This window comes from Ciconia boyciana, chromosome 11, assembly GCF_034638445.1.
Source record: "Ciconia boyciana chromosome 11, ASM3463844v1, whole genome shotgun sequence".
Classification (NCBI taxonomy): domain Eukaryota; kingdom Metazoa; phylum Chordata; class Aves; order Ciconiiformes; family Ciconiidae; genus Ciconia; species Ciconia boyciana.
In genome coordinates, this window is record NC_132944.1 from 6,501,589 (window position 1) to 6,744,259 (window position 242,671).

Sequence of the window (242,671 nt, forward strand, 5' to 3'; positions counted from 1 at the left end):
TGCAGCACATAGCAGCCCCTGTGCCACCGCCGTGCTGGCTGCCACCAGGCACTTTGTGTTCCTCCAGCCACAGAGCAAGTACTGCAAAGTGATGGCTTTGACATTTACTGTCTCTTTCATACATCAGCTGGCTCCACACAGGCTGAAGTTTTCTTTCTCCTCAGTTTTAGCAATAACTCACATCTAGGCAGCTGACATTTTTAATGGGAATGCATAAAGTGTTTGAATAGTTGTCTGTGACTAAATGCCCGCTGTTGGAGAAAGAGTACTTGAAATGTAGCCTTCATTTGTTGGACTAATTACAGCAGGATCCTTCAGTACCACAAGAGCGAGCTGAATGTAGCTAGTTCCACCAGCTTTTTTTGCATTGCCGGAATAAACCTCCGGGAGGATCTGCTGCTGGTGGGGGCAGACAGGACACACAGCACTCCCTCCCTTACAGGCAGTTCTAGACAATAACAGAAGTCCTAAAACAACTGCTTTCAATTATTTTTGTAATTCTAACGGAGCCAAGAACGTGCTGGATTTATGCCCCTCTCTAATTTGTCGTCTGCCAAGCAGAATGATCCTCCTGCTTCAAACCAGCACCCGAGCCCTGGGAACCACAGCGCTTTGTGCACCAGCGCGTGTGGGTGTGTTTTTGTCAAACCTGATCTGCAAGGGAGAAAAATTACAGTGCACCTTTGTGTTCTGCAAGCCCATCTGGGGTCAAAATAAAATTAATGGGTCAGAAGAAAGGCAGGGCCTGAAAAAACTTGCAAAATATCCAAGAAAAAAGTATTTGACTTGTTCATAAAATAAATTGAATTATTTTATCTAGTCTACCTTTTTTCTCATTAAAATGAGGAAAAACTATTCTTTTTTTTTCCATCCAAGCATTTCTTGTCATTATGGATAATAAGGTGTTTTCACCAGCAAAAAGTTCTCTGTTGGTGTATTTGCATGTAACCTGATATGGGAAGGATCTGTTGTGCAGCATAGAGATAAAAGGTATGCTCCTTCATGTTTCTAGCTTAAAAATAACCACCAACAGATCATGAAAAATGCAATTTCAAGGAGGCAAAGGCAAAAATTAAATTATTTTAATGAATTAATGTCAGCTAGTTAAATACATCTTATTTCTTCATTTTCTTCTTGGAAATAACGTAATAATTTACTTCCTAGGCTGAGAGTCTCAGTTGAAAAGGAAAGGAGCATTACAGCATCATTGTCTGATACAGTCACAGTAAAAATTTCCTTTGTAAAGTTTCCAGATGGTTTCCTTGGGCTGTATTTCTTGAACAGCGACCGTTTTTCTGACAAAGTCAGTGGAGTTCTGGGTATGTATCATGATGGATGTGTGCAGCAAAGAAGGATGATCTTGTAACTAAGCTCCTGAAATGAGAATATAGTGGGGGTTTTTCAGCCACATCCTAAGCCCTTATTCAGATTTTACTTCCCTGGGTCCTGATGAGCTCCCATGAAAAGCAATGGGCAGGCACGGCAGCAGGAATGCTGTAAGTCAGGGGGTTCTACAGAAACTTTACATTTAGTTTATTCTTTTCAGACATCTAACACCCCCTTCTACGGCACCGCAATCCAGACCCTACTCTGCGAAGAGGGGAGGTGTTACCCTTCAAACACAACATAATACTTTTCTGCTCGCCGGTGGTACAAGCCTAAACAGACTGCTAGGGGTTTAGAAAATGTTAAAATAAGACTAAAATAATAGTTGGGCTTAACCTCAACAGTGCTGTGGAATGACCTAATTTATGCAGGAAATTAATATGATGTCAAATAATGGGCTATAAATAATGGACATAAAATTGTAAACAATCAGGGTTACAAAATGAAAGCCAGCTGGTCCTGAACATCTCAGCTCCAAAAGTCCTGATGAGACTAAAACTGAAGTTGTTTCAAAAACTTTGCAAATTGAGAGGCTGCATATTCTAAAACCACACACACACAAAAAAGGTGAAACCCCATCAGAGCAAGGCTGGATCTCGCTGTGGAGGAGTGTTAGGGATAACAGGAGATCACAGCTGAAACACAGGAATTTTCTCCATTTACGAAGGGAGCTTCCAAACGTGGTCTGGGGGTTTGCTTGCTTTCTGAGGCAGATGGCTGCTTTCCTAGTGTTATAGCTGTCACTTGGGTTAAGTGAACAGCAATCCTCAGATGTTCTGTAGTTTTAAATAATTTGTGTGTCTGTTGCTTAGGTCAATTTTATTCAAAAGCACGATTTCAGAATAATTCCAACGTCAATCAGGGAGCTGACGAAAGACTCCTAAGTGTGTCTGGATCTGAGCACAAAGTTACCAGGTAAGCGATAGGGGATAAGGGTGAGTGATGTACATGCTTTAAGATGTATCTTATCAGCTAATACCAGAGATCAAAAGAAATAAAACTAAGGGCGTGTTTGTCTGTAAGAATACACCTCTTTGGTGTAAATAATAGGAACTTGTGCTTGAATTTTTCCCTAACAGCCTGAATTTGTTGCTTGTTAAGTGATGCTACAGGGCTCAAGGCTCCTATTTGGGGAGGGGAAATCATGCCCTGGGGCCACCGTTTGCATAAAAAATGCCAAATAGTGTAAGGTTCTGCTGCCTCGCTTACGTGGATAGAGGGAGGGTGTTTCCTCAGCTGGATTTACCACGAGAAAAAATTTTTACACTTCAGTTGCTTTTATTAAGTTTCTGTGATGTGGCAGAAACGCTGTGAGCATGCAGTTTCTGCTCGCTGTCCTGGGTGTCCCCATCACCGCTGCCTCCAGCTCTAGGAGCGGGGAGGTGCCAGCTCTGCCCGCGCACAGCCCCTCTGACTCCTGGTACCATCGCAAACATAAGGTCCATTCTGGGCCTGCCCTCTGGGTATTTTATCACAATTTTTTCTTTTTTTGATTTTGTTTCAGGCAATACAAGAAAGATTACAGGCTTGAGTCAACCAGCGATCCTGTTCCCTGCTGGTCAATAGATGTAACTCCCTAGAAAAGAGTATTCTGGGAAAGAAAACCATGCAAATGGTGCTCTTCCACAAATTTTTGATACTTTCTCTCATCAAGAAAACCACACAGTTAAATGTTACTAAATATAAATGTCACTAATCTTTTAACTCAAAACAATTATACTTTCAAGATGAGAATGTGCTTGCTTGTTGTTTGTTCTTTTAAAATGGCTTCTAATACTCAGTGGGGTTATGTTGTTGAAGATTTATGTGAATGAACTAAATAAAATTGACATTATCAGCTCACAGTTTGATATGGACATGCAGACTTTGGTCTCTGAATAAACATAAGTAGTGGCCTCACCCAATCCAACAAATGTGTCATGCAAACAGTAATAGATTTCTAAAATTTATGCTCTCTATGCAGTTATAAATGACAGTGTTCGTGAACTATGCGTTTTGTAAAAAGAGTAGGAAGTTTAAAGCAGTATTAGTTTACCATTTCCCTCATGTTTTATTTTATGGAGAAAAAAGACCCCAGTCTTGCTGTACCAGGGTTCTTTCGGAGCTCGCTCTGTAACAACGTTCAAAGCTGATGACATGAGCAACAGGCCCACGAGTGGGGATGGCAGCCCCCACTGCCTGCAGTCCCCTGCATCGTTGCAAAGTTTCCGAGGCTCTGTTTTAAAAACCTCTGCAAAACAGACCTTGACTTGTTGCAAAACAGACCTCTGGCTTGTTGCAAAAGACAGCCTTTCAACCCTGAAATTTAGCAGGTTTTTCTGGCACCGTTTGACACAACATTTTGCAAACGTTGGAAGATGTTTCACAAATAATGAAGAACTCAAAAGGACATGTGGTGCACAGAGGTAACATTTCAGAGAATCGTACACACAGAAGCCTCTGCCTGTGGAATGCAAGTTGTAGTTTTAGTCTTCATTTTTTTCATAAATTTTAATTCCAAAATTATTCTGTGTTTTAGAATTTCAGTTCCTATGTATCTTTGGACCCATAAATATACCAGCATTGTAGAAGGTTTACCAAAAGTTGCTTTCTATCCTGCCAATAATATATAACTGGAAAAACTTTATTATTTTAAAGCAATGTCTAAGAGAGAAGCAACTTCTTGCCAAAGTCAGTAAGATAAAGCAAACGATGTAATTAGAAGCTGTTTTTTTAAAAGAACTGTGTAGACATGATGCCAAGGTATGTTTGTGTGAATTGCTTGTACTTCCAAGATGCAGATTTGGAGATGCAGATTTGGCTGGACAAATTACACGACAGACAATGTGGAATTTGGAAACTGGAAACACCAGATTGCTTGCTTCGCCATATAGTAAACAGGCTTACCAATTTCAAAAGCAGATTATTTCCATTATAAACAAGCTTGGTATTTGAATTACACGCTGTTGATGCCAGGTTTTGTCAGTGGACTTACCACAAATTAAAAATTCCCTGCTTTCAGTTATGGAGTGTCTACGCGTTGTCTCCTCCTCCTGCCTGCTAACTGCAGGGCTAGCAAACAGCACTGAAACAGGGAGCCGTGAGGCGTGGCTGGAGCGCATCTTTCACCTGGTCTCCTCTGCTTTAAGCCAGGCTGAAGTGTGCACAGACCACCCTTGAGAGCAGCTCTTCTAACCCATCTGCTAAAACCTGCAATGCCTGAGGTTCCCCAAACGCCCCAGGCAGCCTCCTGCCCTTTTAACGCAGTTCTCCCTTGCTGCAAAGCAGCAGATCCTGCAAAGCAGCAGATCCTGCTAACCTTGATAGCTGGGAAGAAAACCAGATGTCAGCCTTCCTCACAGCAACTTTTTACATAGTTGGGGTTTTCCCTCTCTTCCTACAACTTTGCAAAGCTGTTGCTATCCTCTGGGCTGCATCCGATTTGCCTACGCTGCGCCGAGGTGCTGTGCCCAGAGCTGCACAGGGGACTGCACCCACGGCCGCCCCCGGCTGATGGAGCCTCTCGGGTCTTAAAAGAGGTGCTGGCCGGCTGTACCCACAGGGATGTCTGTCTCTTCTGCAGCAGCCCTATGTTGCTGGTGGGCCTGGTTACTGCAATTCCCAAATCCTTTCCGCAGTGCTTCTTCCCGTGGGCACGTGTGCTTTCCGTTCCGTAAGTATGTTCCATTTCACTCTTTTCCGCTTGAATTGTGTCTTCATTTGTTGTTTAGTCACTCTCCTCCTGTCCTTCTTTCCAAGCCCCAAAGTCAGTTCTGATGGGCTTCTGATTTCCTACGCTCCCTTCCCTTGCTCAAGAAGCTGAAGGCAGACACAGTAATGAACATTTTCTAATGCCGATGCAGAACACACGCTATATCTCACACTTATCTTTTAACCAGCATTGTACCAGTTGGCAGTAGGAGTCAAATTTTTATCTAACTGTAAGCATCTGTCTGCTACTTCCCTCCCTCCTTATTGTCACCTTTAGCTACATTTGCAGTTATCTCCTACGTTGCAGGAATCTTGGAAGAACTACATATTAAAAAGGGGATTTTTCTGTCTCCACCAGTGCAAGTGGGAGTTTCTCAGGCTGCCACAGAAGCCATGCAAAAGCCTACTCAAGCTCCTGAGGTCAACTTCTGGCTGACAATTCAGTCACAGCCGACAAGACTCCTGCCACCTCCAGAGATTTGCCTCATCCCCATAAATTAAACAGGAAAGCTCTGGCTCAGGCTGTGCCCAGTATTGCCTTGTGCCTAAACTTTGCTAGCCAGGTAGGTCAAGATCTGCTGTTTGCTGTTGTGGTTTTTTGTTTTAATGGAGCAAGTGTGTACAGCCCCCATGGGCGGTCCCACAGCTCCTATCTCAGGATCCAAAATGGAGCATTGCTTTCTTTTATTTTACTCCATCTAATTCATTATCTTAGAATAAGAATTCAGACCCATGTAAACTTAACCTTACTAGTTTCAATTTTCTGGTCTTCTCTCACTCCTTCCTGTTTCTCTCCCTGCCTGCCTTGTTTTTCAGTAACTTATTACCTTCTGTAGAAACTACTGTTTTCTTTCATCATTTTTGTTGGAATTTAGCAGGCAGAGATATCTAGCCACTGTGACACCCCCCTCGCCACAAGAATTGATTTTTTTTTTTCCTTCTTCTACAAAACTTCTGCTTTTTGTAAAGGATTTTGTTCCTGGAGAAGGCCTATCTCTCCCATAAATTTAATAGTAAGCATATTTTTCCCCTATTTTTTTTCTCTTTGATTTTTCTGTTACATTTTTGTTCACCTCTATCTTTGTTCTCTCAATTTCACTCATCACGTCTTATGTTATTGCTGTTTTCCCCACTACACTCCTCTTTCCTCATGTGTGTCTGCATTCTAGTTTCCCCCACACTGACTTTCTCTCCTTGTCATATAACAGTAGGGAATTTTTTCTACTTTGTCATGTGAGACCACAATTGCCTTGCTATGGCTGATTCGATTAAAAGAAAACTCGAAGTCAATATGAAATCTGCTTATTTTTTGCTTTTGAACTAATAGTTTACAATTTCTTCCAGTACAAAATGAATATATAAATAAATGGGATGCTTCTTGCCCTGAGATACGTACATAAATTCTGCTATGCGAGCAGAGGGAAGAATTTTACTGGAAGACGGTAATGGCATTTCAGTAAAGGGTCGTACACAAAAAAGATACTGTCCAAAAGACAGCTACTACTCCTTAAATCTGAGTGCTGTTTGGAACTGTGGTATTTCATTAATTTATAAAGATTTGGGCATTCAAAAGTTAGGTTCAAATTAACATACTAAAATGGAGCAGTCCTGGATGCTAACAGTTGTCTCGAGCGAGGGCACTGCACCAGCCCTCAGCACTGTACAGTCACGTGGTCAGACGGTTTTCAGTACTACTGCGTTATCCTGAGAAGTGCTGGCCTGCCAGCTGTCCTCTTGTGCTGAATTTCAAAATGCCTCTGGCATCTTGGGCTTTGTGAAACCAGAATGAAAACACTGATAGCTGGTGGAATAACAGAACAAGGGGTTAAGTACTGATGCTTTTATTTAAATCACTCCTGGCACTCAGTTAGGGATTCAAAATTGGGTAGAATGTTTCTGTTATGTTTTACAAAGTAACATTTTAAGTCAGAATTTTAAAACTAGTAGATTAATTCAGTAAAACAAGGATATTTCAGGGGATGAGTGGTATCTGTGCACACAAGCAGAACAGCTGTTTGGCACTTAAGATTTGATCCAATCTGCAGTAAAACTGTGAGAATCCGTCGTATCTTGGCACTGCCAAACATGGTAAGCTCATGTATTTTTAACACTTCTTAAACATTGAAAAATACTATTCTTTCAGACAAATACTCTGTATACCCATGAATTTGGAGGAAGTTGTAGTTGTTTAAAACAGACTGGAAACAATATAGTCCGTATGAACACCATCTATCAGCCCAGCTCCATTGTTATGAACAAACCAGCAAGGAATATCAATGCCGCGCTTAGGATCTCTTCTGTAATCCTTCTGCCAGCCCCTGAAAGGGAAAATACAGTCATGGGAGTATTGAGGCAGAAACTGCACTTTGGCAAGGTAGTCTTTCCTAAGGCTTTGCTAAGGACTTAATTCTTTTTTACCTTGTTACTGTCAGTTCCTTGTTTTTAACAATCATTGTGGCATCTGGTTTCTTGGGATCAGACCCAGGATGAATTTCAAGTATGGTGAAGTCAATGGGGTGGAAAAACTGTCCTAAAAATAGAAGCCAAAACTACCATTTCAGGCATGTTGCACACATTAAAAGAGAAACAAACCAAACAGAAACCCCAGAATTTCTACATTCCCATGCGGTTTTCCATGTCCCCTCAGGGTTTTGAATGGATAAGCAAACAGCAAGTTTCGTGTAAGGTTGAACATATGCCTATGTTCAACATATGCCTAATAATACATATGGTATTATTTTCTTTTTTATAAACCAGAATTCTATGCATATCATCTGGATGTAAGTTCCAACTTCTGAGTGCACATAAAATTAGCCTTTTCTAGATATCCTTCAAGATATCCTCACTTTGTGTCTTGTCTATTCAGTTGTATTTATTACATACTCTCCAAGTCTTCGAATTTTTTAAATCAAATAATGCATGTGTTGATCTCTGAAATTTTTGGATGTGACTGTGCTCAGAACGAGGCTGACATCTAAGGAATTTTCTCACTCCTGCCGGGATTAGCCTTCGCACACTTTTGCCCTGTCTGGGCTGGTGCAGGATGCTGCTGGTGCTTTGAGTCCTATAATGAGCACAGATTTTAGATTACTTAGTGAAGTACAGAGGCAAAGTCAAAGATGATGAAGATAGCGATGAGATGTGTAAGCCAGTGAACTGTAACATGGGGTACCCACATGTCGGGTGGGCTTTTGCAATTTCCTTGCTACTTGCAATTCATACCATAGCAGAATAACTTCTGTGTGGAGAAGTCCTTTAGCCTGAGGAGACTGGAGCAGGAAAGCATAAATAACATTCCATCCTTATTCTGCTCTTTTTCTGTTTTGTTACAGCATTTCCCATGACGCATGGACCTAACGAGCTACCACTGATAGCTTGGCTCACTCTCCTCAGGCCTCAAAGTGCGTACCGAGACTGAGAAGAGTAAGTTCGCAACAGTTCATTATTTTCCACAATGAGTAAACTTATGGACCCAAAATGAATGTTTGCTGCCCTTACTTGATTTTGTAAGTGAAAATTGGAAGGCAAGGGAAAATGGCCGCTATCTGCATATTTTCCAACAGAGAACGCATACCACCAAACCCACTACACTGGCAGAAAACAGGATTCAATAGGGTCAAAATTTTGATCCCTGAATTACCAACTTCGCCTTCTACTAGAATGAAGAATGTTAGCTAACATGAGGAAAAACTTAGATGATAGAAGGCATTCTGTGATTTTAATATATGCTACTAAATCAAGATATACCTTAAGAACTTCTTTTCTCACAAGGATGCACTAATTGAAGTTTGGCAAATTTTGATCAAGCAAACACATGTATTTTCTCAGAGTGCTTGTACTTAGGAGGAAGGTGGTAAGATGAAAGGAGAGATCAAACCATCTAAGAGACTGGAGGAATAGTGTAGTAAGAAAAAAAAAAATCTGTAGGTGGGATTTAGCAAGATAAAGAGATTTAAAGATGCCAGTGAGGACAATGGATGCTAGCGATTTCAGCAGCAGCAGAGGAATTTATGAAAAGATAATGCATAAAGTCTGAGCCTGGAATATTTTGTCAGAAATCTTAATATGGCCAATCAACGTCATCCCAGTTTCCTCTGCTATCTCGGTTCAGGAAGGCTACGTACAAGATTGTGTCTACAAATTATGTAGCCTCATAAGGAAAGACAAAGACAAGCATGAAAACACTAAATGAAGTCATACCTAATAATCCATGGGTCTGTTCGGACAGTTTTTCACTTTCCAATGTATACAGTCCTAGGAAATCTTGGTGGAGAGGATGTTTCTTCCATACTTGGTGCAAAACAATAACAAATGAGGCACCGCTGCCCATCGAGAGCACCAGATTTTTTTTTCTGTTAATTATCAAATTTAAACTGAGGAAAAAAGAAAAATTTGACTTAAGACATTGTGCTTCCTAGAGCTAACAGCAATGAGAAGAAACTTGAGAAGAAGAAACATGTCCAACAAACAAACATGGCTTTGTAAATTGCTCAGTGTTTTTTAAAATACAGGTTTTGCTGCCTAGTTTGGTTCATGTGAATCTGTGTGTCTTCACAGACAGTCCAAGACTCATACTAAGTTACACTGTAAAAGGCTACCTAGCCTTTAAACTTTTCAGCAAGATGTTTCTACCAAAACTCATCCTATAACACAGCAATTAATCACAGATAGGTTAGTGATATGTAGATACAGCACCTCATGCTCAGTAATAAAAATGTTATTGATAAAACCATCACTTCCTTGCCTGGATGCTACCTGACACCTTTTGCTTTTGTTTTTTTTTCTGGAAAAGACAACTCCTGAACTGTCTAGGTTAGTGCTAGGATAAAGAAGATTTACTTCTGCCTGTGTTAGTGATATTATCATAAAAAATAGTGATATCATAATAAAAATGTGTGATATCATAATAGTGATATCATAATAAAAAAATAAGCATGCTGTATGAATAACAGTTTTTCTCTGGTGCTCTTTCTGTTGCAGTGCCATGCTTTGAGAAGGTACTAATTTTGTTCCAGGTACACGATGAAGATGTAAATGAGGAGGAGGGGGAGGAGATGCTGCCCATTCCTTTTCTAAACTTCCTTTTGCACAGGTATCAATGATTCTGTAATAGATAAATCTCATGAAAAATATACCTGCTGACAGGTATGAAATGCTGACATGAAAAATATACCTGCAAAATGTACCTATTCTATAAATATCACAATTTCAATTTCTTGAAGTGGAGATCGTTTACAGCACATTATTATATCTTTGAAAGATTACACACTATGTCTAAGTTATTCTTTAAGTATTTGCAAGACACTGTTGCATTAAGCACAATACCAAATCTAGTTTTACCTTAGTCATAGTAATAGAAAATCAGGGAAACTCTTCACTTACTTATTCCAAGCAGAGGAATTTATGAATAATCCTCCATTCAGCAGTTACACAACAAAGTAGAGAGCAGAATCCAGCAGGACCTGAATCGGTTTCTTTTGTATATTCAGACAGCAAATCTTAAAAGTATATTATTGATCAACACTAAAAACAAGGGTAGAGATTCTTTCTGTAAGCCTTACCCTTCTTGTTGCAAGGTGACCGAGTCAAGCCAGGTGAAACCTGTTTTTTCATTGCCATTCTGAATTGTGATCTTCTCAGGAGTTACTGTCAGTTTTAAATCCAGGTACTTATTTCCAATGCCAATTTTTCCAAAATATGTGTTTTGGATCTTTGCATCACTATTTGCTCTCTTATCACCAATGAGTTCTCCATTGACTGTGATGCCTAAAATAAAAAGGAAACATCAAGTACTGTTTTATAGATAGGACCTGATCAACTGAGGTCAAGGAGTGTCATGGAAATTTAAAAACAACTCAAGGAAACAAATACGAGCTGAAAAATAGATGAGAATTACTTGTGGGGGCTGTTCTGTGGATTTCCACAAAGACAACAATCACTTTATTGAGAAAAGTTTAATATTTCCTGAAGCACAAAGAGTCTGTGATGGGCACAAATAGCCTGTGCGACATCAGTCTCTCTGTACCAGGTATTCCATGAAATGGCAACCTCAGGATTATTTTATTGCTTGTACTACTACTCACTGAGAAAAATTACGTGTCTCAACTCTCACAGTGGTTTTCAAACAAAGTTTAAAAGGTCATTCTGCTCCAAGAAGTGAAAACACAGTCATGGTAATGGTACCCTATCACAGCTACAGGAACTCCTACTAACTTTGCTGGGAAAAAAAGCTTATGCAGTATAAAAGAGAGAAATAGCCTTTGAACATAAGACATTTTGTTATAGCCTTTGAACATAAGACATTTTGTTATAAAGTATCCTGATTTACTGTATTTAAAAAAATTTAAAACGCACCTGTAACTGGGTCATTTATTAAATTTAACACAGCACCCGGGTTTTCATTGATATTGAAACAAATGGCATCTTCTTTTTGTGGCACCGATATAATGAAGTGTGGATCTCCATCAACTGTAAAGGCAAATCACTGGTATTTGTGTAGTGATACGCAGGTTCAAAGCTCTGCATGAGCCATTTAACCTTGTGGCAATGGAACTGGTCCCTGCACAAGCTGTATGCCCAGCTTAATCCAGCCCGTCCTCCAAAGGAGTGGTGGGGTCCCAAGGAAGCTGCTACCACCTCCCCAAAGTGAACTACATCCTTTTCCCCCTCATCTTTCCCAGGTACATGACATATATCCTGTGTCTCTTGACGACTGCAAAATTTGGCATGTGGATTGTAGGCTCAGGATGGCCACCTCTAAGTGCTTATCTCTGGAAGGCCATGAAAGTATTACTGAGGGCAGGAAGTTCATCTGAATAGAGAATAGGCAGTTACTAACACAAAGCCTAGCAATGGGAAGGAGGACTAAGAAAATGACCATACATAATCTCAGTGAATTGATCTTTAAAAAACATTTAGAGATGTTTAAAGTAAATTAAAATACTAGCCCCTTGGAAATAAAAAATGGCTGCTTTTGTGGAAGGGAATTAGCTAAAAGGCTCGTAAGAATTGTGCAATTTACTCTTAAATACCCTCTTCTGTTCTCCTTCTAAGCAGACACTACTCAAACTACTCACCACTAGTATACCATGTGGGGCGTGCCAGATATAGGTAATGTAGTTGTGGAGCTGCAGAGAGTAAAGAACAAAAAATGTTAAAAATTCACATCAAAAGGGAATATTTACACACTATTTGCACAGTACGTGCAAGATGTCGGGAAGTTATTATGCTAGGTAAATTGCTAATTCCATCCTAGTTTTTAAAGCATATAGTCCATGGAATGACAGTTTGTGCCCCTTTTGAATCAACCAAAGCTTCAGGATAGAGACAGACTTCACTTGTCTAAATTGCTTTGAGGGTTTCCACAAAGCTCAAGTAATGTATCTGTAGGACACAAATGCCTCAGACTTAAGGATTAAGCTGTCTATCAGCAAAGAAATGCAACAGCATCCATGGAAAACTTTTGAGGTTTTGACATTTGTTTTTTCCCCAGAATGAATTTAAGTCTTTTCAATGAAGACTTGAGAAAACTAGACAGAGAGAGAGACTGAGACTAATCTCCAGAGCAAAAACCTAAATCTAACCCTCCCATTTCCAGGATTACCCAACCAGCAATCTGAAGGGTCAGTTGCTGTCTCTCTTGAATAAAACAGTTTATTTTTGTATAAGTAACTGAACATATTAATTTAGCCAGAGACGCTGACATCATAGTCCCTTGCTTTATGTAATTTCAAAGGAGGTGCAGATTTAAGTCCATCCTCTGTTCCTGGGAAAGAGCTTTCAGGAAAAAATGGTGGTTTGATGAACTGGCATTTACTCCTTAAAAGCTATTTAGCTGAAACTTTTTCATCTGGTATTGTTCAACCTTTAAGTGTGTTTTTAGCAGTGAGCAACATTTTAGCAGTGAGCAGAATTTGGTAGTACTTGTTAAAATACAGTTGTAAACCCAGAAAAGGCAGTTTCTATCTCTCCAGGAATTTCAGTTGTCTGAATCAATTTCCTTTGACAGATGCTGCTTCATTCAGAAACTTAAACTAATGACTTACCCGGCATAACAGCTGTGACAGCCTGTGCTGTGAATGAAACAAAATATTATTTTAGAGGCTAGAAAGAATACAAAACAATCTCTCCCACTTCCTTCCTTCCCCCAAAACCAACTCCAAAATCTTGTAATTATGTATAAATTTATAAATATTTAAAAAAGAAAAACTTGGTCAAAACAGTTTATTTAGTACTGCAACAAAGCAAATGTCACGAACAGGCAGAAAGCACACCCTGCTTTTCAGCAAAAAATGTTACTTCTCCAAAGGCATGGGGTTTGCTCTGTAAGGGGCTGGGACAACCTGCTCTTCTCCGATTCCTCTGTGCCATCTTGCTCTAAACTGTACTACTGGGAAGTCAGTCAGATTTACCCAGCTGCTTCCACATTTTTCTAGTCTTCTACTCTTTTTACATCCGAAGCTATGGAGGGGTGTCTGAAGACAGGGCTTTGTGCTGGAGAAGTAGCAATCACAGCACCAATGAAGATATCTCTGTGATGAGAGACTGCTACACACAGGTATCTGGGAGGCAATGGTGCTAGCCCTGGAAAGCAACTTAGTTGTACTGGCCCTGAGTTTTGTGGTGGTGGGGTGCTGCAATTATCAGAGATAGGAGGAACCACACTGAAAATGGTATTTACAAACTTCTCCAGCGGAAAAGTTTTTAATCTATTTATAACACAGTCTTGATTTATTCACCAAGAATTTTATGAAAATATTGCATCCTAGATCAAGTGAGTGATGCAGGAAATCCATCTCTAACAATTAAAAATATTAAGTAAACTTAGTAAGAAATGTACATACCTTCAGCTGTTACCATGGGCAGGTAAGAAGTAAAAGGAAGAAAAAGAGAAATTCACAGTTTCAGTTAAAACTGTTTGACAATTCAACCAGGTATCTTCAGTATTTTACAATTCCATTTCTTCCCATTGATAGAACTCAATATTTGTAGATCAAACAGAAACACACTGCAAGTAAAGAGCTGTTATGTGGGGCAGCAAAACTGCAATTAATTATGCATATGACAAGAGCACTGTTAGTAATTGTTTTATTGTTATGCCATTTCCACACTGCAAAATGTTCCTTATTGGTTTTACTCTTTTGCAGTTTTCAAGGCATTTGCATCATTCTATTAATACTGACTGGATGATTCAGTAATCCTATTTGTGAATCTAGACTCTAGGGTGCGTAAAAATTATTTTCTTTTCTTATACAGCAGCATGTTTCGAGTATTTTCTCCTATTACTGCTCTATACTTTCTACATACAAAGAGGATTTACTTGGAAAGAGGTTCAGAAAAGGGCCTTTGTAGTACAAGTACATGGAAAGGGAACGCAAAGAGCTGAAGTTCACTCTGAGTGGATGCTGCTTCTGTCAGATGTTTGGGTAAGTTTTTCCATCTTATGGAGTCCAGCTGTAAACTTTAAAGTCACTACGCTGTATAGTGACTTAAATGTTAAATTAAGTATCAAGTGTTTTTATGTTAGTATCCCATTATGACGGTTATGAAAAATAATGCAAAAATTTTATCAGCAGAATGCCTGAAGAATTGTTTAGAACTGAAGGGCACTTGGCAATTAATTGGTTTCAGGACTTGCTCCAGCTGAAAGAAAACCCCACTAACCTCCAGAAAGTATCTCTGTTATGCTAAAATGCCTTAAGTTACCATACCAAATTCAGGAGATGAGAAAGTTTTTCATCTAGAAGCCAGCAGCGAGCCCACACAGAGCCTGGGAGGAACTTTTAGGGGCACTAAGCAAAAGTTTGGGGAAAAAATAATGGATGCTAATAGAAGAGATTGAAAAGCCTCACAAGAGGTTTGTCAGACCTGTCGAATGAGGGAGAGATGAGGATGGCCCGAACAACACACATAGATGAGGGCAGGGTGGCTTTGGGGTGCACTGAGCAGATAGCATTTGCCTTACTTTGATAAAGAGGAATAGAGTCATTTTGTTTCACACAGGTTAAACAAAGAGGCTGAACTATATGAAAGCACAGTGTTTTCCTGAGTAAGAAGTTAATAATTAGCCGAAGTATCAGAGGAGTTTAGAACAAACTCTGCACTTCCAATATAATTGCTTCTCTTTCTGCAATATATATGAATACTGCGGTTTAGAAATATAGTCTCTGTCTTTTTACAGCCTGATATATCCTGCACAAGGAAGATCTCATGCAAATTTTCCCCTTCCATGTAGAAAGATGTTACTACATCTACCCCTAAGCTGAAGTATGTAGAAAAATAAAGGAGAAAGTGATGTGAACTAAACTGAATATAGCTGGGCTATTAGATTAGAAATGCTTCTTGGTTTTTGTTTTTTTGATGTAATATTTTACATATGTAGCTTAAGATACACTTATTTTGAATTTATAGTATTTTGCCTGTATGATTCAGTAATGAAGCATGGTTTGATGGAAATGAGCTTTACAATGAAAAGTAATTTTGCATAAACCATACACGTGCAAGGCTTGGAAAGTAGATTTGTCAGATACATGTTTAAAACTGTGCCTACACAAAAGCCTTTCTTTAGGGGAACATCAAAGGAACATTTGGCTTCTCAAATAAAGTAAAATTGTGAAAATGTCTATACCTTCAGTGGGTTTATCGGCAATCCCATCTTGATTGTCATGGTCTTCTGGCTTTGTTACCACCATGGATGTCAGTGGCGTTACAAACTTGTACTTTAGAGACAGAGCCAGGGCTTCAGCTGTAAGATTCTCCTTTTCTTCTCCTGTAGCTGCAATACTGAATACAGGTAGAGACTCCTAGCATCAATGATTGCTAAATTACTCACTGAACCCTGGATTAAATATTTTTCTTTAAAGTGAAGTCATTTCTCTGCAGCTAATTTATCAATAAGGAGTATTTATTACAGTCTAAGAGCACTTCTGATTCCACTGGCTATCCAAGAAAAAGGCAAAACTGTGCTTTATATTTGCAATAATTTAAAATTGTTTAATTTGCAACCTGAAACAGGAATACTGAGGCTGGGGAGGAGAAGAGGATGGGGCATCTTCCTTACTGGTTTTTATGCTTTCCCATTGGCACACCAGTGTGATGTGAATTTCAGCTTCACACCCTAGAAGTTGCACCAGTCAGATGGCTTAATGGGTTCATAGCTAAGATGTTGTTCTAGATATAATTACCGTTTTTCCAGGAGTTGTTCAATGGTGAGATAAGCCCAGAGCCTTTCAATGTAATCTCCAAATATGTATTCTGGTTCTTGGAAAGCTTTAGCTGTTTGCTCAGCATCTTGTTGTGTAGTATATGACATGGCATCATTAGCCTGTTAGGAATAAGGAAACTTCTCGGTATCGTAAGTAGCCAGGGACTTCCAGAACCTCCCAAAATCAAGACCTTCACATCTGAAAATCTTTTTAAATTGAAAAACAGTCTGGTCCTACACAGTACTTGCCCAGGAAATTGTCAGTGTTGTAGCAGGATCTTTGTTCCATTGCTTCTGTGAAGGTTAGTAGCGTACGCTATAGGACATAATGCAGTTTCCAAATTCACATGGCATTTTTGTTCATTAGAATTTGGCTACTCAGGATTTAAAGAACTTTGATTATGATGCCAATTTCATATAGGAACATGTTCAAGCATACATGCTGGCTAACCTACTAATAATACATTATTTGTATTTGAAATATACCTAATTTTGTATATTTAATACACCACAGTGCATGGGGCATATATGCAGTTCACAGTATTTATAATAACATGATCTATAATATGTTTGTGTTGTGTTTCTTCAATATCAGGGGCAAATATTTTTACAGAATTCAAATCTGGAGAGGTACTTAGATCACTTGGTTCGTATTAGAAGTAGACTTGTATTTTAATAGGAAGGCATTTCAAATATTCAGCTGGCTTATCCATCAGTTTTCTTCACCCAATGAAAACTAGTGACTGAGAACACTGAACATTTGGCTCCTGACAGAACCAGGTAGGGTATTTAGAGACTAAGCTAAAGAAAAATTCTGTTAGCAAAGCTAATCCAGTCACACTGCACAAAGTTGTTCCAGACTGACCCTAGTATGCCTGAGTTAGGCAAGTAACTTGCAGTTTTAAAAGCAATGACTTTGGAGCATTTAGTTTCTCACATACGCAGGAACACATCCTGTCACTGAGGTAAAGAAATACCAGTAAATATTTTAAGTATTGCCAGCTTTGAACATTAAGACATTTTGTGTAGCAAGGAAATACCTTACTTAAGTCAAAGAAATCCATACTTACGCCTTCACCTCTCACATCTACAGTCAAACTGTTTTGGTTGTTGTCTATAAAGCGCCCAGCCACCACAATCTCAGACCCATCATAGAAATGCTTAAAACTGTTTTTAGTTAGGTCTGATATTTCATTTTCTGGGTAGTTTAACTCCACATCTGTGAGCATGGGATTCGACACCTCATCATAAAACCCCTAGAGGATTAAAAAAAAAAAAAAAAAAGGAAAACATTTAACTATAATTGTTTCTTTGATTCATAGGTAGATTTGTACCCAGAAACATCCTGCTATTTCAGCAATGAAAACTAAAAGTGTATTTTAGAAGAACTATTTAAATATTCAGTTAAATCTCAGAGTACAAGGCCTAAAAATCTACAAATAATGGAAATGAGAAAGGACATAGAAACTCTTCAGTCTCACTAAGAGAGACGAAAAATATCTGAGAACAACACACTGTGGATGATGAGTTCCATCAATGTTAATCAAGAGGGATCCCAAGCTTCCCCCCATTTGATAGAAGTAAGTTTCTAGATCTATTCCCTGCAGAGAAATGAAATGACAACATAAGCCAAGGGAGACTAGGTATGTGACTTTGGCAGAGCCTACAATGAAATTCAGTATCTGAATTCTTTGGTGAATTTTTTGAATCGCTGCTATTGGAATGAGAGAAGTAAAAAAGGTCAAGTCTGTACTGCCTACACCTGTTCTCATGCCTTATACGACTATAAAATGTTTCAGAAGCATGGTAAGATACACCTGCTTGCAGTAAATTCCTAAAGACAGAATGTCTAGAGCCTTTACGCTCTGTCATCCTTCTGTTCCCTTGACATGACATTAACTATATGATCTGTGAGGTATGGGAGATATAATGACTGCAGCAATTTTGCTGCACACCAAAGTGTCCTTCAGAACCATGACTTCTGTAACCCTATGCCAAGTTTTGAACCCTCTTCCATAGCCCACAGTATCTCCCTTTTACTGTCCTTCCACTTTCTCCTTATATAAGGGAAGGGGAAAATTAAATGCAACTAATATTCTGATTACAGCAGACTCTTGAGTATCTCAGTACCAGATTACACTTTGGGATTTTGATTACTTCAAAATAAGAACATCTGTATAGTCATCTGAATTAATGTATCTCTCATCTAATTTAAGTGGTGATTACTGTACCTGAAGCTGTAAAGCTGCATCAGAATCAGGATAAATCCGACGGGCCAATCCTTTATTCTCCAGTGCCATCTTCTCCAAGAAGCTGTAGTCAACACCATAGCCAAAACCAAGATTGTATAAGGGATATTTTCCTTCAATGGCTTTTTTTACATGCGCCTCAATGTCCTGAGTGTTTGATATGCCTGCATCAAACCAGAAAAACTTTGAGTTTTCTTCATAAATAGACAAAATCATCACAAATGAAATGTGGCTAGTTATGTTAGGATTTCTTATGAGGCATTATCAAAAACTTGTTTTAGTAGTATGATGCTGGTGTAGTAGCATTTAAATCATGAAAACTTCCAGAAGTCAAAGATGGAGGCCAATTTTAACTGAGCATTTTTTTGCCAGTTAATTCACTCTTTCTATTATTCCATCCAACACAAACTTACCTACGTTTGGTTGGCCATCTGTTAACATGATAATTATAGAAGCGCTTCTCTTGGGCACAAGATTTCCTTCATGAGCAGCATTCAGCATATCAATTCCCCTCATTATACCACCATGTAAATTTGTCACTGCAAGGTAGACATAGAAGTTTGGTTACAGCACAGACAGTCAAAATAAAGGCCCATTTTTCACTGGAATCTGACGAGATCACATTACAGTATGAAAATGAAAGATTTGGGTTTGCAAGCAGGGGTGTGTTTAGATAGAAAAGTACCTGGACTTTGGAAACATAAGGAAAGACAGATGTCATGTTCTGAATAAATTCCACCTTTAGGAGTGTCTCATCAGTAATAAAAATAAAATAAAAAAAAAGCTGTAGCATTGTGTTCACAGACTGAATTGATAAATTAACTTACACAACAACCTATTGGCAAGTCCAGTAAAGTACTTACTGCCTTGAGTGTCAATGCCCCGAACAAACTTCCTTGCTTCATCCAAATTCTCAGGAGTGGCCTTGATTAATGTTTCTTTCCAGGTGTGTACTTCACTACCAAACAGTATGAAATTGAAGAAGTCATCTTCTTTAATGTCGTCTAAGATTTTTAGAAGTGCTTCTCTTGTCTGTAAGACAAAGAGATTTAAATGTATGGTTCAACATTTAACGAACATTTAACAGATTTTTACATGATTAATCTCTCAGCATTTGGGTATTTTTAACTTTTACACAGTATGTCGTGCAAAAATTCTGAGCTTGTTCTGTCCTTGCCAGTCCCTGTGTCTATTTCAGAGTAACTCTAGACAGTTGTAATTACATCTGGTAAATCTTTGTAGCTGAGAGGAAAATCAGGTCTCGCGTCGCAGATCATTGCTTACACTGAGGTAAGCTGGCATGGCAAATTGAAAGTGATGGGAAATGGGTAGCTACAGGTTGGTGGAGAAGCTCATACGCAAGCAAGCGTGGATACTTTGATGCAGCACAAAAACCTGAAAACTCTGAGCATTAGCTTAGAATGAGGAGTCCTAACTATGAAAAGACCTGCTGCTTCCCAGAGGAGACAGAATGAACAACATAGATAATACACATAATACTGTATGCACATTTTAATTTTGGAACTGTCCAGTACACATGACAGAGCTCTCTGGAAATGTTGATATTGAGAGTTTTGAACTAATAACATTTGTAAGTAAGTAAATATAGCCTAAATGTACAGAATTTTGTTCTACAGTAACACTTCAAACTGGTACTTATGGTACCGAGCATTAGAGAGGTCACAGCATAAAACCACTTGGTATAGCTTAAGCAGCACATATGCACTATAAGCCACCATGTCCCTTCCATCACAACAGAGGTTATTGCTTTGGGACTTCATAGTAATGTAATAACTTACCTGTTCTATTTCTCTTCCAGACATTGAGCCACTAATATCTATTACAAAAATAACATTCTTGGGCAACTTTGGAAGATTTGTTGGTGCAAAGAAGTGTACAAAGTAGCCATTGACAATCTGAAAAATAAAATGTAAAAAAAATTAAAAAAAAGACTTTTGTATACTATAAAGATAAAATGGATAAAGAAGAAATTGCTTTCATTTAGTGACTAGCCCCTGAGTGGACTAACAGGCTTTAATGGCCCTGACTAATCTCACCTCTATCCATGAGCCCAGGTGCTTCATTTAAGCATGTGCCTGGGCCTTTAGTGCCTGCCTGAGCTACACGATAAGAATACCTCTCTCCAGCTGCATTACAGCCATACCTGTTCCTGTCCATGGACTCCAGTGATCTGGATCCCACCCTGCAGACTGACTTCCCGCCTTGACCTCGGGCTGCCTCATCACCACAAACTTGCCTGATGACCTGGACTCTCAGTGACTACCATCTCTGGGTTTGCCTTGCTCAGGTACTGTGGGGAGTGGGCTCTTGGCTGGCGAAGCCCCTGTGCTGTCAGCTGTGTTGTCACACTCAGCTCCTTGTCCTTTAGGGAACAGCTGGCCCTCGCTGCTCGCTGACCTTTACTATGCAAGCTAAGCTGCTCAACAGTTCAAAATTTCCAGCTGTCAGATTTACCTGCAAATTATCTGGAGTTGTTCTCTTCACATCATATCTTACAGTAAAATCCCCATCCAAGACAGACTGTGAGCAATTTGCACAGGTTCGCTGCTGATCAAGAGTTGGCTTGAAAGAGATATGCCCCTGAAAAGAAAAGCCTTCATTAGATCCGAACCTTAATAGCTGAAAATTTTCTACAGAACACAAAGAAGTTTGCATTTTTGTAAAACTAGTATATTTATATTCACAGACATGAGAATAACTTCTTTTATCAGGTTAGGTATTAGTTTGTATCCATACGTATTTATATATTTATTGATGGGTAACTGACATGTGAAGGCTGCTCTCTAGCGCTTTCTTCATATGTTTACTTCCCCTTCTTCCTTGGTTCAGCCCTCCACTCTGAATGACACCTTTGATAAGGCTGTTGGGCAGTCTGTGTCTTAGGAATTCTACCACCTCCATACATGAGAAAACTCCTTGTTACTGACTCAGTTCTTCCGTAAGAAATAGTCTTATCAGTATCCAGGTTTCCAACTACTGCTGTGGGACAAGGCATACTCGTTGGGGTACAGTACCATGCTAACAGCTACGTGGCTTCTGAACTGCATGGAGATGGCGTTCAACTTGCTAGCTTGGAATTCAGAGCTCATTTGCACAGACAAGCCTTTATTGTATTTTCTCTAGTTTTTGTCTTCTCACTTCCATTGCTAGCCACTACAGCACTTTTGCACTGCCATGATTATTTCAGAATTATAACTGTAATAAATAAATTATGGAATGCCATAGTCATTGTACCTTTTTCTCTGAAAAAGTTTTTTTAATGATATTTTGTAGATCATTGGTGATGAATGTTCCTTCTGCTTCCAGATCAGTAATACCCTGGGGCTCAAAGATATTTACTTCAATCTGAAATATTAATTGAAAATTAATTGTCATTGATTACCCCACAATATATCAACTTAGCCATTTACATGAGGATCAGCAGCCAACTACAGATGTGAAAGAGGGATTTTTGTAAAAGCAAAAGAAATTTTGTAATTCATAATGGCAGTCCAAATTCATACTTGTGTGGACACACCATCAGTCAAACAGGCCTTTTTATACATAGAAGTTAAAAACAAAGCTAGAAACAAATAAACCTTAATAGAAACATAACTTGTTTGAAAGCTAGATACTGGAATTCTGTAAAACGTCAATAAATACTCAAGTCCTTAAAAAATATAACCCATCCATTACCTGTGAGTTGTGCCCAACTTCGACCTATATTTCAGTATGCCTTCTATCATAGTGTGTTTAAAACAATGCTGCATAAACTCTTATAGATGCTGAGTTTTGTAATGATTTTTACACAGCATTTTCTGGGCATACAAAGGAGAAAAATTTTGCCTTAGAGCTGGGTTTTAGCAAGGCAGATAGGAGTGATCAAAGACAACTTTTGGCACACAAAAGCTGCAGTATTCTAGAATGCGATATAGGTATCATTGTAATTTAAGATGATGTAGTTTCACGGTGGTGTGAGAAAGGTGTAGTTTATGCTATAAAGACATTTATAAAAGCTATTAATCTTCTATTTTACCCCAAGGCATCGTAATGGCTTTTTTGGGTTTCCATATATCGTTTCTTTTGGAGGCTTAGTAGCTGAGGCAATTTGTCAAGCTTACAAATAAAAACCTGCACTAAAGCATACTGGACTACCCACATGATTCATTAGAAATATTATCATGAGCCTTTAGCTCACCTGTGAACCAATGTGAATGACCACGGTACTCCACTTTCAACAGATGTACAGAATTTAATCATCTCTTAAGTTACAGTATCCCATTTGATACAGTTTGCCATTTACCTCAAAATCTTTGACAAGCTGCTTCGGTTTTACTTTGATGAACATCTCATACTTTCCAAACTGTCGCTTCAGCAGTTCCTCATATGTGAGTTCAAAAGTGACTTTACTGGCTGCTTCAACATTAACTGAGACACTGAATTTTTCTGTTTTTCTTCCTGAAGCTCTGTATTTAAGTGGGTAAGAAAAAGAATATCTTTATCCTCTTCCACAATATTTATTGTTTGGGTTGGTGGAGTATGATTTTCAAAAAGGAGTAAAACAAAGATGGGAATTTTGATCTGTTGCCAAAATCATACTTAAATAGTGTAGAATTTATTCAAGTCTCCCAGTGAGCTTAATTCCAGGAACAGGTCATACAAAGTCAGTAAAAGTTGCAGAAACAGTCCTTCCATAATTGCAGATACTGCTTGCGTAGTCAGAAGTTGTATTTCCTTTTTATAATTTACACTACAATAACTCTAACTTAATGATTGTTCTTTGGTCCTGTGAAAACATATTTCCTATTCAGAAATATGCCAGAACAAGGTACAAGGTATTTCCAATCCCACAATTTGCTATAGGATGATGGTGTGGAAGCCACACAAGACATCATTCTTACTTGACAAGACCAGCAGTCTGTCCCTTTGAAACAGCCTTCTCATATTGCTTTTTTGCAACTTCTTTTTCCTTTATAGTCCCAGGATAAGTGACACCATCAATTGTCCTGCAGATGAAAAAGTCCTAGTTTAGCTGAGTGGTTTGCACCGATACATGAAAAGTTACTATAGGCAATTCTCTGTTTATTGATTGGTTTGCTAAACAGCACTTTCAGGAATCTGATATTGCCAAGATTTGAGCACTTTCACTGAAGCTAGTCTTCTCAGTGAATTTAGCTGGAATGAAGAGCTCTGTGCTCAGTATCTTAAAAGGCTCTAAACCAAATTTTACTCTGAAAATCAAAGTAAAATCAGATCAAAACTGGGCTGATAGCAACACTACTTACATCTGCCATATTCCTACACTTCAGCAGCTTGACAATCTCGTCTCATCTAACGGCAAGATGACTCTCTGGATGAGACTCATCTGTCCAAATGTAGCTGTCTACCGCTGAACATTTCATCCTTAGACTCCTTACACCATTAAACAGGCATTTCTCATAGGGTATTAATCTCATCCTATAATAAAAGTTCTAGCATGCATTAAGAGTAGTTGTGCCCTAAAAGCTACTGTTTCTTTCAACTGAAAATAAAACAGGCATAGGGTGACTAGCAGAGATGGACGTGTTTAAACTGAATTAAACCTCATAATGGTGTGAGAATTGCATATTATTGCAACTAAAGGTACAAATGTAAAGGAATAATTCTCTCTATTTCCTGCCTTTCATTCAAATAAGATTTTTAAATGAAGAGATAAATTAAGCTATAATGCCATCAGGGAAATTAAGTAATGGAACATTTCTGGTTTGATAACACCAGAGTAAGTAAGTAGTATTTCTGAAAAGGTGAATGGATCTCGAGAGAAGATCCCCCATTCCCTAAGGTCCATGATGATGAATAGAAATCACTGAAAATTAGTCATCTTTTCTATAGATGTACCAATGTTTGCCTTTCTCCAAGTATCTTGCATGTTAAGTTAATAGTAACAGAAAATTACCCAGGAGGCAGTTAGAAATCTATCAAATAGCAAAGTAAAAATGAACATTTGGGTTCAGTTTCTCCCAGTTGCATTTGCACAGATTTTTAGTCTTCTCTAACAATATTGTAAAGATTACACACATGCTGAAGTTGGTAATGAAGGCTGTCTTAGGGAGTTCAACATCAAAGAAGACTTCTTTGTGCACATTTCCACGATTGACAGCTCGACTGGTGATGACATTGTGGGCAAATCGAGAAGTTACTTTACTATCAATTTTCATGCTATAGATTTCTATCCCATTGACAACCTGTAGATTGAAAAATGAAAAAAGAAAAAAAAAAAGAGCTGGCTGTTACATTGATGTCTCTGTTAATCAGCCATAATCATATTTTTAAAAAGAAATCACGGCAGGACATTCTATCACTCCAAAGCAAAACAGGAAAGACCTAATTATAACAACTGGAGCACAGCTGTGTTTCCTTGGATATCTATCACACTGCCATCATGGTGCTATTCCACGAGTTATAACTACAGCCTCTTTAACAAAATACTACCACCACAGCAAAGATACTGCCATTATAAGAATTGGGGGTTCTTCTCTACTGAGACTGTGACTTTTGTTTATGGTTAGTGAAAGCGCACAACAACTTACTACTGCCTCACTGTATTAGTGACTGTAATTATCAGTTGAGTGGATGACTCCTAGAGCAGGGATATAAGCAGTCACCTTATTTAAAAATAGACCTAAACAATTCCAGATGGCTCCAAATTCCATTTTATGTTATTCTCAATTTCCTCACAACTGGGGCTCATTCTTCTTTAAACAAGGAAATAGGTAGGGCAATATTTATTTTCTTTGAATGCTCAGGTATAAGGTTGCTGGAGACTATATGAAAGCATAGGTAACAACGGATATGACTCCTTAGGCAACTCCACAACAACAAGGTCTGCTTCTTGCAGCAAAACCACCACTGGAAAGAACCTTGGGGTTTTTATGGTGGGTGTGATCTCTGGCTGGTTGATTAAGAAGGTCCCCAAACAATCCAAGCATTTAAGCATTGCTGAAGTGCAGTCCAGGTGCCAAGTGGAATCAGCCTCAGAGATGAGGTCTCTTGCCTTCCTTAGAAATAACTACAACATAAAATAAAAGTAAAAATAAACCCAACATAGAATGGATGTCTGTTAGAGATACAGAGGTGACTTCAAACAACTTTGCTATTTATTCAAATACAACGAGGTTAAAAATCATTTGTTCGTTCTCTTTCCTTGTCCAGGAGTTTCCATCAGAGCTTGGAAAGGAACTGTCTAGTTAGTCCTACTGCCTAAAACAAGCAACTCTGGGCTACTCCCCTTGTCACACACACTCAGAAATATCCATTTGCTCAGACTGGACTCACAGAAACATGTTGTGAACACAGTAAGAATATTCTTGTGGCTATAAATCTCCCTCAGTAGCCCGGACAAAATCAATCCTTACTCACCAAGTCATTATCAGCATTTCGCTTCTGTAAAGAGAAAAACAGGGAAAAAATAATAACTAAGGTAGAAAAGCTGCATTTAGAAACAAATCACTTAGCACCTAAGTAGTTCTCTTCTGCTTCCAAGTCAAAAGAAGTTGTTCAGGAGGAGGAAGGCTTGAGAAAGGTCCTCATTAGTAAACTGAAGTAAATTCGAGGGAAGAGCAAGTAAGGTATCTGAGGCAGGTATAATTATTTTGCTCATAGCATTCCCAGTTTTGGTAAATCTTTTGGTTTTCATTTGATGTTAGTGCACCTTAAATACTGTGGGTTTGAAAGGTAAGTTAAACTTTGAATGTTGCTGATTTTGTATTTTGCTCAAGTGACACAAGAAGAAGTTATCTTCTTTAGCTGAAAAACAATAATGGACCACCTGAGAGATGAGGGGAGCGTGAGAGGAAAAGAGGCTTGAATGCCCAGTGCCATTTATATTTAAATGTCGTTGAGACTAAAGAACACACTAAAATCTGCTTAATAAGGCTTCCTTGAGTATAGTTTGGCTGTGTGATGACATCAAATTAAAGACAGAGTATCTTGTCCTCAGGGTTACATCTTTTTTGGGTGAATTCCTGGTTTGGGGTCCTGTGGTATGTATTTTGTCTTTTCAAACTAATTCTCCTTTGGAAGAAAAAAGGGGGTTGTATCAAAGCATAAAAAACAAGTTTGCACATTTTTTTCCAGTCACACACACATTCAAACTATCAGGCACACTCATCCTTACACTCTTTCAGACTTACTCCTAAATTTTTCATGTTTCACCCGAACAGACTCTCATTCTAACATGAATAGGTAAGATGGTAATTCAGCAGGCTTACAGAGAGGAGAGGCAGTCACTATGAAAGGCTGCAATGGAGGGGAAAAAAAAAAGCTGTTAGAACTTTTTTTTGGCATATTTGCTCCCAGAGTAGGTGCAAATATCAGAAGCTCTACAAAAATACCATGTACTCTCTTCTGAAAGAGAGAACAGGCTTCAAACATACTCACTAAATAATGTTAAAATAACAGCTTGTGTAACTCAATTCCCATAAGCTCGGCTGCAAATACCTTATCTCTTTTGGCTCTAAGAGCCTCATGGGTCACATTTTGTGCAAGCATGTTTACCTGCTCCACCAAATAGAGGAGTAAAGACACAATAAAGTATCAAGTCAGATACACATCTCAGGTACATTTAAGGCTTTTGTTACCTTTCACAGTTGGGAGTTTTACAGGTTGGAAACTGAAACACAGAGGGTTATTTTATGTTTATTTTGGAGTTTTTTTTCCAAGACACTATATTAAATATATGGTAATGCAAGGTTTTGGGGTGGGGAGTCTTCTCAACTTCTGTAAGAGTCTGGCCAAAAAGTCTGTGTATGTTTCTCTAGGTTCATCTTTCAAACTGTTATTGCTATACAGGTGATTTCTGTGTGTACATCTCTCCTGTCTCACAAACCTATGTGGGCTTTTTTAATGCCTGTGTAGAGTACGCACCAATTCAAATCCTTCCTTTCCAAAACTGAAATTATCTTTTCTGTATTTATACTGTCATTATGGCTAATAATTTCCCCTTACAAAACACCAACTGAGGCATGGACCCTGGGAAATGAAAAGCTGGAAGTCACTGAAATGCCAGTTTGTTTGGTACAAACTTTTCCTTAAAGTGGAATTACCCATCAGCTTAAGAATACAAAAAACTATAAAAATGTGTTCCTTAGTTACAAATGCTGCAATTCTCACTACTGCCTCCTAAATTAAAAGATACTTTACCTGTATTTAATTTTTACAGAATTGCTGTTGTGCACATTCTTTATCAGAATTATGGGTTCTACAGTAATTTTGAAAGAGTTCTGTTCTGAGTCTGTAACTATTTTGGGGGGTACTCTTCCATTCTCATTGAAAAAGAAAATACAGAAAAATCTCTCAGTGAAAGGTATTAGTTGCTTTGTATGTGGGCTGATCTTTAATGGAGATACTCAAACCCAGCTGTACATCGTCCTGGGCTACCTGCTCTAGCTGACCCTGATTTTCATAGGGGAGTGGATTAGGTGACTGTGATTCTGTGATCTTTTTCTATCATTCTTAATGATTCACTTGGATGTAGCTAGAGACCTCACTAACATCAAGGTCATTTTAAGCTATGTGGGCAGAAAGTGATAGTGTCCCATTAAAAAAGATGTTAGGCAATTCTAGACCAAACTGAGATTTTAATATCCTCTACCTTGTGTAATTATAGTTACTTGACAAAATCTTTCTACAGTATTTCCACATATTTGCCAGTTGCATCAATTATTAGAATTTTTTTTCAGTTGTATAACAGTAACAAATTCTGCTTTTGTTTAATACTGTTTTGCTGTGGCAACAGCAAAGAATATAGGTGCAAAAAAATCTATAGAAATTGGAGAGGAAGAGCAGAGGAAAAAAGAAATTTTAACTCCCAAGAAAACAGGGAGGGAAATGAGGGCACTCATTACAGTACTTGCTGAAAGAAGCCCTGATTTTACAGCTTGGGAAACTAAAACACAACATGACTAAAAGATTCAGCAAAGACTGTACAGTTAACTTGAACTGATTTCTGGGAATTCACAACACTGAACGAGGTATTTGCATACATCCCTAAGTACTACATAGGAAAAATAAGGCATGGAAATGATTTCCAAATCTACAGCAACATTAAAGATTTCATCATCCCAGGTGATGCTAATTGGAAATCACAGAGAAGAGACCATAATGCAGCTAAGCTATGAAAACTAAACTTCCTCGTGAGCTATGCAGGAGTCTCGCTGCTGCCAAAAGGAGAGGGCTATAAAAGGAAGGCTGTATCATCACTACCCGTGCTTTGAATATGTAGTTCTAGGGGTAGTTTTTAATCTAGAAAAAACTTCCCCACCCTTAGTAGCTGCATGCATAGGAACAAGGTGTACAAGAGCACTTATGGATCTTTGATTTGGATTTTTGATCCATTTTTAGCAGAACTGGGTCTGCCAATTGCGTTTACCTGACTACAGCTTTAAAAGCAGCTTTGACAGCTTGAAGGTCATCAGCCAGATAGGCTTCCAGCCATGCTTCATCACTCCTCACTGGCATGCTACTTGCTCAAAGGAGCTAAGACAGGGATGGGGACTGAGACCTTCACACTAGATAGCAATCTCTTCCATTTCAATCAAATTACATTTGCATAAAGCATATAACAAAACTGGGAAAATCAACTGACTTTTCTGTAGTGTTCTGCATGTACAGATGGAGCATTGCACAGAGCTTTGGCCGTTTTCCATTTAGAAAGGCTTTAGCATTGCAAGACATACAGAGAACAACAGGTAGTATGGTAATCAGGAGGAAAAAGCTACATTGTATCTGGGCTACATAACAGTTAAATAGTAAGAATCCATGGCATATCCAATTTGCAGCAATAAATCTCAAGCTGATTTTTAAAAGTTAGATATGTTATTATCCTGATTTTCAAAGAAAAAGTCTTGGCAAAGACCATAACCTAATCGACAGAAATTGACTGTAAATTGCTTTGTCCTGTTCTACCCACCAACCTACAATGCTCTCTAAAGAGATTTGCCCTCTGTAACTTTTCGTAGTATGTAACTGCTGAGAGAGAGGAAAATAATTTATTGAGGTGAGTAGCAGTGGCCAGCAATTTAACTGAATAAAATTATTCAGAACATCAGGAAGCACTGTCTTACTCAGAGATCCAGTCAAAAACAGAATGGCCCCTTTGAAGGACAGAGATATATTTCATGTTGTTATGCTAACATGCAAATCTTTTGAGAAAAATCCTACCATGTCACTTGGATAGTGGACATATTTATCTGACTGCCATGTTACATCTCTGTTTTCTGCTTCTTGGAGGCATCTTTTCACTGATATTTTGCATTGTTTTACGGGTGCTAAAGTCAGTTCCCTGGCAGCACCGATTGTTTTACACACTTAAATATAAGACATTTTACCATTATGTGGTGATGACAGGGAAAATAGAGGAAAGTGATGCTTTTAGAAAGAGAGATAGGAGAGCTTCTTCAGAGCTGATTCAAAACTGAGGCTGATTAGAGAGGTAAACTAGTCTGAGTCCCAAGTCTGATCTTGTGTTCACTGGTAACAGAGAACACAAAGCTCCTGGTGGCAGCATTGTATGAACTCTCTGATAAATGTTGATAAACGGCAGGAAGTTAATCTATGAAGAATGGGAGCCCCATACATGGTTAATTACTTACCTTGATGTTTCTGACATGTGTTACCAAAAAGTCTGATGATGCAAAGGCAGGAATCAATAATAAAATACAAAGCAATAGATGGTTTTCCATTTTGGAAAAAAGTAAGCTTCCAATCTGAACGATATGCATAAATATATAATGCTTTGTTTACCAAGTGTTAATAAATAACCCAGTGTGAAAAGTGGGATTAAACATTAGGCATTCAGGAAAAATCAAATACGGAATTTTGAATTTGCATAATCTGCAGAACACTGTTACAAAATACTGTTACAGAATGTACAGAATATTTCAGCAATGTCTCTTCTATGTAATATCTCCAAACAGAAATTCAACAGCCATTTCTGTACAGGCAACTGAGACTGATTTCTGCTCCAGACTCACCTCTTTTCCAAATGAAAACTGTCATCTTTCTGATATCTTCTTAAGGCTGTCCCTGGCTCAAATTTATGGCAGCCATAACAGAGCTTGCAGTCTCTTAAACCCATTTATGCGCCTCTTCAAAAACTACCTCCCGTAATCCTGCATATCACTCAGGTACCCGATTTAGGTATTATTTGACACGTGTCCTGAGCAGTCCAGAAACTTCATATTACATGCTTTCCTATCCATCTTCATGGCTGAAACCCAGGTCCAAGCTCCCAGGATCTTGCATCTTGCACAATCAATACCCATTCAGCTTGCTGCTACAAGGCCCATTTTCTTTATTTGTTGTCCTGACAGCATTAATTCTCTCTTCATCTTTTTAACTGGTTTAATTTCCTCCGTTGCATGAAACAAACTTTGAGGACTGGGAGTTAAATGCTCAGTGACAATAAAATATTCAAGTTTACAGAATTTGGGGTATTTTCTGTTTTTCCTGCCATCAGCTTTCTGAGGTGTGCAGCCATGGGAGGAACACAGGAGGATAGGTCCAGGAGCTCCTTTTAAACCACTCTGGAGCTTTTAAACCAATTCTCTGCCCCATCCAAACATGACAGGATGGCTCTGTAGAGCAGCTGTGCTCTGCCAGGCCTCCCCAGCCACCTCATGCCTCGGGGCACACGGTGGGGTGGTGGGGCCCATTGTGGTGCTGTGGGGTGTTGTGGCACAGCTGCCCACAGGGCTGTCACCGTGTCCCTATCCCCACCCTTCCCCAGGGCTCAGCACACGGGTCTCACAGAGCAGCACGCCAACGACCCTCGTGAGACACTGTTTTTGAGGGGGCGGCTCTGCTTCTCGGGCCGTAAGAAGAGGGAAAGCCTGCCTCACCACGACCGCTTGCTGCCTGCCCCACACCTCCCGCAGCCTCCCTTCCCACTCTTAACATGGCCGCCTCACCCGCTTCCAAAATGGCCGCGGGGCGCTCGCACCATAGAGACGTGCGGCGGTCCGCTCTGCACGCCGGCACGGCGTGCTCTCTATGGCAGCGGGGAGCCGTGGGCATCTCTATGGCAGCGGCGGCCGCGCTGCCGGGCGGGCGGGCCCTGGGGGCGCCGGCAGCCGGGCACTGACCGGGCCCGGGCCCGGGCCCGGGCTGCGGGAGGATGCCCCTGGCTGCCTACTGCTTCCTCCGAGCCGTGGGGAAGGGCAGCTACGGGGAGGTGAGCCTGGTGCGGCACCAGCAGGACAGCAAGCAGGTAGCGAGGGGCTGGTCGCAGGGGGGCACGGCTGCGGCCGTGGTTTGGTGTGAGGGGGATGGCCGTGGCCTGCTCTGGGGGTGCCGCTGGGGCCGTGGCCTGGTTGGGGGGTGCGACCTGTGGCCCGGCCTTGGCCTGTGGCCCTGACGACAGCCCCGAGCACGCCCAGGGCTGTGGCCTGGTGTCGGGGTGCAGCTGTGACCATGACCTGGTGTTGAGGTGTGACTGCAGCCACGTGAGCTGGGCTTGCCTGTCGAGGTATTCCTGTTTTCCTCCCCTGTCTATGAAGACTTTTATTAAAGGTCTTTATTAATGAAATGAAAAGACCTTTATTAATGGTCTTCTGGAGAAGACTCTCTATTTTCCCATTTTAATCTCAAAAAAACCCCCTGAAACCCAACCCCCCCAAATCCTCACTTTTTTTCACTTTTTTTTCATTTAAATAAAACTGCTTATTGTTTTTTTAATGCATAATCCCTTGTTTTGGGGAGGAAAACCTAGCTTTGGTAGTCCTTTGGGTGACAGGGAAATACAGCCTGCTCTTTCTAGCATGAAGCAGAAAAGGTTGCTCTTGGCTCGTGTAGTCTGTTTACAACATGCACATGTGGTAGAGATAAAAATGATAGCAAGGATGGAAAAAACAGCTTCTGGTGTTGGCTTTTGCTGGCATCAACTCTGCTGAAAGAAGATGGGCTTTGTGTTTGCTGTATCGGCTGTGGCAGAACCTGGCAAATTTTTGGTTATGTCAGAGTTGAAGTGCAAGTATTTTTTTCTTTGTCTTTTTGTTGGAAATCTGAAATAATCTGTCTTGCCTGGCCAAAGCAGGTGTGTTTGATAGAAAATGCGAGAGGATAAAGAAGTGGGGATGGAGAACACCCGCAGAGCAGTACCACAGAAACCTTGGGTGTGAGCCTTATGCCCAGGATTTGACTAGAGATGACACGTTTGTGCCCAGTAGTGATCAGAGGGTGCGTCCTTTCCGGATGAAGGCAGGGAAGAGGCTGGAATCCAAAGGCGAATCCCTACGACCTGTGGGTTGGGTAGCAGCGATGGCAGCACTTGTTCCCTCCAGGCCAGTCACCATGGTGCATAGTCCAATGTCCGCAAAGAGTTGCTAACCTTGTCGTCCTAAAAGTAAACAGTGCATTGAGGTGACTTTCAACAGTATACAGGTCCTTGGATTTCACCTCTTTGTCATGCTGCTGATCATTAACATTGGCAAGAGCCTTGCTTCCTTATCGTTGTTGTTGTATCTTAAATATTTGATACATTTTACTCTGTCTTATCTTTTGCCAACTTTTATAAGCTTTCTTCTGTAGCAGGATGATTGGAGTTTTTTATTGTGGCTTTGGCATAGTGCTACATGTTCTGTGAAATAAATTATATTTTATTTAAGCGTATTTGCTGTTAACTGAATGCTGTTTTTTTGTGGAGAAGGTGAAGTGGCTCCAGACGTTTAAAACAAAACAAAAAAAGTAATTTGTACACAATTTGGTATCAAATAAGGTGGAAGAGCATTGCAATAGACTTCATGGGAATCTTGCCAGGATAACATGCTCATTAAACCAAAGATAACCAATGTCATGTTTAAAGTTCGGTTATATGCATGCTTTTTGCATTTTGGTCGTATATTGTCTAAAGACAGCTGCTGATACAAAGCTAAAAGCTTTTGGTTTCCATGCCCAAAGATACGGTTGTAGTTGGCTTGTCATATAGAATGCAGTAGTTACAGCATTTCTATTGTATTTTAAACTTAGATGACGCTGTATACAATTAGTTTTGTTATATTCCTCTTGGGACCTGTGTGTCGTCACAGGTTATAAGAATTGAGGAGCTTGTCTAATATCCAGCAGACTTCTGAAACACAGAATCACGAGGTACTGTTGTTTCCTGCATAATTGGTTCCCTTGGTATATAGGGGGCAGTCTTCCTCAAGACTAATTAAATGTGCCAGACTAAATTGGCCAGCCTGGGAAGTAGACACCCTAAGTAATTGCCCAGGACACTGAAATTGAGTAAGTAAAAATTTTTTTTTAGATATTTTGATTTAAAAGCTCTCAGGTAAGAGTGGGATCAGGTGTGACCATGGTATGATTGTTCCATGGAAAGCTGATGCCTTAAAAGTGATTACCACAAAATTTGCATCAGGAAGTGGGCCAGGTCAGACCTAAATATTGGTGCTGTGTATGATGAACACGTGCTGTGGATTTTATTGTCTCATCTTCAGCTTCAATTATATTTTTGCTAAAACCTGAAATTCCTTAGAAAAACATTTGGCATAGTACATATTAGGGAAGTAAATAACAGCTTTCATATGTAGTTTTAAAAAATTCTAAATTCATCTTAATACAGAATAAAAGAAACTTAGGAATGAGCGTAAGACCTTTTGGCTCTTTCAGTATGACCAGAAGTCTCTACTTCCCTGTAACAGTTCATTTCTTCTTGAACAAGTTTAAGCCTGCATATGCAAAAACTCATAAATGCAACACACAGTTTTAAGGCAAGTTTTAAAAAAAGTAAATTATGTCTGCTTTCAGATTTTTGAGGAAGTATTTTTTCAATGTGCCCTTAACTATACCAGCCCTCCAACTGCATCTCTACTTGCTACATTTCTTTTCCTGATGGAAGCTTTTTTCCTATTCTCCTGTGCTTCACTGTTTTATAGACTTTTTGTACAAAGCAATTAATCCCAAGTCAGTTCTGCCTTGGGGGTCTTCTGCCAGGTACAAGTTTTTTCAGAAAAGAATGAACAGACTGAAAAGCTCAGCAGCGTTATTTTGTGCATTCAGAAATTCAGCTCTATTAGGTATTTCTTGTGAATATGATAATGAGGAATTTGTAATCTAAGCTGAGAAAACTGAGATGAAAACTGAGATTTTAACAACTTGTTTGGTCTTCAAATGTATGATCTATGTTTGCCAAAGTTGTGAGATGTTATTTCTTGAGCTTCTCTTTTTTTACAAAGAACATATGTTTCCTTTCACTTCTTCAGAAATGAAAAGTCCTTTTTTCCTTAAAAGAAGATGAAGGGAGTTGGGTTTGGTTTTCTAGCAGAGAAGAGCAAAATAAGTCTATCCAGATGACTTTTATCCTAGACTTCCATTGTCATTTTTTGCATATGACTGCATACTTTCCTTAAAGTTGTTATGTTTTTAAAGTTAATATTGAAGTGGCCCATTTTGAGAGTAACTGTGATGCACAAACAGGTATTTCAGGCTTAAGAGATGAATGATAGACACATTTAAAGTGAGAGTGGGCAAAAAAAGATAAATGTGAACATTAGTCAAAAGAAAGCAAAACACCACAAAATTCCTGGGCAGAGTTTCATTCAGGTAGATGAATAGAATAGCCGCACTGGTTCCATTTTTACGGTGTAATGGTAGAAATGATGTGTAACTGCTAGACGAATTGCAGTCTCTGTATAGAATAATGTGTGGAGATTTCAAATACTGTATTTCCTTTAGATTTGGGGAATTCCCTAGGTCTTCTGCATAGTTACTTTCATTTCTCATTATATACCTTGCAATTTCTTTTACAGTATGTCATCAAAAAGTTAAACCTTAAAAATGCTTCCAACCGAGAGAGGAAAGCAGCAGAACAAGAGGCACAGTTGTTATCCCAGTTGAAACACCCGAACATAGTCACCTACAGAGAGTCCTGGCAGGGGGAGGATGGCCTGTTGTATATTGTTATGGGCTTCTGCGAGGGAGGAGATCTGTATCACAAACTTAAAGAGCAGAAGGGCAAACTTTTGCCTGAGAATCAGGTGGTGGAGTGGTTTGTCCAGATTGCCATGGCACTGCAGGTAAATAAAGTATAACTTTGTCACCTTCAGATGTAAATTTAATTTGGTTCTTCCTTTATTTAAAAATTCCACAGTTAGGCTGCAGGCTTTGAATTCCAGTTTGGCTGGGTTAGCATCTAAATACAGTGTTTATTAGTACATTAAAAATGTTCACAGGTCATTGCAGTCAAATTAACAATTTCAGGTAAGAAATTGCTATCGTATTTATTTCTACACCTCCGTATCAGGGTAGACAATGGTAACCTCCAGGGTGTTTACAATTCTAGTCTCAAATGCTTCTCTGGTTTGAAAGTTTAGATTAAATTTTCAAAATGTAGTTTAAAAAAAAAAAGCAGATTATTTCAGAAGCATGTTGTGTTCTGTGGTTTTTCTGGTGTTTTTTAATGGTAAATTTAGACTACTAATTCATCATTTATATTAAATCTTATCTCACTCTGTTGAAATTTGGGAATTGGAGGTGATCAAACTTTAAAGACAATTGTTATAGTAATAAAGACCAGATATAAATGTTCACACTAAGAAATAAGAAATTGGACAGAAAATTCTATCTTAAAGTTGCCTGTTGTGATCAGACATACACAAGTCTCCAGTATTGCCTGTTCTTGTTTATTAGAAGACTAATTTTCTTCCCTGTTTACACAAAGCTCACATTGTATTTTCCACTGAAATTTTATACTTAAGACTAAGAAATGATTGTCAAGAAATGGAGGCAGCAGAAAGTGAGTTAAAGTCTGAGTCTTAACTTTACATTTTTATTTCCTCTTTTCTGCTGGCTTGTTAGAGCCATACAGGGAGATTTTACAGTGTCAGGTTTTGGGTCCATGCCTATATCAGTCGTTCTTAATGTTAATTCACTAATACTGTCCTTAGTAGAGGCACTCCTGACTTTGATGTGTCTTTTCTGCGTTTATATTTTCCCTCTTTGACTTGTGTAATGTGATTTTACTTTTCAGTGTAGAAGAACCAATTAGGAGTTACTTAACTCTATTTATGTGGTTTTTTTCCCCCAGTATTTACATGAAAAGCACATTCTGCACAGAGATCTTAAAACTCAAAATGTTTTTCTGACACGAACAAATATAATCAAAGTGGGTGACCTGGGAATAGCCAGAGTGTTGGAAAACCAATACGACATGGCCAGCACTCTCATAGGCACACCATACTACATGAGCCCTGAACTCTTTTCTAACAAACCCTACGACTACAAGGTAGAGTATGTCAATGCAAATATCATTTCTACTTCGTTAGGCAACTTATTTTGTTTGTCTGAGAAATTTACAATCTTATATATTGTTTTTAATTTCTTACTGCTGCCAACTCTTTTTAATGTCCCCAAAGGCCAAACAAAAAAATAGGGGAGAGATTCGCAGGGACCTTTGTTTCTGGAACTGTGTTAGCTGCAGTAGGTGGGAATTCATAGCATGCGATAACTTATCACAGCCAAGGTGTTCAGCAGGCTGCCTCTACCTATCACAGCATGCCAATGTAAACAACAAAGTTGGTCTATGTTAGATAGCTGCATTTTCTAAATTTATTATATAACAGACAGGAAGCTTTATACTCAAAAGTCTGTATTAGACATAACAGCAGCATTAAAAAAAAAAAAGATATTTTAAGTAGAGAAATAAGCAGTGTTGCTGTGAATTTAAAATACAACAAAATAAAGCAAACGTGCTCTTCTATACCTGTTCAGCTCTTGCTGCAAACCACACGCACCATAAATATGAGTGTCTACAATGAGCAAGAGCTGAGGGGAAACAGTACTTCCAATGAAAAATCAAAAGATTTTCATTTGCCAGTTAGAACCAATGTTGTACTTAAAAGAAAACAAACAAAAAACCCTATGAACAGCAACTTTCTACGCTTCTTTTCAGAAAAATCTGGTGATACTTGGAAGAAAGTAATTCCATTGATCAAAATTAAAAATAAAAGAGACGGAAGCCAAAAGTTTGCAATGGGGTTTGGTCTTAATTAGTTTACTGTCATTAAAGGCCTCTTTGAAAGCAGGTGACTAAGTCTGGAAATAAAACTTCTACAATTAATAAAAAGTTCCCAAAATGGTTTGTGTTTTTTTTCCCCCTTTTTTCAGTCTGATGTTTGGGCGTTAGGCTGCTGCGTTTATGAAATGGCTACACTCAAACATGCCTTTAATGCTAAAGACATGAACTCTTTGGTTTATCGAATTATTGAAGGAAAGGTAAAAACTTCTAAAATTTTTTTTATCTGTGCTTGAATTTTCTGTCTAGAACTTGAGATTATCTTTTCCAATCAAATATTTCATGGAGTTAAAAATATTTTGCATCGTACATGCATCATCAAATATGTTGTAAGACTGGTATTTCATGTGGGTATATGATGTAATATCAGACCCAGGGAGTTATTCATTTGTAGATACTGCTAGAGTTTCTTGTTACCCTTTTGTGTAACTAGTATATTGATTAGTTTTCAAAGTTCTGAGATGACTGACTTAATTTGCTTCTGGTTTAAACACTGTGCAAAGAATTAAATCACTATCCAGGTGATGCCATTTTCCTGTTAGGTAAGACTGGCTTATTTAAGTGTCTGTCTTGTTTTGGTATATAATGAAGTTAACATGGATTTATTTTATATAAATTTGTAAGCCTATTCACAGAACTTTAACTGCTGATATTAATAAAAAATTATGAACAGTTCTTAGACAAAACACTTGGAATTTCTATATTCTGTTTGATCTTAAGCACTTGGGTAACTTTCAGCACATGAACAATGGAACTATTTTTAATGCAAAGTATGTAGCTGAATATAACTGTCATGCATAAATAATCTAGCAGTAGCTCCTATTGACAAATACGTTAAATAATATCAGACTTCCCTTTCCTTTTACAGTTGCCACCCATGCCAAAGGATTACAGCCCACAGTTGGTAGAAATAATACGAACTATGCTCAGTAAAAAACCTGAGGAAAGACCTAGTGTGAAAAGCATACTACGACAGCCATATATCAGGCACCAAATTTCTTTGTTTTTGGAAGCCACGAAGGCGTAAGATATTTTCATTTGAGTGATTCTGTGCAAAATATTCATGTTACTGTGGTCTTTGTTTTACAAGTTCTCCTATTTTTTTGTAGCAGGATAAAATTAGTTCTGTTATGTGCAGTTACAAACCATATGAACATAGGAGTTTCTTCAGATTTTTTTGAGAAACAGAAGGGAATTAGAATGGATACTAGCTTTTTCTGCAAATGCAGAATAAAACTGTGCAATGGTTAAGATTGCACAGCTTATTCAGAGAGTTAAAAAAAAAAAGTAGCACCAGTATTTTCAAGGAAGTGCTGTGAGACATACATCTTTCCATATGGTTCTTTGAGGCCATTTATCAGTTGAGAGTTGTAACACCAAGTTCCTTTTGATATTCACTGATGTAATTATTTTTCTTTGTCAGGTTTAGTCAGTTATTTTACTGCCTCCAGATAGGACTGATCTTGGTGCTCTGCAGAACAAGTGTACGTTGCTGGCAGAGACTGAATGATGTTTTTAAGCTCCTTTTATAGAGATGAAAATGAGTATGTTGTGCGGTCTGTTGAAAAAGTCCAGTATCTTATACTCTATGTAAGCTGTTTAGTAGAGTGGATTTTTTTAATTAGTATAATCTAAAGAAATATCTTAAAGTCTTGTTGATGGTGACTGAATAAGCAACTTTCATTTTCTTTACAGGAAAGCAGCCAGAAGTCATAAGAAAACAGTGAATTCTAAACCTAAAGATCCTTGTTCTGTGGTCTCAGTTAAGAATGACTCTCATAGCAGGAAGGTTACACACCAAAACCACTCCTTTGAGCAAGCCAGGAAATACAAAGTTGTGAGATACATATTTTTTCTTTAAAAAACAAACCAAACAAACAACAACAAAAAAACCAAAACCCACTTGCTTTTTCTAGAGGAAAAAAACCAGTTTTATAAGTGCCTTGAGCATTCATAAGAACATAGATCTGATTCCTAGAAATGTGTAAAATTCATATGAAGGAATTGTGTTTAGGCAAGAGTGGAAGTAAACAAACAGCTGTGGATCAGTAAAACTAATTGCAATGTCTTAACTCTAAGATGTTAACTAAACAACATCTGTTTTTTTCATTTGTGGGTCACTATGTGAATTACTCATGGAGTATTTGAAGTCAAATATTTTTTCAAATATTTGATGACAAGTGGTAATCATTTTTAAATATATGTTTTTGACTGGAAAAAACAGTTACAACCAAAAATTGTTTATTGTTGGAATTCTTTCCAGTGTTTAGAACAAATCTTTTGTGATGGTTAGTCTTGTGCATGTTTTTTATTTTCTGTAATGAGTCTGCTATTGTGGATTTAAGCTTTCAGTGCTGAAATACTGAATGCATATGGTGTAGTACATCTTAAAAACTGTTGGTACTGGTTGGCTCCTCCCTTATGGAAGAGCCAAGGGAGTACAACTTTTCTTTCATGGTCCTGGTGAAAAGTAGATGTACTGTATGTGTATAAACTAATGCCTGAAATATGTCATTTGCAAATGCAGCCTGTATCTTTTTAAAAATGAGGGTTGCAGCTTTTTTGAGGCTCTTAATCTGTAATTGATCATAATTTCATTGCAGTTTATGTATTCTGGTATGTTAATGATTTTCCTTCGGTGCTTATTCTTTCATATATGCATAATACCCAAAAGATAATTCATTTTTTTTGTTTTCCTTTTAATTCTAGAATGAAGAAGACTGCATTATCAAATATAAAGCCACCAAATTTTGTCCCTCAGAGAAACCAGCTGTTGAGTTGGAAAGAAAACCAAGCAATAATGATTTGAACAACCTGACAGACTCCTTAGCTACAGTTAGTGACGTGAACATTGATATCTTACCATCTGAAAGGATGAAGTATGGAAGTGAGAAGTGTGGCAGTGAGCGTATTCCAGAGAATATTAAAGCAAAGTATTTAAATGTTCCAGGGAATTCTAAAATAACATCCAGTAGCCCACCAATTCAGGAAAATGGACTACAGCAAAGAGCAAAGCAAGCTTTTGAAGCTGAAGATGTTGATTCTAAGCAGTCTTCTGTTGATGCTATAGAAGAACATGGTGACACTTTGAAACTCCTGCAGCCTGTATCAAAAGACCAAAAGCAAACTGACCTGGTAATGTATTTATGCTTACTTGAAATAGATTTAACTAATGGCTAGCTCTTGAAATTTAGAGAGCTGCTGCACATGTTTTTCTGTCAAAGTAGGATGCTACTGATACAATTATTGAGACGCTGAAGTAGCTAGGAGCCTTGGTTTCAGATTTGCAAAGGCAACATGGTGAAGTATTTTTAGGCTTGCATCTAGATGATGAAAATTCTGTTTTTACAGGGAACAACAATTTTCTTTTCCAGCTGAAAAGAGAGATGGTAAGAATAGTTTTGTAACTTCTTTGTTCTATGTTCTAAATAGGCCTGGCTAATCTCGAGCTGGTCCTGATTTGGATGGGGAGGTAACAGGTGGTGACTGTCTTTTCATTGCATTTTGGTCTACAGTGAGATTTTTGTATGCACTTTTCTAATGAGAAGTCATTATCTATTGTAGAGCTTGGATTCTACTGAAAAGCTGCTAGCCCCGTTTGTTCCTGTTGTAATTCAAGTAAGTGTCCTTCTTTGAAGGTTTAGTAGCTTAAAAATGCTGGTACAGCAGGTATTTTTTTTCTAACTGTCTATCAAGTAAGAGTTTATTGTGGTTGTTACTGTGATATGTTAAGGTGGATGCAGTCCAAATAGTAAAGTGGCCTGTGCTGATTTTTTTAAAAAGTGTGTATGTGTAAATCTGGAATTGGCATGTCTACAGTTTTTAAAAATACTTTTACTTATTAGGATGACATCGGTAATGGAGCTTCAGGAGATGCTCAGGAAAAAGTTACTTCCCACTTGCAGCCTCATAGTTCTGTCAGTGAACCCTCTCTCTCACGGCAGCGACGACAGAAGAAAAGAGAGCTAGCTGAAGTCTGTTCAGAGAAGGTGCAGATACTCAGAAAATAATTCTCCTCTTTCCTTTAAGACTCCTGCATTTTTTACTCTTTAAATGGGACCTATATTTTTTAAAAAGGGTGGGGTTTTTTATGCTGTTCTTGTTTCATGTGTACCTATATAACTTCATTGGTAACAAAATGCAGAACACTCAAGATGTCCTTTAGAAGCAGTCTGTGTAAATCTTTGAAAATCTCCATAACCCTCACAAGTGTGAGGTGGGTGTGCCAGGTGGGTGCAAGGAAACACAGTGAACTGTGGGCTTTGCTTTTGCTGTGCTACAGTCTTTCCTAGCAATTTCCATCAGGACTTCTCACTGTGACTACAAAATATATAGCAGTACTTTTCCTGACTGTTGTGGATAAGGCCACTTGTAGCGGGTAGTAGATTACTAGTATTTTAGAACAGACACATGTAATGGCTGCCCTTAGCTTATGAGTGCAAACTCTAGGAAGAAAATCTTGGCCCTTACACGTGCACATAAGATAGGGCTCCTGTCAATGCTTCCACACTGAGCAGAGAGATTTCTTTGGGGAAAGGCACTGGCTATACAGGGATAGAGAAGAGGGTGATTGGTTTTCAGTATCATATCCTATTTTTCTCTTGGATTTTGCTATTTGAGGGTGGGGACAGTTGCAAAAGCATTGGCTGAAAAATAGTCTGGGAGGAGGGAGATAAGATGTAGAGATAGGGAGAAGGGAAGTGGAAGCAAGCAGAAGTGTGGAGAGGGAGGGATGAAGTTGGGAGATGTGAGGAGGTTACAGTAGGATCCAAAACCTCTGGCATCCAGCCTTACCATGCAAGAATGTCTTCTAGATTGCAGAATACTTTAACTTTTAATAAAAAAGGTATAAATTCTTGCTCCCTTCTCTTTCAAGTTCAGAGCAGCTGCTCCTCAGCCTTTACCTTTTCCTTCGGATGTGAACGCAAAGACAACACAGAGCTGTGCAGAGCAGAATGCTGCTGAAGTCTCTGAATCTGTAAATAGCACCAAAACCAGTCAAGTTGCCATTTCAAAGGTTAGTGCTGAATACTGTGTCAGCTTATTTTTGTCTCTTGTTCCTTCTGAGCAGTTTGTTCTTTGAGTGTATGCACAGTGAGTAAAGAGATGTATAGTAGCTTCCTACCTAATGGAAGTCCTGTCAAGCACCTGGTCAGTGCAGGATGAGAAGTTGCCTTGCTAAACCAGGGAGGTCAGAAGCTACTCTTCTAGAGTGTATATTAGTCTAATTGACCAAGATCATTTTGTAGTAAATAATTAAGCATTTGTTAGATGATCAGAAGGTCTACTCTAATAGCTCTCTTCCATGTTAGTTGAAAAAGGTTTTTTTGCTTTATAGGTGATTAGATAACAAAAGCCACTGTGGTGATAGCTAATTAATATCAAATTAACTTCTTTTGAAGGAACGGCCCTTGTCAGCAAGAGAACGAAGGAGGCTGAAACAGTCTCGGGAGGAGATGTTTCCCTCTGGTAATTTTTATGTTTGCACATTAACATTCTATGTATAAGTAGGCTGATAACATCTTTGTGAAGAAATTATAACTTGCTGTCTGTTCTTCACTAACATCTTCAGAAAGATGCACTAAGGGTCTAGTTCTGTGTTAAATAAAAATTTCTGTTAACGTGTTTATTTTTCTGCTTCTTATTCAGTTATGTTCAGTTGTGTTTAGTGGTGACAAGTTGTCTTTGAAATGTACACGAAGCGCAGAATATACACCTTTCAGATAGAAGCTTCAGTGTTTTCTCTTAGCAGAATACCTACCTGCCTGTCTTCTGCCAGGTGATAGACTTTTTCTTGCATGAGCATGAAACTAATTCAAAATACATGCAGCTAAGTTGTAAATATTGTAAAAATGTCATCCTTCCAGTGATTCCAGCAAGACGAACATCAAATAGTGCTGTAGTTGAAGCAAAATCATATATGGAAAATCATGTTAAAGTTGCTCACTCCTCATCAGGTCCCAGTATTTCTCAGGTAAACTGGGGTCATCTGCTTTTGAAATATTTGAATGCAGGCACAATTTGGGAAGAAAATGATATTTAAAAAAACCTCTACGTGTGGAAGAAACTCTCAGTCAATAGGGGCGCACAGTTCTCTATATATTGCTTTATAAGTGCTAGGGTAGAGTACAGATGTCTAATCCACCTTTTTCTTTGACTAGATCAGTTTAAAATTCTAGCCTCACTGTGCATTTTCACTCCACTTGTCAGAGATGAAGGCTAGGGACCTCTTACTGATTGTTCTGGGCTCTCTAAATTGCAGGGTTTATTTTATTTTGGAAGGGAAAAATTTTATCCTGAACTATGCTTTAGTTATAGATGAGTAGTGTACTTTAAATTTCTATTAACAACACACTACCTTTAGCCTGGTACATCTAACTTTGCTTTGGTAGTGGTGTTTGAATTTTTTTTTTTTTTTAAATTTGCAGTCATGTTAAGTGCATACGTTTATGTGCTGGCAATAAGGAATAGATGCTAGATAAAAAGGTGAATAGTTTCTGTTAACATACTCTTCCTTGTCTAATTAGAAAGTATTTTTTTAAGATCTTAAACGTACATTGGACAAAAATCTTCTGCAACACCAGGGGAACATTAATAATGCCAATAAATGCAGAAGAGTAACTGTGAAGCAATTTTAGTCTGAAATTTCAAAGTGTAGGCTCTGTTGTCCTCAGCCCAGAACTTGCATGGAAGGTGTTTTGCATGTTTGACCTACGTGTGTATGCTTATAAGTGGCATCTAAATGCAAAAACTTCATCTGCATTCACAAACTGAGATTACGTAAGGTTAGTACACACTAGTTGTATGTGCATATGCAAGTGATGTTTTTGCATATTATGCTATGCATTGAACACAAGACTGTAGAGACAGAAGTGGTTAAAGCCTCCATATAATTTAGGGAATGCAGGGAACTTACTGAACTGATAAAAATATATTTAAATATTATTTTAAAATGTGTATTAAAGGCCAGTAGATGGGCTAAGGGTAATGACTTTGTCCGTTCTTAGCCCATTATATTATAAAAGTACACGATTTAATTGCTTTTAATAGAGGCACTTGGTGAAGCATTTGTAGTGGTTAAAACTGCACGACTGAGATGTAACGCTAGTCAAATACACATTTCATAAAGTATGTCCTGTGTATTAGCTTGTATGTAAAACCAAAGGTTACACCTTTTAAATATTATCAAGCTGAGTCTGTAAAAATATGCTTGTTGAGTTTTTTTCTGTGTAAGAAAAGTAATTCATGCTATATTGATAAATTACTTTTGACTATTAGAATTTTTGTCATTTATTCCCTCTTCACTTAGAGAAAGAGAGTAACCCATTGTCTGTCTGATGATGAGTTAAGCTCTTCCACAAGCTCTACAGATAAGTCTGATGGCGATTCCAAGGAGAAGTAAGTATTGTATTTTAATACTGTGCAAGAGTGTTCACTCCTATATTGGACCTTGACTTGGAGTGGAAAAAAATGGCAGGAATTGCTTTCAGTTTATCTCTACATAGTGAGTGATTGAAGAAGTATGTGATGCATAAAGAAAACAAACTCCATGTAATTGTTGCCCCTCTGTGATTGTCTACCTCTGTTTTTTGTCAACTGGAGCTTCCCAGCAAACCAACCTTCCAGCATCAAAGGACATATACTGTCAGAATGCATTAAAAGCATGAGTTCAAAGGTGCCAGTATGCTTCCTTTCCACTGTGAATGAGGCTGAATTTATTTCTGATTTTGTCAGTGTAAGCAGCTTTTCAAAAACTATGATTTGCTGCATTAGCACAGGTGTAGCTACACAGGTAGCAGTAGCCGATAGGATTGTGAATTGTTGCTAGGTGAATGGGCTCTGAGCCTTTGTTAGATGAAATACTGATAATGTTGCTATTGATAAAACTGCACCACAAGAAGTAATTTAGCATGGAATACTTAGCAGGACCTCACTAAACCTATTGAAAGTCCTCTGAATGCAAGGTGGAAGTTGCATCGTGAATGGTGACTGAATTACATCTTATTTCTCCTCTATTAGAAAAAGCAATATGAATGAAATGAATGACTTGGTGCAGCTAATGACATGGACACTGAAAATGGACTCTAAGGAGAACTCTGAATACTGTGTAACTTCGACTCCAGCCACAGAGTTTAAACTTCATAGAAAATATCGAGACACTTTGATTTTGCATGGAAAATCACCTGATGAATCAGAGGAATTAAAATTTGAAGAGATTTCTTCAGGTCTGTTGCTCTGTTATTTAAATGAATGGTTGTCAACTGCTAATAACCAAAGAAAACCTGCTAGTGGGCAGCAGAAGACAATCCACTCTTATTTCTTCTCAAGTCTCAATAATGCTTACAGAAGTAAACATCTTTCTAAATAATTTTTTGTGCAAAACTGCTCTAGTTGTGGTTTACTTGCCAATGAAAGGAACGTGTGATCGATCTGTGTAATTACTAATGAAGAGAGAAAGCTGGTCTGCAATATGAGGTTTTCCCATGTGACTTATACTTAGAAGCTTCCAAAATGAACAGTTGGCATTGAGTATTTTGAAATAAGATTTTTAAGGCATTCAAACGATTTGATAGCTGTAAAGCTTTGTGAATTATGGATAAAGCTGAAATTGTACACAAAGCATTAACAACAGTGGAGGTTTGTACGAGTAGAAGTTCATCCTTATTGGAGAATTTGGGCAAGCTTATTTTTCCTACAGATACAGGTGCAAGAATCAAATAATTTTTCATATTTAAGGTCTGGCTTAGACTGTAACTATGTGTATGTATTCCAAAAAGCAAGAAAAAATTGTATTTGCTATGACTGCACTTACTATGCAACAAGAACAAGTGAAAAAGCTGAGGGAAGGTTTTTGAAGTCTCAGACCTCCTTGTACTTATTGTTTTAAATGAGAAGGATTCTACTTGTAACTAGTCTGGTGATAGGCAAAGCAATGGGACAACACTGGATTTTACTCTGGTAAATTGATTCTGCATAGCTAAAGTAAAATATGTTGAAAGAGTTTGTCTCTAAACAGGTATGACAGAACGTTGAAGGTACAAATTTCAGTGGTATTTTTTTTCCTGTCTGTTTTTCTCACTCTTCAAGTATTGTATAGTGAGATCCTCTAGCTATTTATTTACTACCATTTGGGATGACAGAGCCACTGCATTTCTGAGCTGAAACTTATTTTAATTAGATCAGATATTTTATGTTCAGAAGGTGATCCATCGTATTAAAGGAGTGTTGGTGATTTCAGTGATTAAAAGAGCAAGCTACCGTTCTGAGTTCAGTTCCTAATGGAGGCCTCCCCTTATAAAATTACTATCTCTTGTTGGCAGCTTCAGCTGAGGAGCAAAAGATTCAAAGGCTGTTGAGACAAACAGGCAGATGGCAGAAACGATGCCATTACTGTTTTACAGTGATTAAACTTTTTTTACATTTGCTGTAAGTACAAGTGATTGAATTATTAAAATGTTTGGGTGGTGGTGTAGTATCGGAGAGTAGTACTTTTCATTCAAATAATATTTGTAATATAGTATACAGGAACCACCTGAAACAAAGTTACAGGGACCTAATTGTGCAAACCATGCCTGTGTTGACTTTGTACTGTCCAGTGTCTTAAGAGTTGGCATCTGAGTGCTTCTGATTCACCATGTTTGTTGATCGTTCTAGCTAGCCAGTTCAGACGTTCTAGCTAGCCACTTCAGATAAAGTTATTTTATGCAAATGGTCAGCTGTCATAATATTTACAATGTCATCCCATATCCTTCTTCTGCATAGAGTATGAAAATTGACTATACTGAAAGTAATTATTACTGCATTGATCTTTTTTTTTTTTTTTTTTTTCCACTAGATATGTTATCAGTTCCTGACAAGATTAGGAGAATGGTTGAAATCCTGAGATCTGATGTGGTGCAAGGATTGGGAGTGAAACTTCTTGAGAAGGTGTACAGCATCATGGAAGAAGACGATGAAGTGAAAAGAGAGGTGAATGTCTTTCATATTAAAATTGCTTAATTTCTTTATAGATAAATGAGCAGGGTCTTTACTACCTGCCCCCCCCCCCCCCCCCCCTTAGATATTGATATAGTAGTGCAAACCTTGATTCCAAAAAGTGTTGATGTAGTTGGCAGCAAGGGCCTAAGCATGTTGTCATTTTCAATCTTAAAAAATTTGATTCTGGATGTGGACTGTTCAACCACAAATTCTTCAGAAAGCGTAGGAGCTTTAGAATTGTACCATGGTCCCTGAGTTTGCAGAAGATGCAAGGGATGCGAGTAACTTTGTGGTATTTCTCCTATAATAATTTCTTTTGAACTGTAATTTTTTGCCTTCACGTTCCTTTGCCTAATGCCCCTTATGTCCAAAGTGAGAAACAGTTTAATATCTATTCCTAATAGAGGTGAGTGAGCAATACCTCCAGCTCATTTGATTCAAAACTTGGTTACAAATAAAATACTGCATGGGTAAGTATAACCTGTGAAGATCTGATTTATATTTTAAATTGTAGGGTGGATTTGGAACTCTCTTGCCTTCAGGCAACAGACTCTTCCATTTTTCTTCCCTCCCATCTATGTTGTCAAACTTCACATGCTGCTTTCAACTGAGTGCTTTGGTATTTTTTTTTTTTTAGTATTTTGGTAGTTCCTGCTTTTTCCTTGCTCAATGTCAATAAATTTTGTGGGGTTTTTTTGTGTGTTCTAAACAGCTGCAGTTGCGGGAGTATATGGGAGACAAGTATGCAAGTTACAGTGCAAAGGCACGCCACCTGAAATTTCTTGAAGAAAATGTGAAGTTCTGACCAAACTTTTTCCTTAGAGAAAAGGACTGTTTTATAGCTCATTTGATAGATTGGACCAGCTTACAAAGCACATTTATCCATTGACCTCCTTTGCTGGAATAAGGAGGTGAACTTGCAAAAAACGTTATAGTTTGTAGTAATATTTTTCTTGTTAAAATGTGAACCAGGCTATCACTTCTCAGAAGAGAAACTGTTTAGTTTAGTTTTTATTCTCTTAATGAAACTTTTAAAAGTTGCTTTTATAGATGCAAAGAGGGATGAATACCAAGTTTTGTACACAAAGGAGTGTCAAAAACTGATGTTTTGATTTGAATTTGTCATAGCAAAAGGTTTTTGGTATGGTCATATACTAAATACAGTAACAAAATCTATGCCAAGTCTATGGTGTGATAGGCTATAAGCTATTACATCAAATAGATGTGAAAATTTAGCAGGCAGAAACAATTACCAATTTTTGTAGCACCAAAAACCCTCCAGGTTTGGTACACTGCCACGTGAAAAGTGCTAAAGGGGGTGGTTGTACTGCTTTTTAAGCAGAGCCTTTGCTTTTGTGTCTTATTGCTAAGGCAGTCACCAAGGTGGTGGAAAGTATTTGGTAACTGGATAAAATAAGTCTGAAAATGCTTGAAAGGAACACAGCTATGGTTACCATGGTCCCAGCTGGAGGAATCCCTTTGCCTTACAAATACTAATTCCTTTTAGGAATGAAAGTGCCCAAGACCAGGGTCACTTAGAGAAAGAGGCGTCTCAGATTTTCCCTTTCTTTGCATCTAGATTGTGTTGCTACATGTGCCCAGGCATTGTCATGTACCATCACTACAGAAAAAGCACGTGTTCTTTTTTAAAGGATAAAGAAGTCAAAAGGGAATTGAATTTGTAAAATAAAATTTTAAATGCACAACCTGTCTCTTTCCCTGCTTCTAGCTTAAATATTGTAACCTTCAGCACCTATGAAGGAGACTAACATGACACTCAATAGTAAAAAAGTGCAATACCTGTGAATCCTGCTGCCTCTCACATACTAGATGCCCAAGTTACAAGGTTTCAAGAGCTATTGTATTATGCAGAGTTAAGATGTTACTTTCTCTACCCACGCAAATTAATTTTAAACAAAAAATGCCACTCTGCAGTCTCCTATCCTAGAACACTTTCCAGTTCTTAGCATTTTTCAGAACTGTGGGATATGTACTGTTTTACAGTACTTGTTACAGCCTGACACTACTGCTAGCTTGCTTTACGAATGGTTAGAAATATTTTAGTAGAAGTCCAGCTGTATATTATCTTTTAGGTTATGGCAACAGCTTAACTAGACTTGATCTGATCTGCTGTGTTCCTTTTTACTAAACTACTTGAGTAAGATGTGACCTCCAGTAGCCTTCTAAAGTTAATCCCTCCCACACCTGCCTTCCCAGTGACTTCACTGAAACCCCATCCAAAATTTAGAGAGCCTTCATGCTCTCTGCAGATCTTGGTGTACTCATGGTAGTATACAAAGTAGTAAGAAAAAAAACCAAACACTAAGCCAAGAAGTATCTCCCAGTGGAATCGCATTTAACAAAATTTAACAAACAGCATGAAGAACCACATTTTTTAGCTTTTAGCATGTCTCTTTGGCTTTCTGTCTGCTGGCTTCTTTTCTTCTGCTCCCGACTCTTGGACAGGTAGCCACTTCAGAGGATTGCGGCGGTACATAGGCCACGGAGGGAGCGTTAGCTTAGAGAAAACGAATGAAGTCAGAACATGTTAATCAAGATGCTAGATAAGTGTTTTGTACAGCTTGTTAGGAAAATCTCATTCCCTAGCTATTGTACCACTTAGTCTTAAGAAAGTTCATACAATTTCATACTGTAAAGATACATATATAGTCTACACTGTATACTGCATAGTCACGCTTAAGTACGCATGACTGAAGGACCCCAGCTCATTGCAAGGAGGAGGACGACAGCACCTACCCTGAATTAAAAAGGATACCCCAGACTACTGAGGTTAACGCCAGCATCCTAGCCCCTCTAACACCTCTGTGAAACCCTCCCATTATCTGGCATCAGAGGTAAGGAACTGTAGCAAGGCCGACTCCAGGGACGTTTCGATCAAAGCAGCAGATGGATGATGATGCCACAGAATTATAGGGGCTTTTCAAAACAGTAGTATGTGTGTGTTAACTAGTGATTGGTCAAGTCATGTTGCATCTGAATGCTTGAAAGGTATAAGAACCATGTGTAAAACTGCATTCGGTGTGCCCCAATTTGAACGGGACACCTCGTGTGCATGAATAAGGAATTACTCTCGTAATTCTATACTTGCATCCTAGCCTCTCCCCTCGGTCAGCATGGGCCAGCTGCAAAATTTTTGTGACAAGCTACTACTCCACAGAAAGCCTTACTGTCCTTTCTGTTATCAATGCTATCAGCTTGACTTAAAAGTAACATTTAATTGAAATTAAAAACTAATTCAATGTTACATAGCAGTATTAAATTGCAGTGTTCTCTAAAATCTTACTGGCATTTGAGAAAAGGCACTTACTGGCTTGTAAAGCACTTTCTACAGATCAAATAAAGTACTAACAGTGTATTAACAATCTGAATTACATAGCAAACATTTGTCTGTGTTGACAGCCCCTTAATTTAATGATTATTTCAGATTAAATAATGCATGTATTTTCTGGTTTGGGGAAAGAAAATTCTTACCAAACACGATAAAGCAAATCCAGCCATAACTATGTAGACAGTCCATCCAAACTGTTCAGTGATGTATCCATAGATGAAACCAATTATCTGCAAAAAAAAAATATTAAAAAAATAAAGCTTTAAACAAACAAAAACATTTCCCATGCCATGATTAAGTTGGGGGGCAAGGGGGAGAAGTTAAGTAGAAAAATACAGGTTTTTCAAAAGCACAGTTCATACATCTTTCTAACCTTGTTTTCAAAATTGTAGGCCAATAACGAAAGTAAAAGATTGAAATAAGAAAAGTCTTAATCCATAACAGCCCCTCTGATTTTGTCTAAAGCTTTTAGTGACCCAGTCAAGCCAAACAATCAGAAAAACCCCCTTGTTTGTAAGATCAGAAAACAAAATGAAGTCCTTTATCTTATCACCCATAGTTCTAGTATACTTACTGCAGAGACAAGAATGATTCCTTGAAAAATCTGTTCTGCTAATTTTTGGCCCTTGTAGTCCTGTGGAAAGAGATATTTTTTTTGTCAATTACCCAAAACACAAACCTACCACTTAAACTCTTTCAGGTTAGAGCCTAGAGTCAGCCTGGCCACAGGTTCTTGGCTTTTTTGTTCAACTTTCAAACCAGACTGGAATTATTTTTCTTACGGTGTCTGGATTTCAAGTGTAAAAGAATAAAGCTCTTAAATCACTTAACACCTCCCCTACAGTCTTGACCACACCATCTCAAAATAAAAGCAAGCACTGTCTGTTCAGGATAGGTAATGCAAGTTCAGAATATCATTGCGGTTAGCTTAATATCACTATGTAAAAGCCATAACACCACAAAAGCAAGCATGTGCTTGTCACATACGATATGTATGTCACCTGCGTTTGCACGACCTTAGAAAACGTGGCTCTCGATGAAAACGCTTTGCTTTCTGGCTGTCTGTAGCACAGACGGAAAAGTGTAGAGCGGTTTCCCTTGCACAGCTGTACATTACTTTCATTTTACAGCACATTAAAGCTCGACTTTTCAGACCAAAAAATCGAAACGATACGGAGTACCGCCCCGCAGCCCCAAAGCGGTTCCTCAGGCGCAGCTGCCAACACCGCATGGAGGAAGGGGAACGCTACAACCCGCACGCAGCCCTGTCGCCAGCAGCGACAAGGGGACGAGGGCCCGGGCACAGCCGGGCCTCCCGTGGCGGCTGCCCTACCATCTGCGTGGGGATGGAGCGGAAGATGTTCAGCATGGCGGCGGAGAGCGGCGCCTCACAGTCCTCGTCCTGGTCCTGGTCCTGGTCCTCGTCGTAGCCGTCTCCGTCTTCCTCGTCAGAGCCCTGCAGCGGCTGCCGGCTGCCCGCGTCGCCCTGCGAGGCGGAGGCGGCGGGCTGGCTCGGCGGGTACCGCTGCTCAGCGCGACGCCCACCGCGGTGACGGTGAAGCAGGACCGGAAGGCGGCTGCTGAGCTGGCCGGAAACACACCCCTTTCGCTCCGCCCCGTCCTCCGCCTGCTCGAGGTAGCAGCCTGCTGCCTCAGCCGTTGGCTCCGCGCTGCCATCGCCGCCGCAGCCCCGGGCCTCGGCCTCGGCCTCGGCCTGGGCCTGGGCCTCGGTCTCGGTCTCGGCCTCCCTTGCGCCGTCGTCGCCCTGCGCCGCCATCGGTAGCGGCCGGCGCGACGCGGCGCGGGACGCTGTCTCCCAGGCAACGGCGGCTTCGAGCCTCAGGACCCCTGACTGAGGGGCCTTCAGCCGGCAGGTGCGACGCGCCCGCGGTGTCGCCTGCCCGGAATCGACGCTGACTTGGCAGCCTGCGGGCGGCCCTTCCCGCGCAAGGCTCGAGCTCTGCTCGCGAGCTCGTCGGTAGCTGCCGCAGCCCCATTAGTGTAGCACGGCGGGCGCGGCGCGGCCTTCGCTCCCCGCCGCCATCAGGCATCGTGTCGGACACCTGCGGCCCGGTGGGCTGCTGGTGGGTGGCGGCGGCCGCGGGGGCGGCGCTGCCGCGGTGGCAGTTGGCGGCGGCGCGGGCGGACGGTGAGCGGGTCTCGGTGGAGGAGAGCTGGGCCGGGCCCTGCCGGCCTCGGAGCGGGGCTCCTGGGGCCCCCGCTGGGCTGTGCCTCCCGATGTCCGCGGAGGAGGAGCTGTGCGGGAGCCCCGCCGAGGCGGCGGCCCGAGGGAGCGCGGTTTGTGCTGCTGGGCCGTGCAGCTCCGGGAGGATGCAGTGAAACGGGGGGGAACAGTCGTGTGCCCAACTTACTGGGTGTTCACCGCGCCGCCGCAGTAACTGAAATTGCGGCAGCGTAGCGATGAGCGGGTGTTTGAGTATTTTCGCGTGGGTTTGTGTTCGCACTGACAATAATTTCTGGACAAGTCAATCTGTAAATGCTTTTAGCACAGGCCGCTGTAGTGTCACTAAAGGGCAGAAGTTGTGTGTGTGTGTGTGTGTGTGTGTGTGTGCACCCTCAGCATCGCTGCCACAGGGACTGAGGAGCATTGCAACATGCTTCCTTTTAAAGAGAGACGTCGTGTTGTACTCCTGTAAGCTAAGGCTGCGTGTCCTGACCGACTTCAGTAGCGCCGTAGACATGGCACACGGCACTTATTTGTTGTGCTTGGTAAATATATCCCCACGGGAGAAATGCAACAGCAGAAAGAAGATGTCTGACGCACGTAATAGTCACAACACAGTTTGCAGTATCTTAATGTGGAAATTTTGCAAGTGTTTTAATATAGAACTGTCTCTGTTTCTTGAATCTGGCGTGTTGTTATGGTGTGAGTGTTTTCTGTGTGTTACTTGAGAGCTACTTCACACTCCAGGATGCATAGCTCTTATTCTGATTTCATAATCACTGGTACCATTAAATAATGAATATGTGTGTTTGAATTGCATACTGAAATTGCATCATTGCTTTGAGTGGGTGTTTCTATCCCCTTCTACCTATAACATGATGGTAATTAATACCTTCTTTTACACTTTTGTGATCCTTTTTGTGTGATGACACTTCAGCTGATATTCTGTTATAGTTTATGTAGAGAATTTCATGGTTTTGGAAGCGTAAAATGCTATTTGTTAAAATCTTATAAACGCTGTGTCCTGCCAAAATCTTGCAGTTAGTTAAGTATGGAAAGAAATGTGTAATCATTTGCCTTATTTCTGGGATGCTTCCAGTTCAGATAGTTAAATAAATTGGCTCAACACTACAAAAAAATCCATACATAATCTAGATTCTTTGCAGATCACTTTTGACTGGTAGAAGGAGTTTGGGTTTGTTTGTTTGGGTTTTTTCTGTCAGTGAAGTAAATGGCAAAATCTCTGTCTCCCTTTTAATCTCTGAGTTGTGCTTTAGATATGTCATTGTAGCTACATACTTACTGAGATGCCATACTCAGTTATTAAAATATAACATACAGTTTTATCTTTATAAGAGAAGGAAACATTCACTGCATTCAGAAACTGTTTTGACACTCCTGGTGATAGTGTGCTATGCCTTGTGTATGCATGCACTGGAAGTAGGAATTGACTGCCATATTTTTTCTCTTACAGGTTTGCAGGAGGCTTATGCTAATAAATAAAATAACAAGAGAAAAATGACATTAAGGAAAGGTATGTGTATATGTATGTGTCTAATTTTAAAAAAATCTCTTTTGTACTTTTCTGAGTTTCCCTGTTGTTCTCTGGTTATATTGATAAACTTTTTTCTTTTAAATTTTCAGTGAACATTTCCATCCTTATAGTGGCTGTTGTCATATTTTTGCTAGTTCTTCATCATAACTTCCTAGGTCTCAGTGACTTCTTGAAACGGGAATTGTCAGGTATGTTGGGTTTTAATTTTTTTTTTTTTTAAGATTGGTGGGAAAGCACATGATCTGGCCAGACAGAAACCACCACGTTGCTGAAATAATATGTATGATAATGATCGATCATTTGCATAACAAGATACGATTTTTGTACTCTCTTATGAGTAGATCTTTTACTGTTCTCATACCCAAGAAACTTCAGCTTGGTGGGCTTGTCTGTTCTTGCTGTCCTGTGACTTTTCTTGGTTGAGAAGCCAGGTGAGATAGCAGTAAGGGTTCCTTCTGGCTTTAAAAGTCATTAAGATATGATTCAGTTTACTTAGCAAAGCCTTTTCATTTTTGGGAGTCTGCTTTTAAGAACTGCACATGGTCCCACAGAGCCTGTCCATGCCCCCATTAACTGCCAAGTTCCAGTTTGCTGCTCCTGGGAGCTGTTGCTCCTGGGTAGCAGTGGTACGGGTGCTTCCCAGCAGCAGTTGGATAGGAGCCTGACAGGCCCTACCCAGGAATCAGTTGAAGTCAAAGCTGTTGAGTTCTGTCATCAGAAAAAGGCAAGCAGAAGCCCAGCTTTGTGAACAGCAGAATATTGCCCACAAACTGCCAAGTCCCTGTTTGCTATGTTCCTCAAATTACCTAAAATTATCTAATATGTAATAGTCTAGATCATCTGAAAGGTATCAGTGTTGTTATAAAAAGTGCAGGTAGTGGGCAATTTGCTAGCTTTTACAGGTGATGGGGTCTAGTAATAAATTTCAATGCTGATCTCCCATTTTCCTGCCTGCACACTATGAGTATAAATTCTTGTGGTTTCAGCTTAGATAATGTAGTGTGATCTAGGATCCCTGGAATAAACATGGGCTGTACTTAATGCCTTGATCTTCGGCGGGACAAAATTCGCAACAGTGACTTTAATTTAGAATTTCTGTTTTCTTCATTGGTTCCTACCTAAGAGGAAAAGAAAGCATTAAGAAAAAGAGGGAAGGGTGATGTGGAGAAGACTAGAAGGTGGTTAGGGTAAATGGGAGGGGGAAGTCAGTGAGATTATAGACATGGCAGAGGGGACCAAAGGTAAGTGTGGCCTACTGTAGTTTAATCCTCATTTTAGTACCTTGTTGTGCTGTGTGTGAATATGTATGGTTAAATGTATGTAGTTTATTTGCAAGTGTGATGTTTTCCTATTCATTAACATCTCGGATTTTGAAGAGCAGGTGCTATATTTTAAGTGTTTGATACTGGCATGCTGTAATCCACACCTCAGCTGAGACATCCAACTGGTTGCATAGCAGAAATAATTGAAGGTGTTGGGAGTTTTAGCGTGGTAATAATGTCTGTGTTTCATTTGCATAAAACAAGTATGTGATGCCATTTGTACTCCACAGATTCAAATCCGTTAGGACTTCAGCCTATAGATTTCATACCCGCAGTTCCCCAGAGGCTGGCAGATGAACGGAATGATAAGGAGATTTCTGTGGTCATTGCAGCATCAGATGAGAGGCTTGGGGGTGCAATTGCAGCCATGAACAGTATTTATCGTCACACCAGATCCAACGTGGTTTTCTATATTGTTACTTTGAATGATACTGTGGATCACTTGAGGTAATGATCTTTTCATTAGATTTCCACAATACTATAAAACTTAAGTATCTTTGAGAAGAGGAAGAGCTGACTTTCCCTGGAACTGCACTCTAAATTGTGTGCAGTCCTATCTGCTGCTGCTTATTGCAGCTTTTTGACATGGCTGCTGTTGGGGAGTCCTACAGGCATTCCTTCTGGTAATGTTTCAGGGATGAAAAAGAGCCCTCTTTTCCAGTGGAGTTATATCCAGCTAGTGGGGTTGGAGTTTGTTGGTGGAGGAGTTGTAAAAGTTACTTCCTACATTTCTTCTAAGCAATTCAGATGCTGGCAATGAAGTTTGTCCATTTTTCTAGATTGTTCTTTGATCCTTTTATTCTTAACCACATCTGTTCACACAGATACTTTTTGTGAAGGACCTGTGATAACAGGACCACATATTTCTAATAAAATAAGAAGCAACCTCATATCTTTCATGTGTCACAGCTGTGCAGTATGCTGATAGTGGGCATGCCCCTGCAGTCATACAGGACACCACCGATATCAGCCACGGATTACATTCTCTATGTATGTTTGTTGGATAGGGAAGTGAGTGGCCAGATCAAGATCTGTGTCACTGTCAATTGGATCTCTTGCTTTTAATTCAATTTTGTCTCATTTAAGAAAATCTGTGCCTTTCTCTTCTTTGCAGGTTGTGGCTAAGTAACACTGCTCTGAAAAATTTGAGATACCGAATTTTGGATTTTGACCCTCGTGTCTTAGAAGGGAAAGTACAAGTGGATCCTCAAAACGCAGACACCTTAAAACCAGTGAGGATGATATTGGTTACTTTTTTGCAATTATTAGTTCGTAACAATATATTTTGATATTGGCTTCTGAACACAACTAGAGATCGAAACCAAATCTGTTAGCATAGAAACAATCTTTTATAATCAAATTCCTAAATTTCAGTAAGAATAAATTTCCAGATAGTGAGAGATGGATTTGGATATCTGCATATGCATGCCTAGTATAATTTTTTCTGCTAGCTAAAGTGAAACACAGCAGCTTGCATGTCAAGCATGCCAATACCTCAGAGATACTACAGATATATGCGGAGAAATAAGAAATTCTAATATAGACCAGTTTTAAAGTTAGTTTATTGGTGCACAAATTCGTAGGAAATCAGCAATTGATGGAACATGTTTATTTTAAATAACTTCTAGGATATTGCTGCCTATTTTACTTCCTTGATAGAAGTTGTCTTGGACATTAGTGGCATAGATAAGTGCCAGGAGTATCGATCAATTTCCCATTTATTTGGACAATTTTTCATTTAATTCTTCGCTTCTCTTGCTTTCTTGTTTTCACAGTTAACCTTTGCAAGATTCTACTTGCCCAATTTGGTACCTCATGCAGAGAAAGCCATCTATGTGGATGATGATATAATAGTGCAAGGTATGGGACCTTTTCTTAGCCTTTTGCCACTGGCCTTATGCTGAGGTCAGTGTGCCATCTCTTACAGTAACCAAAAACTACTTCAAGGAAAGATGTAAAAACTTTATAAATATGAATGAGTTTGATTAAATTGAGTGGTTTTATCTGCTGTAGCAATGGACTGAACAAAAAGTCACTCAGCGCTTAATCAGGATTTCTTTTAATTTTTCTGGGCTTGCTTCCATTTTTCAGATGATATTCTTGAACTTTACAACACTCCACTGAAACCTGGACATGCAGCTGCATTTTCAGATGATTGTGACTCAACCACTAATAAAGTTGCTGTCCGTGGAGCAGGCAATCAGGTTGGTTTTATTCTGATTCAGTGGTAACAATACTATAGATCCCAGGCTTTGGAAACAGACACTCGGTTTTAATGTTCTTGCAGGTTGACTTCCAAATGCAATGAACCTAAAGGTGCGACTGTCCCTACCCAAATCATTTTACTCTGATGTTTGTGTTACAAATGACACCTGCAGTTTCTGTTTAGGCACAGTAAAAGCACTTTGAACTTTTGCTGTGCTTTACAATGAGAGCAGTTCCCAGTGTGGAACCACAGGAGGTCTTAGAACATCAGAGAGATAAAAAGTACTTTTTCTGGGAGTGGTATGATATGAATAATATGGTATTTTTAAGACCATGCAGCATTCCTTAAAATATGTAGTTTATATAATCATATTTTTAAAATGTTAGACCTCTTAAGCTTTTTTTCTCTGGTGTTAAAGGAAGGGGTATTGGCTTTAACAACTTCAAGTTATGCTTGTCTGTTGGGAGTTGTGCAAAATTTTTCTTTAGATAGTAATTTGACCGTATTTTAAGCTAATTTCTACTCTCTTCCCCCCCCCCCCAGTATAATTACATTGGGTTTCTAGATTACAAAAAAGAAACCATCCGAAAGCTTGCTATGAAAGCCAACACCTGCTCTTTCAATCCAGGAGTTTTTGTTGCCAATTTGACAGAATGGAAATTACAGAACATCACTAAGCAATTGGAGAAGTGGATGGCACTTAATGTAGCGTAAGTACCCCTAAGCTGGGGGTGACAGCGGGTCAGGGATTGGGTTATGGTGATGGCATTTATCTGCTAAATGAAGGGCTGCGTATGTATCTGTGGATTCCTGTCATGCAGCTGAAAGTGAAAATCAACCAATGTAGGGCCACACAAGCATCCTTTCCCACCTTCTTTTTGTCTTCTCTTCCAGAGAGGAACTTTACAGTAGGAGTCTGGCTGGCAGCATCACGACACCTCCACTGCTAATTGTATTTTACAAGCAACATTCCAGTATTGATCCCATGTGGAATGTCCGGCATCTTGGTATGTACGAAACATTTGTGAAACTGCTCCCCAAGTGTGTTTTTCCAAGTCTGTAGCTGGACACCTAGTTGGTGATGCAGCAAACGGATCTTTTCTTCCCCTATTTTATACCTTGTTCTTTAAGAAACACTGCTTTGCAGTACCATCTTGGGGCTTGTGGGCCTGATCCTTCGTGTTCTTTTTTGAACTGCTAGGGGGTTAGTTCTTGAATTGACTTACTCTCGAATTACTTCTCATTTTCCTTTTCTTTTTCCACATATATATTGTATCTGAAGTGATCCTAGGTGTTTCCTCCAAGATTGTTGAGATCAACAGACATTTGTATCTGTTCTGCTACTGGTGAAACGCCAATGCTGGAAGAGCTTTCTTAGGTTTTGTTTCTGATTAACAATACATAGGCTGCTGAATACACCTGGGTATTAAGGGGGTTTTAAAGAACTTGGAAGTTAAAGGCAGTACACTAATATTGATACTGAGCCAGATCAAAGTGGCATTCCGTTGCACCTCATTATGTTTTTCACTTTGCCTTGATTTCTGCCTCCCATACAACCTCCTTTCTCCATAAATGACAAGACTTCCTTTGTTTTGAAGTTAAAATATTGCATGTTGGTGTTTCTGCTGCCTTTATTTCAGGCACTAATGTTTCTTTTTCAATAAAAGGGTCTAGTGCTGGAAAAAGGTACTCTCCTCAGTTTGTGAAAGCTGCCAAGCTGCTCCATTGGAACGGACATTTCAAACCATGGGGAAGAACAGCTTCATACGCTGAAGTCTGGGAGAAGTGGTATGTCCCTGACCCTACAGGCAAGTTCAGCCTGATCCGCAGACATTCAGAAGCCTATGAAGCGAAGTAGAGTCAATTTTAATAACTGATGGCATTTTCTCAGGAAACTTCTGGAGCCAAGCAGAACTTTTTTTTTAGCCAACTTGTATTACAGAGCAGTCCTTGCCTGCTGGAGCACAAGGTGATGCGCTTATTCAGGTGCAGTTCTGAAAGGCACAGGTCCAAAGGAGACTCACTTCACTTGTGTGACAGAAGATGCTACTCCAGCAGCACTATAGAAAGCAAGGGAGGATCTCTATAAACTAGCACTTTCGTTAGTTCATTTCTGTCTGTTGTGCATTCCTAGAAGTCTTCTAGAGGAAGATCATTTTGTCAGCTACAGAAAGAAACAGTTTCTAAGAACAACATACAACTTCAGCTGGTGCTTGCACCATGCAAATCTTGCACAGCAATGTACTGTAATTAAGAGCTGCTTGGGGTTTTTTCTGTTTTTTTGTTTTGTTTTGTTATCCTGTGAAGTAGGTTCATCAACAACCCTTTCTTGCATGAAATCTCTTCCCCACCATTTCTGTGTAAGTCTTTCTTGCAGAATTCTGCAAAATTGAATCTTTTTTGAAAGATGAATTTTTTAAGTATTATTTCACTATGCAAAGTGGTTTTAACTGCCAGTGAACACTAAAACATTTTTTGTAAAGTAGTGGAGAAAACTTTGTTCAAAAATAAAAGCTAATTTTAACATGTTGACTCAAACCTCAGGTAAATAACAATATGTTTCTAGTCTTGATCTGATATATGAAGTGTTCCTTTGTACTTAAATAGGGTAGCAAGTGATTGAAACTGAAGTCAATTGATCTCATCTTTGCAAAAGCAATCTCGTTCTAAAATTATGCAAAATATTTATTTTGGGGATCAGGCTGTACGAATTGCAGATTAATTTTGTTATTTAGTTCCTCATAGTTCTCTCAAGTGAGCATGGCTCTGCTATAGAGGTTTTTCCCACCATGCCTTTCCCTGTCTGGCCCTTTAAACTCATCGAGATTCCTGTGCCCTTTTGCAGACGGCTGCCCCCCGCCTTTTCTATAGGTAAGTTGGTTTTTTTTATAGTTGTAGTGTTATGTTTGAGTAGTGGTTATTGCTAGCTGATATATTCCAACAGCTATAGTGCTAACTATTCCATTTAATACAGGTTTGAAGTCAAGTTGTCATTTTTATTCAATACTGCTTATGAACAGTCCTCAGTATAAGATGTTTGGACAGGCTCCGTGTTGCACGATCTAAGATACAGGGCAGCAGAGAGCTAAAGGGCTCTTTCTTGTATATGAATATGGTTTTAGTAAATATGGTTTTAGTACTGCTTTATAATTTAAAAGGATTTTCCAACTGCTTGACCTCACTGCAGTCACTGCCTTTAGTTCTGTTTCTGTCATGGATGCTGATCTGTGGTTTGTTATCTATCATTTATTTTCCTGGGTTTTGATGAACAAGAACCATTCTTGTCCTTAAGTGGTTAGGAGTAATGAAATAAGTTCAGTTATCAAACTTCAAAAGATTGTACTAGATCAGCTGACACAAAAACTTAATTCTGATGACCAGGCTGTGTTTTAGCAGGTTTTTAATAAACTGCATGTGTCTGTGTCTGCACTGGATACTTTTTTAAGCTGCCTAGGAGGACTGTGCCTCAACATACGTTTATGGAAAATACAACTATCTATTAAAGAAAAGAACACAGAAATCAGACCTTTAAGAGGAAGAAAACAGGCACATAGGAGGAAGATGCCTGGTGTCAGGTGTTTATTCTAAATGCTTAATTTATTTAGCAGCTGCAGGGCATCTTGGTTCTCTTGCTACCCCAGTTCTGCTATAGGCCAAGTGCAGTTACATGTCCTTACTGCACTGGGCAACGTTTTGCTTTACAGTTACCAGTTGTTGCCTATTGGTGTCATCAGGAAATATGTCTTTTGTTCAAGAGCACCATAAGAACAAGAAGCTTCTTCCCCAGTGAAGACAGATTACTAATATCATAATCTGTTACCTTTCCCAGTGAAACTTCTGAACATATAAAGCAGTGCTTAGATAAAATACCTTATGTCTAGCTGACACATAAGTAGCATTTTATAGCAAACCTTTACATATGAAAGTTTCTAGAAGTCTTGCATAAGTATACTGAAAACTTACTGACTTAAGTCACGCTCTAGGGCTACAGTCTCTGTAATCCTCTAGGAAAAACAATTAAATTTTAGGAAGGGAGGATGAAAACTTACCTTGAAATTTAATTGCTTGAACATGACTAGAATTAAACATTTACCATTGTTTTTCAAAGAAAAAGACAAAGGGTTTATCCTTTTGAAACATCTTTTTATAAGGCAAAGTGAACAGACTAGCTCAGTCTATTAGGAATTTTTAAAAATAGGCTTTTTTTTAAATACAGGAAATAAAGTTTAGGACTTAAAAGCTGAATACAGTCAATTTCCTGGACTTGTATAAAATCTGGATCAATCAAGGGAGATACAGTATTATATACATTATTTGACACAGTAATAATTGTGAATCTTTGCAGCAGCTCTGGTATGCAGCATTCCTCCAACTTCTGCTGCAACACAAGTCATTATGACCGTTCTGAAAGCCAGTAATAAGAGTCTCCAAACTGTGTCTTCACACATAGTTCATTACACATAGTCTGTATTAAAATCATAGGCGTCATCTTCATCTGCTGTCTTATCCAAGCTGAATGACAGCGAATTGGAATGTTCGCTTTCTGAGAAAAGAAAATAATGTGTTAGTGAAACCAATGCAAGTGCTACAGTACTAGAGACTATGCTTCAAGCCAGGGTTTTTAATACAGACCTGCTATCTGCTTTTCTGAATTTGTAGGACTTGTTTGTCGTTTTCCAAGCTTTGCTTTCCTGGTGACCTGAACTTTGCTTTCCTACAAGTCAGAGAGGTCAGACATATGTGTTTGTTCAGACATCACTAATGAAGTCTTCCATGCAAATGAAACCTAAGAGAGACTAATGATAGCGTGGATGTCCCCTTGTACAGTTGGTCAGGAACACACTGCCTTAGAACTGACTTAGAACAATATTGTTGCTGTAATTAAGCAAAAAGCCCAACCCATCTCTCCAGAAGAAAGACTTTTTTGATTACTTCTGGTGGCTTCGCATTCTCAGTTTACAGCAAGATACTGACTGGGTACTTGGTGTCATGATCTAAACAGGTAGAAGAAGCCTAATGAAACCCTGATTTACCTCTTTGACATCCTTTTCTTCTTCTTCTACATCGTCTTGATCATCATCACTTTCTGTGAAATCCTCCTCTTCTTCTTCCTCCCCCTCCTTACTTGTTTCCAAGTTTTCCCACTCTGATGCTACCTCTATCACTCTATGTTCTTCTATTGTCCCATTTGCCATACCAGCTGACTGGAAAATGATGCTACTTGCCGGACTGGGGTATTTTAAAGCTGAGAAAACATAGGAAGTGTCTGTTAAATCACTGTTAGACAGTACCAGATGTAATGCCTACCCCCTGAGAGGACAGCCATTTTAGGTCAGGGCTAGAAAAAGACAGTCGTGCTCCCTCCCTTCCACAAGACTGCACCCCCACATAAGCAGGTAGAACAAAGGACAATTCTGTGAGAATACCTTTCCCTGAGGCATCTACAGAACACTCCTAGGAGCTGAAAGACTTGGATTTGAGCATAGATTGTACTGAGTAAAATGTATTTTGTTGGCCTAATTAGCCAGTGTTGGTGCTCTTCAACATTCTTTTCCCCCATTTCCTATTTAGGAGTGTTAGGTCAGACAAGCAGAAACTAAGAACTAGCAGGGGTAATTTGTGTTAAGACAGCACATATTGCACTCTTCTGTTGCATCAGAATCCATTTCTTTCTTAAAAGGTTCATATTCACTGCATATTGGCAAAGCTAAACCCCAGGAGGACTTCCATTCAAAATCTCCCGTTAAAACTACTATTGCTACTCTTAATTGTAGCACTGCATTACAGTAACAGTCCTACCTTGAACAGTGTTGTTGTTTTCTTCTTCTAGGTTCTTTAAATTAAAGCACTCCTGCATTTCAGCTATTTTGTCTTCTGTAAGATATGGTGGTGGTCTCTGAGATCCTGGAGGTTGTGAGTGGTAGCTTATTTTAGCTCTGGAAAAAAAAAAATCAGCATTAAAAAACAAGCAAAGATAACAGTTAAATCACTGTATTTAAAAATAAAACCCAGAGCACAAACCTGTCAAACTCCTCAACCTAACTACTCATTTATTATCATCTGTTTAACAGCAGTTAAATAGCTATTTAAATTTGACTCTGAAGTTGTCAATAACAGTATTAAGTGGATAGCCCACTCCTGAGAGGAAAGAGAAATGGCATTCTTTGTCACCACAAATCATCTGCCTGTAAAATCATGAGCTGTAAAAGCAGCTGAACCACTTGAGCAAGGGAAATAATCACACTCAATTACTGAGTTACATTTATTCCCACCCTCAGCATATAGGAACCACTATAAATTGCCACAGCAAATTTGCCATATCCTTTCCTGTCTGTAGAAGAGGACTACATGGACTCAGTATTTGAGAGGAAGGCAAATTCCCGTAACAGAAGTCAGCAAACTGGCTATGGAGTAACGTGCAACATGCTTTGACTCTGTCTCCTTCACTACTTTAGAATATTATCTATGGATGGCATTCTCTAAATCTGTTAGCCAATCCAGCTCTCTTTACTGAATTAAAATGTGAGAAAGGAAAAAAAGAAAAAAAAAAGCAGCCTCTCTTTTCTAAGTACTTCTCAGGACTCAGAGCTTCTGCTGTGCTGGATTAACAATGTGAAAAAGGTGAGCAGCATAAAGCAAAATTCATAGCATACATACCCTGTCCAGTCACAAAGTAGTAATTTAGCTATATTCTCTATGTCAGGAACGCCTCCCTTTTTCAGCATACCCCTTTTCTGAGCAAGTAAAGTTAAAAACTCCTCAGTGTTCCTGAAATCTGGGATACTATAGTGCATCATTACCTAGTGCAAAAGAAAATGGTGCATTCAGAAAGAGACACCCACATTTCTCTTAGTTTTAGGAATAAAAAAGCAAATCAAATTGGGTTACAATGAGGACAAACAAGTATGTGAAGAACCTTTTTTCTCCTGCATGTGGGAGTAAACATTACAAAGCAAAATGCTTATTTAATCAACAAATTCATCTGTCATTCACCCATACTAGTGGGTGTATAGAGACAGCACACTGGTTTGTGAAAAAAGTTATCACAGAACTGAATGGGAATTAGGCTTCAGTTAATCTACTTGAAACTAGAGTGAAATCAGAGTTGGATCTGAAGTCTTCACTGTAATAATAGGAAGCAGTCAGAGTATCTTCATTTTTCACTCTGTGATACTGTGAGATCTTAAAAGCAGGGTTTTTTAAAAATCCGAAGAGTTATTGGGAAAACAGACTCTGGCTGACAGGATCCTGGCATGCTGTTTCTGCCTTCCATTTAAAAGGATGAAGGATCACACTTAGCGTTGGATACAATAGCCAAAGTTTGCCACTCTGCATGGTTAGGGAAAAGCAGTGCAAAACCTACCAGAACTAGTTGAAGTGAAACAAACTTTGGTTATTGGCCTAAGAAACCTACAGAGAAGTCAAATGCAGTGAGGAATGTGGAAAAAGATAGAGCTCACCTGCTGCTTACTGCAGTGATTTAGAATGGCATCTACTCCTTCAAGCACATCTGCTGAGCCTGATTCTTCAGTGTCTATGATACTTCTCAAGGCTAGAGCCAGGGCATTGTTGGAAGGATCTGCAATTATACTTGGACTGTCCAACATCTTCGTCTGTTTATCAATGTGCACGATTTGCATGGACCTATTCAGAGAGAAATGCACTGTGAGTAGACAAAGATAAATCAACTAGCAAAGTGCTGGTAATGGTGAGGGATGCAAGACAAAGCTCAGTGTTGGACTGAATACACTTCATACAGAGTCAGTTTCAGTGCTTTCTCATCACATGCTTTGCATAGCACAGAAATCTAAGTGTACAAAAAGAGCAAGTTTATACACTGTATTCCCTCATGATAGCTTGCATCACACAGATCAGTATCTTTCATCCTGGCAAACTGAAATGTGCATTTAAAACTGCGCTCAGGGGCATGGTTTGCCCTTAATGGATGGAAATTGTACACAAACAACAAACTCAAGGTAATCAGAACACAGCAACAAACAGGGAAATGAACAGCTTTTTTCAGACTTGGCTTACTTGGTAACACCTCTTGCTACGCCAACATTGCAAGCACGAACTCCTTTAAGACTGTTGATTATGCTGCTCTTTCCCACATTAGGGAAACCTGAAGAAAACCACATAAATCCTTGTAAGTTAAATAAGAAAATTCAGCCTATGTAACACTGATCAAAACTGCTTCTTCCAGGTGTCTTTGGTAAAGTACATCTTCAGTGTGAGATCAGAGTTGGATCTGAAGTCTTCACTACAGAAGTAAGACAAAGTCTGTATCCTCATTTCTCACACTGATAATAAAAAGGGCATGAAAGATATCACTGAATGTAACACCACAAATCCTATCAGAGAGGAGGAAGGCAGTGCAAGCTGCATGGTATGTAACCTGCTTCTCGTTTCCCTCAGCTGGTGAATCAGCTAAGGCCTCACACAATGTGTCTTCCACAGATCACTTACACTACATGCACGTAGTACAACATAAATCGCTGTCAACTGAAGTACTGCAATAGCAAGGCTTAGATGAAAGTAAGAACAATGACTAGAAAGCCCAAAAGAAAGTCATGCGTTAGTTGTTTTACCCAATTTGTGATACAGGATACTAAAGCTTTATGGGAGGAGAAGGAAACTCCTCCTGTCTCTCAAAATGCTTACCTACTACCCCAACCTGAATGGCTTTGTTTTGAGTCTTGCCATGCTCTTGAAGAAGTTTCAGAAGGCATTTGCTTCCAAAACATTCAGTGGTTCTTGACAAATCAACACGAGCACGTCTTTTTGTGAAGTGTTCCTGCTACAGGATTCAAAGGCAAAAAAAAAAAACAAACCATGGTCAGGAGCTATTTGGGAAGATAAATACATATGCTTAGATTTATTTATCTACTGTAATGTTTCCAACTCTTATCTCTATTAGATGATGTTACTGTGTTCTTCTAAACAGAAGGAGTTAGTTTAATAAGAAATTGGCTAATCAGTTAAGTGACAGTAAAAAAGGTAGCCATCAACAGTAAGAGAAAAAAGAATGTGAACTGACTTCTAGGGCTTGTGATTTCAGTTCAGGCTGCATTGCAAATTGTTGTGCGACCATAAAATAACCACGTATGTTCAGATGGTAGAATCCTTAAATCTGCAAATTCACTCAAGAGGTTTCAATTTTTTGAAGGATTTCAAAACCTGCTCTCCGCATTGCAGTTTCTGTACCATTTTGCAGGAGGGTATTTCACTACACTGTTATCAGGGTTAAGACGTGTGAAGCATTATGTATTAATACATATACGGCTCAAACTAGCATCTTCAAAGAGTTGAGACTAGGACACAGGGAGCTAACCCCTTTATACTCTTCATGAAAGAAGTCAGGTGCTACCTTTATTGATAGCCACAGTCAGGATGAACGCAGTAGTACAGACTGCACCACCTACAAAACAATTCAGATGTAACTGGTGCAACCATCCTAAGTAGAAGATGAAAAATTCCTCATCTTCCTCCCCTCACTGTCCTTCTTACAGTAAAAAAACAAAACAAACAAAAAAAACCACAAAACAAACAAACAAAAAAAAAACCAAAACAAAAACTTGGTTTTACTCTAGTCCAGCGTCCTGGGCACAAATAACAATACGTATTTCAACAGCAAGGATTCCCACACAGTACCACAAAGCTTAGTCAAAGTGCAACGGCATATCCATCAGTCACACCAGTATAATAAAACAAGGGGAAAAGGAATTTTAAAGAGTTCCTGTTTCTCAACATGTTTCAACATGTGTGATTGCAGACACATATGACTTAGTCATGAGAAAGCCTGCAGTGCTCTTACCATAGTCCTGTCCTTCATCAGTGTTGCCGATTTAAAAGCAACCGTTGGAAGCTCCTTCTTCAAATAATTCAGCCATTTCTCTAAGTTCTCCTTTGGCACTAAATCTGCAAAAAAGAGCACAGTCCTTTTACTCATGTGAATCTTAAATATCACCGTGTGGAGAAAATCTGATGTGGAATCAGGAACTAGGCTGTATTTTGTCTATTTAGTATGTTTCTTTATGACAAATAATGTTTGGCTGAAAACTCTAGTACTGGGTATGTTCCCCGAAGGCACCCAGTGTTGCAAGTTTTAGTCTTTATTTTCTGCCTCAAGCAGAACATACCACAATTACATTTTTGGCCCCTGTATCAGGTTTTTAATGCTGGCGTCTTGCTAGGAGTCTTTGTATGGTACAGAGAGTGATGTTCTGTGAAGGATTATCCCATCATCCCTGCAAAGGCTACTCTAATAGAAAGCTCCCTTTGCTCTTGCTGTTGCTCTTGGTATTTCCTTTTCTTTTATTTTGCTGCTGCTAACCCAGTAATCTCCAGCCTTTTTAGCTGGTTTCACCTGCTTTTGTGTGGATTCTTTCATACAGCAACGGAAGAGAGAAAATACTTCCCAAAGCCAAATTTAAAATACAACTATTGCATTGATTTGCTGATCTTTAACTCAACCATTGCCTCAGTGGGGACCAGCATCGTAACCTCTGCCTACTCACCTACATTCACAAAAATATTGAAAATGTTAAAGATCTTTAACTTCTGTCAAATTTAGCTGAAACCAACCAATGCCCTCAGAATTTATTGCAAAAGAAAGGGGGTAATGTGCATTTACCTGTCTGTGGTGTTTTCTTAGCAAACTAGACTAAAAGGTGGAGGAAATGTGAACCCTTCAGTAGGGCAGTGAGCTCAGAGTTGGATCTTATGTCTTCAATGGAATCTCAGATTCCTTTAAAATCTTCTTCATAGCTCACCTACCACAGAACCACACAGTGACAAAGTAACACTTCAAGAAAACCTGTGCTTCTTACCAATTTTGTTCAGAACCAACAGTAGCTTTTTGTCTCCTCCAGAGCAAGTTACAGCTTGCTCCAGTTGAGGGCACCGGCAGCCCATTGGATCTCTTGCGTCTAAAACCTCTAGAACCACATCTGAGGCCTCAATCACCTAGGTTAGGAAAAAAGAGAGAAGACTCTCAAATCAGACATCACAGACCATTTGACAGATGACAACTCTGGAATAGCTGTGGCTTACAACAGTTACTGTTGCATTTCACAGGATGATTGGTGAGGTTTCAATAAGACTGTTCTTGTTTGAGCTCCCTTCTTCTGAACTACAAACCAGAAAGATGAAGCAATTTTCATCTTTTTCCTCCAAAGGCAAGAAATCCTTAGACAGTACTACCTCATTACTACAAGAGCTCTCTGATCACTCAGTACGTACTGACATTGGCCCAAGAAGTCTAATGCCTCAAAGTACTGGATGTCTCAGTAGCTCACACCAGACAAGACTGAAACCCTCACAGCTTCTCTCGTAAAATCCCTTACTTCAGTGTTGAAGTTCATCACAAGCAACCTTTATGCTCTGTAGCAGCTGCACAGTAATGCAAAAAAGGAAAATAACAAGCAGTCTCATTGCTGACTCTCATCAAACTATATAAAAATAGTTGAAACATCTCACCTTCTTGAGCTCCCTGCAAAATGATTTCTTTGAATTTTTATTCAGCGGTTTGTTAGTCTTTGCTTTAGATTTGCCAGAGGATTCCTGAATGCAAGTAAAAATGAAAGGGAATTATTTAATTGAGAATTAGCATATTATACTTGTGTGCATATACAGCACGAAAATGTAACATGTAACACACTGCTTAAGAAGATGTAGTTTCAGGATGACTTTTATTGCTTCTGTAAGCCTCAAAGAATGAAAATCATACCAGACGCCTACCTTTCCCTCTGCTTTTTCCTTGATTTTGGCTGCATTCTTTTTAGCTTCAAGCTTCCTCTTCTTTTCATGTTCCTTCTGTCTGTTGAGCTTCTGCTTTTGTTTTAGTTCTTCAAGCTGATTGCAAACAAAAACCCAAGCCAGATAAAACACTTTTGAAGGTGGTAAGAAGCCTGTTCTTTCTCCCCATTTACTTATTTCTGACCAAAGTTCCTGAAACAGCTTATTTAGAAGCCATGGCTGTCCAAGTAACACTGGGAACTTTTTCTGCATCCTACCCTGAAAAGAATACTGTTGCCTTCAATTGCCTCAAAACCAGAGGCAATATATCCATTAGCTACACCCCAAAATAACAGCCATGCAGCAATAACATTACAACTGATAACGGTGCTGCTCTCATGTCACATTACTCCACACTGCAGACAGCAGATCCTTATTTTCTGTATAATCACATAATGCCAAGACTCAACTTTTAGCATTCTGATGGGACACCTGTGTATCTTAGCATCATGGACAATTCTGATTACATTAAAAGTGACATTTCCAGCATGTTTATACACACAGTGATGAAATTAAGGTTAAAAATAAAAGAGTATATTGTTACACACTATATAATGCTGGAAATAAATATATTATTTTTCCAAAGTACATGTCTACTAGGACCATTTACATGATTGTACCTCTCGGTGTGCACATGTACACACACACATACACACAAAGCTTCCTTGAAGCTAGGAATGGTCTCAGTTCTTGTCCTGTTTACCACAAATTGTATTTTACCCTCTGCTTTCTTTGCTCCGCTTCCCGTAGAAGCTCTTCCTTAAACGGTGCAGCACTGGGAACACCGGGATCTTTCTTGGGCTTTTTGCGTCCACGTTTTTTGGCCTCCTTCCTGACTTTTCGGTGGTGTTCTCTGATCTGAGGACAGGAGCAAGAATATTTTCTCAGTCTAAGGCAAAAAAAAAGGGATGTATCCCTCCTGTTTACAGATACAGGTACGTTTCTGCCTTTAGATCAAAGTGTTTCGATTGCATAATGTCTCATTGTAAAGCTACACTCGAACATACCAGCCCAAAATAATGCAAAATGTAACGATGTAAAAAACCTATGCCCCTTTCTACATCACCCTTTGGCCAATGGTAACTGGAAAGAAAATTCCTCTCTACAGTCCAGACTCCTTAATATTCAAGATAACATCCTTATTGTGTACATATATACGTACAACGTGCTTCTGTAGTAATATACAAAAAATGTTTTTAGTGTTAAACTAGTTAGCATGGAGCTTTAATTAGAAACAGCCCCCCCCGCCATCTTCCCCCCCCGCTCCGTGGGACAAGGGCAGCGCGCCGGGACTCACCTTCTTCTGGATCTTGTAGCGCTTGTGGCAGGTCAGCCTCTTGCTGGCTTTCTTCAGCTCTGCAAGGCACCGCGCCCGTCAGCGCCGGCTCCTCGCGCCCCCGCCTCCCGGGGACAGCCCCGGGAAGCGGCCGAGCTCTCATCGCCGCCCGCCGCCGCCGTTCCCTCGAGCCCGGCTGCACTACTCCCTCGCCCTGGGCCGCCGCCGTTCGCTCGGCCACGGACGGCCGCTCACCCCCCCCCGCCCCAGCCCGCCGCCATTCCACGGGTCCCGGGCCGCCGCCCGCTCCCCCCGCCATTCCACGGGTCCCGGGCCGCCGCCCGCCCCCCCCGCCCCAGCCCGCCGCCATTCCACGGGTCCCGGGCCGCCGCCCGCCCCCGCCATTCCCTCGCCGCAGAGCGCTCGCCGGCGATATTGCCCGAGGTCCGCCCCCACCCGCGGCCACCGGTGCCCCCGCTCCCGCCGCCCCGGCCCCGCCGCTCACTGGGCCGCTTCATGGCGCCGCCGGGCCGCGCTCGGCCGCGGCCCCACGTGGAAGGCCGCGCTCCTTCCTCCTCCCGCCGGCGGGCGCTGCCGTAAAGCGAAGCGGCCCTTCCTCGCCGGAGGTGTCGCGCGGGCTCGGCGCGTTTGGCGGCCGGGCGGGCTTTGCGGCAGCGGCGGGCTCGGCGGTACGGAGCGGCGGCGGTACCGACGGCGGCAGCAGCAGCAGCGGTGGCGGGGCGGGCGGCGGAGGGCGAGTGCGGCCGCGGCTGTCGGAGGCGGAGCGCAGCCGGCTGGGTGAGCGGCGCGGCGCCGGGGGCGCGCAGGCGGGGCGGCGGCCCGAAGCCAGGAGGCCGCTGCCTCCCTTTGTGTGGCCGCCGCGGGGAGGCAGCGCCGCCCGGCCGCGCAGCAGCTCCACCACAGCGGGCCCCGCGCCGGGCCCGGGGGCGCCGAGCCCCTCCGCCTCCTCCTGTCACCTCCCCCGTCCCCGCCTCCCGCGGCGGCCCTGGCCCTGGGCGCGGGCCGCCCTGCCGCGGCCCCCTCGGTGTCGCTGTCCCTCACCGGCGTCCCGACCCCGCTGGCTCCGGTGTCTCCCTCAGCCCTCCCCACGGTGTCCTCCCCGCTGTCCCGTCCCCGCCCGCCGCCCCCAGCGCCCCGTCCCGTCACCGGGCCGAGCTCGCAGCGGTGACAGCGGCCTCGCGGCGGGCGGGTGGCCGAGGGCCGGCGGCGGCGGCGGCGCGGCCGCTCCCGGGGCCTCCGGAGCGAGACCCGGGGGACGGGAGCGTGTCCTGCCCGGTGTGGGTGGCAGCGCGGGTCGGGGAGGGGACATCGTCCTGTCAGGCCGCGAGGGCACAGGCTGGTCCGGGGCCCGAACTGGTGTTCTTCTTTGTCGCCTTCTCCGGCCGACGGTAACACCTCATAAACCGGGCAGGCTGCGAGCCGGGTGCAGGCAGGGGCCCGCCTGCGGGACGGTTCGGGGAAAGTACGTGTTTTGCCTCTTGTCCCAGTGCTGATGAAACGATCGATATGCTGTGCCTCTCACTTCTTTACCAACTTTGTCCTTTTATAGTGTCTGGTTGCTGCCGTCCCACTTTTCCTATGTTGTAGCTGGTTTCAATGTGATCGGTAATCGCGGGAAATTCTGGCAGTGTTTCCCTCCCTTGTTCCGTTTGCTAAATTTACCATGATTTATTGAGTATTTCTGTTGAAACGTGGGAGATCCTGATAACGATAAAATACTTTCTGTGGTATCTATCGGCTTTTAGCTTTTTTCTACTTGGAGGCAGAAAATGAAATGTGTGATAGATACCTCCTTAGCTTGTTTTAAGCATGTTATCTCAAATGCACGTAAAAACTGCTCATTTAATGAGGTGTTAGACTGGCTAATGCTTGTGGTGATCAGTAGTACAGCTTTCAGGAGAGGCAATCTTCCACCCGTTGTGTATATATTCGTATACATGTATATTAGTAATGGCCAAAGCATTTCTTATAGAGATGTCTATGGTTATGTGACATTTTTATGGGCAATGTGAGCAATTATTAAGAAGATGCCCAAGCTCCTGTTGCACAGGAGGTGGCTTGTTTGTAGCCGTGGAGATTCTTGGTGCGACCGTTGACAGTCTTGTGAGCTAGCAGCTACATTGCAGAAGAAAGTCTAGGAGACATGTTCTTAAGTAAAACAGAATACATTTCTGTGCGCAGTAGGATTATCTGTGTTTATGAGCATGGAGATCTAGAGAGAAGTTTGCATTTTGGAGCCTGAAATTTGTAGGAGTTTTACGTAAGCAGTTCTCTCACTGAGTATTCATGATGTTGTTCAGACTGTGATAGGTGTTTTGCACCTTCCTCAGTTATTAGAGGAGAAAAATGTTTTTGGAGGCTGCGTGCAGAATGGCCAGGTGTCTTGATCATACAAGTGTACACCAGCATCTGTGTATGGCTGAGAAGCTGCAGCGCACGTGCCTCAGATAACGGACGTGGAGAAGCCTATGTGCAGTTTGCAGGCAGGTGCTGGTTGGAGGCTCCCCAAATCTTTATTTCAGGATGGGATTGGACTGAGTGGACTTTTGGGTTCCTGGGTGAACCAGAATTATTGATTCCAGTAGTCCCTCCTGCCTTTCTTTCACAACCAAGAACTTGTGTTTTCTAGCAGCCTCCCCATCAGCACGCTCCTGGTGTTAGCCATTTGAGACTGTAGCGCTCAGATAAAAGTTGCAGGCAGTGCCAAAAGCAACAGGCTGGTTGTCCGTTCCTGAGATGAATTGCCTGCTAATAAAGCGCAAAGATTCTCTGTATATGCGTGTTATGAAAATGTCCAGAATACCGAACAGGAAGACAGTCTCTGTGGGGTTTTATTGAAGACAGGAGTTGTATGAACTAAATCGAAGCAATCGTTTTGCCATAAAATGGTTCTGTACATTTCGCATGTAATTTCTGGAAAAAAGCAGACTTGGAGACTGATTAGAAATTGAAACAGGTATATCTGTGGTGAACCTGTATGGCTGGATCCTTGATGCTGCTTACTTATGAGGATAGAAATCCGCTCTGAAGACTGATGGAAGTGCATCATCACTAGAGAGTCTGTTAAATGTTTCTTGACCTTAAAAATTATTTTCTTATTGTTACAAGCACTGTACTACTTTGCATTCTGTAAGCTTTACTGCTTTCTGGTTTTTACTCTCAGGTCAGATATCGCTTATGTTTACTCCCTGCTCTGCTTGATGAATCATTCTCTTGCAAGTGGCTGTGAAATCTGTAATATGCATTCAGGAACATTAGAGAAATGTGTTTTTACTGTAAAAATGACAGAAGTGTCTAGCGTTCTGTGTACAAAATTACTTTGTAGAGTTTCTGCTAGGCTAAAAAAAGTTACCTTCTGTTTCTTTCTTTTTTCTGTCACTCTAATTATTCAATTTAGTCTTTGATTTTATTCTTTAATTATCTATCTATATTATATTTATTATTAATATTTAATAATCTGTCTATCTATAGCTACTCTCCATTTTCTTCTCTCTGTCTTTCCTTTTTCTTGTCTTCCAGTTTTGACTGTACTAACACCATTGCTGATTTGCTACTCTTAGAGTGTTACCTTCTCCCAGTATCTCTACTTGGCCATCAGACACTATGAGGAGACTGGCTTTTCGAGGTGCTGGTTGTACTCTGGTAAATCTGGTAAATTATTGATTGTATGTGCACCATTCTCTCCATTTCTCTGCCTTAGGCTTTTGCTTTTCTTTATCCTAACTGTTAATTATTCCTGCCTTATTCATCTCATTTGTGTGCTTGAAATTAATTCTGTCTCTAACATAAATGCTCTAATGCGGTTATGTTGTGCTGCCGTACCTTGTAAATCAACTGAGTGCTTCCTAGAAGAAATTCCTTGATTTGGTTGGAAAATGGGTATAGGCTGGGATAGATGGATCTATTCTGTCTTCAGCCTTTGAGACAGCTACAAATAAATTTATTTTTATGATGCTGTCACTGGAAGTTGGGAAAGAGCCAACAACTTGTTCCATAAATCACCATAGTTGTTGGATGGTGGTTATTCATTTGTCACTGTTTCTGCTGATAAATGGAAAACTATGGCCAAAAAAGGAGGTGGCTTTTTCTACTTCTTGATGATTGAGCCATTCCTTCTACACATAAAGTGGGAGTAGTAGGTCACATGATGGCCCGGACCTTTTTTTGGCTTGAATCTAAGACAAGGTATTCAGTAGCCATTTGAATTTTAGTTTGTAATTTGTTTTGTTCATGTTTTTTTGTTGTTTGTTTGGGTTTTTTGTTTGTTTGTTGTGTTTTGTTTTTTTTTTTAATTTGGCATGGAATGACGTGCTTTTACATCAGAACTGAGCACTTGTCTTTGTACAGCTCTTTCCTGTAAAACAGCAGTTCTCGCTTAGTTATCATGCATGGGATGAGATAAAAATGTAGGTAGTTTAAGAACGTATCCTAGTAAGAGCTGCTAAATTCATCCTCATCACTGTGAGCCCTAGGCTTTCTGACATTGCTGTCATCAGTGACTATAAAACTGTAGGACCATTTTGATTTCCCTTCACTCCTGCCAATTTTCAAAAAGCTGGTGTTTAGATCTATGGCTTAACTGAACTGTAGTATATAACAAACATATGTGACTCATCCTAAAGCATTGCTAGCTTCATAGTTAGCTCTCACCAGAGAGTTTGGATGCAATGCCATGAGTTTAAGAACATCTCTCTTCATTATAGAAGAAGTTGGATGCCATGGGTTCCAAGAGGCGAAGAGCTACCTCGCCTTCCAGCAGTGTCAGCGGAGGAGACTTTGATGACGGCCACCACTCCACGAATATACCAGGCCCAAGCAGAAAGAGGAGGAGACTTTCTAATCTCCCAACTGTAGATCCTGTTAGTACCTTCTTATTATACACAACTTTTTTTCTTGGGGATACTGTATCCCTGTCTGGGAAATGCTGGATTGTAAAATGGATGGTCATATGTAGTACATATACACTGGCCCTGAATCTGTTGCTGCCTTGGCTAAGCTTTGTTTAGGATCTCGTTCAGCTTTGGCTTGTTCTTGTCTCTCCAGTTTCATCTTTTTCTTTCCCATTTTCCTTTTGCTGCTTTTCTTTTTTTGCTGATGATTTTAGCAGATGGAAGGATGTTGGAGAAGGAGCTGAAATCATAACGTGCAGAAGTTGAGAGCTGTGTCTGAATAGCAAATGCAGAGAGATAAGTGGGGAACAGCACAGGCAGTGATTGCTGAAGTGTACAATGTCTCTGTTATGCCTTTGAGTTAACAGTCTAATTTTAATTAATTGCAGGGCAGAAGAACTCCTGCCATTGTTTTAGATGTCTATAACTCAGAGAGAATTGTACTGAATTAATTTACATTTTGGTTGTTTTACTTAGAATTAGCATTGAAAGAAAGCTGCCTGTGTTCAAAAAAATAAATTAAAATTCTGCAGTACCTGGCATATTTGTCAGGTATGGTTCTAATGTATGAGATCCACCAATTTCTTCACACTTCTTCTTTACAGCACACTGTGGATTGACAGCTTATCTTTCCCATTGTAAGCAGGCTTTGATTTGTTACCTCCTGAAAATTTTCTCCTTTTTCATTACTTTATTGTTCTTGCATTTTAGATTGCTGTATGCCATGAACTTTACAACACCATCAGAGATTACAAAGATGAACAGGGCAGGCTCCTTTGTGAGCTTTTCATTAGGGCACCGAAGCGAAGGTAAGATCATGGTTCTGGTTAAGCCTTGAACCTGAGATTTAATTAGGGAGTAAGTGGATATTGGGGAATACTTCAGCATTAATAGCTGTGAAAATTTTAAGCTAAATTTATCATAGTTTCACACCAGTGTTTGATACGAGTATTTGATGTAATTATTCAATGTGACATGCTAACATTGGTGCCCTTTTTCAGTCAAAACAGGACACACTGAATTAATTTAAAATGTTTCTTGTGACACCTGCCTAAAACATCTATGTCTTTGACTTAGTATTACATTCCACCACTTAAGTGGAATATTTTATAAGGGCATATCTTGGGAAGTTTAATAGGTGTGACCCTTGAAAATGCAGTAGATAAAGTAAGAGACTGAATTTTATCTTAGACTCAGAAAATTGAGGATGATAACAGAACATGTAATAAAGTAAGCCTACAAGTAGACCACTGTCCAGATCTTTTAGCTGTAACAAAAATGTATTGGAACTTTCTTTGTTTTATTTAGTCATAGACACATACAAACTTTAGTGCTGTGGTTTTGGTTTTACTGCTTGGAATATAATGTCTGTTTTCGTCATTGCAACAGAAATCAGCCAGATTATTATGAAGTGGTTTCTCAGCCAATTGATTTAATGAAAATCCAACAAAAGCTGAAGATGGAGGAATATGATGATGTCAACGTGCTGACTGCTGATTTTCAGCTTCTCTTTAACAACGCGAAGGCTTACTATAAGGTGAGGAAAATACATATAAAGGCTCAAATTCATTGTAAAAGTGGTAGAGATATGTTCAAGTTCTTCCTTGGTTTGGCCAAAAAACTTTTTAGTTTAGCTTTTATTATTGGTAAGAGAACAGCACACATTGCAGTTATCTGCATATATTTCCGTAAGGTTGACCGTATCTTTGTAAGATGTCCTACTATAGCCATTTTTCTGTGGAAAACTATAAAATAATGTGGGGAGGGTCTTCATGTAGTTTTCCAAAAGAAACAGAAAGCAAAAATAGAGATGTAAACTGACAAAAATATTCCTCTGTCAAAGCCTTCCCATTTTACAACACACTCTGTGTGACATTTTGAAATAGAAAAAGATTTTTTTTCCCCAAAGGGAACAGTATATAAATAACAGCAAGCATACAGTAGGAGTGTTGAATCTTTCTCTTCCATTGGCCACTTAATAATATGAAAAAAAGGCACATTGGTTATCATGGTCAGTGATGATAGATTGTGAGTGTATGTGAAGATGTGTTTCATCAAGGGTGCAACCTCCATGTCCATTCCCCCAAACTGGGTACATGTTTTATTTCAGATGTTAATGGTTTTTATTACAGTTGCTTTAAGGAAGTGAGAAAAAATTGGATTAATCTCGTTTAATGGAAGGCTATGTTAAATACATAAAACAGTGAAATTGTATGTAGTGACTGAGATGATACAGCATATCTAAAACTGCTAATATTACCTTTCATGTTTGACTTTGGAGATGATCCAAATGACTGCTTTCTGAACCCAACCAGTGTAACCAGGTGACATTCAGAAAAGCAATGTTTATTTTGTTTACATTTGTGTGTGCCTGTAGCTTTTTGAAAAACAATCAGATTTATGGATTAATGCATTTGGACATTCTGGTTACAGTAGAAAAAGTACGAAGATTTCCAAATTCATTGTGTACTCCTGAAGCTTTGCAAGGCACTCACCCATTAATGTTGGCTTTTTCATGGTTTCTATGTGAGGGAGAAGGACTTGATGGCAGGAAAGAATGATTAGAGTTTTACAAAATGTGTGCTGCCTTTGCCTACAGAATAGTGGACTCAAAATTATGCCTGTACTGTAAAAATCTTGCATGTAGAATAGAAATAGGTAGCCGTCATTCTAGAATGAAGGAATGTTGACGTTTCCAGAGAAATACGGAGTTGTGAGCTGGAGGTATGGCACACAAACATAACCTCTTATTTTTGTAATCTTTTTTATCTTACCCATCTTTTATCATTGGAACATGGCAGTTCCAATGATGCATATAAAACAGGGACGGCTGATTCATTGTCAAGGTCTTTATTGTAGCAGGTGTTTTATTGGCAATGCTAGGTTAGAATGGAAGCCTTTGGTTTTTCAGTATTTTGGTTCAAATCTTACACTTTTGAGCATCTTGCATTAATATAGAAGGAAGCAGACTCGTGGAGCAGAATACTCTTTAAATCTGTTCCTCATAAATAACACCTGGTCTAATGTCTTGAGAATATTTAAGTCTAATAAGGTAAGCTTAAGAATAGTTCTCATATTGGTTTCTCATTTGTATTGCAAGCTGTCAGAGGTTGAGAGAGTGAAGAAGAGCGTAATCAGTAGTAATAAGGTGACATATCTGCAGGAATACCTGAAATAGAGGTTAAGTGACAGAGGAGAGGGAAAGAAAAATACAGAAGAGTGGAAAAGCAGTCTTTTTTTCTGGGTAAAGTTCTTAAGTAGTAATGTTAATAGGCACATGCTTGTCTGCCACTACGAACACAGTATTTACAAAACTTAATTTGCTGACGAATGCTTCTAGCTCTTTCAAAAAATATACCTAGGTGTGTACTCAGGTGGTAGCATGTTGTCAAGTTCTTTGGAATTTCACAGTTAATGCTGAGTTATGGAAGACTGTAAATCATGGCAGTGCTTTCAAAGATATTGGCACACTTATTGGCATTCTTCTTCCACAGAAATTAATTTTCAAGTGCCACACAATGGCAGCAGTATTGGCTTGAATCATGTTTCTGGCATACTGATATTTAGTCTGTTTTAAATACCAGTCGTGTTATGCTGCAACAAAACCTAATTATTTCTCCAGATTCATCTAATAGGCTTGTCCAAGCCTCAACCCAAGTAATGTTATTGCTAAGTTTTCCAAAAGACTTAGATGCTTTGGAGTGATAGATGTTACATTTTCTAGTGCTTATTACGATTCTTAGCATCTCTGTTGAAGAACGACTGAAGCAGGAATTTCCCAGGTTTTCTATTAATTATTTAATGCATTTAATACCTTTCAACTAATAATTTATAAATTTCCTTCAGATAAGAACGGTCTGAATTTTGAGTAGAATGTTTGATTTGTTTTTGCAGCCTGATTCTCCTGAATATAAAGCTGCCTGCAAATTATGGGAGTTGTATTTGCGCACAAAAAATGAATTTGTTCAAAAAGGTGATGCTGAGGAGGAAGACGAAGATGAGGAAGGACATGACAATCAAGGCGCAAATTCTGAATTAGTAAGTGTGGGCATGATAGGTGCAGTTGGAGGAAGCCATGGCTGTGTATGTCAGCTGACTCTGAGAGGGAGATTGGCCTCCATATGTGAAAAACCATCTTTATAGTTAAATTATGCCCCAAAAGGTATTTCCTATACAAGTTCATTAGTTAATAATTTCGCAGCATTGTATGTGCGTTTCACTTTTCCCTAGCAAAAAAAAGTTATGAGGTTTTCTGATATGGGTAAAACATGGTTCTGTTTTAGTTGAAACTAGTATGATGTGTGCTTGATATCATGCCAACATTGAGGTTTGATGCAAGCAAGCTTCATGTCTAATGACATCGTTTTCCAGTGTGTGTCCCATTCAGTTAGTGCAGCTGTTCCTGGAGTCTTTTATAAGCCAGATATGATGATAGGAAGTTGGGGCTTGTCTGGTTTTTGTGATGTTAGGATGCATGTTTTCATTAATATTGACAACTAAGTCTGTTCTAACAATATGTAACGTATGTCTGACAGTCTGCAGCGTAAATGTGAAACTAAAGTTTTCTCATGTGCTTTACCTAAATGCATAAACAACGTTGTTTTCAAAAGTTGCATCCATTTTTTACAGCTGATTTTTTCTGTCTTTGAAAAGTAAATTCGTATATTTTACTGCAACTTAAAGCACTCCACTATGGCTGCTATTAAAACTCCTTGTGATTTCATTTCTTATGTTAGTCATCTCCAGGTTACCTGAAGGAAATTCTTGAACAGCTTCTTGAAGCTGTAGCTGTCGCCACAAACCCATCAGGACGCCTCATAAGTGAACTGTTTCAGAAGCTTCCTTCTAAAGTGGTGGGTATTTTAATAATATTGGTTGTGTTCTAAGTTGGAAACCTGGACATTTATATAACTGATGTTACACACTATGATGGGCACACTCAGGATGCAGTTCTTTGTTACAGTCTCATCAGTGGCAAACTCCAACTGTTTTTGGAGCTTCCCTCCCTTCTTTGCTCCTACGCACTCATTCCCAGCCCTTCATTGCAGACTGGGGCTTGCCCTGTTCTGCCAGTTTAGTTAATTGTGTTTTTTTGGTGCAGAATTTTTAATCTTTTTAAATATGTCTGATTTCATTGTTCTGTTTCAGGGTGTGTTGTAACAAGTTTATCCAGCAAAATAAATAACTCTGAAGACCATCACCACGTATTTGGCTTTCAGACAGAACTGTTCCTTTATGTCAGTTTATTGATGGATTATAATTCCTTGTATCTGTCTTACGATCTGGCTCACCCAAATTGAAGTCTAGTGCTAGGTTTATGAAGCTTACACTGTTCTTATCTGCAATTCATCTAATAGCTAATTTTACGAGCTATTAGAATAATAGCTTTGTGACTGTTTATATGAATATATAAATTATTTTTGTTTTCCAGCAATATCCAGATTATTATGCAATAATAAAGGAGCCCATAGATCTTAAAACTATTGCCCAAAGGATACAGGTACAGTATGAGCATGTTAATGTGTCATAGTATAGACTTGTTTAACAGTAAGCATTCTAAAATTGTTAGAAGCTAAAGTTTATGATGGTAGGAAAGGCAATGTGCTACTTAAAAATCTGAACGCTATGCTGATTTAATGTTCTGTCCTGGGTTAATGCTGCAGAAGTAGCTATGTTGAAGATCAAGCATTGTAAACTGTAGTGTGCTGGCATTGAGCCTGAATATCTTGGGTTCCTTGATGTTTAATGGTTTAAAGTAGTTCCTTGGCAAGTACTGCTAATGTAAAACATTGAGGTATTGAAGCTTGGTTGTGCGTTATCATCGCCTACTTTTGTTCTAGTGCTATAAATAGATGTTTTGTACTGATGCATTTTTCATCTTACTTCTCCAGTAATTTGAAATATTGTTCTGTAATTCTAGCATTTTGTATAATAGTAAGGGATAGCACATAGACTAATTGAACTAGAGAATAAAGGTAAAATAACATTTTGTCAGAACCCTTCAACATTAAGATAATCTAATGTATTAAGTATTTTTTCAATCTTTCACTTAGCAAGTGTAAGGACTATGACTTAGCACTTCTGTTACTTTCTTTTTTGATGACTTTTTCCAGATACTTATCTGTTCACTTTATAAATTCGTTCTTATTTTTCTGTAAATGTTCCCTTTATTCTATATGAATTCCCTTTGCTTTTCACTATTGACTTAGTTTTCATGCTGTCTGAAGATTGCCGCTTTAACGAGTTCTGGTTTCTGTTGTATAGAACGGAACTTATAAAAGCATTCATGCAATGGCCAAGGATATAGATCTTCTGGCAAAGAATGCCAAAACCTACAATGAGCCTGGATCACAAGTATTCAAGGTTAGTTTCAGTTGTTCATAGTTTGATTTGAGTTCAGATTTTCTTTACAACTTTCTGTGCTGATTGATCCTTAAATGAAGTTTTAGCATAAGCCCTAAAGACTCTCTTTGCATTTTTAAAAAAATAGCTATTAGTGGCTTTTCCTTTTTTATATTGCTTTTAGTATAATTGGGGTGTACGTAATTTTTTTTTCTTGAGGTATATAATTTTTTCCGATTAAATTTTATCTTGGGATATGAGTTACATGACTTCTTTGGAGGAATGGAGGATCCCTGTAGTTGTGATTTACATGGCTGAAACTACAGGTTCAAGTGATAGTGATAGTACTCAGCTGTTATCTCTTTCCAGATTGCAGGAACTGTTTATGGTTTTCATCATAAGCTTGAAAACTGAGGTCATGCCTTCTTTGCATAGTTTTTGAAGATTCTCTTCCTTTTAGCCATATTTTTCTGACCAAATTGCATCTTCTATCTTTTTCATATTAGTTCACCAGCGTTTTGTGTACAAATTATCACATTGCTGTTTCCATGTACTCTGGAAGTAAGAGAATGTCAGTGGTAAATTATTCCTTTGTGCGCTTGGTTTTTAAGGGCTTTGTAGTACGAGACCTCGTATACGTTATTATGTAAGTGGTTCTTGGACTTTGCCAATTGCATTTGTTTGGTTTGTAGTTTCAGTTCCTACCAACTTTACTCAGCCTTGTAACCTCACTCAAAACTTCTAATCTCTATTTTGTGAACTCTTACTCTGAGTATTGAGTCCATGGGAGTAGAATGAGAGAGAGCAAGCATTGTAAAGCTCGGTCATGTAGTAACTTTTTGATTGCAAAGGCACAGAAACTCATTTGCCTGTTTAGTTCAAAGTGGTATTCGTGTAAATTTGCAAATTTTGGAATTTTTTTTTTTTTTAAAGATATGACAAAAAATGAGCTTGAAGCTACTCAGCTATTCTATTCGGTTATTACAGGCCACTGTGGGTGTATTTCAGGCAGACTTTGTTCTATACTTCATTTCTGATGCAAAATTGTTTTATATCTAAATGTAAACCCCCCTTCATTTTTGTTTTTGATTTTTAGATAGATGGATATACCTGACTATAACATTCTTTACTTTCAACATTAAACAAAAAAATTCTTTTAATTGACAGGATGCAAATGCAATTAAAAAAATATTTAATATGAAAAAGGCTGAAATTGAACACAGTGAGTTGGCCAAGTCAAGTCTCCGAATCAGGTACTGCAAATAGAGTTCTTTTTATAATCTCATATAAAAATCTCTATACACATTCCCATAATTTTACTGTGGAGAATATAGTGGAAATAATTGCTTGAAAACTTAGTTTATTGTTGATTTAAAAGTTATAAATTGTCAAATAGTTTTTGGAAGGAAACTTTTTATTGAAATACTTCTGTGGTGAAATATTTCTGTGATGTACTTGATTGTGAAAAACAGTGTCAGTGGATCTTTTATAACTTCAGCTATGACCAACTTCCACCATATGTGTTTATAAGTCAATAACAGAAAAGGAATAGTGAGGAACAAGGTGCTTTGTTGTGCTTCGCTTTATGAAAATGCTGGATATTCTTGAACCTTGTTAGGAGCTGAAACATAAGAGCTTACAGTTAATTAGGTAGGGGCAGAAACACAGGAACAAGACATCAGGGAACAGATATTTAGAAGGAAGTCCACATTATATAAACTTTTGTTTGAAAAGCAATTTCTAGCTATGAAAAGAGGCTCAGGACACTGAAGATCTGGACTTATTAATTAGTGAAGCATAGATACAGTCTTGAACAGGCAGGTATAAAACACTGTTGATAGCTCTGTTTATTTCATGGAATGATTTTATTTAGGAAACAGCATTTTCTTCCTGTGAAAATCCATGGCATACAGAGAAGTGATGCAGTCATTTTAGGTTTTCTTATCTGAAATGCAATTAGAATTATTCTCATATAGACTTTTTACTTATGAGTAACACTTAAAAGTAGGTTTAGATATATGAGCTGTGTCATTTGTCTAAAAAAAATAGAGCAATGTCTCGCAAGTCATCCAAGGAGTTAGCAAACTCTTTACAAGGTGGACTTTCTTTATGTATTTGAGCTGTTTACTGGTATTTGATGCTGGAAAATAACTGCTGTCCTTTCCTGCAAAGGTTTATATGGTACAACTGAGAACACTAGTACTCCTTTACTGAAAGGCAGTTTACATTTTTCTGTTTTCTGAAAAATGTGTAGAAGGTGTCAGTATTAAAAGTATTGCCTAGCATTATTATGTGTGAAAGAAATAGAAGTTACCTGATTGATTTTTACTATTTGGTGCTTTGAAACATTCAACCTATATAGTGGTTTTTCTGGTTCATTTGTTCAGTATTAGCATGCTTCCCATGTTTGGAATCATTGTTGGAGCATATAAAAATAGAAAAGCAGAAATGCTGTTAGGGAGTAGTTCCTGACACTTTTTTTTTTTTTTTTTTAATAATTTTCCTTCTTAAAAGTATGTGTAGTGCCAGAAGACCTTGGATTCTACAGGCACTGAACTACATATGTGTTTGCTTTGCAGTAACTAGAATTACATATAGGCATAGAGGTTTTCTATTTCAAATGTGGTTTTTATTTTATTTTTCTCACTGTGTTGGCCATTGATGAAGCTCAGGATGTCACAAGTGTGTGTCACGTTTAATTTTGAGGCTTAACTGTTTTTCTCCAAAATAAAGCTGTTTGCATAAGAAGGGATGACAGATAAATCACACTGATATTTGTTAGCTGAATTCCTCTCTTGCACTGCCAACCCATTTCCACTTCTCAACTACCTTTTTCTAGATGTTCTCTTATGTACTGTGTTCTCAATAGACCTGCAAATCCTGAAGTAAGCTGAATGTCAGAATAATTGACAGCTCCCTTCTTTGGTTCTCTAACTTGGGGGGAAAAAAAAAAAAAAAGCCTGAAGCAGGCTACAGTAATATTGGGCTGAATGCAAAAAAATTTGGGGTGAGAGAAGAGTATCATGAAAACCAAATCTTTCACCTGCTGTTCTGCATTTTACTGGTTGCTTTTTTTATTGAACCAGTGTTCCTTTTTTTGTTTCTTTCTGCTGAATCTGCATTACAGAATCATTATTTTTTATTTAAATTCCTAACTGCTTAATTGTCTCAAAGGGGAGTCTCCTTTACCTATTGCTGATTTTGGTAAAATACCCCCATAAGTTCATTTAAAGCTAAGTTACTATATTTTTCTTCTGAATTTACATCTGTTTTTCTTTGTCATTGATGGATCAGGCTCAAATTCATCATAACGCTACTAACCTAAGTTCTACAGTCGTGTTGCCTCTGTGTCAAAAATCATGCTTTTCTATCTCAGAGTTCATTATATCCTTTGTCATACTAAATTGCTCTTTGTTGGTGCATTTAACTGTCCTCCCTTAAAGTGATGAAATAAAGTTGCTTGACAATATGCACTGTTAAGCAACTTGACAGTGATTTTGTTAAGTATTGATAAAACATAATTGGATCTGTATGATTAGCTTTATCTGGATGCTAAGGAACATTTTGTTGGCTGCTTTCACTGCTATTATAGGCTGAGCTGTGTGTATAGCTATTAATCCTCAATCTAAATGTTACCTTCCTCTGACTTTATAAACAAAATAGATATTAATGCTGGGGCACTAAATGTATCTTAGTATTATTTTACTTTTAGCTTTAAAACATTTTATATCTGTCTCTGAATCTTTTGGCTGATCTATCAAAGTAATTCTGTAAAAAGCTTTATCCTTGCTGCATCTTTTCTTGGGTCTAAGGTGGGCTTCTTTTTTTCCCCTTTCCTTGGCTTGTCTCTTCTGCCATAAGGACTCCATCAAATTTGACTGCTTCCAAGCTGACAGGTCCTTCCTCACAGGGTAAAGGCAGTGTTGGTGATGAGAGAAATTCTTCTAACAAATATTATCGGTAAGTAAATTGTGGACTTGGAGGAAAAGCTGGGTTGTCATCATATGGAAATACTAAAATTTAAATTATTTTTTTTTTTAGTTGAGAGTGTTCTTCAATATTTGAGATTCAAATATATTTCAGTCAAATATCTATTAAGTATGATTTCATAAGTTACTTTGCCATAATTACCCTTCCATGTTTGATTTTATATTTAACATTTCAAAACATCTGTCGTGAAATACTCTATGCAATTATTTCCTTAGAAATGTCCTGAAGAATAATATGTTAAGCTTCATTACAAAATAAAGCAGGTGAAAAATAACATGGAAAGGTGTTGTAAATGTAGAAAAATTATATTTGGAGACTAAAAAGAAATAATAAGTAGGACTAAATAATTAAGAGATGGATGATGGAAACCAATGAAGCCTGTAAAAAGCAAGTACTGCATTTGGGATGCATTTACGGCAAACTTGCTGAGTAGACTGGATTACTGGAGGCTTTCTGGTTTATTATTCCAGTCATCAGCTGAGAATTTTGGTTCCTAACAAAGGTCTTGTGTCTACAGTCTGTGGGTTACTGTCTTGAAACAGTACTACTCCTGGCTAATTCCCTGCGTGTGTACTCTGAAACCATGGTTTAACACAGCAGCTGCAAGGATCTTTAAGGGATTGAGCATTTGTACAGAGTTGGTGTCATTTTAAGCAACGCATCTGCTTTTTCCCAGTCTTCACTTTGCTCCCACAGGGCAAGGTTGAGCCCATTGCTGGAGGTGCCTAAAGAGCTGACCTAGTAAAAAAGCAGATTGTCAGGCATAGCCTGCAGTGTAGGTATGAAATGCTGTGCCCCAGGTTTGGGACAAAAGGGAGGAAGAGAGGGATGCTGAAGAAGTCTTTGTGAGACCATACCAGCGTGGACACTGATTTACTCCACCTAGAAAGCAGAGGAAGCTGCTTCACATACGGGCACTCTGTGTGCTGAAAATGCTTAAGGTGGGGATGCGGGAATGAGAGAAGATAGCATATACAGCTTACAGCGTGCTGAATTCCTGCGTGTAGACAAATCCTATAAAACAGGATCAAATGACAAAGTTATTAATTGGGAGGGACTTGTTATCATCCCCTTTCTCCCCCAGTAATTCAAATACTCAAGTATTCAAAATAAGACAGAAGATAGATAGGTAGCTTGAGCTCTAGCTTTCTGATTGTGTGTCCAGCTTTTCAGTTTGATGGACCACCTCTTAAAATAGAGGCAGACTCATGGATCATTAACAGTTTCTCTTGTTAAGGGCTCCAGTCTCTTCCTGCATAGTCATGTCTGTATTCCTGATAATGTAGGCAACAGTCATGAGTTTCACTTGTTTACTTATATACTCTGGGTGACTGTTAATGGTTAACATGAGAAACCTTTTTTTTTTTTTTTTAATGTTGCATTTTTTTTTCTTTTTTATAGTAACAAAAGATCAGCCCAAGGGGATCGTTTATCAGCAATAACCATGGCATTGCAGTATGGATCAGAAAGTGATGAGGATGCAGCTTTGGCTGGTAGGAACTTAAATGCAGTTTCTCTATTTATTTTCTTTAATTAAAATGTTTGGAATAAGCAAAACTGTAGAGCTCCTGATACATTCAAATATCTTTATTTCAAAAATATTTTGCAGTGTTTCCAAACCTAGCATGTAATTCTGTTAAATACAATCCCTGTTTCCTCTAAGTATGAATTTATAAATGTACAGCTGGTAAGATACGGTGGGGCAAACTTGCTTGCATGTTTTGAATTTAGTGTGTTTCCAAGTATACTTATCCAAGCTTTAGGAAACTTGCTTGTTTTTATTCCTTCTAATATGAAACAGAAGAGGAAACACTGGAGAAGACATTGGGTGCTCCTTGCAGTAAAGGAGATTTACAGTGCTGCAATTGCTTGAGAGAACTCTCACTTAAACTCGCTCACACTGGCTTGTTCTCTCTTGCTCTCTTGTTCCATTGGATCCTCTAAGTACCTGTCTGGTTCTGTTTTTTTAAGGTGAAGATAATCTATATGAGGTATAAGGATAGATAAATGTTAGAACTTAATTTAGAAATATCTGGTCTAGCCTAGCAGTCATTAAATCTTGCATGAAGGTTTATGTTAAAACAAAAGCACATAAAAAGGCATGCCTTCATACAGCATCCTTAGTTTCATAATAAGCATGCTTTAGCATTATACTATAAGCATAATGCCGTCATATATGCATTATATCAGATATTTCAATATTAGTCATAAATTGTTATAGGTTGTCTTTTAAGTTAGCCTGTCTTGATATTTACATTCTCAGTAACTTCCTTGCATTCATCTCAGAGCAGTTTTCCGAAATGTTTTTGTACATACACCATTGTTTTATTTTTGTTTACATTATATCTGTATTGATGTGAAATGATGCATCTCTTCAGTAGATATTTTTTGGGCATTTATTTCACACCTGGTAATTGAATTATACTCACCACTGTTTTCCAGTGGATGGATATGCTGTAGAATTTTTTGGATCATTTTAGATCTTGCAGCAAGCAAAAGCATTTTTATCCCTGCTTAGCCCAGAGGTCAATTATTGCTTCAGAGCAGCTGCTTTCTGGGAGGTGTGAGAAGTATTTATTAGCTTGGTTCAGCATGATTGTTAGCTGCTATTTTTGCAAATTGGAATTCTGTAAAAATGCATAGCTTTTCATGTCTTTATGTGATTTAAATTCTTGAATTGATTTAACCACTTTCAGGTGCTACCTTTACCATGGGCATTATTGTTGTTTTCATGAGGCCTTTTGTATGCATCTGAGATTTTTGCCTTGCTGCTGTTGAAGCTCTCCTGTCTTTATTGTATTCACCTACGAGGCAATGTCAATTTTTTTGGCAGACTTCTGTCACCCTTAAGATTTTCTGTTCCTCCAACATACTACTTGGACATCCCTATGCTTTCAGTCTGTGGATGAAAAAGATTTTCATTTAAACCAAGGGGTCTTTTTATTAGTTGGTCTGGTATCTCATCTTTTTTCCTTCCTCTAATGCTTATTAAAATAAATGAGAACTAGGCTGCATGACTGAACATTAAGAGAACTTTCTCCTTGGTACAGACAACTAGATCTTTGTGAGCTTCTTTGATTGTAGCAGTTGCCTAAGGAATGAACAATATCTGTTTCCAACTTGGAGTTTATCCTCACAGTTTCAGAGGGTGTCATGGTATGATGGAGCTTGTAGAAGATTTCCAGCTCAAATGTACTAGGACATGAGCAGCATCTGCAGCTCCCTTGCTCCTCACTATAAATCTGTAAAGGCAGGCATAGATGGTCATTATGTATTACTTATAAGTATTTCATTTTGTAAGCGAAGCTATTTTATTTATTATTATTTTGTTTATAAGTGTTTTAAGACTGGATGCTGCTTTTGGTTTTACTAGCATCTATCTTCAGTAAGACTTTGAGCATTCATTGTTGTCTAGGTGCTTTGGGACCACAAAGGAGAGAGTGTTTAAAGCAAATCACTTACTGTGTAAAGACTAATTTTCTTTCATATAAATTCCAATACTCTGCGCTCTCTCTGCGCTTTTTCTGTCTTATCATTGAGTAAGAGTACATGTATATGATATATGCATTTATATCTGATAATAAAGCTCAGTTCCAGTTGTAAGTTAGATGGCTTCCTGCTTTTGCAGTGAAGCAAAATCACTCCATTATGAAGCTGTCCCTTCATTAGGAAACAGTCACTGTGGTATGGCATGAACAGCAGGAAAAGCATTTTGTTTGGGACTGTTGAATGGCATATATTTTGTGGTTATGGTTTACTGCGTTTGGTGTTGTGTTTTGTTTTTTTTTTTTCTTTTCCCCTGTACCTGCTAACTATACTTGTGGTAACAGCTGCACGAAAGGGGAATAACTGACTGTTACTCTCCACTGCCAGCATGTGCTTGCTGGGGATATGAGTCCTGGTGCTACTGCATGTTAAAGTCTTGCATTAGATTGTTTGTTCTGTAGCAAAATACGGATTTTTCTGTCTTCTGATCTGAATAATACATTCTTCTGAAGATAAGTTCTTAAGATAACGGGTTTCGTATTAGAACACTATCATTTTCTGAATATGTAGGAATATATGTTTGACACATCACTTCTAAAGAACATACACATCATAATGAAAATGTTCATAGCTGTGTTACAATATTATGTAAACACTTTCCTTCTAGTGCCTGTTTAATTTACTTAGATTTTTATTTTAGGGAATGCCTTGTGTTCTACTTTTAATACAAAGGAAGTACATTTCTTCTTTAGGGTATTGAACTGCTTTGTTGCTGGCTGCCACATGTCAGAGAACACTAACATACTTGACTAGTTTCTTGTTTTTTCTCTTTCATAAAAAAAAGCTTGTCTGCTTTTTCTATTCTGTTTCTTACTTTTTGATGGAGCACTCAGAACTGAACTGTTTGAGTAAACAAACCGAACTGAAATGTTTGAGTAAACAAGACCGAAGACAGTATTTTGCTGCGTAATCTATTTTGGAGACTTACTTTACCTCATAGCATTCTCTTAGCTGTTAGCATTTATCTCCATGTTCAGGCTGATATGTTAGGTACGGGAAAACATAGTGCTACCTCCAATCTTTTGTTTCTACCTGCGTTATTCTGTCCAGCTCCTGCTGTGAAGGCTGCTGTGTAGTGGATGCTAGGCCATTAAGTGATGCTGATTTGCGTACAGATACATAATTAGGATAATTTTGAGTGTCTTCCCTGAATCAGTAATGAAGGTCTTCATAACGTGTTTGCACAGCTCCTGAGGTCTGCTTGTGTTTTAGCTTGCATCTAACTTGTCTGGTAGATCTCATGCATCATACACTCACATAGATCTGCAATGTCAGACTGCAGAAGAAAAATGATAGTACTATGTTGTTACGCAGTCAGAGTGTCCCCTGGCTTTGTCATCATTTCAGTATGTCTTTACTGAACTTGTATGGAAAGCTTGAAACATTGCCAGCCTCCACTGAGCAATAATGAAAATGCCAGCTGGAAACTTGGCATGAGTGTTAGAGAACTGTCTTTTGTGTAACTGAATTACCCAGTGTGTCATCTGCCAAGCTTCCCTTCAAACTGTAACTCATAACAGGGGGGGAAAGGGTGAATAATTTAACTCTGGTATATGCAAAACCACATAGATTTTATGTTATGCCTGTCTGCAAAGTACAAATTACACCGTTTGTGTTACTGAGAAACATGGAAGGGTTGGCCATTTATTGCTTCCCATCCTATATTTACACTACCAGTGTATTTTCGTTCCTTTTGTGTTTCTGTTGCTCATGTAATGTTTCTCCTAATATTATCTGCAGTAAATGTTAGTTCTCCATAGCATTTCTTTCATTCATCCTAATCCTGAAGCATAATACATGCTTCATATAGATAACTAGAAAAGTTTGCTATAAAATTTGTAAATACTTTATTAAGAAATGTTTATGCTAATTATGTAATAATTCTAAAATATTTATTTTTCCTTCATTTTGCTGCATATATTAGAGGTGCACCTTCAGGCTGTAGTGTCAGTTTTTTCTGCTAAACTTCACAATTTTTGAATTGAGCTGTGATTAATATAGTCTAAAGCATTATAGAAGTTTTGAAGTCACCTTTTTTATATATATGCAAAAATTCATTTTTATTTTGGCCATTTTGCTTAACTAGCTAGGCACCTCTGAAAATTCCAGACATGGTTTGTCAATTTGTATTCTTGTAGTGAGGTCTTGTCAGATAGCAGAGCAGCAGTAGTTCAGTATACAAATGTATTTGGCACAAATACTAGTATTAATAGTTTGATGAGTAAATAAGGACGTAGCTGTTTTATAGGTAGTGTGTGGTTGAATAGTCCTGTTAAGTAGTCTCATATAGGAACACTCCTCAGCACTTGTAGGTAGCAAGGGTGTATTACCAGTGACAGAACTGAAGTCTCATCTGATAAGAGAGATTGCAATACCTAGATAAAGGGGGTTGTTTTTGTCAGCCTGGGACTCATAGGGTATATTTGTGATGTCCTTTTCTGAGGTATGAGTCTGACTGCCGGAGAGTGGCTGAACACCCTTGATTGTGGGACTGCCTTTTCTTCTGGTTTAGATCTTTATCCATTTGAAAAGTCAACCAAAAAACCCACTCTGAGTTGTCCTGCTGAGTTTCCCATTTTTCCTTTCTCTCTGTGCAGCTGCTGCTCGTTATGAAGAAGGAGAATCTGAAGCAGAGAGCATTACTTCCTTCATGGACACTTCTAATCCTCTTTATCAGCTTTATGACACAGTTAGAAGTTGCCGAAATAATCAGGGCCAGCTCATATCTGAACCCTTTTTCCATTTGCCCTCCAAGAAAAAGTATCCCGATTATTATCAGCAAATTAAAGCACCTATTTCATTGCAGCAGATCAGGTAAGAAAACGGAATGCAAACTACATCTTGTGGGAAACTCTTCAAGGGTTTCTTTTATTTTCAGAATCCTATCTTGTGGTCAAGTTGTCGATACCTAATGCAGTGTACACCGTCTTTCCTCTGTATTTGGTTGCTTCTTGTTTCAAGGCAGTCTGCATCAGTCTTTTGATCATCTCTTATAGATGGCTGCTGTTGGGTTTATTTTCCATGGAGTTTCATTTGTAATGTGCCTAAAAGGTTGCCATATCAATAATTCTGAAGGCTAGGTGGGCAGCAGAGATGAAAGCTTCTGCAGAACCCCCCATTACTCTTTCTTTGACCCCGATAGCTTGGTTACCTCTTACTGCCATGTTTTTTAAATTAATAGTCTTCATCAATGTGAATTGTAGAAAAATAGTTGCAATTACATTCCTTTTGTGTAGGTCACAATATAACTGTGGAGAATAATTATTTTCATTCATGATATAGCTAGTCTGAAGTACCAAAGCAGTACACCATTTATAAATCTGTGAGCCATGAAAAGTTCATCAACTGCCAGAGTGCAGTTGTTGGATTAAAAACCTGAGTAAAAAGAAGTGAGCAATATCTTTCTTTAACGGTGCGCGATAAGCTCATATGATGGATGTATGTCAGGGTCCTGAGTGCATTAATAGACCTTAACGGCACTGACCAGCCTCGGGCGGCCCTGGCCTCCTGCCCAGTGGTCTCTGGGGCTCCAGTCCCTGCCTGAGCTACACTGCAGGAGTGCTGGTCCTCCAGCTTGAGTGAGTGAGGACTGGACCCTAACGCTGTTCATGTGTCTGTAATCCACTCTAATACATAGGTCTGTAAATTTTAGTTATACCATAATATGATCTTCTAGACTTGGTACAATTGTTGAATAAGCAGTGTCTTTCTTAAATCAGAAAGTAATAAAGCCTGTTAGCCTGTTTTTACCTGTCAGACGGCATTTTGCATGTGCTGGGGAACAAGTATGGAGCTGCCATGCTGGTGGTTATCTATCCATCAGTGGCTTTAAAGCATTTTTTCTTATGTCTTAGTACAGCTGTTGGCTTGGCAAATAAAGTGTCTCATCTTGAACAAAGCACAAAATGTACTTGATGGGAATTTAAAAAAAAAGGTGAAATTGAGAAAAATCATTGACAATTGTTAGGGAGCTTTTTGTCTCCATGTACCAAAGAGTATCAGCTCAGATTATATATAAACAGATTTAATTGGGAGAGACTTTCCATTAAAAATACACTTCATATCAGTTATAGGACAAATAATTTGCTATAGGGAGGCAGCTGTGTTTCTGCTTTCCTTACAGTGTAGGCAGGTTGCATCTGGCTATGTGAGCAGTACAGAGATTGCATGCAAATGTATGAAGAGCTGTAGAAAAAAATTACTTGTTGCCTGAGAGCTTAGAAAATAAAAAGGGACAGACAGTCTTTTTAGAAATAGTGTTTGTAGCTCACAAGTACAGTATTTACAATAGTCCAGCTTCTTTTAGCAAATTCTGAAATTCAACTGTTCTTTAAATTACCACATAATCTTCACTTCTTACTATACCTAAAAAAGCCTTGAAGTGTGTATGTGCACTTAATTGATGTGCTTTAGGGAAAACTGAAGCTAGCATGGTTTTACTGATACTGCAAATATGTTATTAGATATTCAAAACTGCCACTTGTTAAGGGTGGAGGTTTTTTTGTGGGATTTTTTTTTTTCAGTTGTTGGTGGGGTTTTTTGTGGGTTTTTTTTTTTTTGTTTTTGTTTTTTTGAGATGTACCTACAAAGAGCATATCTTCTGTTCACAGATGGGGACATAAAAGTTAATTGTCCTAGTGAAAAGTTGAAGGTGTTGGAGTAAAGCCTGGCATTCCAGCCTCATCTGTTTTGCTTTTGCATCCGGCTACCTAGGCTATCCTGCCAGAGTGAACTGTGAAATGTGTGGCTGTTGCAGATTTTACAGCTCGTCATGTATTTCAGGAGTTTGTGTGTGTTAAATGCAGGAAAATCCTTACAAAATAATATATGATTTCTAGAGGGAGAGTATGGGTATGTTTTGTTTTAATGAAGGGTACATTATACCTATCCCAGCCTCTCAGTCATTTTATGAGAGTTACGAACCTCAGTCATTTGAGCTGAGTGCTGATCCCGAGCTGTTCCTGGATGTGGGAAGTAATCCTCCTGATGGCTTTAGTTTTCTGCTAGTTTCCTCCTGACTTGCTCTTTACAGAATCACAGAATAGTGGAGGTCGGAAGGGAGACCATCCAGTCCAACCCCTGGCTATAGGAGGGTCACCCAGAGCCAGTTCCTCAGGACTATATCCAGTCGGGTTTTGAATATGTCCACAGATGGAGACTCCACAACCTCCCTGGGCAACCAGTGCCAGTGTTTGACCACCCTCACAGTAACAAAAAAAAAAGTTTTGGGTTTTTTTTTTTTCTTGTGTTCAGATGAAATTTCACGTGTTTCAATTTGTTCCTGTTACCTCTTGCCCTGTCAGTAGGCACAGCTGAGATTAGTTTGGCTCCCTCTTCATTCTCTCCCAGCAGGTGTTCATACACGCACTGATGAGACCCCCACCTCAAACAGGACAAAACTCAGAACTGTAGAGCAAAGTTATCCTGTTTAGAAAGAAAGGCATGACACTGTGAAGGCTGTGACTTTCAGATGTGGTAAAAGTGCGTGGTGTGGAGGTTATTTTGCAAACTTAAATTGCTGGTGAAAAGCCATTCTGTAATTGTAAATGACTGGAGGAAGAGTTGGGAAATAATGCAGGAGAATGTGTTCAGTTACTTGGTAAGTAAGTGCTAGATCCTGGCATACTTACGAGAACTGTGTTCCTTATTAAATTTTACAGCATTAGTAAGTATGATCCCTAAGGCAAGTGGCTCAGGCTTTTCTGCACCAGAGGACGGAAGCACTCCAGGGAATTCCGTGGCAGCAGTTCTCTCCTAATACACGTGTGAGAGCGGTGTGCGTGCACAGGCACTGAAATCGGTATCTTCACTGGCATGCCCCAGTGTCTTGCACTCTGGGACGTTGTGATTGTAGTTGAGGTTTTAAAAAGTGCGTGGATCTACTGTAAAACACGGTTGATTTTTGTGTGATGTCTACAATTTGAGGATTTGAAATGAATTTTTCTTATGAACATGCAGACAATTGTTCAACAGGATGTGACACAGGAATCTAAATGTTACATTTCACTGCACTGGCATGTGTTGAGGTTCTCCTGAAACTGTGAAATTTGTGGTGGCTCTTGTTGCTTTTGGATAAATTATAAATTATTTGAGTTCAACTTACATTAAATATGATCTGGTCAAGCATATTTTGCCTTATAATTTAACCACTTCCAGTAATATGGCAAATAAAGGAGTGGAACTTATCTTGAAATAATGGAGGCTGCTGTCTGGGTTAAAGCCTGAACAGTTTATAGAGAACTTTTTTTTTTTTGTTTTTCCTAAATAACAGCTTAAGCCTAATACAAATTAAGTTCTTAATTAAAAAAAATATATTACATTAATATTTTATTATTACATTGACTTTGGAAAAATAGTATGTCACTGTGTTACGGTTTGCTTAGTTGATGAATGAGCCATTTGGGAAAATATTCTCTGCAGAGAAAATTGTCTCTGTAATATTTAGAATACCTTGTAAATTTTCACTTTATCTGAGATTTAGCAGTTCTTTCATTCCTTTTTGCACTTAATATAGTTTAATATTTGTTGAATGTTGTACAGTTTTAAAATCTTCTGTAGGTATAACCAATTTTCCTACCTTACCAGTACTTTCAGTGCATATCGTATGTATGGCCTTTATAAAATCACAGTTCAAGTAAACAAGGTTCTGGATGTACTTTATAAAAAGATTATTTCATTCCTGAATGGGGCACTTGTCAAATGCCTTTATTGCATGCATTCTTTGTTACAGTGCTTTTTCCCGAAAGAGGGTGGTCTAGCCTCTGGACTTCATAATTTGAGAGCAAGAGAAAAGAAGTTACATGATAACTGTTTTTAGCCATGTGTTTGAATATTTTTTTTTCCTTGGAATTTTTTAGGCATAGTGTGTGACTAATAAGATGGATCTTTTGATTATATGGAGAGAGTATCTCGCTGTTCTTCAGTTCATTCACATATTGCACCTGGAAGGGCTGATGAGTTTCCAGTAGACCTTTTAGGGAGTTGAGTGCCAGCTTACTGTATGTTTTTTTAATTACTATTTTGATTTTGACCAAATTAAATGTCGTGCCAGTGTTGTTTTGGGCTTAGTGGCCTTAGTAACCTACTTAGAAACTGTAACCTACCTTTTCAACAATTTTTTCCTCATTTTGCAAAGGTCGTTATGTTTAAAAGGATATTCTTCCAAGTTTTACTCATGGTTTTGGGTACAGCTGTATCACCATCAATCATTTCATAGAAATTTCTCTGGGTTTCTGGTATATAAAGTTTAGTTTGTAGTATGTTGGCAGTGACTTGCTGTTGAATAGAGCCATGGATTTGGTTAGTTTTAGCCTTGCTTTGCAAAATAAATGGATGTTTATAAAATTCTTTCCTTCCAAGATTGGTGAGATTTTTTTTTTTTAAATTTATTGTGAAACTACATTTCATACTGTAAATCCAGAAAAGGCACGATACTTGAGTTCTGCTGAGTTTGAGTATAATTAAATCTGTTCAAAGTACTTCTGTGAATAACCTTCTTCGTTAATCATCCTATTGTTTGCTGACAAGTAGTGCACTGCAGAGGTAGGAGGTTATTTGCAGACTAGACCAGGATTACATTTATGACTGTGCGTTTTTCATTCTTCATATGTGTGGTTGGAAGTTGTCTATCTTTCCAAACCATATGGGCTAAGTCTTGGTTTTTACTTTTGTTGTCAGGCCTTTCATGAATTCAACTGTGAATGTAGGTTGTTTGCTTAAAATCAGATGGGCTGCACCTTCCTTATTTGGTTGTGGATAAACAAATGCTGATAGAAGCAAGATTTTGTTTTCTGGTAAGATAGTTTGGATGATGGCTTATTCTTCCTTTTTAAGACAATGGTTCCTTTTGTCTTCTGGCTCTATGTTAAGATTTAAAGGAGTAAGGTATAATTAAACTGCTTTTCTTCACTTGTGAGCTACTGGGGTCCTCACCTTCTCCATCAGCTTGAAGATTTTGTTTCTACAGGGTCACAGGAGAGCAGAGAATCAGTGCACATAGAATGGTATATTTAAGACTAATGGCAACTTCATATGTTTTTTCTGCTTTTTTGGTGCATCAGGGTTAGACTGCTGCATTGTAATGTGCATAGGTCAGTGCCTAAATACACACAGATGAAGCTAGTGTGGGGTACCGAGGCTATGCAGAATAAGTGGTATATTTTTAGATGAAGCATGTGATAGTGGTGTTCTGGGGTCTGCATCAGCTACTTCCCTGTCCCTGGGAGAAAAGGTAAAGCAAATCCCAAATTTGTTAGTGTCAGGTGGCTTGGAATCTGCTGATATGAAGAGTCACCAGTTTCTTTTACCGTAGCATGAAATCATACAGGACCAATTTAGAATTCTCTTTTTGTAAAAAGGAAATTGTCACAGACAGGATATATTCCCTAGGAAATACTATTGCCTTCCTTGTTCTGCCTGCAGCTTGCTTTGAATTTGTTCTGCTTCGGAGGACGTGACAAATTCCCCCTTTTCTCAGTTTGATAAAACTGGCACCTAAACATACAGAATTTGGTTGAGCAGGATCAAGATATGTTACTAATAAGTAAATTTGATTTATAGTATCATACTGACAGTGTTACTTCATAGATGCTGAACTTACATGTAATAAAGATATAGAGTTGTCTGTTGGCTCTAATATCTCAGGAGGATGGTTTTTGATGTTGAGTTTTTTAGTCAGTGTAATCCTAGACCATCAGTGATTCTTTCAGGGCATTGCGTTTTTCTTCTTCTCCCCCCGCCCCCATATGCTGACAATAATCATTAATGCAGTTTTAAGTTGGGTACAGAAAAACTCCAAGTAAAGAGGAGTAGTACAAAGTGATAGTAGGGAAGAGCAATTTGAATTGAAGAAGTGGTACTTCAATTTAGATGTAGTCTTTTGGGTTACTCTTTCAGAAAGCTGAACCCAGACCTCATGCAGCAGCGATCAAAATATGAACTTGCAATTCTGTAATTCTAATTTATTAAATGAATTGACTAGATAAAAGACTAGAAACTTTTACAATTTTTATTGTTCCTGCTGTCCAGTCTCTCAAAGCTTGTTTTAGTTCTCTGGAAGAAAGCAAACATGCCAGAGTTGCACGTGAATGTTTATAAACTACATGCTACTAAAATTTAAGTAAAATTTGAGCCACGAGTTGAAAAGCAGGATTGTTGCATGCACGTTTGCTTACTTGCAAGAGGATGAACGGCAGAGTAGATCTTGAGAGGACTTTATCCCAGCCTGGTGGTTATGATTTCTGAAGCATGACTCCTTGTCCTCTAGCAGTTGTCTTTATCAGTAAAAAAGCATTGAGACATTTTAGACATTTGTCTTAAGTATTTAATATTCAAATCTAGGGCAAGTGTGGTATTCTTTACTTTATTAGATCTTTGGAGCCTAATTCTGCAAATTTGTCAGTATGAGTTACCACTTGGAAACAAATTATGCTGATGCCATCTACCTCCAAGGGGAGAAAAAAAGTCTGTTGGTCAGCATTTCTCTCCAGTACTGCTCCTTAATTGATTTCTACACAGGACTTGCTTTTTGAATTCTTTTATGTTCTTAATCTCTAAAGTAGTTTAGCTGACTTGGGTACCTTTTTCTAAGATGCAGAGTTGCCTTTAGATGTTATTCTTGTTTTCCATTAATCCTTTGAAAGTTTGAATCTATTTTATAAACATTTGTAATAACATCAGTAAACAAGAAATTACTGCGTGTTTACACACTTAATTACCCTATGTGCCTTGACAAATTAGAATGTTCTTAAATAATTATGTTTTGAAAAAATTAAAACTCGCTTTTGATGGTTTTGATAAATATGAGCTTATTAGTTGGGGTTTTTGATGCAAGTTTTTTAAGCCTTTCTATTTCCTTGAGTATTCTCTTAATGATGCGTTAGCTTTTGTAACACCAACAAGTGTTTGTGTGTTGAAGTCCTGTAACTGTTTGTCAATATTTTTGTTGGACTACAAGCATTAATTACATACATTTTACTCTATAGATTTTGCTTTCTGTACCAGAGAGTGTTCAGATTAGCTGGAGAAGATGTAAGGTGACCTGTATTGTTTGCTACTAGACAGTGGCAAGAGCGTGAAGTAGACTCAGTGTTTACATCCTCAGTATTTATGAGCATATGCATCATATGCTAGTGGTTTAGGGCAAAATAATCCTGAATTTAATGGGCTTTTCATTTTGGTTTTGATTTTTTTTTTTTTTAATACCAGTCACATATTCCTTAACGTATGCAAATAATTGTTGCTGGAGTTTTACAAGGTAGAAATGGAGGCTGACTTTGCCTTTTCTTCATGGCAATTTAATTGGTACCCAAACTCTTTTGCTTTTGGGGGAAGGAGTGTGTGTTTGGGGTTTATTATGATTATTATTATTATTATTAGCATTTTTTACTAGTCTAATGAAAATTACATTGATAACTCCTTTTTTTTTTTTGGAATGGCAGAGTGAGTGAAGCTGACGGGAAAACTTTTCAATTATCTGTTGCTTCAGTTGGAAATATTAAAAAGAATCTAAAAAATTATGCTTAAAGGTTTGCAAGATACTGATGTCTTAAAGTCTTAAAAAAGATACATGAACCTGAAATGGTTCATTTTAAGTGAGAATGGCAACAAGTAATTTTTTCCACATCTTGTGTTTAGGATATTTGTCCAAAATTCTTTTTTGCTTTTCTCATAGTCATTGAGGACATACTAGTTCTTCAGGTCTGAAAGAAATGAAGAAATACGCTACGTTTCAGTAAGGCACATACAGCTGCCATCCTGGCAACATGCAGTTAGTTGGATGTTTCCTGCAAAATGTATTTCCATCACAACAGCTTTATAGACACATGTGTGCTTCTCGGTAGTTTTTATAGCAGTTGCAGCTCTGTGCCACATTTAATCCAAGCATGACTTCCTTCCTTGGCTGACCAGTGAAGAGTCCTGTTTGACACAAGGTGAACATTTTTACTCTTTGTTTGCTGGCTCAGCTGTAAGGTCACGTTGGCGGGTAAGGTTTGGGACTAAAAGATATTATATTTATTTTGTGGTAGTGCTTATGCTCCAGCAGGCAGGTTCACATTCAGCTAGGTACTGTAGAAACCAGACTGTGTTTAAAGGCGGTGAGCAGGTTAAATGTGGTGCGTAACCAGTGGATGTGACAGGCAAGCGGGTCAGGAAGGAGGTGTGAAGGAGGATGACTGTGTTTCGCAGTTGTGGTAGGGTTTGGTTTTTTTGTTGTTGCAGATTACTATTTTCTGTGGTGTTTAATGAGGTGTTGGAAGCTTTAAAAAAAGTTGGCTAAAGCTTTCACCACTTGTGCAAGGAAATACGAGAAAACACATTAAGTTATTGGCAAACTAAGTGCTCTGATTCATCTGTTTAGCATATGAAAAATGACTTTTTTGGTCATTAGTCCTATTCTAAGTACTTTCATGTGAAGCGCACTTCTATGGGTAGCACCAATCGGCAACCAGGTGGTTTTAAGAGAAGGCAAAAATTGGAGGGGATTAGTATGAGAGGTGTTGGACACTTTTGTTTCTCACTGAAGAGGAATGGAATTGATGTTGTGTAGGGAAGGCAGTGTTTGTGGCTGTGCGGAGCCAACCCGTCACATTGACATCATACCCAGGCCCCTACAGGTCACAGCTGAGGCTTACTGGAATAGTCTCAGCGGGATGTGCTTCTGCCTCATCTGTGCCACATCTCATCCGAGTACAAAAACAGGACTTCAGTCTGCATAACTTTCAAGAGGGCAGCTTTCAGAATTATTAAAATCATTCTTGAAGAGGAGATATGTTTGCCTAATATAGTTACAATTGGAAGATGCTACTGTAGCATCAGAAAAAGAAAACATGTTCCTGTAATTAGAGATCATTGGATATTGATTTATTGTGAAAATGAAGATGTTAAAGAACTGTTTTGCAGTGTGTAACTTGAGAAATATTAATCAGATGTTCCATGCTTTTGCAGAACCAAACTGAAGAACCACGAATATGAAACTTTAGATCAGTTGGAGGCTGATCTGAACTTGATGTTTGAAAATGCCAAGCGCTATAACGTTCCCAATTCTGCCATCTATAAAAGAGTACTGAAAATGCAGCAGGTTATGCAGGTATGTGGAGTAGAACAATGAAAAGGATGTAACTTCACATAGGAATTTATTTCCCTAATGAATATTTTTCCAAAATAATTTTGAACTAGTCCTCTATTTGCAGTAGTATTTTCTTGCTTAGGGGGAAGTATGGGAATGAAGAGCATCATAGGGTGAATTTTCTTCAGCACACCTGCTGCCTTCTGTGATTTCTTTTTGTCACTTTTATTCCTTACTATGACTCTTAACCCAATTAAGTTGTGAGAAAATTGATGATGTGGGGTTTTTTAGGGTTTGCAGGGAATTGGAGGATGCTAAAACACTTCAGATTTCATGAAGTGTTCCAGCTAAGTGCTGCAGTCTGAAATGGCATTGTTTTCAAATTGATTCCTCAAAAATTTTTCTGACAGTTAAAAAGAATTATACTGCTATTTTATGTCGACCAATTTGTATTAAATAAATCACTGGAAATATTTTGATGGTGGTTTAGTCTCAAAACCCATAGTTGCATCTTTCTTTGTGCATCTGGTCTGTTCTGATGTTTAATATTGTTCTGGAAATGTCCAGCAGTGAGTTTGGCTTCAGGGATTTCTTCTTTTTTCAGGCAAAGAAGAAGGAGCTTGCTAGGAGAGACGACATTGAGGATGGGGACAGTATGATTTCTTCTGCTACATCTGATACTGGAAGCTCAAAAAGGAAAAGGTACGCATTTCTGTAGTTCCTGCGGACCATGACATTGCTACATCTTGTATCTGTTAAAGAGAATATTAAGCCATGGTTTTTAGCATTTGTGTAAGGATTTGTAGTTCTGAAACTTAACCTCATTAAGTGTAGGTTCTAATTAATTCAAAATTGTTTGCTGACTTTATTTTCCTTTTTTGGCCTGTTAGTTGGCAGTTGTCAACATCAGTTCAGTAAGTGGCATGGACACTGTAGTTGCAGTGAATTAGGTAATTTTATCAGTGGATTTCAAGATTTTTATTTGTGTTTTTTTTTTAGCCTGGTGTGTGGACTGTCTTCATGGGTTGTTAGCAATTATTGCTTCTTTTCTACTACTTCGCCGATATATGACTATTTATGTAGTCTGTGTAGCAATTTCAGAATATAATTAAAGTTAACACTATAGTGGAATTAATTTTTGAAAGTTTATAGTATTAGTCTACAAATATTTTTATTTGGTGAAGTCTCCTGGCATAAATATTTTCATATTCCATGACCTGAACTCTGCTTGAGGATTTTTCATCCTTAATGTTAGAGGACTGTTTCTCTCTCCCTTCTGAATTTGCACTCTTTGGTTACTTACCTGTCAGCGGCTGGGCCAAAGAGGATATTTGACAAATAGATGAACTGAGTATAATAGGTTGATTATTCTGGATACTGTAATGTAAACAAAATTCACAATGATTTAAAATATACTCTTTTAGTAAGCAATAATGATGGTTTATGGAAAGTATTCTTTAACAGTGATAGCTGTTGTGTAATTAATATTAGTGACGTATTTCACTCCAACAAGTGATAGTTTCTCTAGTCTGCCTCATGGTATCATTTGAAATAAGTTCCAACTTCTGATAATATTACTGCAATAGTAGCAACTGCAAGCATAAAACTGTAATTCAGCATCTTTCTTTGGTGTTGCTTATGACCTTCAGCTTCCTGTATTTTTAGTTCTTTGTTCTGTCAAAGTGACAGCAGTTGTGGGGGGAGGAAGGGAATGAAATAGAGCATCAGCAAAGATTCACTTAAGAGCAATCAAGTAAGTGCAACTATGTACACTCATAAAAAATCTGCAGAGAGAAAAAGTTAACATGGATTTAGGAGGTGGTACAGCCTAGGGATGCTAGGAAGAAGAAAAGTAGCGGTACAGTAAGACAGACCACAGTACCAAATGAAGATCAGGAAGGAACAAATTGCAAAAATTGCTAGTTTTGCAATCTTCATATTCAGAAGAGAACTACTAACCTAATCAAGCAAGTCAAACTGTCATCAGTGTCCTTTTAGTCCTATGTTGCTTTTGATCACCTTGTGCAAGAGCATACTGAAATGCTTAAAAGAAAAAATCTGTCAGGCCTTGTCATCTAGGAACAGTAAAAGAGAAAAAGTTGTGTTCATAGGTAAGGGAAATCAAGGTGATTTTATTTTCTTCATGCCTGAAGAGAACCTGAAAGTGCTTTTGATGTTGTCAGTTCAATACTTGTTACCAGTTTCACTTGCTGAATGATAGGAAGTGAAAGAAGACTGTAAATGCTGCTGATAGCAGAAGTGAAGCACTGAGAGGAATTCCAAAATATTGCTGAAAAAGAAAACTAATAACCCAGGCAAAATTCATCCCATTGGGAAAATAATAGTGACAGAGAAGAAAGTTGTTTGAATGTCCCCTTTTATGTATCAGATGCATGACCCGAATCTTGAGTATTGGCAGGCCTTTTACTATTTCTGCTTTGGCTTTGCTTTACCTACTTTCATTGAACTAAATGTTAAAACTTGGAAACATGTTAAAATGTGGAATTTGAAAGCATGTCTCTGTTCTGGCATTGCTCATCTGCTAGTGTGAACCACTAACTTTCCAGCAGTGAAGATAATGCAGAAAAAAGTTTTTAACCTATAGAAGATACATTTCGAATTTTCTCATGTGTTGTGACGTTAATTTTAATTAGCTACTTTGCTGACCTCGCCAAGGAGCAAGAGATATCTGAGGCATGAGGCTATGCTGGATTGGATGTATTTTAAATGTAGGAGGAAAAGAGCCAGATGATGGAAAATCTGTGATGCAGTTTGGTTTCTAGAAAGTTGTACAGTGGTGTTTTGCACATTCTGCTAATGAAGATAGTTGTTGTTGTCTTTACAGAGAATTTAGTCAGAGTTATAACTACCCGAATAAGTCTTACAGAGATTGCCATTGGAAGCTAGTTTAAAAGTGCTTTGTAGAGGGTGCATTGCTAAGAGTGCCACGGTGTCTGAGCTGAGATTATATGTTATTAACATAAGCTTTCCTCTCCCTTGTCTGATTTGCTTATAGATCATGTAGTAGATGTACAGGGAGCCACGTATAACTGTTTTCCTGATAAGCTGTGTCTTGGTTGTGCTGTCACGTTTCTTGAGACAGCCATAATAGCTACACATAGAATGACTCTAAAGTTTGTGGTGATAGCATGTATGTGGCTGTTTTCTACCTGAGTTTGCAGTTTTGGTGAGCTTTATTGACTTCTAACTTCATTTGACTGTGATTGACAGATATTTAAGCAATTCAGACCCTTCTTTTTATTATATTCTTGCTGTCCTTATTTTTCTTGTATCTGGTACTGAAGAAGATACAGAATTACTCTGAGATAAATAGCTCAAGACTTTGATATTCTGTATTCAGCAGAGGTAGTCATGAAGATACTGGCTGAGGGTTTTTTCCCTGTTTGCACTAGATCTTGAGGTCTTGCATTCAGATGCCTCGTCCTGACTGATGTGTTTTCTCTGCAGCCGGAAAGTGCTTAGAGCTCCTTTTGACCTTTGCACTTTTGAAAACTACTTATTTGGTTTATTCTGTAGAACACTTAAACTCAAAGTGAATGAGAGAAAAATCATATCTTAAAGTTGGTTTCCTCTTTATTTAGCAGACTGCTGGTTATGCTGCGGTCCTTATTTGCAAATGGACCTATATTTGTAGTACGCTGTCTTAACGTTGAATTTCTTGTGTGTGTGTCTTTAGGTGGTTGTGGTTGTTTTCTCATGCTAGAGAATAATGTAATTTTGATGTTAATGTTAGAAGTGGGGAAAAGAGCCCCTGACATTTACTCTTTTCCTTTTTGTTCTTCTCCTTAACCTAACAGTAAAAAGAATATACGAAAGCAACGAATGAAGATCTTATACAATGCAGTTCTGGAAGCTCGAGAACCAGGCACAGGCAGACGGCTCTGTGATTTGTTTATGGTTAAGCCATCCAAAAAGGACTATCCAGACTATTATAAAATTATCTTGGAGCCAATGGACTTGAAAATGATAGAACACAACATCCGCAATGATAAGTACGCAGGGGAAGAAGCCATGATTGAAGACATGAAGCTCATGTTCCGAAATGCAAGGCATTATAATGAGGAAGGCTCCCAGGTAGTGTTTTGATTCTACAGTCACACTTATCTCTCTACTTCATTGCAGACACATAAGTTATGTTAGGATGATTCAGCTTTGACTATTACTCACATTATTTATGGTAATTGTTTATTGACCTAAACCAGAAATGTGGCTTTTTCTTTCTACTGGTGGTTTAAATTCTGTCTTCGCCTATAGTTGTATAAACATGAAATGCAACACGCTCCTTTGTGAAGGTTAGACTTATTTCCTGTTAGCTAAACTTGTTCCTCCACTACAAAGAATGTCAGCTGAATGTTTCCTGGTATGTTTTAAAAAAATAAGCTGGTTACTAAATTCTCATTATTCATCCTCAGTTGATCACGTGAAGGTATTGCACAGTGAAGGGTCATCAGCATGTGATTTGGAGCTCAGAACCTCTAAGAAGCGATGTCTTAGTTGGAAAGAAACCAGCTTTGTTTTCATGGAAGTGGGAGATCAGACTAGAAGACCTGACTTGTTTAGTCTAGCAAAAGGAGTCTGAAAGGAATACACTTTTCACTTACAAATATATTGTAGGGTGTTTCTATATCGTGATGTTTCTCAGCCAGCAAGTGTGATGTTGCGGAACAGAGTGGTGGTAAGAAACCTTCACCTATTTCTAATGAGGAACTTGATCAGCTACTGTACAGGACTTTATGATGAGGTTGCGTTCACCAGGGTTGGATTTGAAGACCTAGGAGGACTGTTCTAGTCTTGTGTACCTTGATGGAATCACAATAGTTCAAGAGATCTTTCATTGCTCAGCAGAATGGTTTGATGAGGAAGTTGATAAGACAACTGCACCTTGCTGTTTTGTAGTCTTTGGAATAGAAATGCAGCCTAATTGCATCATTTATTCAAGATTTATGTCTCCCTGATTTAGATGGTGTTCATCAGTTCTGCTTCTCTGTATAAGTCTATTGAAGGTGTACATTTGAGAAATAAGCCCTTCTTTTTAATCAACTACTTGGTTTTGCATTCAGCTTCTTCAAACTTACATTTAAATGTTTCTTGGGGGCTGGTTCTAAACTAGTCTAAACACAGTAAACCTTGTTTTGTTTTGGTTTTTGATTACTTTACTGATTAATAGGTATACAATGATGCCCATATGCTGGAAAAGATCCTTAAAGAAAAAAGGAAAGAACTGGGACCCCTAGCTGAAGATGATGATGTTGCATCCCCTAAACTAAAGCTAAGTAAGGCAACCTTGTACATTGCTATGTCTCATTTCAACACTTACGAAAACCCAACAATACAGATTAACAGATCTTCCTTTTAGAATAGAAGTGATCTGCAAATTTACGCTGACATGCAAAGCAGAATTATATTGTTAAAATCATGACAGCAGTGGTGTGTTTATACGTGCATATAATAGAATTTAGTTGTTGCATATAGCGTTTTCTAAGAAAAGTAACTTAGAATGAAGAAAGAAAACTTAGGAATGGTTGGAATGACTGGTGTTTAGTCATGTGGTGTTATCCAAATGTTAGATGCTGCATTATGTGCTCAGTACCACTTCATTAGCACATTTAATGTGTGCTACTGGGATTGCTTACAAGTAAGGTGCTTCTCAAACTGAGTAAAGCTCTTAATTTCCCTGGTCAAATGTCTGGGATTTCCACAGAATGATAAAACAAATGTGGGCTTTATTTGGAAAATTATTGAAAGCCCTGAAAAACACAGAAGCGAAATTTCCAACGTCTGTTCCTAGACCTGTTGCCCTTAAAAACTAGATTTGCTACTACTCAAATTTATGTCCCCTTAATATGTGTTCAGAACTTAGCAAACTGAGAAGGTTAAAATGCACAGAAAGGCTTAAAGAAAATAATTGCACACAGCCTTCTTGAAATAGAAATGTGCAGCTCTGAGGTAAGGTACAGGTAGTAGAGAACTCACAGACAGAGACTATGCAGTACAGTAACAGAGATCCTGAATTAACCAAAAAGCTAATCCGATTGATAATCCCACGGGAGGCCTTATTTTACATGTCATAATCCTCTAATTTGGCATAAACTTGTCATAAAGGAATCTGATAAATCTGATTTAGAATGCTTAATTTTAGTGGTAGCAAAAACCCTGTGATGACTGGATTTTTAACGGCTGTAGAGAGAAATTCATGTAGAGCTAGTAAGACCAAATTGAATTTGGAGGAGTTATTAATAACATTGGGTAGGAAAAGATGTTTTCCAGGCTTAAGTCTGAAGAGACCTTCACCAGCTGGACCCCATAGGGTTCTGTGTTTGCCAAAAATAACATTAAAAAAAAAATAAATTCATACAATTATGAAAAATAAAGGAAGCTACAACTTGGGGTGGGCTCCGTGTTGTGAGTCTTCTGCTCATACCATAAAGTGGTTCTTCAATAAGCAGTTCTTCAGTGGAAAGGAGATGGACAAAGAAGTGTGCAGCTCTGTTTTAGTAATGATTTTTTTCTCCCCCCCCCCCCCCCCTTTTGTCTGCTTAGGTAGAAAAAGTGGCATTTCTCCTAAAAAATCGAAATACATGACTCCAATGCAACAGAAATTGAATGAGGTGTATGAAGCAGTTAAGAATTACACGGATAAACGAGGCAGGCGACTGAGTGCCATCTTCTTGAGGCTGCCATCTCGGTCTGAACTTCCTGACTATTACGTAACCATCAAAAAGCCTGTTGACATGGAAAAGATCAGAAGTCATATGATGGCAAATAAATACCAGGATATTGATTCCATGGTAGAAGACTTTGTAATGATGTTCAATAACGCTTGCACATATAACGAGCCAGAATCTTTGATTTATAAAGATGCTCTGGTCCTGCATAAAGTTTTGCTTGAAACTCGGAGAGAAATAGAAGGAGATGAGGATTCTCACGTGCCCAATGTCACTTTGCTAATTCAGGAACTTATCCATAACCTTTTTGTATCTGTTATGAGCCACCAGGATGATGAGGGCAGATGCTACAGCGACTCCTTAGCTGAGATTCCTGCTGTTGATCCCAACTTCCCAAACAAACCTCCTCTGACTTTTGATATTATTCGAAAAAATGTTGAAAATAATCGCTATAGAAGACTGGACTTGTTCCAGGAGAATATGTTTGAGGTACTGGAGAGGGCAAGGAGAATGAACAGGTGAGCGAAGCCATATTTTTCAGATATTCCTTTGTCTTATCACATGAGTTTTGCATGTTAACGTCAGACAAAGGCTGAAGTTTTTTTAAGGTGTTTGCTTTCCTTAATATGGGTGTTTAGAAAACTAAATCTCAAAAACTCTATCAGGTCTTCAGTGGAATGTATGCTTTCATTTAAAAAGAAGGAAAAAGTTAGGCTTCTGCCATGAGATAATTTTGATGTTAATCTTCCAGAGGCACACCTCATGAAAACCAGGTTTGTGCTAACTTTCAAATTGAAAAAATGAAGAGGAGCTGTTTGCTAACTGCTTGACTAGTGGATTACTCTTTTGGAGCAATCCCAGTTGTATGAGTTATGGTAATATTGTGTGAAAACTACGAACACTTGCAACTTCTTGCAGCGTTCTACTTGAATTGGGGATGTGCAGGTGAGATCTTGACTCTGAAGGAGAAGAGGTAAAAAATGATATTAAAACATCTACTAACGGGGGTATGGGTAATTAAAATAAGTCAGTTTTGTTAATAATCATGTTATTACTTAAGTTTTCAGAAGTTAAGAGATTGTAGAGGTCCAGTGGCAAGTAGTTTTGGTTGCAACCACTTGCCTTTGATTTTTCTGGTGTTTCAGGACTGGTGTATGCAAAAATACTGTTTTAGGTAAACTATAATACAAACTGACAGCAGAGTAGCAGGTGGAGCATGACTTGCCAGTGTCTGCTGCTGCTTGTTATGAGTAAGCACAGAAATCTATTGGTAGAGCGAAGCTGTAGTTCTATCACTAAGTGTGGCGATTGATGGGTATGTGTTTAGGATTGTGTTTGACTCTGCACAAACTATGTTTCTGCCCTGTTGTATGTATTTTTGTACAGGACTGATTCGGAGATTTATGAGGATGCGGTTGAACTTCAGCAGTTCTTTATTAAAATTCGAGATGAACTTTGTAAGAATGGAGAGATTCTTCTGTCACCCGCTCTCAGCTATACCACCAAGCATCTTCACAACGATGTAGAAAAGGAAAAGAAGGAAAAGCTGCCCAAAGAAATAGAGGAGGATAAGCTCAAAAGAGAGGAGGAGAAGAGAGGTAGCTACTTTCTTTTCATTAATTTTAAATGTATTAATTGAAAAATGTACCTATGCATATGATGTATGCTCTGTTGTTGCTGCAGCTTTGCCTACTGAAAGGACCTTAATAGTCTGGTTGTCCACCTTGGTGGAAGACCACCTTGGTCTTGTATTTTAAAGTTATGAGATATTTATTTTATTTTGATTCTTATCAGCCATGCCAGACGGCTTTAAGAAAGAGATGTAGGTAGATACTAACCGTATGTAAACTCTTTAATCACAACACATTGGGGTACCAGTAGTGTTATTTCAAGGATATTATAAAAGAAAACAATAGTTTTTTACTATAGCTTTCTGCTGATAATAAACTTAGCAATGACTGTTCCAACTGACCTTTTAGTTGTTTCCTTTTTGACAAATACTGGTTTCTTGATATGCTGATGGTGTTGTCTATGATGATGCTTTTAACACTGCTAAAGAAACAGTATTTAAGTAAGCCTTTTGCGTTTCTTACTTGGCTACTGTGAGTGTGAAGAGGAATGGGCTTACACTATTTCATAGGGCAAGAAACCTGCTGTGAAGGTCCTTTGTGTTTCACAGTTCCTGGCTGTTACTGTCCGTATAATCGTTGTGGAGGATGTCTAGGGGAATGAATAAAGCTTTCTAATTGCTCCTTTCCACAGATGGGAGCAGAGCTGTTAGCTCTCTGTCCTTGAATTGTCTCTCTAACATGGTTCATCTTCCCACATAGCACTAATGTCAGCATCAGTAAAGTCTGGTTGCTCCAGCCAGCCTCAGTATTATAAGGGGACAACAGCTGTGATGCCCTTTTTCTGTCTTCCTTTGAGAGCTAAAAATCCCAAAGAAAGCAAAACGTGCCTTTCTGAAGGCTTCTGAGCTCAGTGCTGTCACTGAGTTCCTCTTCACTCACGGGGAGGAGGGCTCAGTAAAATTCAACTGAAGAAGGGAAACCCAACCTTCAGCAGCACCAGTAGCAGAAAGGCTAGCAGCACAAAACACGCTTAAACCCTTCCTTCATGCTGGAAGTCAGTGACAGAGGGATGCATCAGGTATCATGTGGCACTTCTGCTTGTGGCACTTCCACGCTCAGCAAAGTGTGAGGATATTCATATCAGCAATCTTGGCTAACGTAGAAATGTGGCATTACTAACATCTGTTTTTCCTTACTTGAAATAAGAAGCTGAAAAGAGCGAAGATTCTTCTGGATCAGCTGGGCTGTCAAGCTTGCATCGGACCTACAGCCAGGATTGCAGCTTTAAGAACAGCATGTACCATGTAGGAGATTATGTGTATGTGGAGCCTGCTGAAGCCAACTTGCAACCTCACATAGTCTGTATTGAGAGGCTGTGGGAAGATTCAGCTGGTAAGGATGTCTTTGCTATAGGAAAACAATATGGTGAAACTCCTTATCACTATTTAAAACTTCCAATTTGAGCTTTTTCTGTGCAGATGTTATTTATTTTATTTGCAGAAGTATGTGTGGACTGGTGAGTATTTTTCTTGTTTCTGAGTTCCTTTGTTCCAAAGAATACTACACATATAAAGTTATTGGATCAGCACATGCTTTTTTGTTGTTCATCTCTACCTACCCTCAAATTGTAAGCATCGCAGAGAATAGGCTCTTCTAATTGGGATAGGCTCCTTGTAATTTAGGTGCAGAAGAACACATGGGGTTTTTCTGTGCTGAGAAATCTGAATCAAAGTTGGGCACATTTAACTGCAAATGTTCCACAGAACCTCAGTTTCAGAATGTGCCTCTGTTAAATTTCAGAATTGAGCTGAATCTTGCATTTCCTAGGACAAATCAAGCCATAACAAGGACTCTTTTGTTTTTTCTCATCAGTGATGCCTTCTGTTTGCAGCAGGTACTTCTCTTAAGTGTAAGGAAGGCTAGAGATATGGCAAGAGTATCAGATAAGCATGGTGCACTCAGCAATCCTGGAAACTATAGTTGCTGAGAACTACAGTGGGGTATAGTGGAGTTAACCATTTTGGTCGCACTTTTGTTTTAAAGGTGTGGAACGGGTGTGTTACAAGGACAGATTAAAAAGACTGTGACTCTCAAATTTGGAGAGGAGAAATGTAAAGCAGGATATAATTAAGGTTTACAAAATCATGAAGTAGGTAGATAAGGTGAAGGCAGAAATACTATTCAACGAATCCAGCAGTACTAGAGTTAGAGGGCACTCATTGGCACTAATAAATCAGATTAAAACATGTGAAAGTGTTTGTCTTTTTAATACAGTGGGTAGTGACCCTCCTGGCTTCCCCAGGACCTTGTGGAGGCAGATTATGTCAGCAGGTTCAAAAATGGGTAGGACCAGTCCATGTACAACAGGTCTAAACAAAATAATAAAGGGAATAACCAGCAAATAATAGCCAGATAAAGAGAATAGCTCTCTAACACCCCTAATGCAATGACTGTAGAAGGAGTGGAATGAGTTACGGAGAGTGGCCAAGATCAAATGCATTCTCCTGGTAGCCTGTTCTGTTCAGTCAGTTGGATGCAGTGTATTTGGGTAGATGGACCATTGGCCCGTTGGACGTTTCTTATGTTCATTTGTCTGTGATGGAGAAAGTGAATAGCACTTTTTATTCTGGTTCAGTCTACAGATCATAGATTTTCTTTTATTTAGAAAAATAGTACATATTTGTAACTTCTTTATAAATCATTGTTAACAATTTGAATTTGTCACAGCATAACATGGAAGAAATAGTTCTTAAAAAACTTGAAAGCAGTTGTCCAGGGTTCTTCAAATAATCAAGTGATTGTTGTGTAGACTTTGAAGCCATTTCAAGGCCTGAAAGTCAAGATTTATAAAGAAGTTGCAGACTGTTTCCTGAAGTCATCTGACTCAACAGAACTGATTCCTTCTTTATTTTGCTGAGTCAGGTTTTACTGGGGAAAAAGCAGTTTGCAGGCTTTTTAAGCCACCTGGTTTTCCTTACCTGAAACAGTTAAGGAATCTTGTCCTGTTTTAAAACAGTTTACTCTCAGTATAAGTGACTACATGGCTATTTGATTAATCAGTCAATCTGTAGTTGTTTTTTCTTGCTCATGCAGTAGAGAATATACCATTTTACATCTTTTTCTTTCTCCTTTCTCTTTTTTGGTGGTGGTTTTTTTTGGTTTGTTTTGTTTTTTTAAGGAGAGAAGTGGCTCTACGGCTGTTGGTTTTATCGACCAAATGAAACGTTTCATCTTGCAACACGAAAATTCTTGGAGAAAGAAGTTTTTAAAAGTGACTATTACAATAAAGTTCCTGTTAGCAAAATTTTAGGCAAATGTGTGGTCATGTTTGTTAAGGTGAGAGACTATTCAGACTAATTTGTTAAGCAAATCATATGTTCTCTGCTGTTTTCTTGAAGAAATGTGGGTATTCTAACAGAGACATTCTGCTAATACTTAAATAAAATAGGACTTGCTCCTGTGTACTCTTTGTATTCTTCATTTGCTTCATGACATATGTAGTTCATCCAGGTGATGGTGTGTCTTGGTGCTGATTTGTTTGTAGAATCATATGCCTATTAGATAATTAGCTAACTGTTTTTTCAGAGCATGTAGAAGAGAAATTGCAGGTAACTTCTTAAAGGTTCCCATAAAAGCATGTAGGATTTAGGTTTGGTAGAGAGGGAGGCTTGAATGGCTTGGTAAGAGGATGAAGTCTTTCACCTCTGTCTCAAGTTTGATTCCACATCATCCTTGTGCTGAGGATTTTTGGCTTGCTTACAACATACCTATCTCAGCCAGTTTTTAGAAGGTAGTGTGTTTTTATGGAAAAAAGTGCTACAGCTGCTGAGTACGTGAATGGTTATCACAGTCACATATCAATGAGCATGGAGCTTATTCCTCCCCCCTGCCCCCGCTCCCCAAACCTGGTGGTCATGTCCTCTTTCCAAGTCAAAGCTCAGAAATCTTGTAATGGTGGTTTTGGGCTGCAGATCTTGTACTTGTTAATGTACCATTTTGGTAAATGAATAAAACCTAACATTTCTCACATGATAACCTGTACTGAATTTAGCTTCTTCTCTAAGGGTGGGATTTCTTGTTGTTAGCTTTTGATTTTTAATATAACTTGGATGTCAAACTGGAAGAAAAGAACTCAGCAGAAAAGCTTTATTAGTCTAAAAGTGTTTCTGATAGAAACGTAGAAAAAAACAGGAAGCATGAGAGGGAGTTCACTGTGTGTCTGGGGGGGGTGTGTGTGTTGCTGAAATATTTCATCTTTTTTTCTTCAATCTGCAGGAATATTTTAAATTGTGTCCTGAAAACTTCAGAGATGAGGATGTCTATGTCTGTGAGTCACGTTATTCTGCGAAGACAAAATCTTTTAAAAAGATAAAACTGTGGACTATGCCTGTAAGCTCTGTAAGATTTGTCCCACGAGATGTACCCCTGCCTGTGGTCCGTGTTGCTTCTGTATTTGCTAATACAGACAAAATAGATGAGGAGAAACATGCTGAAACATTGGAGGACAGTAAGGTGGGAGAAAGTATCCTTCATCTTGAAAAGGTGTGTAAGAAAACAAGTGGAACATCGATTATGTTTGACAGATAAAGAATGACAAAATGCGAGCCCTCATGACTTCGGTTTCACAGCATCCAGACACAATAAAATATAAATAAACACAATGTTTATGTTATAAATTATGTTATACACATTTGTAAATAAATACAAACAAAATATAAATAGACTAAACAGAAAATAAACCATATTTGCTAGATCCTACAACTGCTTTCTTGTGATCATGTGGAGGGGTTGGATTTTTTTTCTACCACTTCAGAGAAGAAAATTACACTTTTGCTTTAAAGCTTGCCTTAAGCCTAAAGAATCAGTAGAACTAAAAGTCTAATTTTAGTTCATGGCAATGCTGAAATGCTTTATTATGTAGTATTTCAGTAACATAGTAGCTAGGCAGCAGTAAGCAATACATAATATTCTGTTGTTTGTGACCTATTTATGGCTGATAACTGAGCGGTTTATTGTTGAAATACTTAAGAATATTTCTGTCCAACATACTGGGTAAAATGGTTTATTGTATTTAGAGTCATAAAAGAAATAAATTTAAATAAATGTATTAAATTCAATTAAATTGAATTAAATTTATCTAAAATAAATTTAGAGCCATAAAAAAACCAAACTTAAGAGTCATAAGATAAATCCACTTTACACTGAGTTCTCTAACAGAACCTTAGAACAGAATACCAAGCACACTCATTGTCAGCTTTAATCAGACACTTAGTATATATTGTTGTGTTTATTCACATCATGACAAAAGAAGGAATTATTTCTTCTGAGAGAATGAAAACTTGTGGGGTCTTTTCCTTCCACACCTTGGGGAGATAGCCTGTGTTTTCATTGGCTTTCTGAAATCCTAGATGAAAAGGTCAAATGAGGCACAATGTGAGTTTTGACTAAAAAATAAGAAATAGGGCAAATGGTTTGAATTTACAAGTAGTACATGGAGTGTTCATATTATTGTATATGAGAGTTGAATCATTAAGTTTCTATGGATGTTAACTTGGCCATTTACTGAGTTCTTGCCTCTTAAGCATGTTATTGTGCTTTAAAACAAACCATCAAAATAAGCTGATGAGGCTTGGCTTGGCCAGTTAACTTTGAAGCAGTAGAACAAAAAAGGGCCTGTAAATTACTGTTCTGGCAAAATTACAGCTTTGTGAAATAGGAAAGCTTGCGACATACATGGAGGATATCTTTGGCTTTGCTATTTCATTTTTAAATTTAAAGGCCCCTCACTTTCACATGTACAGCTGTTTACTGTTTACCTATTATTGGTAACGTAAAGATAGAGCAAAGTCTTTCACTTGCACCTGGCGTCTTTTTATTTATGTGTTTGGCTTTCCTTCTTCCACAAGTTTCTAAATGCATATTCTTCTGCAGGACAAAGAAGATGTTCCGGTAGAGATGTCCAATGGAGAACCTGGTTGCCATTACTTTGAACAGCTCTGCTACAATGACATGTGGCTTAAGGTTGGGGACTGTGTCTTCATAAAATCACATGGATTAGTGCGACCTCGGGTAGGAAGGTAGGTATAACTTCTTTGTTTGCAGTTTGTGTCTATAAAAATAACTTGGACAAAAGACGGGCTTGTTGCAAAAAGTATCAAAGAGGGTGGGAAGAAAACTGGAATTAAGCTAAATGTTACAAGCTCTTAATAGATTCAGGTAGAAGTTTAGCCGCCTGATAAAAAGGTGATACAGTTGTACAGCTGGAATAGGCTGTTCTTCGGTACTTGTTTTTTACTGACAGTCTTCCTGAACAACCTAGTGCATCCAGCTGTCTCATTTAGGAGGGATGGCCTTTCTTTTATGTCAGTGGTTTGGTTTTCTTTCCAGAATTGAAAAGATGTGGGTGCGAGATGGAGCTGCATATTTCTTTGGTCCAATCTTTATACATCCTGAAGAAACTGAACATGAACCAACTAAAATGTTTTACAAGAAGGAAGTGTTTTTGAGTAACCTGGAGGAGACCTGTCCAATGACTTGCATTTTGGGTAATTATTAACAACTTTAAATCCAATGGACACTCTCTCTTTTCCTATACAATCTGAAGTGATTTATAGCTATGTGTAGGCTTGATTCCAAGTATGTGTTTTTTCATATTGCATGGGGGAGGAGAGATTCTTCAGTCCATTTCTAATACGCATTCCTGTCTTTGGGACCTGTAGTGAGAATTTTCACTATAAGGAAGCTTTCTTACAATAAGTGAATTACATGTATGATATCAAAGTGAACGTTGTCTGCAGCCAGAGAACAGAAAACTCCATTATTTTCGCTTATTAATGTAATTATTCCAGTATGTGTTACCTGGAAAGTTGGTCCAGAAGGAGGCTGAAATTTGGTTTGTTGCATAAGATGATGACTATGTACTTTGTTTTGTAGTTATGATGCTGTGCTAAATATAGTTAACTGACTAGTGATCATGGGGTTTTGTTATTTTGCAGGTTTTCTTGTTCTTTAAAAAAATCCAAAAGCTGCATTAAGTTCGTGTAGGTTTCTTGTGAGTGGCATTATTTAATAGGGATATCAATTGGTATATTTTCCGTAGTTGCACCAAATACCGGGAATCTTCCAGACTTATGAGACTAGCAAAAACTTGAGTTTCCACACTTTTTGTAAAATATCTGCAAGTGTGGCTGCCTTCTTACCCAGCTCTTTTCATTTCTGCAGGAAAGTGTGCGGTTCTGTCATTCAAAGACTTCCTCTCCTGCAGACCAACAGAAATCTCTGAAAATGATGTTTTTCTTTGTGAGAGCCGCTACAATGAAAGCGACAAACAAATGAAGAAATTTAAAGGGCTGAAGAGGTTTTCACTCTCTGCAAAAGTTGTAGATGATGAAATATACTATTTTAGGTAAAAGACGTGATGGGAATGTGGGGGTCACCTGAGCACTCTTCTGTATTGTGGTGGACTGAGCCTGGTTGGCAGCTAAGCCCTCACCCAGCCACTCGCTCACTCCCCCACAGTGGGGGAGAGAATTGGAAGGGCAAAAGGAAGAAAAACTCCTGGACCAAGATAAAGACAGTTTAATAAGTGAAGCAAAGCTGCACATGCAAACAAAGCAAAATAAGGAATTAACTCGCTACTTTCCATTAGCAGGCAGATGTTTAGCCATTTCCTGGAAAGCAGGGCCTCAGCATGTGTAATGGTTACTTGGAAAGACAAACGCTATAACCCCAAATGTCCCCTCTTCCTCTTCCTTTCCCCCAGCTTTTATTGCTGAGCGTGATGTCATGTGGCGTGGAATATCCCTTGGGTCAGTTTGGGTCAGCTGTCCTGGTTGTCTCCCCTCCCATCTTCTTGTCCACCCCGGCCTACTTGCTGGGGGGGCAGAGTGGGAAAAAGAAAAGGCCTTGACGATCTGCCAGCACTGTTCAGCAATAACTACAACATGGATGTGTTATCAACACTGTTGTGGTTACAAATCCAAAACACAGCACCATATGGGCTACTATGCAGAAAATTAACTCTATCCCAGCCAGACCTAGTACATATATAAAACTCATAGTTGTAGAAGAAGATGAATTTTGACTAATGACACTTTTGGATAGAAGTCCAGATAACATCAGTTTTCATGGTCTTAATGTCAGTGGATGTTTTCTTTTTCTTCTCCTGACTTTAGTAAAAGTCGTTACATTATCAGACTGGTAAATTCTCTTGGATGTTGTTAAAATACTTAGGTCCTCATTCTGGGTAACAAATAGCTTTCTAGTTGGTGAACATTGATGCTAATAAAAATACTAAGTTCTAACTTAAGTTAAATGTAAAATCTAAGGAAGATGTGGTGTTAACTGCCTTCTATTGCAGAAATGAAGTATTTGCTGCATTGAAATCCCCTTCTAACTCATAAAAAATAATAAAATTAAAAAATCCTTCAAACAAGTGACTGAAATGAAACACTGTCTATAGACACTGAATGATTTCTGCTCAGTGTTCTGAAAGGGAGCACAGGCACATCCTGAGTCACCATTGTTTCCATGTTGTTCAATGATAAAGGAAGAAAAGTTGGTTTTCTCTTCAAAAATACATGCTGTCTCCTGTAAAGTATGAGTGTATCTTCATCTGCTTTTTGTCTTCCTCCTTCACCTTTCAGAAAACCCATAGTTCCTCAGAAGGAACCATCTCCACTACTGGAAAAGAAGATTCAGCAGCTAGAAGCAAAATTTGCTGAGTTGGAAGGAGGCGATGAGGACATGGAGGAGATGGGAGAAGAGGAAGGTGATATGACTGAAACGCCTTCTATGCCTCAGCTTCAGACCCCACTAGCTAGTGAATTGGATATAATGCCTTATACTCCACCACAGGTAAGGATCTTCCTTGAGAAACCTTTAAACCTTTATATTCCGCTTTCTTTCCCCAACCCAAATAAACAAATAAACAGTAACATTTTATCATACACAGAAGAGATTTATAAGTCAGTTTACAAGTCTGTGGAATAAATGACACGGAATAGTTTTGGCATATCCAATATGATATGCAGGGGATAATATTTAAGTCCATTAAAATATTTTTGAAGGAAATCATTCAGTTGAGGAAAATCTAGGGTACATGTTTGTATGTTAATGTTATAGTAGGTTTTCTATGACACTTGCTCAGAAATATCAGGTCCTTATGTTAAATATAAAGTTGGGATGTAAGGATTTAATTGTAATTCTCAATTTACCTAACACCCATTTTTAAGCTTTTCCTTAAATTTTGAAAAAAGCTAGCATTTTGGGTGTTACGGTTTTGCTACATTTTTAGAAAATGCTGTGCATCATCCTCAAAGGAAAAAAAAAATAAAATAACTTTTTAAATATTAAGTTACCATTCTTACTTGGAAATAAGAGCTTGTTAAAAAAGTTAGAAGAACTGGATGTCGTAGAAGCTTTAGTCCTAATTTGCTCATAAATGGATAGGAAGTAAAAGAGGAATAGTGTGGTTATATGCCTCTTGAATGCGGCGTGAGTCATTGCTGCTGCTTAAATGGGGCACTTTTGATCCCCTTTCCCTCTCTTGCTGTGTTTCTTATGCAAGCCCTGGCATTTATGTAACTGAATATTGAAGCAGGGTGAGGAACTGCTTTAACTGGAAATTAAACTAACCAAAAAAGTTTGTTTGCAACTGCATTAAACCCTTTATCTTTCTCATCCCATTGCCACATCCAAGCTAATGCCAGCGTTAAAGAGGCAATGGGAATGACCTGCTGGGAACAGGAGGGAGTTTCAGACACTTTTGTAACCAGCAATATGGATTTCTGCTGCATCACCTTGACTGTGAAGTGAAAACTTCTTTGGTAGTTGAGGAAAGGATGTGACCCCTGGATAGAAATAACTGTCTTTAGATGTTATGAAAAAGAGTTGAGGAAATTGAAAGCTTTAGCTTGGTTTGATTGTGATTTTTGCCATGTGGGAAGATCACCAAATGCATTTTCCTGTGCAAGGTTGTCTCGCTACTCTTGTTTTAATGTGCTGAATTTCATAAGTAGCATGAAAACTCTTGCAGAGTATTACAAATACAAAGCATGTTACCAGCATTAACCAATTAATGTAACACTTTATGAAGGGGAAGGTAACTTTTATAAATCACAATATTACCATTGTTAAGCATGGCAGCTGCCGAAAGGAGTTCAAATAGGGATCATTGGACATTAAAGATGTTCTCAAACAGCCTTCCACAGCATTCACTGTCTTTTGATCTCCTTTGCTTTCTGTCTTTCTACATAGCTGTGTTATGCTCAGATTCCCTTGAAGTTTTATTTCAATACTAATATATAATATCTCTTTAAAAAGCCAGGTTGATAGTTGCATTATTTTTCTTTTTAATTGTTTGTAATGGGACAGTGTTGCAGAGGTGAGAAGTCAGGTTCAATGGATATATCCAACATGTGTGTATATACCCTTAGACAGATGTGAACTCTGAAGTCTAGAACTTTTAAGTAAAAAAAACCAAAAAAACAAAAAATCCCAAACAAATAAAGAAAACTGAAAAGGATCAACAGCAATGCATGCTAAGAAGTGAATGATGGTAAACAAGTGCCGTGGCAGATTCCCCACACTGCTGATTTGGAAAGAAAAGGCATGTTGTGTCTGAGCTAGCATTCAGAGCACAATTTAATTCTGGTGGAGAGAGAACTAACATATAGCACAGAAATAAACTTTCTTCTTCAGATAATCTGTTCTATTTATGTCCCTAGTGAAAAGTGCCTTTTTAAACGGAGCTCCTAGGTAAAAGGCATGTGTTTGCTTCATGTTCTCTTAAACATACGGAATTTTATTTAACAACTGTTAAACCCCAGAACTTTTCAACTTCTTTTTGTCTGATAACAAAGAAGCTCTTACTACACCTAAGGATAAAATGAGTCAAGACAAGTGAATAAGTGGTATTGTGGGGCTTGACAAATAGGTGGATGATGCTCTCCTGCTGCAGTTTGCTGTGAATCAAGTCGAACCTAGAAAAGAAAAAGATGTGCAACTTCATTTTTAGCTTTAGCAATATGGCTGAGAAAAGGCATAAAAGGGGATCCTGGTTTATTTCTTCTCTTAATACATCTAAAACTGAATGTGCAGTTATCTGACTCAAATGGAAAAGATTCTCTTAATTTAAAAATGGTTGTATTGGAGATGTAAAAGAACAGAGAATACAAGAACCGAACTTGGAATTCTTAAGTTTCTCGAAGTCCTGTTTGCCCTTCCAAACTGATGGGTAGGCTTTTACATTAGGTTACTGTTATCTAAACTGTTGCAAGCACTATAAAGGCAAAACCAGCTGATAAACTTGTAGCTATCTAAGTGCAGATGTATAAAAGGCCAAATATATAATTAGATTTTCCTGTTTCTGAATTGAGAAGTCTCCATCTGCCAATATGGACTTGCCTGAGAAGTCAGGATGAGTTGTACGTGCCCTGTATGTCATCCCAGAACCTGTGTGGAGTTCTCTTCACTTCCTGCATCTTAGAGACAAACCTGGAAGACTTCCTTCCAAAAAGACAAGTGTTGCCTTTAGGTTCATAATGAAAACATTAAGGGTGGATTGCCATTTGAAAATTAATACAGTGAAGTTTGGAATAACATACAAGTATGCCTCGGTTTATCCAATGCCTGGCTTAAATTGATGAGCAAGACTTTTTAAGCATCTTGGTATCTCTGAAGCTTTGTTTTTAGCTGAGATAAGAGTGTTGAACTGTGGGGCTCAAAGTGGCAAGTAGAAGGAGTTAGTAACATGGCCAGAATTTCAGGATAGGAAGAAAACAGTTGCATATATTTTTCTTTCCTTTTTTCCCCACCAGGTATTTGGAAACAGATAACAGTATTTGGAAACAGATATTTGGAAAAGATGTGAGAAATTTATAATGTTCAGGATATGAGAAGGGCCTTTTGAGGGTTTTGGTATGATGATACATTTGTGGGCCTTATTGATCAGAATATGGGTGAATTATGGTCTCCTGTAACAAATATAAGTGGAAGGAGCCTTCAAAAAGGGAGTTCCAGTTGTGGTATCTCAGTTGTTGTCAGAATAGGTTAAATTTTTTGATGGCTGGAAACATCAAGGAGCTTTCAACAGAAACATCCATGGTGGGAAAAGCAAAGGAGCAGAATTTTTGTTACCCATCAACGTATAGAATGTGATGTGATCCCGTTGTGCAGGTAAACAGTGTTCAGCAAAACTGGGCTTTGGGTTTTTCAGGGAGAAATGGCTACTTATGTAATGGGAAGTGAACAGTAGAGAGAAAAGAAAGTCTGGCAGGCAAAATAGAGAGCATTTAGGGATGAGAAAAGTGGAAGATGGAGCCAGGGCGGGGAGGGGTTGCAAAGGCCCAGGAGGAAATGGGGAAGCATTTCCCTAACATGTGCAATGGCAAATAAAATGTTTTACTCAACTTGTCTTGGCAATGTTTCTGAACAGCATAATGGATGAAATCTGTGACGTAATGCAATTACTTTTATTCTCTCTGGCCTTACAAATAGTCACTTATTTGCTACTCAGCCTTTCTTAGTCCTCTCATTTAGTTTGGAATGATTTTAGCTAATAGTAAGCATTCTGTGTTGTCTTACTGAGAATTTTTTGAAGCCTCAGCTATAAAGGTGGCATGATGTCTGGAAGGGTTGAAAAGCATTAGAACATTGTGGGGTTTTTGTTTTGTTGCTTTGGTTTTGGTTTTGGGTTGTTGGGTTTTTTTGCCTGTGTACTTTTCATAAGTGTGTGCATATGCTCTTGTCATGCATCAGTAGATGCAGTCTCTTTTCAGGGGCCCTAAGGTTGGATGGTCCTTGTGCAAATATGTTCAAGAGAAATGCAGGAATATTTTAAAATACTGTTTCTTACAGCTTTGAATTTTGTATGTCGAGAAACTTCTCTTTTGTACACTTGTGGTCATAACTGCCTTTTCTCACAGTCCACTCCCAAGTCTGTTAAGGGCAGCACCAAGAAGGAGGGATCAAAAAGGAAGATCAACATGAGTGGGTACATCTTATTTAGCAGCGAGATGAGAGCTGTGATTAAAGCTCAGCACCCAGACTACTCCTTTGGAGAGCTCAGCAGGCTTGTAGGAACTGAATGGAGAAACTTGGAAGCAACAAAGAAAGCAGAATATGAAGGTAAATAAAAACTAAGATGCTGAACTCTTTTCTGCTTTTTTCTTCTTTCTCAACACATTCATTGCTGTTACTCAGATGACAGGTTTAATAAAAGAAGATATTTATGTTTGTGTTCTGGATGTACCTTAAAGAGAAGTTCATATTGAGAGATGACTGAAGAGGAGCAAAGAGCATGTTTAAGTTATGTAGTACACAACTGATAATTTAAATGTCTTTGCCACAAGTAACCAAATGAACAAAGACCAAGAAAATGGGGACAAATTAGAAGTAAAGGGGCATTAAGCCCTTGGGCTGGAAGTCAGTTGGAAAAATGGTTTGTGAAAGTTTCCTTAAAGGAGGACTGGGGGGAATTTTGGACAAGAAGCTCTTCAGAGCTGTAGCAGCAGGTAAGAAGGCTTACAGCGGAGCGGGAAGAAGTTCTTTGATTAACAGTACTTAGAGTCCTAAAAAGCTTTGGTAGAATAAAGTCAAGGATACAGAATCTGTTATGATACTGTAAATATGACCTATGGTTCAGTCTCATTATTAGTCAACTGTCGTAATTGATTCTGTTGAGACACTTCATATCCTGAAGTAAGCCTAGGAGTATTTCATAGGCATGAGATACTTTAGACCTTTCTCTCTTTCTTTCCTACTGATATTGGTCATTGTATTTCAACTTTGATTAAAATAAAATACAATTGCTCCTTAACAGCAGGCCCTTACCCAAGCCAAATACATTGGCTTAACGTCCATAGTTATTACTCTAGTTAATAACGTGTCAGCACTTCCAATATAAACCCCTTTTTTTTAAGCAACTGTTGGAATTTTATTGGAAGAAAATGCTGTTTTGGAAGGGAAGTTTCAACACCTTAGAAAGTTATTGCCCAATTAAGTTATAACTTTGCTTTTTCAAAAATGAAATTTGATAGGTTTTCTGCATACTCATAACTTAAAGGCAGCTTTGACCTTCAAACTAGAAATTTGCATGCTATCACTTTCCACCCTTAGCTGTCTCAGTCCTTTCCAAATGTGCAGTAGTACTGCTTTGCAATTCTGGAGAGTAATATAGCACCACTCGGCTACGTGCAAGTTGTCTTTGCAAATGCTGTGAAGTGAAACGGTAATGCTCTTTCTTTGTGAAAGTACTATGGCCTTACTTTTTCCCCGTTGTAGTTTCCTTTTACACCCTTCTAGGTGTGCGTGGTATCTTTTTATTGACAGGTCCCTCCTTACAGCCTAAATCTTAAGCAGTAGGATGGCTAGCACATCATCGCTTCCTAGCTTAGAGCAGCTTGACATCTTGCACTTCTGCAGGAAGGCATAGCTGTAAGGTACTGGTAGCAACAGTGTCTCTCCACTGTGTTAATGATTGCCTAAGTGCTTCGATTTTAATCCTCTTTCTCACTGAATTTTCCAAAGCTTTTGTGTTTTGGGCTGCAGTTTCTCTAGCTTGGTGTCTGCCCAGAACTAGACTTACTTTTATTTGTTTTTGAGGGGTTGGGATGGGGTTACAAAGCATCCAAACTGTGTTTGTTTACCATGTGTGAAAGGAGAGAAACTCCTCTCCTTCCACGGTGACGAGTCAAAATTCACGTGCTCTCTAATGTGGATGTGCACCAGGGAGCAGGGAACAGGCATGGTTTGACACCTCAGTGAAAAAGTGCCTTTCCGTGTTCTGGTGAAAAGTAGTTTGTATTTTAGGTCCATTTTGACCCACTGAAAATTTCATTTGGTATATGTGCAGGGTAATAGTTGTTTTTTTTAGCAATAGTTGAGCAAAGAATAGGCTGTGTTGGAAATGCCTGCGTGGCTAACTGCACTGTGAAAACTCCTTAAAATAAAATAAAACAATGCACGGGATTGAGGTAAAGGCCTGTTTTAAGGAAAAGCTCTGTTCAAAGCAGAAGGTCTCTTTCCTGTCTCTTGAGATGTGTTGGAAATGTTGTTTGAATGATCTCAAGTCCTGGCCTAAACGATTTGTGTTTATTATTGAGTATTAAGGTGAATGCTCAAGGCTGAACTTTTAGACGCCTGTTGCAGTTCCCTTTTGGCAGTGTTGTTTCATCTGTTAGTTCCATTGCAGTCACGGCATGGATAGAGACTAGGTAAAACTCAAGTACTGTCCTACGTCAGGTCCTTCTTCAAAGCTCAGCACTCCGAAGTCCGACAAAGCTGAACGCTTAACAGTAATTTCTCATTCATCAGAGTGTCTCAAGAACTTTTGCTTTTGTCTGACCATTTTTTTTTAGCTGGCCAAAAGTAGGTGAGAGTCAGAACAGCTGCTTCATCTTTTTCCCAAATGCTTGCTCTGCTCTGACGAGGATTATCTCATTTTTCTACTTCAGGATCTACCTTTAAATGTCTTGTGTATTTTGTGCTCAATCACATATGAGTTGCCTGTAGTAAATTCAGGAGTTTCTGTGCGTCGTCATCACTTCCTGAAATGACAGAAGTGAAAAGAAGGAAGGAAATGCCTTTGGAAATGAAACTGGTCTTTCAGTGTACGGAAGTAGTGCTAGAAGCTGCACAAACAGGTTCTACAAGAGACAAACGCGTGATAGACATTTGAAGTCATATACTAGAGAAAATGAGTAACATTGGCAGGATGCATAACTTAATCTCCTTGATGAACTTCTTCTTAGCCTTTGTTTGACAGAGGACCTTGATTGCTGTTTTAGTGGCAGTTTTCATCTTTCACCAACTGCAAGAGAACTTCTAGCCCGGCATTCACTGTTACTAAAATTTGCTGGAGATGTATGCTGCATTCATTTATTCTTTGTTGTTCCTCATTGCGTCAGTCAGATACAATGTTAAGAGTAAACAAATCGGCAACTTGCATGCCCCCAAAGCACCTTGGGTGGGCATTCAGTGTATCTCCTTTTTTTTGTTGGCTTGGGTTTTATTTTTTTTCTTTCTTCTTCCAATGACCCTTTGCCCTTCCCTTAGTATAAAATTGCCCTCTGGTCAGATTCCCCTGCAGTAGATCTTTTGTTCTTGCAGTCACAGTGAGAAACTTGATTGAGATAATGACCAGATTCATCGTACAAAGGACACACATGACCTCCAGTGAGCAGCACAATGTGAGTTAGACATCTTCAGCAAAAAAAAAAAAAAAAAAAAAAAAAAAAAAGCTCAAAGGGGACCAAACGGGGAAAACAACAGAAAGAGGCAGAGAAAAATATTTTTGGTTCATCAAACTGCTGCTTGTTATGTTCCAAACACTAAGGATCTATCTACACTAGGGAAACTTTGCAAATGCTTCCCGACTTTGCCACTACTTTTCAGCTGCATCAGTACTAAAATATATGGGGAGCCCAAGAATGAATGGGCCACCGGCTGGCACTGCTCTCTGCTATTTGCATTTTACTGTAGGGCACGTCTGGTAGACATGGTGCTTAAAATTCCCGCAGCAGCTGGTAGCGGATCTACGTGAGAGCTGCCGGCCTTCGCTGCAACTGGTTTAGCTGAGCCAGTGGTGTCAAAAGAGGGAACGTTTTGCCATATTTTCCTAGTGCGGACTGAGCCTAGTGCTGGGCTGCTGCTTCATGTTGGTAACACTGGTGTTATTATCAAATTTGTTCTTTGACTTTTTAAATTTTTTTTTCTTTTTTTTTTTTTTTTAGAAAAAGATAAAACTTTGTGGAATATTTTTCATGAAAGGTTCTCTAAAAGTCTTAGGTGCAGCCACATGAAATCAAATCATATGCTGTATAAAAAGATTCATCTGTTCTACTTTATATTTGACTAAACTATGCCAGTGTTTGACTAGTCCTTTTTAATGAACAGATAATATTTTGAAATTCTGGGTTACAAAACAGAACTGAAAATCTAAAATACTTTTACAGAGCGGGCAGCTAAAGTTGCTGAGCAGCAGGAGAGAGAGCGAGCAGCACAGCAGCAGAATTCCTCCCCCCGGGCAGGCACTCCTGTCGGGGCTCTTATGGGGGTGGTGCCGCCACCAACACCAATGGGAATGCTCAATCAGCAGTTGACACCCGTTGCAGGTAAAACGTAGGAGCTATGACCATTTTTTCCTCATCCACTATATCAACCCCCTTCATAACTCTGAACACTCTCTTGGGTCACTTTGTTCTTACGGAAGAAAAAGCTCAACCTCTTCAGTCTTTCTTCATAATGAGTATACGTAACCACAGCAGTAGCCTGATAGTCCCACGTTACTTGCTCCAGTAGTGAGTAGCCTGTTGAAAATGCAGGGAAAAAGGGTCCTCCTTGTGCAGCAGTCCTGTTCTGTTTGTGTGCAGTCGTGTTTATTCACTCTACTTTGCAGAGTTCATGTTCAGCCCTGCTACAGCAGGAGGGGAGTGAGCTAAGTACTCTTCTAGTGTATGCAGCGTCAGTGGAAGTGGTAAAGTAGGAGGCAAATTATTATTTTTTTTTATTGTCAGGAAGGTGAGAGGCAAACAGAATCCAAACCAGATTTTAAATCCAAGCAAAAGCTTTACAGAATTGCTGATTAGACACTGGTAAGCAGAGCAGACTAGGATCTAGAGCCATTGCAGGAACAAATATGAAATGCCAACATTGCAGGTTTTATCAGGTAAATTTCAGAATAGAACTGAGTTTGGAGAACTCTTCCATAAGGTCCCTGTTGCTCGGTGTTGTGCTCGTTACCAGTCGTAATCTGACTTGAGTTCATGGGGAGTATGCTTGGAGTAAGTATTTTCAGGATCAGATCTGAAGACAATGTAGTCCACTGGAGATTCTTGTATGGGAATCGGCCATACATCAATGAGAAAATGAATTAGGTACGACCTGATAGGTGGTTTTCCTTCCCCTATTTCTAATGGGGGAATTAAAATAATTAGATTACTTCAGTCAAGGTCAAAATAGTGCCATGTAGGTAAAAATGAGTATTTGGAGGTTTTTTGTTTTGAGTTTTGGGGGTTTTTTTAACTTTCCCTTAAGGCATTCCAATTATTCCATTTATTCTTTTGTCATTTTTCTTTTTCTTTCCCGTCTCCCAGGCTGTGGCCATATTTAGAGCTGACAGCCTGAAGCGTTTTTCATCACGGTCTCTAAATCCCTTTCAGTAAATAGGCTGCATGGATGTTCAAACTGAAGGCACATTCTTTATTTGGTTCGTGGTCTCCAGACTACAAAGCATTTGTTTACGCTGAGTTGCTCCCCCCCCCCCCCCCCCTCCACTTTGTTCTTGGTAATTTTCCTCTGAACTGTTTGCAGTTGGTGTGTGTTTGTGTGTGTGTGTACACGTGTCTGTGCATATATTAAGGAAAAAAAAGGGATTTCTCCAGTGCTGATCTTTTTTTGTGAGTAACCTACTTCAATCTAGAATGTGTAGAAGCGTCATCCTCTTGTGGTTGTGTTTTCTTGGTTTGGTTCTTGTTTTTTTGGCATTGAGTCACTTTTCCCGTTTTTTGGAGGTAGGTGTTGATGGGCAGTAATACTTATTACTAACACTTTCTTAAAACTTTTCCAAAAATGTGCATTCTGCAAACTACACGTGCTAACTTCCTGCAGCAGCCTTCTCAAAAGCAAATCCGTATTTAAGACCATCATCTTATTCAAGCGGTTAGACATTCACGTCTCTTCACTTTGGCATTGTGAAACACTTCCTTAAAGTGGATGATCAAGTGGATCTTTTTAAACTCTTCCTATTTCTGTGGCCCATTTGAAAAACACAGTCTTTCATCTTTTAGTTTCCAGAAGTCTTACTTAGAAGTATCTTACTCTGTTGAGACCTCTTTCACCATTTGATTGCTCCTCCTCCATCATTTGATTGCTTTTCTCTAGTTCAGAGAACTTCTCCATCGCAGAAGTTCAGAGAACTTCTTTATGGCCCACGGGTCCAAGAAATCTGGATACCTTCTGAGATGCATTTCTCTTAGTGCGCAGTGCTCTAGTTTCTTGTAAATTTAGGCATTACAAAAGTTTATTTAATCTTACATTGTTACAGTAAACAATGGGAGAACAAGTAATTTGAAAGGCATCATAAATCACAGCTGCGGGAGCTGGAAATAGTTTGCCCATGTTTACTAGTTTAAAATCAAAGTGGTAACTCATACATGGGGTATGAAAGTGCCTGCTCTTATAACCTTGTGATGAGCTACAAGAACTGATTTCTCGTGGAGATTTGATGACAACTTTATCAATCCAGCCAGTTGTTGAGTGAGTATTTTATTTGGAAATGTAGAAATGAGCTTTCATGGTTTATAAATACGGGTTTGTTTCATTGGAGGTTTTTGGTTTATTTTGTTTTGTTTGTTTTAAAGCTTCAGAAGTGTATGTAAATGCATTGAAGATGTGACTGCAGCTCGGGGTGCACTGGAAGTACCAAGCAGTAGCTACAGTGAAAGCCCTTTATTCTAGGGATGCTTTTGTTGTTTTTCTTCCTTTACTTTTTCCATTACAAATATGGACTTCACTATGTTAATAAAGAGGTACAGATGAGCTTCCAGATATTTGAAATAGGTACCTAAGACCTATTAAATAAGTGTCAGTCTAGGTGTCCTGTGGGAAAGGAAGGCTTGAGGGAGATCAGTTCTTTATTTTCTCGTTGTTTGCTCCATGTAAAGCTTTTGCAATTTCAGGTTTCTCACCTTTGTAACTCTTCCTGAGGAAGTGACAAATTTAGCTTGTATTTTGGAGCTGCTCAGTCTGTTTCGATCCTGAGCTCATGACAGATTTGTTTTCAGTCTTATTCCAGAAATGCCTGTTCTGAAAGTTTCTTTTATGAGTTACTGGGAGTGTGGCAAAGACTCAGTAGGTGGTTTCTTGGAACTATACAAACCCGAGCAATTTTGCATTTCTAAACTTACCTCATCTCTCTAGACCTGCTTCTGTCCTCTGTCATCTTTTCATTGTCTTTCCAATGCCTTTCCTTGGTTACCTGACAACGCATCCATTTAAATTAAAAAGCCTAGAAAATAGGCGAGGGACAAGCAAGTTACGTTCCAGGACCTAATAAACACAATGCAGTTATATTGTGTAGGTTCACCTCATGGATAGCAACAAACTTGAGTCGAAACCAGAATAAGCTCTAAATTTTCTTCCCTCACATGCAGAAGACTAAAGTTGTGAGCAGCAGCAGCACAATACTGTCTTCGTTGTAGCACTGATTTTCCTATAAAGGCACCTTGAAAACATTGTCAGTGAAATTCTGGGAGGGACTGCAGGTGCTCCTTGTAAGTCCCTTTACTTCAGTCTAGTGCCGTGAGTGTAAGTCACTGCAGCCCAGCACATCCAGTGCTGTCAGGTTTAAAATTTGAGTTACTTCCATAGTTTGTACTGGAGATGCTTTAATAAAAATCACCCCTGTCACTGCCGTTAGTTTTAAGTATGCAAATGTTGTAGGGCTTTTGTGTGTTAATTTTGCATATGCACTGCAGAATAATATATAGGTTTTTATTTTTGTTCCAGTTGAGTTTGGTCTCTGAGGTAGCCCACAAAGCAGGGCTGTATGTGGAGCTTGTGTAGTTAGTGTTGTGTTCGTAATCTGTATGCAGATGGCAGAGCTTTAAGCTGTATTAAAATTGCTTGCGTTAGTAACATTTAATTGTGGCTGAATTTATTCCTTGTGTTAACATATATGAATATTCAGCGTTTATTGCCCCATGAGAAACATACAAATACACTAAATACTAATTCATCAAAAGTATAGTGTTTCATGTTTATAACTTTTTTTATTCATTTTTGCAAGATACTAATTGTAGTATCCTCTTGCTGTACTAAAGGTGCTTTCTTTTTTTTTTTTCTTTTTTTTTTTGGATTTTGTGGATAGTGCATGTCTTACTGTGTAGATCATATTGCATGTTATTGATGCATGTTTGAAATTTGTTGTGTCCTTCAAGGCATGATAAGTGGCTATCCACCGGTGCTGCCACCTTTGCAGGGCCCAGTTGATGGCATTGTTAGCATGGGCAGCATGCAGCCACTTCACCCAGGGGTGCCCCCACCCCACCAACTTCCGCCAGGTATGCCAGGCATCCCAGGCATCCCACCACCCGGTAAGAATGTCATCCTCATTCGCTCCGTATTTCATTTTCATGTACTTGCCGTTTAACCAGTTGTTACAGAAATTATCTGCAGCTTGTTTTGGTCATAGCTTTTGTTTCTGAACATTGCAGGTTTGTTTAGCTGCAGCACACACAATGCACTGCTGAATATATGAGGTAGATGCAAAACCTTGACACAACAGCATGTCCAGTAGACCAGCCGGGAAAGGTTACTGGAGAAACGTGATGCTGCTCCAGCAGTAGTTTTGCTCCGGCCAAAAAACCTGACAATTCTGCTTGAGTTTATCAGAGGTCTGAAAAGCTGACATCAGCCTATCCTTACGTCATTTCAACAGCATCCTTCCACTTCTCCTTTTCTTATTTAAAGTGGGCTTATAAATGAAATTTACTGCTCTCATTCCTTACTGAACCCTTTTTCAGTATGTTAATCAGTAGTCAGGCTGCACTTAAATGAACCTGGTCATGTAAGATCCCTTGCCCGTTGGGGTACTGACACATGTTACCATAAACCAGTGTTCAGATTAAACCTTGTTGATAGAACAGTAACTGGAAAAATTTGAGGACAAGGTGAACTTGGTATACTATTGTGGCCAAATTTTGAATTGATTTTTGAGAGCATATCTACTACACATTTGCTATTTTTTTTGCCACACGTTTGATGAAAAGTGAAGCTGAATGAAACATAAAAATTTTTCCAGTGTTAATGCCATTAACATGTGCCCATTATGGGGAGAAAAGTTAATCTGCCCTCTGATCCTGTTTTCTGCTGATTCATTCAGTTTTTACCTCTGATAACTCATGTGCCTATTTAAAAGATGTGTATCCCATATGTTCAGCAGTTAAACAAGCTGTGGACAAAAGTGGTCTCGTTTGCCTCCCCCTACCCCACTTGCAACGGTGTTTATCAGAAGCTCTGTTAAGACTTTTATCTGTATGTAAATTGTTTCGGGGGGGTTTTTTTGTTTGTTTGCTTGTTTTTTTAAAAAATCCATTAGTACTAGGTGTGCAGCTTGCAGCTTTGCTGGTGTGTAAGATTCACCATAATGTCACGTAGAGGGAGTAGGAAAACAGCTGTGTGTCTGTGAGCCTGACTCCAGCTTACCAAGGCAGTGACATTTAGTACACATCAGCAGCACACAAATGTTTGGGAGGTGAATCCAGGACAATGCATTTCTTTGAAGAGTTTTTCCCACTGGGGAAGTGGGCTGTGTGTATGGTGTTTAAAACTGAGAGGATATGGATTATGGAAAAAACAATGCCTGGGAATGGAGGACCACACCTGAAGTGGTGCTAAATGGGGCTGGCTGTGCTAAGGGTGAAACCACGCTCTGGTGCTGGGAAGGTGAGGGTGCCCTTCTCCAGACATCTTCACTTTGTGCAAAAAAAAATCCGTGCCATATTCCACAACTTGTATTATCAATGTTTTTCCTAACTCCTGGCTTGCTGTTAGTACAGATGCATTTAAAATGGGGGCTGTCATCAAATGGAAAATGCATTCAAAATATGCTTTAGAGTGCAAAATGCAGTGGCACGTCTTTTGATCACTGATTCAGAAATCTGCATGCAAATTAAACCCTCAGGAAGAGCATAGTTAGTTTGCAGCTTTTCCAATGAATGAATGTGAGAAGTGGCATAAACAGAAAGAAAAGCAGCAGCAGGCATAACTTTCATTTTTTCAAACCAAAGCATCTGTATGTAAAATATAGGAACTGCATGATTCTCATTTAAATTTGTAGATTTTTTGTATGTAAGACTGACATGGGTGTTACCTGCTGCACTCTTTGCAATAGGGAAAAGCCTCAATATGTTTGAGAAAAACTTAACAGGTTTTATTTTTTTGAAACCTGTTTCAAATGTTCGTCAGTCTCATATCTAAGACTATTTAAGGTTAACCTGCAAGTTGAGTTTTATATTAGTGAGATCTAACAGAATTTGTGCAATGGCTTGGATTTCCTCCTGCTGCGAATGTATTGCTTAAAACTGAACACAAGGAAATGTTAAATGTTGCTAAAGCAAATCAGCATTTCCTTTCTTAAAGGATTCCAGGAAGATCCTGTCAAGCCAAAGGTGTATATTATAAATGAAAAGATTTAGTCAGGCAGTCACTAAGTAACGTGAAAAAAACCTGAAAACCAAAAATTAATTCACTTTGTATTTCTTTAATTAAATTAATTCAACAGGCCACATATCAATGTTTGGTAGTTGTCATGTTGGCTTTTTTTTTCCCCCCCCATTCAGAAACTTCTAAAGTGTTTTTTTTATTGGGGGAGAGGGGGATATTTCAATATCGTACATCTGCTTAAAATAACTGTGAGCAATGATATCAAAGTATAAATTTTTACTATCGAAGACCAAAGAGGTATTTGTCACTGCTCTGAAATAAGACTAATTGTTTTATATTTTGGAATATAGGTGTTATAGGCCAAAATGTGTCCCCCATGGTAGGCACTCCAGCACCTGGAGCAAGTCCTTTTGGACAGCAGGTGAGTCATTTTTGCATTATTTATGAGGCTCTAAGGCTATGAATTAGCATTTTAACAACATCTCAGTTAAGGCATGTAGGGATGCACATAGCCTTTCCCAGGGAGAACATAAACCAAGTGTACACTGATGTATTTAGAACCAGTTAATATCTTACACTCAGAGTGTATGTCTGTATTTGTTGGTTGAATTGTTATTAGACTAATTAGGTTCTGTCCAGTGGGATAACTTCTGCAGTATAAGCAAGACAGTATTTTGTTTTTTTTTCCTTCTGCTAAACTAAGTCATTTCAACACACTGTTAAACTGCTGGTAATTTAGGTTTTGCATGCTTTGGTGATGCAGAGAGGATGCTGTCCGCTTTCTCAGCCATTGATGAGTGGGTAAAAACTGTTTTGTTTGCTCGTATATTTCACAAACTGATGAAGCAGACGTTCATTGGCAGTTCAGAATTTGTGAGTTTGGATGACAGTGATGATCAGATGTTCCTTCTCAGTGATTAATACAGATTAAATGTTCAGCACATTGCCAAATTATTGACTAAATTTTTGCATCATAAAGAGAAATGTGATTTTGGCTAGAGGGTGTAAAGAAAACCAGAAGCTGAGCGAGAAAGTAGTAAAGTGTGTATGTCATGACGCTGAGTTATTCCAGACCACAGGATATCTGTGCTAAGAGTTCTCAGTACTGCTACTTAATCACAGTGGCGGGAATTCTTCTGTGACTGTGATTTATTTGCGTGCCTGCGATTTTTGCCTGACAGCAATTAGCATTTATTCTGTGGAAGTATCCTAGTCGTCTGAGGATCAGGGTCAATTTGGATTAGATGTTTTAGAGATCAACCCTGCACTTCACAGACCACACGGTTTATGATCAAATTAGAGAAAACATGAAATAAAAAGGAGGCAAAAGGAGTAATTCAGGGTAATAGGAGAGAGGAGAAATGGTGATAGTAATCAGAGTATGTTTACATAGATTAGAAATATGAGCAATGTTGTCTGTTAAATATGAATATGGTTTGTTTGCACTTCTTCCCGCTCTGCATCTCGGTGACCCCAACAGATAGCCCTGGCTGAAGTGGGTGTCTTCCAGGGAAATTTCCTTATGCCTTTGCTCATAACCTGTTTTGAAGCTCCATTGTATGAGGATGATCTGATGCACAGATGTGAATCGGCTTCCCTGCAGTTCCCCCAAATGTGATCTCTCCATTGCTTTGTCATTGCAGATAGGAATCCTTGGCCCGCCGGGACAGCAGGCACCTCCTCCATATCCCGGCCAGAGCCCAGCAAGTCAGCCAGTTATGCAGCAGCCCACAACTCCCATGTTTGTCTCCCCTCCACCAAAGACACAGAGGCTTCTTCATTCTGAAGCCTATCTGAAATATATTGAGGGGCTTAGTGCTGAATCAAATAGTATTAGCAAGTGGGACCAGACCCTTGCAGGTAAGGCTTTTGATACAGAGTGGGATGTCTCCAGACAGAACACATGTCTTTGTAACCATTAATATTTTTTGCTTTTATGGAAAATGCTAAATAAATCTGCTGCTTACTTAATAAAATGTACGTATGCAAGTAATTGTTAAAAACAAATCAACAGACTGGGAATATATATGTTATCAGCAGGGTAATTCAATTGATGTTGTATAAATCTAAGAATCAATTGTGTGGGCTTAAATACTAGGGGTAAAAGTTATACTGTAGAATTATATTCACCTTTCTCTAGAAAAATTGTGGTGAATATCAAAGCCAGTAGGTAATTGGACCATTTCTTGACCTTCCAGCACGAAGACGAGATGTCCACTTATCAAAAGAACAAGAGAGCCGACTCCCTTCACACTGGTTGAAAAGTAAAGGGGCTCATACCACAATGGCCGATGCATTATGGCGTCTGCGAGACTTGATGCTACGAGACACCCTTAATATCCGTCAGGCGTACAACATAGAAAATGTTTAGTCACATAATTGCTTCTTTCTTTGATACTGGCATATAAGGAGTTTTGTGGAACAATAGCTGTTTTAGTTACTGGGTGGGGAGAGATAACCAACAATAATTTGTATTGCATTTTACTGTACATTGCAAGACCATTTTTATATAAGGACACTTTTAATAAGCATATTTCACTTTTTGTTATATTAAGTTGACTTTATCAAATACACGGATTTTTGCATATGTTTCCTTTGTTTGAAAGGCGATTTCATAATTGGTTAAGTGTAGTCAAGGATTCATCTTTCTTATACTTTATTGCTGAGAATCTGATGCCATTGTTTTTATATAAAAGAAAAAAAAGAAAACAAGTATTTACAGCTTGGTACAGTGGAATGTGAAATTAGTCATAGTTTACATCTTAGAAGAATGTGTGTACATGTGCTTGTGTGTGCTAGCCACTTCCAGCAGAAATCTTGCTTGGATGTGAAGAGAGGGGATCTCTTAAAAGAAGATAAAGGTAAGATGTGCATTGATCCTAGGGAAAAATGACATTTCAAGTCAGTACCGAGGCAGCTGAGTGGGCCACAGCAATCATGGAAGTGCTAGTGTGGACGGGACAAGGGTGTCTTGATCACTAATGTTGTCCAATCCTGTCCAGTTATTTAATTGTGTAGCCAAGGCCATTGTGATTCTAAATCAGTAACAGAGTACATGTGCTGGCATGCCCTTAGAAGGTGAAATGTTTCATCTACCATGACCTGCTTTAGGGTTTCTGTGATGTCCCTAACACTGAGCAGTGGGAAGGGGAAGCTTCCTCCCTAAGCAATTCTGTCTGCATGTGCGAAAGGCATGCGGAACTTCGAACCAGTTCAGGTCTTGGAAGGTAAGTTAGAGGAGAAGGCAAGTTGAGTTGTTTTGTTAGTGAAGTAACATAATGTTTTTAAATTCACACATATTCTGTTAATGATTGGGCATTGTAAGACATTTTCGTATGCTTTCTTTTAAGTGTATTGATTCACCTTAATGAAAGTTTTGCAATGCAAAATTTGAGAGAAATTTGACACTTAAATTAACTTTAAAGTAAAATACTAATGTATGGTATGTGTAAGTTTAGCATACCCAGTACGTTGGAGAAATAGAGTACTTTGCAGCCTTCAGAGGGTTTGGGGGTTTTTTTCCTTTTTTTTTTTTTTTTTTTTTTTTTTTTTAGCTAAGTCAGGAGGTATAGACTCTTCTTGCCAAATTTCAAGGTTGTGACTGCCTTCTGCTAAAGACTTACCTGTCCTCGTAACTAACCAACCTTTTGGACTGCAAAGTTATTTGTTTAAAGGTAAATCCTTTCATGTATTTACTTGTAGAAAAAGAATTAATACTTTTAGATTGCATTAAGTAACTGGGAAACCTATATTAATTTGAAAAAATTGTTGGCAGGAATGTAGTCACTGCAGCTCAGCCCAAAAGAACTGATTTACTGATACACTTCATCTTACTGCTGGAGATGTTCATCATGTGGAAATGTTTTTTAAAGTCTAATAGTACAGAACATTTTTATTTGAGTACATTTGGCAGAAGGTTAAGTATTTTTCTTCAGATACTGGATATCTTGGGTTCTGTTTTGCTGAAGTAATTAATACTGATGAGGGAAGTGACATGTGCAAGTATAAACTCTTATTTAATTTTACTGGCTAATTCCTCTCCCTCTCCTATTGTAATCCTCCAGTCATTGCATAGAAAACCATGTAATTACAAATAGGCACTTAAAGACAGTTTAGGTCAGATGTGCAATGGTTGTGAAGAAAATGAAACTAAGCAACCTATAGGGAAATTACAGTTTTGAACTCTACAAGTAGCACACCTGTGGTACAGAAATTCTTTACTGGCCTTTGTAAATTACCAAGTTTATTTAATAAAGTAGAAACTGAGTAGTCTTAGACCACCCCCATATATACAGTATCATCTTAAAATGTGTTTAAATTACCATAGGCTTTGCAATTTTTAGCCACAGAGACAGGACGTTGAAGCGAATGAGGCAACAAATCCTAGTTTTTGAGTATTTGGAACTATCATGGATTGTACTAATACACCACCAGATTCTCCTGCTTCTCAGCATTAACAAAAATTACACCAAAGAACCTGGGATGGATTTTAGTTAAGTTATTGTTTTATTTATTTTCTTTTGAGGACTGGATGGGACTCCCTTTGGAGCCTGTATAACTCAGATGTTTAATTTATCTGAAGGTCAGTGATGAGCAGACTTGCAGCACTGGCTCTCTCCTGCCCGAGCAGCCGAAGCCCTACTTTCACTGCTCGTTGTGGCCCAGGAGCAAGAGATTGGAAGTGCAAAAGAAACCTGGGTCCTCCCGCAAGGCAGTGCAGAGCACTACCGCTAAGCCACTGGACTGGCCCTAATCAATTATTTTAAGCTTTATTTATTTCAAAATCATGTCTCTGTATATTGGAGGCATTTCAGCCGATTGCAGTAAAATTTAGGATATAATGGCTACAGTCTAGAATTCAAAACCAGCAAAAGAAACTGTTTTCTGACTCTGGTTTAAAAAAAAAAAAAAAAGACATGTCTGTCTGTCTTTCTCTTTCTCTCTCTTTGTTGGTGTTTGAACCCCTCATTTGTTTTCCACTGCCATTCATTGTACTGGCGTAAACAAAACTTTCATATTAAAATAAAAGTATGTATGGGAAATGGTTGGCTTCTGTGAGAGTGGAAAATAGATTAATCTAGGACCGGTATTTTCATAAACCAGTTGGAGACGACTAATGATTACCTGTTCTCTTCCTCAGTCCTTCCCTTCCATGAGAAAATTTACTGTTTGTGTAAAAATTCAAAACATTGATGTTGGTGACTTTTTTTTCAGCGTATGTTTTCGGACCTGGTTAATCCATGCTTGGCTTTTCATTAGATCTTGTACTCCTGAAGGTTAAGCTGCTAACCAGGTTTATAACATGTATGTACCATCACTTTGTTTACCTGAGTCTTTTTAATTTGAATAAAAATAGTTTGCAAAGTGTTTTGGATTAACCAGGTTTGGGTGTCCCATCAAGACTTTTGTTAGGATTTTATTTCAAGTAATTCTGGCTGTTGCTGATCCAGATTTTATCAAGTCCTTGGTACGTGTGTGCTTGCGTTTGGGTAAAGAATCCTTTCTATATTGTCCTGTGTATTGCAAGATGTGCCTGGTAGGTGCTAAGAACAGTGATGCTGCAAAGTATCGTTGAAAATTGGGCTATAAGGAGCATGAACAGTAAACCTGGAAAAATATGTGACACATTGGGAAAAAGCTGAGTGGAGATGATAAGATTCAGTCAGTCCTAGTTGCCCCCACATTAATTGCTTTGAAAATAAACAGCAAGCCTTAATTTCATACTGGAAGTTAACCTCATTCAGGACTCTCTTTTATGTAGCTGTATAATAAAGGAAATTAGAACAGTAATATGGAAAAAAGGCATCTTTTACACAATAAAATTAAAAACCACAATAGAAATTTTCTTTATTACCACAAACAGCAAGAAAAATAAAGTGGTATCAACCTCTCGAGTCTCAAAGTGTCTCTGACGTACAATTTACAAAGAGCTATTTAAACAACCAGAACAGATAGCATTGTATTTAATTAACATGCATTCATGCTTTGGACCCGGGGGATAAACACTGCCTGTCATGCAGGCTGCCAGCTTTACAGAACTTCCACCTTTCTAAAATTTGATGGTGGATGGTGCAGTTGCACAGAGGAGACTAATTCTAATCATCCTCCACATCTTGTTTGCTCAGTCTGAGATACTGAAGATCATCTGTAGATGTACATAGCCCCCTCTTGACTGCAAATGCACTAAATTGGAGCGGTGCTTCAAAAGGGCTGGGTACTTTGAACATGAAGTAAGAAATTACGAATCAGGGATCTGATTCATTGATATATGTGAAATATTCTGGTTAATAAAATAAACCTCATATTCCTTTTGCTTACTGCATTTTCCAGCAAGTGTAATTCAGTCGTCATACAAAGAAATGAAAGGACAGCTGCTGCAGTGCAGTAGGATCTGGTGATCCTGGATAAAGAGATTCCCAGTCTCTGTCAGGCCTCAGAGACACAGCGGTCTCCTACAGTCAGTCCTTCCTGCGCCAAGAGGGATCAGAAATCCAGTGCAGAAGTCGGGCTATGCAGATTATCATCTGTTAAAGGAGGCAGCAGGAAAGACATGAAAGGAACGGAGAAAAATGCACTGAATTGCACACAGAACCAGTAACCGGTGTGGCTCAGCCCAGTTTAAGCTAAGCACAATGAAAGCCTTGGACAAAAATGGTGAAGGGTGGTCGATCCTTCATGAAGTCTGCAACTGTCTCTGCAGGGAGTGCCCAAATTCAGTTTCCATTGGATGATTTTTGGGAGGACTGTAATTAATCCTCATGCTTGTTGCGAAGCACCAACATCCAGTAACAACTTAAGGAAATTCCTGGGGACCAGTCATCCCACCAGTGCCTGTTGCAGATTTTTGGACCTTTCTTGGAAGGAGCTGGGGCTGGCCATAACCAGAGCACAGGTACAGTTTTGTATCTGTGTATGAAGTCCAAAGTGAAAGCTCGCCTCCACTGAAGATAGCAAAAGTTTTGCTCCAGGGAAGAATTCACCAATACATAATAGATGACTATTTTTTCCTTTTTCTACTCTTGAAAAGCTGGGACAAAACTCTCCTGCACCCCTGTGCCAGGGAGGAGGACAGGCTGGGCACATACATGCTTCCTTTACCAGAACTTGAGTACTTCCCTGGCTCACCACGGGTTTTTCAGCAGGCAGCATCCTTGGGTGCACAACAGCAGGGAAACAATCAACACACAGATGCATTCTTTCCACAAAATCATTCTGAATGGGCGGTGAAATTGTGCCTTCTCTAATGCTGGAGTGGTGAGCAGCATTGCTCGTACATAAGCATCACTGATTGTTCGCAGATGACTATTTACTGAGTTGAAGTTTTCCATGCTTGCTATCTATATTGGCCCAACTTCTACAATTTGGAAAGCTTTCAGCAGAAATGCTTTGCCAGTTCTCAAAATCTCCTGCTGTGGCCGCTGCAAAGTGAACACGAGACCACTGTTCGTAGATGCTGAGCTGCGTTCTGGGCTGACATCAGATGAACTCCCTGAAGAAGGAACGGATGTGCTCAACCCCAGAACTGGCAGGGGCTCAGCGGCACTTAAAATGAAAGCTGTGTTCCTGGCTTGCTCCTGCAGTGCATAACAGCAGCAGCGGTGTGTTCCCAGTGCTGGCCTGAGCTCCGAGCCGAAGGAGAGTTCTTGCTTCCTTCCTGTTGCCCACCACCACAGCAGACAGATGGGGGGGAAGCTGGAGGGCAGGAAGGAAACGGGGAGATGAGAGCCAGAAGGAAGATGGGAAAGAGATGGCTGGGGAAGGCAAAGAGCACAGAAGTAGGAGTCAGCAGGGATAAAACTGAGAAACCAAATTAAGACCTTGGTTTTTGAAGATTGGGTGTAGATTAAAATTGATACTAAATCCCCAAGTGTGCTCAGTACTGGAATGGGCTGGGCACTGGGGCCTTCCAGCTACTCTTATTTCCAGCATTAGCAAGAGACTGGCAAAATCAAAGAATGCAGAAGGATCAGCACTAGCAAATACATTGTGGAATGAAGAACGCAGTTCAGATTTCTGAATGTCAAGCTTCATCTTCTGTCACAACAGATCTGTGTTGCGTGAAATGGTACAATGCCAGCTTGGAGAAGGATGTTATTCCTGCACTGGTCACAAAGACCCGTGGCACAGAACTCCCTGACACCGGACTAGTGAGTGACTGCAGCCTGTCTCACTTTCTGTCTACCTAGCTGGAGACACCCAAGATATCTTCCAGACATGCCTGGTGCTCTCAGCTGCAAATGGGAAACAGTGCTGCAAAATCAGCAAGAGCTCTGAAGTGAAAAATTGGACCTTGACTCGCTGATGGCTGTGCAACACTCTGCTACTATTACAGGAATGCTTAAGGGAAGCCACAGGAAGTTTTCACACCAGGCTCCCGAGTACTGAGAAGTAACTAGGGCACAGGGCTCTTTCTTAAAAAAACAAAGATATTGAAAAACTTATTTGTTCTATGGAAACCAAGCACAAGAGAGTTCCAAAAGGCTCAAGAAATAAAGGCAGATGGACCTAAAGTTCAGCAAATTTCAAAATCTGGCTTCTTATTAATGCTTTATTCTTTAATGTGTTGCTACAGTCAGGATTTACTTCAGTGCAATGATCTGTGACTGCAAAAAGAAGCTTGCACATGAGTTTTTGAACTTGGGCTCTACTTTGGAACCAAACTAAAAATTTAGATTCTTATTACTTCTGAAATAGAGGTTTTCCCCAACTAATTCATTTGCTGAGTAGTCAAAATACGCAGTGGCACAGTCGTATCTTTAATTCTCTGACAGTTTTTTATCTCCTGAAAAAACAGTAGCACTAGTCCTCCAGATTAAGTCCTTGGAAGACACAACACAAAGTACAGCAGTTACCCTCTGCTTGCCAGTTGAGTACTTGCACTGTAACATCTTCAGAACAGCCATTGTCTCTTTTGTTCATGAAAACTTGCTTCTGTGGAAAAAGGCTGTTGGGAGTTAGCATAGCAATGCATGTAAGTATACAAATTCCCTCAAGGTTGTTTTTAGGCTGATCTTAAGAATTGGCTGCTTTGTGGAACCCTCAGCTTCTACACGTACCATCAGAAATAAAACAATTGCATTAACATACGATCCTCACTGATTATACTGCACCAGTCACCCTAATGCATAGTCACTGACATGCTCCCCTGCACCTGAGAGCTGGTGTCACTGCGTTAAGAGTAAAAGCTGTTCAGGGTATAGCAGTTAGCTCTGTCTTCCTTCTTTGGGGAGACAGGAGTCCTGCAAACAGAATTCAGGTTCTGTTTTGCCCTCAGCTCAGTTCATTGTTAGAGTAACAACAATAGGTATTACAGCATTTGTAGACAGTGGAGCCTGAATGCACGGATGACTTTCCAAACAGTGTGGGCTGAATAAACACTGAGCAGTAAGTCAGTCTTCTTTTTATCTAGTTAAAATTATGCCACATTAGAAAGAAAACAAATCAGATGCCAGAGCAGTTTCTATCAGTACAAAGGAAACTAACTAAAAATTACTATTTCCATTGTGCTGAGATACTGTGTACGCAATATGTAACATTTCTTTCCCATTGGTCTTGTCACAAGAATGGTGTCTTACCAAGCGAAGAAAAGCAGTAGCCAGACTCCCTTTACTCAGTTTAGTTTATTTAAAAGTACTAAACAAACATTAAATAAGTGGCAGAGGCGTAAACACAATGAACTTTTTCACTACTGTATTTGGCTTTAATACAAAATATTAAAGATATGGAGTAGATGGAAGAAGAATAAAAGTGCCAAAACCATCCGAGAGTGTATTACACAAACTTGTGGATTACAGTTCATCTTGCAGAGACAAAATCTTCCCCTACCATCAACGTGGCAGTAATGCTTCTTTGGTATTAACACAGTTGAAGCATTCAGGACCTTCCCCTCGAAACGTTTCAGCTAAAATTCATTTTTTCCCATCCTTGCCTCGTACTGTCTTTCAGATTGTTTCCTACGGTAAACGTCATCTGCCAGAAAAAATTTTTTTACATTAGCGTTTTCCCAGTGCAAGATAGTATTCAATGTATGAAGCCTGTCATCTCTTCTGAAACTTTTCAATCCATTTTTCTCTTACACGCACTGACTGACAGGCAACTGAAAATTCAAGCCAACACAAATCCTTATTACCACTTAAAAATAGCTCATGTTCTCCCTCCCATCCAGTCTTCCAGGCTAAAGTTCTTCCCATCAGTCCTGATGAAGTGTTTTTATAGGAAAACTAAGCTTCCAGTGCAATACAGTCATTGTCTAGTTTCCCATGAGGGTAGTTAAAAATACAAATGCCCAAACTAGCTGAAGCCAAAGGGAAATTAAATTACAGGCACAAAGTCAATGCCTGAGGACTGCCAGCATGGCTTCAGTATTTTAGCTTTTTTTTTTTTAGTAAACAAAACACAGGAATATACCCACCTTCATAGTCTTCCTAGTCGTTCTTCCTGCCTCCCCTCCCCCTGACCACCCCTAAATATCCCTCACCAAATAAAATCTCTCACTGACAAAAGAAAGAGGTTACTGGTCTTGTACACTGTCACTTTGCATGGATTACGGAGCAGTAATAAGGCTAAACTGCACAATTATTATTACTGTAGTATAGTATCATTTAGGCATAGCAATTTTTTTTTCTGCATGAAAATAAGACTTGAGCTGAAATATAATGGCTGCTACACAGATGTAGTGTTTTAGTTTCTAACATGACTTTATTACTATACAGGTATGCCTCGGAAATACTAAACTGAAACCACAACAAACCTAAGCCTTCAGAAGTGAGCAAAGAAGCAGTTTTGTTTGCAGTGATTTTGTCAGCTATGGAAACTGTATCAAGCTGTTTTATTCTGCAGGAGACTCAACTAGATTTCCCATGAAAATGAGAATATTCTCATGTAACATAGAGTAGAGCTGATGCTTTTTCTGAAGTACACAAAGATTTCTAGCAAGGTTTCTTAAAGGGAAGAATGCCACATTAAAACTAAATGCTTTAACTTCTAGAAACTAAGTGCCATTAGCTAAGTTCATGACTCATTTTCATACTTCTTTTTCAGTTAAAAAAAGTCACATTTCAGACGAACCCACACCTACACTTAAATTCTGACAACCCTGGTGAGTCTTTTTCAATGTAAAAATATCTAATTTAGTATTCTAAACCCAGGTTTTTGTTTGTTTCTGCCCAGTGTCTTCTGCTAGGGAGGCAGAATCTGGAGTGTCACATCCTGCACTAAAGAGAGAGGTGGCTGACTTGCTGATTGACGTCCTCCGGGCGAGGACCCCACCCTCAGCCCGCGCTAACCTGTTGTTGTTAAGGGGAACCGCCTCCGTTGTTCCCCGCTAGCAGGTGCTGTGGCACCGGGTACCGGAGCAGAGCGGGGCGGCTCCGGCACCGCCGGGAGGGAGGGAGGGAGGGGGTGCTGGGGGGCACCGGTGACTCAGCAGGGACCGGGCCTCCTCCTGCCGCCCCCGCCGGGGACCAGCCGCTGCGGCGCGGCCCTCACTTACAGAAGGTCTCCTTGCCGATGCGGACGTTAATCATGAACCACTCCATCGCTCCCCCGAGGAGGAAGAAGAAGGGCAGGAACCTGTAAACGCCGAAGCGCTGCTTCCCAGGCACCAGCTGCAAGAGGCGTTTCACCCTCTTGCTCACCAGCATGACCGGGGCGGGATCGGCGCCCTCAACGCTTCACGTACAAAGAAGAAAACGGGGGGGGGGGGGGGGGCGTGCGAGAGGCGGGACGGGACGGACAACGGCCCACAGCGCCTCGCGGTCAAACCGCGACGGGAGGCCAAGCCCGCTGTCGAGCCCCAGGCGCGGGGTCGCACTCCCCCCACTTCCCCCTTACGCTGGCGGGGGGATAAGAAGCGGGGGGATAAGAAGCGGGGGGCCCGCAGCCAATCAGCGCTGCGCCTGCCGCGCGACCCCGGGCCGCGCGCCCCTCACCTCCCGCGCGCACTCCCGACCCTGGAAGCAGCCGAACGGAAGGACGTGTAGGCACCCACGTGACCCCGCCCGGGGCGGCTCGCCTCGCCTGATTGGCCGGGGCGGGGCCGAGGGCTGGGGCTGGGGCGGGGCTGCAGTGAGGGACCGGAGCGCGGCGCGCGGAGCCCGCCCGGCCCCGCCGCCCTCAGCCCTTCTCCGCGGGAGGCCGCCGAGCACCGCCCCCCCGGGCCCCTCTCGGCGAGGCGGGGCGAGGCGTGGCGCGGCCCGGCCCCCTCGCACCGGGCGGCGGGGATTGGCCGCCCGGCGGGTGCCGCCGCGGGCCGGGGCCGGGGCGGCGGGGAGCGGAGCGGAGCGGAGCGGAGCCAGCCCCGGCCGTGCGCGGGCTGCCCCGAGGCTGCAGCGTCCGGCGGGACCATGGCGGCGCTGGGCACGGCGGCGCTGAGGAGGGGCAGCGGCGCGGCCCCCCGACTCCTCGCCGTGGCCGTCTCCTGGCAGAGCTGCCGCTCCAAAGCCAGCCAGTGCCCCGGGGACGGCGGCCACGGGCAGCCCAGGGACCACCACCCGGCGGCCCCCGGCAGAGCCCGGCGCGGCGCCGAGCCTGGCCCCGCCGCGGGCAGCCAGCCCCTCCCGGCCGAGGGAGCCGACACCAAGACCTACTTGTGGGCCAGGTACCACGAGATGAAAAAGCTGGTCTACGGTAAGGGCCGCCTCCGGGCGCTGGGACTGCCACGTCCTGCCGGGCTGGGGCTTTGTCCTTTTTTTTTTTTTCTCCTTTTTCCCCCCCCTCTTTGCATCTTGGTGCCTTTCCCCGCGCTGCAGAGCTGGGGATGTGCCCATCTCTGTGCAGCTGCCGGGGCGAGGAGCCTTCTCCCTTGCAATGCCATCTGCACGCCTCATCGCCCGGGACCCTCTGGCACTGTTTTATTTCTGTTGAAATCTGGCCCTGGTCTTCCTCTCCCCATCCCGGGCTTCCCTCTGTGAACATCCCTCGGCTGGTCTCAGCATTTCAGGACATGCAGAGTACGTGGGGTTCTTCACAACTGCCCCTCCCTAACGTGGATATCGTCATGGCGAATGGTCTAAATGAAGAGCTTGTTGCATTTTTCTCTAATTTGCCATTGGTTGGCATAGGGAAAGGTGGTTAGACTAGGACAAACAGTCATGTTGACTGATGTGGTGAGGAGTCCAGGGTCCAACTTGTAACTCGCCATTGGCACAAGGGTGAGCGTGGAGAAGAGTGATGCTACAGCTGCTAGGATGTCTCCTGATCCTGAGCTCAGCTTGTGTGGCAGATGCAAAACACCTTTTATTCATGTGTGCGTGCATGCATGTTTTTGCTCCTCTGACCAAGAAGTTACTTGGCTCTGTCAGGTAGGTTGACGTCTTGCTAAACAAGGAAAAAACTCATGCCGCTCACCAAATCTGTCCATACGTAGAACAGGATTGTGGTCCTTTTGGCAGCAGCAGATCTCCACTGTATTAAACTCTCCTAAAGATGTGAAAGAATAGCTTTCGTGGCATAAGGGCAGGGAACTTTTTCCTGCTGGTTTCTTGATTCTTGGAATGCTGAAGGTAAGCACTGTAGAGAGCTAGGAAGTGTGACTTTGTGTCTGCTGTTAAATAGCTCTCCATTAGCTTTTGTTTATCTAAGGGTTTGGAGAAGGATGGCAGCCAGCCATAGGCATCTGGAAGAACCGTCTCGCTGTTCTGAGATTGGCAAGTTCTATCATTCCTTCTTCCCTCCTTCCAGTACACGAGATTTGACGTGAAATCTAAAGTCCTTCATGATGCACAAATGTAAAGGAATTGGCTGCTGATCCATTGGGTGCTCAGCCTGCTGCATTCCAGCTTTTGGAGGATGTGACCTCCTTTGGCTGAGCCGCTGAAGGCAGTACAGGGTGCTGACAGAGGACTGCAGCTTCATGTTAAGTCCCTGCTCCAACACTGAGTTGTGGTTTTAGCCCCACTGCTTGAAAGAAATTCGAATTTGCAAGACTTGTAATGGTGTTTGGACCTTAATATCCTCAATGACTTTTTTTTTTCTTTTGCATAATGGTATTGAAACCATAAATGACGACATGTTAATAGGCTGTGTCATGCTCTCTTGGGAAAATGCTCACTTTACTATGTGACAGACTGTGAAGTTTGTATTCACATAGTTACACTTTGTTGGGATGCAAGAGATATGGTTGTTACTGGAGATGGAGAACTGATCAGCAAGACTAAATGCAAAATGAAGTTAGGTGAGGTAGCCCATGTGTTAGAGAGCAGAGTCTTTACAAACCTTCAGGTAACTATTAGACATGGCAAATAAGAAGGCCCGTGTTTGTTTAAAGAACAGCTCCCCAAACCAAAATTTCAAGACTGTGCTGTTATTCAAGTCTTGTCAAGAAGAGGCATAAACAAAGTTGGTCCGAGTTGGTTTTAATTGTTGCTTTAACTGAGTTGTGCAAAACGTGGCATCAGTCTGTTCCTTTGTTCTTGATTTCTAACTCTGATGTAAAAGTGAATGTCTGTGGTTGGGTTATGGATTTGAAAACATCGTCATGTCTCAATACTCATCAACATTGAGTTTGAGAAGACTCCTGTGGTGCCACCTTCTCCCTCCTTCTCTGAAACTCCACCTTTGTGGAGTCCTTTGTCCTGTATTGTCAGTTATTGCAACTGCTTTTGGAGAGAGGTCTCTGCCAGGAGAATTTATTATGTGTTTTCAAACCAGCTCTTGCTCAGGACCTGATTTGTAGAGCAATGTTGCATTTTTGCATAGAGAGGATTCCAGTGATAAATGCTGCCAGAGTTGGACAGGGCAGGATGAGTAGGACGAGAGCTTCTGTGCAGTAAAGCTCAGTGGTGGTACTGGTTTCGTGGCCAGAGCCCAGGAACCAGAAGTTCTCAACTTTGTAGAAACACATCTGTGTTCTGCCAGGCTTGAGTGTGGTGATACAAACATTTCATTACATGTAAGAATTTGAGGCTACTACTTCCACTTAATGTGGTGTTTTTTTTCCTCTGCCACAAGGAAAAGTATAATTGCATTTGTCAGAGGGGTGGTGTTGAGCAAGACTTGCTGTGTTTTGGTTTGATGGCATCTGAAGTGTCAGGGAAGGCTGCTATGCTCTCTTAGTAAGCAGTGTCTGAAGTCCTGCACTGTAAGAAACATCCAATCCTGAAACTCAATGGAATTGGTGAGCAAGTGAGGATTTGGCTGTAAATAAGTGTGTATGTTTTTTCCTAGATCTTTCAACCTTTTAAATGTAGCTACAATAAATCAGCTTTCCTAAGGAACCTTTAAAATAACTGTTAACTTCTTGCCTCTGCATGACAAGCTTGAGCGTGGTGAAACGTGAGTACTGCTGACAAGTTTGCGGATAACAAGAACTTGGTTAGGCATTGATAACACTGAGGATGTAGCTCAGAGGTAGTCCTTGCTCTTTTTAGTTTGTGTGGATCAAGAGATACCTTTGCATCTAAATAATGCAAGACGCAGTCAGCAACATGTGCCCATCGTGTTTGGAAATGGGAGAGGACATTTCCAAATGGCAGAGACATGTCCAAACGACACCCCTGTGTGATCACTGCATTGGTGATTCTGGTGTGGTGCACAGGTGGTTTTTGCAATCCAGCACATTTTGATTCTGCTTGTGTTGCTAATCTCAAGCAAGCACAAAGATTTAAGGGCCTCACTCTTTGCCAAACCAGGAAACAAGCCTAGTGCTATGATAATAAATGCCCTGTGAATCGCTTGGGGAGTGTGCATGTTTCATGAGTTGTGTCATCTACAGATTGAGCTGGGACTGAAAATGACAATTAGCAGCCAGAACTGGAAGTATGACCCGTTATGTTAACTGCCAAATTCTGCCCTCCTAAATATAAAGGTGTTTTCTTGTAAAGAACTGTTATACCAGCATTTGCCTAGTGCCTTTGTGTATGTACAAAATGTTGTTTTGGAATGAAATAGTATTTTTTAATATTGCTTTTGGTTTGTGTAGGTTTCATTGGCAATAAATCCCAAAATATTTAGGCATAATGGCATAAATTCAAGACTATGCTCCAGAGTAATTTTCAGCACTCTTTTAACATGGTTCCTCTGTCATTTAATGCTTTTTAAGTAATATTTCCCTCTCCCTACCTTCTTGTTAGAGGCATCTGCTTCGTCTGGTTAGAATGCTTTGCAGGAATTGCTGTGAAATGGTACAAAACAACACTTCAAAAGGATAAAGAGGTACTTGGAAGGGAGAAAAAAACTCACAGTTTGTCTTTAGAAAGCAAGTCCGTGTGAGCAAAGGGAACTTTTTGATTCATGAAGAACGTGGAGGATGGCGGCCATCTGCTTTTCAGTATCACTTTTCCTCGCTAGTCTTACAAAGAAGTTAGCACAGATGTCTGCTGTGTTCGATCTCTGGGAGTACAAAGGGTGTGAGAGATGGGTGTGAGCTGCCTGCTTATGTATTATTCTTCACTAACATGCTGGACCTGAGGCTGAGAGAAAAGGAGCATTTCCTGCATGATGCCGTTGGTACCCCTGGGAGCTCAGAACAGCACAGGACGTGCTTGGCACCTCCAGCACCTCCTGACCGGAGCGTTTTTCACATCAGAAGGGGCCATATGGTGTCTTGGCGTCTCTAACCGCTGCTCACAGTTAATTACCTGGTTTTGTTTCCATCTCTGCTGTCATGTTGGGGATTGAGTGTTATTGCTTTCTAACAATGTGGGCTATTGCCTGGGAAGAGGCACTTGTGCTGTCATGAAGATACTCTGATTTAAGCAGCTGTTCAGGGCCTCATAGTAGTAAAATGAAGGAGATGATGTGTGTTTACTTTGCATTTACACCCAGGTGTAAAAAATGCCTGAGACCAAAACCGCTTCCTTGTGGTCTGCCTTTGCTGACGAGTTTCATCATGTACCATGGATATGTAGACACTTCCCTTAAAACCGTCAGAGTTGCAAACTGGAGCAAATTGTGCAAGTATGCAGATTCCAGGGGTTTGTATCTATTGCAAGAGCTGTTTTTTCTCCACTGTCCTCAAATGTACGCACGCTAGTTCTCCCTTATGTCATACTTCCTGGGTGAAGTGCTGAGTAGACAGTGACTAACTGTCTCCCTTTATTGTCTCCCTTTCCAGTTAGGACCCAGATGGAAAGAGCAGTTGGGATTATCATTCTTTTTAAATAACCAAAACTGGTTTTAATGTTGTTTTTTTTTCTTGCTGTAATTTATCATAACTGTCCAGCAATCTGTTTTGGTGTCTTGGCAGAGGCAAAGCAAAAGCTATTGTTCTTGAAAAATGGCATCTTCATGGGCTTCTGGAGGGTGTCATCTGTTTGTTTTGACTCGACGATTGCCATGCAAACTGAGGCACAGATCCCTGGCAGATTACGTGCTGAATGTCAGTGGAACAGCAGTGCCCAAGCCTGCAGCCCAGGACTTAATTAAGCACTCAGACTCTGTAAGCACCCAGGTGATTATCTTTTTTTTTTTTAAAAAAAAGCAAACCAAGACAAACAAACAAACAAACAAAACCGCAAACTTCTTGAAACCTGCCTCAGTAAGCCAGGCACATTTGGGCTCTTTTATTGAAACCAGTCTTGCATGTGCTCCCAGCTTCTCGCTCCCCTGATGTAGTTTGAACCTGCGGAGAGACTCTGTGAGCATAAAGAGGAGACTGACACCAACCACTCTATTGAGGAGGATGGTGCAAATAGTCATTTACACTAAGCCAAACGTGCAGCATGAGTCTCTGGACTGAAACCCAGAGCTTTTTCCTTCTCTCTAGGAGACCAGTGACTTTGAAACTACTGTTTCAAACTACTGTAAATTTCAAAAATTTACAAAGTAAATTTAAGGTGGAGGACGACGGCATGGAAAGAGCAAGCTGTCAGCAAGCTGCTGCATGTTTGGTTTGGTGATGATGATGTGTGATAGGAAACACAGCAAGTAGATGTGCAGTGCTCCAGGAAGTGTGTGTAGGGAACACGTTATGTGTGAGGCAATGGGATAAAGCGTTTTGGCTAGCATATGCATCTTTCTTCAGCCCTTAAGAGGTAAGAGAGAACATGCTGTGTAAGTTAGTGACGAAATGTCTGAGTGGGGTAAAATGAGCTGGGCAGGAGGCTGTCAGAGGACAGCAGAGAGGCTCTGTAGGTTTGAGGCTGGCAGGGAGGAGCACGACTTCATTCAGTGGGTCTAAATATACTTCATAAATCATACTGTGGCACAGTTACTGCTTATGCTTCTGATCACAGATAAGACTTGCTTCATGCGCTTGGCAAACCTCAGACTACCCTTTACTTGGTACAAAATCATACCACTCCCTTAGCTTTTCCTGATTGTATTTTTGCAAAAGTTGTGGCTGGCATATGCTGTTGAATCTAGATGGGTCTCATGTCTTCTGTGAAAGGAGAGATGGGGTTCAGGCAATGGTATTTTGTGCTGTGTTGTCATAAATCTGTTAGCAAATGGTGAATGTTGGAAGAGCTTGACCTTTCTGTAGGGATATGGTAACAGCAATTGGGGTGCATTTGTCGTAAGAAAAAAAAAAGTGCTTTCATTAGGAGAGGAAAGCATTGCATATTTGCAGTGTGGTGTGGTTAGGGATGTGTCATTTTCCTTGTGAGGAAGAAAAATAACACCCTGCAAATGCCAGTGTATGCTTACAAAAAGATCTTCCCACAAGTTATCTGGAGGTGAGGACAGGAAGTGGAGCTCTGTTTGTTTATGGTGCAGAGAGCATTTATGATGAGAGGATGAAAGTTGTGATCATCTGAATCCTATTTAGATTTCCCATCTTTTAAAATCCCAGTGGAAAGTACTCTGATTGCATCCACCCTCTCCAGCCTCTTCCAGGAACTTTGCCACCAGCAGAGTCACTGAAAGAAGGCTGCTGTTCTTGCTCTGTAGCCAGTAAGTCAGCCCTCCTACCTTAAAATACTGCTTTCTTTTCTAGTAATTCCTGTCTAGTTGATCTGGTGAAATGCATTTGAAGGCCAAAGGAAAGTGAGTTAGGAGAGAGAGATGGGTATGTTTTGTAATGTGTCTCTCCCCGGAAAAATAAATATTATGGTATATCTGAATCCTCTGTTTCTTTGGTCACCTCTTTGGATTAGTGCTCGCAAATGTACTTTGGACTTTTTACCTAAATTCTGTACTCATTCCAGACAAAGTCTTTATTGGGAATGGCTAATATCTCCTTCTAATAGTATTTTTTTTGTTCTAGATTCAGATGAAACTTGGTTTTATAGCAAGGAAGCACTAAAGAACTGGCACAGGGGTTCTTGCTAAAAGACAAAAGTTAAGGTAGGAAGGGAAAAAAGCCTGCTGATGCTGTGTAGGATCTGGAAAATGTCTGCACTTTTCCTATCATTCAAAGAGAAAATTACCTGTCTTTGAGGGGTGAGTAAATGTCTCCTTCCCTTCTCTGTCCCCCAGTGTGGATGTGACTAGGCAGCCTACTACAGGGAATTATTTTTATTGCTCTTTCTCATCTTGCAAGGGACAGCTCTTCTGGGGCGGGAAGCCTGGGGAGGGTCTGTTCCTGTCTCTCCCATTGTAGTGCGGCTAAAGCTCTCAGCTCTCTAGACTAGCTCTGAAAAAGGATATACAGGTAGTTCAGCTGCTAGGTCACTAAACCCCCATTTTCCCAGTGGTCTGGGGAGCAAAGTGTTATTCACAAGCATCTTGAACAGTAACCCTGTTTTGAAGTGACAAACCACACACAAGGACTGAGCTGTTTCCACAGCTGTTTATCAGAGGAAAGCAGATAACTTGTTGCTGTCAGCATTATGTGTTCCAAGAGCGTAGCTTAATGTGGTGGGTTTTTTTTACATTTTGTTGGTGTTTGTACAAAACCTTGTTTTATCCTGTCCATTAATAATAATAATTTAAAAAGCCCTAACGGTACCTGCAGGATTGCTCTGTGAAGTCTGTCTCCTTCTGTGAGAAACAAAAAATGCCAAAAGGCAAACCTCAAAATTTCTAATTTGAAGTAATCTAGATTTCTCAAAGAGGAGAGTTAGCCTGTTTGTCTTGCTCAAGTTTTAAGTGAGGGGTGCATGTTTTTCTGGTGATACATTGCAGCTATGTTTCACGTTGGTGAGCCTGCTGAAAATGCAGCTGCTGTGAGCTAGAAATGTGACACTTCAAAATCTTGGGTCTGCTTTGCTTCATGTAGGCTAGAGACCCGAGGACATTGTTTTGTGGCTTCCTGACACAAAAGGTCAGTCTCACTGTGAAAGTGGTTAGCACCATCACCAGGCACAGCCAGAGGTTTCACAGTGTGCTTTTTCACAGGGAGGATTATTTGAGTGGGTTAACGGCAGCAGTCTTCGACAGCAGCACTGTGCTCCTCTTCTGCTGCTGTGAGGTCCTTCCAGCTGCTGTCAGGTCCAGAACAAAAAGTTGAAATTTCGGTGATCCTCTCAGTTTCTCTAACCTCTCCCCTTTCCTTTCTCTTAGATCTCCTTCCACCAGGAGTCTGCAATCTCCTCAACCCGGCCGCTATCTATGCTAACAACGAGATCAGCCTGGGAGATGTTGAGATATATGGCTTTGACTACGATTACACATTAGCACAGTATTCTAATTTACTACACTCTATGATTTTCAACACTGCCAGAGACATCCTAATAGAACAATTCAAGGTAATGATGTGTACAAATTTCCACTCAATTAAGCTTACTGCTGTCTTTGCGACACCCCAGACATGCTTGCAAAATGCCACATTGTACATGCGTCAATTACTTGTTTTATTGAGATAAATTTCATGTTTCACAATCTTTGATTGCAGAAAGTTTTGTCTGTACGTGGAATTAATTTCCTTTGAGACAATTTACCGTGCTTTACATTCCTGAGGTTTTATAAATATGGAGCAGGAACCTTAGTCTAGAAAGGTCTGGTCTGTTTTACACAACTATGGAAATAATGCCTACAGAATTGCTGGTTCAAGGTACACATGGTGGATAAACACGAACCGTGGGCCAACACTGAAGCTGTACAGGACTTGACAGATGCAAGTCAATGTGGATGACGCTGTGTAGCATGTCCAATAATGGACACCCTGTTTGCAGGAGGTGACTAATCTGTGCATTTTCTTCCCATCGTGTCTTTCTTTTTAGAGGGGCTCTGCAGTGCCATTGCTTTGCCAAATATATGCATCAAGTGGAGCTCACTAGAAGTGTCCTCACTGCCTGAGTGAATCTGTTACATTTTCACTAGTGACCCTTACATGAGAGAAACTAGTTTTGGGGATCCTGATCCTTTATGTCTTTCTCCATTCATCTACTTTCTTTGTTGAAGGGGCAAAATGAAGTGCACCCCTTCCTTGGTCAGTTTATGCCTGGGGTGAGATGACTAAGCCAGCTCAACAGGTGAAATAATTTTGTTGATAACCCGATGCTTATGCCCCTAATGATGTCACTACCTGTCTTCCCAGTATCCAGAAGGGCTTGGGAAGTATGACTACATTCCAGGGTTTGCCATACGTGGACTTCATTATGATGTACAAAAGGTAAGCTGTACACAGTTCAGTCTCCTGGGCTTTGTCTTCCATCGCATTACGTTTTTAGTGGAAATGCTTTCTGTCATTGCTTACAATAACATCGATCACCAAACTACCAGTGAAATACGTAGTCCGGGTGGCTGTGCTTTTCATTGCGTGGGTTCTTCTTGCTTATAAACCTTCCAAGGGAAAGATGTCTTTTGTGTTTGCATAGCCTCTAGCAGAATGGGACATTCTAGCAAAGACCTCTGGTAACAGCCTTGCCAATTTAAAAGTCACTTAATTCCACAAGCTAATTAATAGAAAACTCAGCTTGTTTGTGTGATCGTTTCTGTCTTTCAGGAAATTTAAACAACAAACCTAAATCCTGCATCTACAAATACTTGCCAGGAGCAGAGGCATTATGTCTTACTCTAATAATAGAAATGACTTGTCAGGAGAATGCTTTAGGAAGCCTTCCCCACCCCCCACCCCGAATAATAGGACTGCTTGGAAAAGGATCCAAGCTACTTGAGATGCATGCTTCTTAGATGCAGAGGCAAGCAAAGTGCAAGCATTAGCTTTAACCCTTTTCAGTACTTTGGACGGATTCCCTGAAAGCCTGATGCCCAGTGATGTAATGCTGGCTGCTGCAGCCAGGCAGTCAGGTGGGAGCACAGCAGAGAAAGTTGCTTCACTGTAGTAGCTTTTCTTATGTTGAGCTTTAAGCAAATTCAGGGGAGCAGGCAGTACAGGCTGGAGTGTGTGTGCTGTTCCCCAGCAGCAGAAAAAAAAGAGAATGAAGAAAAAAACTATTAGAGTTTTCCTTTGTATTTTGTCCTTAACTGAGGTGACAGCATGGCAGCAGACCACTTCTGCCTCTAACTTTACAAAGGAAGAAGTAGATCTATGAGAAACTGAAGTTTCTTTTTGTGTTTAAATCTCTGGCTGATATATCCGAGGAACACAGAGGCGACTAGCCTAGCCAAGCAAAGCATCCTTTGAGTGAGTAGAAGGTGATAACTCTCTTTTCTCAGGATCAGAATTTGCTAAACACATGAAAAACCGGGTTGTGCCTGTCTAAGTAAATCTTTCCGTATATTTGCCTGCACTCCTCACAAACTAGTGGGAGATCTGCCCATGGTGTAACAAGCTGCACTGATACGGTATTGTGATAAAAGGAGGTGCCTGAAGGTTGTGAATGCTCTGTGGAATCAATTACCTTTCACTGTGGTAGAAACAGCACAAATAGTTTGATGCTGTGCCCTTACTTGAGTTGCAGAGCAATTCAGGTTTAGTGTGAGGCTGCTTTCCGTGCCCTGAGAACTTGTGTTAGGGCTTCAGAATGATGGATGGAGGAGAAGGGATGACTCATGAATAGGGGAGTCTGATACAAAAAACTCCAAGAAAGCTCTAATGTTACCAGCCTGGTGTGCTTGTGAACATCTTTGCTTAAATGTCTATTGGGGAGGGGAAGAAGTGGTGGAGGGGAGAGCTCTTGTGTAAAGAAAATGACTGGGCATAGCTGCGCTCTAAACCAAAACTTGCCCACTTAGTTCTGCTTAAGATAAACGTGAAGAGAAATAGATCTCTTGTGCACACAAAGCTCCTTTGGAATGTGTGTGCTTTTGGAAGGGAGATAAGAAGAGACTAACTGAGTCACAAAAACATTGCTCTCTCGGTTTTTCAACTGCATCCCTGTCCACTAACTTTGGAGTGTAACAGACAGTGGTATTTCAGCCCATAGAAAGCTGGTCTTTTGCCAGAGAGGCCAATAAAAAGTCACAGTATCAATAAGTGTGTGTAAAAGTGGCTGGGGAGTAAGTGCAGCTTAAAGTACATAGATGTGGGATGTTTATATTGAATTTTATTTTCTAAATGTCATTTGTGTGGAACTTGAAACTTAAATAAGGTTTCAGGGTAAACCTACACAATTCTAATAGTAAGTATCTGTCCCTTATCACAGAGTCTTCTGATGAAGATCGATGCTTTCCATTATGTCCAGCTGGGGACGGCATATAGGTCTGTCAGTTCTGAAAATCATTTTCTAAATGCCTGTATATGCAAAGGTGGATTACTAAATCTGATTGTATGTTCATGGCATATGGGTTTTGGTTTTTTTTGAGCAGAGCACAGTCTCATCTGGTTTATCCTGTTTGCACTTGCTTCAAATGCTTACCTGGCATATAACTGCAGGGAGTTATTTTTCTCAAGCGTTTCAAGCCAAGTGTGGGTGGGAAGACTTGGAGCTTTTTGTAATGGTTAATGACACATCTGGTCACGTACTCTGCATGATGTCTGAGTTGCAGCTACAGCATATCTGGGTTAACGTCTGTAAGCAGACAGTGCAACTAGGAAAGGACTCCTCTGTATATGGTCCACATACGGGCCTGTCTTCTCCAGGCAGGAGTGTATCCCAGCAGTGGTCTGCTGTGCCTTGTCACAAAGCTAAGAGGAGAGTGGTCTGGATGTGCAAATAAAATCTTAAAGCAGTGCAGACATGTCAATAAAGTAATGATGCGTCAGAATCTGGGCTCAGTTTAAGGCCTAGGTTGTCCTGTTTTTCCTTCTCTTCTGTTGTTCTCCAAGGAGAGCTGGGTGTGCTTTGGAATAAGTGTCTGAAACCATGCAGAGCAAACTTTTCTCCAAGAAGTTGTGAAACTGGAGACTGGGAGAAAACCTTGCCCCAAAAAGTGGAGATGGGTTGGCGTGTAAGAAGTAATAATTCATAGATATCGGTGGCAAAGCTCCTGTAAACTGTGTTGTATTTCCTGAGCATGGAAGCCAATGTTTCTTTTTCTTGAACTCTGCCCTTTTGCTGTTAAGCTTCAGTTACAGTAAACACTCCAAGAATATTAAGAAGGGAGTTTCATAATCAGAGAGAATTGGCTTCTTTGAGTGCTAGCTTTTGGGGGGGTGGGAAAGAGGGGTTGGTACTGCCCCATATTTCACTTCAGCTTCATAAAGAGATTTTTAGCTAAAACGCATTTAAACCTTTTTCCTATTATCCGTTTGTAACTATCCTTCTTGAAGTGTCCTTTTCCTAAACTGTCCTTTGCTTTTGAGCAAAACTGAGGCAACATTTAACTTCTCAGAGGCTGTACCATGATTGAATAGGAAAGGAGAAAGGGAAAGTTGCTGACTGCTTGAGTAAACAGCCATCAAAAATTGTGCAAAAGGCAAAAACTGCAGCAGTCAGATAACCTGATGTTCACGAACGGTACAGCTCATAGCCATACCTGTGATTACGGTGTTTTGGGGGAAAACAGCAATCTCTGTTGAATGGTGTGAGTGAAGAACTTGTTTTGCTTAGGAAAACTGAATAGGAAGGAAACCTCATTTTCAGAAAGCTCTTTTCCTACACCTTTGCATTTAAAGGTGATATACCTCGTGGAAGCAACCTCCCCAAACCTACAGTTACCCAGTGCTGCCAAAGTCAGGTCGTGGGGCCAATTTGGTGGGGCAGTCCTGCCAGCAGATTGACAGCATACAGAGAGAGGCCTCTGTCTGAACCCTCTGCTGGAATGTGGATAAAACCCCTCAATTAACTTGGAGGAACAAACAAGGTGTCTAAAGAATGTCTCAGGAAAGATTTTATGTGAATCTTAAGAAACCATGGAGCTGTCAGGCTCTCTGGCTATCTCTTGTGCAAGAGAAATTTGTGAGTTTTAGAAAGGAGCTTTTTTGTCCCATCTTCTCTTTCTCTGCAGTTTGTAGCTCTGTGCAGACTGGTGAATACTGACAAACTATTTCTGTTGTTTTGTGTCTAGAGGGCTCAAACCAGTGCCTGATGAAGAGGTAATAGAACTCTACGGTGGTACGCAGCACATCCCCCTGTACCAGATGAGTGACTTCTATGGCAAGGTATTGTAAGCTCTTTACTGCTCTGATGCAGCAGCTCTTTTAACAGCTAGGAAAACAGAGTGAATTATACGAGCATGTAAATGACTCCAGCCTCCCTTGGACTCAGAAAGGCTCCGTCCCTAGTGAGCTGCAGTGTGTGTTTTTGTTCTAGTGGGAATTTGCCCCAGAAGTTATTTAGCAGTTTAGCATGTGAAAGCCATCTGTGAAGCATTCCTAAACACCAGGGCTATTGGCCTAGAGCTGAATGGCTCTGGAGACTGATAGGGAGATGTTCTCTGCTTGTTCCTTGGCCAAATCTAGCTCCCAAGCTACCAGGGCAGCCTGCAGTGATGGTATTTGCAGTGAGTTGTGTGGGAGGGGGGTATGTGTGTGTAGCAGCAGGGTGCTGGCAATGCCTTTCTCTCTTTGGTTTTGTGTAGGGTTTTTTTCCTTCATGAAAGGGATCCCCTTCCACACCTCTTCAGACCTACTCAGTGGATATTATTCATAGGGTTGGCATCCATGGGTGTTGGTTTTTTTTTTTTTAGGCAGAAAAGCTTACTGTCACAGTAAAGGACTGAAATTCTGTCCGTAGGAGCTGTAGGAATCCTTTGGTTGCATGAACTAGAGGAAGTTAGGAGAGATTTTTCTTCCTCCAGAGTCTAGTGTGATGCAGTGGGCAAGCAGGGCCGTTCACATCCCTTTCCCCCCAGAACTGCTTTGTTTCTTGCCCTTTGTTAGTTCAGTTGCCTTAGGGGAAGCTGGAAGGAGAAGGGCAGGCTTCCTCTGGTAATACCCCTTTGAGTCTGCTGTGTGAAGTCTCCAGCAAGGTCATTTTTTGATTTCTCTCTCTCTCTCTTGGGAACAATTAATCTGAGTGGTTGCTTTCTGGATAAGTATATACTCTGTTTGTAGCTCAGTGTTGTTTCCAGCTTTGAAATAGGATGTTTCTGTTTAGAATTTGATATCTGTCTGTAAACTGCACTCGATTAGCCTCCCACTGTGCAACTCTTCTCACTCCTGGCGAACTTGAGATGATTTCACCTTTCTTTTTAAATAATTGTAAATGTGAAATCTGCTTCGAGTTGTGGCCTTTTGTAGGACCAGGTCCTCAAGCCAAGGTGCCTTTCTGTGCTGTTTTGTACGTACCAGGTGTTTTCTTCTTTCCTGTAGTTAGTATTGAAAGATTTGGTATAACATTGGCCACAGAAGTAGGTATAGCAGCTTGTTCTTTGCAAAGAGGTGAATCTCCTCTCCTAATAATGTAATGAACTCTGTAAACTAATAGGTGGATCCCAAAGAGAATGAAGGTATATACAACTAATGACATTTGCATCCAGCATTAGTGGGAAAGCATCTGGGTTAAGATGACTGCTGGTGTGAGCAGGTGCAGTGCAATTGGTGTGGAGTGAGGCTTTAGCAGGGGTCTTTGATCTTGTCCTCCTTAGTCTGCCATGCTGATGTTGCTACCTGTATGGATAACAAGAAGGTCTGCCAGGTCAGTGATTGCAGACAGCAAGGCATAAGACAAGTGGGACTGATGTAGCTGAAGCGTGTAAATATTCTCCCTTAAGGGTTTTCTTGATCCTCTGTTGGCAAGAGTGTGTAGACAGCTACTGGCATCCCAACGCCTGTAGCAGGTAGGCACAGATCTGGCCCAGGGTTAGACAACGCAACTAGTGTGGCTTTTGCTGGCAGGACTAGTGCTGGCCTGTAATGAAGGTGGGGAACTTACGGGTGTTGTGGAAAAAGCATCTATATTATTCTTTCTAAAACTATGATCTGGTTTTCATCCTGACTTGTGTCAATATGTCTGCTATAAGGAAGCTGAGGCCACTAAAGGGAGGGGGGGAGGCTGGACTTGCCTTGTAGGATGATGGCATAAGGCACAAAAACAAAATCAGAGTTGACTACCTCCAAGGTAAGTGTTTGCTGTTAACATTGAACGTTTAACTGTCTCCTCTATGCTTAAGGTCTTGGTGGGACAGGTCATTGCTCTGCTGCGCTCTTCTAAATCCCATACCTAGTGATTTCAGTAGGAACTGCCTGTCTGTGTCCCTCTTGCTTCTTTCCCATAATCCCTGAACAGGAAAAAAAGGTGGGGGAAGTTTTCAGGAAATTTTGGGTTGCTAGTGGGAGAAATGTTCCCTTAGCCACCACACATCAAAATGGACAAAAATATGTTGAAAGGATTCAGCGAGTATCACCAAACAGCACCACCATGTGTGATAAGTGGCCCAAATCAGAGGGTGTTCTTTGTGTTCTCTTCTGCTGTAGGTCAAGTTGTCCTGTGCTGGATGGATGGATAGAAATTGTATAACCCTCAGCACACCAACATAGCTTTTGATCGCGGCATTTTTGGTAACAGACCTCAGGCAATATGCTGTTTGTTATTCCTTTGCCCTTTTGCATCTTCTTTCTTGACCCCAACTTGTGTTGTCCCAATATTGCCTTTAGGTAGTGCTGCAAACAGAGGGCTAGTCTCTTGTTCTACCCTTATAAGACCAGACTAAATGGGAGATGTTACTGTTGTTACATCCTGACATGACAGTGGCACATGTTTGTCATTAGGCAGCATGTGCCCTCTGTCAGCTTCCACCATATGTACCTTCTGTGCTCTTTAAGATGCTGCTTTCGTGTCTGTATTTCACATAGCTATAATAAATGTCTTCTGATGTGGACCAGTATTATCCTACTGCAACTTTGCGGCTGCCAGTCATGGATTAGTCAAAGTGTACATGCACAGGCATGATGTGACTGGATTGCCAGGACATCTCTGGTGACTGGGTTCATTGAGAGGTCTATGTACTTCCCAAATTGCTCTTCATGTACAAGACCTTAGTAACGGTTCCCTTGGCTGATCTGGCACTTCAGCGATGAAAGATGAAAAAATTTATTCCAGCTTCAGCTTGCCAGTGACACTCACCATAGTCTTCTGCACAGCTGGAACATACTAAATAAACAAACTTCATTTTATTGGAAGGCCCCTCTGGAGCCAAAGTTGGCTGTTGACTTGCTGATAGGTTTGTGATTGATAGGCAACAAAAATAGCAAATGGAGCAAAAATAGCAATGGAAGAGCTGCAACCTTGCCTAATGCAAGGTGAGTTATTTCTTGGGCAGGATTTAATTGTTCATTTCCACTTGACCGCTGGGTGGGCTAAAGTTCTTTTTCTTCTTCTTTGTGCCCACTCTGGGTTTTCTGTAGCAACGCAAGGACAGGCAGGCATTGACAAACTGCTTGTTGGAGGGATTCTTGCATTGCTGGGTAAAACCTCACTGGCATGTGGTTAGAGCAGCTTTGGTGCCCATGTGTCCAATGTCACAGCCTGGTTTAGATGAGCAATGGGGCACCTCCAGCAAGGGCCATAGCTGCTTCTGAAGCAGAGCATTGTCTCTTGGCACCCATGGTAATGCCAAGAGGCCAGATGGGAAGCAGAGGACATGGGGTTGAAATAAAAGTTAGTGTCTAGGACTGACTCCCCGCTTCCTCCACCTTCCACCCCATGGTGTTAATGATGCTGGGTTTGTTTAATGATTTCTGTGAAGGAGAAGCCTCTCTCTTGTCAAGTGTTAATGCATTAGGTTAGTGTTTTGGTTGAGAAGAGAGGGTACTTGCTGAGTAGCTGGGACTTTCCACATTAGCGTTTTTCTTTTTGTTAGCCTGGAACGTCTTCCAGATGGTACTGGGTGATACGAGTTACTTTGTTGACTTTGCCTTTTTTTTTTTAAGTACTTTTTATTTAATGTGTCTCCTTCATTTTTTGCTTTCCAGGGTCCGTCACTTAAGCAGTTTATGGACATTTTTTCTCTTCCTGAAATGACGCTGCTCTCTTCAGTCATTGATTACTTCATAACTCATGGCATTGAGTTTGACCAGGTGCATCTTTACAAGGATATATCTGTAAGTAAAATGTCAACTGCCCCATAGCTCATACCACATCAGAATTGCGAGTTCTTTGGCTTGTTAGCACTGGTGAGCTCTGCAGTACCCAAACCTAAGGGGCTGTTAGTGAGTAGCCTAATACGACAGTGTTATTGCCCCTTTAGATTAAAGCATTACCAGGGAATATTCAAAGCTGTGTTTTCAGAACATGTTAGGTTTCTGTCTGTACCACAGAGTTGGTGTTGCTGTACATTATCTCTTGAAGGAGTGCCTAGGCTGGTTAGGTTGAAGGTCCTTCCGTGGGAAATATGTCACAAAGCTTGTGTAAATGTTTTCTGGTTCTGCAGACTTTTAAGCTCTATGTTTTCCTGTTAATATATCATTTTTCAGAGAGACTTGGTCTGACCATGTGCCAAACAGTTTGCTTTACACAGCAATTGTTATGAAACACCTGCCCTTGCCTGCTCTGAGAATCCACGCCTTCCCTTTGCAGCTACGGAGTAGTCTGATCTTTTTGGGGTGTTTTCCAGTGGGTGACTGTAGTTTTCAAGAGCCAGTTACTCCAAGGTGCTAACTGTGCCATCCAGCTTCACTCCTGGCATTTGAAAGGGCTGCATAGGATTATCAGCATTGTTAGGGGATACTGTTTGACTTCTTAGTTGATGCTGTAGGCAAGATGTAAGTGCTTAAGATTGCTCCCCGGGGTGACTTCTGTTGACCGATGATGCATCTTCCTTGGTAGCCAAGCCTTATCGCATGCCTTTTTCCATGGAGAAGGGGTTTTGATTTGTACCTTATGGAAATCTTACGCTCATCCACTGGTAGCGGCCCATACATTCACTGTTCAGTCTTCTTGTGAGGGAAGTGGAGCTCCACATCTGTGCTGCTTCATTCGTGATAAGGATCCACCCTGTCAGCTTTGCTGCAGCCAAGGATTACAGCTTACGTTCTGACCTTCTGTTAGTGCTTGATAAGAGTGTGCCAGCCAGTTTCCCACAAGACCTTAAAATGTTTCTAGGTTTTAGTTGTTGTAGTTGTTTTTTGCTCTTGGGGTGGGTAAAATGGGAAGAGAGGATACAGCTGAATCCTTAGGCCTTTCCTCAAGAGTGTCTTCTGAGCCTTCTTTTGAGGTCAAAATGGACTTGTTCCTAATAGAAATCTTGAGAGCAGGTGGGTGGTTGCCATAGCCTAATGCGTACTTGGTACAGGGTAAACAGTGTGCTTAAGGCCCAAAACTAATGCTAATCCTAGCATTTGTCTTCACATCCTTCGCTGAGGGATGTGGTTATTCCTGATGAGTGCCTGAGGCAGGCAGAGAAGGGAGCTCTAACAGAAAATCTGTGCCAATGCCTGACTTCTATACTGAAAAGGTGGGGACTGTCCTGTGCTCTCACCAGAGGAGTTCTTGCTTTTTTCTGTACAATGAGGATAAACAAACATTTTTGCAAAATTTATCCCTTTGCAGTATCTGAGTGCAAGCACAAAGCAACGGTTTGTGGACATGAGCACAGAGATCCTTCTGTGCCTACACAGGCAGGTGTCCGAGAGGACTTGCATAGCCCCAACTGTTATTACAGCACAGGCTTACAGTGAGTTAGGATATGTCTAAACCTGACACTCTTCTGTAATTCTTAGTGGTAATCCTGATTGCAGTGCTGTGTGTTTGGGAGCAGGTTGAGTGCTACAGACGCTGCACTGAGTCAAAAGGGCAGACCCTGAGGCAATGGTAAAGGTTGAAGCTGACATGTAAACCAAGTAGTCCAGTCACACCAGTTTAGTCGCTTCGTATTTGAGAGTAAGAACATACAGTTTACCCTGCTTTCCTTTGGAGGAGTTTTTGAGCCCTGTTTGACGCCTCCCCAGGCTACCAAGAGTTTACCTGCAGGAACCTTATAGTTCTTCCTCTTTTTTTTTTTTTTTTCCTTTTGCTTTTTGGAGGGCAGGGGTTTAGGGAAGGAGCATACTGGAATCTCTTCCTGCTCTGCAAAGTTAGTTTTGACACAAATCCAAAGCATTGCTTGCTTTTAGCGCCAGTGTGCTGGTCAAGAGAAAGTCGTTTTCTTGTTAGCACTCTTGCTTTTTGTTTGGTTTCTTTCCAATAAGGCAGTCTCTTGATGAATGAGATGTGACCTCTGCCTTTTTATGATTCAAATCCACATGGTGGAAGGAGACTCCTAAAGCTGTTTTGAAGAGGTGCCGCCTCCTCCTTCATCATCCCTCATCTAAGTTGTAAATTCTCGTTCTCTCCGAGCTTTGAAGGAAATTATTTTTAGGGTGATGAGCAGGTTTCACCAGTGGTACAGTGAGACCAGGTGACTGTGTGGTGTTGTGTGCAAGTGTCACTGTAGCAATGTCAGTGGCGAGTGTGGGCATCCAGTCTGAAAGGGAAACTCCTGAAGGAGCACACGTAGTGTAACAGTGATTTAAGGGTCCTGGGGAAAGGCAGCATTTGCTTACCTGCCTAAATTGTCAGGGATAAAAATGGTACCATTAAAACAAGCATTTGCATGTGCAAACGCTACAAAATGTGTTGCTGCATTGGAAATGGTTTTGTGTATCTAGCATATCTCATTGGATGGAGACTTGGGAAGACTTTTGGTTGGGTGTGTCCAAAACTGTGTTGCATCTTGGCGTCTAGCCTGGAAAATAGAGGCTATTTGGGTGCCCTTGACAATATCTGTTTTAACTTGCCTGCCCTCTGAAAAGTGGGCAGCTCTGTTTTGGCAAAAAACCCTCACCCTCCTAGTGGAAGCTTCTGCTCTGCCTGTGCCCACTGGCCATCCAGGGCCAGGAGCTGTAGCCCTCCTTGGCTTGTGGGGAGCGTTTTGGAATCACAGATGCTCACCTCTGCTGCTGTTCGCCTCAGCCACGCTCCTATCCTTTGGGTCACATTTGGCAGATCTTCCACAGGCATAGGGAGGAAGAAGAGCCAGCTAGTGTCTGGGCCAGGACAGTTTTGGGGCAGCATATGGCTTTGGAGTTGCACAGGCTTGATTGCATTGGTAACAGCGTGTTAACATGTGCTGGTTTCCAGGAGCAGGGAGGAAGCTGTGCTTTCATGGATAGGTTTTGAGGTTTTTCCCCTGTACTGCAACAGCTGAGCTAGCCACTGTGTTCTTTTTTTTGACATGCTGGTAAGCCTCACTGTACAAAGGTCCTCTGCTTAGCATTAATGTAGCTTTTGTTCATTCAGCAAGAAGAGGGGATGTGTCATTACTGTATTGGTCCTCAGTGGTGGCAATCGGTTTGTGTGCTGGGAAACAGGAATGCCATATGTAAAACTGAAACTTTTTTCCCTGCCCTTTTCTTTAGGATGCTATTAGAGATGTACATGTGAAAGGAGTGATGTACAAATGGATTGAAAAAGATATGGGTGAGTTAAACAGAGCTCTGGTGCCAAATCCATTTTGATGTGTCTCGTAGAATGTGGCGTTCTGTGTGAGATGACTGTGTAGGCCCTAAATGCAGTCACAGGAGTCAGGGGGACACAGAACTTAATGAAATACTTGGCTGTGGCATGCCTAAAGGCAGCTGAGGGGTAGAGTGGCATTAAGAACTAAGTGGTATTTAGGGTCACATGGAGGATCTATTTTAATGGAGGAAATGGCTACCTTATTGCTTGTGTTTCTGTTTTCCTTCAGTTTGTAAGCGAGGGATGACGGTCCTTGGCATGATGTGAACATGCAGAGGCACCATCTGGGAAGGCTTCCTGGTCATTCAGGGGAAAGAAAGCTCCTGGTAGCCACATGGCCTGGAGTGGCTGGGCCTGTCCCTTGGGATGATTTGGTATCAACGCTCTTTTTTGCCAGCCTTTTCAGTTCTTCAGTCTTTCTCTTCCCTCTAGATGGGATTGATGATGATGAGGAAGGCCATTTTGTCACCATGGTGGTTCACTACGTGCCTGCCTGAGGTGGATCTGACTGAGGTCTTTTGCATCCCTAGTGGTATAGGGGTTAGGTTTGTTTTTGTTTTTAAATAAATGTGGTCATGGCTTATGCCAAAATTTTTTGATTGACGATGTCTGTTTTATTCCAATATAGAACAGTATATTCTGCACGGGGATGAAATCTATGCTGTGCTAAATCGACTGGTGAACCACAAGAAGAAACTCTTCCTCATTACAAACAGTCCCTTTAGCTTTGTGTGAGTACTGTTATTGCACATCGATGGGTCACCACGGCACAGCAAGAGTTGTGCAGTGCAGTCTCTCCTGTGAGCATCTGAAAGTTGTATGCTAGAGGTTTTTGTGGCAATAGTCATGAAACTGCTGTCTGGGAACCGGTTGCGGTGAATGTTGCACCCCACAGCTCTCTCTACATCATTGACTCTCACTTTTTGAAGAAGATACGAGGCTGTGGCTGGCCACAATGTTACGGAGCTGCCACTTTGGATTACCTCTAGCAGCTTTTGCTGCATCACAGACTTCTCTGGACTTCCCATAGTACAGGAGAAAGTGTGGGACAGCTTGAAACAGTCAAAGTGCTACATCAATACTCCATGCAATGAGACGGCCTTGGGGGATTCACAAATTTCTATGCTTTCTTCTCTGTTACTGAAATGAGAGTAAATTTAGGACAGACTGTTGTAAAGATGCAGTGTTGGGTGAAAAAGAGTACTGGATCTGTTAACTTTTCTGTTCCTTTGCCCTTAGGGACAAAGGAATGAAACACATGGTTGGCAAGAACTGGCGGGACTTATTCGACATGGTCATTGTGCAAGCTGACAAGCCCAACTTCTTCACTGATCGGCGGAAGTACGTGTCCTGGGGCAATACTGCACTTCTGCATGTGGTCCTGAGGTTTTGGGCCCCCTTCCCTGGAGTAAATGGCTCCTTTTACCTTCCAAAAGAGTAGTGGTTTTCTAAGCATAATCTAGGTCCAGTAGGCATCCAGCCTTCCGCTGTCCTCTCAGATACCCTCTGAGGAGATGAAAACTGACCAGTCCGGGAATAAGTGGATAGAACGGGTAGTGCCAAGCAGAAAGCATGTTGCTAAAATTGGCTGTCTTAAACCTCATCAGTTTTGTCATGGTCTGGGCTTAACTTAAATTTGTAGGGGTAATAACGTACTTAAATCTTTAGACAGAAAAGAGGAGTGGAATGGTGTATGGAGACCTGGCCATTTATTGGCTCTAGGTCTTGAGAGTGTGCCAAAATCTTTCATTTTCCTGTTCCCCACAGCAAATATCTGTGGGGTTTGGGTTTTTTTTTTTTTGGGGGGGGGGGGGGGGGGGGGTTTAGTTACTGGATACATGCTGTTTGGTAATTGGCAGCTCTGGAAGCCTTTGTACGTGGTGACTGGGTTTCGTGGTCAGTTAGGAGTTGCCAAGGGACTAGCTGATAGGCAAGCCGCTGTCCTCACTTTGCTCTTTGGATTACTTGCTTTGGGAACTTGTGTCTGCTTTGTTGTCTCAACTTATGACTGACCAGAAATTACTGCCCTTGAGGGAGAGGTCTGTTCTTTCCTCTATGTATTTTCTTCCCCCATTTTCCAGGCCACTAGCATAAACAGGATTAAACCTACAAAATGGCTTTATAAGCTGTGCTGACCTGGTGAAGGTTTTCTTCATGGGATGTAGGTGAAGTGTTTTACAAATGTAGCCTGGAGCTACGATGATCTGGCCCTCTAGGAGATAAAACCTTTTGGCTGCATGGTGCCTAAGGTCCACTCATGTAGTGGGCCACTGGAATGACATGGCACATACATCCAAGGTGAGGGGAACCTCCTGATGGCAAGCTGTAGTGAACTGTGGAGTGTTTTGTCTGAGGGAAAATGCAAGTGTGCACTGGAGACCACTCGTGGTTGAGGAACCCCTTGCCCAGGTAGGCTGTAGAGTTCACGGTGGGAGGCTGGATTCCTTCTGCCCTATGGCAGCTCAGGATCATACAATACTTCTGGATGAGACTGTGCTGTGCTTGCAGCAGGAGCAGCTTCATTCCAAGACTTTCGATCCCAGAGCTCACAGTTTGGAACTCCTATCCCAAGAGGGAGCAATGTTCCCATCGAGCATGAATGTTCATGGGGGTCAAGTAACTTAAGCCTTGTTTTGCTTCTTCTGTCCAAGTGGAAGGTAACCAGGCAAGCCCTCAGGAACAACAGGAGTCAGCTCGGGTCAGCTGCCGAGATCAGCACGGAGACTGCTTTCCATCCGCTCTGCAGACTGCATTATCCTATTAAGACATTCCACGGTCTCTGTTGGGCTGGGGCGTAGCCAGACTGGAACAGGACACAGAGTGTTTCATGGCAAAGCTTTCTTGGCCTTAGCATTTCAGAGGGAGTCTTTATTATTATTATTTTTTTCCTCTTCTCTGTATCTGAAAAGCAAGAAGAGTTGTTAGGGATACTGGCATTAAATGGTTACAGTCTATGGAAGCATTTTGAAAAGATCTTTCCCTCTCACACTCTCTTCCCCTGAGAAAATAGTGCAGAAGGCTCAGAAGGTCACTTCTCATGTAGAGCTTTTATTACGAGCTGTTACATAGGTAAACAAGTTTTCCAATTCAAATGTTGTGGTTGCTGGGTAACAATCACCAAAAATCAAAAGAAGTTGACGTCTTCCCTCTTTTTTTCCAGACCTTTTCGAAAACTGGATGATAACGGCTCATTGCAGTGGGACAAAATAAACCAACTGGAGAAAGGAAAGATCTACAAAGAGGTAAAGTGAATGGGTGCATAAGGGGTACAAAGCAAGAGTCTGAAATGGTGAGGACTTAAAAGACACCTGCAGTTTTGGAAGTCACTGGAAAACAGGAAAATCTGCTTAGTCAGGGTGGGGAAAGATGATGGGTTCTTCTATAGGTGTTTTATAGGTGTGGATGTTTGAAAAGTGAAAAATGGAAATCCTTGAAAAAAGCGCCTATGGTAGAGTTAGAGGGCACTTGTAAGGAGACACTCTCTAGGCTCTGTGTGCTGCACTGGCTGGTGGCAGCAAGAGATACCCTCTGTCCACATGCAGAGAGCTCTTGCTGGCCTGGTAGGACACTGTCCCCCTGAATCTTTCAGCATGTCTCTTAGCATGCTGTGGAGCATTAGCCTTGCGATTTGCACGCTTCTGAAAAGTCTTTCAGCTTCTGCTGGGATGTAAGTATTAGAATAAAGGGTCTTTTCATATATCGGAAAACCCTGCCAAGGGCTGTGTTGCCTGTCAGCATGCGATAAACTGACCTCTGAGAATGGTGAGAGATGCTTCATGCCAGGTGTAGGAAAGGCTGCCCTCCCGGCAATCGCAGTTTTTTAGTTGCAGGAGGCAGAGCTGGAATAAGGTATACCAGAGCTGCCTGGTAGGAAAATGTTTTGTCTGCAGCTCTGTAACAGTTTCCTACCCAGCTCTGTGCGTGGGTCATGCTGCAGAAAGGTGTGTAACAGGAGTGATGTATTCCACCCAGCTCAACTGGGTTTGGCATTAGAGCTGGAGGGACAGGGACAAGGGGGGAAAAGGCAGAGAAGGGCCACTTAACTTAGGCAAGTACCCAGCACCCTATCTGCCCAGGAGGACCTGTGCTGAGTTATCTCTGCCAGGCTGAGTTTTTCCCTGTGGGTGCCCTGTTTGTGTGAGAAGGGGTAGTAGGGAAACATCCTCTGCATGTGTAGCAGGGGTCAGTGAATGCCCTCTGCCCCAGCATACAGTGAAACCTTGACCCTAGGAGCTCTGTTCTGACATTGTCCAGCGTGGCCAATAGTGCAGTCTTCCCTTGGCTCTTTGATGTCCTGGTCCTGAAACTCTTGTCCTGGCAAGGCTCCCAAGAGTGTGCTCGTTCAGGGTAAGAAGGCAGAGCTTTCTGCAGTCTGATGTGTATGCAAAGATCTTTCACACCTCACTCCAAATCGTCCTCCATAAGGTTGGAAAAGGTGGACTTGTGGAGGAGGGAGTGGAGAAACAAGGGTGATCAAATAGGGTACAAAGCCTGGCTCCCATCTCTCTGCCCTTCCTGAAGAACAAGCATGTCCGAAGGATGGGCTGTTAACTCTGGTAAACTTGCTGCCTTGGGGTGTTCTCCTTGCAGCTGGTCTGTCCCCTGAGAACAAGTTGTCTCTGGCTTTAGGACGTTTTGTTCTTGGTTATGTGAGCTGTCCAATCCCACGGGAAGAAACTGTTAGTGAGATCGCGGTCAAGTAGCTGGGACCTGACCTGCAGTAGAAAAGTAGGTCGTGTCCTTGAGTAGTGCTGTTGGGAAGCCTCTGGCCTGTCTGGTGGGTCTGTCAAAGTGCTCTGCTAGTGTCCCATTCCCTACCAAGAGCTAGGAGCTGGGAACATGCAAGTAGAGCTCATACAAAGTCTCTCTCTCATGGGCAAACTTTCCCAGTGGGTTACCGGCTCCCTCAGGAGAAAAAGTATACCTCAGCCAAGGGGTTTATTGCTGAATTAAGTTCTGCTCTCGACCACCTACATTTTGTGGCCACAGTTTGCTCACCCAAGTGAGTGGTGCACTGAGGAAGGGAAAAGATGAGGGAGGAAGGAGAGATGGGTAGGATTTTGGGCTCTTCTCCAGTTCTCCCCCCCACCACGATGTTTATCTGACTGCATCAAGGTTGTTGCCTAACTGTGGTTCTTGGGAAGTGACAGAGTGTGTACCCTGGTTGTAGTCCACCCTGTCCCCAGTGCTTTTGGTTTCTTGGAGTGCCACAATATGCTTCTTTCTGGCAAATGTTAGTGGCTGTGGACCTTGCTGTGCTGGTGATGTTGCTAGAGGCCTCTGAGCTGACTTGTTCCTGTCCCCTGAAGCACAGCTGCATGGCGGTTGTGCTGTGGGTATCTCATACGAATGGGACCTCAAGGGGTTGGTGTCTTGCCCTGGGGACTGGGAAGTTCAAGTGATGGCCCTCTAGTTCCTCCTTTCTGATAGATGTGGTGTTTTCTGTTTGTGGCATGTATGTACTCCCGTCCCTCCCCTAGTCTGCAATCTCAGGAGGGAAGGAGGACAGCCAGCTCCTGGAGGTCACATAACAGGTCTGTAGCTCAGTGGAGGTGTAAGCGCAAGTTTCCTGGCTGTCAGGTCCACTGCTGTTTGAGGTGACCAGAGCACAGCAAAAGGACCATCCACCTCCCAAGGCTGTGGTCCGTTTCCCCGCTCTGCTGGTGGCTTCCTGAGCTACCCTCAAGCGAGCAGCAGCAATGTTGTGTCCAAGAAATGCAGAGGCCTGCCTGGCCCTGTGTTTCCATGCTGTTAAGGGAAGTCTGCACAGCTCCAGAGATGCTGCAGCAACAGGAGGCCCAGCACTCTGTTTCTGGGCACCCTTTGCAGTGCATACAGCATGTTGCCAGTGGCTAAAGGCAGGGCTGCAGGCTGTTGTGGGAGCTGGCTTGTGTTTGGGGGTTTTCTGTCCGGGCCGGTGCTGTTGGGTAGGCACGCTAGCTCTTTCCTGGCACTGGAGACTGGCTGGAGAGATTGTTGCCGAGTGGCTCACAGGTTTGCATTGATTGCTTGTGCTGGCACAATCCAGTCTGCTGGCACTGATGGGGCCTTTTCCTTTCCTAGTGGGTTTTGCTGCTGTTGTGACTCATGTGGAAAATTTGTGTGGAGATGGAAGGGGGGTCCCTGAAGTCTCCTCTGTGTGCGGGTGGATGTTTGGAAAGCCTTGAAAGCTGCTCTGTGCTGTGCTTTAACTGGTGCTTTGGGGTTTGGTTTGTTTTACTTAGCTGTGAATCTGCCCAAGCTGGCTGGCTTTTTGGCTTGGTTAAGCAATTCCTGTGAACCGTGGGTGGTGTTAATCTTTTGGGTTGGGATGGTGGTCAGTGGTGTGAGAACAGCCTCAAGTACTCCTAGCTCCAAAAGCCTTGCATGATGGTGCTCACCTTACCTCTGATGCACTCTGTGAGGTGAAATCATTATCACCTGAGCCCAACAGCTTCTAAACCCAGAACACCTGGGGTTCTTTCTGTCTATTGCTCAGGCTTTTCTAATTTAGGTGTCTTTAACTTTTGGCCTGTAAACTGCCTCCTTTTGTTGCCTTTTGAGTCCATGTAGTCCTCTTGACTTGCTGTGCCCTAGAGCACAGAACTTCCCCTGAACTGCCTATTGGGTTCAGAAGCATTTCTGCCTTTTTCTGTAGCCTAAGAAAAGCTGAGGGATGTACAGGGGGGTTGTCACATGGGAAGAAAGTGAAATAAGGTGGGGAAGGACAGAAATCTCTGGGTTTGGATGTTGGGGGAGCAAGCAGGTTGACATCTCATGAGAGTGCTCACATCTGCATGCAGTAAGGTGGCACATCCAGTTGCATTGACAATGCTGCTGGGGTGGCCGCCCAGTACCATGCAGGGAGGATGGAGGCATTTGGCCCGTAACCACATTTCTCTCTGTGCTCCTTTTACTTGCAGGGTAATCTCTTTGATTTTCTGAGGCTGACAGGCTGGCGTGGGTCTAAAGTGCTCTACTTTGGCGACCATCTGTACAGCGACCTTGCGGTAAGTGGAAAGGTCTCTGCTCTCTGGCAAGGTGGGAGCAAGCCTGCGTGACTGTTGTGGTGGCAGCTGTGTTGGAGTGTAAGGCAGGGCCCTGATCTGAGTCCTCAGGTCTCTGCCGTGCTGTGCTGGGTGCTCTGCAGGCTGCAGCTTTCAGGGCACAGAAAGGACACATAAGCATCCCCGCTCTGCTGTCACGCAGAAGCAAGCAGTGGAGAAAGGGCCCCTGAAGCACTTTCTGTGGGTAAAGAACATCTGCTGGTCTGTGAATTTGAGAGCAGTTTGTGTGGTTCCCAGGTTTCTAGGTGCTTCACGCAGCTGATCCTCGGCGCCAGGAGACAGCTGTTACTGGCATGACCTGGCATGGGCTGTGGATGCCTGTCCCCTGAGAATCTATAATGGGAACAGACCACTCTTCTAGGAAACAGGGTTGTGTTTGGCTTTCAGTCTTTATGTTGAATTCTTGGTTGTTTTTTTTCCACCCCGACCTCTAGGACCTCATGCTGCGTCACGGCTGGAGGACTGGAGCCATTGTTCCTGAACTGGAGACAGAGATTCGGATCATAAACACAGAGCAGTACATGCACTCCCTGACCTGGCAGCAGGCTCTGACGGGGCTGCTAGAGAGAATGCAGGTAAACAGCTCCTGTCTGAGCGGGACAGGTAATATGCTGCCTTCTGAGTCTGCATTTTGGGCTTAGCATGGGAATCGGGGGATGTACCATCTTGCCTGTGTTCTCAAAAGTATCTCATCCTCCTCCTGGTACAGTGGACTTGTGGGTTTGTGAGTTACAGTGGAAACTGGGAGGAGCTGAGCTGTGGCCTGCAGGACTGACACAATGTGGTGCTTTCTGCTGTTGTCTTTGCAGATGTATCAGGATGCAGAGTCGAAGCAAGTATTGCTGGAGTGGATGAAGGAACGTCAGGAGATCAGGTGAGCGTTGTCCCCCTCGCTCATGAGGGGTCTTGGAGGCTCCCAGGCCTGCACTGGATCTGTTTTGTAACCTGTTTTGGGGACAGTGGTGCCGCAGCTGTTGGCCCATGGTCCTCCCTGGTGTCGCTTGTCTGGGGGGAGGGAAAGCAGCAGTGCAGTCCTGCAGCCTGGGAGGTTGGACTGGTTTGAAGGCAGGGTGGGAAAGGGGAGGTGGTGTCACCCTGTGCTGGGGGTGGGTTGATGGGCTGTCTGCTACTGCAGCTCCTGGCACTGCGGGTGGGTCCCTGCCTGTAACAGGTATGGTAACAAGGAAGAGTAAGTGTGCACTGAATTTTCATCGCAGTCTTACTGCGCAGGGACTGGTCTGCATCCCAGCCTGGGTGGGAGGGTACTTAGGGTGATCCCAAAATGTCTTCTGGGAGTGGGGTGGCCCAGGGCTAAGGGGTTGGAGGGGGGAAGAATCTGTGACCATGGCCTTTTATCTACAGAGCACCATCTTTCCTCTCAGGTCGCTGACGAAGAACCTGTTCAACCCTCAGTTTGGAAGCATCTTCCGCACCTTCCACAACCCCACGTACTTCTCTCGACGGCTGGTGCGGTTCTCTGATATCTACATGGCATCCATCAGCTGCCTGCTGAACTACGACGTGAATTTCACCTTCTACCCCCGGCGCACCCCTCTGCAGCACGAGGCTCCGCTCTGGATGGATCAGCTCTGCACAGGCTGCATGAAAACCCCCTTCCTGGAGGAGATGGTGCATATCCGGTGAAGGGCCAGGTACTCTGGGCAACAGCACAGTGTGAGGCTGTACGTGGGGCAGGCTGCAGGGCCAGCAGCACCTCTGTCTACCACTAAAGGGCGTTTGACACTTACGGATGTGTGTAGATGGCGTGTTTATTTTTTTTCCCCCTTCACTGGCTCCATCCCTTTCCCTGAGGTGTGTTGCAGGCTGGATGGAGGATAGGTGCTTGTTCTGGACTGTAAGTAAGTAAGTAAGTGAGCCGCAGGGGGTCCTCCGTAGGGGCAGGTGAGATGGAGAGCCAGTGCTGGTGCTGGGAAGCTGCCGCTCCCTGCTCTGTGCCCAGAGAAGTGGCTCAGAACTGGAGTCCTGAGTGAGTCACTGGTGCTTGGTGAACGTGGAATCCCACGTGAGGTGTGACAAGGTGTGTCAAGTCTGTAGCTGCCCCGAGATCCTTGGGAGCTGTGGAGTGAGTCTGCAGGGGGACAGTGAGGGGACAGGGTTGCCAGCTGGGCAGCCAGTGAAGCGCATCAGCGAATGCATCACGGATGACAGAGCAGCAGCAGCGTTACCTCTCCAGAACTGGCATCAGCACCCTCAGCCCCATCCTGCTCTCTGCCAGGCTGGTGGGTCCAGCTGGTGCCTCTGGTAGGTAACCAACTGTTAGTTAAATGTGCAGGATGTGGAAGTCCTGTGTGAGAGGTGGGTGGGAGTAGGTCAGAAGGCCTAAAAACAAGTGTTTGGGGGCATGCCTCTTTTTTGAGTGAGCTTAGTGTATTTTTGGGGGTTTGGTGCCATGTGACATCAGTATTTTGGCACTTGATGCGGTATGGTCTGTTGGGACGTGTTCAGCCTTTCAGCGAAGGTGCAGGGTTGTCAGCAGAGGTGGTGGCCTTCCACCCGTCTTTGCAGAGCTGTGTCCTAAGGTGCATGGAGGGGGGTGGTGAGGAAGGCCTGGGTGGGGGTGAGTGTGAAGTGCTGCTGGGTCAGAAAGGGGAGCGGGGCCATGCAAAGCATTGTAGTGCCTCCTGAGCAGGAGGAAGAGGAAAGAAGGGACAAGAGTGATGGCCTGGAGGCCCGGGCAGGTCCAAGCAGCTTTGGGATGTGAGGGGCAGAAAGTAGGTTCTTCACTCAGCTTGGGGCCATGCTGTTCTTGGCCAGGCTTCTGACTGCCCCGAGGGACAGGCAAGGCGTTGGGGAGGGGTGAAGGGGCAGTTAGGTGGGTAGGGGTTGTTGAGTTTGTGCCACCCTGATGCTGGCTGGCCCTGGGTGACAAGAGCATGTCATGCCATCAGAAAGCTGAGTGTGTGGGAAGCTGATGACTACAGGAGGAGGATGAAGGGGTAAGAGGCATCCCGGGGCGGGGGGGGTGGGCTGGTCTGCGAGGGCCCCAAAGCAGGCAGGAGATGAGTAATGTGGCTGCTCTCCCTGGAGATAGACATGTAGGGGCAGTCAGAGGACGTTTGAAGGCAGAGCTCTTGGTGCAGGCTCTGGAGATGTTGGTTGCCTTGGTCCACTGCCTCCTCCCCTCACTGCTGCACCATCTGCAGATGGCAACAAGGGTGACTGACAGTACCAGCTCGCTTGTGGGGGCAGTCAGCATTGAGGTGACAGGAGAGAAAGGGAACAGAGAACGGATGCACTTCTTGTGCTGGGGCTGGCCGTGAGCAGGCAAGGAATGGGTGAGCTACCGCAGAGTGTGCACGATGGGTCTTCAGCATGCACCGTGTGTCTGTGTGATGGGGAAGGGCTGCCGGTTTACGGGGAGGCTGGGGGAATACATGGGGGCAGGCACTGGTGGCTTGTGAGCACTGGGCTGCGGCAATTGCTGCATGGGGCAATTGTCAATGTGAGGGGCAACCGAGGGAGAGGAAGCTGGTCAGTGTGGAGGACCCTCTGCCAGGAAACTCCTCAGAGAAAGGCACTGAAGTACAACGTGTAAGTGTCAGCAGCCCTCAGTGAGATACACATACATACACACACACAGACCCCCACCCCACCCCTCTTCTCCTGCACGTTCCTCTCCAGCGGTGTGCCAGGCTGGTCCATCAGTCTGTCACTTGTGTGTCACTGCCTTGTCTTTGTGTGTCACTGCCTTGTCTTTGTGCTGTGTGCCAGCCTGTTGCAGACTTTCAAAACGCCTTGCTCTTGACTCAGTGATTGTCGAGATTGCTGAACGATTGCTGTTAACGTAGCTGCGCTAATCAAATGGTTGTAGTCTCTGCATGTGGCATCTGATGTCTTTGTGCTGTGTGTACTGTGAAGGCTCAATAAAAGTCGGCAGCATGCAGTAACTAACTGACTAACCAGCTCACGACAGGGGTGGTGCTTCTCTCTGTTCGTTTGCCTGCCCTGGGGGCGCAGCTCCCGGTACAGGACCAAGGGCCTGGGGTGCAGCTGGGGCGCGGGTCTGAGAGACCAGGCCTGAGGTGTCCAGCACGGAGCGGTTTGTGCCCCTTATGGCCGTAGTGCAGGCAGGGGAGGTGACTAAAGGGTGTCCGGGGTGGTGACTAACGGATGGGACTTGTACCTGGCCACGGAGGGGGAGCGTGAGGGCTGGCGTTCCCCCGGGGCTGTCCGGCGCCAAGACTGCTGGTGCTGGCGCGGGTGGCCGTGCGTCCCCGCGGTTGGGGGGTACAGGGCCGTGCGTGGGGAGGGAGCAGCTGGGCTGGGGACGAGAGCGGGCCGGAGGCCGCACCTGCCGCGGGGGGGTGGGGGTGGGGGCTGACGGGCGGCAGGTACCGGCGGGGTGCTCGGTGGGAGGCCGTGGCTGGGGCAGCGAGGATGGGGGCAGAGCCGCGCCGACAGCACAGCAGCGGGCGGCAGGCGCGGGCAGAGCCGGTGGCGCGGAGCTCTTGATTTCTCGGCGCCCCCCGGGCCGTGCGGGGCCGCCGGGCGCGGCGCTCACTGCGGGCGGCCGTGGGGGTCGGCGCAGGCGTCCGCCAGGAGCGAGTCCTGCGGGGGGGGGGGAGAGAGCGGCGTCAGCGCGCGGCGCGGGAGCGCGCGGCGGCGGGGCGGGGCGGGGCGGTGCTCACGTGCAGCGGCTCGTAGTCGGGGGCGTGGCTACCGTAGAGCGGGTTGGGGATGGCGACGAGCGGCCGTTGGGGGCGGGGGCGGGCGGCGCGCGGCCCCGCCTCCGGGCGCGCGCGCTCCTGCTGCGGCCCCGCCGCCTCCTCCTCCTCGTCCGCGCGGAGGTCCGCCTGGAAGGGGAGGCGCGGGATTGGCGGGGCGGCCGGGGGCGGGGCTTGGGGCGGAGGCGCGCCCCGCCCACCCCTTCCCCCGTGCCCGCCCCCCGCGGTGGGCCCGGCCCTCGGCCCTCCCTTCCCACGGCACACCGCACCTGCGGGCGCCTCTCCCACGCGTGGCTGCCCCCCGCCACAGCCCCCAGTGCCCCTCAGGGCACAGCACAGAGGGGCCGTGCTTCCCCGGACTCCGTCCACCTGCCCTCCCCCGAGAGGCCGCTGCCCAGCCCGCAGGCTGCACCGACCTGGAAGTACCCGAACTGCTCCTCCCGCCGCCGCCTCTTCACGCAGTAATAGGCGACGCCGGCACCGGCAGCCAGCGCCAGCGCAAAGCACAGCGCTGCCAACGTCCCTGTGGCCACGGAGCCCGACACCCGCCCCACGCCATTCACCTGCGTCGAAAAACAGCGGCCTGGTTAGGGCAGAGCGATGGGATCTCCCGGCAGCCGCCCTGCTGCGCCTCCCCGGGGTGACCGTGGGCAGCCCCGCCAAAACCAGCCGTGCCGGGAGAGCAGAGAGGGCGAGGCCAGTCCTGGGGATGACTCGGTCGCCTCATGCCCGTTCCCAGGCCTGGCGCCAGCTGTTCCAGCACTTTCGTGCCCTCAGACACTCACCTGACCAAGATGAACGACGGGCGGTGGGATCCTCAGCGGCTCTGCAATCGCATGAATGATGCCATTGAAAGCTACGATGTCCCACTCCACAATCATCGTGTCATTGATCCCCTTGGCATCCTACAGCACAGGACAGAGATGATGTCACCCGACCAGAAAGCCTCCCCGTTGTTCTCTGTCCCAAAAGAGATGTGGTGAAAACTTATGGGGGTTTGTTGACCTCTGCCGAGGTTAAACCTACTGAGTGCTCTGTACTGTTGTCCACGGGGAGGTCTGATACATGGAGGTCATATCCTGACTGGGAGGGGATGATGGTGCCTGTTGTGAGGTTGAAGCTGAAGAGGACGACATTGCTGGACGACACATGGAGCTTCAGTTCTTCTCCTGTCAGTGTCTGAAAAAGCAACAGGGAGCAGGGATGAGAAACGGCTGAGCTGGCTCTCACCCCTTCCCTCCTGCTGCGTGCAGCCCCCACCTGGCCTAAGCCCAGACACTCTCCCTGGCCACAAGACTCAATTCATGGCTCAATTCATGGGCAACACGGCACAAAACTACTATGCAGAGAAGGGAGGACTGCCATCCTTAGAAACAGTCAAAGCTCAACTGGAGAAGGCTCTGAGCAACCTGACCCAAATGGCTCTGCTGAGTGAGGGACTGGACTAGAGACCTCCAGCGGTCCCCTCTGACCTCAGTTCCTCCTCCCTCCCCAGACTCTATTTCACATCACCATCATGCCAGCTTTGGCGGACTCCTGCTCTCCTCTGGGCCTCTGATAGTTTGTTCCATGCGCCCTCGAGCGGCCACTCATCCCTGCTTGCTTACTTCATTGTCCGCGAAGCCAGAATTCAGAGGGACAAAGAGAGTTTTGGGAGCGAAGTCGTCAGACAGAGAGATGAAAAAATCCAGTCCTTCTTCTGTGTCATTGGCAAAATCGAGCAACATCTGGAAAAGATGGGAGATCTTCCCCATCAGCACACGGCCGGCAGCTCAATGCTGTTACCTTTCCCAGTCCAGGAAACATCCCCCAGCCCTGGAACGAAAATGCCTCTGTGTTTGTACTCGCTATCCTGCATGCAGACCAAAGCACTACTTCTCCCTCTTACGGCCAGTCCCTTCCTCCTCCTTGTTGCTGGCTGCTGGCACACCAAAGAACCAGGAGAGCATCACTTACGGAATAGAAGGTGGAGAAGCGAGCGTGGTCTGCGAGCACGTCGGGGAGTTTACCGCTGCACCAATACCCGTCTCCCACGAACCCATCACGGCAGGTGCAAGTCAGATCTGCAAAGGAACACCAAGATGCGACTTAACTCACCAATGGCTACGCTGACCACCTCTCCCTTGACTTCTGGATACCCCCCAGCATGTTCCCTCCTGACGTGGGCATGGGGAGAGGGGGATGCGCCTGCTTGCCCATGCCTCATGCTCCAAGGGCAGTTCTCTGCCTGCTGCCGCGACACACCTCTTGTGCCTGAAAGGACTGTCCCTAGGAAATGTGCTTGCACCACTCACCCTTCTCCCGGTAGCAGAACGCATCCCAGGTCTCGCTCAGGTTGCTTCGGGGGCCATAGTCCACGATGCCCACTCGGTTAGCCCCACAGCTGGGGTTGGGGTAGGCCGTGGGGTATCCGGCTGTGCCATTGTCCAGCCAACCCACCAAGCACAGATGGAATCCCATCTAGAAGAGGAAAATGAATGATTAGATTAAAAATAGTATCTCAGGCCCAGGTTTTCTGCCCTGATGCATACTCCCATCGTGCAGCCTTATCCGACATCCCCCCAACACCTAAAGGGCTGGGCACTGCCGGAGCTCTCATCCCAATGTGACTGGCAAGACCCACCAGTCCTCCTGGTTTCATGGATGTAGATGGAGCAAACAGGGCCTGTCCGAGGGGATGAGAGGTCACCCACCACATGTCATGGGCTCACTACCGCTGGCCTGGGCCCAGGGAGAAGCACTGCACGTCCCCACCCCACAAGGTGATGGAGCCAGTCCCTGCCCGACCTCTGCATCCCTGCCCTGACCTGCTGTGCTGCTGAGAGCTGCCGGAAAGTGGCCAGGGAAGCGCCTTCTGCGGCACAGGCCTTCTGAGCCTGCTCGTAAGTGAAGTCATACTTTTTTCGGGGTGACTGCAGATGAAATACGCCCATAGTCTTATCTGCAAAATACCAAGGCCAGGGAGCATCAGTACAGTATAGAGAGCGAGCAGCCTCCCTGGGGCAGTCGCGTGGGTACCCGGTGTAAGTACAGACAGCACTGGCAATGGAGGGTGCTCTGTGCTGCACGGGAGGGGGGGATGTGGACAATGCTCAAGTGAGGGCAAGATGGGATGCAGCATGGCATCCTCTGAGCTTCTCGCCTTCCCCAAGGGAGTCAGTGCTTACTGGCAGTGTAATCCCACCAGAGGCCATCTCACATGTCACACAGGAGCAGACAAGGATGGCTGGTCCTCCCCGTATGACATGTAGGGGAAAAGGGGAACGTGAAAACCCGACCAAGCTACAGAGACAAGTCCCCGGCCCCTTGGCTGCCCCACCTCCAGCTCTCCTGAGGGGTGCCCGAGCCAGAAGGTGAAGGATGAGGGAGTGTGACCTCTTCATGGAACATTATCCCTGGCACTGTGGGGTTGAGCACACTCACCATGAAAGTGCAGGTCGGTGCAAATGGCCTCCCGATGGCACTGCCCGTTGTCTTCCAGGCACCGGTCCGTGGGGGGCACAGCCTCTTCCAGGCACTGGATCCCGTCACCGACGTAGCCCCGCTTGCACTCACAGTGCCGCTCATTCTGCAGCACAAAGGAAGGATGGCATTTGTGTGAATGCAAACACGCAGATGCCAGCTGGGGATCCTTGTATCCCTGTGAAGATGGGGATGAGTCTTCAGAATGCCTCTACAGCCTGCCTGTGACAGAGCTACGAAAGGCCACGTGGCCTCTGTCCTACCCCCCACATCCAACTGCACACGAACCAAAAATTGTCACACTGAATCTTTGTCACATGCTGTTTGAAAGACAGCTGAGCTCCGAGGTATGTGGCTTGTGATTCTTGCACTACCTAATGCTCCCAGTCCCATCTTCCGGCCTGCAGTGAGCAACTCTGGTTCCTCTGCAAAAATGGCCAGCATCATCCTCAAAGGACCATCCCGGAGCCCCCAAAACAGTCCAGAAATGCCACAACTGACACAGCTTATGCCTCTCAGACAGAGGAATGGGGAAAAATGGCCTCAGCATAACATCACCAGGACCATCATGCCATGGCCCGTCTGGCAGTAAGGACCTGCAGGAAGAGCGCAATAGTTGAGGGGACTGGAGAGGAGGGGCAGGCCTGGGGACTGCAGTAACAGGGGACACTGCCACATCGCTGTGCTCCAGCAGCCTGAAGCATCCCACGGCAGCCACCTGTGCTGTTCTCCCAAGCACGCAGATCTCCCCGGACCTAGGGGATGTACTCACCGGCCCGGTGCTGATGCAGTTGGCGTGCTGGCTGCAGTCCCCGTTCCTACCGTCCGCACACCTGTCTATGGGGTCACAGACGTAGCCGTCGCCTCCATACCCAGGAGCACAGGCGCAGGAGACGTTCACACCAACCTGTGTGCACTGTGCGTGCCTGGCGCACCCCCCGTTGTCCTGGCTGCACATGTCGATCACTGCAGGGATAAAAGTGTTAGGTTAACTAAAATACCTTGTTAGGTGTCCTGGTGGTCTGTCTGTCCTGCCAGTCATCCCACCGATATGGCCATCCTCCACAGAGCTGCTCAGGACACGGTCACCTGTTGTCTTGCCGTGTTGTCTGCTTTCTCCTTCGCTCACCCCCCCTCCACCCCAGCCCCTCGTGGCTCCCCCCTACCTGAGCACATTCTCCCATCTCCTTCGTAGTGTAGGTTGCATTCGCAGAGGTTGCTGGAGCGGCAGACGGCCTGGGGGTGGCACGGTGGAGAGCAGGTGGGCGTCGTGACTGAAACCAGAATGCACACAGGTCAGAATGATCCAAGAGCTGCAACATGGGCATGGCTGCCATCACCAGCCTCTGCCCCAGGCCACCTGTCCCGTGCTGCCCCCCCTCTCCCCCTGTGCTTTTCTGCAGATGCCTCGCCCAAACCCAGAGGACCGTTACTCCTTCAGATAAGCCTCAGGCCTTCAGCTCACCCTCAAGCTCTTCGTGGAGCACCTCTGAGCTCAAGGACTTGTTCACGATCAAGCGCAGCTTTCCTCCTCCTCTTCCTCACCACCCCAACCCTTGTGAAATTCAACAGCAAGGGCCAGATCTCAGAATGAGCCCCGCAATTGAGGGCTCTTTTTTGGAGGTATTTCTGAGCGGCTGCTTGAACCATCCAGCTGCTGGGAAAGAGTCTGCATGGCACCGAGTTGCAGAGAACAGTGGGTGGTGGGGTTTGGCATCCCTCACCTAGTCTGATTTCGCAGTAGTCTCCGGTCCAGCCCTCAGCACAGAAGCAGAAGCCATCGCCATGCAGTCCTCCGTTGCACACGCCGTTCTCGGTACAGTTACACTCTGTGAGGAATGGGTAAAAGCACTGTCACGGTATCCGCCTTGGTGGCAGTGAAAGGCCACGCTCAGGCCATGGGACAGCCATGTGACAGAACCGTGGCTTGCGTGGGCAGTGCATGAAGGCAGGCACGGCAGTACGCACTCATCCCTTCCTGTCGCTGCCAGCCCTGGCCCCCCTGCAACACGCACCCTTCATGGAGGAGGGGAAGCCTCTCTGCATGCGCAAACCCTCATTGTTCCCCTCCCCTGGGCATTTCTAGAGATGTATTTTTCACGCTGAGCCCCTGCAACCATACAGCCATCAAAAACATTCCTGGAGACCCTGTAAAGCCCAGCTTGGGATGGGGGAACGGAGAACTCCTTTTCCCTTCCCTTGGCCTTTGCTTCACAGGGGCACAGGTCCCTGCTGAGCATGTCCCAGGAGATGCTCTTTCTGTACAGGGTTCATCACGACTTACGGATTTGTCCCCCAGCCCAAAATATGTCATAACGCTTTCTGCCAGACTGGGGTTCTCAGCTGTGCATGACAAATGAAAGGGGTTTTTGACCCTGGGGCCTCAGCACAGAAGCCACCCAGCCTTCTCAAAGTACAACTGGAGTAGTTTGAGATGGCAAACTATGTTTGCCCGAACAGCTGCCCTGCTGAGAGCCCACGGGGGGCCACAGCCCCAGAGGTCTGACCTGAGCATTGGTGGGACTGATGCATACGTGGCAGCACTTATTCCCGTGCTGCAAAGAGGTCAGCCCCGCACCCACCCCCTCTCCAAGTAGCACCGTGCGCCGCACCCACCTCTGCACAAACCCTCCGCATTGCTGCCACCCCACAGGCAGAAGCGGTCTTACCTCGGCAGTCTGGCCCGTATCTGCCCGGCGCACACAACTCACAGCTGGTCCCAATGAAAGCCTGGCTGCAGTTGCATCTCCCCGAGCCACCGATTTTGTCGTCGCAGGTACCACGGTTACTGCATGGCACCTCCAGCCCTCCTGGGCATGCTGCAAATGGGGCACCTTAGTGAGGCTGCAGTGACAAAGTGACCCTGTGCTGGGGGGGAGCCACTCGCTGCCCCGTGCAGAGCCTGCGCACCAGGTGCCACGTGAGCTTACGGGGTGCTCGGACTACCCGGCTCGGCAGTCTGGGGAGTGAGTGCTGGGGACATCCCGTGACAATAAACCTTAGGAACAGGGGCAACAGGGACAAATTTGGCATAGCTTCCAGCCTGGGAAGACCTTCTGCTGCAATGTGCCGAGTCTGTGCTGGCCTGCCCCATGCTAACCTGGCAGCAGACTCATCCAAGGACATGAAAGCTGCCCACAGATGAAGCACAGAGAGCAGATGCCAGGTAATGGTTGAGCATCAGCAACATCTAGGTGTGAGTGACGTGCCTAACAGCCACCCCCAGCAGCCCTGTGCCCAGGGCTCTCCCTGGAGACAAGCAGTTCTCCAAGGAAAGGGAATTCCCTGTTATACCATCCACACGCACTCCAGGGGATAGTTCCCTGCACCCTCTACAGCCTGGAGCTCCCTGCCTGCGGTTTTTCCCACCCTTCTCCAGGGAAGCACATTCATGGACGCCAGACGTCTGTGCTGAACCAGTAATGCCACCTGCCCACAAAAGAAAGGGCCGAGGCGGGAAAGGGTCACACGGCTCCTTACCCCGACAGTCACGGCCATAGTGGTTCGCACAGCACTGAGGCACCCACTGGGTGGAAACGCAGGTCCTCTTGCAGCCTCGCTTAGGAAGCTCCCAGCGCCTTCTGAAGGTGTCCCACGGGGAGCGTGGCCAGGACGGCCGCAAAAGGGAGTTGCGGTGAAACAGAAAAGTGTTTCTCAACAGCTGGTTTCCATAATAGTAGCAGCGCCTGGTTTCCCCCTGCAAGGAAACAGGCAAAACACAGTTTGCCACATTGGTCACTGACGTCTCGCCTTGACTTTTCTTGTGCCACTCATTCAGTTTTATGGCAAGTAACAGAGGCTTCCTAACATGCGATGGGGCTGGTGACAGAGAGCCACAGAGGTACCCCAGGGACATGCCAGAAGCCTGGCAGAGAGAGACAACGGGCGATGCAGTCAGAGTGGGGTACCACCACTGCCCCCCCAAGGCTGCTCACCATCTGATCCCTGATCCATCTCGAGCAGCCAGGCTGAGCTCTTTTGCTATAAAGCACCCAGACGAGCCCCCAGTGCTGCTGCAGGGACCCCTGCAGCTGCTGTCACCCATATGGGGATTGACCAAGCAAAGACCATTGGAGCCCCTGACCCCATTGGTGCTCAGCTCAGCTCCTGCCCTACGGGAACACGTAACTTGGGGCAAGGCATGGACAATGCGACCGACCCAAGGGACTCGCCACATGCAGGTGTGCCTTCATTTTGCTGCTAAAACGGGAGGGACATGTGGGTATTGTCATCAGCCCCGTAACAGGCCTCCTTGGTGACAAAGCTGTGAGCTTTACCCGTTGAATGGAGCCAGCAGGGCAGGGTGGCTCGAAGCCACAGAGTCCGCAGCTCTCTCTAGATCCCTGTGGAGGGGAGAAAGAAACTTCACAACAACTCAATATGTGCTTCCGCCTCTCTCGGCGGATGAGAGCTTTGCCGAGGAAGAGCAGCAAGCCCTCCCGACATCCCTCTTCCCAGGCACGGGGCTCCACAGGTGGCACAGATCCTCATTGGCCTCATCGCAAGTGCTCACCTGCAGCTCAACAAAGATGAACTCATCACACCGAGATCCCAGATCCGGTGGCTCCAACAGCCTATCGATGCCATAAGCAATGCCCCCGTTGAATTCCATGTGCCTCTGGATGATGGTGGCATCGCCGTTCCCCACCAGAAGCTCCCCCTACCAGAGGAAGAAAGCAACTTGTGATCCTGGCACATCCTACATCCTGGCTACACCATCCAAAAGTTGCCCTTTTTGGCTGCCATGACTTCTCAATCACCCCAAGAACTCTGCAAAATCTCTGTGCTCGTGTCCTTGACCACCTTTCCCAATTGCCACTTTTCATGGCCATCTCTCCTAAGATGTGTGGCATCTCTCCATGCAACACATGCTCTATAAAGGTCATGGCACCATGTGGTTGGCTTTGCAACCTGGTCATCGTGAAGTGCATGTGCAGGTCCTCACTTTCCTGCCAGCTGGCCACAGAGCCTCGAGCCTCTCTACAGGCTCAGCTGTAGCCAGCGGAATGGAGTGTCTCAGCCTCCAAGGACCCCAACTCTGTGTTCACTTCCCACTGGTGACCAACACAGAGCATTGGTTGCCCTGTGGCTATGCCCAGGGACACTTGCTCAGTGGAAAGCCAAGCCCAGCATTGCCATCACTCACCACATGGATTTTGCTGCAGCTGAATGAGACGGTGGAGCCATGCATGGTCCGTATGGATTCGACTTGGGGCACGTTACCAGCAACAATCTAAGAGGGAAAAAGAAGAATGTGAAGGGAGAGACAGGCAAAACTGGCAGTTCATACTTCTAACAGGATGGTGCCTGGCGAGGACAGGGGTCAGCTCTCACACTGAGAGGGAGTGTGACATGGCAGCACATGAAGCTGATGTGGGTGGAACAGCGTAACTATGCTGGATTAGTCCCAGATTCCTCAACAATGAGAGACCAGTGTGCGTAAGCAGACCCTGGCTTTGCTCAGCTGGACTTCCCTTGTTCATCACCCCTATAGACAAGACCCTGTTTGTGAGCCTTGCATTGACACTCTGGTGGTGGTGTGGCCTCCCCAGGAAGCTGATGACAGAAGGTTTCAGCTCAGCCACACTGCACCAGAGGTTCATGATGAAGCAGTAGTTGCCTCAAATGCTCAAACAGCTTTGGGTCTTCTCAAGACAACTAATATGCTGCATGTTCTACAGTAGCAAAATATTTGGCAAGGTCGCTCTGGCGTAACTGTAGGCAGGTGGTGGCACCACAGGTGGACCCAGGAGGCACGAGCTTGTTTGCTGTCACATTTACCTTTGTGCCCCTGATCATGTGCGCTTTGAGGTAGGAGGCCAGTACATCCCGATGCTCTCTGCGGTACAGCCATTTCTGCCTTTTCTCCGAGAGGGCGTTAAATGCAGCATCTGTGGGCCACAGCATGGTGAATGGTCTATGCAGGGGGTCACTAACCAGTGGAAGCAGCTCTGCGTCCTGTCCGAGATAAGAGGGGATGCAAAGAAAAAGCCACAAGCCAAAACTGAACATGCACATGTACACACCACCTCCCCACGGAGCAGCAGGAGTCAGGTCGCTCACCTGCAGCAGCTTGCTATAAATGGTGTACCCAAAGGCCTCTGCCACTTCCGTGATATTTTGCTGCAGAGGGAAAAAAGCAAATAATTATCACTAAGAGGTCCCCCTCCAGGACCTGGAGCAGTAAGGCAAGGGAGAAACCAGATGGTTAACAACTACAGTAACTAAACACAACAAGTTTATCTCTGTCACCATCATGCTGATGGATTTGGCCTGGCGAGAGCCAGCATTCAGCAGCCACTGCTTTTCTGATTCATCCTGGGTAGATGCTGCTATGGCAGGAGCTGGGATGAATTTCAGCACTCTGTTGTGCTGTACAGAAAATGTGTTATTTACTGTAGAATGCAGGATGTATAAGCTCCAAGCACCTGTTTGAGGAGTACCAGAGAGACATTGGCAATCTCGCACTGCAACCTGCTCTGCACTGGAAAAGGAGTGTGATGGTTGTGATGGTTGGCATGGGACATGATCCCCCTGCCTACATCCAGTACTGTTGTTCTCTAGTGATGAATCACAGCTCCTTCTGTCCCAAATATTGCTATGCCACAAATGCTGTCACCTTCACAAGCCAAATCCATGCCCTCAGACATCCCCTACGCAGCTAGGAACAGGGAGGAAGAGCACCCCACCAGGCCTTGGGCTGAGGGTGTGGGTGGAAGGGCTTATCAGGGACAGCGCTATCAGAGCTGTTGGGAGAAAGATCCGAGCCCTGTCCTCACCACAGCAGTTATCAGGGCACAGTCACTGCCTCAGGCTTACCCATGAGATCTTTGAGGAAATGTTACGGCCCACCAGGTCACTTGGAATGAGGATCTTGTTGATGAAATGAATGACCCCGTTCACGCCAATGATGTCACTCACGACCACTTTGGCTTCCTCATTGAGATATATGCTATTCTGAGAGAGAAGGGATGCGATGAGGTATTCCCACCCCCAGCACTGCCCTGTAAGCCACCTGCGGGCCCTAGACAAGTCACTTGCCACAACCACAGTGGCCTTCAAATGACAGCAAAAGTGACATCCTGCCAAGTGGGACAGGGAAAGGAATTGTGGCAGAGAACTACCTCTTTCACTGTGATCTTTATTTTGTGGCCAGATAAAGATGTAAGGGACTCCTGGGCTTCCAGGTCACTGGACAGCAGTTTTTGGCAACCCACCATGTGGTAGCGAAGCAGGTCCCGGAGGAGACCTCTGCTCCTCCACTCCTCAAACTACAGAGAGAAAACAAGAATGAGATCACACTGGGGGCACTTTGCCTTGGCGGGGGGGGAGGGGAAGGGGCAGGCAGATCCAATGAAGGCGACCTGGATTGCCCAAGCCCCCTCTGATCCATCCCTGCAGGAAAGCCAGCCCCCCAAAACACGGTGAATGCACAAAACCATTTGAGAGCTTTGGGAAATTTCAACCAGCTTGACAAAACGAGCATTCAGGTCCCCTGATGGAGGACAAATGACCACATTGGCCTTGAGGAAGTGACACTTGGGATACGTGGTTGTTGGGAATTGTTCCTTTACTGGGTGGATGGGAGGGCCCATGGGAAAAAGGCTGGGACTAATGGTGTGAAGGTGCACAACGGGACTTGTGAGAGATGGTATTAGGATCTTCCATCGCACCGATACCAGAAAGCTGTTGGTCAAGAACCTGTCTGGTTCACAGGGTCATGAATAAGGATCTCTCTTCCCTCATGTCTCCACTTGCCCCAGACATCCCACTTACTGGGACTAGAAGGAAGGGACCAATGGAGGCAGAATGGCCGGACCTGGGGCACAGAGCAGGAATAAGAGGTCTTCATCGCAGATGCCATGAAGCCTTGCTGTTACCAGCCCCTAACAGCCATGGGTAACGAAAGTCACCACGCATCACTGATTTGGCACAGTGCCTGTGAGGACCACGAGGCAGGGGCTCCAGTATGGGTCTCCTTACAACAGGAGCCATGTCCACCCCTGCCCAGATTGTCTCTGTTGTGAGCCAGCATCTAAACCTCTGCTACACTGATGGAGAACGGGGGATGCTTATAACCCTCTGCAGTGCAGCCCCTCTTCTTCAATTCACTGGGCAGAACAGCCCCAGAAGGGACATTGTCATGACGGGAGCTTGCCAAACACCTGACAGCGCTTGGGATGGGAGGACACTTACTGTTGTGGTGTTTCCTATGAAATCTGTCCGTGGGACGAAGACAGTGAAAGGCCCTGCCCCACTGAGCTCCTTGATGTTTTCTGCCTGTGGTAGAAGAGCATTTGTGGGAAGGGAAACAGAAAACACGGTTCCAGTTAGCAAGACCCTTTGCAGAAAACCCTAAGTGGGATTTACTGCACAGAGACAAGGACAAAGCTGTCACCAACCAGTATCATCTTAAAGAACATGGATGCGTCTTCAATCCTTCCGAGCTCCTTAAACAAAGAGAAACAGCTGGTGTTAGCAGAATCCCTTCCATTTGCTCCTCAATAGCCAGCACGGTGACCTGCTCCTTACACTCCAGGTCACTCTCCTACCCCAATGAGACACCAGTTCTCCTGACACACCATAGTGATCTTTTCCTCCCTCCTTTGCCAGCGCTGCAGGCATGGATGACATGGAGATTACAAAGCAGGCAGCGGCCTCTGCCTGGACCATTCACATCGCAGATGCTGCAGGATGGAGCGGGCAGAGAGATGAAAGCTGGCTGCTTCTGCAGCAGCTGTCTCATAGGTTTAACTGCCCCTGTGCTCATGGGACACCTCGAGTGCTTCACAAAACCTCCGCTTTAACCTCACTGTGCTGCCACTACCAGTTCTGGGATGCTGTCCAGAGTGGCAGACATAGGCTTGGCAGGGCAAACCCCCTCTCCTTACCACACTAACTTTCAGTAAGAGCAGAAGCACAGAACTGAGTCCATCTCTTCTCCCAGCTCTGCTGTGGGGATGACAGCTTTTATTTGCCACTACCAGAAAAGGTCACCCGTGTGCCCAAGGACAGCTGTTGTATTTGCAACAGAGCCAGAGATAGACTGCTGCCCTCCAGACTGGATCCCAAGCCCTGGCATGGCCACAGGGGACACCTGCCCTGATCCCACAGACTGGGAGAATTGTGTTCCCTTGGGGAAAAAAATTACTCCCATTTGCTTGTAACATTAAGAAAACAGCACCTTGAAGGTATGGCCAATGTTGCTGACAGAGCAGCAGAGCGTTCACATCATGACTGCCTTTGGAGCAAAGTCACTTTACTGTCATTCTCTCCCACAGCTGGCACACCAAATACACCTGTGATTTACGGATAGTTTGCCTCACTCCTATACCACACACATGTCAATGTGACACTACAGACCTCCTCACCTGCAGCTTACACTCGGAGGGGAGGGAACGGTTTGCTGCAGGGCAGGGGGCCTGAACACAAAAGATGCTGGGCATGCTTCTCACCTGATACACTTTGCCATGGCAGGTGAAGCCATCTCCAACACTGTGCCAAGAGCAGGAGCAGTTGCGAGTGCCAGGGCCCGTGTACTTGCAGAGCCCAAATGGACTACAGCCTCCGTTGTTCTAGCAAGAAAAGCAAAAAGCTTGCATGGAGGGGCATCACCAACAATTTGAATGTCCACTTGCACATGGGAGCTGCTAACTACATCCAGCCCAGTGGAAAGGAAACCATTCCTCCCGTCTGTCTAGTGCCTTAGAATAAACCTCACCCAAATCCTCAAGGGCTTTTCAGCACCAAATCCTCCCATGAAACAAGACTTTCGCCCCTTACTTTGGAACCCAGAGTGATGACAAAACCCATGATTCAGAGAGACATTTTGACATGGCAGCGATGCTGTGAACACAGATTACTCTTAAGCTTTTGAGCATGTCCCACACAAAATGGATGCAGAGAAACAAGCCCATATGCCTCTGACCCTGTGTCACTGTTTCCATGCTGCTTCTCCCGCAAGAGGGAGTGCCAGGTGGCCAGCATACTTGGTGAGAGGCAATGGAAACCAAACACACCAGGAAATCCCTTCGGTATGTGAAAAGGCAAGACAGCCAGCTCTAAACAAGCAGGCTAACCCTGTTCTTGCTGTTAACTGTTGGGAGAAAGGAACGCTTCAAGGCTGTGGCCTTCACCTCTGGTAACAGCAAAATGCAGACATACCTGTTCACACAAGTTGATGGGGTTGCACTGGCTCACGCCATCCCCACTGTAACCAGGGAGACAGTTGCAGGCAACCTGGAGGGAGAACAGATGCTAAGTCTGAAACTTGGACCCAATAAAGAAAACACAATGGCTGAGCTGGATGGAAAGCATGTGGTATAGCACCCATCGCTACCTTCATGAATAACCGTGCTTGTGTCAACAACAAATACAACCCAGACTGCCTCCAGCCTCTAGCCAACAGAAGGCATCTGCTTTTAAAGAAAACAGCAATCTTTTCATGCCCTTCCCAGGCAACTTTTCTATGTGGAAGGTAATAAGCACAAGGCAGCACACTGCAATGGAAAGGATTGTCTCTAAGAGAATTACACAGCTGTGACAACCTCCATAAAAATGTTGCCCTGACATCCATTTTACATACTCACCTTCCTTGGGCCTGTTTTAATGCACTCTGCATTGGCATGGCAGCCCCCATTGCTTTCAAGACAGAGATCGATTTCTGCAGCAAAACAATAAGGCCACGTTACTGCTGGGGGCTGCTCAAGGCAGCTGGGAATTGGTGACGCAAAGAGGTATTGGGAAAGCAACAGGGAGGACCTTCCCAGCTTGGGAAACATTTGGGTGGAAAAGTGACTTGTGATAGCAAAGGAATAGGGTACAACTGCAAGTTCTACTCCTGCCACACGAGTTGTGTGTCATAAATTGTGTGACATGAGTCTCTGAGTTGTGATAAATCTGCCCACAGAAAATCCCACGCCTGCCTGGATGTGCTTTAAAGGATATGAGAGGACTGCACTCTCCCACAGCTCCATCTTCATCTCAGAGCACCACTGTGGGAGACTGCTCTCGCCCTCTGTCTCTGAACCTCTCCACGACATGCATCAGGGTAAGAAACCTCTCAGGACTCTCTTGGTTTGAGGCCAAAACACTGGTCTGAGGCCATCCAGCAAGACAGGTACCAAGGGCAGCGTGGGGTCTCTGCCCAGTTTTGTGTGGCACTGTGCTGGGACAGTGATGACCACTTCAGTGATCATGACCTGGGAGAATGCTGAGCACATACCTACAGGTACGTATGCACACACGAATATGTCTGTGCGCGTACACCTCAACAAAAAGCAGAAGGACAGTTGAATCATGATCAGTCAGAAATTACTTGCTTTGAAATAATCACTGGATGAACAAAGTGAAAGGAGAATTGAGTTATTAAACATTTTAACCTGAAATTTTAACACTTTCAGTCTGAAATCCCCCTTTGCACGGATGATGCCTCACCGCTATCACCAAAACATGAACTGAGCACTCACCCATGCAGAGGGTCCCGTCTCCAGCGTAGCCTTCCTTACAAACACAGGTTCTCTCTCCTGGGGACACTTTAGTACAGACAGCGTGTATGGAGCAGCCACCATGATCGATAATGCATGGATCTATTTCTGTGACCACAAACAAGAGAAGCAGAATCAGCTCAGAGCATCTAGGAAAGATGAACTGTGCCAGAATGATTGTCCATCTTAACAAAAAACACAACATCTTATTAAAATCCCTTTGTTTCTCAATGAAGCTGTAGGTCCTTTAAAAGCATGGGGCCTCATCCGGATCTGAGAGAGGCCAGTCCCAAAGTCATGCTGAGCTCAAGTAACCCCCAAATTGGACTAAGAAGTCTTTCTGACACAGCATTTGCTCACTGAGAACTAATGGTTAAATGAGAAAAAAAAAATATTTTCCTGTACTATGTAAATTTTTTTTTTTTTGCTTTTTTCCCCCCTCACTCATTTTCAAACAAAGGCAGTACTGAAAAGAAACTCTGATGTCTACCAGTGTTTTGACTGTTACAATTTTATCACTCTGAGTGTTTTTTTTCTTGTCTGTTTGCTTTTGACATAGACCAGGTTTGTATGTAGCTCTAGAGCAGTATCCCGAAATCCTAGCTCATTTTGGCACAACTAACTGCACTGCTTCTACCCAATTTTGGCATGGCCAGCAAACAGGAGGAGCACAAAATTCTAGGGAACTGAAGCATCCATATTCCAGGGATTCATGGCCAAAATTGTTACATCTTTGCCACCATTGCTGTGATATCAGCACTAAGAGAACCCATTCATGTGCATCTTTCTCCACAAGCAATAAGAACTGCCCTGCTACACTTGCCTGCCTTTTTATCCCTCTCTTGCAGGCTCTAGCAACATGAAGAGCATCCCATGTAAAGCTCTGGACTGGAAAACTTCTCTACCAAAGCATGGCAGAGTTCATGGTGGATGGCTGAGAGGAAAATGATTTGAATGATCATCATTGCTCCTGGCAACATCATGCCATTTATTTCACAAACAAAACCCTTGCCTTTGCGTAGCTTCAACAGGTGTTTGCAAGCCTTGAATCTTGCCCACTCTTGCTGGACATACCTGTGCAATGGGTCCCATTCCCTGTGTATCCAGCAGAGCAGAAGCATGTAGGTGGGGAATCTGCAGAACTATTGAGGCAGCTGAAACAAGAAAGGGATAAACAATCACTGATGACACCTCCTGATTTGCTCGGCCAGTGGGAAACACTATACAAGTCTGGCACGTGCAAGTTAGAGTCCACACTGACCACAGGAGGAACACGCCTGACGTTGCTGTACATTTCTTTACAGCACCAAATACTCAAGTCACACTGGCCAGGGAGCTGGCATCCAGGCACAGGCTTCACACCTCGCAGAGTGCACCTTCACCACGTCTGTGTGCTTCTGCATGGTACAGTGGAGGTGCCTGGGTCCCGGTACCACAAAATAGGAGACCACATAATGGATGGAGAAGGCAGCAAGAGGGAGTCATCACAGCCCATCAGCCTATTTAATTTAATTCCTTGGCAGGGGCAGGCAAGGCAGAAAGGGCTTGTCAGTGGCTGTTTGATTTGCTCCATGAATAAGGCCAGACTTGAAGTACCTTGGAGTCTCTGCTTTCTTCCATCCACACATGCAGAAGGAACTTTGAAAGAATTTATGCTCAAACAGACAAAATCCTTGGGGAAAGTGGATGCAGCTTAGCACCAAAGACAGTTCCCAGGATGGAACTGACATTTATGCACCTTTAATGAGCAGGCACCTCCTCCCAGCCCTCTGGGAAGTCCTAAACACAGAATCACCTCTATGTAAAACACATACAAACACCCATGGATTTCTCAGAATGACCCACCTCTTGTCTGTACTTACTTGGCCATTTGATGGCAAGTGTTATTGCATAAGTCAATCTCGATTCCTGCAAGAGAAAACACACATGTTACTTGGCATTTTCATTTTAGCACTTGCTGAGGACATTTCTGCCATCTAGAGTGAAGGACTCTGCAGACAGCCTCACTGCCACACTTGTGGTGCCCTGACTGATGATGGGACACGGCAGCAGTTATGCTAACTCTCACATCCTACATGGCAGCAGGAAAACCTCATGGGATTTATCTTCTAGCATCTTGCAATGGAGTGAATTCAATGTTCTCTGTCTCAGCTAACGGTTCAGTTTGATCCTACCTGCATGACCTCCACATTGCTAGGAATGAAACAAGGACTGAAACCTTGTTAATCCAGACATACAGGGCCATTTGGCTTTGCCCCATTCGAAGCAAAAAGATGAACTTGTTTCATGCTTTACATTTACACTAGACAGGACAGCTCCACTTGATTTCCATTTCTAAATGCCCCCAAAACACTTCACTACAAAATCAATCTCTGTGTGCAAACCTTTAAAATCCTAAATTATTTAGGAGCTCATGTTCCCTCCCACCCCAATGGTAATCATAATCCCAAATCCCAGGAACAACTATCTTCAACATATTACTTTGACACACAATGACAGATTGAGAACTGCAGACCATGGCCTGAGCTCACCTAAATCAGAAGATCTTGTGAGCAGAAAAAGCAACTCAGCAGACACACTGGGGCCTTTTGGAGGCTCAAATCAAGCCCTGCCACCTTCTTAGGCAAGTAACAAAAGTCATGGTCAACCCAATCTGGCTGGGAGCTTCCATCTCTCCCAGGGCAAGGGCCTCTTCTTGAGGTGCCTCAAATCTCAGTGGGGACAGAAGCAGGTGATATGCTTTTCTCTACATGAATTTCAGCCAAATAATTCCAGGGCTCACGTGCTGTTGGGGAAGTCACACCACAAATGCAGCTCATGTGCAGGAATGAGCTAGCACAGTCTGATAAGCTTTCTGGGGGATGCAAAGCACATGCAACTGTGGTCACCTTGCTCAGCTAACACAGATTTCTCTGCCAAAAAGGCAATAGTACACCATGGGCCCCTTCACACTCACTCACTTTCTCGGCAGGTAGGGCCCTTCCATCCCGGGAAACACTCGCAGCTCCCGTCCCCTTGCAGTCCGTCGTTACATATGCCATTGTCGCAGGCACATTCTGCAGAGGAAATATAAACACTCATCACTGTCAGACCAACCAGGTCTCACAAGCAGCCTTGCTGCCATTTCGCTCACTGCTCTGTTCCTAATCCAATGCATCAAGTTGCCACCAAAAAAAAGTCACAGGAGTATCTCCTCTTGCTCCCTCGCTACCAGGCCAAAAAGCCCAGGAACAGACCACCCACCTCTACTTTCTATAGTTTGGGTGGCAGCAGGATGAGTGGCATAGCACAGTCAGTCATGCCTTGGTTTGAGGATGAAAAATGGGGCCACTCCTCTGGCTGACCACAAGCACGTACTCCCAGTGTCCCCCTCTCGGTGGCCTGCCAGCTGTTTGCCTGTCTCAGAGGTCTTGGGACATTTCTTCCCTCCCACCACCCCTCCTGAGAGCTGAGATGTGGCCACTTCTCTCCCCTTGCAGGCAAGATAGTAGAGACAAGCTGCAATAGCCATCGGTGTCACCTGATTTGCAATCAGCTCCGTATCGGCCCACTTCACACATTTCGCAGGCAGTACCGTGGAAACCCTCCAGGCATCGGCACTCTCCACTGCCTTCGATGCCGTCCTGGCATTCCCCATTCCCGGAGCACCACTGGCCTGGCTTCCCTGGGCACATCTCGCACATGTGTCCGTAGTAGCCAGGGCAGCAGACGGACCTCTAGGGAACCAACAAGAACAGGTCGGGGTGAGCCGTCTTGTGCAGCACAGACAAGGTACAGCTTTACTGGGGAAGCTACTCTATTCATTTAACTATGCGATAGCCATAATTTCTGACAATGCGTGAAAGGACCAGATGGGTGCGGTTAGAATGGAGTGAGCCCCCCAAAATGGGGTGCTCTGTTGCCCAGAGCCTCATGTAAAGGTCTGCACTGCCACTTGAACAACACTGGCCATTTGGTAACGCAAATGTTCAGTCCTGTGCCCATCCCGCCTATCTCCTGCCTGCGTCTCACCAGTGAGAGACTCTGTTGGGCAGAGAAAGGCTCTGCCAGAAGGTGATTTTGTTCAGAAGCCTGATTTAACTGCTCTTATTTCTTTCTGCGTCTACCTACGGAGGGAGGCAACCATGACGGGACAGTACAGTTGGACAGTTGGATGAAGAGAAACATCATCCAACGAAGGAACGCAGAAGTGCCCAGTGACGTACAAATGCTGACTGAAGCTCTGCCTGTGGGTACGGTATGTCCAACTGCCTCCCTCCCTTCTCCTCAATCTCCCATTCCCACCAAACTTTCCATGCTTCAATACCTGTAAGAGCTCAAATTCACACAAGTCTTTCTGTTACCATTTCCTCTTCAATTGTTTTCTCCCAGACACACATTTTTACAAAACTGGTGGGGGCCATAATAGCTGTGAGACCTTCTGCTCCTCAATTTGGTTCGGCTCCAATTAGTCATCAGTTATTTGGGACGGCACACGCACAAGCAAAATACCATAATTCATGCCTCATTTCCTTAGGAAACCAGACTACAAACACTCAACTCCTTCTCTTCCTCTGCAGGACAAAACCCAAAGTAACAATACCAAAGCAGCAGACCACAATCCGTCCCTGTGCAGACGTTTCCGCAGGTTTGTTTTTTCTCCAGTGCCCCCTGTCTCCAAGATGGAGAGCGACTCCCAGATGAGCCCAGTCTCAGCAATGCAATGGCACAAATGCAGCCAGGACTTCAGCTCAGGCTGTATTTCCATGGCTGTATTTCTAATACCCATCTTGCTTTTGTCAAAATGAATCCGAGGCAAATGTTTTTCTTACCAGAGAAACTTTTGCACAGGTGAAATGGCAGCCAAGTATTCCTGTATCCCCAGACCGTAATTCACAGCGAGCGAGATTCTTGCTGCCTGGCAATTCCTGCAGGTATAATTAACATAGATACAGACAGAAGATATTACAATATTTAGACAGATTGTACAGTTTGGTGCACATGGCAGTGTTCTTGCCTAACGGAGGAATAATGCTTTCTATCCTAAAGGAACAGCCCTAAAAATTTGGACTTCCCAGAGCTGAGGCCAATGAGGCATGTCTAGATGTGAGGTCACCACACGTAGTCTATTTTGTTACCTGTCATGGTATACATGTGAGTATGAATACTGAGAAAAGGTCATTGGAAAATGTTTGGCATAGAGTAGAGTAATGAAGCCCAAGAAGTCAGATGTGGCTGCTAGGCAATTCATAGCCAGCATGGAGACGAAATGTTTAGTTGTTTTCCTCTCTGGAAGCGTTTGTCGCTCACTCACAAACAAGCTGCAAGCACAACCAACCCATCTGTGTGAATAAATCAATGGTCCAGGCTGGGAAATTGCTATCGGCACCCCTAAACTGGCTTTGCTTGATGATAACATCAAAAGAGTAAAGATAAAAAAGGCATCTCTTTTTTCCCCCCCAAAGAGGGGAAACTCCCCACGCTGCATGCTCTAAAGGGCTCCTGAAATTCAGGCAAAGCCTGATGCCAGCTCTGTAAGGAGCCTCATGGTTCACCTTTGTGTTTTTCCTACGTAAACCTCCCTTGGTGACGGCTTTCTCTTACAAACCCTGCTAATGAACAGGCCACAGAGGATTCAAGGGCACATTTTTTTCAGGTATTGAGATGACATCTATAGAGCAATAAAAGGACATCAAAGCACTATCTGCAAACAGTCTGTGAGATGTCACATGAATCAGAGACTCACCACAAGAACCGATCCAGGAGGACACTTGATCCCCTTCTCACACTTGCTGCATCTTGACTAGGGCACAGAGAACAGGACAAGTCACATGTGTGCCCTCTACCCATGTCACACCAAGACACTAATCTTGAATTACAAATGCTGCTGTACAGGCTGTTGGCTGAGACAAAGACAAAGATGTATTTATCTCCGTGGCTTAAAACACCAGAAGAAGAAAAATCATGATGCATGACCCTCAGGTCCTACACGCAAAGTCTTATTTCTGCACTCCAGTGGTGTACACAAGGTCTTATTTCTGCACGCCAGAGAGCATACCACAAACCAGAAGAGATCCCATGTTACACCTCTTCTGAGGCTCTGAGCTGGAGTAGGGCTTTCTGCAGGCCTGGAGTTCCTTCACACAAGGCTGCAAATACTTTTTTTCTGATCTGTAAGAGGGCAGGCCTGCCTTACTCTGACCCTGTAATCTTCAGATGGCCAAGAACCACAAGATACATGTGGGCTGGACTTTGGCCGTGACTCCCAGACAGACCACAGCATTTCATGGGGGAGCTTGCGGTCATGCCATGCAAGAATTGGGCTGGATTCTACTTGCACAGCTGAGTATCTGTGATTCTCTGCACCAGCCTGCCCCATGGTTGGCACTGTGAGAGAGCTCCAGCGAGTAAACTGAACGCTATTTGCACGGGAGCTACATACAGCATGAGAGCTGCAGATCTGCTGCATTAGAAGTACAGAGTCTGAGGCTAGGAAATGCCAAGTCTCCATGATGTCCCATTTCACATGAGGCTCATCTGGGGTCAGATCACAAGCTACTGTCTCATCCATGTGGAGGATGTGTAGGTCTTCTGCTATTCATCAGTTTCATTCAGAAGGTGGAGAAACCCTGTGAAATGGTGGTCAGCTCCTTGGCAATCATCATTACCTTTTGTATGGTGGTGGTATTGGCAGTGCAACGATTCTTCTGTACCTGGAGGACCTGTGAAACCCCAATCAACATGCCATTCTTCGTCTCAAGAAATTTTCCATCCAAAGGAATATTATTGACAAACTTCTGCAAAGGAGAAAGAAATGGCTGAGACAATAACCTTCAACTCCTTTTGCATGGATTTCTTGACAGCTGTCAGACAGCCACAGTAGGCAAACTGTAAGGGTGTCCAAAACAGACATGGGTGTATCTAGCCACCAGCCTTCCAAAGTGATAGGTCTAGCCAGATCCTCAAGTGACAGAACAGTCTTCCCTCCTTACCTGGGTGCTGTTTTGATAAAACATTAGCCAGTAGGAGAGCCCTAACATGCTGTTCTTATGGATTCCACTTCTCAAGTCGGTGGGCAAGAGCTTCTCTCCCAGTACAACGTGGTACTGCACTGTCTCATTGTCCTAAATCCGCAAAAAACCCAAACATTAGAACTCTTTTGACTTCCTAGACAACAATTCAGTCAGAGGTATGGCATGAGAAGAGTTCCTCAGCAATCTGTAACAGCTAATTAAGCCCACAGAGCCTATCACAGATGACTGATCACACCTGATGAGTCTGTTACTGGCTGAAGTAATAAAAGTTTTTTGGAACCTTTCAAAAGGTTCAAAATTGCCACAGATATGCCACAGCCAGCCAGAAAGGGGAACATGTTGTTGTTCCCCTATCCACTTTCAAGTCTGGTTCCCAGCCATCTATCCACTTTCAAATCTACTCAGAAATTTGCATTTGGAGTCCAAATATTCTTTTCAGATCCCATTGCAACACCCCAGGAAACCCTCTGATTTCTCTCTGCCACATTTCTCCTAGCTTTTAGCATCAGATATGCGTCTCCTCTCCACACTCAAATCCACTGAACTCAAGTTTATGATCTGACAGTGTACAAGCCCCTGCACTTACCACAATACATATTTAAACTGTAACCAAGCAGTGAGCTTACCAACTGTGTCACATTGGCAGCATGGCAGTACTCCTCAATGGAATTATTTCCAGGAACAAAAACTGTATATTTTTCAGAGGACTCGATTTTTCCAATGAGCTGATATTGCTAAAAAATGTCCAAACAGTAACATTAGCAATAACATTTGTACTCACTAAAACCAAAACCACATATGAAATCAATTACAAAGGCAAGAGCGCTAGAGGAAATGCTTGAAAATGGGATATACAACTTCCACTCAATCACACACATCCAATTGCTTGCTCCTCCTCCTGGGCTGACATAAGTGCACCTTCTTGATTATGAACAAGCCTTCCTTTTCCTCTAGGTTTCTCTGCCCTGTACAAGCAGGAGAGCACCTGCAGTAGACAGGTCATCTTCCACTGTAATACCATGCCAATGACAGAGAGATCTAACTGCAAATATATAACCCTTTGACTGCTCAAAAGATCTTTTCTAGAAGAGTACTCTGGAATGGTAGGAAACAAGTGGTCTCTCTTTTCTCACCAGGCAGTCCAAATTTTGGCCCACCAGTACAGGGTAAGTTGTGTATTTGCTCAAAAGACAGTTCTGACCACCACAACAGTGCTCACGTCAACTGCTTACCTGTAGCAACTCCTTGAATGTGCTGAATGAGGCGACTGTCTCAAGCTGTTTCTGCAGACCTGGAGGACTTGGTGGGATATCTCCTGAAGGCGGCAACAAAACCTGCGGAAAAAGTGAGTTCATAAGCAAGGTTGGGCAAGGGGCTCTGCGTGAAATCACACTACACTCCTGCCCTGCTTGCAAGAAAGGCAATCAGAAATGGCCTAATTTTACACAATTCTGCAATAGCCTTAGCTCTTCTTCTGTCAGCCAAGAGAAGAGGAACTCCCCTCCTGCTTGTCCTGGAGACAAATATTTTAAACATTAAACACTGCTGCACAGGAAACATCTGTCAGGACCTTGTGATAACCAAATATATTTTTGCCATTATATCCCTTCCTAACTGTTCAGACATTTATTCCTCCTTGGCCCCATCACAGATGCTGCAACACAAACCTGCTGCTACAACTGCAGCATTTCCCAGTATTGCACGTACCGACGTACCTTACTGAGGACATGAATAATGCCGTTGCTGGCAGGGATGTCACTGACGACTATACTTGCGTTCTGGATGGTTAATACCTGCAAAAGTATCAGAGGGAGAAGCAAAAGGATCAGAAATTGCCAAGCAAGTTCAAAACAAATATATTGTTCGTTCAAGCTTGCACATGATTGATCTGGGTACAATTTTTAAAAGATGTCTGAGTTTGAGGGCATCCGTGTCCCATCCAGGCTCCCCACTGGATACCGCAGCTCTTAAGCAGTTTAATTTGATCCTGGTACATGTGCATTATGTAAGAAACCCTTACGCCGCTCCTGGTGTTTATCTGCCATCTGGTCTGTGGGTTGAGGGTGGGTAATTCTGGCCTGTCGTACTTTTTGAGTTTTTCACCAGTGAAGACGCCTTCAAGAAAGTGGGCCCTGATGGGAACAAAGGCAGGTAACAAAAAGGTTAGGGCACTGTTTGTAATAACAGGGAGATAAGCCCATATCACCCAACATTCATGTCTCTCACGTGAAGTAGTTAAGCATGTGGAGAGAATTACTTGTCCTGATGCCATCTGCATCTACATGACAGGGAAAATCTCTCTCTGCAAATACATGAAAAATGAACCCACTTCCCATAGCCTGTGGTCTGTTATGTTTTAAATGCCTACTAAATTCTTTGCCTGCTAGATATTTAATCTTGCTTCTATATTTATCTCAAGATAACTCTTTATTGGTCTTGTACAAGCAGAAATCCAGCTCACGGCTTTGTTACTGTTGTTTGGCAATATAAAGCAAAGGCAGGAGTCTCCTCGTACCTGACTAAAAAGGGCAGCATGTAGGGCGTCAACCAGAAATCATTCTCAGTCTTGCTCAGGTTTTTGATAGCTGCCTCCGATGGCACCAGGACAGTGACATTGGTTCCTGCTGGGATGCTGAAGAGAGATTTCTGTTGTCCAAAGCACAAAAATGAACAAATAAGACATGCCAGTGCCACATCTATACAGCAAAATATAAGCAACAGTCATCCCGCGTATATGCTCCAGCAGCACAGCAGGGTCTCCTGCGCGTGGCAGGTAAGTGCTGTTGGCAATCAATGAATGCCGCAGATGGTTTAGCCAAAACAGTTGACACCTGTTTGCCAAGGGAATACCTGCTGCTTTAACGCCCTGCTTTCGAACATTAATTAATCTTCAAACCCATTCAATCATATCCATTAATCCTTTCTGAACCCTCAACATCAGTTTTGGGGGAGGGACCAAGATTATTCCTGGCAAAAGCAATGTATGCGGCAGGACAGGTAAGCTAAAGCTCAGTCAGATGCCGTACATCATAGCGTGCTTCCACAGACTTGCTGCAGTCCGCGGAGTGTCTGTTGTTGCCACACTGGAGACAGGGAAGCAGTAACAAGAAAAGGAACAAACATACAGTCTAACTTCTCAAAGCATGCTCTTCTGAAAAATAGCTATTGTAATGCTACCCCTTTTTCTTTCCCTTCTGTGCTGTTTTATGATGGCCAGGAGTTACAGATGATACAACCATGAAAATTAAGTGTAACACAGCCCCAGCTTCCGCCAGTGCTAGAAACAAGGCCCCCAAAACACACGACCCTCGCTCTATCACAAACTCCAGAGCTTTTCTACATGTCTGGTCTGTTACAATTTCTCCTTCGCTGTTGTTTTGTTTTTCTCTAATGAAAAAGATAAATGCAGTTGCTCTTTCTCTAACAGCAGTGTTCACAGAGACTTCACTTCTACTGAACTTACCCATGCAGGCATCCCATGGCTGTTCTTACCTTAAGCCAGTCGTAGAAGCCTGCGAAGTGGGAATTCCTGGCCAGCTCCTTCCAAATACAAACAACAGAAGGGTTACCCCTGCTGAGCACTGGGGTTGCAGGGCTGGGAGAGCCAGGGTTGGGGAAAGGAGCCCTTTGCAATATCACATCTGGCAATAATGACTTAGACAAATGTCTCTCACCTTACAGCCATTACAAGCACTGTGTACAACTCAGGTAACAGAAAAGAAAAGTAAGAGCAGAGCCTTTTCTCTCCTATGTCAAGAAAACCTCAGACATTTGCTTTTTACTTACTTTTAGAATGTCCCCATAGCATGTCATGCCATCCCCCATGTAGCCTTGAGGGCAAGCGCAGGATCTCTCTCCTCCTCCAAGGGGTATACACATAGCCTGGAAATACAAGGAAAGAAGAAATTAGGGAGCAAACACAGGTTATGCAGCGTTACACCTATCTAGGATTTTAATTCTGGCCTCCCACGGCCTGGGCTAGACGAGCACACAGAAGCACCTTCCTCCTGTTCCCTTTATGGTGGCACTGAATTTATACCTCATGCAGCAAAGCCTAGGTGACACAATGAAAGCCATCAACTCACAAAAATCAGAGGATCTGCCTGCGTACATCAGAGACCAAACCTTTATAACACCTCATTGGCATGCCAATAAGATGATGTAATGTAAATCCTTGCAATTGTCTTGATGCTGTGGCTGAAAAAACTCTGTCAGGGAGCAGAGGAACCTCCACTGCTATGCCAGCCTTGGGACAGCACTTTAGCTACTCACCAAGTCATGGCAGCCACCGTTGTCCATGAGGCATGGGTTGATTGCATCACAGTTGTGGCCATCGCCAGCATAACCCCTCTTGCAGACACATTTGCTCTGCAAGAAAGCGACATTTCAATTTTATAGACCTATCAGAGCATTCTCATTTGCTACCCAAAAAAGGCCTAAGGCAGCAAAACCTTTCTTAATTTATTCTTAATTTATTTTCCCAAGTTTTATTCCTGGTCCCTCAAGACCTGGAAATGTGGAGGTATTTCCTTAGCAGGGCATCATCCTCTATCGCAGCACACATGCTGCCTGATCACTCAAGCGCATTGATCCCTTGCACTGCTTGGCTGGGGCGGGGGGGTCGCTTGAAGATGATGGTTTCCATCTTTATTTCCAGCTTTTCAGGGAATGACACAGAATTAGTGAATGGCAGAAAGAGAAGAGGGGTTAATTTCAAATCTTCCTGCTTTCAAGATAGCTAGGAGAGCACTTGCACATCTCACCTCACTAAAATCTGCTAAAGATTTGGCACCTTTTCTCAGCACATTTTCCAATGCTCCCCTGGCTCATTGGGAGAAGCACCTTGAGAAGCAGCATCCTGAGGAGCCACGTCTCCTGTGTGCCTGCCTCTATCTGAAGATGCCCAACTGCCAGCCCAGCTCCTTCCACAGACTATCTGAACAGCTGCACATGCTTTTCTGTATATTTTAGCATTGCCCAGAGACGATGCTGTGATCTGGGAACAAGGGGGACACAGCAGCTTATACCAAGCCATATTATGGAGTGTAGTCTCTTCCCTTTGCTGCATAAAAGTTTCAGAGTAGAGCAGCAGCCTCAAACACATCAGTGCATGTCACCTCACGCAAGCACACTGTGTGGTTTTAGCTGCAGCCAGTGTTTCTGGCAGCAGACAAGCAGGCGCTGCTGCTGACCAGCCCAATTTCTACCTCTGGCAATCCCAGGACATCTCAGAGCAGCTTAGGAGACGTTAAGTCCACCATTAGACTGCTTAGCATTGATCATACCTGGCCAGGGCCGATATAAACACAGTCGGCGTTGATGTGACAGTTCCCTCTGCTCTCCAGCACGCAGTTGTCTATAGCCACGCAGGCCTTCCCGTCCCCGGTCCAGCCTGTGTTGCACTGGCAGGTGGCGGTGCCGGGGCCCGTACTGGTGCACAGGGCCTCCAGGAGAAGGAAGAGAAAAAGAATTGCACTCAGCAGAAGAAGGGAGGGAGCGCAGTGCAAATACAGCAACAAATCTCCTTCATCAGACTGTGAAGAGTTTCTGAATGACCAACTCCGATTCCATTTCCTGGGGGCGAGGGGTGGAAGCATCTTCTCCAGAAAAGTCCTAGACAATTTCATAATGAAGTGTTTCTGGAAACATTTAGTGTTTTCAGAGAGGCAGACACTTGTGTCTAGGGTGGCTCAGAAGTCCCAGGGCATTTCCTACCATCCTGTAAAACTTTTCCGTTACAGAAGAAATATTCCCTGAAGAGGAGGACCACAATCTCCTGCCTGGACATGTGGAATGGAATCAACGATGGACGGCAGATCTCTCAGGAAAGACCTACTTTGTAGCCAGTGCCATCCTATTTCCTTCTACATGGCCTATGTGTTCCTCTCATTGAGGGGTCTAAATTATGATGAGGTCTGACCATTTGGCAGTCATTTCCATCATAAAGCACCACAGCTCTTTACTAAGGATAATAATGTAATGTTGAAAGGATAATAATGTAGTGTAGATGGTTACTAGAAATACGAGTTGGAGCTCACAGCTAAGCTACAGCCTGAACACAGCAACAGAGAAACTAACACACATTAGAAGAGCTTGAGGGGAAAATCAATAGAAACAAAAAATTATCTGTGCTAATCTGTGTAGCTGCCAACATATCTGGTGCAAAGCAGCCAAGCTCTCCCTGGGGTGTCGCATTTTGGCACCAATACAAATGGTTGAAATCCTTATGAAGACTGTATCAAGGTACCTGTTATTCCACCCCATGTTACAGACAGGGAAAGTTAGCACGCAAAATATGTAACAGTCCCAGGAGTCCTGGATCCCTGCTCTGCTTGATAAGAGCTGCTTCTCCGTGCTTCAGCAGCCTGACTCCACTTACATTCTGCGAACAGCCTCCTCGTTCTGGCTGACTGCACAGGTCGATGGGCTGGCAGGAAAACCCGTCACCTTCGTATCCATCCATACAGGTGCACCTTAAAAGTGTAAGTACAAAAGGGACACAGATAGAGCAGCTCCTTCTGAAAGCCAGCAGAGAGCAAACAGGCAGTTTGAGCCTCTCAAGCAAGCAAGAATCTGACTTTGATTTCTAGCAGGCTGGGTGCATTACTCAAACCATCCTGTGCACCAAGTACACAGACATATACACACAATTACAGGGCTGGCAGCCTCACAGCCGCTGTGTGCCTGAACAATGACACTGTGCCCACCTGAATGTGTATGCCAAAAAGACTGACCTTGCTGTGTCATTGAGGCTGCAGACAGCATTCTGGTGGCAGTACTGGGACAGCCCGCTCGGGCCACAGTTCTTGGATGTCTTGTCACAGAATTTCCCAGTATAGCCTTCCTTACAGGACCAGGACTGACACACACCACCGCTGCCAGGCCTGTTGTCACAGATACCATGGACACAGCCACAATCTGTCAAGTGCATGGAGTAAGATCAGTAACTACAAAAAGTCCAGAATCTACCACAGTGACGGCATTTTGTACATTCCCAACTTTCCTTCACAACCTCTTGTGACACCAAATGATCATCCCATTTGTTCTTGACAGAGGGATGTCTGCTGAGAGACATCCATCATAACTCAAAACCTGACCAGGGAACAGGTCCTGTGACTGCCTGGGTCTGTGTTTTTTATAGGCTGTAAGGACAGGCTCAAATTTAGGCTATCAAGCTCAAGGTCCTTGTCAACTGTCTTTGCTTTCCTAGCAGGAGAGATCTAAATTGAAGTCCCACACCTAAATTTGGCCGATGCTTCCAAGACCCCCATCACCACTGTCATAGCAGCCACATTTTCTCCACTGTTGTTTGAAGGGACACCCATGGTGGCATTTCCGTCACTTCTTTCATGATGCTGGTCTTGCCAGAAGGGAATCCAGGATACACGAACCTGCACTATATCCTTGCCCTACATTTTCCTCTAGTCTCTCTATCAGAATTACCAACCTTTGTCGCAGTTCTCGCCATGCTTGTTTGGGTTTGAACAGATGTGGCAGGCTATTCCTTTGAAACCTTCAAAGCAGTGACAGTTGCCATTCCCTTGTATGCCATCGCTGCACTGGAAGGAAAAAAAGAAAACCAAAGTGACTGAAACTCAGGGAACCAAGGCACAGCCAAGGCATTGATATCTATCAAAGCCACTTTGATACTTGCAGTAAAAAATAGGACTTTGAAGAGTAGTGGTAGTAATACAAAATCCTACCTAGACAGAGCTGTCCCCAACAGCCATGACATGATTCACATTAGAGCTCAAGATAGAAAACCCACTGAGTACGTGCCATTCTCCCTGGATCTTCTGCTGCCACCTCTGTGGGCTTAGCCCTGGAGCACAAATTCTGAATTGTACTTATCTACAACTACACTTTCTAACCACCCTGTCTCAACTGCTCATTGCAACACAGCAGGATCTTTCATACTTACATTTCCCCGGCCATAACATGGACTGGAAAATCCCCCTGGGCAGGGCATGCAGTCTGGACCAAAGAATCCTTTGCAGCATCCAGGTTTCTGAAACAAAAGCAAAAGTGGTGCGGTATGATGTGACTTAACAAGAATTGCCTGGAGTCATCCTGCCCTCATAATTCTGAAACCCTGGTCCTCCTCTCTGCCATGGACTGAAATAGACTGTCTCATTTGGCATCTGTGTTTGTAGGAGCTCCTGCACTTAAATTCTTTTTCAACAATACCCCTCTTTCTGCTCACAGCCTATCCTTCTCAGAATAAATCACTATTTTCTGCTCTCCCTCTGACTTCAACAAATAGGGTCCATGTTTTCTATGAGCTTTTATTTCTTTAATAGTGCTGGCCCACTCACTCCTACTTTATCCTTGCTGAGGACTGTGTTCCTTTGGAGGGATGTAGCAGTCCTGGATTGCAGGCCTTGTCACAACTGATCAACGGAAGAACAAGCACAAGACAAACAATCAGCAGTATTTAATGAGACACCCACAAATCATTCCGTATAGTTGGCACTGTGAGAACTCAGGAGCTGCAGACAAACGTGAGGTCCATAAACTCGCGAAGAGCGACTTTCCCAAAATATCTGACAATGTTTCATAAACAGGATGCAATCACTTCACAGCTTACAGCACTTTCCCTGTGCTCAGCTTCCTTTGGGAGAAATGCTAAAACCAGGGCACTCTCAGAGAAAATGTGCTACAGCTAGCACTGTACCCATTTGTCTCATGGCTTCCTCCAGCTTGGCTGGTCGCAACTGGCGTGCTTTATTTTATTTATTTATTGTACTCAGGTTTAACTGAACTGCTTTCTAACATCTGCAGCAGGTTGGTACCCTGCATTCTCTCTGTTTGCCAAAGAAAAAGCAGGTAGCCAGTTCATGTGACGGTCCTGGGGACAGCCGTTGGCATGGGACAGCTTTCCTTTTGCTCCCATCCAGCCCTCTCTCAGTTCAAGGAGTCAGAGCTCTTCCTGATGAATGAGGAAGAGCAACACTAAGCTCCTTTCAAAGGGAACGTCTTCCATCACACTCACCGTGACGGTTTGGTTGCAGTACCTGGCGCACCCCTTCTTCAGGACATTCAGGCCTTGTGGATCATGGATGTAGACACATTCTTTTGGGAAGAGCGCTGGTTCCTGTACAAACAAAACAAGTCACTGGCACTGTAACCTTCCCCTCTGCTCTTTTTGCTGCAGAGAGGAACTATGCCTGTCTCTGAGCTGAGGAAGTTCACAGAGGAGCCAAGGTGAACAAGATACCGTTATGGCATGCCTATCATGAAAGAAGGTACGTGACAGCTTCCTCTTGCTCACAGCAGTCCCCAAGTCTGAGCCAAGGTGCTGCACTTTTGTTCTAAGAATCGTGTCTATGATAAGGGAGAGAGTGAGAGTAGGGGGAGAGGGTAGGGAGAGAGGGGGAGGAAGGGAGGGAGGGGAGACGAGGGGGAGAAAAGGGTGGGGGGAATAGAGGGTAAGAAAAAGGGGAAGAAAGAGAAAGGGGGGGGAGGGCAGGAGGGAGGGAGAGTGGGACAGAGGGGGAGTAAGAGAATGAGAGAGGGAGGGAGGGAATGAAAAAGAGGGAGGGAGGTGAGACGGAGAGAGTGAGAGAGAGGGGAAAGGACTGCAAATAATTTTGGAACATTTTGGACAGTGAGCTGTCATGGAATTAGGCATCGGCAGAATTGGGCCCCAGGGTGATTCTGGCTTCACCTGCCTCAATCAGAGAGGAAAATGAGCGACTAGTGATTTTGCAGAGCTTTACTTCAGACATTCATGCTGAGACCGCATGAGCAAGTTCTCCTGAAAGTCAGATCTCTCAGAAGACACCCAACAGTGTTAACAGTGGTGAACACCTCTCTGGCTTTCACAAACAACATCTTGGGCCTGGCCTTCACACAGGGATTTCCTGGAACTTGCTGTTCTGCTAAACTCAGCATGGGATAACTCAAACACCAGCACCCAGCCTCATCCTCCTTACTCCACCCGCAGCTAGTTCTGCTCATCTCTGAATAAACAGGGAGCACAGGCCAAGAACAAATTATTTCTCACCCTCTGCAGTGCAGAAAGCTTGTTGTGATTCTCTGGCCATGATATAGGCAGCGGTAGTACTGGATGGTACTGGTGGGATCAGGCTTGCTTCTCGCAGTCTGGAGGAGCTAGCAGACTCAGCATGTGAGCTGGAAAGCTCTGCCTGAGGCAGAGCAGAAGTGCTAAAAGCTGCAAGTCTACAATTTCATTTAGCCCAGACTGTCTCACAGCTCTCTGCACTGATTCAGCAAACAGACTTTGGAATAAGAAATAGCACAGAGCAGTTAGTGGGTGACAGTTTGGGATCACAGAGCACGGATATGTGGGGAGTATGTATCCTCTAACAAGCCTCTCTACTGGTTGCTTTTCCTGCTCTCTATTTATTTGAAAGTGCCTTGGGTTAGAAACTGTCTATCAGTGTGTCTGTATGTCATCATGCAAAGAAGAAATTACCGAAATAACCACGAATATTTACCATTTCTCTGCTGCCAGGTGGGCAAACGCTGTTGTTGAGTGCCTCACAATCCACACAAGAGCCCTGTTAAGAAAGCAAGAGGGGAAAACTTAATCTTCTCAAAGGAACCCATTCCCCATGCCAAGAATGCTACAGAGCTACTGTTCCCAGTATATATCCAAAACATCACAACATGTATCAGAAACATTCCTAGGAGGGAGTTTCCACACTCTGAAACGGGGTAAGTTTATAACTTAAATAAAATTACTCCTTTGTCTGGAGGAGATGCTGGCACCTGACTGCAAGATGGGGTCTGTCTCCACCCTGAGAGTCTATCAGCGACTAGACATGCAGCTATGCTAGAAAACATTTTGGGCATCCGTGCAGCAAGCCTCGCTAAATCAGCAAGTTATGTGGACCCTCTAGCCATTTGGGATTAACTGTGTCTCTCCAAATCAGGTACCTCTTGCCTATTCAGAGCCTCATCTTTTTTCTTCAGTAACCTACCAATGATCAAACTGGGGAGCAAGCACCTAAAATAAGGTATACAAAACTGCTCAGGTGACAATATCGCACAGTATTTGTAGCTCCTGCTACTGAATGACTGCTTCCCATCCCGACTACAGGACACCAATGCTGATAGAGATGGGAACAAAGCATTGTCAGCTGAGTTAGCAGCTGCGGTGTGAAGAAGATCATATAAGGCCTTATGAAAAGGCGAATGTACTTCTGAATCAAAGGCAGAGCGGGTGCAAGGAAAGAACAACAACCTACAAGGAACATTTGCTGTTTGCCAGCAAAGCAGTGCCAAATGCTAGCAGAAGAAACACTGACGGTGCTCATACTGCCTAAGGTCACATCAGAGGACCTCTCAGACAGAAGACATTTCCCAAATGCAATTTACACAGCCTGCTTTTGTCCCTCCAGGCGAGTGTGGGGTCTACAGCAACCGCTAGCATGAGAATGGGAGAAGCTGACTTACTGTCACAATTTTATGTTGTTCTTCATTGCATCTGTGAGGCAAAATGGGAATTATTGAAGGAGGGATGAAGATGCCGTCCAAGGTATGAATAATACCATTTGATGCCACAATATCTCGCATGTTTAAGGGGATTCCCGATTCATCCATCAGAATTCTTCCCTGATGCAGAAACACAAATAATTTATCTGCATTTTAGCCCGCTAGACTGTATCGACTGCATCAAGCCAATGCAGGAAACAGATGGTACACAACACCAAGTGCAACCACACAAATGGCCAAGCCTCTTAGTGGAGTCACAGGTTGGATAAGAAGCAAACTAATTCAATGACCTCATTTTAAGCAGGAGGAAGCAGGGATGGGCTGAAACCACATTGTTCAGAACCACATCCAGACTTTCTCCTAGTACAGGAGGGTTTGCCCAAAAGGGTTTTGATTCATACTTACATCTGCACTGATGTTGATGGTAAGTATCTGGTTAGCCATAGTAACAATGTGTGGCATCATTATCAGTTTCTCTACAGTCACCTGAAATAAAAACACAAGGAGACACTACCATGAAAAAGCAGGGTCGTTTCAGTACAGCTTACAAAATTCTTCCATGATTCCCGCCACTTAAAAACCATTCTAAAGGGGACTTGACTTTAACATTTACATTTCATGAAATACCTTAAACGCAAACAATGGGTCAGAGGGAAATCCAGGACTTTGTGTGAATTGTTTGCAATACCACAGCAGTGCCGGCAGCAGCAGCAGCCTTGGTTTTCATTCCTTGTGTAAGTAGCAGTCCAGCACAGCTGAAATCAGGTCTCACTAATAGTGTCTCTTACTGATACAGCTGCAAGTAGGGTCAGACTAATAAGGGGATTTTCCAGGACGTATTCAATAAACAATGAAAGCTCAGCCAGAAGCGTAATAGAGAACATATTTTGACTTAATAAATAAGCTGATTTCTAAAGGCAGAAAAAATGTAAACTGCAGCTACTGTACTGCGAAACTGAATGATTTGAGAAGTGAGAAGTTCTGAGAACCAAGACAATTGTTACTTTTGAGTCCCACAGGTTATTAAAAAGTAGCTCAGCTTGTTACCACGTTGGTATCCGTCAATTGCAAGCAAAACTACGTTCTGCTCTTTTGTCAAAGTGCTGCCCATTTTCTCTGTTAGGAAAATCACAAGGACTGACATTTGGTTCTCAGTAAAGAATGGGAATAATATTGATATTTCTTAATGAAGGACATGACATTGTACCATAATGCTTGAGTAGTCACTTCCTCCACAGGTTTTGTGTCTAACTTTAAACATTTCTCTTGTTTATTGTATAAGGGAAAATGTCTTGTTGATGCACTGTATTGATTTTATTTACCCTGCCGTTATAGTACACAGCAACGTTGGTGCCAGAGTTGGCAGGACCAGGTCAGATCACAGGCTCACTTGCACCAGTTCTCCATCTCTAACTTTAGCCACTGGTGGAGCCCAAGGAGAGAGCAAAAGGAGCAGGGAGTTTGGACCAATTCTTCGCTTGGCTATAACTTTCGTGTTGCCGCTATTAGTGTTTTAAGGAAACTGTAGGCTGGAGAGTTCATAATTAAGGTACACTCCTAATTAATAGTTTAACAAATTAAAGTGATAACAAGAGAGCATTTGCCTGCAGCAAACTCTGTGGGACAATATTTTCACTGTAAAGGCCATCCAACTAAGAGCACCGTCACACCCAGGAAACTCAGAGTTTCATGATGGAAGAGCGCAAGCTGTTCCTTTTGGTGACCACTTTCACGGTAAACATTTTGCCTCATCAAATCCTGAATCACATCTCTGCTCCTCCAGGGGAAGTCCAAGAAGTAGCAGCTGAAGTCATTGACACTCTGACCTCTATGCCAAACAGTTGATAACATGCTGCCCCGAAGGACCCCAGTTATCTGGAATTAGAGCTGCCTGCCTTACCGCTGCTGAAGTGTAGATATGATGTTTCACAAGTTCCTGAAGCTTATTTATGCCCTAATGAAAGAAGAGAACATAAAAATTAGATACCCCTTCAATGCTCAGGAGTAAGATGAGGCAAATACATTTTCTTTCAGCCAATGACTGACGATGCCAATGTACTATAGCGATGAATTCACTTGGAGAATAAGTTCCTTCATTTTCCCCTACCCAAAGCCAGGGTGAGGAAAGAAAGCCAAACATCAGATTTAAACAATCTGGCTAACCGTATTTCTCATTGCAGGTTCCATCAGCATTCATTTCTCTCCCATAAATGCTCTTACAGAAAAAGAGACATGGTTTAGCCATCCCCAGGAAGAACGACTTTCAGCGATGACCAGATACATTGCACAAGCCATTCCAGCACAGCCTAGTGCAACACAGTTAGCTCAGGATGTCTTAGAGTACTATGAACTCTCACCTCTGTGAAAAGATAAATGAGCCTTCCATCTCTCAACTTATCCACACCATCATTGCTGGGTACAAATACAGTAAAGGGGCCTGGTCCATCCAGTATGGCAGGCAGGCCACAGTTCTGCAAAAACAATAAAAGGTTTCACTGTGGATCTAGCATGAGTTAATGAGGGGGGTCTATCAGGAAGGGAGAGGAAACTCTAAGCAACCCACTAGAGGCAGAGCTACGGAAAAGCAAACATATACAAGAGGCAACTGGACACCAAGGATAGGTATGTAATATAACAGAGGCATAAATGCCACAAAAATGCAGCTTGGACAATGAAGCCACTAGTGTGAATGCAGCTAATTCACACTGCAGCTAATGCAGCAGTGTGAATGCACTAGTGTGAACAAGGGAGTACTGGGCTAATGCTCCCTGCATGCTTTAAACACACAAGTACATATACAGAGACTAAAACCGTATCTTTTTCCCTGAAGAAAAGAAAAAGAGAATCAAGTTTATAATCACAACTGCAGTTAGTGAATTTTGTAAACAACTAACAGCCACAGAGCTGAAAACAGGCAGGCCACCAAGACTGTTCTGAGCAATGCTAGAGCAGATCCAGATGACTCTGATGGAGGTAAAAAGAAAATCAGGCTGTCCCTAGTGAAAATACTAACTAAATGAATCCTGGACAGCAGCCTCAAGGGTTTATAACCTGAGGACTGCTTTCACTTAGAGATCTACACCCCAAAAAAAGGTAGCTACAATCTAGGTTGGCATGGGCAGTTGTGAAACCTTCATTCTTTGTCCTGACAGTGGTCAAGAACTAAACATGCTTTGGAGAAAAAAATCTCCATGGGAGAGGGGAAGGGGAGGTGGGGAAGCAGATGGGAAAGAAGCATGTATGCTTGCTGCTTGTCTCTGATCCCCTATAGATGTGAAAACTCCGATCTTTTCCATTACATTTGCTTATGTAAAATACACCAAATAAGAAATTACACAGAAAAAAGCATACAGAAAGAAAGCCAAACCACTGAGATGCATTTAAATGTTATTCAAAATTCCCACAAAAAGCAGCAGCAGGCTTTGCAACAGCAGCAATGCCACACCTTCCTGGGGCAGACACAAACATGCTTACCTCCAGTATAGTTTCAAATCTACTGAAGATCTCCATTGAAGCCAGGATCTCACCAATGGTTTTCTGCAAGAAGATACAAAGAGGAAAACAATGGCTGGGGCTGAAGCGAGGTCTGAACACATACTGGAATGCCCTTGGCCAGTTTATGTTTGTGGTTTGCATGTAAAGATCTACAGGAGACCATCATCCTCAAAGTCTTCAAACCCTCTGTATTGGCCAGTTGACCTAGCAAGGACTGAGCCTGCAGTAACTTAGGCACAAACTCCTTCCCATGCACAACAAACCAGATTTTCCAAGGTACCATGCACTTGAGCACCTTTCTGTTTTCCTACTCCCATCTGCAGATTAAATTAAATGAAGAGGCAATTGCTCACTATCATTAAAACTAGGCACGCACTACTTCCAGCGATACACAAATCAGTTCTGGGCTGGTAGGCAGTGGAGCTGCTCTGTCATCTCAAGCCTCCCTGTGCTTTGAGGACAAGAGTTCACTCTGCCACCTGCAAATGAGCCCCAATGCTGAGAAAATACAATACGTATGCATATTCCTGAAAACACAGAGGAAATAGATGCCTTCCTTTTTGCCACATTGCCCATGAAGACAAAGGTAACAGGAGAAATGTCCCTTCAAGTATCAAAACTTGTGAAGGGACTTGTCTGACCTTTATTTGCAGGAACCTGCACTTTTTTTTGGCAGAAAGTGCTTCCCGCAGAACACGCAGAGGCACAGAACACGATTTCCAAGGGACAGGAGTACAAAGGGATTTGATGCCAAAAATGGCTCATGTGATCACTAGCCTTCATTGCAAAGCCAACATCACAAGGGAAGGAAATGTCTGAAGGAGTCCAGAGAAAGAGAAGCTCTGCAGGGAGCACTCTCACTGTCCTGCCATCCCAGAGTAGCTGCAAACCCTTCCCTGTGTTAAAGGAGAAGCCGCTGCCCGAGCGCTCACACACCATTCAGGGAGTCGCACGCACACCACCCGAGACTTTAACTGCTAGGACCTGAGCCCCTGCAGGTACCTGAGCAACACACACAGAGGTCCAGCTTCCCCTCTGGACCTCAGACACTCCTTTTTGGAAAACATCTTCATGTAGGTCATAAGACTGAGAGCATCTTAAGTGACATCAGACTTAAACATCAGTGATGGGCACAATCAAATCCGCATGAACACCCAGAGCTCGTACAATTGATACACCATCCTCAGGACACTTCAGCTGAAGAGCTACTAACACTCAACACAACACTCCAGCTGCTTTTTAAACACACAAAATATAACCATAAGATTACACAGTCTGACTGGTTTTATAGATTAATTACAGTGGTGTAAAGTAAGTGCAAACTACTACCAAAATCCTACCAAATCCAAGAGCTTGTGTCATTCTGTGAGTAATTTTTGCAAGGAGGTAGGAGGTAACAGGGCCTGCTTTCTGCATACAGAAACAATATAAAAATGCTCAGGCATAGCAATGTAGTAGCTGTAGCAAAAATTTCTCCCAGCTAACAGGGAAAAGTGCTTAGCAGAACTTGAACCTGAAACCCCTGCCCAGTATCTTTAATACAAGACATGACTTCAAAATGCAAAAGTCTAATGATTATTTGTCCTCATTTTACATATTTTTAATGCAAAGACAACTTTTTGATTATAATTTCAAAATGTAGTACAGACTGATTAAAGAAAATCTTCATTTGATTTTTATGTGAAAAATGCTTTTTCAATATTTATCCTGTAAGATACATATTCTGTAAGATACAACTGAAAAAGAGCTCATTTGCTATGAAGGGAGTGATCTTACTCACGAAAGTAGAACTCTCTACTCATCCAAGCACTGTAAAAGCATCATTGCAAGGTCCGTATCTGGCTTATGCAGTGCTGTTAGCTACTTCTAATGGCATACTGACATAATAATGCCTAACAGGCCTTCTCAGGAGCTGAAAACAAAATAAATAGCCTTTTCACTTTAAAAAAAGCCTCATTGGTTTGGAAGTTTAACGATGAAAATAGATTTTTTTTTTTAAGTGTTTATTCTGCTGTCCCATAAAACAGAAGAAATACAAATGTCCGTGTACCTGTGGGTTTCTGAGGTTGTCAGTGCTGGTTTTTTTCCGTAGGGTGTTAATGATATGCATGATGCCATTGGCTGCTGGTAGGTTCGATTGCAAAACATTGTACAGTTCTCCTGGCAGGTCTTGATATCGAAATGATTTCATGGACATCTGGAAAATAATAAAAGGTTATTTTCTTGTGGTATATCGGTAGTATCCCAATAGATCTATAAATCATTGTTCCCTTCAGTGCTCTCCACCTATGGGTCAGCAAGGTCAAGGCACAACCAAAGTTACTCTGGAAAAAGTAAATTTAAGGGGAGGCCTGGGTGTAAAACAAACATCCCACCTCTATTTGAGTTTGGGTAATATTTTGATCCTGGGGGGTATTTTTAAGTCTTATTACAGAAAGAAGACCTAATCTGGGACAGTCAGCTCTAGAATTAAGTTTGTCTGAGTGTGAACGATGCTTGATCCCAGCTCTGGATTCACAAAAGGGTGCACTGACCATCAAGTAGCTGCTGCATCAGTTTGCCAAGTACAAGGACAGAGGCACAGCGCAGAGAATTTGAAAGCAATCCTGGAACTACAGTTTTGATTGCAACTTTCATTGGCTCATAATGCCAACAAGGAGTCTTCATAACAAAGCCAAACCAGTCAGGCTCACTGAATTACAAGGCACATATCTGGTCCTTCCCTACTGTGTACAAGCATGCACTGAAGCTGGGCATATGGCGGTGTTCCCAGGGTAACCTACAAACTAAGCATCAAGGTATTGGTGCTGCAGCCATAATCCAAGTTCAGGCAAGCACAACTTCACCACGTGCATTTCTTGAACTGCTCCTCCCTGCCCTGAACTTCAGTTCACATCACTAAGGATTCTGGCTGAAACAAAGGAAGGGGAGGGCAGACTTCCCAGATCAAAAGACTCCTGAGTAAACAAACAAGAAAGAAATTTAAAAGGAGCATCGACAAGCTCAGTTCGGATTCCCCAGCTCCAAATAGTGCTTTGTCCTTTTGATGCATGCAGGGTGTGTGTATTACAACCTAGACCTCAAGGCCAAGGCTGGATCCTCAGAGAGGAAACATACGGCTCTCCCTTGGCCAGCTGTGAGCATGCATGCAGGAAAAGTGCAGGATGGGGAGAGAACAGTGGATGTTGGAAAATATGAGTCAATTGAAAAAGGGAAAAAAAGCCTTCCATATCAGAACATAATGATGAAAAACTCTTTGCTAGGGTGACTAAGAAAAATAAAATAGAAAGAGGGGAAAAGGGAAACTGGAAGATAAAATATTCAGCATGTGGCTGTGTCTAAGCACACAATCTCCAAGGAGAAGCATTCAGTCTGAAGAGAGACTTTGCTGCCTCTTCCACGTCAGCCACATGGATACTGTAGATGCTAATGGTGTAGGGAAAAGGTCTCTTCTCCAGAATACATATACAGACCAAGGAAAGACCATTCCCAAGTCAGATTCTGGCTCAATGGTTGTCTGCAAGACAGGAGAAGTGGTTGCTTGGGGTGTCTGGTCTTAAATCACCTTGCTTTGGATTCCACAAAGGAGCTTGTTGTTCTCATCGCAAGCAGGCTGATTAGAGAAAAAGGTTTTCTGGTTCAGAAAGCGCACCAAGGAAACTATGCTCAAGCTCCAGTCTGTCCTACATGAAAGCAGTGGTCCAGGACTTCAGTTCAGGAGATACTCTACCTGGCTGCTGAATGTTAGCTGATGTCCTGACAAGGTCCACACAGTCTTGACTTTTACCATGTCTTCTACCAAATGCAGACCAGGAACAATGTGCATTCTACACAAATGCTCAGCAGTGGTATCCTTTGGGGAATAAAGACCACATAAAGAAGATAAATGACATGTTCTTTCATTTACTGAAAGAGCCATAACATTGCCTTTCTCCCAGCTAACACACACACAGAAATTCTTAGCATACAAGGTTGAGCTTCCCTCTTCATTTTGGTTCACTGGTGTAGCGCTGTGGCAAACCTTCTGCTTCTGTTTATGTATGCATTCAAACACAGGGAGACTGATTAACCTGCAAGTGACTTTAGAGGAATCCCCTAGACAGGAACTTATTGGACTTGGACAATTTAAAAACTATCCTTGCATGCCCCAGATTATAAAACTTGCTGAAGGTCCCCATAGACAATCTTTGTTCATGTTGGACCATGTAGGTGGTCTAAGCTGCTGAATTTACATTTAGTTTCTTCCTTTCTTTTCTGGGCTTTCCATCACTGATGGTTTTTTAAGATAATCCTCTGTCAATACTGATTTAGGTGGAGCTGATCCTTGTGGGAATAGGTAGACTAGATAACTCAGGGGCCTTTCCTGATTATTTTCTATGAATCCAGAAGTTACCATGATGCATACCTAGGCACAGGGCCTGACTTGTGTTAGTGGAAACCTCTGCTCAACAACGTAGTAGGAGACGGCTAATGTCCCTGGCGTTTGTAGGTTAGGAGTTGCTCCCTAGACTCTATGTGAGTTACTGCTGCTGCATAGATAGCTTTGCTATCAAGTGAAGAAATGATATTTCTAAACCAGTTGGAAATGTAATGTGTGTGGCTTAACTGTGGAAAAACTGCTGCAAATCAACACAATTTAATTAAAAAATAAATAAAATAATAATATGACCTGCAGGACCTACTTGCTGAAGCCTAGAATTCTCAAACTCTTGTCCTGGCTCCCACAGCAGTTTTCTTCAGCCCTGCCATCCTTGCTGTCCCCATTAATAAAATGAGCTCTTCTCAAGAAGTTGACACCATACACCATCTAGGGCCATAGGCCCAAAATCCAATACTTTGATGCAAATCTCAGCTCCTTTTGAAAACCCCACCATCAAGTAGTGAAAAGCCACCTAAAGTTTTGAGAATAGTTACACACAGGAAGTTCAAGCTTTAAATGAAGAATGGCCAGGAAAATTTACACTTCCTGACATTAACACCAAACAAACTCTGTCAATATTGGAGAGAGAGATAGAGGTTTTAAAAATAATGTGAGGGATGTAACATCCTCTATGAGACTGCAACTTAACCAGACAATGAAGAGTCTTCCCAAGAGATTGCTTCTATAAATACTGCCTTCCAAAGTTCCTCTCTCACGTGTCAATCAGTTTTTACAGGCTGCAGAACTCAGGCAGGAAAGAATCCTAAGAAAGCAAAAATTTGCTAAAAACAAGAAAACTTACGTTAAATTCCATTCTATCATGAATCGGAAGAAGGGATGGTACAAAGACTGTGAAAGGCCCATATTTAGTCAGCAACGTTGAGCAACCAGAAGCTGCAAAAAGAGTGGCAACATGAAGTAGTTACTTGGCATATGGTTTAACTCCAGCAATAATTATTCCTCTTGTTAACAGCACAATTCAATCTGCACATTTTTTGGCCTGATGCGAGTAACTAGTACTTGTTTACAAGGAACCAGAGGGAGTTTGGTATTGCTATCACAACTCAGCTTGGTTGCTATTGGTTTTAAGCACTTTCCCACAAGATTTCTGTAGGATTGCTGGTGCCTTCAGTCCACTTCGAGTCACTGCTGAAATTTGCAGAATATTCATAATAATTTTGTTCCCATATGCTTACTACCTATTCTTGGGCCAAGTGTCCTCTGTCTTCCCCTTGAAACAACTAATTTTTGGGTGTCGTCAGGATTTACTGAGACGAAATACTTCTTGAGAAGCTGCCATGAACCCACAGTTGTCCGTCTTCACTCAATTGTCAATGGCCCATCAACAAAGTCCACATCAACAAAGGTCATCAGGTATTAAGTCCCACTGCACAGGAGTTAGGAATCCAGAGATCTTCATGTGGTTGCCCATACCACAAATCATTATGGAAAACATATGCAAAAAATGAGTGTTGGCACCACTGATATGTAGCAGGGAGGGGTATTCACAAAAGCTAAGCTGAGCTTTGAGCCCTATCTCTATGCTTCTGTCAAGTTACTGGAGACAGAGAAGGCTGTGCAGAGGATGAGTTGGAGAAGGTATCTAACATAAATATGCTTTGACATGAGCTAAAGGGTTCTCATTCTTTCCTTGGATTACAGTGAGGCAAAAACTAATCTTTGTGGATATCACTCCCCACACTTGCAGTACATGGGTTCTAAGACAGTCTTCTATGCTTTGCAAAGCAATTCCTCACTCAGAAAACACAATGGTGCATAGAATAAAGCTTTTTCATCTCTGTAATAGCCTCTCATACGTGCATGCTGGCAAGGAGGCTGTTTAAAGGCTTAATAGATGTTCTACTAAGTAGAGGACTGTGCTGGTTTTGGCTGGGATAGAGTTAATTTTCTTTACAGTAGCTAGTATGGGGCTATGTTTTGGATTTGTGCTGAAAACAGTGTTGATCACACAGGGATGTTTTAGTTGTTGCTAAGTAGTGCTTATACTAAATCAAGGACTTTTCAGCTTCCCATGCTCTGCCAGGTGCACAAGAAGCTGGGAGGGGGCACAGCTGGGAGAGCTGACCCCAGCTTGCCAAAGGGCTATTCCATACCATATGGCGTCATGCTCAGTATGTAAAGCTGAGGAAGAAGAAGGAAGGGGGGGACATTTGGAGCAATGGTGTTTGTCTTCCCAGGTAACCATTGTGTGTGATGGAGCCCTGCTGTCCTGGAGATGGCTGAACACCTGCCGGCCCATGGGAAGGAGTGAATAAACTCCTTGTTTTGCTTTGCCTGAGCGTGCAGCTTTTGCTTTACCTATTAAACTGTCTTTATCTCAACCCACGAGTTTTCTCCCTTTTACTCTTCCGATTCTCTCCCCCATCCCACCGGGGGTGAGTGAGCGAGCGGCTGGGTGGGGCTTGGTTGCCGGCTGGGGCTAAACCACGACGAGGACCCATGGCACACCAGCCTCAAGCAACACCACTAGAAAACTCAGCGACAGCTGAGAGATTGCTGAGCCTTCAACATAAATACTGCAGGCAGAGGCACACTGGTGGTTTGCTAAAAACAGGTTTGAATCACACCTCCAAGGCACATTTTCCTTCTTCTGCAGATATTGTATGTCCTTCACCAGGACTGTCAAATACCCTAATACTCATCCACAGTGCTCTCTGCAACAGTGTCCTCAATTCACAATCCAGAACTGGTAACATGATTTCAGAGATGCGATGTGTTTAATTTTGCAGCCCATGGTCATACACTGCGAAACAGATCTATTATGCTGAAAAGCTTTTAGCCTTTTCTGACACACTCTTGTCCCCACGTTTGCTCCATTCCCCAAACAAATTCAAAAGACATTTACCAAACATTTTCCTGGCGACGTTTAATTTCCTGGTAAACCTTCCTCGTGAATTATGCTGATTTATCTCACTCAAGAGATCTTTATAGCAACTTCTTCCATCTCCAATTTCCCCTTCTTTACACACACAGCTAAGAGACAAGAATGAAACATAACAAACCATTGTAAAACAGTTCGCAACACATTCAACAAATGTGAGTAGAACAACATGTCAGTATCTACTTGAAAGACAAATCCCAGCTTTAAGGTGTACGTAAGAGCTTAGGAACTTCTGCCTAAACTAAGTGACAGGAAAAAAGATGCACACTTCTGGAGTGCAAGCAAATTTGGACCTACCCAAAGAGAATGAAGATGCTTTCTCAGATACAATCAACATAAGGATTGTCTGCTCTAGAGTTCAGGGTACAGATAGCCACAATATATTTATCGACACCTTTCTAACTAGATATTCAGTCAGTACCAGTCAATAAAGCACCTGACAATTTGAGGTAATGTATAAAAACCACAGGCTAAGTGAAAATCTAGCAAACAGCTCCTATGTGACCCCTCAGCTTCAGTGAGAAGTGCCAGCTCAACCACATCAGTTAGCTATGGTTCGTCTTAGACTTAATGAGGGCCCCAGACAGGCTAATGACTTTTCCAGAAAAGCTTATCTACATGTGAAAATCTCCGTCCTGATTCACACGGATTTATAGTCATTACTCAGAGACTACTTAAGATTACTGGCTGATAACCATGTTTTTTTCCCGTTTGGGTTTTGTCCAAGTATCAGCTCTGCTCTTTCTGTTTCAGGGATGCAAAGACATGTGACACAGGGGAGGAATTTGACATTACTCCAGCCTCCCAGGGCTGAGTGCCAGCTGCTGGGGAACAGATATACTAAGGCAGGGACTGTGCTGGACATTGTGTCCTGCACTTTGCTAGCATATCTTCAGAAAGGGAAGCCACTGTGTTTCAGTTCTGGGCTGGAGCACACAATGAGCAGGTGGATGCTAACAGTTTTAGCAGCACTGGAGAAGGAAGGGTCAAGGAGATGGGATTGCTCTTTCCCTCTTCAGTCTCTCAGAGAAGCTTCATCTTTTCTTGGTAACACACAAAATCCCTGGTGAAGCTTTCTCTGGTGTTTGGGAGGCCATTATGCAAAAATGATCCTAGATCTGGCAATGTTTCCCATTTAAGGGGTATCAACTTCTAGGTGTTTTGCTCCAGAGGACTAAATGAGGTCTGGTGTTTCTTCCCTCAACTTCGCCCTTCCCTGTCAATCTGCAACTCTAATTAATTTCTTGCTTACAGGCCTGAGTGGGAGGAGGCTTAGCCCTCAGAATCAAATGTGGGCAAATGTGAGCAAACAAGAGTCACACACTTCCCTTGTAATGATTGATTATTAACTGATAATACCCTATTACTACCACCACCAACTTGGGGAGCTACATCTCCACCTCTCAGAAGACTCTGCTGCCCCAGATTTAAAGCATCTCGTGACCCACATGCCAAAATTTACAATGGCTGATGTAAAACTCTTTACTTTCAATAGGCTTGGTACAAACCGGCTCTTCTCAAAAGGTCACTCTGGCCCATTCTCCTCAGTTAGCTCTCAGTTTCTTCAAAATTCAGCTCATCCAAACTCAGTTTCCATTCTAGCTGCAGAATAAGCTTCTTTAATAGCAATCTTTAAGCTGGCTTACCTAGGATTCCCCTGGGAATTAATTTCACACGTGGAAGTCACATCGCAAAAATACTGCCGGCAATCGTTGGGAAATACAGAACACTTGGACAAAGGAGTTCTCCTACTCATCCCAGGCTTGCAAACACAAGATGCCTAAGGGAAGGCAACACAGTCATTACAGAGCTGCATTAATCATCTTTTACCCAATAAGTTACTCTACAAAAGAGCTGTTTGGTTTCCCTTTGCAAAATGTAAGGTGAGGAGAGCAGATCTGACCAACACAATGGTGAACTCATTTGAAGAACTTCTCACCTGGCCATTTTTCAGACCCTTACAGGTTGCTGACATGCTGTTATTGCCCTTACCTCTCCTGGACGTCTGTAAACACAAATTGTAGAGTTTTCTGGGCAGCCTCCATTGCTGTCAACACAAGGGTTTATGGGCTGGCAAATCTTCCCATCTCCTTGAAATCCTTCTTTGCAGGTACATTGATACTTTTGTGGTCCAAGAACCTTACACACAGCAAGTGGGGAGCATGGAGAAGCAGCACAAGGATCCTGAGCTGCAATTAAAGAGATGAGAGGTAGGAGTAACTGAGTTTCTGTTTTCAAAATAGCACTTACTGCAGCACTGCAGAATGCAAAAGGCCTGAAAAGAATGGAGTATAAGGAATTCATACTATTAAACTTCTAAACTTTCCCGGGAAAATAGAATAATTTCAGACAGCAGACATTTTGGGTTTTTTAATCTGAGGAATTTGGATGACACATTCTTCTTGTTACTTCAGTAACAGAAGTGTGAGTGACAGAGGATGGTTTGATTTACTTCTGAATTTCCATCGTATTTGAGGAAACTGCAGTTTAGTCAGCAAAAACTGCAAAATGCCAGTGAAAATAGAGCTATCCATAGCTAGCTAACCACATGCATCTTATTGACTTTCTTTTAACAAAACCAATTCACAAACTTAAATTTGAAATCAGTGAAGAAATCCTCCAATTACACACCTTACTATTTCAACTGGTACAGACTCACCGATATCCCATTGTCACGGTTAGTCAGTACATACTTACAAGCGAGTGCTGGATAGAACCTGCAACTCTAATTCATTTCTTGCTTTCAGGACCAAGTGAGAGGAGAGCCAAAAACTTTGCTCTTAATCTTAAAGGGATCCCTAAAAAGCAGGTTCTTAAACCTCTGCAGGGAAGTAGGCATTGTATTCACAGTGATCAAATTCATCCGGAGAGACCAGTGCAATAAGATTTTTCCAAACAGGGGACCATTTAGGGTCACAGAGAAGTTTCTCACCTTGGCAAGTGCTCCCACTTTTTCTGTAGCCCAGCTTGCAGTCACACATCACTGTCCCATCCCTTACCACACATTCGCTGTTGGCCTCGCATGTCACGCCTTTGCAAAGGGGAAGCTCTGGAATCACACAGCAAAGAGAGTTTCCCTTTGAGCATGCAGGACATTGCTGGAAGGTACAACTTACCTTACAAAATATCTGGAAATGAAGGCAAATGTGGTTTCCAGAGGCCCCAAGCTGGCACAAAAGCCAGAGGATATAAGCAGTGCTGATACCGCTAAACCACTGGCAGCCTAGGTAGTCAGGTCCCACAAGGCTTAGAGAGAAGAAAGGATCTATCTGGTTTCCAGAGCCAGAACAGAGGCACAAAGAGATGGTACCTCTTGGCCACTGTCACAGAGTGGGGAGCAGACCCCAGCTTTTCCCTCTGTCTAGATCTCCAGTGTTCAGATCATCTTCCCTCTACATTCCCAAGCTATTCATTGCCCCCCAGCTCCTTTTGGGACACATGCATCCAAGCCCATATCATACTTTAGCTCTAACAAACAGCCCCTCTGCAGCTGCCAATGTATTTACCTTGGTCACACCTGGGGCCAGTGTAGCCTCCATAGCACGTGCAGCTTCCATTCCCAGCGACACCGCTGTTGCATTTCCCGTGCACACAGTCACACACTGCAAGGAAAGTCGAGACAAACTGACCTTCAGCTACAAGGCAGTGCACAGGGCTCCAGACATACATTGGCCAACTGCCCTGGGACTTGGCACCCTGATTTCCCACCAAAAATCCAGAGCAAATGTAGCCCCTTTTAAAAATAGGCCATGCCAGTCAGAGCTTACAGAGGGCAAACTGCAAGTCCTGGACTCAAGAAGACAAAGTACTGCCCTGTAAGAGCAGCCTTGAATGCAAGATCTAGACCATCTCTTCAGGCACGTGTTTTAACTTCCCACTCCTCTAAGTCTCCTGAAGCCAGTGTGGAAGGAGGCAGTGTTATGAGAGCCTACCACATCTGTGATCCCAGCACCGGTGTCGTTGGGTGAGCACAACCACCAACATCACACTTCTATCTCACCTGGGTGGATACAAGGGAACCAGGAGCTGGATGAAAAGGGCTCCTTTAACAGCCAGGCTGCCCTGGTCATAAATCGCTTCCAAAAATGCCATACATACAGCACCGTGTGTATTAATTTTGTAGGGAGGGCAACAAGGAAGAAGCTGGGAGACAAGTGGGGCAGTTACAGGAGTCTGGAAAACAGTTGGGAAGTGAGTGTGGGTCACTTCAGGGACGTAGGTAACAGCCTGCCTAAAAACAGAGAGGAAACTGGGATAGCCCTGCTAAGGGGGGAGAGAGATTTACAATAGGAAAAATGGACTGATTGAGTGAAAGACTGAGAATCATTTGTCTAATGGGACAGAGGAGAAGGGCACAAGGACAAAATGCCAAGACACCTGCTATTGAACACTGCCAGCTGGCATCCTCTCCTCCTTTCCAGCAGCCTCTCCTCACTGCAGCACCCCTCTCCTCCTCGCTTGCTCTCAGTTATTTTTTGTGGAGGTTTCACTTGAATTACTCATTCTTACCTGACTGACAGTCTGGGCCAAAACGATTTTCATCTCGACAATTCTGGCAGGCAAAACCACTGTATTGCTCCTAGAAGGGCCCCAAAATGTCCCAGATGTTATTTCTCTGTATCATTGCATTGTTACACACATTGTTATAGTTCAAAGTTTCTCCCCATTTCTGATTTTCTGTGACAGCTGAAGCAATACAGTGAAGAAAATGAAACCGTTCAGTACTCTGGTAGTATTAACCAGCCCCCATGGCAAAGAAGATCACAGTGTAAGCTGACACAGAGAGGGCATGCAAAATGCCAGCAAAACTCTGGTGGGCATTGAGGAAACAATGTCCTGATCACAAACAGACAGGAATGTATCAGCTGGCTTCTGATATCTCTCTGAAAAAGGAATTTGGAATTCACTAATGCCAGTGGGACTTTTGACACTGATTTTACAGGGCTTGGGGACCTTCAGCATGTATTTTAATTGATATAAGGTGTCTTTGAGTTAAATCCAAAATCAACTTTTCTCAAAGCAGGGCCCAAGAGGTAGTATTTTAGCTCACAATGCTATTAATTAAGGATGCTGTAAAAACATACAGTTCATAAGAGAAAGTTTCAAGTCTGACACTGATCCATTAAGCTAAAAATTTTAAGCTAAAACACTGCTCTATATGATTCAAATGTGCAGGAATTGTTTATGCTTTTGTTGTACTAAGTCTGGAGCTCTAAATAAAAAAATAAACATCTGTCCTAAATTCTCCTTCAGGAGAATTCTGAATTCTAAATTCTCCTTCAGGCAGGAAGGATCTGCCTGCCAAGGTGCAGGACCAATTCATATGGGAAGTATATCATCCAAGGCTGGAAAAGGTGCAGCTCATTAAGAGCCAAGTATCTCAGGGCTTCTGGCAGCCACAGACAGATACTGACTATTTCAACTGATCAGAGGGTTAAATTCATGCAATTCTTTCTTCATTTCTCCCTAGAGATCCTTCCCGACTCCATACCCTCACCAACAGTGTCTTAGTGCTATTGCAGACCACACCAGCCCTCCAGGAAAACCACAGACACTGATGCTGGAATGAAAGAAGCTGCTCATGACCTTCCAGGCAGAAGGGCAGCCTTCATCCAAAGCATCTGCACAGATGCTATACAACTCCCTCTGACAAAAGCACATCACCCTCAGAATAAATTGTGCACTGACCTTGCAGATGCAGGTCCCATTTTGCTGCATACCATCCAAGCATGTCCCATGGCCATTGCAGGGATTTTGAGAGCCACCAGGACACTCTAGCAGGCAAGAGACAGGCCAGACAAGATTAGATTGAACAACCAGCACCATATCCTCCTTTCCATCTCCTCTTCCCCCAGGCGTTCCAGCTGTGCAAAATCAATGGCCTCTTCACCAGCAAAGTCCCTGCCTGCTTATCCAATACACCTAACACTGGCCCAGAGTTGGTGAATATGGTCAGGAGTAGCAGCAAGGAGCAATTTGGCAAAGGCAAAAAGGCAAAGGCAAAAAAAAAGGCAAATCTAAAAAAAGCCTTTTATTAAAAGCCTAAGGAAAAGTCCCAATGGGCCATAACTAACTACATTTCAGCAAAGGCACTGAAACATGTTTTGAAGTTGAGCCACTCCTGCTAGCATCAGCAAGAGGTGGTATCAAACATCTGAGGGCAGTTGTGAAACTCAGGACAGACAGGAGCCTGCTTTGCAAAGATACTGAGCATTTTCAGCTTTCCCTGACTTTGTGAAGAGCTGGGAATGTGCTCAGACAAACATAGTCCACAAATCTTTGGAGTGGGGTACCTCCAAATTCTGGGGACTATTTCTGAAAGTTTTAGACATGCGATTCGTCTGATGAAGCCAACTGCTTATTCAAACCACTTCTGTGTGAGAACAGGCTCAAGCTCTCAAATGAGCTCCCATTTTCTGCAGGGCTGGAGAGTGTCTTTCCATATTCCAGCAATCAGTCAATCATATGAGAAATGTTTAGCTTAGTAGGTCTTGCTTTTGGATTTTTGAGACAAGACAAAACAAATTCTCTTACTTGACACTGAGTGGGAGCTTTGGGATGGTTATTTTCACCTTGGGTTGGAATTGCTAAGTATTTTCTGTGGCTGAATGGCTGACTAACTCCAGACTATACAGGAGCACACATGGCACATGCACTGCAGACTAGAGGGACATCAGAAAGAAATATCTTCCTCTTCCTTTGGAAACTTTCTTAAAGAGGAACAAAAACATCCCTTTCCAAAAGCTTATTTTTAAAGAAGAGACAAAAGGAAGTTCCACCAAAGGAGGTTATGTTATGTGTTAAATATAAGAGGTTTCAGCTCATCTGAAGCAAAGAGATTCCTTCCCCATTATATTCTGAACCTCCCAGATAGATAACAGAGACCTTGTGAGTGTTCGAGGAATAACGAAAATTAATCACTTCAATGCATATTTAATGCCTCCTGTTAAAACTGGTTTGACTTATTCAACAGCTAGAGAGTGTTGTAAAAAGATGAAAAACTTACCGTAGCACTCCGTACCCCAGAATCCTGGGCAGCACTTTTTCTCCTCAATTTCCTTCTTACATATGTGATGGCACCCTGGCTGGGAAAGGGTATTTTCTCCTAACTTGACAGTGTATCTTAAAAAGAACATCCAAGATTCATGATTACAACACAAACATACCACACGCTTGTTGGAGGGTTTCTAAGCAATCACACTGCAGTGCACTGAACTCTGAATGGAAGGAAAGGCACTCATTTCCTTCACCACACATGCATGCAAGAGTTTGCACTTGGGTTATGTCTTCACTAAGTATGCCCATTGATTTAAGCCTCAAAGATTGGTTACAAGAAATCTGCCAGGGACTGGATATGAGACAGGACCCTGGGCAGTCTGAGGGCATCAGGACAGAAACCTTGGATGCTGGAGGGTTAGACAGCATAGAAACAAAGTTAGGATCTCCAGGGTGACTCAACACTAGACTTCACACTTGAATAACCTTGAAAGAACAAAGTCTCCTTGCAGGACGTGTCCCTTTCTGTCTTGCACTAAAGATTCCAGATTGGGATGCTGGAAATTTGGATTTAATAGCTGTGTTATACACATATTCTCTATGCAATCTTGGACAAACCCCTTAAATCCCCAAAAGAAGCATCTTCTTTTCAAGCCTTCATCCATCGCCTCTACACACAGGGTAAGCCCTTGATGGCAGTGTCTCTTGTTCTGCACGTATGCAGTACAGAACTATTCTTGGGTCTATCCAACCACCACCACAAGAGCAGATAACACTCAGAAAATCTGCATACACTCACATTATTCTTACACTTCATTTTATTTTTGGCACAACATCCTTCCCAAAAGGAACTTGGAAATTGTCTCAATAGCACTGCCGCTTTGGCTTCCATCTGACTCCTATGTGTGCCTGTGCAAAAACTGCTATAAACTGCAAAATTGTACAGCTATTTTTAAAGTATTTCGACAGAAGAGTGAATCACAGAAAACAGTAGACAATGGAGTTATATATTAACTGTTAACATTCACTACTGAATAGATACACAAACAATAATCTATAGTGTTTCATTTTTTAAAAACTTCCTGGTAAATTCAGTTTTCCTTCACCCTTTTCCTATTAGACCCAAGCTCAACAGAGTAAGAGCAAGGAACACATGAACAAGCAATTATCATAAAGCAAAATAGGAAGGTAAAAAGTTCAGAGGATTATTGCTGGAAGCTGGGAGGATATACAAGGGGGACTATCATTATATTATTTTCCTAATAATCCGCTATGGGACTCTGGGTCTGAAACAGGTTTCTGTGCTAGACAGACCTCTGTTAAGTTGCTACAGCAGGATTAGCAAACTCAGGCTGTTTAGGGCAAGTTAGAGCTAATTATCATGTAATTTGTTCTGTGTATGTAGAACCTTATGCCCAGCAAAAAGTCCATGGGATTTGCAAGGAGACAAAAGCAACAATAATAGGGGCCATAAATCCATTTTTACGCATCTGAAAACAAAATTCCTTGGATCTTTAGAGCTCAGAAAACACGTGTGCTCTCGTGAAGGCATAAACACTACTCCTTGCATAGCAGGGCTGCACCAAAACCTTAACACGGTTAGGAAATAGGCCTTACCTGCAATCCCTCACTCCTAATCCTTGGGTGGTCTTTAACCAGCCTCTTGGACACAACATTTTAGGCGCTGCAGCACAAGCAGTACATGCTGTATTCAAAGTAAACATCGTCTTGATATTGCATCGCATGGATTTTAACTTAAAAAGAAAACACAGAATGGAAATAAGCCCAAAATTAAATTGTTACCCTAGCCACTCATCTTGCCAACCTTTAATATTTTTATCAACATTGCACCATTCTTTAGATCCCACCGGGGAGGGCAGTGACCAGTGCAGCTGCTGGGAGGTACACCACACACTCATATGGGCTAAACCATCACGCCATGCTGCTACATGCCACTCTGCTTGGATCTCAGCTAGAAGGCAATAGGGCAGATCACAGCTATCTTATCTTTCCCCTATGCCTCACAGCAAAAATTCTAACCATTTCTAAAATAATCATAACCGTGCACTGTTAATTTAAACTGATCTTTTGCAAACATGTGGTAATGGTATGTGAGGACAAGCCCTAAATTAATAACCCTTGCCAGAGACACTGAATTAAGACGCAACACAGCATTTCTGTTTTCCATGCCATTGATACAATCCAGTTCACTGGTGGTTTCATTGCTGTTTCACGGGTCTGAAGAACTGAATGCGTTACTTCAGTTTATTTCCCAGAGCCCAGGAGCTGCTCACACAAATATTTCTCATGGCCATTTTCTTTGAGAAGGTGTGGGGGGCAGGGGGGTGGATTAAAAAGAAAGGTGCTCTGCACCACACTGACCATTTGCATGGCCCCTGATGCTTTGACCCTAGGTAAGAAGGACCCCATACACACTGGCAAGAAGATCCAGTAGGAGACTTGGATAATTCACATGGCTGGTGATAAATTCAGCACAAGTCCTTCCACCTAACCAGAATAACTTCAGGGGTTCAGGCTTCCTCACAGGGCTCTTCTGTACCCCTGTACCCACCAACTTTGCTTCTCCAAATGAAACACAGCCAGAGCAGATGAAAAACATACAGTCTCAGAGCAAATAATCATCATCATATGCCAGCTTGTCATTAAAGCTAACGATTTTGCCCCAAAAGAGTTTCCTTGTATTCCTAAACTCCTGGAGTTGAGTTACTGCACAGAAACCTCATTGCTCATTTTAAAAAAAGACAACGTTTGTCACTGACGATGGCAGAGAAGAGCTGGGAGGCATGAGCTGTGTGTGCCCCAAAAGGTCACCGACTGGAAAAAAACCCCACACAGCTCACTTCAACTGTGCCTCTACAGGCACTGTATTTTCTAAAAATAAAAACATTAGATCAAATTTTGGGAGGTGGCCTTGATCTGGGATTTTAAAAGCCAAACCTGAACAATGCTGTTAATGCAGCAGCTCTCCTGTGCCCAGAACTCCCTGGTTTCGATTCCCATCAGCAATCTCAGCTTTGCTTCCTCTGAACTTAAGCCCAAACGTATACATTTGCCTCAAGGCAAGGGAGGAAGCCCATGGCTTCCCATCAGTTACCAACAGCTCAGGAAGGACCTCCCAGATGATAACCAGCAGACCCTGTCAGGAAAACCTCCTGAGAGATAACCCTCAAGTCCCAGGTCTGCAGGGACATCTTCCTGGAATGGTTTCCTGACTCACACTCATGTTCTCTCTGCCTGGAGCTGTTGAGCTTTTTCTCATCTTAGAATCATAGAATTGTTTAGATTGGAAAAGACCTTTAAGATCATCAACCATTAACCTAGCACTGCTAAGTCCACCACTAAACCATGTCCCTAAGCACCACATCTACACATCTTTTAAATACCTCCAGGGATGGTGACTCAACCACTTCCCTGGGCAGCCTGTTCCAATGCTTGACAACCCTTTCGGTGAAGAAATTTTTCCTAATGTCCAATCTAAACCTCCCCTGGCACAACTTGAGGCCATTTCCTCTCGTCCTATTGCTTGTTACTTGGGAGAAGAGACTGACCCCCACCTCTCTACAACCTCCTTTCATGTAGTTGTAGAGCGATAAGGTCTCCCCTCAGCCTCCTTTTCTCCAGGCTGAACAACCCCAGGTCCCTCAGCTGCTCCCCATCAGCCTTGTGCTCCAGACCCTTCCCCAGCTCCGTTGCCCTTCTCTGGACACGCTCCAGCCCCTCAATGTCTCTCTTGTAGTGAGGGGCCCAACGCTGAACACAGTATTCGAGGTGCGGCCTCACCAGTGCTGAGTACAGGGGCACGATCACTGCCCTAGTCCTGCTGGCCACACTATTTCTGGTACAAGCCAGGATGCCATTGGCTTTCTTGGCCACCTGGGCACACTGCTGGCTCATATTCAGGCGGCTGTCAATGAGCACCCCCAGGTCCTTCTCTGCCAAGCAGCTTTCCAGCCACTCTTCCCCAAGCCTGTAGCGTTGCATGGGGTTGCTGTGACCCAAGTGCAGGACCTTGCACTGAGCCTTGTTGAACCTCATACAGTTGGCCTTGGCCCATCGATCCAGTCTGTCCAGGTCCCTCTGCAGAGCCTTCCTCCCCTCAAGCAGATCAACACTCCCACACAACTTGGTGTCATCTGCAAACTTACTGAGGGTGTACTCGATCCCCTCTCCCAGATCACTCATAAAGGTATTAAACAGAACTGGTCCCAACACCGAGCCCTGGGGAACACCACTTGTGACCGGCTGCCAACTGGATTTAACTCCATTCACCACCACTCTTTGGCACTGGCCAGCCAGCCAGTTCTTTACCCAGCGAAGAGTACACCCGTCCCAGCCATGAGCAGCCAGTTTCTCCAGGAGAATGCTGTGGGAAACCGTGTCAAAGGCTTTACTGAAGTCTAGATAGAGAACATCCACAGCCTTCCCCTCATCCACTAAGCAGGTCACCTTGTTGTAGAAGGAGATCAGGTTAGTCAAGCAGGACCTGACTTTCCTAAACCCATGCTGGCTGGGCTTGATCATCTGTACATGGGTTGTCCTGTACATGCCATGTGATGGCACTAAGGATGATCTGCTCCATCAGCTTCCCCGGCACCAAGGTCAGGCTGACAGGCCTGTAGTTCCCCAGGTCCTCCTTCCAGCCCTTCTTGAAGATGGGCATCACATTTGCTAACCTCCAGTCAACTGGGATCTCCCCAGTGAGCCAGGACTGCTGGTAAATGATGGAAAGTGGCTTGGTGAGCACTTCTGCCAGCTCCCTCAGTACCCTTGGGTGGATCCCATCTGGCCCCATAGACTTGTGTGTGTCTAAGTGGTGTAGCAGGTCGCTAACCATTTCCCCTTGGATTATGGGGGCTCCATTCTGCTCCCCAGCCCTGTCTTCCAGCTCAGGGGGCTGGGTACCTGGAGAACAACTGGTCTTATTATTAAAGACTGAGGCAAAGAAGGCATTAAGTACCTCAGCCTTTTCCTCATCCTTTGTCACTGTGTTTCCTTCCACATCCAATAAAGGATGGAGATTCTCCTTAGCCCTCCTTTTGTTGCTAATGTATGTATAGAAACATTTTTAATTGTCTTTTACAGCAGTAGCCAGATTAAGTTCTAGTTGGGCTTTGGCCCTTCTAATTTTTTCCCTGCATAACCTCATGACATCCTTGTAGTCCTCCTGAGTTGCCTGCCCCTTCTTCCAAACGTCATAAACTCTCCTTTTTTTCCTGAGTTCCAGCCAAAGCTCTCTATTCAGCCAGGCTGGTCTTCTTCCTCACCGGCTCATTTTTCAGCACCTGGGGATGGTCTGCTCCTGTGCCTTTAAGATTTCCTTCTTGAAGAATGCCCAGCCTTCCTGGACTCCTTTGCCCTTCAGGACTGCCTCCCAAGGGACTCTGTCAACCAGGCTCCTAAACAGGCCAAAGTCTGCCCTCCGAAAATCCAAGGTAGCAGTTCTGCTGACCCCCCTCTTTACTTCTCCGAGAATTGAAAACTCGATCATTTTGTGACTGCTATGCCCAAGACAACCTCCAACCACCACATCACCCACAAGTCCTTCTCTGTTCGCAAACAACTTCATGGATCTTCACGGATCCATCTTCTGCAGCCATCCATGCAGGAATGCTGCCCAATGAAGAAAGTGATTCCTTTGCCTGTGATGGCCCCTCACATAGATATTAATTTCTAGTTGTGCATCTGGGGTTTTCCTTACCGTACAGTAACCTCCACTTCCTTTGGTGGCAGAATCCCCAAGGAACCTGTTATGTCAGGGACTCTCTTCCTTGTGTTACAAGCAGCTCAAAATGAATCTGAGAACCACCAAATCCACCTATCCATGTCCTGTGAGCACCAGCAGGACACTAAGCACCCAGTACTAAGCATCCAGCAGGACAGAGATCAGCTTTGCTGTTCCCTATATTTCCACTCCACTGGCACACAGTGCAGTCAGAGGAGATTTCCCCTTTTTCATGGAGCAAAACAGAAAAGACAGCCAATATGGATGGATAAACAAGGTGCTACCTCCAGAGTACTCTGTCTCAAAGCATCAGCAGTGCCATTGATGGCGTAGGGAAGAAGCCCGTCCAACCAGCTGATTCAAGTACAAATTAGGGCTCCAGATTAAAGCTGGGCTTTTGAAAGGAGCCATTTGAAGCCAGGCACCCGGTTCTGACAGAACGGTACATCTCCTGCCTTTCTAGTCCCATCAAATACCAGCTTTTACCTTCACTGAGACAATGCCTCAGAAAGAGGAATGGGAAGATGCCCAAGGAAGAAACACAGATGGATGCCTTCCCATGAGTTATGAAGTTAACGGTGTCAGAATTACCCCAGAAACCTATCAGGTGTCTGAGCCACCCTATCTGTATGAAAAAGACCACACAAACAGTAGAGCACAAAACACTAAATTAAAACTCTGAAAACTTCTATTTTATCTTTACTTCCAGGCATCAGGAGTTGGCTCTCAGACATAGTTGGGCCATTAAATGTGTTCTCTGTCATGGTGGTGGAGGAAGACGCCTTTATTCACACATTATTCCATTTTCCTTCTCTTTCCTTCATCAGTGTGGCTCCCTTTCTAAATGGAGATGGACACTGGGAGAGGAGAAGGGCTGTCACTCCTCCCTATTGGCATCTTTAATTACTTGCAAGCCTCTAAGACAAGACAGTTAATTGTGGAATCCCCCCACCCTACTTTCCTGGGACACTTCATGTGCTTTAGGCAGCTTTCCAGTAAGATCTTCCCCTTTTTATAAGGAAATATGCTTGTGTCAGCAGCAACAGGCAGGAGGAAAGAGGAAGAAAACAGCTGTGTGGAAAATAATAAAAAAAAAATATTTCCCTTCTTATCTGAGTGACAGAACTGATGAAGCAGTCATTTTCTGGAGTGTTTTGCTTCTTAGGAAGGCAGAAGAGGGAATCAAGGGACATAAATGCAACAGTTTCGATACTCAAATTTTGGAGAGGATGAAAGATAGACAGGAGCTGAGTCAGAGGTGGCTCCTGGGGCACAGCCTCATGGAAAACAATGATGCGCTGCTCCCTTGGGCTCATCTGTGACTGCTGTTTCTAAGTTTGAAGACAGCTGGAGAGGAAGCAGCAAGAGGGAACGTCTGCCCCTGCGACGCAGCAATGCTGCCTGGTGGGCTGAGAGTCCATGAGGTGCACAGTGGCTACAGCAGGGAAAGGAGGTGAAAGCAGTCACTGTTCTGATCAGACGACGTTGTGAGCCTGGACGGTATCGCACTTCAGGTACAAAGCAACAGAAAAGGAAGACTGGTGCTCTCAAACAGCTCCAAAATTAAAGGAGGCTTTTAAAGCAGAAGACATCTAGCTGTAGCCGAAAGAAGTTAAGAGCCAGGGTGCCTCTGTCCAAACTGAGCTCTGTCTTGCCAGGGCTGGACTGTGCTCTCTCCCTGCACTCAAACACATGCATGTGCATGAACAGCCACTGCCCTCTGTGCTTAGCTGAGACAGTTCTGAGCTTCTGGATGCTGCAGCGTTTCCTTCCCTCCTCTTACTCCGACATAGATGTCCCTTACTTCTCAAGTGCTCATGTTTCTCTTATTCCACCTCAAGAGAATAAGCTGGGGAGTTGCTTTTAAGGGCTAGTTTCATTCCCCGCATTTTCTCCCTTTATCTTTCCCTCCCAAACCGTAACATAAATCCTTCTGCAAGGCAAAATCTCAAGGAAGAAAGAAAAACACATTTGGACGTCAGTGTTTGGCTCAAACAATCCTGGGAGCCAGTTCGGGAAACACACATTATCTAATGAATCACCAAGTTTCCAGTGCATTTGCCCTTTACAAAACAGAGCTGTAGACACATGCTTGAGTCATTATAGGCATGTACCTCCCCAAGAAGTTCTCTTTAGCTGAACAGGCCAGCAGCTCCTGGACACACAGACCCTTCATATTTGTCCAAAGAAGACACTCTTCAGCACAAGGATGAACAATCAAGCTCAGAGATCACATAACACAAGATCTAGTGTTGCCCTGGGAGTTTCCCACCATCTCAGCTGCAGAGCACTGGAGGCACAGGGATGCAGAGAGCACTCCCCTCATTTCCCACCTGCAGCACAGCCTGGGACTGGCCTCCTCCCAGCAGAAAAACTTCCATGTTTCTCATATCTGCTGCATCTTCCTCAGCCCATACCAAGAGGTATACAAAAAACAAATCAGGCTAACAGATTTGCTGTCATGTTTGAGCCATCAAATCAGAGCGCTGAGGCAACATCACTGAAAAACAGCTAGCACAAAATCTCTTCTCTCTTGATGGAGAGCAAGGCAACGGAGGCCTCTTGTGGAATCACAGCACTTCTATTCCAATCAAATCCAATGGCCATCCTAAACTATCAGAGAAGACTTTGTTAGACCCTTGTTTTACCTTACCTCCCATTATGACCTTTCAAATGTTTATTTTCTTTCTCCAAAAAGAGGGAACTTTTTGGGGAAAAAACTCTAAAAGGGGGTTAATTTTCCTGGATTAAATAAACTGGTCCAGAGGTGATTCAAAACATTTCACTTCTCTGTGAGTGGGTACTCTTTACCTGGTATTTTAACTGTTTCACACCAAGCCAGACACCTCAGTGATTACAGAAATCTACACAGTGTCTCAAAGTCAAGAGACCAAAATTTCCACTTACACCAGCTGAAGATGTGAGCCCATGCCTCTGAACGCACTACTATACTGGAACCCATCTGCCTGGAACCCATGCTTCCAGACAAACAAAAAACACTAGTAGAGACACATCTTCAAATCATGCTTGTATTATCCTACAAGCCCACAGGTTCATGATGTTCTTACCTTATTTGCATGATTATTACTCATTTATGGCCCTTTTATGAAAGGGTCTATACCTTGGGTCTTCCACCCAAAGTTCTGACACTGAAGCACCTTTTCAGTGCTCTGGCTTTTTCTAAATTGAGTCTTTCAGACTCACACGCACCTTCCTTAGCACAGGTCTGTCCACTCCCCACAAGGCCCCTCTTTGTCAGTCAAAGCAAGACAAGCCTTCTAGAGCTCAGATCCCCAGGGAACAAGATTTCCAAATGCCTCACACAACTTCTGATTTTGTAAGCCAGTTCATTCCTCCAACAGCAGCACACATCAAGGGTGATGGCAGAAGACAATGTAGTACGAATTAGTGCGAATTCTAGCCTACAGAAAATGGGATGCCTCACCATGGAGCCTAGACCACAGATCTACAAAGGCAACATACATTATTCTAGATGCTGGTGCTAAACACAAGAATGGAGATAAAGGAAACAAAAGAAAATCAACAAAATCAAAACAAAACTGAAACAAAATGGAAAGTATTCCACACTCCTCACTGGGGAGCCGCTGGGAAATGTACTTGAAACAAAGGTATTTACCCAGTTACAAAGTAACAATTTGATGATATTTTAATTTTTTTTTAAGAAAATTCTCCTGGGAAACTTACGGACCTGTCCTGCCAGATGCTAAGCTCCCATCACATGTACTGAAAATAGCAGAAGACAGATGTCCAGTCCTTTCATATTGGTACTTTTGCATTCAGTGCTGACCATAAACACAAATTTAATCTGATCTAAAATTCAAGCAGCTCCCTTCAACCTTATTTTTAGCTCCTCAGTTTAGACTACACACATAGCCACCCATAAGCAGAGAAGATACCTTACAGTCCTGAAGTTTAATTATGGGTATTATTCTGTACCTAACTAAATGTAAATGAAAAGAGGAGTTTTGTGGTGGACTATTTCATAACAAGCCACCATCCAAATATGAAGAACCATTCAATGAACATTTAAGCAAAGACTCACAGACTTACCTTCTGACTCTGGCAGTCAGCTGTGGGAGTGAAGCATGCTGCTAAGAAGAAAAACAGCAACCCAGGAGGATGCATTTTCATACTTTTACAGGCAGGACCCTTTCCACAAAAGGGGTGGCGATAGAGGCTGCAATTTCTGTAAGATAAGACCGCCTACAAAGAATCAGATCCAAGACAAACCAGAGATTAAAAGTAAACAGGGAGAGAGCATGTTCACACTGTGCTCTTTGGCTGCAAAGCCTTCAGAAGTGGATCTGCTACTTCTAGCATTACGTCTGAATCAATACCACCTTTTTATTTCTTTCTATTCTTTTTTTAAATGCACGAGCAGAACTCCTTAGTAAAAGGTTTACTCAAAACAGGAACATCTACGGATTTCCTCTTACATATCAGTTCAAAACAGAAGGAAGGAAATCCTTAGTTTTCAACTAATTGGAACAAAAAGAGGTTAACTGTATGCTTAACTGAAGGCAAATCCAATGGGCAAACTTAAATACCATGAATTCATGAAGGGTAAGTTAATTTCCTTCTACCACTGATGTTAATACATCCACACCATCTCAAACAGAAGGTATCCTTTGCCTATCCCAAAGTATGCAAGAATAAAGCAATACAAGTGACATGCTGCACTTCAGAGCGATAATGTAAGCACATCCTATCAATCAATCAAGCACTTTGAGTAGGCTTTGATATTCATTTAAAATATTTGAGTTTCTCAGCAAGAAAAGCATCACATTTTTCAGGTGCTATGGCAGCAGTGGCAAAATACATCATTTTCCAAACACGCTGCTGACAGCTTGATGAATACAAGGAGCACTTCCATAGCACACAGAATAGGGAAGTCCCAAAATGGGATTAAAAAAATACATACTAGCCTGAGGTATGGTCTGCAATTGAATTTCTCCTTTTGAACATTACAAGCAACCAAGAATTGATTATCGACAGATTTTAGATGGACTTTGTGTCCCTACGTTGCCAAGAGAACCCACTGTACTGAGCAGTCTAAAGACTGCTTCTGTTAGTAACAAATCCTACTAAGCAGTGAGGTATCTTTTCATTTTTGAGCCATTAATACTACATGAAGGTGCCTAAATGAAACCAGGATAGGAAGCTACTCTTGTGTTTACATAAATGAGAGCATTAATATTTTTTTGCCCCCTGCATACACACAAAGATACATATGCTAACATATAAAGTATATAAGAACTGCTGTACTTACTAGTGCCGTTAATTGTGCTTTACCTCTTCCTCCATCCTACAGAGACAGCCAGCATGATGAACAGCACGCGCTATTATATATCCTGCACCAACAGGAAGCAGATAAGGCACACAGCCATCCACTGCAACCCATGTGAGAAGTACCAGCCCACAACTCAATCTGACGACTCAGCCTGCTTTCCCGTTACAGGACAACTGCAGCCCTGGGACCATCGCTGCCCGAGAGATGGCCACTTTGTCAAGGTCAGAGGGTTTGCACAGCTCTGGAAACCATTTGGTACCCTGCAGATCTGTGAAATGAGGCAGAGGCAACATAGCTCAGACCAGTTCTGGTGGGATGGCAAAGTTGCAAATGGACAGTGGGGACATTCTTGTAGAGGGGGACATTAGTATGGAAGCTGTACAACGCTTTCTTTACCTACAGTCATGGTATTAGACTGGCCATGTAAACAGAAGAATGAGACCGATTCTCTGCCCCATGCTACCTGTTAGGCACACACAGCTAAAACAGGCAGCCTAGAAGGATGTTGACTGCTTGTTGATGGATTTTCCAAGAGCTGGCTATATGACCTAGGGATTAAGTTGCCAGTACTGGGCCTCCACAGATAGCTGATAAGCTTTTAAGGTGAAAACAGCTTACCCTGAGGCACCTGAAGAGGCATGGGCATCTTTTAATGAATCTTCAGACCGTTTTCTAAATGGCTCAACACTGAAAATGGTACAGGGGAAAAAGGACACACAAAGACTAATTCCAAGGCTTGCCACTGCTGCTTATCATCACTGTATCTGACCTACTGCAAGGAAACTAGGAAGGGAAGGGAGAGAAAGGCTTGGTGAAATTCCTGTCTGAATTAAATAAATCAGATTCACAGCAACATCAAAAGGTTCACAGCCAGCTTCCTTATCTGACCGTACCTCATTTAAAGGCAAGCAATACAACAGCAATATACAGGCTAAAAATGCAAACACTTACTAGTGCCATTGTACAGCAGCAGAGCATAAACTGAAAAATCAAAAGGTCATCTGTCATCAGATGCTGCTTTCCTGATCAAGCGGCATAGGCAGCGTGTTTCACCCACTGCGTATGAACTGCCCTGAGAGAATGGGAACGAACTTTGCTGATCGCTACTGCTGGATCTGGAACACCAAAACCTGCATCAACTTTGGATCTGCGTGATTCCAGGAATCAGTAAGAAGCACCAACCGCCTCCAAATTAATTGGTGGCCAAGAGCCATTAATAATGCTCAGTGCACAGTGGAAAGATGCCAACATGCTTGCGGTGGCAGTCCTGTTGGCAGTATCACCAAAGATGGCAACGCCGGCATAGAAATAGCACAGGGAGCAGAACTCGGTGAAATAAACACAAATTACTCCTCCACTTACACTGTTCCTGTTCTCTTCTGATAGATGGATTTTCTCATGGATGACATCAATAAAAGGCTTATGCCTTAGAGGCAAAATGCACTGAATCAATTTTTTTATTCTACTGTTTTGTTCAACACCCTTCAAAATTGTCAATAAATAAAAAACCCAGTTCCCTCACTAATTTCTGTATGAGACCAGCTCATATACATAGGCACCTGCACAAAGCATTTCAATCCCCCAAAGTCCCACAAAGCAAGATCCTGAGATCTGTCAGAGAGCTCAAAATCTGATGGTTTCTAAACTGTCCAGAATTTACAGAGGAAATACCCATTAGTGCATTAAGAATGAAGCCACAGGACTTGCTATGTCACTAGCAATTAAAAGAATATGTGAGACAGGAAAACTGGGAAAAAAACCCCTTCATCAAACGGAAAATTTATAGGCAAGACTTGTAGGGATCTGATGACAGAGCACGCAAATGGCCCTGTGCAGGCAGGGTAGAAGGGTTTCATTCACATCCTAGTCAATGTTTGATTGAAACAGGATTGTGCAAATCCAATTTTAAAATGTACAGTAGGAGCTGTCAACTGTCTGCCAGTGTGTTTATCTGTGAGGTTTAGCACATGGGCTTTTGTTTGTTTTGGAAAGCATGGAGCTTGACTTATCAGTCAAGTGTCTCCTGCCCACACGGCAGAAGGAGGCTGGTTTAGCAGTTGAAGTCACAGACGTGGGCCTCAGAAGTGTCATCTTCAACTTCTGGCCCTGACGACTTCTACAAAACACTAATAATTTACCTTGTGGTCTCAGTCTCCTGAATCATCATCAGATTGTTGGCAAGCAGCAGCGCTCAAGATTTTTTCCTCACTCAGTCTTCTTGCTTTATGCATTGATGAAAGGTTGGGTCCTCTAAAGTAACTTACCTAAGACCTGGCATTTTTTCTGTGAATGCATTAACATTCAGCGTTGAGAAATTGCTGGCGAAAACTACTCAACCTGTTCCATGGGGAAAAAAAGGCGCCTGAGTAAAGGCAAAGGATACAGCTACAAACCCTTCCAGCCTCCCTGCCTGTGTCGCACGCGGCATTTTAAAATGCTGGGTCACCAGCCCTTCTCTGTGAAGCACATGCAGCCCTGGCTAGCTTGAGCAATTTCCTGCTATTGAAATCTTTTGTTTAAACAATCGTTACAGAAATTACAGAGCCAAGACAAATGATTTACCAACCAGTCTACCTTACCACACAGCT

At 42.4% G+C, this 242,671-nt stretch overlaps 10 protein-coding genes, 1 long non-coding RNA gene and 4 other non-coding genes across 28 annotated transcripts in view; 6 read left to right on the plus strand and 9 right to left on the minus strand.

Moving 5' to 3' along the window:
* Nucleotides 1-2,966, plus strand: part of LOC140658011 (inter-alpha-trypsin inhibitor heavy chain H4-like) — a 19,324-nt gene extending 16,358 nt beyond the window's left edge. The window contains exons 20-22 of the mRNA XM_072875874.1: nucleotides 1,165-1,319; nucleotides 2,199-2,301; nucleotides 2,891-2,966. Coding sequence (XP_072731975.1) covers nucleotides 1,165-1,319; nucleotides 2,199-2,301; nucleotides 2,891-2,966 — 334 coding nt within the window. The remainder of the gene's footprint in view (nucleotides 1-1,164; nucleotides 1,320-2,198; nucleotides 2,302-2,890) is intronic.
* Nucleotides 2,967-7,264: 4,298 nt separating this feature from the next.
* On the minus strand, nucleotides 7,265-30,248 carry LOC140658010 (inter-alpha-trypsin inhibitor heavy chain H3-like). Its single transcript, XM_072875873.1, has 21 exons — nucleotides 30,159-30,248; nucleotides 25,927-25,950; nucleotides 24,586-24,752; nucleotides 23,430-23,534; nucleotides 22,832-22,994; nucleotides 21,784-21,894; nucleotides 21,004-21,129; nucleotides 20,328-20,444; nucleotides 19,392-19,560; nucleotides 18,942-19,067; nucleotides 18,511-18,692; nucleotides 17,350-17,535; nucleotides 16,260-16,399; nucleotides 15,704-15,858; nucleotides 13,531-13,569; nucleotides 12,153-12,197; nucleotides 11,431-11,544; nucleotides 10,638-10,842; nucleotides 9,277-9,449; nucleotides 7,495-7,606; nucleotides 7,265-7,394 (listed from the first exon to the last, which is right to left on the minus strand). The coding sequence occupies exons 1-21, from the start codon at nucleotides 30,246-30,248 to the stop codon at nucleotides 7,265-7,267; spliced, it is 2,679 nt and encodes an 892-aa protein (XP_072731974.1).
* A 1,241-nt stretch (nucleotides 30,249-31,489) lies between these two features.
* NEK4 (NIMA related kinase 4) lies at nucleotides 31,490-49,743 on the plus strand. Of its 4 annotated transcripts, none has more exons than XM_072875869.1 (16): nucleotides 31,491-31,774; nucleotides 35,313-35,579; nucleotides 36,590-36,787; nucleotides 37,669-37,776; nucleotides 38,445-38,599; nucleotides 39,272-39,413; nucleotides 40,286-40,711; nucleotides 41,141-41,194; nucleotides 41,422-41,565; nucleotides 42,453-42,593; nucleotides 42,979-43,045; nucleotides 43,444-43,550; nucleotides 44,886-44,974; nucleotides 45,596-45,801; nucleotides 47,412-47,545; nucleotides 48,267-49,743. In XM_072875869.1, the coding sequence occupies exons 1-16, from the start codon at nucleotides 31,682-31,684 to the stop codon at nucleotides 48,357-48,359; spliced, it is 2,424 nt and encodes an 807-aa protein (XP_072731970.1). In that variant the 5' UTR covers nucleotides 31,491-31,681; the 3' UTR covers nucleotides 48,360-49,743. The 4 variants fall into 4 exon arrangements, with proteins under 4 accessions (XP_072731971.1, XP_072731970.1, XP_072731973.1 ...); XM_072875872.1 differs by lacking the exon at nucleotides 31,491-31,774 and adding an exon at nucleotides 31,994-32,032; XM_072875871.1 differs by lacking the exon at nucleotides 31,491-31,774 and adding an exon at nucleotides 32,456-32,532.
* A 146-nt stretch (nucleotides 49,744-49,889) lies between these two features.
* SPCS1 (signal peptidase complex subunit 1) lies at nucleotides 49,890-52,695 on the minus strand. The gene is made up of 4 exons (XM_072875879.1): nucleotides 52,237-52,695; nucleotides 51,478-51,537; nucleotides 51,047-51,133; nucleotides 49,890-50,072 (listed from the first exon to the last, which is right to left on the minus strand). Exons 1-4 carry the CDS (start codon nucleotides 52,678-52,680, stop codon nucleotides 49,950-49,952), a joined length of 714 nt encoding a protein of 237 aa, XP_072731980.1. The 5' UTR covers nucleotides 52,681-52,695; the 3' UTR covers nucleotides 49,890-49,949.
* On the plus strand, nucleotides 52,639-60,703 carry GLT8D1 (glycosyltransferase 8 domain containing 1). Of its 2 annotated transcripts, none has more exons than XM_072875877.1 (10): nucleotides 52,639-52,777; nucleotides 54,563-54,622; nucleotides 54,733-54,831; nucleotides 56,196-56,412; nucleotides 57,080-57,197; nucleotides 57,741-57,825; nucleotides 58,057-58,169; nucleotides 58,715-58,881; nucleotides 59,066-59,178; nucleotides 59,839-60,703. In XM_072875877.1, the coding sequence occupies exons 2-10, from the start codon at nucleotides 54,607-54,609 to the stop codon at nucleotides 60,027-60,029; spliced, it is 1,119 nt and encodes a 372-aa protein (XP_072731978.1). In that variant the 5' UTR covers nucleotides 52,639-52,777; nucleotides 54,563-54,606; the 3' UTR covers nucleotides 60,030-60,703. The 2 variants fall into 2 exon arrangements, with proteins under 2 accessions (XP_072731978.1, XP_072731979.1); XM_072875878.1 differs by lacking the exon at nucleotides 52,639-52,777 and adding an exon at nucleotides 52,792-53,052.
* Nucleotides 60,704-62,282: 1,579 nt separating this feature from the next.
* GNL3 (G protein nucleolar 3) lies at nucleotides 62,283-71,902 on the minus strand. Its single transcript, XM_072875876.1, has 15 exons — nucleotides 71,749-71,902; nucleotides 71,265-71,323; nucleotides 70,688-70,825; nucleotides 69,911-70,024; nucleotides 69,650-69,733; nucleotides 69,001-69,136; nucleotides 67,986-68,089; nucleotides 66,833-66,968; nucleotides 66,206-66,293; nucleotides 65,632-65,815; nucleotides 64,829-64,971; nucleotides 63,971-64,107; nucleotides 63,205-63,416; nucleotides 62,804-62,885; nucleotides 62,283-62,714 (listed from the first exon to the last, which is right to left on the minus strand). Exons 1-15 carry the CDS (start codon nucleotides 71,759-71,761, stop codon nucleotides 62,626-62,628), a joined length of 1,719 nt encoding a protein of 572 aa, XP_072731977.1. The 5' UTR covers nucleotides 71,762-71,902; the 3' UTR covers nucleotides 62,283-62,625.
* On the minus strand, nucleotides 65,258-65,333 carry LOC140658308 (small nucleolar RNA SNORD19). The gene has a single exon (XR_012044685.1). It is a non-coding gene; the product is annotated as a small nucleolar RNA SNORD19 (small nucleolar RNA).
* LOC140658310 (small nucleolar RNA SNORD69) lies at nucleotides 65,891-65,968 on the minus strand. The gene has a single exon (XR_012044687.1). It is a non-coding gene; the product is annotated as a small nucleolar RNA SNORD69 (small nucleolar RNA).
* On the minus strand, nucleotides 66,395-66,468 carry LOC140658309 (small nucleolar RNA SNORD19). The gene has a single exon (XR_012044686.1). It is a non-coding gene; the product is annotated as a small nucleolar RNA SNORD19 (small nucleolar RNA).
* On the minus strand, nucleotides 68,869-68,941 carry LOC140658307 (small nucleolar RNA SNORD19). The gene has a single exon (XR_012044684.1). It is a non-coding gene; the product is annotated as a small nucleolar RNA SNORD19 (small nucleolar RNA).
* A 4-nt stretch (nucleotides 71,903-71,906) lies between the features above and the next one.
* Nucleotides 71,907-136,110, plus strand: PBRM1 (polybromo 1). 10 transcript variants are annotated; one of them, XM_072875860.1, is made up of 31 exons: nucleotides 71,907-72,041; nucleotides 75,968-76,123; nucleotides 76,865-76,962; nucleotides 77,543-77,690; nucleotides 80,048-80,191; nucleotides 80,890-81,006; nucleotides 81,585-81,653; nucleotides 82,418-82,516; nucleotides 83,663-83,748; nucleotides 86,357-86,455; nucleotides 87,887-87,978; nucleotides 92,629-92,845; nucleotides 101,978-102,119; nucleotides 102,703-102,800; nucleotides 105,917-106,193; nucleotides 107,287-107,392; nucleotides 108,660-109,302; nucleotides 110,171-110,382; nucleotides 111,562-111,747; nucleotides 113,534-113,691; nucleotides 114,631-114,897; nucleotides 116,287-116,432; nucleotides 116,743-116,900; nucleotides 117,577-117,760; nucleotides 119,001-119,211; nucleotides 123,282-123,483; nucleotides 127,311-127,469; nucleotides 131,295-131,450; nucleotides 133,872-133,942; nucleotides 135,165-135,381; nucleotides 135,720-136,110. In XM_072875860.1, the coding sequence occupies exons 2-31, from the start codon at nucleotides 75,983-75,985 to the stop codon at nucleotides 135,890-135,892; spliced, it is 5,076 nt and encodes a 1,691-aa protein (XP_072731961.1). In that variant the 5' UTR covers nucleotides 71,907-72,041; nucleotides 75,968-75,982; the 3' UTR covers nucleotides 135,893-136,110. The 10 variants fall into 10 exon arrangements, with proteins under 10 accessions (XP_072731961.1, XP_072731957.1, XP_072731962.1 ...); XM_072875852.1 differs by having other exon boundaries at nucleotides 71,908-72,041; nucleotides 75,971-76,123; XM_072875854.1 differs by having other exon boundaries at nucleotides 71,913-71,932; nucleotides 75,971-76,123.
* Nucleotides 136,111-143,196: 7,086 nt separating this feature from the next.
* Nucleotides 143,197-145,511, minus strand: UQCC5 (ubiquinol-cytochrome c reductase complex assembly factor 5). Its single transcript, XM_072875881.1, has 2 exons — nucleotides 145,013-145,511; nucleotides 143,197-143,490 (listed from the first exon to the last, which is right to left on the minus strand). Exons 1-2 carry the CDS (start codon nucleotides 145,161-145,163, stop codon nucleotides 143,423-143,425), a joined length of 219 nt encoding a protein of 72 aa, XP_072731982.1. The 5' UTR covers nucleotides 145,164-145,511; the 3' UTR covers nucleotides 143,197-143,422.
* Nucleotides 145,512-145,653: 142 nt separating this feature from the next.
* NT5DC2 (5'-nucleotidase domain containing 2) lies at nucleotides 145,654-174,857 on the plus strand. The gene is made up of 14 exons (XM_072875875.1): nucleotides 145,654-146,148; nucleotides 153,904-154,088; nucleotides 154,880-154,954; nucleotides 156,891-156,946; nucleotides 158,695-158,788; nucleotides 162,542-162,670; nucleotides 165,965-166,025; nucleotides 166,693-166,795; nucleotides 167,304-167,405; nucleotides 169,225-169,306; nucleotides 172,967-173,053; nucleotides 173,545-173,685; nucleotides 173,920-173,984; nucleotides 174,493-174,857. Exons 1-14 carry the CDS (start codon nucleotides 145,866-145,868, stop codon nucleotides 174,752-174,754), a joined length of 1,725 nt encoding a protein of 574 aa, XP_072731976.1. The 5' UTR covers nucleotides 145,654-145,865; the 3' UTR covers nucleotides 174,755-174,857.
* Nucleotides 174,858-177,545: 2,688 nt separating this feature from the next.
* On the minus strand, nucleotides 177,546-240,194 carry STAB1 (stabilin 1). Its single transcript, XM_072875851.1, is given in 72 exon segments — nucleotides 177,546-177,679; nucleotides 177,760-177,924; nucleotides 178,212-178,358; nucleotides 178,581-178,700; nucleotides 178,822-178,974; nucleotides 179,403-179,522; nucleotides 179,752-179,858; nucleotides 180,090-180,255; nucleotides 180,603-180,736; nucleotides 181,219-181,363; nucleotides 182,030-182,223; nucleotides 182,424-182,531; nucleotides 182,982-183,086; nucleotides 183,927-184,076; nucleotides 184,738-184,954; nucleotides 185,535-185,600; nucleotides 185,771-185,917; nucleotides 186,404-186,490; nucleotides 187,039-187,215; nucleotides 187,321-187,380; nucleotides 188,077-188,214; nucleotides 188,382-188,528; nucleotides 189,454-189,537; nucleotides 189,660-189,707; nucleotides 190,713-190,832; nucleotides 191,422-191,496; nucleotides 191,847-191,920; nucleotides 192,726-192,851; nucleotides 193,818-193,897; nucleotides 194,606-194,651; nucleotides 195,704-195,799; nucleotides 196,264-196,459; nucleotides 197,555-197,650; nucleotides 198,469-198,525; nucleotides 199,391-199,519; nucleotides 199,715-199,846; nucleotides 200,383-200,490; nucleotides 200,989-201,090; nucleotides 201,472-201,549; nucleotides 201,777-201,888; nucleotides 202,272-202,402; nucleotides 203,249-203,296; nucleotides 203,543-203,638; nucleotides 204,029-204,124; nucleotides 205,042-205,200; nucleotides 206,136-206,229; nucleotides 206,491-206,674; nucleotides 207,204-207,315; nucleotides 207,678-207,764; nucleotides 208,749-208,850; nucleotides 210,217-210,279; nucleotides 211,178-211,336; nucleotides 211,622-211,702; nucleotides 213,117-213,170; nucleotides 213,574-213,687; nucleotides 214,691-214,753; nucleotides 216,762-216,908; nucleotides 218,442-218,564; nucleotides 219,934-220,025; nucleotides 221,998-222,125; nucleotides 223,680-223,813; nucleotides 224,026-224,222; nucleotides 224,966-225,082; nucleotides 225,540-225,635; nucleotides 226,543-226,612; nucleotides 227,722-227,807; nucleotides 229,040-229,155; nucleotides 230,647-230,783; nucleotides 238,844-238,996; nucleotides 240,063-240,130; nucleotides 240,133-240,175; nucleotides 240,177-240,194. Coding segments are annotated over 72 exon segments (8,031 nt in total). The 3' UTR covers nucleotides 177,546-177,628.
* On the plus strand, nucleotides 196,379-202,117 carry LOC140658019 (uncharacterized). Its single transcript, XR_012044571.1, has 4 exons — nucleotides 196,379-196,514; nucleotides 196,858-196,980; nucleotides 197,303-197,370; nucleotides 198,379-202,117. It is a non-coding gene; the product is annotated as an uncharacterized lncRNA (long non-coding RNA).
* Nucleotides 240,195-242,671: the final 2,477 nt, after the last annotated feature.

Coding starts and splice junctions, on each gene's coding strand:
- UQCC5 (XM_072875881.1), bottom strand. CDS start 145,163: ATGCTGGTGAGCAAGAGGGTGAAACGCCTCTTGCAGCTGGTGCCTGGG. Junction 143,491..145,012: donor CATCGGCAAGGAGACCTTCT/GTAAGTGAGGGC, acceptor TTTTTCTGGCAG/ATGACGTTTACCGTAGGAAA.
- GNL3 (XM_072875876.1), bottom strand. Junction 68,090..69,000: donor GTTGGTTCTGAACAAAATTG/GTAAGAAGCACA, acceptor TCTTTTTTGCAG/ATTTAGTGCCAAAGGAGAAC. Junction 62,715..62,803: donor TTCAGAAAAGCAGATAGCAG/GTCTGTATTAAA, acceptor TTCTTTTCTCAG/AAAGCGAACATTCCAATTCG.
- PBRM1 (XM_072875860.1), top strand. CDS start 75,983: ATGGGTTCCAAGAGGCGAAGAGCTACCTCGCCTTCCAGCAGTGTCAGC. Junction 116,433..116,742: donor GTGCGACCTCGGGTAGGAAG/GTAGGTATAACT, acceptor TTTTCTTTCCAG/AATTGAAAAGATGTGGGTGC. Junction 123,484..127,310: donor AAAGAAAGCAGAATATGAAG/GTAAATAAAAAC, acceptor ATACTTTTACAG/AGCGGGCAGCTAAAGTTGCT.
- SPCS1 (XM_072875879.1), bottom strand. CDS start 52,680: ATGGCGGCGCAGGGCGACGACGGCGCAAGGGAGGCCGAGACCGAGACC. Junction 51,538..52,236: donor GCTCCATCCCCACGCAGATG/GTAGGGCAGCCG, acceptor CTCTTTCCACAG/GACTACAAGGGCCAAAAATT. Junction 50,073..51,046: donor GATTTGCTTTATCGTGTTTG/GTAAGAATTTTC, acceptor GTTTTCTCTAAG/CTAACGCTCCCTCCGTGGCC.
- NEK4 (XM_072875869.1), top strand. CDS start 31,682: ATGCCCCTGGCTGCCTACTGCTTCCTCCGAGCCGTGGGGAAGGGCAGC. Junction 37,777..38,444: donor ATCGAATTATTGAAGGAAAG/GTAAAAACTTCT, acceptor TTCCTTTTACAG/TTGCCACCCATGCCAAAGGA. Junction 41,566..42,452: donor CTGAAGTCTGTTCAGAGAAG/GTGCAGATACTC, acceptor TTCTCTTTCAAG/TTCAGAGCAGCTGCTCCTCA.
- NT5DC2 (XM_072875875.1), top strand. CDS start 145,866: ATGGCGGCGCTGGGCACGGCGGCGCTGAGGAGGGGCAGCGGCGCGGCC. Junction 173,686..173,919: donor GGCTGCTAGAGAGAATGCAG/GTAAACAGCTCC, acceptor TTGTCTTTGCAG/ATGTATCAGGATGCAGAGTC. Junction 173,985..174,492: donor AAGGAACGTCAGGAGATCAG/GTGAGCGTTGTC, acceptor CTTTCCTCTCAG/GTCGCTGACGAAGAACCTGT.
- LOC140658010 (XM_072875873.1), bottom strand. CDS start 30,248: ATGGAAAACCATCTATTGCTTTGTATTTTATTATTGATTCCTGCCTTT. Junction 21,130..21,783: donor AAACTTTTTCAGAGAAAAAG/GTACAATGACTA, acceptor TTTTCTTTTCAG/GGGCATATCTCTTTCAAGCC. Junction 7,395..7,494: donor AAGGAACTGACAGTAACAAG/GTAAAAAAGAAT, acceptor TTTCCCTTTCAG/GGGCTGGCAGAAGGATTACA.
- GLT8D1 (XM_072875877.1), top strand. Junction 56,413..57,079: donor GATACTGTGGATCACTTGAG/GTAATGATCTTT, acceptor TCTTCTTTGCAG/GTTGTGGCTAAGTAACACTG. Junction 57,198..57,740: donor ACGCAGACACCTTAAAACCA/GTGAGGATGATA, acceptor TTGTTTTCACAG/TTAACCTTTGCAAGATTCTA.